This window comes from Choristoneura fumiferana, chromosome 3 (assembly GCF_025370935.1).
Source record: "Choristoneura fumiferana chromosome 3, NRCan_CFum_1, whole genome shotgun sequence".
Lineage (NCBI taxonomy): Eukaryota > Metazoa > Arthropoda > Insecta > Lepidoptera > Tortricidae > Choristoneura > Choristoneura fumiferana.
The window spans coordinates 15,643,895-15,928,016 of NC_133474.1; the positions used below are offsets into that span (position 1 = coordinate 15,643,895).

Genomic DNA, 284,122 nt, shown 5'->3' on the forward strand with positions numbered 1-284,122 from the left:
TGACTAATGTCAAACCAACAAAATCCCCTTCCTTCCTTCCTTCCTTTTTTCCTTCTTTTTTTCTTTCCTTTTCCTTTCTTTTTTTCCTTCTTTGATTTGATGGCTGATTTAACATTGGTTATATATAGTTATAGTAACTTTTTAGTCGAAGAATGAAAAACATAGCCCTCCATCGGGCAGTCGGGTAAAAAGAAAGAAATATGATGACGAGAAGTACGGGTTACCTACTGCATAGAGGTTTGTTTGTAGAAGGGGTGAAAAATACAAGCCATTTCTATTCCTCTTATATTAGTTCTGTGAAAATGTAAAATACCATAATTAGTCCACGAATTCTTCCCGCTTCTGAACTAAAATCCCCATACCTTTCCACCAATACCTATCGGACTACGACCTACAAACTGAGGTCTTACCAGGTCTTTCCTTTCGATAGACTCACTCAAGGTAAATTTTCCCACATTGGGTAAATAATTTCGTCCACTTTCATCACTCGGGAAATTTGAGTTAACCCGAATTGAAACCCCGAAATAGTTTATTTACTATATACCACCTACGTACTTGATTTGCTGTCAGTTACCGTTTGTTAAGTAAGTAGGTATACATATTATCATCTCCACTAGGTACAATATTTTTTAACTTTATTACTAAAATAGTTGGTAAGATTATATGATGAGATGAGATGATGCATAAATTGTACAATTACCTATATTTTATAAGCTCATTCATGAACCTTTTAAGATAAAGTGAACCTGGACTAGACGCAACATTACCTATACGTATGAAATTAAACCTACCAAAACCGTAGAAGCGGTCAGGGACTTCACAGTAAAAGTCATAGTGATATCGCATTAATTAACAAGGAAAATCGTAATGACTTCTCCTTTGAAAAGGTTCCATGGTGTCTCATGAATTAAAGTCCTTGGCCGTACATACATACTTACCCTACTACGTCTATAGACTCTATTGCCTGCGATTGTAACTCTAGCCAAGGTGTTTTGGTATTTCTTTCTACTGTGAAACAATAAAGAAGAAAATGTCATATGGGTCTTTCTATAGGTATTTGTGGGCTCCACAGAAAACCAGCGTTGCTATTGCTACATATTACGTGCGGCAACACATGCTGAGTGGAGACCTATTTTTGTGTCCTTTCGTGTCACTACGTAATTTTGTTTTTGTTGTTAGTTTTAGTGTTTATTCTTATTACTGTACTGTGGTGATACTGATATGGAACCAAATAAATCTTTCTTTCTTTGATCATCATTCTATATTGTTTATAGCAGCCATTAAGATAAAAATAAACTATGAAACTATTGTATTAGGTAACGAATAGTTTTGTCCTATTATTTCATAGTCCTAGGTAAATTTGAATGGGTATTTTACAAGTTTTTATTCAATATCATCTTTACATTCGTTTCGTTTTTAACCGACTTAATTTTGTTTCAAGTCTTGCAAGTTAATTTTGATCCACTTCTAAGAGTCAGATTGCCTTGAAATTGGGTAATAAAATAAATTAATGTTATGTAGATTGGATAACAATGCATGTAAAATTACTAAATAGAACAGTTAGCAAGAAGTAGTACTAAAAATTAAATTTAAACAAAAATGTATTAATGATCGAGACAATAAATGATCGAGAATTCAGCTATCTCTTGAAAGTTAGATGAAGTCTCAGTAATACATAAATGAAAGAAAAAAAATCAGTGCATGCATTTTTATTTTTGAGATCCCAAAAACACACAAACACATTTTTTTGTATTTTTATAGTACTTTGTTACACAATTTATTTCTTATAATAACAGGTTTAAATTTATAAAAATATTAATTATTCCTAAATCTTATGAAAAAAAGGTATATAAGTATCGTAGCAATGATTATGGCACTTGAAGTTTCGGTCTCTGTCTTAATGATACCTAACTTTATATTTACTTATACATATGATTACAAATCACTCTGTGAATATGTGAATGAACATAAACTTTTTTTTGTTTTTTTTTAATTTAACTTGTGCGTGTGAAAACATAACAATGAAATCCGTTGTGAAGCGCTGGTCGTCGTTGAAGTGATCCAAGAGGCAGTCGACGGGATATGTCAATCGTGCCTACCCCTCAAAATGTTCCCTTAAAGTAAATTCACACTAAAACTTTTAAAGAGTCTTTAAGATAACGACTTCTTCCTCTTGAACAATGACTTGTTGTTCCGGTGCCACATAGACGTAGGAGCGGTCCAACTGGAGCGCAGGCGCCACAGGCAAGGGCCCCGGGGAGCAGCGCGGTTCGCGCGCAAGGGGCCCCGAGGCGTGCTAGCCGCGCACATTCACGGAGGTGCAGCCGAAGATCTCGTCCATTTGCCGCGACGAGAATGTCACCACGATACGGCGCTCGCCATGCCGCTGCGGCACGAACTTGTCCTGGTAGTTCACAAACTCACCCGGCTTCACGTCACGGAACCGAATCTGAAAATACATCCCATATTAACCAAATGTTCTCATATTTATCTCACGTCACATTTTTTGTAGAAGTTAGTTTACCTGTCGCGGCCTTTGCACTCCAGCTCCCTCGAAGGTGAAGTAGCAATCGGTCAAATGCACGTTCAGTGGATTCTGGAAGCTGAATGTGACAGCGCATTCTTGTCCCTTGCATGGCTGGCCTCTCACCTGATGCAATAATTTAAGTTTGTTACCATTCTGCAAGATCCATTCATTACCTATTATATAAAATTAAAATCCTACCTGAACTTGCATTCTCGGCTTGTGAAGCGGGAAGTCGTCTTCATCAGACCAGGCCTGGCGCGTTTGCTTTACGTAAGCCATAGCATGAACCTTAACCATGGTGTGGTCCACCAGCTTGTCCATGTATTCCTGAGGAGTCACATGCAGCTTCAGCACTTCACGCTGGCCAGCGCGAACGATGAACTCTCCTTGAGCCCTTCGGAGACGAGATGCAATGGCGCCGGTATAGTAGCAAGAAGATGCCGTCAGCACGCACCAAATGGCACGATCTTCATGCGACTTATTCTGCGAATAATTAATGATTTCTTAGCTGTATTCAAACTAAAACTAATTTAAGAATCAAGAAACACTATGGTAATTTACCTGAATATTCATAGTACAGTCGAATGGCTGGCCATATGGCACGAGATCAATATCCATGAGCTCGAAGAACACATCCTCGAAATTGCGATCGGGGTACTCGTAGTATTGCTGGAGGCGCTGATAACCACGGCACGAAGCGATGACAGCCAAACGTTCCGGCGACGAGCTGTCCATTGTTTTGTACTCGTGTGTGATTTCCAACAAGTCACTCTCGCCCTCATCGTCGTCACGATTCGGATTCTTGGTAAGGATTTTACGGCCAACTCTGCAAATAAAGCCAAAATTATTACTAGCAATGTTGTATATCACAACAGTGAAATTTTTGGGATACTGAACTTACTGATAGTTGTTTGAAGCCATCCTAATGAATCCCCATTCAGAGTTCTCTTCCTCCTGGAAGTGGCACAATTCGGCGTTGACTTGGCAGTACATGAACGGCGTATCATATTGGAAGCCCACTTCCCCACGACGAACGGCCTCAACGCTGGCTGGGCCACAGTGGTACACTGACTCTGCCTCCTCCTGTGGTGTAGAATCGATAATCTGCCAGCCACTATATCCTTGAAAAGGAATAATTAATTAATATTCGTCAAACCGTCACTACTGTCTTATAATTTCTTGTTCCTTATTTCAAAGAATTTATTTCCTATTTACCTTGTGGCAAGTCAGGTCGCTGCATCCAAACATCATTCCATACGTGGAAGTTCCAGCAGGAATCATAACAATCCTCATCGGGCCCGTTAGGCACCTCATTTCCATCCCGATCGAAATATTTGTCAACGGTAAACGTTCGATTAGTGTCGTGGGCTGACACGTAGTTAGTGACGGAGCGGCAAGGGATACCTGCAGAAATAATTTCAGTTAAAACATTGATATTATATAAACAGTAATTTTTAAATTTGATTAGATCAGAAGTTCAATCTTGTACCGAGAGCTCTGCAAATAGTCACGACAAGTCCTGAGAACACCCAGCATTGGCCGTATTCGACGGGCCGCCCGCCTTCAGTGAGGTAGCGTTCAAGAATAGCTACTGAACCAGTCCAAGCATGGGGAGCAACACCATCTTTGTATTCGCCATCGTAGCGTCCCACCATGAGTCCGTCATCATCGTGGTTTGCGTTTATCTAAGACAATAAATAAATGTAAATTCTATAGATCACACCTAAACGTTTTATCTAACTCTTGTTTAACGGAAATTTATCTTACCATTGCAGAAATAGCCCTGCATACGCGTATTGGGTTACCCCGTTCTGAATGCTCGAGACCACTGCGTTCAAGCAAGTACATACAAGCAGGCAATACGCAGTCATCGAATTGTCCATAGATCCATTTACGACCCTTAGGCTGACGCCATGTGCCACACCATATTTTTCCATGCTCGTTAAGTACGTATTCCTTTCTGGATGACTCATTATCCATGTAAACGGTATCTTCCCTACACCAGGGATTAAAGAGCATGTAAATATCTTCGTCACATTTGTAATCGTGGCGGTTGTCACGCTGGCCGAAGCGGTTTGTCTGTATCCAGCAGTTCCATACACCCACTGGAGCAGAAGCCGGTGCATGCACTTGGAACGTAATAGTGTTCCCGTCCTGTCTTTGAATGCTTATGTCCCACCTGTCCATTTCATGGGCCAGTGCCGCTAAGTTTTGCATAGATCCGTGTCGAGATCCATGTCGAGAACCTTGGCGTGATCCATAACTACGACCAAATGAAGAATGTTGCGTTGTTCCTCCATAGCGATCAATCATAGGGCGATCCATTGGTCCATGTGGGCTCAGAGGGCTATGCTGCAAAGGCAATGGCTCGTTGCTAAATGAGCTTCGGCGTACACCATAAGTTGTGGTTTCCCGCATTCCACTCATAGGTCCCATTGATCCCATAGTACCCATGGTGCTCATTGGTCCGCAAGTACCCATTGTACCGATAGACCCGACAGCAGCCATATTACTGCTAGCATCTTGCATACGAGACATCCCCATTCCCATACCCATCGCATCACGAGAGTGCTGGAATACACCTTGCTGATTACTCCAATTAACAGGTAAAACAACACGAGTTCCCTTAGTGACGCTAGGTTTTGGACCTGTAAGGTAAATGTTAATACTTTAAATCGGCACACCGGAATTAGTAACAAAGAGGTCAAAATAATTTAAAGTGTTACCAAAGCAGAACACAATGCGAATCATATCCTGCTGCTTGTCATAAGTCCTGTCGAACCGCACCGCAAAAAAGAAGTTCTGCCCTCTACGCAGTACGGGGTTTGGCAAAATATTGTCATTGACGAGGTCATATTGGTCGGTGTGGTGATCCTTGGAGTTATCTCGCGAATAAAACTCCGTAAGCTCGACTTTCAAGGGCTGCTGCGAGTAATAACTTTGGGGAAGCATCTCCAAAGTATCTTGGCGACGACGGCGTTCATGCTGATCAGCCATCTTGCAAATAAGGTTATGAGTGTACTGCGTGTTAGGGCTATTCCTAAGAGAATGCTTCATGCGATGCAAGGAGCCCGTGCTGTGAGAGCGGCCCGGACGATGCTGCGCTGTCGGACCGGCCCGCTGCATAGGCCAGCGGCGAGTCTGCCCAGGACGCTGGCAGAAGCTCGAAATGTTATAATAAGCCGATAGTCCCGGGACGTAGTTGGAAGGCATTCCGCCGATCGTCATTTGCTGGTCTCTCATGCAGCTCAAAGCATTCATACCAGAAGTTAATCCAGTTATTCCGCCAAGTCCCATCCCAGTCATGCTAGATGTCATGCTAGAGGACATCCTGTCCATACTAGATCGTCGGACCATGGACATCTTGGCGGAAACGCTTTTTCGTTGAATATATCCGAGTCCCTTTAGAGGACTGCACTTTGCTCGTGGCTGACACCAGAGCGAATGCTGCTGTGGGATATGGGGGAACGCTATATATACGAAAGTTTTACGTCGGGATCGTTCACCGCTTAGGTGTCGGTTGTCAACGCCGGCGCCGGGCCGGGGTCGCTAGTTTCTAAAAGTCCTTTTGTTTGTGTTCACCGACTTGTAGACAAACTAGAACGAAACTGGTTTCTACCAATGTGAAATGCGTCAGTGCGCTCTTGTGTTGATACCACTCAAATAATGTCCTGCAACTGTATGTAGAGTAGGTACACACGACGACTCGATCTACCTACTAGAAATCATCAAACAGATTACTTAATCGAAAAATCGTCTTCACAACCTCAATTATTCTAAAAGACCTATCCCACGATATTCCACACTAGGTTTAGCGAGAAAAAAATCACCGCCCCACTTTACGCCTATGGAAGGTACCATCAGCCAAATAAGTGATCTATTAATGTTTAAACAAGTTTCTATCAAATAAATATGTCGCTAAAGTCGAACTTTTAAGTTGACAGATACATACGTCTATTGGCATTATTGTTTTATGACATGCAAACGATTATCAAACTTTAGGGTGGTAGACCACATATTTGGCTGATTATATTTTGACATACATAGTTGCTAGATATCAACCCAGCCTATATACGTCCCACTGCTAGGCACAGGCCTCCTCTCAGAATGAGAGGGCTTGGGCCGTAGTTCCCACGCGGGCCCAGTGCGGATTGGGAACTTCACACACGCCATTGGATTGCTTCGCACGTTTGTGCAGGTTTCCTTACGATGTTTTCCTTCACCGTAAAGCTTGTGGTAAATTTAAAATTTAATTTCGCACATGAATTTCAAAAGGGTAGGAACATCTATTTGGCATATTTTGCAATGTTCGAAACTTATTCCGCACAACAAGTTTCGCATAATTTATTTACACAGAATCATAAACTTATAGGCATAATTCTTTATAAGCCGAATGCAAGCATTTCCCTAATATTACATCCTAATATTATATTGGCATAATATTAACATGGCTGAATTTTATCACGCATAATATTAATATTGTTTAGCATATATGATATGTAATTTAGCCGAATTTTGATAGCCCGAAATCCTGTCCAAATCTATGTCCGAAAGTAAATTAAGTACTATTTCTTGATTAGTGTAATGGTAAATATAAAAATGGTAAATGGTAAAACAATACAATACAATACAATAACTCTTTATTGCACACCAATACAGTAAACAGTACAGAGAAAACAAGTATATACATAGAGATTTTCTAAGGTAAGCAATAGAAAACAATATAATTATGATTAGAAAATAGGTTATTAGGTTAGGTTAGAATTGTATTTGTAACGGAACGAACAGCCACCAGTAAAAGAGGCACGGTCATTAAAATGGAGGACAGGGGGCGAAGCCACCCGCAGGGCGGGGCTCGGGGGCCAGAGCCCCCGCATTAAAAAACAAACAGAATCAACCCCCCTTTTAACCTGGATATGTTTGTTAGTTACCTTATGTCCCTCAGATTAATAATAGAATTAGAAATTAGAGAAAATTCTTCGACTTTGTCACAATCATGTCCCCAATTATAAAAATACTACCACCTAGTAGTTACTATAGATTATGATATCAAATAGATAATATGAAGAACAATTCTTCTTGTCGACCATTTGCAATCAAAAACAAATTTTTTACTATGTCCCTCAATTATTAAAATACTACCTTTACCTAGTAGTTACTAGCGTTTCCATGAATCGAAAAGTAGATTTGATGCAGGTTACAAAATTGCGTATAAGCAAATTAGGGATAATAAAAACAGTCAAAATTACGCCTATCAATTTATTTTCAGCATCTATAATTTTTTACATAACCAGACTATGGAAAATATAAGGTTCAAATTGTACTTTCTGCGTATACTAAAGTATCTCTATCGTAGATTCAAGCTTATTTTCTGATCATAAACAATATTTTCCACAATTCATCAGATACTTGCGTACAAGAATACTGCGTAATATAATTATGCGAAAACAGTTTCGGTGTAAATACTATTATGTGTAAACAGATTATGCAAAATCGAATTATGCTACAAAACTATGCGTAAACAAGGGGAACCATTTCAAAAAACTCAGAGGTGCAAACCGGGGCTTTAACCCACGATCCTCTGCTTGAGAGTAGTTGAGAGGCCATAGGTCAAACCACTCGGCCACCATGGCTTTTTCCTTTGCTGCTATTCATACTTATTCGTGCAAAATTACAGCTTTCTATCACTGATAGTCTCTGAGCAAAGCCGCGGACGGACAGACAGACAAACCGACTTAACAGGTTAACTGGACGAGATCCCTTTAAGGGATAAGTTCGCCTTTGTACATCTTATTATTCATATCTATAAAGAGTTTTACAACACAATACAGACATGGCGAAACTATAAGGGTCCCGTTTTCGCCATTTTGGGTACGGAACCCTGAAAATAAGAGCTATCTTCATACCAAATTTCAAGTATCTCTATCCAGTAAGAAGAGGTGTGGGTCCCTAACAGATTTTCAAAGACGTTGTAAGGCCTGGTTACTTACTTGGTGTGCAGAATGGGGAGTATAATGGGGATCATAGATTTTACTTTCTTTCAAATGATTTATCGTGATGTAGTCACCAGCATTAATATCTGCCACAGGAGCGTGCAAAAATATCTGACACGTCCTTCCGGACCTAGAAATAGAGTCGTATCAGATATTTATGCACGCATGTTGTGTCAGATATTGGTGTACCTATAACTGGAAATATATTAAAAAATCACCAATGTCAGTTTAAAAACAAATACTCTTAAACTACTAATAATTCTCAAGCAAACGTAGCAGCTATAGTTTTCCTTGAAAGTTTGATATACTTACTACCATCTTGAATTTTTTCATATTTTTCCACCCACCGGTTTAGATTTTGGAGGGGGGGGACGCCCGATTTTCATGAAAAAATTTGCACTTTAAAGTTGAATATTTCGCAAACATATCATTGAATCGAAAAATCGTCTTAGCGAACCCCTAATGGTTCTAAAAGGCCTATCTAACGATACCCCACGCTATTGGGTTGGATGAGAAAAAAAAAACACCCCCACTTTACGTCTATAAGAGGTACCTTAAAAAAAAATTTTGTAGAACTTTTTATTGTACCATTTTGTCGGCATTGTTTACAGCTAAATTACAGCTTTGTAGCATTGATAGTCCCTGAGCAAAGCCGCGGACAGACGGACAGACCGACAGACAGACAGACATGGCGTAACTATAAGGGTTCCGTTTTTGCCATTTTGGCTCCGGAACCCTAAAAAGTTGCGAGCAAGAGCGCGTGCGGGCGAACGGGTGTAAGTGTGTGTGTGGTATACCGATACCTAATCTACTTCACCCATTTATTATTATTAGATATTAGGTATTAGGAGCCGTGGTTACCGAGTGGTTTGACCTATGGCCTCTCTGGTTTTTCGGAATTCATAAGCGGAAATTACATTTTGAAATTTACCACGAGCTTTACGGTGAAGGATAACATCGCGAGGAAACCTACCTGCGAAGCAATTCAATGGCGTGTGTGAAGTTCCCAATACGCAATGGGCCCGCGTGGGAACTACGACCCAAGCCCTCTCATTCCGAGAGGAGGCCTGTGGCGAGCAGTGGGACGAACCTCTATAGGCTGGGACGATGATGGGATGATTAGGCATTGTTTACAATATGGGAGATGAATTCGAAGTTTAAGCTACTTTTTTTTTATTCGACTGGATGGCAAACGAGCAAGTGGGTCTCCTGATGGTAAGAGATCACTACTGCCCATAGACACCTGCAACACCAGGGGGATTACAGATGCGTTGCCAACCTAGAGGTCTAATGCGGGATACCTCAAGTGCCAGTAATTTCACCGGCTGTCTTACTCTCCACGCCGAAACACAACAGTGCAAGCATTGCTGCTTCACAGCAGGATTAGCGAGCAAGATGGTGGTAGCAATCCGGGCGGACCTTGCACAAGGTCCTACCATTGGCCAACTTAGTTTAATGGGGGAGGTCTATTTCCAACTGTGGACGTCCGTCCTACGGCTGATTGATGATAATGATTAGGTTAGATACCTACCTAATTACTTTTAACTCTGATGAACCCAGTTAGAGAGGTATTGTTTTCTTAACAAAAGGTGGTAACTGGATATTCTACCTACATGCGTTAGATTCTGTTAAACCTTTTGTCTCATTACCAGACTGCCCGAAGAAGGGTTAGGTATACTTTTCATTCTACACCCGGAGCACACTGACACGGCAAATAGCACCTACCTTCACATACTTATGTACCTATATGGTGTTAAATAAATTCTAGTTGATAATTTAACCCACATTACAAGCAGAAAAGCATTGAAATTGTAAAATTCAAAAAATGATTTTTAAGAGATAAGGTACCTAGGTATATAAGTCTTCTGGTTCTTGTGACTCAACTTCCAATCTATTCCATCTTTTAAACTCTTTCCGTGCGGAAATGTAGATTTTTAAGTTCAAGCCCATATGACGAATTGCAAAAGGTTCGTGCGGCCGACTCGCCTGTTTAGTCCACGGTTTGCACGCCTACGATATTAATTAATAGCGGGAAAACGCTGCTACGCGCTACGAACTACTCGCTACGAGCTACTGCTGTAGTATTTCGTCGCAACTTTAGTGTAAAATTAGGGCTTAGGTATAGATTTAGAGCTGGGCACGTGGGGTTAAAAACTTGGCTCTACAAGAGATCTGATAACTTTTTGACAGTGCGAGCTACATGGTCTCGTCTTGGCAACATTTAACATGAAATGTTTTTGTGGGATTTCATTTCTTTTTGTAAGTTATGTTTTAATTTGTATTTCAATTTGTAAGAAGAATGTTCTTGTATAATTTTCAGATCTCAAGCATGAAATAAAGTTTGTATGGGAAAACCGAAACAAATCATTCCTTAATTTAAAGGGTAAGGGATGATTTACTAAAAATCCTGAAATACATATCTTATTATTTATAACAAGGATAACAAGGACCCCTATATCAATTTTCAGACCTCTAGCATCAAAATTTGCGGAAGTCTCATACAAACTTTCACCCCCTAGTTTAAGGGGTTGGGGGGGTAAAAGTTTCAAGTTTTAAGATTTTCTCTTTGTTTGTATACTTACTATTACTAGCTTACATACCAAATTTCAGCTTTCTAGGACTTCAGGAAGAACCTTAAAAATATTGATGATCATCAGTGAGTCAGTGACGAAATCGGGGTATTTTAGATATCAATAAAATCTAAAGTATAAGAGCTATGCAATTGAAACTTTATAGTTTTAATAAGTCAACCACTGACATCATATCCCGAAAATTTTGTTTATCTGGTATAATCCGAACCCAAGTTAAGAAGGTTCAAAAATACGACGAAGCGCTTCGAGAAAAGGTAGGTAGTGCCCTTACGCTTCGCTTGGCTCGTCTTGGCGGGGGCACTCCCGTGCCCCCAGATGTAGTTTCCACACGGAGTTTCCATACTGTTTAGTGTGGCTATACATATACTGTTTCAGCGCTCAAACTGTACAATTTAAATATTTACCTACTCCTCATCTCAAAAATCGAAACACCACGCTATTTCATGATAGATATTCTAATATCCTCACCAATCATAAAATCGCGAGGTTAATTTTAGGTTTAATATTTTTTTGCACTCTCATCGTGAACCAGTTTCACGAAAATCACACAGCTACACGTAGCGTTACGCGGCGCGACTAGTTCAAGCGAAACTGCGAGCGTGCATGCGGCGGTGATCATAGCCCTAGTGAGTTAACCCACGCCGGCGTGGGGTGTTTTGATACTTACAGAATCGCACCTATATCGCGGAGTGCGCGTAGGCGAGTCACGATAATAGAAAACAACTTAAAGGTGCGGCCACATGCAGTCGCTCGTCGCTCGATTGCAGCGATAAATCTGGTCACGTGACCCCATTTTGAAGGTGATTTTGAATTTCCCATGACTCAAAAAAGTAGCGGCAAGTCGCCGCGTCGACAAGATGGCTTCTTGCAGGAATGATCTTGGCCTTGGACTTAATCTCATTTGGTATAGCAGTCGCGGCAGTGGTACATAAAAGAAATTGGAGTGAATGAAAAAAAAACTAACAGTGTTTTTGTCGAAATTGAAGAGTTTTTTTTCCAGCGATAAAGCTCAACATTTTCAGCTTTATCGCTATGTCACGTGACCAGATTTGACACTGGAAATGTAAACGAGCGTCGAGCGAATTCATGTGGCCGCGGCCTAAATACTAATTTATACCATAAGCAAGCAACACTCGTTGCTAAGTAACGATCACGTAACGATTATTAGTTGACAGAAGAACTGTCATAACATTGGTTGCCCGCTGAGGTTGCCCGACTGTGTGACTCCAATAGTTTTAATTATTTTAATCAATAAGTCGGTCTTGTGAAAATTTAGATAATATAATGCAGCTTTAAATAAACTGTACTTATATCAAAGCAGCTACAATTACCATAGCACGATGAGTCTATACAAATTGTTTAGTTATAATGTTGAAATTCAGTACAAGTGTTATTTCTTATCGAAAGCAATGTTTTTCACACTTTTACTTACGGCGTTGAACGTTATTTTGCCGTTCGTATTAGCTTATGGGAGTAGAGGTACTTGCCCTTAAAATTTCCACGAAAATCAATATTTGCGGTGGTATAGAATTCAACTTGTTATGTGTTATGTTTTAGGGTTTTGGTTGAAGTCGCATACTTATTTTGAACAACCTGTGGTGCATTTTACATACGACTACTTGTTGGTCGCTGAAACTGATGATCCCAGCCAGCCAATAGTGTGTGGAAATGACAATTATGATCATGAAGAGAACTGTGCTGAAATTTTGGTAAATAATGGTGTAGTCCAGCCTAAATGTTATTATTGTTCTCTTCCTAATAACGTGTCAGTCATTACCTCAATAAAACACACACAGACACAGATAGTCTTTGGATAACTTGCTTAATTTTCTTTCAAATCAGTTAATAAAGCTTAAAGAGATACAATGCACTGCAGCAGTTTTTTCATTCAACCCTTTGCATGAAAGGCAATTGAGCAATGCATTTGAGCTACCACAACTAAACAATACACATCAGGTAGTAAACATACTTATTAAACATTAGTTTTTTGTTCTAGGTGGAAGAATATGACAGCAATAGGGATGGAAATTATGACATATTAGAATTCAAACTTAAGCTTAACTTGCCCCCCGGCAGAACCATAGCATCAGTGCTATTAATTTTGGGACTGGACTTCCAATTAAAAGTAAGTGTCTGTGATATCATAAAGAATTTTTGTGAATATGATAACTGATCTGCAAACATTGATAATGTATTGTAATTGAGTTTGTAGATGCTATCATGCCAATCAATCAGTCATCAACTGATGCTATAAAACAGACAGATTATAATGACAGAATGACAATCAAAATACTTGGAGCAGCAGTAGCAGACTACAGAGGCAGTTACTATGAATAGATTGTTTTGTTTTATCAAGCACTGTTTGGTGATTGGTTAAGGATCATTTCAATTATCAATTTATGTGGTAATACCCTAAAGACTCGGTCACCAAGTTTAACTGACAATATTAAAAAAAGTTAAGTTTTTTTTATTTATATGTGTAAATTTTCTTAAACATTGTTTTTTTTTCAGATGGTGTGTCCTCTTCATATGCAAGGCTTAGCCGTGATATCAAAAGAATTTTCATTACCATCTTCAGGACTTATTTACTATGGGGACTTAAGATTGTATCAGACTATTCATTTGCCCTGTATGGTTAACAATATTGATACAAAGTACAACCATTCCTTGTTTAATCAGTTGAAAGACAGACAAGAGAATGCTGTAGATGCCATTATAAGAGACTACTTCATTAGAGAAGGTAAATTTTGCTGTGAAAATTTCATGTGCTAAAACCTGAGTAGTGTTGCCACTATATTTATGTTATGGTGGGTTATAGAGACTTATGCCCTTATGTTTTATAATTATGTATTTCTAATATAGAAAGTATGGTATGGTCAAAAATCAACTACAATCAATGCCATGTAGGGTTACTATTATTAGATTTTGAAGTTCTGACAAAAGGCTGGTTTTTACTTGAAAACAATATATTTATGTAATATTTTTCTATCAAGTTAAAAATCCAGACAAAATGTGTAACAAAGTCACACAAGGCCAAAAGTTAACAGGACCTAAATAATCCTAGTGACATGCTGTCCATACACTAGCAAGTAGCTGTTAAGTAATCTTGCTTTTTATTCCTAATTAAGCTACTATCTACTTCACTGCCTACCTATCTAAAACTTACTGCATACCATGAATATTGCTATAAATATAGTTAATGTTTTTCAGCTATTGTGATGACACAAACTTTACATTCAAGAAGCCAAAACAGTCATACAGGTACAATGCATATGAATATTAGACTAAGGGTCCCTGAAACAGAAGTTCTTTATAAACCAAGTCTGCTGCAAGAGCTCAAGTGGGCATGGCCACAGTATCTATCCATTGTTGCTGTATTTTACTGGATATTTAATAAAATTAAGAAGTTTGTGTTCAACAATCGCCTACTGATGGCATGGGAAGTGGTCACTTGGAAAAGAAGTTAATATTAACAACTTGAGTAATTTATGTCTTTTTTAGAGATAATGACAAATTCCCAAAGACTGTTAAGGTTTTATCCAAATACTGCTTCTGGTCACAAAATAATTAAAATAAATTAGAATAAGATGTGTTTTGTTATTTTTAAGTGTGAAATGTTAAAAAAAAAAATAATAATTTTGTTTAACAATTTATATCTATAACAATTTGTGTATTTACATGCTACTTATTTAATTGATTTCAATATACATGACTGTTTAGTTCACTGAGTTAAGGTCAGGGTGGGGAATTGGCCACTAAACTGGTCTGTCTTATTCTTATCAAGGTCAGCTCTGTTATCTTCAATGATAAAAGTTTTGCCACTAAAATCATCCAACTGGACCAACAAATACCGGCATTCATAATTTCCGTATTCATTCTGAAACAATAATATATGTTAAAAGTAAGAAGCTTTGGAAAATCATGCATAATTCACACAGAATACACAAACCTAAAAAACCAGGTAGCCCCTTAGTAATCTTGACTAAGAAGCTACAGAGGTCCCAGAGTTACAATCCCACTGAGACAGTCATTTGTCAAAAGAAATTCAAATTCACTTCATTTATTGTAACACCACAGTTTATGCCTATCCAATTTATTAAAAGTGTAAACAAACCGATTACATCAAAATTCTTGTATAAACACTCACTGGATCGAATCAATAACACATTTTATCTATAATTTGTGTCTTTTAACTAGATGTCTAATCATTTTTTTCACCAAAATTCACTTGATTTCAATATTTATTTTTGATTTAAAAAATCTTTGTCAAAATCTGACATTATTTCTTGATTGAAACATGTGTATAATCCGTAGTAGCATAGACTAGCATAGAAATGGTGTTAATTTGACATTTTAAAAATCAATTAATGCGCGGACGAATAAGTGATTTTTATTTACCTTCCTTAAAATTAAAAAACAGTTACTGCTTTTATAATTGAATAAACAGTCTTTGGAATGAAATCAAGTATTGAAAATAATAAAATGGACAAAAATACTTTGATCCAAAGACTGTTTATTAATCGATTTACTGAACAGGTTAATTATTTTGCAATAGGTTCTAGGTTTTCACATCATTAAATGTCTGTGGTTGGATAAATGGCGTCTTTGTTTACACTTTTCATAAATTGGATCGAAATACAATATACATATGTTAGATGATATAATTAGGCATCTCAGTTTTCATCACACAGTAAGATGTTGGCAAGCCATGGAGTTGGCATTAGCAATAAAATCCAACTCCTATTCATACTCATATTCACTCATTTATTTAATTCTAAAATGCCTATATAGCGCAGCTTTAGGCAGAAAATTACTTATGCATAAATTAGTTACGCAGAAAGTTACTTTTGCATACTTATTGTAACTTTGCCTATGCCTAACTATGATTATTAAATAAGTTTTTATTATCTAAGATTACTAACCTAATCCAATCTACTTCTCTGGAAATTAGTAACTAGTGGGTGGTAGTATTTTTATACAAAAAGTATGCCAAATAGATGTCACCCAATATATTCACGAGCAAAACTACCGCATCACTTTTCATACAACTTTATATGGGAAGTGATGCAATATTTTTGCTCATGAGTAACATTCTTGTCCTTGATTATAAAATTAAAATCACTACTGAAATAAATGAATGAGTATGAGTATGAATACGAGTTGATTTTATTGCTAATGTCGACTTCATGGCTCGCTAACATCTTACTGTGCGATTAAAACACTGATGATTAGTTATAATTAAAGTGATAAGTTTTTCCATGTCTAAGTCTTTATGGCATTGACTTAAGATTGATTTTTAGTTGGCCTGTGTAAAAACATTTTTCACTACATCTATATTCCATTTCTTTCTATAGTAGTGACAGTTGTGATGGATATGAATGTCTGTACTCAAGTCGGATGTAAATGAAGTACACTAATTTACCATGCTTCTCTGCTAGAATTGTGCTCCACAACTAGTCAGTGTTACACATTATTATAATGTTATAACATGCACATTTCTAACTATAATACTTGAAAGTTATAGGTTAATTAAACAGCACCCAAGCAAACACCTGTTGTCATGGATTTAATATGTTTTTTTCATATGTATGTCTTTTTCTATGTATTTAGGTTTTTCTACTTTTTTTTCTGTTTCTTAGGACCCAAAATACAAGTTGCACTTAGAGACTAAGGGGCTGTTTCACCATCCATTGATTAGTGTTAACGTTAACTGGCGGTTAGGTGTGATGCCGTCTCTATTTGTTTTGTTTGAATAGACGGAGAGGGCATCACATTTAACCGTTGGTTAACACTAATCAATGGATGGTGAAACAGCCCCTAAGTAAGTTGCTGTAAATTGCCTCATGCCATTCATCTTCTTTAAGTATAGGTACATACCTGTTTCATGTCTAGTTCCACAACAGCTTTGTTTCTTATGCCTTTTATATAGAACCTCATCCTCATGTATTTCACACCATCCTTTACATAAACAGCATGACTGACGTGCGTACGGCGCCGTCTGGTGGTCTCCTCCCCATAGCCTTTTATAGGGGCACCTAATGCATCTTCTACTCTGGGATCCTGAAAAAATTAACACATTATAAATTAAATACAATACAATACACAATACTCAGGCCATATTTGTGTGAAAAAATCTTACATTTTTACATTTCTCGAGAGCTACTGAGTAGATACTATTTGCGCTGTTGCTTGAAAACAATTCTCTGAAGACGTAGAAAAAGATAACGCCGGTGACACCAACACCAAGCAAAATGATTCCGGTGTATGACACAGTTTTAGTTGTTTCTTTAATCTTCTCTCCAAGAGGTCGGACATCAGTTGATACGTCAGACCGATCTTGGCTCTTAGCTAAACTATGTTTATTTTCTGTCGAATAGCAGCGACTATTCGTAAACTTGGTTTGAAGAGCGAAAGGAACTAAGGGGACGAATTCCACAGTTTTGCTGATGCGTAATGTTGGAAGTAATTTCGAAATTATAGACATATTTATTTGCAAGTTCACAAAAATTAGATGACTGGCCAATTCACCTGATTTTATTTTATTTATTAAATAACTAGGTATTTATTTTTATCAAGGCTAAAAATAAAAATAGTGACATGACAGTTGATGACAGTGAGTGTCAGTGACTTAAAACTTTTTTATTATTATTGATAAGCGTGGGATGAGGATGCAAATTCATCCCGCCAAAATGATACCTAAATGGATGATAATGATAATAGTTGCCTTATTAATAGTTGCGGTGGTATTTTTGTGGTTTAATAGAGAGTGAGTGACACGAGAGATAAATTAATACTTAATAAAATTAATCAGTGTTTTTGGGAGTGAACGTCTAATTTTTGTCATATCTTAATGGTAAATTGGGACTGTCTATTTTTTTACAATGTATAGTAAATCGAAAACTATTTCGAGATAAATGCTTTCTAAGTCGTTTCCTGTAGTTATTTAATTTTTATATACTAAAATGAATTTATTACATAAAAAATAAGCAATGCTCTTCATTTCACTTTCAAAAAGATGACGTAGAAGGTCCAAGTTGTACTTTATTCACTACAAGACTAGCTTTTGCCCGCGACTTCGTCCGCGTGGAATAGTAACTTTGGGAAGTATTTTATTTATTTAGGATACCTATTTTGCCAATAATAGCACATAGAAACTTCTACGTTTTACTGAAAATAATCTACTTAAAAACATTGCTATAATCCATCCATGTTCTTTAGTAAAACATAAATATTTTGCGGGAAGCCACATTTTAACAATACGACGTGTATTCTACCCTGCCAACACAAAAGGAGTACTTAATTCTTCATAGTGGACTCTTGACACCTTACGTCCTTTATTGTAAGTTAGGAGGGTAGGATTATAATTAAGACGGCATTTTTACTAAGCATAGCTATACATATTTCCGATAAATATACTCATAGTATTTGTTTGGAATTCCTTAAGAAATTTCATCCCCATATTTTCAAGTAATAAATAGGTAAAAATTTTAAAGCGCCGGAAAAAAATGCTTTTTAGGGTTCCGTAGCTCAAAAGGAAAAAATGGAACCCTTATAGGATCACTTTGCTGTCCGTCCGTCCGTCTGTCGGTCAAGACCCTTTATCTCGTAAACGCGCGAGTATCGGTATTTAGTTGAAATTGAAACCTAAACTCAGGTCAATAGTCCCGAAAGCTGTGAAAAAATCAAACTTCTAAGTCAAGGCAATCAAAAGCTACAGTCATTAAAAAGGTGTTTCCATGTAAATCGCTTAACAGAAAAAGTAATAGGGTACTACGGGCTATCCTGGAAACTTGGAATTTTGCATAAAGAGCTCTTATAGTAGCACAATAAAAAAATAAAAATCTGAAAATTATAAATTTTTCATGTCTGACTGTTGCTAACACTGCATCATCCCCCTGCTATCATCCCCTCTGCTAACATCACCTCACAGGTAAAATTTTCAAAAACGTGCCGTGCGTGCGTGCCGTTTCACGTGCCGAAATGCCAAGTTTCATAAAGAACCATCGATTTATCTTCGACAATGACGATCTTCCATATAAACTTTCATCCCCTATTTCACCCCCTCACAGGAAGAATTAAAAAAAAACCGCGCGAATAAATATCTATTTATCTCTTATCACGTGCCCAAATGCCAAGTTTCATAGAGATTCATCGACATATCTTCAACAATGATGATCTTCCATATAAACTTTCATCCCCTATTTCACACCCTCAAAGGAAGAGTTTAAAAAACGCGCGAAAAAATATCTATTTACTTCTTATCACGTGCCGAAATGGCAAGTTTAATAAAGATTCATAATGACGACCTTCCATATAAACTTTCATCCCCTATTTCACCTAACAGATCGAATTTTAACAAAAGCTCAAACAAATTTTAGATTTATTTCTTATTAAGTGCCGAAATGCAAAGTTTCATGGTTTTATCTTCGACAGCGACGAACTTCCACCTTATAAACTTTCACCCCCTATTTCAACCCCTTAAAGCCTTTATTTCGCGATAAAGATAGCCTATGTTCTTTCCCAAGGTCTATTCTATCTCTGTACCAAATTTCATCAAAATCGGTTCAGCGGTTTAGGCGTGAAAGCGTAACAGACAGACAGACAGACAGTTACTTTCGCATTTATAATATTAGTATGGATAGTATGGATAGTATGGATATGGATAGTATGGATGAAGTGCCTAAATGCAAAGATTCATGGTTTTATCTTCGACAGCGACGAACTTCCACCTTATAAACTTTCACCCCCTATTTAAACCCTTTAAAGCCTTTATTTCGCGATAAAAAATAGCCTATGTTCTTTCCCAAGGTCTATTCTATCTCTGTACCAAATTTCATCAAAATCGGTTCAGCGGTTTAGGCGTGAAAGCGTAACAGACAGACAGACAGACAGACAGACAGACAGACAGAGTTACTTTCGCATTTATAATATTAGTATGGATTATTCAGTGAGGATAAGAATTCGTCACAATATACGCGCGGTTCAGACTAGGGAATGAGGGCTATCGCGAATGAATTCGCCACTAGAGGCGCTAGTGTAACGTGAGGCGTGAGGTCTCCGAAATGTCAAATCTCATAGTTTTTGGGTGAGCTACGCGGGTTTATTTATAATTAGAATAATTTTGTGAATATTTTGCAATATCTGAATTTAATTATGGCAAATATGCGTTCCGGGGCAATGAATTGCTGCAATGAAGTGTTTTGAGACAGTTTTGTCTTTCGGAAACCTTTGTCCTCCCTTATTTCCGAAAAAAACGGGGACTATGCAACACTGTGGCATGCTCGATATTTTTATGGTACGGTTTTAAGGTGTATTAAATATGATTTTAATCTAAACTTTGTTTTCACGCCCGTAATAACAGACTTTGAAACCCATACTTAAAAACCTCACGCAACGCCATCTAGTGAGACAAAAAACGATAGCCCTCATTCGATTCGGACCCGCAATGGCCGCAATCTGACATATCCACAGATTACTAATATGTAGCTCTACAAATAAGACACTAAGACAGTCAATTATTGTTGTTTCCTATTATTGACGTTGTAGCGCTGTTAAATTTTACAGTCTGTGGCACTTGTTTGACAGTCGTAGGGCTTTCCACAGGTCGATATAATCATTATCGATAGTTTCCAGTCAATGCTAGTGATGCGCTCTACGATAAATGGGAGTTACGGATGTCTTGTACTAGTTTAATTTTTATTCATACTCGTATAAGTTATGAAATAAAACGACCAAGTGTTTTTAATCATTTATTCATTAAAGGGTCTCTTTCCATTAAATTTATATTTGAATAAAATTTTGAACATGGAGCTATTATTGCAAAGGTTAGAAAAGCTTACCCTTAGACGAGAGTGGTACATACACCATGAACCATTTCCTTTTCCGTGAACAGGCAAGGATACGAATATCGAATCCGCGCACCCATTCGATCGAACTGAGTATGGTCAAAATGTCTTTCACATACGCTTTTCAACAACAGTTGACTCTTGGTTAAAGCCAGCAAATAAGAGCTAGTCGGTACTAGCAACGACATCCAAAGATTATGTAAATAGTCGTTTTTGGGCATGCAAAATAGTTTGTGAGTGGCACTTGTTGAATTACAATCAATAACACAACACTTGAATTTTGCCATATTGGAAGTCAGTGGAATATCACTCGCACTAAACACTACCGCAAATAGAGTATTGTATTGTTAAACAGAGGAGGATGGCTACTCATGGAACTACAACTTGACCAAAACGGGAGGAGAACGCATGAGAAAACCCGCACTCAACTAGAGGTGGGTAAATCCGGATCTGAAGATTCAAAAGAGTCAGATCCTCAAGCGGATCCGAATCCCTTAATGACTCCTTTCAAATCTTATTGACTCCGGAGTTACTAACTCCGACTGGATCGAGCGGCTCGCCTCGCTCGTGATCGCCGTCACGCTTACTCACACTGACTCGCTCCGTCCGCCTGCTTTCGCTCTCGCTCGGCTCGGATTGGATCGGCAGGGCTACTACGAAACTCGAAGTTCGTATCGTACCGTCCCTCTCGCTCTCGTATTAAATAGTATAAGTGTCAGAGGGACCGCAAGACACGAACTTCGATTTTGGAGTTTCGTAGTAGCCCTGCGGATCGGATCTTGAACTTGGATCTTATTATCTATGTTTGGTTGGTCGGTTCGGTTCGGTACTCGGACTTGGACTAACGAACGAATCTTTCTCTCTCTCACGAATCTGTACTTCAGTTCAGTCAGCGGTTGGGACACCGCAGTACGTACCGACACCGGACCGACGAACCGAGCCGGGGCGGATCGGCCATAGAATAAATTAATAATCGCTCGGAAGAACCGGAGTCAATAAAGGAGTCGGATTCAATAAGCGGATTCGGTACCGACACCGGAGCTGGATCTAGTGAGTCAGATCACTTCGCGGAGTTGAGATTACCCATGTCTACACTCAACTCAATGTTTAAAACACAATGACGGGTAAGGACATGACAGCAAAGAAATGGCGGCGGTCCACAGATTGTAATAATATCATACAAATGGCAGCGCTACAACGTCGATGAATGAAACTAAACTGTCAGGCCAGGGGCCAGGGGTTGACAGTTTAGTTTAATTCATCGAAAAGCGTATGTGAAAGACATTTTGACCATACTCAGTTCGATCGAATGGGTGCGCGGATTCGATATTCGTATCCTTGCCTGTTCACGGAAAAGGAAATGGTTCATGGTGTACCACTCTCGTCTAAGGGTAAGCTTTTCTAACCTTTGCAATAATAGCTCCATGTTCAAAATTTTATTCAAATATAAATTTAATGGAAAGAGACCCTTTAATGAATAAATGATTAAAAACACTTGGTCGTTTTATTTCATAACTTATACGAGTATGAATAAAAATTAAACTAGTACAAGACATCCGTAACTCCCATTTATCGTAGAGCGCATCACTAGCATTGACTGGAGACTATCAATAATGATAATATCGACCTGTGGAAAGCCCTACGACTGTCAAACAAGTGCCACAGACTGTAAAATTTAACAGGCTACAACGTCAATAATAGGAAACAACAATAATCATGCAGACGCGTAGGCCTGCAGGGCTACTACGAAACTCGAAGTTCGTATCATACCGTCCCTCTCGCTCTCGTATTAAATAGTATAAGTGCCAGAGGGACCGCACGACTTGAGTTTCGTAATAGCCCTGCTGATGGTGTGACCAGTCCTTTATGTTTTGATAAATGATTGTTGAATTTATTTAAACAGATTGTGTAAAAAACCACAAAAATACAAGGACACTATACGCTTTACTAAAGATAAATTTATACATACGATGGAAAATCAAGCTTGATTAATGAGGGCTATCGTTTTTTGTCTCACTAGATGGCGCACTGTTGCGTGAGGTTTTTAAGTGTGGCTTTCAGAGTCTGTTATTACGGGCGTTAAAACAAAGTTTAGATTAAACTCATATTTAAAACACCTTAAAACCGTACCATAAAAATATCCAGCCACCACAGTGTTGCTTAGTCCCGTTTTGTTCGGAAAAAAGGGAGGACAAAAGTTTCCGTAAGACAAAACTGTCTCAAAACACAGACATGCATTGCCCCGTAACGCATAATTGCCATAATTAATTTCAGGTAATGCAAAATATTCACAAAAAAAATCTAATTATAAATAAACCCGCGTAGCTCACCCAAAAACTATGAGATTTGACATTTCGGAGACCTCACGCTACACTAGCGCCTCTAGCGGCGAATTCATTCGCGATAGCCCTCATTCAGTTAAGCAGCTAACTAAACTAAACGCAATGCATGGCTGTCAAATGTCAAATTGATGACAAGACAAGACGACCAATAATCAATTTTAATTTTATTCATTCCATTCTGCTACATAGGTATTAGGTATATTTAATGAAATGAAGAAGTAAATTTATCAAGTTTAAAAGAAGCATACTAATTAATGTAGCAAAATGTCGACCCTTAACGGTAATCGAGAAAATCTGTGAAAATCAGTCGCCGTTTTACAAATCAGTTTGCATTTGCCTATTAATTGAAAATGGATTGGATTATTTCGGATGAATTAGGGCTAACCGTGGGTCACCTCGTGGGATGGGGAGCTGCCGGGGCTATGATTATAGGTGGGGTTGCACCCTACATTCCACAATACAGACAAATTAAAAGAACACAGGATGCAGAAGGCTTTTCTCTTTATGTTTGTCTTACACTTTTAATAGCTAATACACTGCGTATATTATTCTGGTGAGTAAATTCATGACTGAACAAAGATTAATGTTTTTTTTTTAATTCTAATGGTACTTATAAATTTTATTTTAGGTTTGGTAAAAGATATGAGCTACCTCTCCTTATTCAAAGTATTGTTATGAACATAACTATGTTTGTAATGATCCACCTCTGCGTCACTGTTCGAAAAAAGAACCAAATAATTAGAGCAAGGGAGCGAATATTCACAGGTGAGTAATTAATTTGACCTTGACTGAAAAAACATCTATCCACATAACATAATGTTTAATATGAAATTGTAGTTGTATTTTTCCTTTCATTTCTTTGTTTTATATATTGCATTATACATTATATTACTTATTTATCAGCAGTCTTGTGAATTGGTATTTATTGTGTTAATTAACTTCTTTTCTTTATTATTTTTAGCATATTATTTTATTTTTAACAATTTTCTATGTTTTGTTTGGTGGTTGGTGTAATTGCTGGTGACTTAGGTGCAATATTCATGTTATATATCCTATTATGTTGTGCAAATGGCTCAGACCAGCCGGATGAGACGGCTCGCTGGCTGGAGCAGCACAGCAGTGTCGTCAGCGGGGAAAAGCCCCATCGCTTCTACAGTGAGTCTCTTCTGTTTATTCGTGATTGGATTTGGTTTGCAAACACATGGTGTATTGTTTTGTCATTCATTCAACATTTTTGTTTCAGAAAATGCTTACAGATTTACTTTGCATTCAACTTGGTTCCATGTGGTTTTGAAGGCATTGTTGTGATGGAATAATTTAGCCATGAATGTGTTTGTTATCATTTATTTTAATTATCAGGCTTTCATTGGATATTTTCATAGCATGTGCTGCTACCTTATTTTATTGTTTGTTAAAGATTTACTGTTTTATGATTGTGAAATGCATTTCATAGTTTATAAATACATACTTAGATTTCTAAATATACTTTCAAGCTCCTTGCGTTTTTATTTTTAGTTCATTGCTCCGAAGCAGTGTTATCATTTTCAACCAAAGAAGTAAATGACATGTGTGATGGTCTGATAATATCTAACCCTTTCAAAGAGGTCCCAGGTCAATTTTATCAGTGTGTCATATGTTGCCTTATCATTTGATGTCATTCGCCTCTGTCCTGAGAATGTAACTTAGCTATACATATTACTTACACTATGTATATTTACATATACTTGAGGAACAGATTTATTATCATTTAGTTGAATTGTTACTGCATTGTTGCCTAATCTCTATCATATTTAATCTGACTTGGTGATGTGGCAAAATGATTTGCTGTTTTATTTATGTTTATGTTCTAATATAATAACTTAAAAAAGAGGTTATTTACAGTAGTAGGTAGTAGTCTAACTTAGGGAATAGCGCAAGTTTCATCAAAATCGGTTTAGTAGTTTTTAAGATAGAGATTTAAGCATATAATTAAAAGACAAATACTGTACTGTACTGTAAAGATTGTATTTGAACAAAAAAATGATTAAGTAATCAAATCAGTTTCAATTAGGTACAAATGAAATAAGAAAATATAAATAAATAATAAAATAAATAAAAGACTATTTCTCAAAAAGTCCATTTTCAGTTGTCCATTTATAAAAATAAAAATATATATTTCCTGGCGCTGTTTCAACACCAAAAATAAGTAATTTTGTGTTTAAATATATACAAAACCTTTTGGTAAAGGTGATAAAAAGTCAGATAATCTTTGTTGTAGGATCCAATATAAAGTTTTGATGTAGTTACAAGATTACGATTTTTTCCTCACAAGATTTTGTGACGTTTTCCTGACGTCAAGAAATTTTGGATGTTTTATGCAGTTTATGCTTTTTGATCTCGTCCTTAGTGTTAATAATTTCTTGACAAAACTGATTTTTTTGAACTTGATTTTCGTGATGGGACAACTTTTTGAGAAATACTTTTTTTTTTCTTTTTTTTTTATTCGACTGGATGGCAAACGAGCAAGTGGGTCTCCTGATGGTAAGAGATCACCACCGCCCATAAACATCTGCAACACCAGGGGTATTGCAGATGCGGTGCCAACCCAGAGGCCTAAGATGGGATACCTCAAGTGCCAGTAATTTCACCGGCTGTCTTACTCTCCACGCCGAAACACAACAGTGCAAGCACTGCTGCTTCACGGCAGGATTAGCGAGCAAGATGGTGGTAGCAATCCGGGCGGACCTTGCACAAGCCTACCACCTGCACTACTTATATATCATGGGACAATTATTGACACCACTTGACCTAGTCCCAAATACTAAGCAACGGATAAACATACCTATATAGATAAATACATACTTATACACATATTAAATACCCAAGACCTGAGAACAAACATATGAGATAAAACTTTTGTGTCTCCCTTTTTAATTACAACTTTTTAAATTTTTATTAAGTAAATCCTTTTATTTTAATAACGCGAGTAATATAAATTTACAAATGTCAGAAAACGTTACATTGTTTTAAAATTAATTAAACAAACCATTTTAAAAGTTAGGAATGTGTAGAAATTCCCCTGATTCTCAGATTTATAGCCATTTACGTCATATTACACCATCATTATAGCACTATGTGATAGTATACGAAATTAAATATTTATATGAAGTCTTTAATTAAAATTTTAATTGCAGATATGGAAAGAAAGTACTTTTGGGCATGGACGGACTTCCAAAGCTATGTGGATTGCATGCTGGTGTTCTCGGTGATCGGGGCAGCCGTCACGTACCTGCTGATAGGGTTCGCGCCCTTCGTGGAGCTCATTGGCTTCATGGCTGTGTTCACTGAGGCCATGCTAGGAGCTCCGCAAATCGCGAAGAACCATCAGAACAAAAGCACAGAAGGCATGAGGTAAGTTCCTTGTCAGACAAATTTATTTTCACTTTTTATGGGTGGCTTAAATAATATAAGCTGCATGATAGCCATAGTAGTAGGTATCTCACTCTCACGCATATGCATGAGGCGCAAGAATGCAAAAAAATCTCGCTTGTGTGGTTGTTAATTTGACCTGTTACACGGCATAGAAATATACCTAAGTAAACTAACTTTAGCCATAACAAAATTACAGTAGTTTCAAAATAGTCTGAATGTCTGCGAGAAAAGTATGATACGGCCGTGCCTTTGTTTCGCTCATATTTAGATATAAATTATAAATATACTCAATTAGGTACCAATTTTGGCATATGTTACTTACAATGTTTTTTTTTTGTTTTTCTAGCCTCAGTATGGTGATAATGTGGACGTGTGGCGACATATTTAAGACTGCTTATTTTGTAATGAGAGAAGCGCCCACGCAGTTTTGGGTGTGCGGCGCCCTACAAGTCTCACTAGACGTAGTCATACTCATACAAGTAAGTTATAATCAATCTACTCATAATGTAGGGCAAACCTTGGCATATAGGTGGTTCTTGGGTTCTTGGTAATTCGGTGATACTACGTTATTTTCTCACTATGAAGAAATGCTAGCTATAAAATGCAGCTGTCAGTTTTGATGCTTGCAATCGAGGTGGCAGCGATTTAATTGCTTACATTTCATCATCGTGAGCTCAGCGTAAGATTATAACATAGTATCAGAGATAAGCCAAGGTTTGTCTAGCTAAACAGCTAAATTGATTTAGTACTTGGAACGTTATCTTATAGCTTGTATGACGGATTGACTGATGCACTTACTTAGGTGACTAGATATCTGAGCGCTTCGTATGCTATGTGTCGCCAATGACATCACTTGACTGACGAAGACTAATTTCGATACTCGCGTCGCACTAAAAGCATTGCAAAAATTTATTGGAATTATTTTTGTGTTGCATGGACAAAGTAATTATTTTATAATTCAAACTATTGTTTGAATGGGAGGAATTTCGGGTAGTTGGACTTAAATTAGGGATTATTTTTAAAGCCCCGCCATACCCTGTTAGGGCTCGTAAGATTTCTCGCATCCTCACCCCCTCCCCCTTCCTACATATCGCTTTGACTTCTTTAAAAAAATGATCAATTACACTAAAAGTCATACATTAATAGTAATGATAATAATCTTTTATCTTTCATAAAATACAATCACCACATTACATCTCGCGTAAGGAAAGTTTTTTAAAACATAGGTTTTCTGTTGGCCAGTAATGATAGAAATATAAATGTACATTCAAAATGGAAAAATAGATTTCAGTTGTTTTCCTTAAACTTTTGATCTCAAATATTCAGCACAATGTTAGAAATTGGACATTTCGACTTATAAAATCTTATGTAAGAATGGCTTTTACCCCCATCCCAACATCAACTATTGCCTCTCGCTGATACATTTGAAAAATAAACTTTCATATTATTTTAATTATACTGTTCTCTGAAATTACAGTTTTACACATGTGTACTAATTAGGATATTAGATAACACAAGTCAATTAAAGCATTCAACTGTAGTTCATTAACGTGATAAAAGTTAGTTATAATAATAATATATTATGTGCTGCCTGTGTTGAGAGAATAAAAGTTGTCAAGTTGTCAACGTTATCTCAGTAGGTACGTCTAAGTAAGAAAAACCGGTCATGTCGGACCATGCTCAGTGTAGGGTTCCGTAGTTCCCGACCTTGCCTTAACTATGCCTTAGAATTTTTTTTTAGAAAAACTTAAAAACTGCTCAACTGATTAAGTTAAAAATAATTTTCCTAGAAAGTTTTTATTAAGCTTAACTTCCGTAACTTTTTTCATATTTTTTAGACGTGCTGGTCAAAAGTTAGAGGAGGAGGGGACACATTTTATTGAACTTTTGGAGTGAATATTCACTTAAAAAATTTTTTTTGCAAACCCCTATTCATTTTCAAATACCTATTCAACGATACCCCACAACATAGGTTGAGAGGAAACATTTTTTTTAAGTAGCCTGTATAGTGTCCCACTGCTGGGCAAAAGCCTCCCCTCTTGACCTCCACAACTCTCGTGGAAACATAAAAAAAAAAAGTTACTTTTTTTTATTATACAGATGTCGTTGTGTCTGATATGTATATTCAAGCCAAATTATAGCTTTCTAGTACTAACGGTCTCTGAGGACATACAGACAGACAGACGGACAGACATGGCGAAACTATAAAAACGAGGAGTATGCTATGATTTGACTTTGTAAAGATGTTCTTTTTCAGGTATGGTTGTACCGGCACGACACGGCGGCGGCGCGACGCGCGCGGCGCGGTGACTAGCATTGGCCAGAGAGCGACTTATAGCACGCGACATGGCCCCCCCGCGCCGCAATCGCCTCACTCGCCATCGCCCTCTTCTCGGTTCCGGCCCTCTGCTTCACAAACGCCTTATGATGACAGCTACTCTCACACACAAACAGTTTAAGGACAATACGTAGTTACCTCCAAATAACGAGGACACTCCTAAAGTGCATTGCCATTTAAGACTTCGGCCACCAGTTTAACTGCGGCGTGCATCTCGTATGCTGCAGCAAATCCATATTAATGTTCAGCAATATTTTCCCAGTGGGGACTGTACAATGCGATTTGATGCAGACGTTCGCCTTCCTTAATGCAATACTCGTAAAATGTGCCAATATTTTTATTTTTTATCAATGCCCTTTAGGAATTTTAACCGAGTATATTTTATATATCTTTCGGTCGAAGGTGCTATGGGTTTGTGCCTCTTTCATCGATGTTATCAACGAGGTTCTTTTAAAATTAATTTTAAAGTGTTTTATATTAATAATATAATATTACGCTGAAGCGTAAGTGTGATGGTCTCAGATAAATTATGTTGTCGATGTAGGATTCAGTCTGATGGTGACCAAAGTAGGAATTGGTTGCTTCCTATTTTGAGGGTGCAATCTGCTAGTCGTAACGCACGTCCTTTTATTTTCAGAAACGCAATTATGCTGTTTATTAAGTATGATGTTTATCTCCCTGATTTCAACAAAATTTGGGAGGTAGACTCAGTCTATGATTCCGAGCTGGAAAAACAGTCTCCAGATGTGTCCCCAAAATATTATATGGATGTCCGTTTTGTTACGAAAATTATTAGAAAAATTCGTAACAAAACACATCCATACAATATTTTGGGGACACATCTGGAGACCTTGTTCTTCCAGCTCCAGCCCAAAACTTATTGAAATTGGAGATAAATTCAGGGTACAATAGTAGATAGAAATGCCCAAGTACTATTTTTCTGTAAATATGTTGCGATATTGATTTATTGAAAGTAATATTACTTAGTGTGATTTATAAAGTACAAAAAGGCCGCATAGGTCACTTCTATGTGACGCTGAGGGCATTTGTGTGGTAGCTAGTTCGTACTTTAATACCATGGCAATATGTTACCAAAATTTGGAGCATAAAATTAATTTATTTAGATTACACTTAATTGTCGTCGTACTTGTCTTGATTGTTATAGATATGTGATTATGCGTAGTGTAAGTAATTGACATTATATTATGCATTTAGCTTTAATCATAAGTGACGTTTATTTTTATGTGTCTTTTTTCTTCCAGAAGTGGATAATTTCACAAGTATTATAAAATGGGTTTGGGAACTATACACCTGGACGTAGGTAGGTACAAATAAGAAATCAGAATCTATTTTAAAATTGACATTCGAACATAATTGACTGGTATGTACTGAACAGTTTTTTAAAGTATGTACTTCCCTAACTTCATGTAAACTTCATTAATGTAAAATAATTCTGGATCTGTGGGAAAGCGAAAGAACATGCTTATACTTGGATAGGTGCATGAGCATGAAGCATGATAAAATCAAAAAGTCCGTTCCTAGCTTCCATTGAATGTTATTTGAGCTATAGATAGTTTATCCATTGTCTAATATACTTCCTGACATGGACTTAAAGCGGTCAATAAAAGTGGTAATGATAGCGCATAATTATGTTGACACATTTGAATTTATTGTGTGGCCTGTGTGTGGCGTGGGTTCACTACAACTGAGAGACTACTTCGAAATTCGAAAATCGAAGTTCGTATCGTACCATCCCGCGCACGCTAATATTATTTAATACGAGAGTGAGATGGATGTGTAAGTTGTCCAAGGGGCCCCAAAGAATGGGGAATAGTTTGAGTACATGGTGTAACTACGCATATCAAAACTGGTTCCGCCTTAGCGCCTCTCCATAAACAGCTGACCATTACGAATTTAGCTCAGCGATGTTTTTATATAACTTTAACCTGGGGGGTCGCGACCCACAGTTTGAAAAACACTGATTTATACAATGAATGGACGTACCATATCTGCACTTGAAATAATCATATTTTTCATCACACTTGCTCGTAAAGAGTGTCAAAACATGAAGGCTACCTTGATTGCAACCCCCAAATAAAACCCTCGACCTTAATGTGCTTGTCATGAAACCCGTGGTCGGTACAAATTTTCTTATCATGAAGCCCAAGGTCGGTAAATGAGTAAATGTCCGTACTGATACTGCTGCGCGCGCTGCTGCAGGACCACACGCACACGCGGCTCAGGCACATGCTGAGGGAGGGGAGGGCGACGCTGCCAAGAGCGCAGCCTAAGGTATCGCCAATATTTGGAACAATTGTATTTTTTCTTTTAGAAATATAAAATTTTACTCGCAAATGTGATGAAAAACATTGTATGTCGCACGGGCGGTACTAGAATTACGAACATCGACTCATTAAAGCCCTCAGTCTTCGACTTCGGGCTTCTAATAGACTCTCGTTCGTAATTCCTTATTTACCGCCCTTAAGACACAATGTACTATTGTGGAATTTTATTCGATTTGCGAAGCATATTTTTAGGTAGATGTAACAGTCAGCTTCAAATATTATAAAGTGCAAATAGCCAACCAAGGTGCTTAAATATATCGGAAAGACTCTATTGTGCTAGAGTCTAGCGCAGTGTTTTTCAAACTCTGGGTCGCGACCCCCCTTCAATGTTTGTATTATCAACGTAGGATAATACAAATAACTGTAAGTGGGGGTAGGCAGGGGGACGCCAAATATTTTTCAAACAAAGGGGGATCGCGTCCTGAAAAAGTTTGAAAAACACTGGTCTAGCGTAACGTCTAGCAGCTAGATGGTAGAACGTGTTCTCATAATAATATTAGTACCTGGGCGACCAAGCTTTGATCGGGCTAAAACTTGATAATAACCCTTTTCTCAGAGAAAACACCAAACTAGATCGATTTGTCATCCCCGAAAACCCCCACATACCTAATTGCATCGAAATCGTTGGAGCCGTTTCCGAGATATATACATATATACAAGAATCGCTCGTTTAAAGGTATTAGATATGAGCAGGTCGCTCTTTTTATTTGACGCCAACTGTTCTGTCTGAGGTATTATTGTATAATAATTATTAGCTTCCATATGATACTTACTCACCATTTTAAGTATTGAGTGGTGTTTATTTTAATATGTGTATTAGGTACAGTAATACATTTTACGTAGGCTTCTTCTAAGTCTTCCTTAATGACCTCATATGTAGGTATTATTTTCAGATAAGATAAGTAATATGTTGTAGTGCGCGTGTCACAATAGCCAGTAGCCCTAGGATGTTATAGCAATTGTACAGGTTACCCATTATTCTGAAGCGACTTGATAATGAAACCACACGAGAGATATAATATTTATACATTATGTAATTAAAACATATCATATTTATATTGTAGAATAATATTCTAGGGTCAGTAAGTTGAATGAGATCCGAATAGACGTTTGGTCAATCCAGGTAAATGATTGTATCTAGCGACTATAAATAATTAATCGTATGTTGTGATTTTTATGGGTTATAATTTCCTTATATGTAATAAAATTATATGATTTGTTAAATGTGTTTATTTATTTCCTTAGTCCACCCTGCGGCCTACAGATACCGTAAGCAGTTTGGAACATTATCATTAAGTTAATATTCGGTGTAAGTATGTGCGAGATTATACGCTTTACGCGACGGTCATAAAGGCCGTAGGTCATAATCGTCCTTACGCGCGCTAACTGGCCTCGTATCATAAGTTATCGTTAAGCCGTAAAATATGAGTCGTGTTACACTTGTAATAAGATCCAATGCGTGGATGCTGTGTGTTGAAGGGTGGATCGATGGTGGCGGTTGCCGCGGGCGCCCTCTGGCGGCGGGAGGCGCCGGGCGCCGGCCCTCAGTGTGCGAGGCGACCGGCCGGCGCTCGGCCGTGTGCTAGGGCTCCAGCTCGACAGTAACCAGCAACTTCCTCGAATCCTCGAGGTAAGTGCTCCATGAATCAAAGCTCTATCATGAGTGCACCGAAATACCTCTAGCATTTACGGGTCTCGTTACTTTAACGACCATCCACTGACGTTAATTGTTGACATTAGTTCGGAGCGTCTCGTGTTTAATGTTGTTCCTTTATCAACGTCATCCGACGATCAATTTTGCATTGACATCAAAATTGATGACTGAATCACAAGATTTTTGAAAAACTAGGTAGATAGATTTTCGAGAGTTGAATCTGTATTCAAGCCATATACTAATATGTATAAAAGGTTACCTCGCAGTCATAAACATCCGGGCTTTTATCAGCTACAATTTATAGGTGCTGAAAAAAAAATCTGAACACGAACCGTCTCGTCTATCAGGTATACTTAAGCGAGATGTGTATTAAATTTTTGAACACGTAAGTACCTAGGTAAAGACAATTGATGTTTTTGAATATTTTTGATGACGATTGTATGTAGGTACCTGAACTGATTTATAGTAAAGATTTGGTTAGATTTAATTTTCAAATACACACATAATTTTCAAAATGTTGTTTATTTTATTTTTTATTTTATATTTATATGTTTAGCGTGTTTGTTACTCGTTCACGCTTAGACATAGCGGTCTGAACCGCAGGTTTCGAGATTTTGTAGGCATAGGTATCTACCTACTCATGTCGAACCCATGGGAGTATCGGGATAAAAAGTAGCCGGCCTAGGCACAATACACATAACTAGGTTACGTATATTGTGGCCTAGGTATGTGTTATTTTTTTTTTCAAAGAATCCCAAGTTCCCGTTATATTATCTACCTATCAAATCGACACAGACTTTACCATTTATTGTTTTTTCCCAATCATTCATTGATTAATAAAATAATTAATAAAAGGTATGTTTAGATACACACCCGACGACGTTCTCGTGCACACTTGCACGAAGGTATTCATGACCGCATTGCAGCAGGGTTACTACGAAACTCGAAGTTCTTGTCGTGCAGTCCCTCTGACACTTATACTATTTAATACGAGAGGGAGAGGGACGGTACGATACGAAATTCGAGTTTCGAGTTTCGTAGTAGCCCTGCAGCTATGGTTGGATATATGTTATTTATTTACTTAGGGATGGAATGTTACAAAGTGTTTAAAAACAACATCGTGTCCCTAGACGCGTCACACAAAGTCGTAAAGTAGATACAAAACATCGTTTAAATGTTATCTACCTAAGTAATTTAGTGGTTCTTAATCGTTTATCCACTTCCGCAATGTTACGCACAATCAAAGCGGTTTACCTTACCACTAATTATAGTAATCAAACATGGCACAGCATCTCTTTTAATTAATTGGACTAATTGAAATTGGCATAACGTTATTTCCCATAATTATTAATTCGCATAATGTAAATGCGCATAATGGGGATTATCATAACGATAAGTTAGCAGTAATTTAATTAGCATAACATTACTTTGCATAAGTATAAAAGAGTATAAACATAAAATGATTATTGTAATGAAATTGATATTTTATTTATCAAACAATATATAAAGTGTTACATTAAGTGGAAAATTAATACTAAAAGTAAAATGATTATTTTGAACATAAAACTACCGTGAGACTCACTCATATTAAATATATTGACCCGGATAACTCACGTCTTAAATCGAGTTTAGCTCGACATGTTTCGGGCTAATCCGTAGCCCTTCGTCTATGGAGCAACGCGACTCAGCAGCTGCTGCAACACGCGCACTGCGCGCCGCCGCTCTGCTCGCGCGACTACCCGACGAAACTGACACCGGCACACAACTACCGCGTTTTCATCATCATTTTCATTACAACTGTCAAATGTAGGGTAGCACACAACACAACATCGCTCTGTAAAGGTACGTAAGTGCGCGAAGCCATCGAGATTAGTCGTCGTCCGAATTTCAACCGGGATAGTGGTTGGACGCTACCTCCGAGTTGGAAAACGGTGTTAAATACTCGTGCTGCGTCATCGGTGTGTGTGAACGTACCTTTACAGAGCGATGTTGTTAATGTTGTGTGCTACCCTACATTTGACAGTTGTAATGAAAATGATGATGAAAACGCGGTAGTTGTGTGCCGGTGTCAGTTTCGTTTCTTTTATTATGCAAGTTCGCTGTTATGCACAATTATTTTATGCCAAATCAGTTATGCGCATTCATATTAATGTTATGCGAAATAAAAGGGCACCCCTTTGTGAGTCTCAGCACATGTCTTATAAGACTGCTATACCTAAGTATTTTGTTATGCACCTTTAGCTCTCTAATCCCCATATTCATCAGCGGTTCTATGTATAAATCGTCTGTTAGTTTTGCATTCATTTGTTAACTTTGTCTTTATCTACCACTTTGGTATTGGCCTTCGCAAAACACAGACAAAACGTACTTAAGTAATTGAAATTTAACATATCTCTGTTTTTTTACATATAAGGGGTGTTTATCGCGGACTTATTCATTTAAAAATTAAGAAACATTATTTTACAAGTTATTTTTTGCTATTTATTTATTTACAAATCACATATTCGAATTCAATATAAATCATAAACACTAAAACAATAATAAAAACACACATCAAAATTGAAAATTAAAATGAACAATTACAAATTATAAATTTTACAAGTTAGAAAGGTACCTACCTATTTACAATAAATTTAGCTTTAATGGCGTAACAATGACACATGAATAATATAATTCCAGGCAATTCCAGCTCATTTTTTTATTGACAGTGTCATTAGTAGACTGGTTAGCTGTACTTCAGGATATTCATATTTATTAAGATATAGTATCTTCATCAGTATACTCGTACCTACCTACCTAAGGGCTCTTTGCACAACTATATATCCGACAATGTCGTCAACATAGATACGCAATAGTAGTTTAATGTTACTCATGCACAAAGCCAACAGATCAGGAAGTACCTAGGCACCTCGAGTTCTCAGCGGTGATTTATTTTCTGCGTAGCTCGCCAGTTGCCTATGTCCATTGAATAGCAATATCGACGCATAAAAATGGGTACTGATATTAACGAAGGCAGCTTATTTACCACAAGCAACGTACGTAAACAATCAAGCTGCTTTAATAATTAATATGTTTAACACAGTAACAACAGGACAATTAGGTAATTCTTCGATCTAGCTCTCCAGACTATTCCACATGCAAAATCCTATATACTGTTCAGGAGCTGACTTTTTTAAACTTTCTACCAGTATTTCTTGATTACACCGAGGTCATTTTTAAGTTAAAATTTGTTTATTTAGCATAATCTTCCATCTTCTTTCTAAGTCTGTGCTGTGTCTATATTACTAAGCAAACATAATAAACCAATAAGTAAAGTTCACGAAAATCCAAAAACAGTGTTGTAAGTTTTATTTATTACAATATCTGAATGGCACCTCGCAAACAAATCAATGATTTAATTCTATGATTTTTTTAATGGATAGATGTTTAGTTTAGATGCCAAAATTACGGAAATAAAATATACTGATAGTAGAAAATAGAACAATACAATACAATAACTCTTTATTGCACACCAACACAGTAAGCAGTACAGAAAACACATGTATATAGGGATGTTAATATAATATTTTTCAAGTCGCTTTATTACGTTGTTTATATCAAAGCTACATTGTACGTCATAATATGACGAGACGTCAGTAACTCCAACGCAAGAATCTCACCAAATTAAGTATTCAATCATTGACATTGAATAGAGTCTTGATTTGCTAAGAATACGACAAGTTCGCCTTGCGATCTCGCGCACAATTCTAAATATAGTTAAGTATAGGTACTTAATCGAAAGACAAGTTCATGTATCCTGGGATTCTTAAAGAAGAACCTACCTTTGTTAGATTACTTACATTTAATATAGAAAATCAAGTTCAGGTCTTCAAATACAGATAGATACATTACTACTAAAATAAATAAATCACGTACCTATGTACTTACTACCTAGTAGGTACTTAAATACAGATGAATTAATTTAATTTGTCAAATACTAGCTCTTCAGCTGAACATAGCCAAGCTAAATGGGCGACCAACGATGTACTACAAACACAATATAATCACCAACAAGCTCCATTTAGCATTCATAATAAAATATCATTAAGCCAACGCAGTGTTTGCATTTACAGCACGGTTGAGTTGAAATGAATTTCAAGAGTAGGTTGTGCTATATACTATACCTACTGGCTGTTGTTACAGGCTGTACATACTATATACTACTGTACTAGTACTAGCTAAAAGCTTTGTCTAATTAATTTTACGCTCTCTGTTCATTGTTTTAACCATACAAAATAAGTTGCCTACAGCCTAACTAAGCCTCGAAACATAAAAATCACTTAATTATGCACTCAAATATTAACTTTTAATAGCTGCGCCACGATGAGTGCCGCAAAAATAATTCGTGATTACATTTTCCCGCACACGGAGCTTTAGACACCGGGGATCCATTCCGGATGCGGAATTTTCACACGTCCAAACCCGCCCGCATTTACCGCACCTGCCCACTCTACTCTGCTTACTTTACATTTTTACCATGCTGCGTCATATTGTTCGTTTTATTTTATGCGAATGCGAGCTCTACGGCGCACCATAACGTCCATAACAGTGACGTGATAAAGACCTAACTTTATTAAAAACTGGCCAAGTTCGTGTCGGTTCGTGCACCGAGAGTTCCGTAGAAACTAATTTTCGGTACATATTTATTACTATTTATTGCGTGGATCTCGGAAACGGGTCGAACGATTAAGATTTGCTAAACGGGGATTTTCGGGGAAGAACAATCGATCTAGCTTGGACTTATCTCTGAGAAAACATTTTTTTTTTAAGTTTTAGCCCGAGCGACAGCTTGGTCGCCCGGGTACCTACCTACTGTATATAGGTACATTATCCCTACTTATTTATAATTGCGAAAGTGAATTTCTTTGTTTGCTTCGCTTTCAAGCCTTAACTACTGATAAATACTTTGATCCCGAACATCCACACTCATTTGAGTTGTTCTCGAGGGCGCGCGATAAACGAATTTTTCGCAGATGAAGTCACGGTTATGTGGCTAGTAGCCACTACAATCGGCCGTATCTATAAAAATCCAGTGGCTATAAACATACTGAACCTTGGTTCAAAGCAAAATTTACGCTATGTGGGGTCATTTTGTATATTTTTTTAGCCTGTTAAAGTGCCCCACTGCTGAGCAAAGGCCTCCCCTTCTTTCCGCCACTCGTCCCTATCGAGAGCATGCTCCTGCCACTATTTGATATGCGTCTAAGTCATCTCGCCATCTTCTCTTCGGTCTGCCTCTGTTACGATGCCCATCCGACGGAACCCAATGGGTAGTAATTTTGGCCCATCGCTGTGAGTGCATGCGGCAGACATGACCAGCCCAGTCCCACTTCAGCTTCGCGGTCTTAGCACCCACATCTGCAACATCTTATTTTGTATTTTATTTTTTGTTGTTGTAGCCTATGTAGGTACAAATTTTAACTGTCTATCTATTATGAGCCCTGTGACGTACAGACGGACAGACAGACAGCGTAACGACATTAATAAATTCTGTTTGCCACCTTTGGTGTACGAAGCTTTTAAGCTTTTTGCTGATTGTCATTTTTGTTTACCTACTGTATCTACTTCGTACATTTTCATCAAAACTTCATAATTGTTATACCAAATTTCAAGTCAAATCAACGACCACTAAATTGCTAGAAGTGGGTCAAATTCGACATATAAAATTTGATTACACACAGACACCGGGGCACGAGACAGGTGGCAGGTATCACTTAATAAAAGCTTGTAAATAAAGATAAAGTAGGCAAAATTACATTTGCGACGCAATAAAACAACATTATCATTGCAGTTAGCCGTTAATTACGGGCTGAGAAGGTTGATGACATTTTTATTAAAACAAATTTACGTTAGCCCCCAACTCTGAAAAATTGCTGTAGGCAGAGTCGTACTAAATGTATGGGGGTGAGAGTGGGGTGGGGTGGTCATTCCGAGGCAGCCGGGGAGGTCATATCAGCCATGAGCGGAGTGACCGACCCTCTCCGAGCCATTTACTCCAGCTCCGGCCCACACGTTCCAAAATAATTTTTCCTACCACAACGCGATCACGTCACATTGATTTCAAATTTGAACTTTGGCCTATGTCAGCAGGGAATTAGATACGCGTAGTTCCTCTTCAAAGTTATCAGGTACCTAGTAAAATAACATATTGTAAACATCTTGAATGTATTTTAATAAAAAAACGACCTAGTGAGAATCGGACCCGCACACCGAGGGTTCCGTAGATCTCTAAAAAATCACATTGGCTTGGTCTACATAGAGGTACCGTTTAAGTTCATAAAGATTTATACAGCAGTCAACAATACGGTTCTTGTCTAGGATCTTCTTATTTTATTTTATTTTCTAAATAAAATTAAAAATGATACTTTTCTTGAAGGGCCGCATGTTTATTTTAATTTAACTTTTATTTCTAGGTGTAACGGGCTCGTATTTTAAACGTCCTAAAAATCCGTTTAATTTCCATCTATCAGTACCCCTGTGACAGACATACAGACGGACAGCGAAGCGACAGTAATAGGGTTCCATTTGTCACCCTTCACGTACGGAACCTTAAAAAAAGCGGCCAAGAGCGTGTCGGACACGCCCGAAATAGGGTTCCGTAGCCATTACGAAAAAATTAAGTAATATTTTTCTAAGGATTTCGTATTTTGTACGGAATATTCCAAGTTTAGGTAGGTAAGTTTGATATAGTTACTACCATCCTGATTTTTTTCAAAATTTTCCACCCACCGGTTTAGATTTAAGAAGGGGGGGGGACGCTCGATTTTAATGAAAATTTGCACTTTAAAGTTGAATATTTTGCAAACAAATCACTGAATCGTAAAATCGTCGGCATACATATATATACGTGCAAAATTACAGCTTTCTAGCATTGATAGTCTCTGAGCAAAGCTGCGGACGGACAGACAGACAGACATGGCGAAAGTATAAGGGTTCCATTTTTGCCATTTTGGCTACGAAACCCTAAAAAGAACCTGACTCAGCAATTGAAGCGGGTGTGTTATTTGCCGTGGAGTTCCCTTTAGACGTGTTGGATACCAAGCGTCCCATAAACGCGACAAAGAGCTTTGAGCAAAGCCTAGAGTTTCACGCCCCACGCAGTCGGCTCGGTGCTTGGAGGGTCAGGAATTTTTATTACACAATCCACTCAAGTTTGTTTATTTACCCTAGAGTTTTCACTACCAGATACATATATATCTTCTTACCAGAGCTGTCCCATAAGTAACATAACTGTCATGCATTTGCGGTGGCAAAGCGCGCTTTTGTTGGTGATTTTCTAATGTGTTCATATTTGTTTATTCAGTATCTAAACAAAGTTTACTGTCTTGTCCGAAATATGGGGAACCATAAATAAAAGACACCTTTTTATGGGTTGGAGCTTTGTTTGCTGTAGTAGTACGGTAGTACTCGTACTATTAGTTATTCTGTGATATATTACTAGGTATTATTTAAACTTAACACTTGAGTATATTGCTAGGCAATTAAAAAAGTTTAGGAATTTCAAAGACATCAAGTTTTGTAATTCGAGACGACGATTGGCCAATTTTTTTTCGTAACGCCGTCAGTCAACAGCGGAATACCTAATTTTTATTGACACATCGCTTCTCTACTTACCCACCTCACGTGACACTTTCCGCCAAATAAGGCATTTCTAGAAATGGATCGAGTAAGTCTGATTTAGGCAGTCGAGTTTCGTCACGTAGCCGACCTAGCACTGTGGTTAGATTAAGCGGAAGAAGTGGTATTCCTCGAATGTCAACAAACGTGAACTTTGACACAGTCGCGAGTTGGAACACCGCTCACGTTCCGCGCGCATTCTCGCCGAGGCGTGGGTACTTGGCTAGGAAATTCTCTAGTGTGTTAGTGATAACGCTAATCATTACTGCTAGGGATTGCTAAAAATCATAATCAAACATCATCATTAATTAAACATTGTAAGCGCTTTGGTTCCATACTGTTAAGCTTATAATTGTAATTTTATGAATAAATAAATAAATCAATAATCGTACTTACGATTACTTTATTACGATTTCTTATGATTCCCTTTCCCATCTTAAACGGTGTAGCGTAATCGGCTATTTCTTTTTACCCGACTGCTCGGAGGAGCGTTATGTTTTTCATGCGTATGTTTGTATGGATGTGGATATGTATGTCCATTTCTTTGGTCCTCGCTGCAGCCTAAACGGCTGGACGGATTTTAACACAATGAGGAATGATTGGATTCGTCATAACTGTCGGAGTGACCCGTGGGAATATCGGGATAAAAAGTAGCCTATGTGTTATTCCAGATATCCAGCTATCTACATACCAAATTTCATGACTCCAAGCCCAGCCGTTATTAGTTCGAGATTTTATCCCTATCCCGTAAGAACATCGGGATAAAAACTAGCCTATGTGTTATTCCAGACGTTCAGCTACGTACATGCCAAATTTCATTACTCTAAGCCCAGCGGTTGTTATTTAGAGATTTTATCCCTATCCCGTGGGAATATCGGGATAAAAAGTATCCTAACTAAACGACAGTATCGTAACTAACTTTTTGCCAACTTTCATCCAAATCCGTCCAGCCAGCCGTTTCAGCGTGAAGAAGTAACAAACATACTTAATCACTCACAAACTCACTCACTCACAAACTTTCACATTTATAATAAGTATTATATTATTGTAACAATATGGGTATCAAATGAAAGCAAATAATTAGCCCATTTTAAATATTTTAAATATATACCTACTGCTTATAAATTTCAGGGAAATATCAAAAAAGTATAAAATAAAACATTAAATATAAAAAAATCAAAAACCCGACTGCCTTAAAAAGTAAAACGAACAAAATAAGTCTAGTGGTCTAGAACTGTGAAGTAGCTAATTTAAATCGAAAATACAAACTGAAAGAAAAGACCAGCGCTGGGAATCGAACCCAGGTCCTCGGCATTCCGTGCCACGTGCTATAGCACTACACCACCACTGGACAAGACTGGTTTGTATTTTCGATATGGGTTTTACGGGATGACCGTAAAAGTAACAAAAAATAATTGGAATTGAAATAAAAAATACAAAAAGATTCCAAAAAAACAATTTTAAGCTAATTTAACAGTCGGGACCCATTAAAATCGCCACCAAGCTCAAAAATTGTTGTTAATGGGTCCCGACTGTTGAACTTTAAATTAGCTATCTTGGCAGAATTCTAGACCACTAGACTTATTTTCTTCCTTCTAGTTTTTAATTATATTACAGTAGGTAGCTTAAGTGTGCAGTTCAGTGCAGGACTCCTCCTTTTTTGAAGTTGGTTAAAAAAAGATAATGTTCCTTACATATTTAAATGATTCAGATACCCACCCAACCCATTTTTGAAAAAAAGTGCACCCCAACTAATATGAACTTGAGAGGATTTATTATCTTCTTGCTTAAAATAAAAAGGAATATATTTTTACCAAATATATATAAATTGAGGCGTTATCTGCGCGTTGGTGTTGCGAGACTTGCGAGAACTGACGTCATGCGGTGGGAGAGCGGGCCGGGAGACCGCCCCCTGTAAGTACCCCTCGACATCTCTTGATCTACATCACCGTTAATATTGAGGGACGTTCCGCTGATTAATTCGCTTTAAATCGTGGGTATGCTCAATTTCCAGGTAAAAAAATCTCATTACATTACGTAGGTACAAAAAAATAATTATAAGAATTTTAGGAATCGTCATCATCATCATCATCTCAGCCGTAGGACGTCCACTGTTGGACATAGGCCTCCCCCACAGACCTCCAGTTGCTTCGGTTGGCAGCGGCATCCACCGTGAACCCGCGGCTTTTACCAGGTCATCCGTCCATCTTGTTGGTGGACGTCCTACGCTGCGCTTGCCGATCCGCGGCCTCCACTCGAGAACTTTTCGGCCCCAACGGCCATCCGCTCTCCGTGCTATATGGCCCGCCCATTGCCACTTCAACGAGCTAATTCGCTTGGCTATGTCGGTGACCCTTGTTCTTCTACGTATCTCCTCATTTCTGATTCGGTCCCGTAGAGAAACCCCAAGCATAGCTCTCTTCATAGCTCGCTGAGCAACTCTGAGCCTATTTATAAGGCCTAAAGTAAAGCACCACGTCTCGGGTCCATATGTCATCACTGGCAACACACATTGGTTAAAGACTTTCGTCTTAAGGCACTGAGAAATTTTGGACGAAAAGACATTGCGGAGTTTCCCAAAGTTGGATTCGACGATTGACCTCCTTCTCGAAGTTGGACTTACCTAATTGGTCGGTTTGTCCTAGGTAAACATACGTGTCAACAACTTCAAGAACTGAATTCTCAACCAAAACCGGGGTAGGCCTGTTCATTTTGAGGCCCACCCGTTGGGAGACTCGATTGAGGCCTTCGAGCATCGTGTTGAGTTCCTCCAGCTGCTGCGTGCTGAGTTTTAGGAATATTTGGTCTAAATTTAGGTAAAGTCACCTGCATTAACTGCCACAGCGGAGCGTGCAAAAATATCTGACACGGTACGTCCTACCGTCTCTAGCATCTCTAGAAATAGAGTCTTATATGCACGCTTTGTTGTGTCAAATATGGGTGTTGGTGACTGTCAACACCTATCAATCAACAGACTCGCGCACGAAGGGTTCCGTACCATTGTCTATACAACATTAGACATTAGCAAAAAAAAACCGGCCAAGAGCGTAGCGGACACGCCCAGTATAGGGTTCCGTAGCCAATACGAAAAAAATAAGTAATATTTTTCTAAGGATTTCGTATTTTATACGGAATCTTCCAAGTTTAGGTATATTTTATACCTTAGGCTGCTATTTAATCTTAAACTACTAATAATTCTCAAGCAAACTTAGCCGTTATAGTTTTCCTTGAAAGTTTGATATACTACTACCATCCTGATTTTTTTCAAATTTTTCCACCCACCGGTTTAGATCGAAAATACACTAAAATATAGATGCACAGAAAAACCAAAAAATAAGACCAGCGCTGGGAATCGAACCCAGGTCCTCGGCATTCCGTGCCGCGTGCTATTACAAAAATTACAAAAATTTGGAGTTGAAATAAAAAATACAAAAAGATTCCAAAAACCAATCTTAATTCACCGGTTTAGATTTTAGAGGGGGGGAGGACGCTCGATTTTCATGAAAATTTGCACTTTAAAGTTGAATATTTCGCAAAAAAAATCACTGAATCGAAAAATCGTTTGAGCAAACCCCTAATGGCTTTAAAAAACCTATCCAACAATACCACACACTATAGGGTTGGATGAGAAAAAATTACGTCTATGGGACCCTTTTTGTACCATTTTTTTATTGTACCAAAGCCGTGGACGGACTGACAGACAGACAGACAGACAGACATGGCGAAACTATAAGGATTCCGTTGTTGCCATTTTGGTTCCGGAACCCTAAAAACGGAAAAAAGTTTGTTGTATGAGAGCCCCCTTAAATATTTCTTTTATTCTGTTTATAGTATATTTTGTTGTTATAGCGGCCTCAGTAATACAACATAATCTGTGAAAATTTCAAGTGTCTTACTGTTACGGCTCAAGAGATAGAGCCCTGTGACAGACAGACAGCGGAGTCTCAGTAATAGGGTTTCGTTGGCACCCTTTGGGTACGGAACTCTAAAAAAAACAGGAAAATGTGTGAATCGTGAATCGATAAAGTACACGCGTCACCTTGTTAAGAGTTCTGAGAAAGCTTTTTACTTTCAAAACTCAAAATGAATTATTATTTCATATGGGTTTGTAGAAGAAGACACCGTGTAGGCACAATAAAGATAAGCGCCTGTAGAATAAACAAAGGACATTTCTTCAACGTTCACACGAGTTACATAAACAAGAGAGAGCCACAATAACAGATATTTAGATCTCGCAATCATTAACGCTATTTAAACTTAAATAATAACGCTGAATGAAGCGTTTAACTAAATAAAAAAAATAAGTTTTAGACACCAGTTTTTTTTATTTAAAATATTTTTTATTTCACCTATGTAGTGCTGACAAAATTATAGAAAAACCACAAAAATATTAGACGAATAATTTAGACTTGCAGCACAGATACAATTACTTGCAGTAGTTGCAGTCCAAAGGGGTAAAGAAGCCAGCGCAGCATCATGGAAATTCTACCGCAGACGGGCAGATCGATCTTTTGAAGGTTTTTTTTATAATTTTATGATAAACATTTTTGGTTAAGTTGTTTTTTGTTTTTGATGTTTAAATATTGCTTACCTGTGTTAACTTTAAAGAAATAAGTCCAGTTGTTCTCGCTCTTACCAGCATATAGGTATTTAGTCACTCGTTATTTTTGTACCTATGTGGGTGGGTATAACTAATATAGGTTGAATGGCTTCTAGTCATGTCATAATATTAATGATGTAATGGATGTATTAGTTGTAATATTTGATTCATTCAAAGCTCGTATAAGTAAATTAACCAAAGCCAATCCATTATATTGGTTCTGACCGGCCGCGGGATTCCATGTCTGCGTCTGCCTGGCAAGCGCGAGCTGTCCCTTGGGCAGCACTAAGAAAATTGTAGACCTTACGAGCGTTTCAACCGCTTCATTTTCGTGGTCTCATTTTTTTATGAATGGGCTGTAAGAATTTGATGACAAACTGTAACAGAATCTTCTGTCACGTCAACAAAAATGTGCCCAGGAAAATCATACTCGTACGAAATAAAAAAACGCTCAATAATGAAATGACGCTTTACAAGTCCGTTTCACGTAGGTAATCGATATTAATTTAAATGGCGTAGGTACGGTTTACTTCGCCTCCACCTCCGTTACTGCGGATCTTCCGCAAAAAATTATAGGTACCTAAGTATCTATGTACCACCGCCTCCGCACCCGCCTCTGTAATTTTAATGCGAAGTTGTAATGGATCTTAATATTTTAGACGTATTATTTAGGTTATTTAGACTGACAGGGTAACGCATCTGCAATCCTCTAGGCTGCGGAACTTGGATGGTCGTACTCGTACTTACTTAATTACCATTTGGTGGTGAGTCACTTGCACATTTGCCACTCTATTTAAAAAAAAAAAATTATGTCACATATTTAAGGGGGGATCTGGTGGAGTCTAATGATTTGTGATACTTTAAATAAGTAGTTCGTTGGTAACACAAACAAAATATTTGGGTACCTACCTATTCCATAATAAATGGTTTACAAGGCGGGTTCTCACATCAGAGAATTGACGTGTCGAAGTTCGTATCGTGCCGTCCCTCTCACTCTCGTTTTAAATAATATAAGTCAGCGGGTCGACAAGACACGAAGTTCGAAATTTGCACTTCTTAGTATGTACCCTTATTACTAGGCCTGTTTCAAGGGGTTAGCCGCCAAAAGGGCCAAATAAGCGCGAACTCCTGCTTTTGTACATACAGGTTAAATAAAATATCATTAGTTATTTCTGAAAATTTTCGTGTTGGAGGAGAGCAAGGGTTGGAGGAGGGACTATCTATTGTGTAACAAAGATCTTAATGGACGCGGGTAGCGTTTGCGCGAGGGAGCTTTATTTTATAAATGACTAGCGTTGACCGCGGCTTCACACGCATAGATCTAGTTACATTGAAATTCCGGGATTTTACTTCATTGCCGAGGGAATTCCCAAAAGTTACAACATGGTTTTTATTGTTGTTGCATCATAAACAACAGTGCCAAATTTAATGACTATATCCCAAGTGGATGAGATTTCGAGTTTTTATCCCGATCTTGTCCAGCTATCTACATGCTTAATTTCATCCAAATCCGACCAGCTGTTTTAACGCGTAGTCGTAACAAACACGTAGGTACACGTACTGTCTCTGTACTGTGTATGTACATACTCACATAACTTTCAAAATTAGGTACTTATAATATTATATTACCTACTTATAATTATAAACCACGAACAAAAGATATAAACAGCAACATTCACGGCGAACTTTATAAAATGAAGTTTTTATTATTCAATGCACCTAGAATCAGAAAAATATCTTTGCGGATTTCGTTTTCATAAATTACAATCTTCATTAAATTAATTAATTACCTTGATTGATTTCCAATTACTTGTAACTGTTATTTGGGTACTCTGAAGTTTTATCGCGTATAACCACAAACATATTTTATGACGTCATTCAGTTAGGTACATACTTAATTATGGTTAAAGGTATCCTGGTTCAAGAGATAACCCAGGTGGATATACCAGAGTCTTATGCCGAAATCTTGTTAAAATACTTATGTAGCGGTATTCTGGCCAAATCAACAGCGATTTCTCCAAAACTGTTCGATGAAATTAATTACAATGACGTAACTGTTTTCTTTGTGAACCTGTTCAAAGTAAATACCAACATCAGTGCATTCACGTCATTCAGTTAAGCTGTTCCTGAGATTAGCGCGAACAAACGCACGACCAACAAGCAAACCGACTTACATATTATTATGTATTTATGACAAACAGTCAATAAGTAATTCTAAAAATTGTTGTTGCGGATTCGATTGCGCTATTAAACAAGTGACAGTTTTTCTAAAATATTTTTAACGTTCAGACATAGTCTATCAATTACTGTTAGTATAGATCTAGAAAGACAAGTACTTAATAGGATATAACTATTACTTGTCTTTCAGTCAGTAATAGAAAATCACACCAACCATATTTTGTGTAAAATCGGAAAGAAAAGTTCTCAGATTTCATGAAGAGCCCAAACCCTTAACTCTAAAAATCCCACTGAATTCTACAAACTCAATGGGTCTTACTCGAGAAAGTATGACTTGGGTGTTTCACAGCTATAAGAGTAAGTACTTTACCTAAGTAGCTAAGTTACTAATATTTATGTTGTGTCATGTCATGAACTGTGTTGTACTTCTATACAAGAGTCAAGTCATACTTTTTGCCTACGACATAGAGTTTGTAGAGTTAGGCCTTAGTTAAAGGCTCTTGCTCTATATGATAAGACAAAACGTGCTTGGGAGACTTTTCAGGGTTCTATAATCTGAATGGCTAAAACAGAACCTGTCTGTCGGAAGTCTGTCCACGGCAAAGCTTCGGGACTATTATTATAAGAAAGCTTTAAGTTAGCATGGGTGTATATAAAGGTAATCAATAATCATATAGACAAATTTTCATGGTACCTAGATATAATAACGATATCAAAAGGGAAACTATCATAGCAACGTAGGCTACATGTAGGCTAATTGAAATTAGTGAAATATTTTGTAGAATCAGCACAGTACATATAAACAAACAAAGTTTACCTTTGTATTACCTAGAATTGCATTGTCCCTCTGTACTCTAGGGTACATTATTTAATTTACATTACTTACCTACTACACGGAAACTGCAGATTAAAGTAGTTGGATTGGTAGGTATACTTGAAAACAACTTTTACTTCAAGTTAACTTTTTGAGTCCATTAATTTAAACTGAAAGTTCCTTTATTAAATTTACTGCTGAAAGCACTCTGACGTACTTCGTAACGAGGCAAAGCAGAAGCTTCCAAAAGAGTATTTTATTTGCCAGAGACAGTTATATAAATTCTATTGCGATTACGTCAACTTGAGCACTTTTACGTACCTGGGCCAATCAACTTTTTTACCCACACTAATCTGTCCGCGACATTTTTCAAACAATTGCCGATTTTTGTAAGTAAACATGTTTTCTCTGTAATTTAATAGATGGTGTGCATGAATACACACCATCCTACGTAAGTTCAACCTATTAAACCGCGTAATATCTTGTTGGAAGTACGATTTTTTGGTAACGCAGGAGACGCCCAAAGTGTCGGTAAAATAGTTGATTGGCCCACCTTTGTAAGATTGAAACGAATTCAAAAGCGAACTTGTGCTTTAATCAGACCACCTGCATTAATATCTGCCACAGCGGAGCTTGCAAAAATATCTCGCTCGTCCTACCTGCTCTTAAATAGGTGACTATACCTACTGAAAAAACTACCGTAAGTAGGCTTAGGAGTACCAAACTGAGCGTGCCAAAAGCAAATATACCTACTATTTAATACGCTGCTAATCGTTACAAATAACTAAGTACGTACAATTACAGTGACAGGCATTTTCTAAGTAAGTAGTCGCGGCCTGAACCTCTTTGTCTAACTCTACTCATTTCTCAAAATCATTACAGATCTCAAAAGGCTTTTTCCATTCTGGAAGAACTTGGACGTAGCAAACGGAAATGGCGCTTTGCCAAGTCTAATCGCGTATCAGCTCTCGGGTGCGTCCTTCCCATTGCCAAGGACGAATCAAGGACACAAACGACATAATGACTGAGTATAGGTAGTTAGGTAAGCAAGTTTATCAATATGTTTCTACGCAACGCAATACAGAGTGGATTGCGTAAGAAACATGGGCTAGTAAAAACAATAGGATACTGATAAAAACAAAGTCAAAAGCCTTAGGAAAGAAAAGTATACCATTCCGATATATTTAAATCGGTTTTCGTAAGGTTGGTAAGGTACCTTACCAACTTGCTTATTTTTAGTTGTACCCACTTTTCCACCTTTAAAAAAGTCTTTCAAAACCGCAATAACCATACCTATAGTATACTCGTAGATCCTTTGTTATTTATTTAATGCGGGCACTCTATAGCAAAAAAGATGTACGTTTTCCCCTGATGTTTTTCTGTTCAACAGACTGCTATTTTCTAAATGCAAGGAAGCAAATAGATAGCGTTCCTTCGTCTGTCCTACAACAGTTTATGGCTTAGTAGATCTGACCTGTCCTTTCAGAACGAGAATGCATTGGTAGGATAGGTTATATGCAATACAATACAATACAAAGACTCTTTATTGTACACCAGACATAGTAAGCGATACAGAAAACAGATGCACAGAAAAAAATATTACAAGGTGAGCAATAGGCGGCCTTATCGCTTAAGAGCGATCTCTTCCAGGCAACCTTTTTACAGAAAGAAGTAAGGACTAGTTTACAACAGGTGGTGCATCAATATGATATGAAATATGAAATATGATATGAAGTATATAATTTACGTAGCATATAGCTGTTAATATGTGTTTTTTATGAACAATAAATATTTTTTCTTTCTTTCTTTCTTTCAATAAACCTAGTTTTATATATGTATTATATATGCTGTAGGTCCCTTGTGGAAATCCTTAACTTACATCGAGGTTGATTCGGTTTTCGTGCAGGAAGACAGACAGCATGTTCCGCGAGTAATTATAAAGTGCGGATGGTGGTGTGCGTCAGCTGCGACTGCGACACCGCGTTGACATACTTATATGTTTGCTTATCGCCTGTCACGGCGTGTCACCCACAAACGTGCTTTATTTGTTGTCGTTTTACGTCACTTTTACTTACTTACCTTTGCCATTTAGAAGTTTGGTGCAATTCCAAGCACTTATCTCGATGACCAACTGACTGATAGATTTAAATTTTTGCGAGGGCATAGGTTTATGTAATGCATTCTACACACTTAGTAGGTAGCTCTTGAAATGCGTAGTTCATCCTTCCAGGAACAAGTTTTGGAATTTTATCGCAATGAAGTAAGTCTGTAATAAGAACAGTGTCCCTACATTTGCAGGTAGAGATATGGACATTGTCCATGATGATAATAGTCATTATGAAAATAAAAACTCTACCTTTTACCTTTTTATGGTGGGCATCCCAAGCATTTAACTTTACTCGCTACATTCTTCCCGGTGGTAATGTTTTCCTGCTTAGGAAGATTATAAAGGGCTATTCGTCGATATAATCGTATCTTGCCGTCCCGTTGACGCTAATATTATTTATTACGGGAACGAGAGAGACAGTACGATACGAACTTCGATTTTCGAATTTCGTAGCAGCCCCTCTGGTCACAAAACTGTATCCATACCATACCTAATGCATATAAGATATGTATAATATATTTAAATAACACTAAATAAGTATGTACTTACTTAGCGATAAGACCGCCTATTGTCTGACTGATTTTTTTGTAATGTCGCTGTACTGCTTTTGGTGATCAATAAAGAATTAGATAAGATTAGTATTGTATTGTATTGTACTTAGTTATATTACAAATATAAATAGTTTATTTCCAAAGATACCTATCAAAAACACAGTTATATAGGCTTACCCCCACACTAGGCATGGCCTGTCCCGAGGGGTACATAATACGGTTTACAAGAAACAAACGTAAGCGGCTATTGGCAACCATGTTTAGGGAACAGAAAGAATAAAGGAACCAAATATTAGGTACATATAACAATATAGTTTGTCTCCTTTGTTTCAGAAAAGTGGGACTTTGTGGTTGCAGCTGCAGAGACAAGTGGTGGTGCGGTGCGTAATCATTAGGACTTAGGTACTTTGTTCCTATTGAGACGCCGAAATCAAAGCAACCCATCTAGACCAACAACAAAGAACTGTAAGAGCGAGAAGCGCGAGTAGACGGCGCCGTGGGACATGCGCAGCCGCAGCCCGCCGCAGCGGCCGCGCGCCTCACCCGCCGACCGATAACCGGCGCACGCGCGCAGGCCTGTGCCAAGTTTCCATTTCAACGCAGCTCTCACCTCACTTCACTAGCTAGTGTACGCACGCGCAAGACGTCGCATCGCGAGCCCTCGCGGAGAGACGCCGAGTTATGCAGCGGACACTGGCCAAACACACACGATAATATTTTGAAAAAATAAATAGCTTGACGTTTGTGTGACATAATATGACGCATCAAGACGTGTCGATGTAAACAAAATTGTGTGAACGTTTCGGTATTTATTACTTTTAAAGTTAAGTGCTAACTGTGAGTGGAGTTCGATTAGTGGAAAATGTCGTCTCGTTCCAAGGAAAAAGTAGCAGCTGCGTTCAGGAAGCTGTTTCGGTCCCCGGAGAAGATAGACAATGACGGCGCCGGACCGAGCGGCTCGCCGGCGCGCCGCGGGCTGCTGCGCCGACACAGGTAGGTACACCACACCACATATTTCATATATTTATTTACCTATTTAAATGAAAATTAATAAACTCAAACTAGGTCCTACACATTATGATATTTAGAGACACTTTGTGTAAAAAAATCAGGAAAAAGTACCACGCTCTACCATGCCCCTCCGCGCCCATTGTTACTGCTCTGTAATCTGTTGTTATAGTTACTTACCTATCCTATTTTACGGAAGGTACCTCGATTATGCACCTGGAAAAAGCCTGGATTATTTAATTAATGAATCAACACTTTATCGATATAAATTCATAAATTTCCTAATACCTACTTATCAGAATAAGACACATTGTTTACACCGCGTGTTACTTAAATTTCGCAAGGAATTACACGTACCGAGGTATGATTTATTTAAATATAAACAATCCATATCACGACTTTGAACTTGTTTACTAAACTGTGTGCATTGTATGAGAATCAATCGAGTGAATCGCCGTAATATCAACAACATGCACAACGGTTAATGTCATCATTCCAAAACCTGGAGTTTATACAACTTATAAAATATCCCAGTTGATTTAGTTTCTTTAATTTCATTCAGTTCTCCGCGATTTCTAGAAAAAGCAACTGATTATTTTATAATACATACCTACGTAACGAGATACGTTTCTATAACCAACGTGTTGGTTTTTTTTATTTCCGTTAACTTTAAGGGAACATTCAACAATTCAAATGAAGTTAATTTCTTCAAGACACTACTGGCCTAAAGATAATCAAGAATTAAGATAATTATGCGCGGTAAAACAGTGTAAAAGGTATTTTTAATTCATACATATTTAGAAAACAAAACAGGTCAACAAGTCCGTTTTTTATCTCGTGTCCAATTAATGTCACTCATCAAATTTGTGTGGTTTACAATTTGACTTTTAACAATGACTGTGAACTCATAATAAGTATGCATGAAAAACAATCCATTTTGCCAAAAAGTTAATTACTTACCAGGTTTTTATTAATTTTCAACATCTGTGAAATTGAAACTGGACAAAATACACTATAATTATCAGTGTAGGGCGTAGTTAACTACATTTTGAAATCTGATTACAGATTACGATTAGGTACATGTAGGTAGTTAACCACAAGTAGTTAAGGTTACATGTAACCTAACTACATTAATCAGGTTACGAAAGTTGTAACTACCAACTACTTTAATTTTAATAAGGATATTTATTTTGTTTTGCGATCACCACTGAAAGCTTGTAAAAAAACAATAAATTTAAAAAATCAAAATTCGACTGTGTTAAAAAATACGCAAAAGAAAAAAACAAGACGTGGACGTAGTGGTCTAGAACTCTATTAAATAGCTAACTTAAACTTCAACAGTCGGGACCCATTAAGTACCTACTAAGAATTTTTGAGTTGGTCACGATTTGACGCCAAAAATCCGCCATTTTGATTTTTTAAGAATTTCGAGCGAGACGAATCTAATGACCTATCATATATCAAAATCGGTTTAAAGAATATTTATTACATGACATACAGACATACATACATACAGGTCAAACACATAACCCGCCTTCTTCGCAGTCGGGTATAAAGTGGAGTAAAAAGTGACACGGTTAGTTTTAATACAAATTGAGGAACTTGGCTTACCTAGGTAGATCTGTTATCTGTGGTCTTTTCATTTAATAATTTTCTCTATAATCTTTTTGTACTAGGCTAAGTATGTAGTTATAAAATTTAATCAAGTAATCGTGATTGCAACTACAATTTGTAGTAAGTAACCGAAAATTTTAACTAAGCTTTACGGTCACTTTTTGTAATCTGTTGTTGAGATTACTAACTACAAAATGTAACCGCAATCAGTAATCTGTAGTTAGGTTACATATTGCCCAATAAAAATAAATAAACCTATATTTCCGATACCGCGGCTTGATAACACCGCAATCTTCTCACCTCCCCAATACCGCGAATAGAATAGAAAGCGTACAGTGTCATACGGGAGTACATACACAACCATTACTAAAATGATCATAACTATATCATTTGGTTCATTATTTTCGTCAGTTGGCAAATCCACGTTTGGCAAAAAAACGTTTAATAAAATGCATCATTTGGTAAACACTTTATTAAGAATAAATTAGAGCTGCCTGTAGCTCAGGTTAACTTTGTTAAGAAATAGGTTAGGTTAGATTAGAACTGAGACCCTAAGAAAAACTAACTTCTGCCAGTAAAGTTGGTTAGGTTAGTATAGAGAACTACGACCCCAATAAATAACGAACTGCTGGTAGGACAGTAGGTTAGGTTAGGTTAGAACTGCGATACATAGAAAAACTAACTAGTTACTATCAGTAGGAACCTTTAGTAATTTAGGTTAGGTTAGAACTGCGACCTTAAGGAATGTGAAACAAAAAGGAGCCACGACAACCAAATCCTACCAATTTAAACATGTTGTGTAAATAAATAGATTGTTAAATAATCATTTATAAATTGATGTTTTGTAAAATAACTAGATTGAAAAATGAGTTGTTTGGTTAATGGACATTTTTAAATGAATCATCTACTATCATATGATGTGTTTCTAAAGTGACAAGTTTTTTAAAAGTAAGTAGGTATATTTATCAAATGATCATTTGTGATTTGAGCAGTTTGTGATATGAAGTGGTTGGGAAACGAAGAGTTTGCGAAACGTTGTTTGTGAAATGATGAAATGAATTAAAAAAACACTTAGAGCACCAATACCAGTCAAAAAATATGTTCCATTTCCATATAATCGTTTACATTTAGCTCTCCATTGACTTCGAGGGATTGCGTCATTCACAAGCGGATAATTTGAGCTTATTTGTGGGTATTTATAACGCAAAAAAGAAATAGTAAAAAGTTTTGATTACGAGCAATTTTTTGTAGCAATTAACGGAGAATACCTTCCAGACTGCCGAAATGAAACTACCACGCTTATCCCATTCGCCTGTAGCAGACCTCTAATCTTAATCTTAGTTAGAGATTGAGCCTAGTCACTTTCGCATTTATATGGCACAGATTTTAAGAGACTCACTGCTGTAACTCAATGACCCCTCAAATGTCTTAGTTAAATGAATAATTCGCGATATCTGGGCAATAACTGCATTATAAATAAACCGACTACGTTGAATGTGGGGCAGAGGCAGAAATATTACAATACGAGAAGTACCTGCATATAAAGCGTTATAACTGAATTTTAATCGTAAGTACCTAACTGTAGCAGCAGTGATCAATGTTCTCAATATACAAATTAGTAATTTAAATAAATACTGTGCACTGCAATTAGGAATCAAATATATATATGTGCCTGTGGACGGAAGATGGAAAGTTTCCAAGATTAAACTAAGTTTTAATGCAGCTATTAGTTGTAATTTAGATGCATGAGATGATTTGTTTGAAGTGTCCATTCAACTCCATTATCGTTTATTTTGCATTTGAAACGGAAGGTTAAGTAATTGTTAAACTCGTCCTAAATAGCTTGATATTCAGATCAAGGCGATAAGTCAAACACGCAGTCAATCTGAATACTAATTGGTTAAGGCCATTTGAAAATGTGCACGTAACTGCGTATGTTTTTTACACACTTAATGGTACATAAAAAAATATTGCCGCCCTCAAACCTTCGGCACTTCGATCGTGATAATAAAATATGATGACACAAGGTTATTTTATTTATTACAATGTTCTGCCCCGGTTCCAAAGCTATCATGAAATATTTAATGCCAACACTATAAGCTGTCTGTCATAAGACCGTATAAAGAAGTAGAAGAAAAGCCATTTATAGATAGGTGCATGCATCATTAAACAGCAATTCGTAGCTCGTAGCTGATTGACGCGCTCAAGTGCAAATTAAAACATGACTTATCTTCTACTAGATATGTTAAGTAAGTCAAATTTCGCTATTGCTTCAATCTTACCTTAGATATTGCCCTCCTGAGGGAAGTACTTCAGGAAATTTTAAGTGATGTTTGTATTTAGCAACTTAAACTTGTCGGTACAAATTAAAGATTCTAAAGCACTGATTAAAATACGTTTTTTTTTTGACTCAGATAGCCAATAATAATAGCACGTCATCTAAACAAATTAAAGGAAGACAAGACCCTCGTCGTGGTCAAGGTAGAGGTGGTCGAAATGTAATAAAGAAATAAATTAATTAGTACACGTACCCATAAGCGACGAAAGACTTTATTTATTTTAATATCTATGATTATTTTAGATAAAATTTATTGTGAAAGCGATAGCATAGAATTAAAAATGCTTTCCCGTACGCTAATGTGGGAAGGAACTAAGGAACTCGCTTGTGGTTTCGAGATTCTCATTTCATTATGCAGCGGCGCGAATACAACAAAGACATTGTTTACGGACAGAACTGTTGTAAGCAGTGACTATATCTACATTGTCGCATCACAATGCTGAATGCAACGACTCAACGTGGAACGTATCATCGTAAAAGTTACTGAACAGTTTGGGTTGCAGTGGAATTTGGTAAAGCGTCAAAAATACTCTATTACTTTTACTTAAAGATACCAATTATTATTGGAATGCCGATTACAGTACAATTAAGTATTGTTCAATTTAAATAAAATTACATGATTGCACTGAACTAAATTTTATTAAACGTTTGCAGCAATCAGAATGCAAAATGTAGCGCCGTATCAGCGTTCCTACTTCCTAGTTCCTATAAAAGTGCTATTTATCGATCTTTTGTTCAATTACAACACATCAACGCAGTCATTAATAATAATGGGAGTAGAAAGGACGGCGGATACTAGCAATCTCCACTACCGAGATGACCTCTATACTCTTTACTACAACGTTATTACCACTAGGCACGCATGGGCGGAATTGGACGAATAGATTAGATAAGATAAAAGCAAAATGTTAATGTCAAAACAGACATTTTGAGTCATTTTGGAGGCTATCTGAATATTAGCAGATGTATAAATAAGTTTTTATTAAAAAAAAACATTTTGAATACAAGCTTTTTTGCTGACTGTATTTTTTGTTGACTTTACTTGCATTGTCTTGTCACCCAAAATACATTTGCATACCTACCAAATTTAAAGTCGATGCCATTATTTAACCGTTAAAGAGTTACAATAATATCCTGCGGAGACGATTCTGGCCGGGCTACCAGGACATAACTACTAGACTAAATTATTGTCTTGTCACGCAATTTACATAAGTATGCCAAATTTCAAGTCAATCCGACTACTGGAAGTTGGTCGAATTTAACTTGCAAGATTTGACTACAGACAGACAGACGGACAGACAGACAGACAGACAACCGGGACAGATGAAACTAAATAAAAGCTTGTAAAAATAGCACTTAGATTTTTGCAACCGAATCCTTAAATCGAAAAATGGTATTTGCAAACTTATCTATTGTTGAACTACAATTTACCCATACTCTTATTTTCTTTGCTTACTGTCAGTCGTGGACGTGGTCGGACAAATATATTATCGTATCGTGAACCGTATTTACTTCCCTTGTTGTTTTGTTTACAATGCGCTGCGATTAGAGTCAACAACCCAGTGATTAGATTACAAAACGATAACATTGCATAGAGTTTGGAGCACTCTAGGTGCATGCAATATGCATATTAACTTCCATTAAGTAGGTACATGTACATTCTTTCTATTAAGTATATGTATACTTCAGGTACAGTCACGATCGTTAATTTGGGACCCACTTAAGATCGAATATCTCACACATTTAGAATGAAACCGACACAATTCAAAATGTTCTCATTTTATCAGTCAAGTTTTGTTTTATACAAAGTTTATTTAACCCCCGACGCAAAAAGAGGGGTGTTAAAAGTTTGACCGCTATGTGTGTCTGTTTTTGGAAATGTGAATATTTCTAATTGTGTCAGGTTCATTCTAAAGGTTTGCGTGTTATTTTGTATGAGAATTCTAAGGACTTTATCACGAAATAGGTCCCAAATTCACGATCGTGACCGTACATGACATGTCCCTCTACATTAAAAAACAAGATAAATAGTTATCAATGTATTGATATTTAAATTGTTGTCAATACAAATCAAACGTTACGTCGCTTTACATCGTTCGCTTATAAAAAGTAGCACAAACTTATTTTTTTAATTAAATCGTCTTCGTTCCGCTCAGCCAATAACTGCACCGCAAAGGTAGAGACATAAAAATAACGTGCCCTAAAATAAAGAACAGCTAAACAAGCATGCAAAATAAATGTCTTAGCTCGTAGAGTTAGCTTCTTGTGCACATGCGCGTAGAATACATAATGAAATCATCGCTATGCAAAATGAAGCCGGTGATTGAACGTTATCGATGTAGACGGCAGTCGAGACGGTACGTGACGCGGGTTCGTTTCGCCTCGGGCTGTAATAGGTCCCTTGAGGCTTGACGGCGTGCGTGGCTGTGCAGGCAGGTACTACGACGCACGTACTACGCCATCATGTCATGTCATGTCATATGTACCACTTTCACTAACGCACGCAGATTTTCATCAATAAAGACAGCCAGCATTGCACGATTGGGGCTAAGGTCTTAGAGAGCGATATTATTATGGTATTATAAATGAACTTACAGTAAATTAAGTAAAATGAACACATTCATTACGAAAAGGATGACTTGGTTTTAATTTTAATGGAAACTTTGAGGCAAACGTTCAAAGTGCTCTGCCGGTACCAATAGGTATTGTTGATCATTTTAATTATGAGGTACATCCCATAATACTGTTGCAAAAAAAATAACGAGGCAATTTAGGACCTTTTGCATAATAAAATAGGTACAAGTAGATGTAAGTGTATACCTAGTGCCATCCACGAAGAGGCGTGATTTTGTCAAAATACGGTATTTGACTATTTTGTATATGTTTTATAAATTAAAACTACACAATGCCTGTTATCGAATAGAAAAATAATTTTTAAGTTACCTTTTCAAATAACAAAGTTATAAAGGTTTGAAATTCAAGATTAGACAGAGAAAGACATACTGGCATGTGACGTCACACGCCAGTAGGTACTGCCATACTTGCTGCATAGAGAAAAGCGTTTGAGAAAAAGACAGGTAAGTATATAGATTTTTCAAAAAATCACTATAAATCTAATTTTCAACCGATTTAAATTTTCTCTTCGCTCAACACTATATGTATATCTATATTTGCATAATAATATAAAGATATGTCAAATACCGTATTAGCCATTAATGACATTGTAATAAGAACCACGGCACGCGTCATCGTGAATGACTCTACCTATAGGTAGGTACTTACCAGTGGCGAGGGGTGAGAATTTTGAGCAGGCAACCCGAAGCAAAAAAAAAATACCTACCTTAAAGCGGCGAATGAAGAAAAGGCCAGTGAGAGAAGCGTGAGTTTTGCGTGCGTTAGATATGTCTTCGGATGCAATACCTCGCAGTTAATATACACCACCCAAGAAAACGACAGTGTCTATTTACCGCTTCATTAAATTCCTGTTTCGGTCAACTTTGCAGTTGTGGGAATCGGGTTCTATGGACGCTTCGCCACTGCTACTTACATAAAATAGTAACTACTAGCTATTTTGTATAGAAATTCACTAATTCTAATTTGCTCGTACAGCCGGCCTAGAGAAACAATGTATAAGTACCTAAGGTTGATTATCACATTGGTTCATAACTGAAAAGAACCTTTGATGTTTTAAACCGTACCCCATTTAGGTAGGTACAAGATGGTATTTTTATGTAATTGTTAAATGTAAATGTTAATTGGGCCCTTGCAGCACTCGTTCGTGTGATTAATATTTGACTTATAATATAATCAACAATTCAAACAGCATAAAGAGAGTGAAAGTGAAAACAAACCACATGATTTAAGTTCCTACCTAGTCAACAAATTTTAATTCTTCAACCTCGAAAGTGTATTGTTTGTTTTAAGGTACGCAATATACTCGCCGTTTAACCAATAAAATTTACCAGCAAGTTCAATTTAGTCTTAACGGAGGTGGCTTTCAGTTTTAGCTGGCACTTTATGCGCTTAATTAAATTCGTAGCTCACATTGACGAGGGTTTAATCTGGCCGAGGTGAGTGAACCGATCGCGCCTTGGGTGTCGTCCAACAAACAACAATTACCTACTGCGATTAGCTAAGGCCAAGGTTGTTTAGCTTCAGTATTCACTCTCGTGACTTCCGCCTTCCGGTGTTGCATTTGATAACTACATCACATATGCATCTTAACTGTATATAAATAAGCATTCATTATTACTTCCAGAAACGTATACAAGCCGTGCGAACAAAGAAAACGCGTCAGCTCGGGTCATTTATTTCAGTCTTGATACCATTGTTAAACTGAGAAGATGTCTAATGTCCCAACCATAACTGAAATTAATACTATTAAAAGAGCCGTAAAAGGCTCGAAACATCTATAAATGAAATAAAAACTTTTACCTCGTTACTTCGCAACCACACGTGCAAGACAGCTACATTTGTGCAGCACATGTGTATTCTTTCATTCAGAAACAGCCCTTCACTACTTCCAAACTCAACAAATGTCAAATTGCAAAAATAAGTAGCTTTAGTAAGTCAATCACAAGTCAATAATAAACGTAATACAAGTTTGTACATACTTACCTGTCTACGCAATATCCGGTAAAAAATTTATTTATTTCGTAAAGGAATAGGCAGCTGGGTGGTGTATGTCGCAGAGAAATGGCCTAAGTAGAAATTTGAATAAATCTCTAAGGGATATATATATATATACCCTGTCCTGTCCTGTCCTGAACTTTTAGCTGATTTCATCATTTCACTAAGATTCAGGCATTTGATGAAATGACTGATTTTTTCCAGACAAATGATAAAATGGATTTACCATTTTCAAATCCCTTAAGAGATTTGATTGTTTATTTAATCAATCTGTTTTGGCCATTTTCCTGCGACATATAGATCCGTATATTTAAATTGTATCCTGGCGATGGCGTTTGTGACCTCAGCCATATTGGTATTGGAGGCTTGCGCACCGGCTGCATTCCTTTGGAACGAGTCATGAAAGTTATTAGCTTACCGGCGGTACTCCCACGGTATCGAAGCCGTTATAGGTAGCACTGCAAGTGTCCGCATTTGCCACATTTTAAAAACCTTTCCGTACTTTTATACTTAGATATAAAATAAATATATAACAAAAAATTTAACCGACTTTAAAAAAACATGATAATAATTTTCTGGCAGTCTGAAGTCGGTGCCTCAGCACGAGCCAGCAGGAGTGATTGAAGCCCAATTGCGTAGGTGCAGGCAGAGGTAGATGAGTAGGTATAGGCCTAATCCTGCTGGTTCGTGCTGAGGCACCGACTTCGGACTGCTAGAAAATTATTTTCATGATTTTTTGTTGTCGGTAAAATTTTTTGCTATAATTTTTTTTCACGCTTTTTAGTGTCAACTGCTCGTCACCTATTACGAAAGATTGCTTTTTCCGGTGCAGAGAAGTTCATTATCGAGGAGTCCTGGTGCTTCACCACCCGTTCCATTTCACCACATCTATTACGATGTGCATAAATTGCTTTGCAACTGTGTTAAAGTAATGAGGGCTATCGTTTTTTGTCTCACTAGATAGCGCACTGTTGCGTGAGGTTTTTAAGTATGGCTTGCAGTCTGTTATTACGGGCGTGAAAACAAAGTTTAGATTAAAATCATATTTAAAACACCTTAAAACCGTACCATAAAAATATCGAGCCACGAGGACTATGTCGTTTTGTTCGGAAAAAAGGGAGGACAAACGTTTCCGAAAGACAAAACTGTCTCAAAACAGACATTCATTGCCCCGAAACGCATATTTGCCATAATTAATTTCAGATATTGCAAAATATTCACAAAATTATTCTAATTATAAATAAACCCGCGTAGCTCACCCAAAAACTATGAGATTTGACATTTCGGAGACCTCACGCTACACTAGCGCCTCTAGTGGCGAATTCATACGCGATAGCCCTCATTGAAATTCAACCCGTGAAGTACTTGTTATTGAGTAGTAGCTCTGTTAGTCAAGTGTGGTCTTCATCATCAGTTCCACTTCACCAAATTATGATTTTCAAGAGCAAATGGTAATGGTCTGCCCCATTGGACAGACCTCAGACAGAAGCTAGGTATTTATTTAAAAAAATTAAAGTGATTAAATATAAATAAACTTTTATGTTCATTTCGCTATTATTTTATCATAGGTATACTATAAACATACAAATAATTATTCACTGCTGATTGAAGTATCTTAAAGTGCATTCACATCACTCTAGGGCCATAGACAAGTCGGTATCAATGTCAGTTACCACGTTTGATTACCAGATTGCTTAATTCCGTTATAGGTTGGTCATTCATTATTTTGTATCACTTTATTTATACCCCAGGGGACCCGTGTTTATACCCGTGCGGACTACGTAAACCAAAAACTCGATAATAGGTACATACCTACCTGCTTTGGTAGATACCTACTGCTGAATACAATGTATATCTCAAGTTACACACAGACCGCAAAAGTATATAAATCAGGGTTTCTCAACGTGGGGTCCACGGACCCCTAAGGGGTCCGTAGCATGTGTATCAGGAGTCCGCAGTAAGTCTGTCCATAGAGGAGAGTGTGTATACGGACGGGTCTATAAACATAATGTATTAGTAAATTTCCAAGAATTTTTTTGACAGGGGTCCGTGGAAATGTTTAAATTGTGAAAGTGGTCCGTGACTGCAAAAAGTTTAAGAAACTCTGATATAAATAATAATATGTTTTATCTAAAGCGTAGTCCACATGCCGAAAGAATTTGGTACAATGACCCTTCTCGCACGCACTAAACTTTGGCCTAATTCACTCTGTGTCATCGAGACGAAATGATTGCAATTGTGAAATTCTATAGAACTAAGCTCCTTTATACTGGCCAAAAATATCTACTTATATGCCGATAAACATTTTGAAAATTAGTACGTACATTACCTAATTGATATGGCTCTACCTTACTACTACTACCTGGGTGTATTTAACTAAAGCCAAAGCAAGTAACATAAACAAAGATAAAAAAAATCGTGACTAATCTAATCTCTTTAAAAGCTCCCTAATCTGAATTCTTTATGTGTCCGAGCAATAAAGTACCTCTGAAACTGTGAAGGCACATGAATCAGAACGCCCGTTTTGCAATCGCGATTCGGCGTACGGTTCCGAACTCCTAATGTAGTGTTAAGTACTCGTAATGTTGCAACTGTAGCGTCCTGTCAATGACCCAGTCTGCAGTTTGAGATACGTGCACTGATATGTCTTGTTATACAACCGTTCGGCACTTATAATATTTTTAAGAATGCACGCGGAATTATCACTCGTTAGAAAAGCAAATAGAAATTCCACGCTTACCTTCAGACGGACTTGGCTTGGCTTGGTAGGAAGAAATAAATGCGAAAGTGTTGTGTTTGTATGTTTGTCCGTCTTTCACGTCGAAACGGAGCGACGGATCGACGTGATTTTTGGCATAGGGGGCCAGAGAGTGACATAGGCTACTTGTTATCCCGGAAATTGCACAGTTCCCGACGAGGGAACAGCGCGCGATAATCGAATTCCACGCGGACGAAGCCGCGGGCAAAAGCTAGTATGATTATAATTTCGTATCAAATGTTTATACTTAACCTTAATTGTTTGCTTAGAGGAAAACCCTTGTGATCGGGTTGGAAAATCATTTCCCCAAAATCGTTATTTATTTCCTCGTAGCAAATTTTCCATTCGCGTTCTTTCCCAACTGTTTTTTTTTCTCAATGTGTTTTTTTACTGAAGCTTATTTTCACAGTAGCGTTTTTTCCCAATCAGAATCGACACAGAAACATAGGTGTTGAGGCTATGTCAAGTTTGCTTGCATCGGGCCTAAGGGCCATAAATACACAAAAGTAGGTACTGTACTGTACTGTGTCTGTGTCGATTCTGATTGGGAAAAAACGCTACGGGGAAAATAAGTTTCAGTAAAAAGCATACTTATTTAGGAAAAAACGCTAATGGAAATTTTGCTACTAGGAAATAACGCTTTTGGGGAAATGATCTCATCAACCCCCACGTACAAGACAGCTACGTAGTAGCGGAATATCAATTTAAAAGGTTTGTAGTTTGTACTTAGTTCATTAAGCTCATATTTTTGACGCGAGTGCAAGTTAAGGAGGGCGCAGATACCTTACCTACTGTTGTAACGGGCGTGCAAGCCAAGCGCGCTTTTTAGGGTTCCGTAGCCAAAATGGCAAAAACGGAACCCTTATAGTTTCGTCATGTCTGTCTGTCCGTCTGTCCGTCCACGGCTTTGCTCAGGGACTATCAATATCAGGGACTAACTGTAATTTTGCACGAATATATATGTTAACTATGCCGACAAAATGGTACAATAAAAAATTCAAATAAATTTTAGTACACCTCCCATAGACTGATTTTTTTTCTCATCCAATCTTGTAGTGTGGAGTATCGTTGGATTGGTCTTTTAAAACTATTAGGCGGTTGCTAAAACGATTTTTCGATTCAGTGATTATTTGTTTGCATAACCTAAACCTAAACTTGTAATATTCCGTACAAAATATATGAAATCCTTAGAAAAATATTACTTAATTTTTCCGTAATGGCTACGGAACCCTATTTCGGGCGTGTGCGACACGCTCTTGGCCGGTTTTTTATGAGAAAGTTTTATCAGCGACGCAACCAGACATTTGTGCAAAGTTTATGACACGTTACTTCAAGCGTGACAAACTTTGCTTTGCACACTACTTCAACCGATTCTCCACTACAAACTAATAGGAGATTTTGTATCTACCTTGCAGAGACGGCGTCAGTCCAGCGGAAGCGGCGAGTCTTCCGGCCAGCCCGGCGACCACCACGCTGAAGAAGAAGGGCGCCACTGCCAACGACGTGCGCGAGCGTGCTGCCGCCGTGCGCACGCGCAGACTCATGAAGGAACTCAAAGAGATCCAGAGGTCACAGGAAAGCCGCACCGATCCATTGTTTACGGTTAGTAGCTTTTAAAACTTGATTATGTAATATGAATTGAATACGTGCTGTTTTTATTTGAATTCTTGACTTTGTTGTTGGTATCCATTAAGTATTAAGTAGGTATGCTGCGCAATGCGCAAGAAACTTATCTAAATCTTGTGACTCCCCAAGAATGGCAATTCTTTATGGTTTTAACTATCACGCTATAAGTAATTTAAATTATTCAATCGTAGGTGAAGAGATCGACATGCCGCAGAGAGTTTAATTAATGGTGGATATAAGTAGGGCCACGAGAGTTGAATTCAATGATTACACACACAGCTACATGAAGAACTGATGGCATAAAGGAGAGTGAATGTCAAAATTCCGCTGTCATTACATGACATGTTGTGTGCGTGACCTCAACTGGCACTACCTATACTATATAGCAGTGGTTCCTAACCTTTTTAATATTGTTACCCATATTACGACCTTCTGGGAAAACTGAATCCCCCCCCCTTTAAAATTTAATAAATAGATTAGTACAACGCAAGCAAATAAAAATATCTTTATTAATCACAAAAATACTTTGAACTTTTAAAACCAGTCTTATAATGTTTTTTTTAACAATGGAATAAGTAAAAGTAACAGCTAGAAAGAGATGCCACGTGCTGTAGGTACTGAGCTGCGATCTATCATTTTTAATCTTAATTATTAGGTTCTTTAATACCCCCAGAGAATACTCATAGCTGATTTACCCCCGCTAGGGTAATTACCCCTAGGTTCGGAACCACTGCTCTATAGTAGGTACCTACTCGTACCTACTGCCTTTACTGATTCAAGTAAGGTGTCCACAGGTAGAGCTAGTGAACGACAACTTGTTCGAGTGGCACGTGCGGCTACATCAAATAGACCCGGAGAGCGAGCTGGCCGCAGACCTAAGGGAACTCCACATCCCCAACATTTTGTTACATCTAGTGTTCCCGGAGAACTTCCCGTTCGCGCCGCCCTTCATGCGGGTCATTGAACCTCGGATAGAAAAAGGATTCGTTATGGAAGGTGAGAAAAAGACATTACCTCGTCTTTAGGGTGGGAAAATAGTCTTTTCACTTCTCATGCTCGTAAAGTTGGTATTTATGCTGGATCTAGGCGACATAAAACTACTTTTCGGCGAAATAAAGTAAAATCTTCGTGTAAGACCAAGGCAATCAGGTGTAACCAGCCACAAACAAAGAAGTCTCTACATGTTTTTTTTTGTTAAAAAATAATTTGTATAAAACTAAAAATCAATCAAAATAGATCAATAAAACTGAAAAATTATAATTATATAGTAATACATGAACAATAAAAGGTACATAGTAAGTGAACAATTGTTTCCACTGTTGATATTTCATTTCCTCGCCATCGAAGTGAAAAGCAGAGCGTAAAACTCGGGCATTAAACCCATTTTCCCCTCGACGTGTCTATCCACCCTCGCCGTACCGGCTTGGTCGGCTATATGAACGACTCGGATAAAATGGCTCGTTTTATGCTTTTGTTGTACAATCTACTATTTAATGCAATTAACATAACTAAGAAAGGCAGGGGACATTTGTTAGCTTTTATGCAATTGTATTAGGTAATTTATAATACTGCTGATGGTGATGGCTTGCGTGGAATCTCATGGAACCGCTATATATGTACCTAGTAACGTACGTATTAGCAACGCAATATTAGGTTTGGAATGAGACAAGTGCTTAAGTTGCACAAGCACAACACACGGCTCATTCCTTATTAGTCACGGAACGCATGTTTAACTTGCTACTAGACAAGGGAAATGCATAAACTAGGTACCAACAAATTTATTTTATCAGATGTTTTGACAAAAACAATTGACTTTGTGCACAAAGTAGATAATATAAACTTTGTGTGAACTTTTAAGGCTATGGAGCTTCAATTCAATAATGGATTAGTTCTGCTCGTCTGCGTGTGTGTGTGTGTGTGTGTGTGTGCGCGAGCGATCCTCCCAGACCCATCCAGTTGATCCAGTAAATTTGGAGTCACATAGCAGTGCTGTTGTTTCAGGGGGTGCGATATGCATGGAGCTGCTGACGCCGCGCGGCTGGGCGTCTGCTTACACCGTCGAAGCAGTGGTGATGCAGTTCGCAGCGTCGGTGGTGAAGGGACAGGGGCGTGTTGCACGCGCGCCGCTGCGGGCCTCCCGCGAGTTCTCGCGCCGCCGCGCCGAGGAGGCATTCCGTTCGCTTGTCAAAACACACGACAAGTACGGCTGGGTCACACCCGCGCTGTCTGACGGTTGAGGTTTATAAGGTACGACCATTTAAACCTTTTACGTTATACCACTTTACTATCGTCGCTGCGAGCGCTCGCACTTTTGCAACAAAATCCTTCGCTTCCAAGAACTATCGAATATCTTCCAATTTATCTATTTCTCGTAATCCGACTTAGGTACATGCACAGGATAAGTAATAGTACAAGTACTTACATGGTGAGGTCGGCGGAATGCATGTGGTATACGTATACCTACTAAGCTTAAGTAGTAACACGAGTTTCGGGTGTAAGTATAGGCGCAATATAAATTGAACAACTACACTTCGGTTCGGAGTTGTGCAGTCGAACGGTCGAAGTCACACCTATAGGTACATATCTCATGCTCTCTGACAGTGGCACCTAAAATATGCGATTGTGTACAGTTAGGTAGGTACCTAATACCTTATTGTGGTGGTAACATTGACCCAGATCATATCAAAATAGCCGAGCACTTGCGTAGTACGTTATACCTGATAGCATTCATTTATCAATTTAGACTCGTCATCAACTGCAATTGGTTCAGGTACCTGTTAGGCACGTACGTAACTGATAGCATATTATTCGAACGAAGAGTACTTACTAGTAGGTACTTAACTAATATTAGATAATTTATGTTATTGTCTTCTTGGATTGGTTTCGAACACATAGGTACCTACAGAAAGACAGGGTGTTGTTAGAAAGAAACATTTGGCCATGCATTGGGTATGCATGTTAGTTACATTCAATATGCTGTGGCAAAATTTGTAGCTTTGGCTATATATAGATGTGTTTATTTCGATTTAGCACATTTGTGGTAGACTAACTTGACTTAAAGTACCTATTTCGGAAACCAATGTTTTTTTTTTATATTTAGGGGCTGTTTCACCATCCATTGATTAGTGTTAACTGACGGTTAAATGTGATGCCGTCTCCGTCTATTCGAACAAAACAAATAGAGACGGCATCACATTTAACCGTCAGTTAACACTAATCAATGGATGGTGAAACAGCCCCTTAAGCTCAATATTTTAACTCTAATATTTAAATTTAAGTATCAACGGTGTTTGCTCCTGTTTGCACTGTAGTTTAGCTGTAGTAGGTATCTATTATAATGTATGAAATAGCGAGGCTTCCCCAATACCACAAGCATTGTTTGCCTGCCGGGCGGCTTTGTCCCCTACATCATAAATGTAGTTACTACCTGTAGGTACCTATTCTATGTATTAATCGGCTGTACATAAACGCACTCATATTGTTTTAACTACAATTTTTTATCCCCGACGCAAAAAGAGGGGTGTTATAAGATTGACCGCTATGTGTGTTTCTGTGTGTGTCTGCTGTGGCACCGTAGCTCTTAAACGGGAGGACCGATTTGAATGCGATTTTTTTTATTTGAAATCAGGTTTTTTTTCCAGAAGGACAACGCTGCTTGCAGCCGACAACGGACATCCGGATTAGATCTCTATTAGTTAATTCATCAGAAATTATTTTTAAAGTATCGTAATTAAATTAATTAGTGCATTTCTGTAAAGCTGTGTTGTTAGATGGCTGTATTCCCTAGCTAAGTTCCTCTGCGGCCAGGGCAAATACAATGGTTGATCAGTGTTTTTCGTGCTTCGATTAACATAATTAAGTATTAATCTTATAGTTATAAACACACCTAGGTATTGGGTACATGGCAATTTATTTTTGCCAAAAACAGGAAAGTGTAAATCAGGCCAACTTAATTAATTTGGAAATTATTTAACTATATTAAAAATTGGAGGTAATGTTTACTATCCTCCAAGATAGGTTTTCCCAAATTTACGTACCTACATATTCTTACTCTTCGACGTTAATTTACTTAGAAAGTATTTTGTAAATTGATAATAATAACGTTTTCATGTGCCAAACTAACCATATCTGTGGTATTTATTACGCCTGCCTAATCCAAGAGAATTGATATATGTCTACCTTCAATAGGAGGAAATTGTCTTTAATAAAAATTCAACACTTCTTAATTTAGATCTTTTAGATTGGAAAAGTAGTACCTAACCAAATCAAATTATAACTGTTATCTTTTTTGGTCAACCAAATAAAACAGTATAACGTTTTAATGGAAATGTTTCCGTCCGAATGTCATTTAATTCGATATTGTAGATAAATTAGTATACTATGACATTTTTAACCCATTCCACAATAAAAACTCACTTGCCATGTGGGCTCTTTAGTCATTGGATACTAAAATATTTTCCATGAATGATTATTCGATAGATTAATTATTATTGCCCTGTATTTTATCTGCAGTGCTTTTTTTGGGCACAACGTGACTGGTTGCCTTTCCCGTGAATCACGTACCTACTTAGGTAATGTTCATGATTGCAGTTTTATGGGTGGTTTAATACGTTCATGAGCCAAACGTGATCAAATTGACATAATAAGTTTATATAAGTTTCTAATTCTATTTCATAAAACGCAAGCTACGAGTATTCAACACAATGAAAACACGCTTTTGTTTCTATGGATAGGTACAGGCATCCTGATGATATTGTGTTGTAATAAATAAGTAGATTGTAAACCTTTGGAATTATGATGATTATTTATTTTAAATGAAGTAATAGATAGGAAGAATAATGAGGGCTTTAACAGGCGAAATATCGCTAGATGGCCAAAACGAGCTAATAACTATACCTAGTGCCATCCACGAAGACGCGTGATTTTGTCAAAATTAGACATTAATGACATTGTATTACGAACCACGGCACGCGTCATTGTGAATGACTATGAGATGAGTAACGTCAAAAAAATCTTACGATACTAACGCCATCTAGCGATATTTCGCCTGTCGAGTAGCCCTCATTCGTGATTGTCCAAGTCAGCTGGGCTACTACGAAACTAGAAACTCGAAGTTCGTGTCGTGCGGTCCCTTTGACACATAATACGAGAGCGAGAGAGACGCTACGATACGAATTTCGAGTTTCGTAGTAGCCCAGCAGATTACATATAATGAGGGCTATCGCGTATGAATTCGCCGCTAGAGGCGCTAGTGCAGCGCGAGGTCTTCGTAATGTCAAATCTCATAGTTTTTGGGTGAGCTACGCGGGTTTATTTATAATTAGAATAATTTTGTGAATATTTTGCATTACCTGAAATGAATTATGGAAATTATGCGTTACGGGGCAATCAATGTCTGTGTTTTGAGACAGTTTTGTCATTCGGAAACCTTTGTCCTCCCTTTTTTCTGAACAAAATGGGACTACGCAACACTGTGGTTACTCGATATTTTTATGGTACGGTTTTAAGGTGTATTAAATATGATTTTAATCTAAACATTCTTTCACGCCCGTAATAACAGACTTTGAAAGCCACACTTAGAAACCTCACGCAACAGTGGCGCCATCTAGAAAGACAAAAAATGATAGCCCTCATTCAGATGATTGCAAAGTTGTCGTTGCGTAGTCCCATTTTGTTCGGAAAAAAAGAGAGGACAAAAGTTTCCGAAAGACAAAAACTGTCTCAAAACACACATTCATTGCCCCGTAACGCATAATTGCCATAATTAATTTCAGGTAATGCAAAATATTCACAAAATTATTCTAATTATAAATAAACTCGCGTAGCGTAGCTCACCCAAAAACTATGAGATTTGCCATTTCGGACACCTCACGCTACACTGGCGCCTCTAGCGGCGAATTCATACGCGATAGCCCTCATTAATGAATGATGATGCTTAAAGGATTTAAAAATACTGGTAGGGTTGCCAATTCTATTGTATACTAGCCGTTACCCGCGACTTCGTCCGCGTAGAATTCGGTTTTCACTATCCCGCAGTAACTATGCAATTTTCTGGGATAAAAACTATCCTATGTCCTTCCCCGGGACGCAAACTATATGTATACCGAATTTCATCTCAATCGGTTTAGCAGCGTCAGCGGCCGGCGAGTGCCAGAATAAAATTCTACTATTAAGATAACTTACTTTACATATTTTGATAGATGTTTAAAGATCTTTTAAAGATTCATTAAATTTTACGTAAAAATAAAAAAATAGTAATGGGGCATTTTTTTTATTATTTTGCCCAGTAGGGTATAGACATTATGTATAATGCCCGGGCAATGTTATTAATTGAATAGTTTTTATCAAATTGCTATCTCATATTGGTCATTATTAATGAATAATTATGAATGCATAATTATCAATAATGACCAATTTATCACTTGGTCCACAACATATACATGTCTTACAATTAAGTTGGTTTATTATTATTACAAGCTTTTATTTAACTTGCCCTGTTCGTTTATTTATTTGGGTCAAATCTTGCAAGTTAAATTTGACCCACTTCCAGTAGTCCGATCGACTTGAAATTTGGTAAACTTATGTAAATCTGGTGACAATGACAATTCTGAAGTGACATCCTGGCAGTCCGGCCAGGATCGTCTCCACAGGACGGAACTCTTCAACGGTTAATGGAATCGACTTGAAATTTGGTATTCAAATGTAGTTTGGGTGACAATACAAGTACAGTCAACAAAAAGTAAAGTCAGCAAAAAAAGCTTGTATTAAAAATGAAATTTTTACCAAAAACTTATAAGGGTCCTAATCATTACTATTAAATAATGAAATCACTGTTATTTCATGCTGCGGATTTATTTTTTAGATATCTACACGAAAAATACTTGTTTTAAAACTGACACTTCACCGTGTCTTACATTAATTATTAGATACATGGAGTAAGTTAGTAAAAGTGGCAACCCTTTCAAGCTTATGCTTTTTTTTGTCACCTACATATACTGAGCACATAAACTCAAATGAACTAAGTTTTGCAGAGTACCTCATCTATAACTAATTTACCTATAAACAAAACTGAACAATTTCTTCACCCCCATAACAACACACAAATTACATCACAGCCAGCAAATGCTTGGTTCTTAACAGAGGCTATGTTGTTTAAGGGCCGGACCTGCCCGGACGCTCGCGATAGCATTCACCATCTCTTTCTTCCCTGACTGGTTGACAAAAAGAAGTGGTGAGAGTGTTGAAGCTCGGAATGCGTAAAACGGCCTCAGGTTAAGCATGTATTTTAATTCAGTAATGCCAGCTAGAGCAAGACGAGTCAAGGATCAACCACACCAAATGGTCCAAATACACAGACGGCCTTAGACGCAGCCACAAATGAAGACACTATTTTGAACACAGGTCAGGTGTGGTCGATTGCCCCTGTGGCAGTGGTGTGCGTTATCTTGCGGTATGCTTATCTTGAGATTTTACACTCCTGCAAGTATTAATTGGGTCGATCAACTTTTCCTAGTCCCGCGTTGCCATGGTTACGTCCCCTGGACAACTCTTTAAAACCATGAGTTTCTCCATGTTTTCTGTGGTTATAATTCATAGAGCGTACATTTTTGTCGTAGTTACAGCCTATTATTTAATGGACAATCTCCTAAGCACAGTAGTAGCATATATCAAAACAGTTTTTTTTAAGAAACTCTGTCACTGTTGTCTCTTGGACAACGGGACAGAATAACAAACAAGAAAAAGTTGGTAAACCCAATTAATTACATCCTTAAAAATTTAACTAACACAAGCTTTGTATAGTATAGCAGAGTCAAATTATGTGTATGTAGTATGTACCTGTATTGTTTTATGAGTGGTCAAATGCTCAAATTAGTAAATATTTTTGGAAGAAAGAACGTGAAACAAAAGGCTTGTGGTAACTTAAATTTTATTATTAAAATTAGATTTAAAAAATGTCACAATGTATGTAATTTAGTAGAAAATATTTCTTGATGTCGTTGATTTATTTAGTAAACCAAAGATGTTTATTTTTATGTAATACAGTGCAAAATGTGTATTTATACCTGAATTATATGTACAATGTTATGGGTGTAATAAATTACATGCTCAACGTGAAACTTTTATCTTTCTCTTGTCCAATCAACCATAACTAATTATATTCTGCATTTAGTGAAGCAGTATTTATGAATGAATAAGAAAGAATTAATTCAAGATCTGATGATGGGATCCTAGTGAAATCGAGGGCAAACCTCAAATTTAATAGGCACACCTATGGCAATTTTGGCATTTTTAGCATTAAGATAAGCATTTACATTCAGAAAGTATCATTTGGTAAACTGGACCTGATAAAGAAGACCTTAGATGACCAATGGAACTCGTCACAGCTAAGTAATGCTCGCTTGTCTATAAACGATCATGATTAATATACCTAGATAAGCGACTAAGAAGAAGCTTTAAGTTAATGATTCTTTCGAACTGATCTGATGATGAAGCCGGAAGGTAGGCAACGGAACTCTGTTATCATCATCATCATCTCAGCCGTAGGACGTCCACTGTTGGACATAGGCCTCCCCCATACTCTCTCTATAACACTGTTATAAAACAACGTAACTAAGCCGTGTTTGGGCTTAATGGAATCGTTGTGAGATGTTCTTTGGCTACAAATCACTAAAAATTCAGAAATAAAGATTTTTTTAACAAAAAAGTAAAACTGGCTCCTAAAAAAATAAAACCCATAGTATGTAGGTGAGGTAGACGACTATTGTTCCACTCTTCACTCTTCGAGCTAGTAGGTACCTACCTAGAAAAATATTTTCAAGGGTTTCGTAGTTGATTCAACTTTTATTTTTTTTGGAGTCGGTTTTACTTTTTTGTTAAAAAAAATTATACATTTTTTTGACCACATTTTGGACCTACATGGATGACATAATAAGTATAATATGTATGATGAAATATATGAAAACCAAGGGTATAAAAAATACGTCTACTTTTGCATCCAAATCTTTTAAGTAGTTAAAGCGAGAAGAGGTAACAGACAGAGTTAGTTGCATATTTATAATGTACTAGCTTTAACCGGGGATTCATCTGCAAACCTCAATTATCGCTATCTGGCAGAAAGTATAAAATTTTCAAGGATAAAAACTATCCTATGTCCTTTCCAGGGTCTCAAGACTATCTCTATAACAAATTCGGTCTAAATCAATTCAGTGCTTAAAGTGAAAAGAGGTAACAGACAGAGTTGCTTTCTGTAGGCTATAAACATCTGTAGCTGAATTTATTTAAAGGATATTGATTTAAGATAAAACGATTTTAATTAATTATGGAAAAGGACATCTTTAATTGTACTATTATTTGTATGTTGTAAAAATCAAGACTTATTGATGTAAATTAGGTCATCAAAAACGTTTGTTATCAAATCATATTATATTTATAAAAGACGGAACATAAAATTGAAAGTTATAAATATGAGAAGCATAGTTATCACAAGTCATCACTCGCCTCCTCGTAGTGCTAACACTAAGTGGAGCACTGAGCCTCCTTGCACTTTGTAGTCTTGGGCTGTTTTCTCATCATTCCTGAAAAAGACAAAATGTAACAAAACTTTGGTATAAACCTTTGACTGCCAAGGAACCATCAAATACTTGTCTTGGGAATATTAAACAGCAACAGCATGCCCCTGCATTCAATTTAAACAAGCCACAAAATAGATTGTTTTTATCCACAATTATCACTACAGTATTTTTGAATCCTCTACAAATGTGATGATTTATTTTAAAGTGGTTATTAAAATTTGAGTGGAGTAGAAGAATAATTCCAAAACATCTTAAGATGCACTAATACCGCTGACAAGAATTATACTGATACAACTTGAAGCATCTCCACCCATTTACCAAAGCATAGTTGCCACCATTAATTGCCTTTGCTTTCACTTTATGTATTTGATAGTGCATTATCGAGACATCATCATCTTTATCAAATTCGATTTTAGAAACTTTTTTCACATCAAATTAACCTTTGGTATGCTATAATATAATATGTAAGTTTCTGTCTTTTTTTTATTTAGGTCAGCAGAATTTGTGCTTATAAAGAGATGAGACTAGAATGCAGTACTTTTATTAGTTCCCACTTAGGGCTTAAATCTAAACCTACACATTGATGAGGTTATAAGTTAATTTTCTTATTTAATGTGATAAGTATTTTTACAAGGTAAATTATATATCTCTGAATTGGATCTATTTATAAAGTAATTTAAATACACGTAGGAAAATAAAGATAGCGGCAAATGTACGTACATTTGTTTGCCGGAAAATATGAGACGTTGCTGTTGCGGTGGTATGCCCTCTTTTTCCTCTACCCTCTCTTTGATCCTCTCGACTTTGTCTGTCGGTTCGATATCTATCTCGATTTCCTTGCCTGTAAGAGTCTGTAACAAAAAAAGGCAAAACCATCATAAATGCTTCGTAATTCTATGGATACTAAGACGAAGCTATTTTCAACGATCAATCTTACCTTTACTTTGATCAACATACTTGCAAGTATGTATTTGTTTGAATACTTAAATAATATACAATAATTGACAAAGCCTATTCTCAGAACTTCTGCTTGTTACGGTTTTTCCTAAATGCAAACGCAAATAACGCAATACAGCGTAGCGGAATCAAGCTTTCTTTAGTCCTCACCTCACCTCACCTCGCGTTTTGACACTTGACTTGTCAGTGTCACAGTGTCAGTTGTCACGGCCTGACCGGCTGGGCATTTACACGAAAAACATGGTCGGTATTTCCATCCCGGTATTATCCGGGCCGGGAAAGAGTGTCACGTCACCCACTGACTACCTTTAGTAATCTGTGACTGACTATCGTGTCAGTGGGGATCTGTAATGCTCGACCCTGTACTGCTCAGCCATCACTGTACGACCCGAAAATACGTCTCATTTTAGATTAGAATTATCAAGTCGTACAATTTATTAGGGTGTCCCAATTTTTGCTCGGCCTGTTAATGCTCGACATGTTATTGTACGTCGTTATAATCGGAATCCAATCGAATTAGGTTGTGCTAGGTCCAATTGTGTGTGAAATTAAGTTATTTTCTACTAAATTTATTAATATTCGGTGTACTTAACAATCGTGAGAATCGATTGCTTGCTGTCAAAAGTGTGCTCCGATTATTAGGTCGTACAAAATCAGGTTGTCCCATAGCACCTTGAATATTATCGGTACAGGTGATAAAGCTCGACTCGTGTTCGTGTTCCAACTGTTCCAAGTGACATGTGATTGAATTATCAGGTCGTACAAAATCGGTTGAGCATTGTCCAGGTCGTACAATAACTACACCCGTGTCAGTCACGTCACCCTACTTTATGATGTGTTTCTTGTATTGTTTTGTTCTGTTTTATATCTATTGTAAATGAATAAATAGTAGTAAAATGGCAAATATTCTTATTTTTTTTCAAAATATTGAAAAATTACTGACAACTGGTAAACTTTCATGTCTATTAGGCTTGTAATTTTAAAAATCAAAAGTTAGTTATTTGGCTAAAGAGATTTAATGTTACTTTATTATAACACTTTATTTCTTTATTTTTCAGAGAGTCAGTTTAACTCTTTTCTTACAATAACTGAAGAAAATAGGAAGGAAGCAGAGACTACAGATGCTCTTGCAAAGCAAAAATCATTTCTAAACAAAATTTTCCGAGAAATAGATGCTGTAACAACAGAACTCAAAAATGATGATACTATTCTTATAAGTGTCAAGAATCAAAAAATATTAAGAACGTGTTTTCAATTGATAACCTCATTGGGTTTTTCAAGATGCCTCATACCAGGATTAGGCATAAATTTGTCTAAAAGGTGTTTGTCTGCAAACTACTTACCAACGCTTAATCTAAGTGATGAAGATAAGTATGAAATTCTCACTAAATGCACTGATTTTTTTACCAGATGTTATTCAGTGCCAGTACTCAAGAATATCATTCTCACATTACATCTGTCAGATTACTTAGCTGCTCTAATTCAATTGTCATTTGCTCCTTTAAAAAAACCTGGTTCATATTGTAATTTTACTATGACTCAGGAGTTATATGACCAATTAATTAAAGATCGAAATCAGTACTCAAAGGTATATGAGAATCTAGTAGCTAACTGCTTTCAACCTATTGTTATGAAAGAACTTTTGGTTCTTCAGAGTGTATTGGATCCTCTTCCCCCAGCATTTGTCAAACGAGTTATTGCAAGAGAGATGAGTCGGAGACTCCTTGCACCAGGAGGCTTGCTCAGCCTCATCAGGTGTTTTATTGAAAGTTATGGTATAGACACTGGGTTTGAATGGAAAAAGATTGATTTGATATGTAAAATAGTTTCTGCTAAACATGGAAATAACTCTGAAATAGAATATCTCTGTAATATTACATCACAATTGAAGCAAATATTGTCATTGAAAAACACACATTATTTGTCAACAGCAGTGGCTTGTGTTTTAGCATTAAATGAAAAGTATCCACAGTCTGAAGCTGTGCAGGTATTAGTAAAAGAAAATTTACAAACCTTAGTTTATGATGAGTTGATCTTGAGGCCATTCTTACCAGGCACCATAGCCCTGTCAGTCCAAGAGGTAGAGAGAGCAGTCAATGTGCTGCATGCATGTGTGTGTACTAATAACTTGAAGTGGCCTGTTGCTCTATTGCAACCTAACTTATATCTACTTTTCATGATTGGACTTAAATGCAAAGATGAAGATATGAATATCAAATTAAAAGATACACTTTTAAAGCTATTGGAATCATTCCCTAAACAAGAAATAGGGTCAAAAATGATAATTTTGTTGTTTGGAAAAGAGAAAAACGATTTGGCTAATATTTTAATTGAAGAGTATGAGGCAGGACTTGCTTTAAAATTTGTGTCAAATGCTGTTGAATATCCAAAGAAGGATTCATTACTTTATTTTATAAAATTGTACAAAGCCTCTTCTAATATAAAGTATATACAGGCAGTTTTTGAGGTATCTCTACAAATACTCATTGATTTGACAGAAAAGAGGAAATTAAATAAGATGAATAACTTTATAGGAACACCAGAAGATGAACCAATGCTTTTTGATAATAATGATGAGAAATACCTAGACATTCTGCAACTGCTGTCTGAAATATGCACATATCCTAAAGTCATTTTGACTCTGAAGGAGCATCCCACAGGAGTTCTAAACTTTATAGAGTACTTCTTAGTGAAAAATTTTGGAAACAATGATGCCGACGAGTGTGTTACTATTGCATTAGTATTACTGAACACTATATTGGAAAACACAAGCAGCAATGAAAACTTAAGAAACATGTTTAGCAATATTGTGCCAATATTGAAGAAAATGTGTGACAATGAGTTGGGATTAAACAATATTTTGTGCAAAGAAGCTCTTGTGTTGATGACAAGCAATAAACCCCAGCAGCCGGAGACTGCATGTGCAAAGGCCATATCTGATGTCTTTGACACATTGTTGCCTGTAAGGGCTCATGGAGTTATAGAACTTACTAAACTGATTGAAGTAAAAGATCCAGAAACCATATCCAAAAAGCATTTTATATTCTGCCTGTTCCAAGTAAGTATTTTCAGATTGCACTGAAATAGTCTTTTTATGAAATTCATTTTGTTTTACCTTTATTGAATTAACTTTCAGGAACAACTGAAAGATGCTGATTCCTACATCTACCTCGCCGCAATTAATGGAATAGCATCACTGGCATCAATTTGTACTGAAGATGTTTTACATGTCCTATGCAAGGAATTTATAGAGATTTTTGATCACTGTTCAGAATCAAATGAGGATAAAAACAAATCAGCAGAAATGAAAATGAAAATTGGTGATATAATTGTAAAAGTAACCAGAAAACTTGGTAAGTTAAAAATGAGCTAAACAGTACCATATCCTTACATTATCTATATCTATCATACCTGGAAACGAGCAATTCATGTACGAAATATATGTAATATATATATACTCTCTCGGGGATCTCGGAAACGGCTTCAACGATTTTGATAAAATTTGGTACAGGGGTTGACAAATCGATCTAGCTTGGTCTTATCTCTGGGAAAACGCTGGTTGCCGAGTTTTAGCCAGAGCGGAGCTCGGTCGCTCAGGTACTGTTCCTTAAGTAAGTAAGTTTTGTTTTGTCACAGGGGAGATGGCAGTTCTGCACAAAACAATTTTGTTGAATACAATGCTCAGTGGATGTCGACATGAAGACCCTCTGATTAGAACATCTGCTCTTTCAAATTTGGCTGAAATTGCGCTAGTGTTGCATTACAGGGTTGGATCTATCATTTATGAAGTAAGTTTATCTACCATTATAATTTTATTTTATACAGCCAAGTCAAGTGCAAAGAAATTGACACGGCCAAAGTTACAAAAATATGTATACATAACCTTAATGTTAAGTAACTTTGGCCGTGTCAATATCTTTGCATCCTTGTTGTTATGCATTGTTGGAGAGCTAAGAAAACGGTTATTTTTTTAAAATAATTTGCAAGCCAAGTCTCATAACGTTTTTTTCTGTTTTTTTGAGGCATTTTAGTGGAGAAAAATCACAAAAAAGTATAGAAAAAAATAGTGTTTCGTCTCGCATTTTTAAATTTGGACCGATAATTGTTGTTTTAATATTGATAAATACCCAGTGTTTAATCGTTTTTATAAATCAGAATAAAAAAATAGACTTAAATTGAATTTTTGATGTTGCATTTTTGACTTATTTTGAAAAAGCTAAAAAACAAGATAACTCAAAAATGGTTCACTTTTGCGTAATGTTTATGGGCGTTAAAATTATCGCAAATAGTCACCCCTATCACCTCCTAACGGGAATACGTCGAATTACCATTAACCCTATATGTTACCCAGACGTCAAAAATAGCACAAATCCTCTCAATCCATGACATGCATGCATTTGGCAAACGTTTTGGAGAGCACATAAAGATTTCTACGTATAATAAAATTCTAAACTATTGTAACCTAAAAGGCTGTACCCTAAAGGAAGCAAAAAGAAAACTTATGAAACTACTGCATTCCTTGAGTTACGATGACACTGAAGCAATTTTAGATACGATCTCTTAAGCACTTTGTAACCTATATTTATGTGATCTGACTACCATATTGTGATTCCTTTGTTTTAAGTAAGTTTTATAGCTAAACTAAGGTTTTGTATCCTAGTTAAGCCAGTTATCACCTGAATTAATAATATAATATAATTTTAACTGGTTCCCCGCGTTACAGGCGAAGCGTTCTTGTCAACCACTGTATATTTTTAAATAAACACATTTTCATTTCATTTTTCATCTATACACCTTTATGCTACTAAACATAAGGTCGATGTATACATATTGTGGCTGTAATTATATATATTTTTGCATTTGACATGTATACCTAAATATTTTTTACAACCCTTTTATTCTGTTGTGGTAATTTGCTTAAAATATTTTTATCTGTACCTACCTACAAGTAGAATGTTAATGTCGCTCGGGATTCGTCTGTTTTCTTCTATTTCTTGAAGATTTAAATGAGAATTAAAATAGAAATCCGTTTTTTTTTTTTTTGAGTTCCGACACACATTAGCAAACTAGTTTTAGTGTGTAATAGTGCATCAATTTAAGTATAGCGTTCTAATATAAAATATTTCTCAGATTGGTGTCTTCACTGACATAGGCCTCTCCCATCTGCTTTCATTGGCTACACTGATAATAGTTGCCCCTATGGGCCAAAATAAATGTCAAAGGCAATAAACAAGAGGATTGCTAGTGGCTAGAGACAATACTGATCTCTGAAATAAATAGGTACCTAAGTAATGTAAATACTAATGAACATTATTTTATTTCAGATACTTTTATGTATCTGGAGCACAATAGAAACTGATCCAGCAATTGAGTGTCGAAGAGCTGCAGTTATGGTGATATCTAGCTTACTAAAAGGGCTTGGAAAGGAAACTTTGCTGCAGTTAAAAGATAATCTGTTGCCCATTTATAGAACTCTGAAGGATCTCTACAGAGACCCAGATGAAGATTCTGTGGTCCGACTCCATGCTCAAATAGCATTAGAGGAGCTGAATGATATAGTGAAACAGTTTTTATTCCCTGAAGTGTCCATGGAGAAACAAATGTTTGTTTTAGATAAACCTGAAGTTGGGGAAATAAAGTTCTGATAGTATTTCACATTTGTTTTTATTTTTCACACGTTTTATAACTTATAATTAAATGGTTATTTAATACCTTAAATACTTAATTCTAAATTTCAATCTTACAAATAAAAAACAATAGATTTCCTTGCATACTATATTTTTTCCATAACGCATGAAATAAATTGTTTTGGTTTTGAACTTTTTCGTTAAAAGCATAGTCAGTTGTTGCAATTAAGAATTGTCAATTATTCTTATTAGTTAGTGAGCTTTAGTTTTACCTAGAAGACCTTAATATATCGGTTCATAAAAAGTTTCACATGAGAAGTTAGAAGTTGGGTACTAACAGACTTGCAGGTAATTGGACATGTGAGTACTGGCCTAAGTTATGCGGCTTACTATCAGCAGGTGTACATTTATAGACAGTAGGTAGTCGATTTTTCTCATAATCAGTCAGTTATACAAGGTGGGCACTGTAACAGGAGCAAAAAATTAAACTACAGCTTAAACTCTTCATCTAGAGCTAATTTAGTTCTACATCATTTGAAAATAATTTGTAGCATGATGTTTATTATAGTTTAAAATTTGATTGGACAAGCAATGTATTGCGAAATCCGTTGACATGCGGTGTCATTTAGGCCATTTATTAATTTGTTTGGAATAAACAATGATACAATTACTTAATTTATGAAAGTTGCAGAACTAAAGTAGTTCCATTTAAGTAGCAGAACCTCTCTTTTAATTTTTGCTCCTGTTACAGGGCCCCAAATTAATATGAAAATCGGATTCAAATATTGTTGTGCGATGTTGATTTTCATAGATGATCTTTCTTTACCCACATAATTGTGAAATTTTTCGGGAAACACACACACACACACACACACACATTTTGTGTCCTTTTTACTCGCGTTATTAAAAGTATCCGGCTGCCACCATCTTCGACATCATGTGGCAAAGAAACTCCAATTTGGTGCCTCCTTTGCACTTTGCACTTCATTCTCAGTGCACTAATAACATAGGTATGTATTACAGTCAAGTACAAAAATAAGTGTATTTATTCGAACGACTCAAAAATATGTTACTACGGCCTTATTGCGTCGGAATAAGTGTCTGTGGTACTTATTTTTGAAACTTAGAATACGTTCATATTTTTACACTTGACTTTACCTAAGTAGGTATCTACCTCTTTTAATATCATTGGTATTAGCGGGCTGATGGGACGGGAATTTTTGTTCTACACCCTGTTTCCATATTGTGTCGTCTGTTAAAGTTATCTAATATTGAGGACCACTTTCGAAAAAGTACCTACATAAATGGCCTGACAACAATAAAATTCATCAACCTACATAAAACACACATTATAAAAGTAGCGTCACAAATCTTTAAATATAATAAAATTAAGCTTCCGATGTGTTATCCCCCTCGCATGGTTTCTTTACAAAGTCATCGTCCTTTTCAGACAAAGTTATTGAATACACCGAAGTTCCATCGGAGAATCTATCTCTGTTCCGCCTGCCAAAAATACTGCTGCGAGATACGGTCGACGCTGTCGAGATGGACACGTTATCCTCTTCTGTTCGGGGAACCATCTTCCAGATCAGTAGCCCCATTCCACCAAACGCAGCTATTACCAAGAACATTACCATTGATACTTCGCCCAGCATACCTGAAAATTAATTCAAAAACAATAAATCTCTGTCAATTTGGTAAGAAGATTTTTTTTCCTTATTCCTTTATTTAGTTTACAATCAATGTTTTTTAACCCCCGACGCAAAAAGAGGGGTGTTATAAGTTTGACCGCTATGTGTGTCTGTTTGTCTGTCTGTGGCACCGTAGCTCTTTAACGAGTGGACCGATTTGAATGTAGTTTTTTTTTATTTGAAAGCAGGTTTTCTAGCGAAGGTTCTTAGACATGTTTCATCAAAATCGTTTCAGCCGTTTTGAGATATTGAACTTTGAAGTGACAAAGTCGGGGTTTTCCAACTTTTTGTTGGTAAGGTTATTTCGTCAAAAACTTGCGAACAATAAAATGTCGTCTTATTGGCTATTTGAGGTCAGTGGGAGGTGGGAACGGTTAATAACCGACCTCTGGTTTAGAACGAAAAAGCACTTCAATTCATAGTTGGCGCTAAATATCTTTTATTTCAAATTTAAGTTTTGCAATAGCGTTGCCGAACAAGTGTCTATTGTCCTAAAATATACAGTATATAGTAGTACGGTAGTACAAACTTGGTTCACTTTCTTCCTTCCCCGCCTCAAGCCTAGCTGGCTGCAGTTCATTATAATCCAGATCTTGGTTGTCGTAGGGTTCCACTGAACCGGAGTGCGGCCTCGTATGTAGCAGAACATCACCAGGATTAGCTTTCGGTAAGTTGATTCCAGCTCTGACCGTTAAAGTCTCTGGTTTATAAGTGCAGAGTACCAAGAAACTGAAAAGAAGTGGAAAAATCATTTTGCGTTCATTGCACAACTACTTACGATTTTTTATGTTACCTACCTAGTGTTTTCTTTACCCGTGGCTTCGCACGCGTTAAATCAGTTGAATTTAAAATGTAGGGTTTTATTAAAATCGCATGGGAATTCCCAGAAAATGCGCCGTTCTCTTGATTTACCTACTTGTATGAAGCACCTGTGCCAAATTTCATGTGTCTAGAATTGAGATTTTGGGATTTTATAATTGGGATTTTTGGTATTGTATGAATCCCGATTTCGTGTGAATGTCGAATTAAAAATTAGTCTTATGTGTTACCTAAGCTAGAATTCGAGCTATTTATTCTAGTGAGATTGGGTTATGGCGTACCGTCTAGTGCTGTGTGTGAGTATCGGAAGATTTTCCTGCACGATGACGTATGTAGCAACTGTAGTATCGTTGACTTCAGAGCCGCAGTCGTCGTGATGTATGCGCAATATGTACGCATCCTGTGCGCTGTTGGGGTTCCCTTGCATGGAGCAGCGCTCGGGCCCGCCGTCCGCGGCTTCAACCGCGATTCGTCCTCCAAAGTAAGGCCCAGTTTGAACCTCCACTTCACTGGCATGTGGCAAGCACTGGGTAGCTCGGGCTGAAACTGTTAATTTTATATTAAGCACTCAGTTTCTGACTTCGCCGATTTAAGAATCTATCAAACATTTAGTAACTAGCAAAATGAGTCATTCAACAGTAATGGAAAGAAACGAAGCGACTGTTTAATTAGGCGTTACATGAATATCGCATCGCAAGTACTTATACAATTTTGCAAATAGGTTTGTCACAGCTAAGACCTCGTGTTACTGCATTCTGGCCATTCACTTACAGCTTATTTTTGTGTCTGACTACTTAACGCGATCAGAATGAAGAAAAGCCATCCAATTAGACTAACTTTATAGTTCCGTTGATATGCGATCGCCATCCTAACCATAACCCAACATGGTCCTTCGAACCAGATCTCAGTACCTAAGTGAATTTCGACTCTGAATAATGATTCTCAAATCCGGATATAACGTCACATCGACTAATGTGTATTATTACGCGTACAGTATCGGTTTATTACTCACATCCTTTCGTCGGCACGATGATGATTTTGGAACCGATGGAGTGGGGGTCGGCGAGGTCGCGCGCGTCGCGCCTGACCGGGCGCACCTCGAATGAGTAAGTGGTGGCCATGCGCAGGCCGGCGATGCGGGAGCTGTACGTGCGCCCGCGCCGCGCAACAGGGCTCGCCGTCCTCGAAGACTCTGTCCTGCCTGAGTTTTCGTCATCTAAGGTTTCCACTACCTAGAATATTGAACACGGAAATTAGATGTTTGTCTATATGCTTGCGTATTTTGACTACAGTATTTTATTTTGTTGCGAGTTGTCCCAGTTATTTTTAATTTCGCTTATTACCTATATACTTAAAAAGACTCTACCTTCAAGCGCCTTACGCAATGTTTTTATTGTGTGTGATTAATTCCATTAATTAAATTATTATTCGGTATTAACACCACCGGGAACCACAATAAATATTATAAGACCATTGTTAAAATATTGGGATTTACTTTGTGCCTTATCCCACCCCACTTTACCGCGCTAAAACCGCTCTATTAGGTACTATAACGTGCTATAACTTTATCTTTTACTACCGACCCGCCCCGGCTTCACACGAGCAAAATAAAAAAAACGGCCAAGTGCGAATCGGACTCCCGCACGAAGGGTTCCGCACCTATATAACATTAGACATTAGCAAAAAACTGCAAAAAAAAAACACGTTTGCTGTATTCGGAGCCCCCCTCAAATATTTATTTCATTCTGTTTTTAATATTTGTTGTTATATCGGCAACAGAAATACATCATCTGTGAAAATTTCAACTGTCTTTATAATCACTAGTCTAGTAGTTTTGAGTTAATTCGTAACAAACATCCAAAAATACAAAAATCCAAATCTTTCCTCTTTATACTATTAGTATAGAAAGTACAAATATCGCTAAGCTCCGGTTCAATGGGTAATGGAAATGGATGAAAATTTTAGAAACGCTTGAAACTTTTTTTAATCGATAGGAATAACCTTTCTTATTAACAGAAAAAATATCAGATTATTAAGTAGCATCAACTAATTATAAAAAATGAAAGAGTTTTCTTTACCGCCAAATTACGACAGTCCGGTGGGTCAGGTACGGGTTGTTCCATAGTCCAGAATAAAAAACATTAAAAAAGAATTTGTGTCTTTGCTTTGACTCGATCGTTTTGACTCTTTACCGGCTCGGATACTACCGATATGGAAATACCGACCCTGTTTTTCAACTACACACCCATAGAAGCTCATGACAGTTTTTATTCTGATATAGGTAGGCTAAGTAGTTATAGGAACTGCTATAAAAATGGGGAAGCACTTACCTATCTGGTCTAGGTACTATATTAGGTAGGTAAGTAATTTTGTCATAGACTCCTACATCTTATTTCATAAATACTAATTGTAAGTAACCATAAAATTGATAGTAAACAAAAATATTCTCTGCATCGCTTTTGCTTTATGCAACGGTAATAGATTTTAAACTGTAGGTACCTATAGTTTTTAAGTACGAGTACGTAAGAAGTAAATAGATTAATAGGAAATTTGCTATATGTGATTCTAGTGAACCCAACATCCCATGTGAAAGCAGAACAAAAACGAGACGAACGTAATCCTGTATCGATTGATTAGTTATATTATTTCCGTCAAATTCAAAATTGTTATAGCTACAAATAGTCACCTTAGTGCGGCACCGGTACTGCCCCCAGGCCTGCAGCTCGCAGTAGTTGATCTGGAACGCCAGGAGTTTAGGCTGGTGGTCCTCCTCCGCCCCGCCGTATTCCCACTGGAGGCGAACGTCGCGGAAGTCGGGCTCACCGATCAGGTGTAGCACTTCTGTAAATAAGTACAATAAACATAAACAATCTTTATTAATCAACACTCAAATAGATTTAAAAAAATCGGCCAAGAGCGTGTCGGACACGCCCAAGATAGGATTCCGTAGCCGATACGAAAAAATCAAGTAATGTTTTTCGAGTATTGTTTTTGGGTTTTGTATTTTGTGCGGGATCTTCAAGTTTAGGTATAATTTATACCTACCTTAGGCTGCTATTTACTTTTAAAATACTAATAATTCATAAGCAAACTTAGCCGCTATAGTTTTCCTTGTAAATTTGATATACTTAATTCCATCAGGATTTTTATTATTATTTTTTTAAACCAATAGTTTAGCTTTTAGAGGTGGAGGGGAGGGGGGACGCTCGATTTTGATAAAAAATACACTTTGAAGTTGAATATTTCACAAACAGATCTCTAAATTTAAAAAATCGTGGGTATTCACAACCCTGCAATGATTTTAAAAGATCTATCCAACAATATCCCACACGACGACGGGGTTAGACGAGAAAAAAAATCACCCCCTCTGTACGTCTATGGGAGGTACCACAAAAGAATATATTTTGTTTTAGTTTTGTTTTACCATTTAGTCGGCACATTTAGTTGCTACCTATATTCGAGCAAAATTACAGCTTTCCAGCACTGATAGTCTCTCAGCAAAGCTGCGGACGGCCACTAGACAGACACTAAATACCATTTTGGCTACGGAACCCTAAAAAAAAACTCGTTTAATAGATACAGAATATCCTTTGGCCACGCCATAACTTGAAACGACTCTACATCTACATCTTTTTAAAAAAATAGGTATAATAGTACGGTCACGACCGTTAGTTTGAAACCCATTTTGTCAAAAAATCATTTGAATTGTCATACAAAATGACAGATATTCGATCTTAAGTGGGTCCCAAATTAACGCTCGTGACCGTACCTAGGTACAGCATTATGTATAGTGCCTAGTTGCGCAAAAATTAGTACCTACTACTTATATTTCGGTTAGACCTTTTACATGCGATTCGGATTAGCCGTTTTTACTGTAAAATGTAGTTATTTTTATTAAGTAGGTTGCTAACCTACTGAACTGAATACGAGAATCTCTCTGTTTTTAAAAAGTTTTTCTTCAAAGTATATTTTTTATACTTCGGGCTAAATCTATAATATAAAAGTGAACCGCCAGAACGGGACAAAAAAACGAGACAGAGCAGGATGGCGCCCTACAACACCATTTTGACACGTTTCTCCCAAACAACGCATTATTTCTCTGGAATGTTAAAGCAATTCGATTCTTTGACCTTGGGAATCGCGAAAAACTTGAGAAAATATGATATTGAGTGTGAACATTTTGTATATTAAGCAAAATAAAATCACAAGTTCGAATTTCGAGCCAAAAACGAGCGATCCCAGTCAGAGATTGCCAGTGTTGCCATTCAGGGAAAAAGCAATCTATTCATTATCCTGCATTGCAGTCTGTAAAGCTCTTTACCCATTCATTGCCGCGCGCCAGATTACGCTGGGCTTAGAGTCATGAAATTTGGTATGTAGGTATAGCTGGATGTCTAAAATAACTCATATGCTACTTTTATTCCAATATTCCCACGGGATAGTTGTTCTTAACACAACACCTCAATGAAGATTAAGATATAAATTTTGGGATTTTCCACAGGAATTTTGTAACTAATTCAATTGTAACTACCAGATCGAGTAATTTACGCGTGCGAAGCCGCGGGTAAACTAGTACTACTATAATTTTCCAAGATATGGTTAGCAATCCTATGTAGATGGTAGATTAGTTAGTATAATGTACCTACCTAACTAAAAATGAGACTTTCAGATCCAGAACCCACTTAGTATTTTTGCTGTACCTACTTGGTCAGGCCGTCCCATCTGATCGCTATTTCGGTAATCAAGATTTTATACGATTTCCACAATTTATTTGGAAACCGATCGTGAGCGTAACTCGACAATTGTCCATCATTATATCATTAAATTCGTAATGCGGTGAGAGTTCAGGTTCAGAGTTCAGAACTTCAGCTGTGTCATTGTTAGTAATCATTATATCGCTGCAATAATTATTTTTCACTTTTTAGTGTTATATTGTAACGTAAAGCTATTGTTCCGTTTTTAATGATGTAAGTATTTTGATATTTTCTCATGGCGCCACGATACGCTTGGATAGTCATTTCGCTGGATCAGCTATCCGCCCGTACCGTTGACCCAATGCCTTGTTCACTGGCCCGTCCTTTGAGTCTAGATAATTTACTGTTTAATGTAATAAGTCATTGGAATAACTGTTTTAAAGCTAAGTAACCACGCTACGTTTTGTAGATTAAGTTTACTTGTATAAAATATTTAAAGACAAAGTATTCGATATGTAAATCATATAATAATTTATCAAGCAGGTACTGATTAGTTGTTGTTCGCGACTTTGTCTGCAAATATAATAGCTATCCCGCGGTAATTTTCCCAGATAAAAAACTATCCCTCTCTATCGCTATCTCCGTACCAAATTTCATCTAAATCAGTTGAGCAGTTTAAGTCGGAAGAGTTAACAGACATACATAAAACAGACAGACGGAGTTACTTTCGCATTATAATATTACTGATGAAGAAAGGATTTGTATATAAGTATTTTTAGAATACCTAATCCTGTAGTTAATAGGTAGAGTCATTCACGATGACGCGTGCCGTGGTTCTTATTGCAATGTCTAATTTTGACAAAATCACTCGTCGTCGTGGATGGCACTAGGTATAATAATTTACGTAATGCGGCTAAAATAAAATATCCATCGATGTATGTATGGAAGGAAATGACTTAAACGAAAAGTCGATAAATTAAATACCTATTCTACCAAAACAAAATAACCATTTAAAGCTACCTCTAAGTAGGGTACACAAAGTGGGTATTTGTTATAGAAGCGGGCATCTGATAGGTACAAAGCAAGCGCAAGCCTGTGCGCCAATCGATGGCCGCAGGCGGCAGCTCGACAACCCGAGTACCTCCACCTGACAGTAATGAGAAATTTATCTATGTGGCACAATAGAGTACTCCATTACAGACCGTATTACAACTAATTATACAACTTTCACACAATGGACACAATTTATGGAGGCGATTAAATATCCTCCGGGCGGAGTATGGCTTCTTTGGCGGCTCTAAACTCTGTAGGTACTGTATTTTTCTTGCTTGTAACTATGTAAATACCTAAATATACAATATAGTAATTACATTGTAACATTTTGATGGTGACACCTAAAGAGCATTTGTCTTGATTGCACAAATCACGAGATGACGACGCATTTCTACTATGACACATTGTACCCGTTTACTCAAAAACTTCGAAAGTTTTTTTAGGTAAACCATGTTTGGGACAATTGATGGTGAACCGAATAAGCACCTTACTTTTTAGCCTTTTTATGTGTATACTTTAGCGACACTTTCAATGATCTTTACAAAAGAGAAATCCCTATAAGGCATTGTGTCAAAGTGAAACTAAATTGGTTTTATGCGACAACGCAATCTACAAGCGTTAAGTTAAGCTGTATGAATTACATTACATGTATAATATTTAGTTTCTTAATTTGGCTAAACTGAGTCTGAACCAAACTCTGATAAATCTAGAATTTTTCAAACATAGTTCGTTAACTTCATTATTATAGACCGCATCGATAATACGAGAAAAGAAGTAAAACTCAATTGATGCATGGTCATTTCCTTCTCCAATTATGATCGCAGTACCGGTACTGTCCAGATTGTCTAAGTGAAGATGTAATCTCAACGTTCGGTACAACAAAATTGTCTATTTATAGGTAGGTAGGTACCACTGACGAGTGCTTATTGGGAATGCTATGGTTACACTTCGGAATTATGGAAGTACTTTACCACAGAACTTTTTAATAAAATAAACTAACTGTTGCCCGCGATTCCGTCCACGTAGAATTCGTTTATAGCTATCCCGCGGGAACAACGCAATTTTCCGGAATAAAAACTATTCTATGTCTTTTCCCCAGACTCAAATTATCTGTATACCAAATTTCATCTACATCGGTTCAGTGGTTTAGACGTGAAGAGGTACAACAAAAGGTGCAGACTAAGAAACTTTCGTATTTATAATATTACTTAGTGGGATGTATTATCATCATCTACGAGTAAGTAGATGCGGCGGTGGTGTAGTCTACGGCTGTGGGCTGTGTGTGCTGCAGCAATACCTAACCTAACACATTATCTCACAGAGATCTCGTTGATATCGGTCTAAAAAGGCGGGTTTCTCTATCGAAAATACAAACTGAGCGGGTTTCTCTATTTCAAAAGTTTCCCTACTCGTATTATAATTAGTATTTTCGAGAACATTACTGAGAAAAATGACTAAAATTTATGCGGATTCAACCTGACGCCTTTAGACGCCGACCTATCAAATGCGACATCGGCCCGCTGCATAGGTGCGCTCTATCTTGCTTGGCTCTACCACATCGTAACCATTCCTAACATTTCTTGTAGGTAGGTTTAATGCTGGTAATCCTATCTTATATTATAAGGTACTAGGTTATACGCTTTAATGTCGTTGTTTAAATATTCAGAATCTGACATTAGATGTCCGACTCATTATGTTTATCCAGTCTGAGAGCGTAACGCATAAGTAAAAGTGGTAAAAACATCTAAATACCATATGTCGTCATCATCAATCATTACGTTCTGATTTAATCTGGTAGATTAGTTTGCGGTCAAAATACATCAGCAGTTTAAAATGATAATTCGAACGAACATTATATTTCAAATGTAATTTCTAATTCAATTTAAGCGCTTAACAACCTACCTTCAAACACTATGTGTTAGCTTGACTTTAGTGCTGTTCTTAGCAATTGTCCTTCCACCGTGACGTAACGCAGCTCCGTGGTGCTAAGCGTCCAATTACCCTCATTCGCGTACCGTTTTCGGATAAAAAAGGAAGTACCGGAACGGCACGAGGTCGTAAAGAATAATTTGGTTGGTCCTCGGAATGAAATCACAAGCTCATTAACATTTCTACCGCAGCCGTACGTTTGAGCGGATGCGGCCTCGGGCTTCGCCCCGCCGGCCTGAGAGCAAACCAAACTGTGTGCGGTACGGCGGTTACATACTGCACAGCAGGGCTACTATGAAACTCGAAGTTCGTGTCGTGCGGTCCCTCTGACACTTATACTGTTTAATACGAGAGCGAGAGGGACGGTACGATATGAACTTCGAGTTTCGTATTTCGTAGAGCCCTGCTGATACCGCTATGATATTCAATAGCTATATCGAATTTATATCGACTACAGAAATGTGTCAATCAGGTCGTCAGAGACACACATATTGTCAACTGTCAAAAAATTTACTTGTTATAAAATTTACGTCTTTTATCATAAAATAGAGAAAAATAAATTCACGTAGAGTCCGAACCGGACGTGATCATAATTAATTCCAGGCTTAAACACAACAAAAACTTGAACCCGTGTAAGGATTCTTCACATTAGGTATGCCTATAGTCATTATATGTCGCACGCTTTAAGCTCCCCTGTCAAATATATTTTTTTACCATAAGTTGGCTTTTCTTCTTAATAAAAACCGTTATCATTTTAGCATAGTTATTAAATTAAATTTAACTAGCCCTTTAACGGATCATGGTATCAGATATTATGATAATTCAACAGCAAAATCAAAACATTGCGAAATAATAAAAAAATAATTAAATATTAACTTCTTTTAAGTTAATTTGCACCAACATAATGTTTCAGCTAATAGCTATTATGGTTCCTAGCTTCGAAACTCCAAGGTAGTCCGAGAATATTCTGATACTTTATTCCAGAAGCAAATTAGAGTAGGTATGGCGGGTGTTTTATTAAATTTGAAACAGTAACACTGGTGTGACGGATGCGCAGGCATGACCCAACGACTGGACCATAACGCCCATTGTTATGCTGTCGGTACCGCGGCGTGACACGATCGCTACAGTTTATAGGCAAATAGCCTACTCGACTCGTTACCGAACGTGTAGATTGTAGCTACATTATGCCCACAAACCATCATAGTCATATATAATTTAATTTGGCGCCCTAAGTAAATATGATGAGCTGCAAAACTTGAGACTTCATAAAACATTAAATCAAATCATAAAACTTACTAATCGAACGTCTTTTGCTTAGCTACAATTAATGATTGATTAATGATGGATGATGCTGATGTAAAAGCGAAAGCTTTTTTTTATAAACGAATTTAACCTTTATCATTAAACTTAATTTGTTTAAAAATGTTACATTCAAGTCCGTAACAGAAATTCACCGTGTAAATCCAATTTCAACGTACGTAATTGATCCAGCAGATATATTACGTACCTTCGTAATCCTTAATGTCCGAGTACGTCGCGCAGAGGAATCATTTTGTGGGGGAATTTTCAGCGCTTGACACTTATACGTCGATTGCTGTCTTACTTTACCGTTTTGGTATTTGTTAGCCTTTCTGCGGATTTATACCCATTAGTCTATTTAGACGTAGCGGATGGCTGCTTATCTGCGGCTTTTATTCCATTTTGCTTTTCTACCGCATGACGGATCGGTGTCCTTTCAGCGGCTTTATTTATTTTCACACATAGTCAAAATACCACAAAACAGGCCTTATCACGCTAAACACACGAGTAATATTTACCTCGACGTTTCGACCACATTGCAGTGGCCGTGGTCACGAGTAGACCAACGTCGGTCGTCGGTCAGTAGGTAGAGTAACGTCGAGGTAAATATTAGGTACCTACTCGTGTGTTTAGCATGATAAGCCATGTTTTGTGGTATTTTATCGTTATAGTCTAAGATCCGAATATAAAACGACCTTCACCGAACTTGATTAATTGATGAAAAGTTATTTTTAACCGACTTCAAAAAAGGAGGTTTTCAATTCGGTTGTATTTTTTTATGTTTGTTACCCGTCATTATTTATGAACCTATTTGAAAACAATGTTTTTCGTTTGTCTAGGAATGCTTTCAATTAGGTCCGATAAACACGAAATCATGATGATCTGATGACTGGATCCTAAGGAAATCGAGGGAACTCTTCAAATATTGTAGGGACACATATGATCATTTCGATGTATTTAGTAGTAACTCGTTCATTTGCTCTTGAAAATCATCATTTGGTGAAGTGAAACTGATGATGAAGACCACATTTGACCAACGAAGCGACAGCTCAATTTTTTCAATTACTTTAACACGGTTGCTTAGCAATTTAAGCTCATCGTAATGCATATGGTGAAATGAAACGGGTGACAAAGCACCAGGACTCCTCAATATTGAACGTCTCTGCATCGGAAAAAGCAATTTTTCGTTAAAGGTGACGAGTAGTTGGCATTAAACTATTGTATCTTAGATCTTTTACACTAAAAAGCGTGGAAAAATTTTTATAACAAAAAATTTAACCAACTACAAAAACCATGAAAATAATTATCTACCAGTCGGAAGTCGGTGCCTCGATCAGCACGAGCCAGCAGGAGTAGAACTATAGTCGTCTACCTCACCTATATAATCACTCAGTTTAGCGAGATTTTCAACGTAGATTTCGGAGTGCCACAGGGAAGCGTATTAGGACCAACCCTTTTTTTAGTTTACATAGACGGGCTTTGCAATCTCGACCTGTGCCATGCTACAACTATATCTTTCGCGGATGACACAGCAATTTTGGTACGGGGAAGGGATTGGAGTGAAGTGCAGAGACTCGCTGAAATAAATATTGGGAGGGTAGTTGATTGGCTTGACAAAAACTTATTAACTTTAAATGTGACCAAAACTAAATATTTGTGCTTTTCCATTAACACAAAGGGTCAGCCTGACAGCGACTTTTGTATTGGAATTGGCTCTGGGAGCGATCATTCTCTGGACCCCAGTGCAAGCTGTAAAGACGTCCTCGAACGCAGTAACGAAATTAAATATCTAGGCGTCATACTTGATGTCCACCTTAGCTGGCGACAGCACATTGAATCTCTCAAGTCCCGTGTTCGTAAGCTGATGTTTGTTTTTCGCTCTCTAAGGGAAGTCGCCTACTCTGAGCTGTTGAGGCAAGTGTACTTCGCGCTCTGTGAATCAGTTTTGGGGTATTGCAATTCGGTCTGGGGCGGAGCAGCCAGGAGCCACCTCATCAGCTTGGAGAGAGCTCAAAGATCCCTTCTGAAAGTTGCTTTCCGAAAACCTATTCGGTACAGTACCAAAGCTTTATACGAAACCGCAAATGTGCTAACGGTTCGCCAGTTATTTATTAGGAAGATTTTGCTGGAGTACTGCAAAAAGCACGACAAAAACTTTGACGATGACACAAGACGACGAATACGTTGGAGAATCCCTAAGTGTAACACTAAATTTGCTAGGCGTTTTCATCCTTTTATCTCACCACTCATCATGAAAACTTTCTGTAAAACCTACCATGCGAAAATATCTCCCACAAACAACTTTTAACGCAGTGGCTCATGCAGCACGACTATCATGAGACCGAAACGCTTCTAACTGTAGTACAATAATCCAAGTTCCACAGACTTTTATCCGATACAAGCAACTTATTACACCAAATATTTATTAATATTTACACACACACACACACACACACACACACACACACACACACACACACACACACACATATATTTATATATAGGAAGTCATTATAAAACCACATTTAAATAGCAAATGTACCTAATATTATAATAATCCTAGTTAGGTTATAGTATATAAGCAGTAGCAGGAAGTAATGCGTAGTAGTAGTATATATTAACCGGTCTTATTTCCTACCTGGATCCTGTAACACAGGGACTCCTAGCTCAGGATCCAGAGCCGTAGCTCTTGTTTATAATTTTTTTTATGCAATAAATTATTTTCATTTTCATTTCATTTTTATTTTCAACTTATTATAACTTATTATATAGGTGAGGTAGACAATAAGTATATTGGGCTTCAATCACTCCTGCTGGCTCGTGCTGAAGCACCAACTTCAGACTGGTAGAAAATTATTTTCATGGTTTTCATGGTTGTAGTCGGTTCAATTTTCTGTTATACAATTTTTGACATGAAGTTGATTCATTAACCATACCAGTGCAAATTACTAATATCGATATACCTGTTTATACCTGCCAACCCAAAAGTTAAGACGGGAAAAAAATAGGCAACCAAACGTTTGCATATATTCTATAGGCTTCATACTTTTGATTGGTACGTCATTTGTCTATTAACTGAATGTTAAAAAAATATTTTTTTTAAATAATCGTATTCTGGACTAAATTTTTTTTAGTCAACCCACTTGCAATTAATTTATCATATTTAATTTAATATAAAATACTTTTCATCCATTATCCATTTAGATGAAGGTCGTTTCATACTCGGATCCTCTACTTTTCGCTGTCGTCACTACGGACAGGAGACTAATCTCTTAGTAGGTATCAGCTCTCATGGTAGAGCCAGCTCCCGACGATCTGTGTGAAGCACCGGCATTGCAGCATTGGGAATCTAGAGTCGTCAGCGCGATCGAACTTGACGCGAGCGAGGTAAATAAAAGTTAATCTGAGAAAATCAAAACCGCATCCGCACCGGTTAAGCCATTCCTGAAGTTAGCGACTAAGAGAAAATTAATTCTTAAAATCATTATTTTAGGTCAATGGAACCCAAGAGCAATAGCGCTAATATAAATGCTATGAGTAGTACCTACTTATAAAATATTTTCAATGTATATGTACGGACGTCAACCAGTTACAGGGTATATATAGATTTATTACACCTATTTCAAATGCAATTGACGTGGTGTGAGCGTGATCTTAACATGTGTGTATTTTGCGTAGAGCCCTAGAATTATACCTATATACAAAGTAATATTGCATCGGGCTTTATGCTCAAGTGTAGGTACTGCCAAGCAGTGATTATCATATGACAATTCCCACGCCTTACGGGAACTTTGAAGTCATCGCAGGTCAACGCCGATTGTCATGATCCTCTCTATTATAATAAAGTACTATAAAGCGATACCGGCGATCACGACAAGCGGAAAAAACAACATAATGCCTCCTCTGTAAACATTTCGTACTTAATAATCTAGTCAAAATCGGTAGCATTTTAATGATTTTTCTCTTTTGTAGAACAATTACACGGACACTGACCTAATATTTAAGTGTTGTGCATATGTTAGTGTAATCATTATAACTTCATTGTGGAAAGTGAGTGACACGAAACGTCGGCTCTAAACAAAACAATAAAATGCTTCACGCTCACGCATTGCTGTTTATGCGGTAGTATTTAGTATGGACATGGGCTCCATGGCAGACAAAAGCTATTCATTGAAATGGAAGTGCTGGTACCTATAACTGTCATCACAACAAAAACATTTTTACAATTTATAAACATAAGTAAGTGCACTGCTACGATCGAGCGCAAGAGGCTATGACTGCAGCTTACGACACACCAATTGAGCCATTACGCACACTACGTTTTAACGGCCCAGTTTTCCGGGAAAACTCTGGCCTCTACGTGTCTCTTGTCTCTATTGATGTGCTTCAACCTGTCACGTAGATAACGGTATCGACGAGAGGATACACTATTATTTTTGAAGGCATTCGGAACACAATGTAACGAATCGCTCGTCACATTGCGGTATAGGCTACAGGAACATTTTGAGCTATGTTTACATCTAGTAAATACTATGAGTTACGTAAATAGCACACTGCAAATCTAAAATACCTAATTTAATAGAGCCACAATATGATGTTAGTTATGGGGGGAGTACTTCACCCCTGAACGCGCGCGTTTAGGTTCAAATTCATTTATTTACTTGAGAAGCGGTAACAATGGTTGTTGTTCTATAGGTACACAGATATAATAATTGTTCGATCTATACTTAGTAATAACGGCAAGGCAAGAATCTGAAGCCTTTATTATTCGCATTCTGCCTCTGCTTCGTAAGTGATTGAATCACGGTGGTACGTTAGACCAAAAGTAAAGAAACACCGGCGCGAGAGCGGCGATACTCCCTCTCGTCGGGGACACAAACGACGTAAATCCACGTCGCATTGTTATAGCGTCGGCTGCCGCCCGTGCGTGGATAATCAGCGTTTTTTCCGCATTCAATTAAAAGTGACCTACTGGGACGGCTCGCGAGAGCAAAATAAATTTATCTAGTTTACGTTCGTACGTCACGGTCGCTGCAAGGGAAGCCCTCATCGAGATAGCCTAATTAATTTGATTTGATGGCTGTCAACAACTGTCCAGTTTTGATGATAGCGTACACGTGCTAATGTGCTAATGGTTTTATTTAGCGAAAGCGATTGTGCAGAAGTACTTTAAACAAAATGAATTAACCGTTACAGTACTTACTACGAATACATACACAGTTAAAAACTTTAAAAAAAAAATAAAGCAATTACTTAGCTACTTATTACCGGTCTTAAACATAGAGCTATAAGAGAAATCTATAGTGGCCCAGGACAGGCTATATTATAGGTTTTTTTTAAATAGCCTGTATAGTGTCCCACTGCTGGGCAAAGGCCCAGCATTTTAGGTAAAAAATTATAATTCTAAATCTATACTTTACCTAACTTTAACAAGGTACCTACCTACTAACTCTGTAGTAAAAAGCGTTTACTAAACTACCTAAAAAATAAATTAACGAAAATCTTTTTTATATTCATGTACCAACGGCAATGTGTGAAATAGTACAATATCATATCCTAAAAAAACCGGCCAAGAGCGTGTCGGACACGCCCGAAATAGGGTTTCGTAGCCATTACGAAAACACTAAGTAATTTTTTTCTAAGGATTTCTATTTTATACGGAATCTTTCAAGTTTAGGTATATTTTATACCTTAGGCTGCTATTTACTCTTAAACTACTAATAAAAAATCACCCCCACTTTACGTCTATGGGAGGTACTCTTAAATATATATTTTTTTATTTTTTTATTGTACCATTTTGTCGGCATAGTTTACATATACATATATTCGTGCAAAATTACAGCTATCTAGCATTGATAGTCCCTGAGCAAAGCCGCGGACGGACAGACAGACAGACAGACATGGCGAAACTATAAGGGTTCCGTTTTTGCCATTTGGCTACGGAACCCTAAAAAAATTCTGTACAGATCAATTTAGGCACAGTGAAATACATAAAGCTAAAACTCACAGACGCTCAAACATTGTATTTTTATTATGTAGTTTCATAACCACTGACTATTACAAAAACGTGCTGCTTGAAAATTAGCATTCATTACAAAGATACACCAGATCAGGCATGCCCGGATTTTATCGTGGACAGTCTTTATGTATATTAACATATTTATTGATAGCCCCAGTACCGGGACTGCGGCTAATAACGATAACCGATAGTTGTCTGCGAGCGCCACCAATAAATAGCTGTAACGGCCGCCAGCTTCGTCAATAAAATGACTAACCGTTTATGGTTGTGCAATGCTACTGGAAAATGTCAAGCCGCCACCGCGCATACCAGCAGGGCTACTACGAAACTCGAAACTCGAAGTTCGTGTCGTGCGGTCCCTCTGACACTTATACTGTTTAATACGAGACTGAGAGGGACGGTACGATACGAACTTCGAGTTTCGTAGTAGCCTTGCAGCAGTCAAATCATACATGCCGCGCAAACTGTTTGGCGCCAAAGTAAGAAAGACACCGTGAAACATCCGATCACGTTACTTCTGAAAGGTAATTTTGCGTGGGTATAATCCATAAACGAATATGGAAAAATCAAAATACGGTCACAGATCCGTTATCGATATGCTATATACCCAGGCCATAGTCGGCTCTGTTGCCGATAAATAACTTGGAAGAAGTAGGTTTATGGGTGCACGGAACGGGTAAATCTTGGTTTTGGCGCGAGCTGATGGCGGAAGCTAGGTCGCCGACCCGCGGTCAGGACTCGCTCCTTCCTACTGCCCTACCTAGCGCGAGTTACCATACCATTCGCCTTCTACACCTACTGGTTTAGTGTAGGTAGCACCTATGCATCCGTGCTGGCCAACGGTACCTTAATATGTTCGATCCTTTTACATAATTAAGCAAGCAAGATGTTGAATTTGGAATTTTGTAGGTACATATGTGGATCTTGGGCGGCCCGGTGGGAAGAACACAATCTATTTTTTATACCGATATTCCTATGGGATCCATGTAAAATCCGTCTAGAGACATGAAATTATGCACAAGTGTTCTATATATATAACTTAAATGAAGACCATGGTGTATTTTTTGGAAAATCCAATAGATGCTAAAATTTTGGAATTCTTCTTTAACTTCCACAAATCCACACCTAATAGTTCACGTGAAAAATAACAGTAACAGAAAACTTAACCTTTTTGGAACTAACTGCTTTGCTACAGCGAGTAGGTATGGCTGTGAATTATTTAATTCAAGATGGATTTGTCCGTTGCTGTAACAATACGTTCGCCCAGTCTTGTTTACTTTATTTACACATTACACCTAGAAAAACATTATAAATCCCTTTAGGTACGCTAAATTGTAGTTTAATAAATATATTTAATTATTCATCAGAAAATAAATAAATAGACTTTGCATAAACGACGCAATAATTTTCTGCACTGCATGCAACGTATCCGTATCCTCGGACTTGCGTCAGTTGCGTCCTATACCCGCTGTGGCCTGTAATATGAGCAAATAATTAAAACATAGATCATACTCGTCAAACTGAACAACATCAGTTTAGCGACTTTTAAAAATAATTAGTTTTTGAATATTTATTACACTTTTAAGGTTATTCGAAGAAGCAATGTAAAGCAAAATGCTTGATGTTTGTAGACACGCGACGTCAGTTGTGTTCTGGGATGGCGTAGGTACATTGATAGCAATATTTAATTAGTATCAAAAAAGGAAAATTCAAAAACTCCATTATTTTTAATATTCGCTGAACTAATATTGTTCAGTTTGACGAAGACGATCTACGTTTTAATTTTTTGCTCGTATACAGGCCGCACCCTATATAGGTAGGTAGGTACTTTAATTCGCCATTATTATCATGTAATTCTTTCAGTTCAGGTTAAATGCGCTTTAACTATATTAGGTACTTAGTATTTTTAAATTAGATTATTTGTAAAATAAGTAAATAAGTTCTCTGCGGCGGTTTATCTGGAGTATTTACTACCTGTACCTACGACAAAAAAGTTGCTTCGAAATCAGGTTTTTTAAATCAGTGCCCACTACAAAATGACCAAAATGAAAACTAAGTGTCTCCGGCCGACCTATTACACTTAAGTAATTTAACAAACGATAGGCGCGAAAGTAAATTAAATGCTTTCATATATTTAGCGCGGTGGTTCCAGTGAAGCAAAACAGCCCAGTTAACGCGACTGTACAATAAACATACAATTTGTCAACGCCACACCTAAAACGTTATTATCGGCTAATTAAAGCAAACGTCTAGTCATACGCGTTCAGTGAAAGCAGAGTTTCACACGTGGCCCATTTAGTGGGGAACAAAACGAACAAAACAACAGTGTTTTGGTTTATGTGACATTGACATTTCTCAAGGCGGTGCGGTGTACTCGGTGTACTATAGCACTTATGACAGCTTTAATGGAGTGAAGTTTCATTAAGTGTGGTTGTGGTGGTATTAGGGACGTGGTCGCGCAGGGCTACGCCGGTGGCGTCGCCCGCAACCGTTAGCGCATGCATAATGCCGACCGCGAACTGTTAGGCAGGCGCTCGCTGCTCGCCCCAGACATGCGCAGGCTATTTGAAATGACAGCGCGCTATGAATTTTGCGCGTGCGCTGCCGCCCAACTGACACGGTTATACAATGGGTAGTGGCAAAGGTTACAAACTTAAAATATGTTTAAAACCATAGTGTTCTTGTAAACTACAAACAAGGACAACAATGCCGTTTTGAGTTTCTTTATCGTCTTTTCACCTCTTCAGTATCTGTGAATAAAACTGAATGGGGGCCATAATGGGGGGACACTTCTGTAGAACACTGATTGCTGATAATATGGGCAAAACAAAACTACAACGATAACAACGTTTTTGTATCAGTTTACCGCACTAGGCACGGGTAATCTATCACGTGCAAATGGGGCAAATGCCATGCTGGCTAACGGCGGCATCGGCATCTGTGAAATGAACGCCTGCTCGGCTCGCCCTGCGCCTGCGGCTCTCGTTCAGCACCCGGGCACTTGCAATCGCCAGCTGAGGCACACTGCCAGTCGCCGCGTAACATTCAGAAAACTAGTAACGAACATCATCCCAGGAATCACGACCGGAGAAAGCAATTTCAAAAACGAATCTCCACACATGCACCCATTATAATACGGCCCCGATTTCGCTCTCTTCGTCGTGTGTAAGTCTGTTGAGATTTCATGAACACAGTTAATTACCTACATTCACAACCGGCACAAGACTCATAAAAGAATATCCCAATTCGTTACGAACATATATAGTCATTGTCGGTGACCCAGATACTATTGCCTGACTCCAGATTCGGTAACGACCAAACCGAATCGGTCCATGTCATGTAAACAATGAAAAAGATAGTCGATAACGGTGACAGCGTGAATAGGTACGCAGTAAATATTGTGTAGGTATTTTCATTGTGCAGTTAATTTGGCCGGAGCAGTTAAGAGATCGCAAGATAGGCTCTGCAGATGGCTCGCGCTCCCGCTGTGACTGCGATCCGTGACACAGATAGGGCTGCATTAACGTTTCCTGTCAGCTCGGCTGAGCCACGTTGTTCCTGGGTAATGCGCTAATACAATGCACTCTTTGAGCATGTACGACCGACCGTTATCCGAGTCGAACACGATCGTAAAGCCTAACTCTAATGCCTCTTAATTAGTTGAAAAACTTAAATTGAAGCGTAACATGCGCTCATCTTGGAGCTGATGTGCATTACATGGGAGCCGTTAAGTTGAAAGATAATTTGTGCGATGTGGGAAAAGTGTTAAATATCGATGCGATGGTTTGCGTTGAGCGGGCATTGTTGCCGCGGCGGGCGGCGATTAACCAGGCCGCCCTTCGTAAAGGGACAGTTCTTCATATTGTCGTGTAATGTTTCACTAGTAGGTTAGGTACCCTGTACTCTTACAAAGTAAATTATTACCTACGACTGAAGGATTATTCCTTTCGAGTACTCAGCAGTATGTTAATTCAGTCTATTATTAATAGTCGTGGTAACCTAATGGTTTGACCTATGGCATGGCCTCTCAAGTAGGTAGAGGGTCCTGGTCCTGGGCCCGAGCCTATGGGCTCGCACCTCTGTGTTTTTCGTAATTTATAAATACATTTGAAATTTACGAGATGAATTATCATTTTTATTTATCGTTAAAGTTCAATTGTCGTTTAGTGATATTACTCGCTAGAACGTAATTGATACTGATATCGCATGTTCATTGCTAGTATTAATAACAAATAATCGGTTTGGTCGATATAAAATGTCTCAATCGAATCTCTCAATCGCTTTATGCATTGGCTGTACGGAACGCACTTTATAGGTAGGTCAGAAATGTGAAGTTTAACATGTGGAAGTACCTTAGTAAAAGAATTTACTATTAAGTTTATTCACGAAGCAGAAAGGAATCAACGTGGGCACCACTCCGGAGCGGCAGGCTTTTAGCTAAGAGCTAAGTAAATGATGTTGCGCCTACACTCCGTTAAGGGTCATTATCGCTTTAAAGTGAACTCTCGGAAATGTGCAGATGCTCAGAATAACTGACGTAATATTTCCTTTAATTAATTCGTCGGTGGTTTCTCGAAATACACACAATATGATTACTGGATAGGTAGGTACGCCTTTTTACTTAAAATTTTCTTGTACCCTTCACTTTTATTTTAATTGAAAATGAGTAAACACGTCGATGTGACGCTCATAACTATCAAATGCTATGAGACGTGTTTTATGTGCATTAAGTTTATGAATTGCTGAAAATTTTATGAGATTCCGTCTCTTCCCATATTGAATATTTAAAGTACCTATTGTCACTCATAACTTGTACACATACTTACGCTACGGCTTCCGTTACCTATTATCTTGTTTGGCATTAAGGATCACATACTCTAGGGTATAGGGTTATAGGTATAAACCTGTCATCTTTCATACAACGTTGGACATGCATTTGCCCCAGTCGTGCTGTCCTTACTTGAATCGTATCCTATATCAAAAGGGTTACAGTTGAGCCAGCCAGTTCGAATGCCCTGGCATAGGTACGTGCGCTTTATTGCCTAGTTGGATTAGCCGGTCCTACCATAATTACGAGTCTTGGCCTCTTAAGACCCAGCGTACAAAATTTTAAACGTTATGTTAATGTCTAAGCAAAGTCAACTTTTCTTGATGGACATTAAGTATGTATCAAATTTTGATACAATTCGTAGTAACAATTTCATGTAGGTCCCACGAGGCTTATATATAGGCTATCTCTATAATCGTAATAATTTCTATAACAAACAATATAAGGCTGAGCTGACTAATGGCCTCGTAGATGGACGTAAACTTGTAGTAAATAATTTTGGAAAATTCTGAAATAGTTTTTAGTTATTATACCGGGTGTGACCTGGAATATTCATGAGCAAATAATTAAAAATATATAGGTCATACTCCTCAAACTGAACAACATTAGTTCAGCGACTTTGAAAGATAGTCAGTTTTTTTAATTTTTATTACACTTAAATTTATTCAAAGAAGCAATGTAAAGCAAAGTTTTTGATGTTTGTAGCGTGACATGCGACGTCAGTTGTGTTCTAGTTCTAGAATGACGTACATTGATAGCAGTATTTAATTTGTATGAACAAAGGAAAATTCAAAGACTCCATTATTTTTAAAGTCGCTGAACTAATGTTGTTTAGTTTGACGAGGACCATCTATGTTTTAATTTTTTGCTATCGTATTACAGGCCACACCCGGTATATAAAAGTGTACTTACATAATAGTCTGTATGTGTACCCCTCTGTTAACCCTCGTGGAATATATGTTTCTTAAATTATCCTACGGGATAAGCAAACCCCTGAAAATGTTTTTAACTATTGCAACTACCTACTCGCGTGCTAAATTTGAAGTCTCTATTAATTATAGTTACAAAGATAGAGCCAGCTTAAAATAACAATGTAATTTCTTTTTACTTCCTATCCTGAAATGTATGTAACTAAGGGACCCCACACATCCCTGTATTATTATGATTATTTTTTTCTTGTATTTTTTTCTTTAATTGTACCTATACTGTAGTTTTTAAGTATTTTATTTGTAATTATTTTATTTTGAAAAATGACTTTCTGCCAAGTTTCTTGCGGCGCATTCTTCTTGACAATGATGGTCTTTCCGAAAGCGCTGGTAGTTTAAAAAAATTAAGGGCCTATTTACTGAATAAATTATTTGAATTTATCCCGTGGGAATTTCGAGAAATCCTTTACTTAGTAGGTACACTTTTGATACCCTCAAGACACTGTCTGTCAAATAAGTCAAGCTCTAGCGGTTTAGGCTGTGCGTCGTCTGACATTCAGTCAGTCACATAACTCTTTTATGGGTAAAAATAAAATATTTATGATCAAAAATGAGTGCTATCCTACTAATCCCACTAATATTATAAATGCGAAAGTTTGTACGTCTGTTGTTTGTTTGTTACTTCAACACGTCTAAACCACTGAACCGATTTAGATACAATTCGGTATAGGTACAGTAGGTACAGATAGTTCGAGTCCCAGAGAAGGACATAGAATAGTTTTTATCGCGGAAAATTGCATAGTTCCCGCGGGACAGCGATAAACGAATTCTGCGTGGACGGAGTCACGGGTAACGGCTAGTTGTTATATAATATATATTACATAAAGATATATGTTTATGTGTGTGTAATATATATATACATATAGTGTAATTAGTAATGGAGAATGAAATCCGAAGTATTTATAGCAGGTATGTGCTCGTTATCCACTTCCCAGACGTAGGTACAGTCAAAGGCAAAGATATCGACACGGCCAAAGTTACAAAAATTGTATACACGACTTAATGCACTTAACATTAAGGCCGTGTATACATATTTCTGTAACTTTGGCCGTGTAGATATCTTTGCCCTTGACTGTACCTACACCTGCGCTAAAGCTATAAAAGTAGTCACTATTAAGGCAACTTAATTATTCAGTACACAAGCTAATTGCGCCTGTATCCCACTGTCCGTATGGTACCGTTGCTCGTGAGATTATAAAATATTCGTCATATTTCGTCGGTCAATGTTGTTATTTTGCTTCTAATTTAAATTTAAGTTTAAATTTAAATATAAGTAGCATGCCGCATGCTGCATGCGTCCATATCGTCACTCAGTACTCAAGATCAAATTTCAAGTTTCTATGACAACCGGATGTTGTACCTACTCTATGGGTTTGCAATTTTCATCAAAATCGGTTTAGGGTTTTTAAAATACAGATTTAAGTGTGAATCATTCACTAAGGAAATGTGCCGTTGGCATACATACATACAGCGTAATTCTAGAGGTAAAACATATCATCCAAGTAAAAGACGAAGAAATAATAAAGTGAGTAAACGAAACGATACTCCAATGAAAAAATAAAATAAATAAATAATAAATATCACGGGACAATTCACACCAATTTGACCTAATCCCAAAGTAAGCTTAGCAAACCTTGTGTTATGGGTAAGACCTAAAGCAACGGATAAATTATATAGATATAGATACATATTAAACATCCAAGACCCAAGAAATACTTAGTAAGTAATTCATTTCAATTACAACTGAACAATGAAAAAATATTTTTAAATATTTAAAAAAAAATTAACCGACTTTAAAACTGTATAACCAAGCAGGGAGAAATAAAAGTATTTTCTTAATAAAACCTAAATTAACATGCCAATTTTTTTGAGGTCGGTTCCATCTTTGGTTTAAAAGAAATAATTACATGACTAGGTAATAATTACTGTATATTAACCTACACATGCACGGACCTCAAAAAATAGTTTTCATATTTAGTTACTTTAGATTTTATTAAAAGAAACTTTTATTTCTCCTTTTTAGAGTCCCGTACTCCCGTAGCCAAAATGGCAAAAACGGAACCCTTTTATAGTTTTGTCATGATTGTCTGTTCGTCCGCGGCTTTGCTCAGGGACTATCAATGCTAGAAAGCTGTAATTTTACACGAATATATATGAAAACTATGGCGACAAAATGGTACAATAAAAATTTCAAAAACATTTTTTTACATTTACCTCCCATAGACATGTAGTGGGGGTGATTTTTTTTTCTCATCCAACCTTGTAGTGTGGGGTATCGTTGGATAGGTATTTTAAAATCATTACGGGGTTGCTACAATGATTTTTCGATTCAGTGATATGTTTGCAAAATATTCAACTTTAAAGTGGAAATTAGAAAATTTATAATAGTTAAGTTTTCTCGAGAATTATTAGTAGTTTAAGAGTAAATAGCAGCCCGAGGTATAAAATTTACCTAAACTTGGAATATTCCGTACAAAATACGAAATCCTTAGAAACATATTACTTAATTTTTTCGTAATGGCTACGGAACCCTATTTCGGGCGTGTCCGACACGCTCTTGGCCGGTCTTTTAATAACTGTTTTGAATTCGGTTTAATAACTTTAATTTCTTATTTACAAATAAATTACTAATATTCTCTCATTAAAAAAGACATCAACGTGCTGCGTTTGCGTTGCAGTCAGAAGAAAGTCGTTTAAAATAATTATCATTACATTGTAGCTGAATAGTGTTCTAAATTAATTCAGTGTTAGGTTTTCATATAACGTTTTAAACTTTCGTGACTTTCACTCATAGTCTAAACACCACGCACAGGACTTATCACGCTAACACAAACGAGTCTACTCGTGACCACGGCCACTGTAATGTGGCCGAAACGTCGAGCCAAATATTACTCGTGTGTGTTAGCGTGATAGTCCTGTGCGTGTGCGTGGTATTTTGACTGTAGGTGTTCATATATTATATTGCATATAAAACAGCTGTATCATAATAATTTAATCTAAAGTGCACTACTTTAGATTAAATGCCGCGAACCTATAGTCAAATTAAGAAAAAATATGGAAGTAAGTCGAGTACTCGTATTGCACTGAGTAGATAGGTACTCTTTTTATCCTTGTAGGCGTAATTAATGAACACCAATGCCACAGTACAGAAAAAGGAACAGTTCGGTCTATGATCCTAACTTGAAAAGATCTTCACCGCATATCAGACGATAACAGAATGAAACCTATTTTTATTAAATTTAGTATATTAGAAATGGATTTGCTAAAAAAATCCTGGACAGGCTATTTTTAATTATAAAAAAAAAGATTTGTTATCATTTTTTTGTTTCATCATCGAGTTAATAAGAAAATTTTATATTGACAAAGTATAAAACCTTTGGTCAGTCGGGTAAAAAGATCTCCGTGCCGGCAGCCTCTAGTTTGCAAAAATTTTCAAAAAACTGGCCAAGTGCGAGTCGGACCATTATTGAATTGAATATTATTTATGATTTCCACTAATTTTGCCCCTTTCCGGGAGGGCGAATCTAGTAAGGGTTGCATTATGTCCGATTTTTAACTCACACAAAACCATTAAGTTGAGTAGTAATGATTCTATCAGTCTTTAGAATTATTTTCTGAGTTAAGTAGGTGAAATGTGACCAAATGGCATTTACTTTATCGCCTTCATTATTTTTTTAAGCTTTTAAATGTCGTCGCACCCACTCTTTTAATGATTCAAAGAATTTATTTGCTCAGAATATATGAGATATTATGTACAGTCGAGTTCATAAACTTGTGAGCAAAAATTTGATCAAAAATATCTGAACACGCTTCTACGCCATTAACAATAGAGTCATTTTTGCTCACAAGTTTATGAATTCGACTGTACGAGTATGATTAATTTGCATTCGGCATATTCTCGATGTGCTATTTTGCGTACAGTGCTGCGGTATAAAGTAATAATAACAACATTTTATGTCTATTTCAAGTTTACCCAACACTGTCTGAAACGAAATAAATGGTAAAATGGTTTCACAATGTCTTAGAATTCAAATGGCTATCTTCTTATGTCTTCTAAAAAGTCTCCTGATTTTTTTAATTCGTTTATCAAGTATCAATTCCCATATTATGTATTTACAATACACACTCAATAAAGATTATTAATATTCATTCAGTAGACATGTAACAAGACGATTCTTACCTTTACAATTTGAATAAAAAAGCGCATTAACATAATCGCAAGTCAATTAATCTGTGTGGTTTGAAAGTGATTTATAAGTTATCACACGAGTTTGTTGCTCGATAAAAACAAAATGGCTCAAGTAAAATTTTGTATCATTTCAAATTCAGCCATGAAGTTGACGGCTTACGATTTAAAATGATGGAAGGGATTTTTTGGACTTAGACGTTTGGTAAATATTAAAGTTAGTTATTGGTATGATTTATTAGTAAGGCTCGGCTGTGTCGTGTGTTTGGGCTGTATTAACAAGTTTGGCGGTGGACACTCGCCCGATCGCAACTTTCACACGTGCACATTAAAATGCAAATTATGTAAAACTTTCAAAAGAATAAGATCACAATGTTTTGTTACTTCATATGTAAATTTTTCTTTATTTTAAAGTTGCCCAGAATTTGGAATTTTGTGCTTAAACTTAAACCAACGCACATTTACAGCTGTCACAGAAAAACTGAGATACTGTATACTGTATACAGTACGATTACTTGGAGTTAGTTAACTTGACAGATGGGCGTGCCTTCAGTCAATTTTCAACTTTGACGTCATACAAATAAAGCCATTTTTAGTATACCGCTACCCACGTTTACAGATTATGTAAAAACTATTTTATTTGTATGACGTCAAAGTTGAAAATTGACTGAAGGCACGCCCTTCTGTCAAGTGTTAACTCCAAGTAATCGTACTGTACAATTTGTACTTTTATAAAAAATATTGCAGCACCTACCTATCAGCTACCTACTCTATACTGTCAGTAGCTCCGCTCAAAATAAAAATAAATCCATACTTATACTAATATTATAAATGCGAAAGTGGTGTGTTTATATGTGTGTCCGTCTTTCACGTCGAAATGGAGCGACGGATCGACGTGATTTTTGGCGTAGAGATAGTTTATGGGCCAGAGAGTGACATAGGCTACTTTTTATCCCGTAAAAATGCACAGTTCCCGAGGGAAAAGCGCGCGGTAACCGAATTCCACGCGGGCGAAGCTGCGGGCAAAAGATAGTTAGCTACCTACTATTAAATTGAAAGAAATGGTGATTAAGGGATGAAAGAAAGACCTAAATATTTATTGTAAAGATAGGACTCTTTACTTCTTTTCCACTCATTATTTCGCTGTGGTGTTTTCGGGGCTTTTTGCCGCACTATATAGGTACCTACCTCAAAAGAAAATCGACCAAGTATGTGTAAAGTTTATTTATGAAAAATTTACGACATTTTTAGATTCTCCCAGCCATTATTTCAGTTCTGTAATTGTTATGGATTACAAGAGAAACCTATAAAAACTTTATGGTCTAACACAAAAACAACATTGTAGAATCTCCAAATGTTCTGCGTAGCATACGCAATCCTCTCGGTGCGTGACTCCGACTTCAGCTTGGCTGCTTTTTAGGGTTCCGGAGCCAAAATGGCAAAAAAGGAACCTTTATAGTTTCGTCATGTCTGTCTGTCTGTCCGTCCGCGGCTTTGCTCAGGGACTATCAATGCTAGAAAGATGTAATTTTGCACGGATATATATATAAACTATGCCGACAAAATGATGCAATAAAAAATAAAATAAAAATTTTTAGGGTAGTCACCTCCCATAGACGTAAAGTGATTTTTTTTTATCATCCAACCCTATAGTGTGGGGTATCGTTGGATAGGTCTTTTAAAACCACTACTACTTAGGGGTTTGCTAAGACGATTTTTCGATTCAGTTATTTGTTTGCGAAATATTCAACTTTAAAGTGCAAATTTTCATTAAAATCGGGCGTCCCCCCCCCCCCCCCGTCTAAAATCTTAACCGTTGGGTGGAAATTTTTTATTAAATTCAGGATGGTAGTAAGTTTATCAAACTTACAAGGAAAACTATAAATAATGGCTAAGTTTGCTTGAGAATTATTAGTAGTTTTAAGAGTAAAATAGCAGCCTAAGGTATAAAATAAATATAAATAAATAAATAAATATCACGGGACAATTCACACCAATTGACCTAGTCCCAAAGTAAGCTTAGCAAAGCTTGTGTTATGGGTACTAAGCAACGGATAAATATAATTATATAGATAGAGATACATACTTAAATACATATTAAACACCCAAGACCCGAGAACAAACATTCGTATTTTTCATACAAATATCTGCCCCGACACGGGAATCGAACCCGGGACCTCAAGCTTCGTAGTCAGGTTCTCTAACCACTAGGCCATCTGGTCGTCTAGGTATACCTAAACTTGGAAGATTCCGTATAAAATACGAAATCCTTAGAAAAATATTACTTATTTTTTTTTAATGGCTACGGTACCCTATTTTGGGCGTGTCCGACACGCTCTTGGCCGGTTTTTTTAATTTCATTCATATCCATTGCATATTTATATCCACACTACTTCTACAATTCCAAAGAGTTAAAAATGTGTTTTTTTTTACTAAAAAAAAACAAGCGTAATCTGTAATGTAACTTATACGATCGATACAGTTTATCTAGGTACTCAGTCTTCCAACTGAAAGTTCATAATTTTTGAAATAATTATTCTAAATTAATCAGAAAATAAAAGTTTATTATATGTGTTTATCGATGTATTATTGTATTGCATTTCAATTAGATCCTAAATATTACTTATCGCATATAAAAAAATCTCACCATCATCTCCTTCAAAATCAGCAATCGGGGAAACGGATGTTATCCGAAAAATAATGCCGATAATAAACAAATAACTATGGTAAATCATAATGCCTGTTAGATCGTTTAATCAAAACACATTAGTTCTAACACTGTTTATGTTGTATCGTATTGTAGATCGCGATATGCGGCAGTAACGAAAGCACGCGCGGGCGCAGCCGAGGACGTAGACTGACTAGCGCCGCTTGCGCCGGTCCGCCGGTGCAGCGGTCTCTGATCGCGACCAAATATATTTTACCAAACCAAAGTTTTTCTTACTTATTTATTTATTTATTAAGGGCATAGCAATATTAGCAACAAGTTATTAGTATTGAAATATATTGCACTTATCCAAACTTAACTGTGTTGCATTCATCTACTAGTAGGTATGCCAAATTTTAAGTCTAGTCATCATACGTAGTTATGGAGATAGAGTCGTTTTGAATTCAGTGTAAAATAAATCCCGTTTATTTCTTTTTTCCGTTAGAATTTGTCAAAATTCTGAAATCTATTTTTTTACTATTATAACACAGATTTTAATATTAATCCATGTCACTAACGAAGTTTATAGGTATCTGCCCACGTCCTTTAAGTTTCGTTAAATAGAGCGCGTAAAATTATTAATTTCAACTCGATACTCACTTTATAATTATGGGACTGTACTAAAATTCAGCAGGCTACCTAAAGCTAGCACAAAAATACGTGCAAATTTATTTACCTACCTACGGAGGAAGCTCTACATTTTACTTTTCTAGGTATCCTTAGAGTTGATTGTATACACGGGCCTCCCACAAATTTCAACATTAAACCCGATCTTTGGATAAAACGTGTATCTTTGATCATTTCAATTCACTTAAATACTGCGCACAAAGTGGTAATTGCTGAAAAAATACGGTAACCCAAATCATGCAACGATACAAGTAAGTATCACATCCTTATTTGATTACGCTGGAAGGCTGTAACTTAGTCAAACTGTTTTTATTTTTATCTATAAGTCCCTATAAAAAGTACTAAGTACAGTACTTAACTGGTTTTTATTTACAAACACGGACGCCGATGTTATCACGCACGCGCAGTGCGGGCTGGACCCGCCCGCAGTCACTCGCACCCCCGTATAGCAACAAGACCTAACAACGGATTCGGGAAATTCATGAATGGAACACATGAATAAGCCGTGAGCATGGGCAACCAATTCAAAAACGTGGCGATGATAGCCTGCCTCAAAACATTCCTTTTCATTTTCAACGTCGTCTTTTGGGTAAGTCCGTGTTTGTATACTTAATTAAAACAAAAACAATGTGTTATCAGTTATCATTCTGACAGCTGTTATTATTCAGAATCAGTTGGTACCATAAACGTTGACTCTAGACACAATGCCCGCAGGAACGCTAATCATTTTATTGTTATCTTACTTTATGAACTTAACGCAATCAACTACTAACTGCCGTTATCAATTCAGTTGTTTTTAACCCCCGACGCAAAAAGAGGGGTGTTATAAGTTTGACCGCTATGTGTGTCTGTGTGTCTATGTCTGTGTCTGTGTGTGTATCTGTCGGTGGCACCGTAGCTCTTAAACGGGTGAACCGATTAGAATGCGTTTTTTGTTTAATTGAAAGCAGGTTTTCTAGCGATAGTTCTTAGACATGATTTATCAAAATCGGTCAGCCGTTTTTGAGATATTGAACTTGGAAGTGACAAAGTCGGGGTTTTCCAACATTTTGTTGGTTAGGTTATTAACTCTTTGCGGTAAGTATTAACATTAACCTAAGGCATATCTTAATTACCAAGTGCTGCACCTACATAATGTTTCTTAACGTGCTGAAGATTATCTTTATAAGGTTCTTTCATTGTCATTCTATAGACATCTAACCCATCCATCCCAGCCTTATACGTCCCACTGCTGGGCACAGGCCTTCCTCTCAGAATAAGAGGGCTTAGGCCCGCAGTTCCCACGCGGGCCCACCCATACCATTAACCTGCTTCGCAGGTTTGTGCAGGTTTCTTCACGATGTTTTCGTTCACCCGTTGAAGCCGTGGTGGCCTAGTGATTTGACCTAAGGCCTCTCAAGCAAAGGTTCGTGGGTTCAAAACCCGGCTCGCACCTCGGAGTTTTTCGAAATTCATAAAGCGAAATTACATTTAAAATTTACCACGAGCTTTACGGTGATGGAAAACATTGTGAGGAAGCCTGCACACACCTGTGAAGTAGGTAATTCAATGGTATGTGTGAAGTTCCCAATCCGCACTGGGCCCGCGTGGGAACTACGGCTCAAGCCCTCTCATTTTGAGAGGAGGCCTGTGCCCAGCAGTGGGACGTAGGTAAATAGGCTAGGACGATGATGAAAGCTCATGGTAAAATTCTACCACTATCTCTCACCATGAAATAAAAAAGAAAACGACCGATCGGTCCGTCAAACAGTGATGGCCTGTTCCTACCTACGCAAAATTTCCAATCTTCGGCCAACGCGCTGGGCTGAGTCATATTAGAATCATTAGAAAAGTATATAGTGGTTTCTTGACTTTACCGAGCTGCTACTAAGTTTCATATTTTTTAGCATTAATGTGTGTTTCACAAGGGTACTTTAAGTTTCGCCCTCACGACACCGTAGCGTAGTTACCCCTACACAATGAAATATGCACACACACACGCACGCACGCACGCACGCACGCACGCACCCACACACACACACGCACACACGCACGCACACACACACACACACACACACACAGTGGCGTGGACTAAACAATTTTGATAGTCAAGCCGGAGAGTGACAGAAGCGTGAGTTGAGTTCATCGTTGGATGCAACATCTCGCAGTTAGTGTACAGTCAGCATCAAAAGTAGCTGGTTACTTACTTTGTCGTTTTACAGCCACGTACTGCCATACAAGATGACAAATGTGTTAATGTGACAGAGTAAAAAAGTAATGATGCTGACCCTACCTACGTAGGACCTTTGCCGTAGGTACCTACTTGTCATTACATCAATGACGTCACGTAAAAAATGTAGGCTATCCGGTGGGAATCGAGTTTTTATGGCGCCGAGCCACCATCATACCATACTACAGCGGTGAGAGACCTCAAACATCGTCTATGGTAACAACCGTTCTAGAAAACTATGCTAAAAAGTTTACATAGATAATATCTAGTGACGTCATTTACCGCTGTATTACGGCCACTTTATGACCGCACCGCTATCCTAGAAAACCCGAGCTTTAGAGCCACTATTAACAATATACCTACCGCGTTTAAGTGATAAACTAGAAGATGGTGGAACGTTTAGGCGACGTAGACTTCGCGCTTCGAAAACTGTTTTTTTAGTGGTGCGTCATCATAGGGCCTCGCGTAATTTATGTTCTTCATCATCATCCCAGCCTATATACGTCCCACTGCAGGGCACAGGCCTCCCCTCAGAATGAGAGGGCTTGGGCCATAGTTCCCACGCGGGCCCACGCGGGTCCCAGGGCGGGGATTTATGTTCTTGCCAACACTAAATTTAGGTCCTGAGCCACCACTGTCATAAGAAGTTTTTCTACTTGATGGATCTGGGGCGCATTTGAGCCTTAGTCACACTGGCGATTTGGTACTGAGCCACCACTGTCATAAGAAGTTTTTCTACTTGATGGATCTGGGGCGCATTTGAGCCTTAGTCACACTGGCGATTTGTGGGCGTATTGAAAGCGAAGGGAGCCCACAACGCTTTCAAAAGCGCCCAACGACATCGCGATATCGCTGCGAGCGCGCAGCGAGTTAGCTGCGTGTAGCGCCTAAGACGCCCAATTATTATTATTATATACGAGTGTACAGTACCTATGGCGTTTTTGCGCTATACACAGCTAACTCGTTGCGCATTCACAGCGATATCGTTGCGCGTTCCCGAAGAAAGCTTTGCAGCAGGGCTACTACGAAACTCGAAGTTCGTGTCGTGCGGTCCCTCTGACACTGTCTTATACTATTTAATACGAGAGCGAGAGGGCGGTACGATACGAACTTCGAGTTTCATAGTAGCCCTGCAGGCTCCCTTCGCTTTCAACTCGCCACTGCCATAAGGCTCTGAGTGAATCTCGTTTCGCAGTTGTCGGGGCTGGTGCTGCTGGTGGTGGGTCTGTGGGCGCAGTTCGACCTGCACAGGTACATGGAGCTGTCGTCGGAGTTCTCGGGCACGGCGCCGCTGGTGGTGGTCGGGCTGGCGGGGCTCATCGTGCTCGTCAGCTCCGTCGCTTTCTCCTGCATCATCAAGGGGCAGCCGGTGCTGCTTTATATCGTAAGGACTATAAGTTTTTGTTAAAAATTTGGTTTTATGGTGTGTGTGTGTGTGTGTGTGTGTGTGTGTGTGTGTGTGTGTGTGTGTGTGTGTGTGTGTGTGTGTGTGTATATATATATACAAATGTCTTCAAGTCAATCCGACCACTGGAAGTGGATTAAAGTTAACTTGCGAGTTTTGAAGCAAACAAACACGAGGTCTGAAGTTAAATAAGAGCTTGCAATTTCAAAAACAATACAAGTATTATTTATTGAACACCACAAACCAGTACAAAAATTTACATTGATACAAAATTCAGAGTAGACAATAAGTGGTCTTATTCTTATCGCTTAAACGCGACCTCTCCCTTCCAACCTACCTGTCTAGATATTTAAAAATCACGGCAGAAAAATATGTATTAAGTATTTAACTAAAGAATAAATAAATTTATTCGTAGATGGCCGGTCTTTTTCTATACATAATACTGAGAACTAATAATACGCACAGTACGGCGGTTTCCTGGCTTGCATCTTTGTGATGGACGCGGGCGTGGGCGCGTCGGTGGCGTGCTACCGCGACACCTTCGCCAAGGGGCTCCACGACGGGCTCACGCAGACGCTCATCACTTACGACCCGCATAAAGGCAACTTTGACTTCGCGCAAGCCAATGTGAGTATATATGAGGCCCTGAGGCCCTAGAGAGATTCCAAACCTTTTTATGACCAGGGACGACTTTAATTTCATTATAATTAGCAGGGACCACAAGGTTAAAAGGAATATATCCATCCATACTAATATTATAAATGCGAAAGTGTATTTGTATGTTTGTGTGTTTGTCCGTCTTTCACGCCGTAACGGAGCAACGGATCGACGTGATTTTTGGCATAGAGATAGTTTATGGGCCCGAGAGTGACATAGGCTACTTTTTATCCCGGAAAAATGCACAGTTCCCGAGGGAACAGCGCGCGATAACCGAATACCACGCGGGCGGAGACGCGGGCAAAATCTAGTACTATATAAAGGATTAATTAAAACTAAGAATAACGGCCGAATGTACTTTATAAATGTTTATAAAGTACAAATTGTTCATTGAATAAATAATTCTAAGAATTTTTAAATAATGTCCAAAATAACAAAGCAGGTCAACCTCGTCTAGGTCTTAAATTACTTATTCTGTGTCTTAAGCACTAAGTTTGTTAAAAAAAAGTCACGACTCAGGAGGATAAAATAGGTTTAGGCCCTGGGGGGCTACTACGAAATTCGTAACGTACCATCCGTCTCACTCTCGTATTAGGTAAATAATATTATCGTAAGCGGGACGGCAAGATACGAAGTTAGAATTTTGCACTTCGTGGTATAGGGCCTGTGCCGCCACTGCAGGCATTGTTTGATCGCCGTCTTGTGCACGTTGCAGCTGCACTGCTGCGGCGTCTCGAACTACTCGGACTGGGTGCGCCTGTCGCCGCAGCGCACCATCCCTACCTCGTGCTGCGTGGACCCCAACAGCTGCGTCACGGCCAACTACAGCGACGTCTATCAGGAGGTACCTACTACAGCGGCTCTGGTTTTTGACGTTTTATACCGACGAAAATAGTAGATTATACGAGTGCATCAAATGCGTAATTTCACCCACGACCCCGAATCGCAGGCCGTCGAGAGTAAAATGAATTTTATGAACAAGTTACACATTCTTGCATACATACATTGCAAATAAATGTGAATTTACAACCTTTTTTTTCCTCTGATATTTTAACGAGTCTTTAGCACACCAAATGTGACTATGTCAGCCTCATGGGGAGCCTCAGATATATACACCACACTACAGACAAATATTACACTCTCCCTTGCACTGAAACCACGTCTCTGGATGCAAAGGCCCGTCCAATGAATCTGTAAATTCGCGTCGCGTCTTCTGAAAGCGGTCGACTGAGAATTAATTTACAACCTTCTTTACACATTGAATTGCCCTGCCGGTGTGTGCAGGTAGCCAATATTGCATTTTACTTTACCATAAAGTTCATGGTAAATTTTTAATGTAATTTCACATATAAATTCCGATAAACTACAAACCCAGGTTTGAACTCACAATCCTTTGCTTGAGAGACCATCTAACCACCGGGCTACCAGGGTCTGGTTATATGATTTTTAATCTAATCACAGAGAAATTAATTTCAGGGCTGTTACAAAGTAATAGTGGAATACCTGCAGAGCAACATGAACTTACTGATGGGCATCGCAATCGGAACTGCGCTGTTCCCACTAGTGGGCACCATCCTCTCCTGCTTCCTGGCCAGCTATATCAAGAAATCAAAGTACGATGTCATGAACTGAATCAAACTGTAACCGGTCGGTCATATATTATAAGTTACAACAACGCCCAAAATCTCAATCTTAACTCTTGGACTGAATAACCACTTATATACTCAATTAATTATAGAAATAAATTTTAAAAAGTATTCATAAAATCTATTATGCGCAACTAAAGTTGTAGCTTTGTCTTTAAGCATAGTTATTTAATAAGTATAGTTTATTTATTTTTTAATGAATTCTTGATGTAAATGGACTTTTAATGAAATTTATTCGAATAAATGTATGTTCAATGTTATTAAATTATGCAAGCATAGAATTTTCGAATTTCATTTCTCTTGAGGAAATATAGCTAAACGCTTTGGTCCAAGCAAACCTGTGGTTTAATTAAATTCTTAAAATTTTATACTACCCTCATTTCTATATTTGAAAACAATGAATCTAACTAACACCAGATCCATTCCTGCATATTGTAAAGTAAAGACTGATAAAAAATTAATAACATTTGTATTGCTTCTACCTAGTCTTAACAATAGCATGATCATGAATCATATAAATCTTAAATTTAGTCACTATCCGAGCTATCTTTGTCCTCCTTTGTGTCCACCGGTGTGTCCTGTTTATAGTGCCGATACTCCGGTTTCAGCTCCCACATGTTCTTGTGTGGGTTTTTCAGATTATAATTACATACTTCCTTAAGAATCTCTTTTAAGTATACTATGGGCTGTTTAGTTATCTGAAAAAAGTTGTTCAAGTATTAGCTAAGTGGGTGATAACAACCTAACCAACAAAAAGTTGGAAAACCCCTGACTTTGTTACTTCAAAGTTCAATATCTCAAAATCGGCTAAACCGATTTTGATAAACCATAGCTAGAAAACCTACTTTCAAATAAAAAAACTGCATTCAAATCGGTGCACCCGTTTAAGAGCTACGGTACCATTGTACCTCTTTTTGCGTTGGGGGTTAAAAATATTGAAAAATTTGTAATAACCATTTGGATTAATGAAATTAATACCTTCACAAGATCCTTAATGTTATAATATTGATGTTTTTCAAATGCAGCAAACAGTACATTGAGTACAGCATCCTTGTCATCTCTAGACTTTTTGCCTTCTGCTTTCTTTCTCTCTTGGTACTCAATCTGGAAATTCAAAGATTCAATTAATTAGTACACTTAATACAAAATTACAATGCAGATGAAACTTTTTGCCATATGGACAGACAGTCAGATATATAATTATGAAAAATGTAGAACAATTGTTTAATTTGATTGAAATACTTACATTATGTTTATGATCCGACACAGGCTTAAAACTTTGCACAATACGATCTAATTGTTGCACTTGGCGTTGTGGCATAGATGCTTTTCTAATTGATTCAGACTTTAATTTGTAGTATGTGGGGTCTGCATATGGCCTACATTCTAACTTCTGTACTATCCTGCCCTCCATGTACAGTTTTTCTGTCTCTGGCACAACAGAATCAGTGTTAGATGCTGGAAAAACAAGCATAGTTAATAATGCAGTTTATTTTAATCATTACCTGTCCTAATCATTTTGTTATGTACTTAGTTCATGTGACAATTAACTAAAATTCAAGCACAGGCAGTACTTACGCACAACATGGGAAAATACGCCTAATGATTGTCTGGTCACATTGGACACATCCAGACGATGTTCTTTTGGTATGCTCTGCTCGCCAGGCTCCTTCAGGCACATCACAGCCTCTGACAGTGATAACTGCACCTGGGCTCGCTGTCCTTGTACCCGAGAAATCTTCAACTTTCCTACTTCGATATTGCCTGGAGCTTTTTCCCATCTGTTTGCTATATACTTAGGTACCTTGACAAGCCAGACTCCTCTCCCGGTGTTGGATAAGTCTAATTCGCGATCTATTTGAGGAACTGCAGGTGGAGTACTCATTTTGCAAGAATTGATTGGGCTAATGTGGAATAAATTAATAAAGTAACCCTTAGCTTCTACAGTACTGTTAATACCACAACTTTTTCACTCACTCGACAAGCAGCACGAACATGTCAAAATTGCACAATACAATGAAATACAAGAAGACAAAAAACAAACACGATCAACTTATATACGTTGAAGTAGTGGCCATAGATGAGTGTGTATAGTTTTGGTGTATAGTAGTGGATGGATGGAACTGCAGGGGTGACTGTGTGACACTCTTTCCCGACCCGGATAACACCGACATGGAAATACCGGCCCTGTTTTTTGTGCACACGCCCATATAAACTGACAAGAGCTTCTATGGGCGTGTATACAAAAAACAAAGTCGGTATTATCCGGGCCGGGAAAGAGTGTCACCCGAATTGCAGGGCTACTACGAAACTCGAAACTCAAAGTTCATGTCGTCCGGTCCCACTGACACATACTATTTAATACGAGAGCCAGAGGGACGGTACGATACGAACTTTGTTTTTCGAACTTCAGAGTAGGCTTGGAGTAGGCCCTCAGAATGGAATGGAATGGAAATGGAATACGCTACGCATGCAGTGCGAAATTCGAAAATTGCAGTTACCGGTCGGGTCGGTGTCCCGCCGAACGTTTATAATATTATTTAATACGAGAGTGAAAAGGATGGTACGATACGAACTTCAATTTTCAGATTTCGCAGTAGCCCTAGCCCTACAGAATACTACAGATTGCAAGACAAGCGAGCAAAATAATAGCCATAATTAATAGGGTGGTAGGTAAAATGGCCTGCACGCACATGCCACATGTACATGTACTATGGTAGGTATGAAACGCATTGCACTCATAGATCATAGACCTATACCATTGCATTGCATCTTATATTTGTTGTTGTTGTTTTTTTTTTAAAATATGGCTCTGTCCATTGGAGGTCAATTTTGCCAGTGTCTAGTAGTTTTTGCCGTTGTACCACGTTGTACGGTAAAAAAAAAACTCGAAAACGAAATATGAGAGGTAATGGCTGTGATTTGTTTGGGTGAATGGAAAAGGAATGTCATTATGACTGCTCTCACTCTCATCCCATCTATTCTATAGTGGTCGATCAAACTGTTGGCGTTCTGCAGAATCAACCGCAACCCTGTCATCGCAACTGCTGGGGTACTACCAAACTCCTAACTCGAAGTTCGTGTCGTGCGGTCCCTCTGACACTTACACTGTTTGATACGAGAGCGATGAACAGGTCTCGCAGCAGGGCTACTCCGAAACTCGAAACTCGAAGTTCGTGTCGTGCGGTCCCTCTCGCTCTCGTATCAAACAGTGTAAGTGTCAGGGGGGGGGGACCGCACGACACGAACTTCGAGTTTCGAGTTTCGGAGTAGCCCAGCTGACATTGGCCCAAGCCGCCATTGAGGGAATAATAATATTCTATAGTGTGAAATGGAACGTTAGATTATTTGTTTGAGTCATTGGTTTAACAACTAAGTTTATGGATATTTATGAGTTAAGAAATGAAATACGCCTTTGTTCGTAAATGTCACAGTTGTCATTACATTATTTTCTATTGTGTTGTGTATGCGATTTGGGCGAGTGTCAAGTACAAGTCAGAATTGAATTTTCTTCGCATTTTCTTCTCATTAATTTATTATTATGTGAGAAGTGTAATGTCGTAGCTTAACCATTATTTTATATTATTATATGGATATGTGATAGTAGCTAAGTAAAGTCATGTTCGGATATAGTAAAGAAGCTGTTAGAGTGAAAGTCAAGGTTTGTATTGAATGTACAACATACAAGCTTGTAAATTTTTAAACTGTATCTTTTTTCTAGGGATAGAGAAACTTGAGTCTCGGGTGATCTGGTTAGAACCTGGCCGAAAGATTATCCAGACATCGTCATCGCCAGCGAATTTAATTAAATGTCACGTATATTTTATTTTAGAGAACAAAACACTACTCTTAATAATAAATTAATATACACATTCAGCACCCAACGCGAAATATAGCATATTGTGCTTGTAGTGGTGAATGTAGAAGCACATTTAATGTTATCTTTAGCCATTCACATCAAGGTTTAAAGCAAAAAACTAAATGTTGTCGTTATCAGAGTGGAACAGTAATTAGCCACCTTGAATTTTTATGTGTACTTAGGATAACTTATTGTTTGGTGCAATAGTAAACCCTAAGGAAATATAATTAAAGTGTGTAACAATGAATGTTAACGGAAATTGGAATTTAACCTTAATTAAATTAAACTTTTATCATACTTTGTTCAAATGTTAACTTTTTATTTTTAGAAATGTGAAGGCAAGCTACAACCAGAACTAAGGAAGTTCTCAGTGGACCCTCAAATAACCTCATTGGAGGTTTTACAAAGTATTTTAGTGAAAGCATTTGATATAAAGTCAGATTTCACTCTGTCATACAGAAGTGTTGATGACTATGGACAAGAGATATACTTGCCTCTTCTCTCTGACTGGGACCTGGATGCTGCTTTTCTCAAGTATATACCTTATTTATTTGTAGTTAAACATGTTTAAGTTATGTTACTACATACATATTTTTTTATTTATGTGGGTAATTGAGATAAGTTCTCCACCTAGTTTCTTAGTACATTTTATGTTTATCTGGGGGCACGTTAGTGCCCCCGCCAAGTCGAGCGCGAAGCAAACACTGCTGTACCATCCTTTACTGGAACCATTTCGCTGCATTTTCAGGCCCCTATTTGAGACCTCTGGATAAGACCAGAATGCAGAAATTTTCGTCATCCAGTAAGCTATAATCACATACTTAAAATCCAAAATTTCAAGTCATTTAGTTCCGAAGTTAAGCAAAAACAAAGACATTCACTCATGATCATCAAAATAAAACTAGTTTTTCCCATAAACTCAGAGCTGAAATTTGGTACAAAGTTAGGGTTTAATGGCCACATAAAGGGAAAACTATAAAAACTAGGATAATCGAAGATCTGGAGTACATGGTGACCCTGATTAGAAAACACAAGAGTTCAACCAAACTATTAGAGATCAACATACCGCCTTTACAAAATATATTCAACTTGGTGGGCCACTTCATTTGATAATAAGTAATAAGCCCACGTTTCTACAAAAAGAAGTGAAATCTCACCAAAAACATTTTGTAAAAAACTAGCCAAGTCTCGATGGAGCTGCTTGTTTATCTCTAAAAAGTAATGAAATCTAGACAAAGTCGGGCCAAATCTAAGGTTCTTTACTGCGATTTCTTTATTATTATAGTTAATGTTGTGTGACTTGGCCGTTGATTTGTACCCACTAACATATAAAGAATGTTTATATTGTCTGCGTATTAAGTCTTAACATCTACTGGATAAGACTTAAAGACTCAACATTGGGATTTTTATTACTGCAAATAATCTTTAACATGGTGAAAATACTATATGTATAAAACAAAAAGTTGGATATACTCAGCGGCACAAAATTTGGCCTACTCTCTATACAAAATTACCTATTACTGCATACATTTTTTGCTGCTCAGTATATTTTTGGTTACTTTTTTTTTCTGTCTGCATTGTGGCGATCTGTGAACTCGACACAATAAGCCATTTTTTTGTCTTTTCATGTCTCTGTTATCAACTGAGAAATACTCCACTGAGCATCCCTTCAAGTGCTGTCATTGAACCTGCTTGGTAGAGCAGGGGACACTTCTTCAGTCTGTTGTAGTGCACGTTTTTTTTTTTGTTCAACTGGATGTTAAACGAGCAAGTGGGTTTCCTGATGGTAAGGGATCACCACCGCTCATAAACAGCTGCAACCCCAGGGGTATTGCATATGCGTTGCCAACCTAGAGGCCTAAGATGGGATACCTCAAGTGCCAGTAATGTCACCGGCTGTCTTAATCTCTGTGCCGAAACACAACAGTGCAAGCACTGCTGCTTCATGGCAGGATTAGCGAGCAAGATGGTGGTGACGCTTCCTGTGCCTTTCAGTTTTGTTGCCAATTGATTTATGTGATTTGATAATCTGGCCTGATACAATTTGCTATATTTTACAATTTCCTGCTTCGTAGTTACTAACTTAATTATAACTAGCATTCCTTTACTACGGAGCATTACTTATTTTAGGGCGCATAATATAGCCTTGACTCAGCGCTCAGAGCCATGTGTCCAGTTGAGGGTGGACATGAAGCCGTTTGCAGAGGCATCAGAAGACTGGGAGCCTCCGAGCATGAGCCCGCCGGCGCCCTCGGCATGCCGCGACCTAGCGCGGGACCAGCCTACTGTTGCACCTCCACACCAGCCAGAGAAGCAGGAGATAGCAACAGGCTTTCAGGGGTTGATCATGAACCAGGTAAAGTCAACTGCCATGTTTAGCTATCATTTACACTAAATAGAATGGAGTGATTGTGTTAACACCTAATAACATTTGCGCTTAGAACATTCATCTAAGTCAGGGATGGGGAAACTGCGGCCCGCGAAGGCTTGAAATCCGACCGCAACCATCAAACAAAAATCAAGAGATTTCGTATTGTTACAAAATTTCATTCTCATTGACAATGGCACACGGCGGCTACGCCGTACAAAATATGCGTTCTTGAATCTACATAGGCACGACGATGTCTGTACACGCGTCAATGTGTGCGTAAGATACACAGGGCTGACTATCGCAAAACCCTAATAAGTGCTACCAATGACATTTAAAGGTACTTATATGTATGGCTTAGATAGTGCAAATAAATGTAATTGTTAATCTTACCTATTTATTTAAACCTACCTCCTTAAAATGTGTCTGTCTTGTGTATTTAAGCATTATTATTTTCAATCACAATAGATATACGACTACGAACTTAAACGAATTATTCGGTAGGTAGTTATTTAATGTATTAATCGCGATAATTTCAGAAATCATTATTTATTTAGAAAAAGGAAGTACGTAGGGTACCGTTACCATTTCGCAAAATAATATTTTTATTTCAGTAGGTAAATAACATAGCCAAAAATGCAACAACTTGGCCCGCCATATATTTCGTTAGTATATAGGTTGGCCCATTTATATCGGTCAGTATGGGAAAGTCTGAAACTATACGACATACGAAAATTTCTTCTTAGGAACCATGACATCGATTTTAATAACAAGAAAAACTACATTCATGCATTTTAAAAAAAAAACCTGTAAAAAAAAACTTACACTATTTCTATTTAGATATCGATTGTGTACGTCTTAAGAAGTAAATGTGCCATTCACACCAAGACGTTCCATTTTCAAATGTGGTTTATTACGTCTCTGTATCTACATACCAATTATTTTAAGTGGGATTTTCAATTGATTGTTAGTGTTTGATTAATAGAAGTTAGCAATTGGACAATGTTATCGCAGATAACAAAACTTCCGGAAAGGTTTAATGCAATGCCAATGCCGTATGATAGGTAAAGTGGTGTATGTAATCGATGTCATGTGATTTCAGACTTTCCCATACTGACCGATATAAATGGGCCACCCTGTATACATTGGCACGCGAAGGAAAGTTTCCTCATCCCTGATCTAAATCTAAACTCGTCAAACACGATGTTATAGGTGGTGTATGAAGTAATTCTTTTCTTCAAGTAAAAAAACTCAATTGAACAATTCTCATTGTCTTGTCAAGTGACTTCTTCATACAATTGTAACTTCATGCGACTATTAGACTATTTTGATAACAGGTCGAAAAGACATTCAACATGGTGACCCGAGCACTCAATCTGTATGACGACCCGAACACGCCGTCGCGCGCGCCGCTCAGCGACATTGAGTTCCGATCGTTTCTTGATGCTGTCGGACAGATCACTAACACGGCCAAACTGCGGGAAGTCATTTATTGCGGCGGCATAGACCCCAGTTTAAGGTTGTACTAAACAAACATCTGCATCTATTTGTAACATGCTTATAACTCATACTAATATACTGACTATTTTGTATGTGTGGCTCCAGCCGCCATCACAAATATATGAAAGAAGTAATTTAATATCCAACCGAAACCAGTATTTAGTGACTACTTTGAAAAAATCTCGTATCTCAAATCAACACGTCAACAAAAATGACCTTTGAAATAATTTCATAAAGTTCACTCAGAAAATTATAGATTGTTTTACCCCCGACGCAAAAAGAGGGTTGTTATTTTAAGTTTGAGCGCTATGTGTGTGTCAATTGTACCAATGCATGCTCATAATCTTAAATACCTATTGCTCGGCGAGCTGTGGACCTCGCGAGTTTTCTTAACTTAAAACTGAAGAAACGCTCACCCACCTTAAGCTGCCATGTCTCTGCTATTTTGAAAAGTTATTAAAACTAAATTGACGATATAAAACTAAATTATTGAACCTGTTCACAAAATTTCACGAGAAACGGTTGAGAAATGTGACCTGTATAGGAGAACAGACCGTTGGAAAGACAAAAAAAGGCATTTTTGACAAGCTGAAATGGAGACGCTTTGCTTGTGCTTTGTACATGCTATCGACTAATTAAATTAAACAACCAACTCTCTTTATTATTGGATTATTTGAAAGATAACAGTCCCAGCACCGGATTCTGATATTAAACAGATAAAACACATACTGACAACAGAAAAATAATGTTGCTAACATTTGGTTACAATTTACAGGAAAGTTGTGTGGAAACATATCTTAAATGTGTATCCTGATGGCATGACCGGAAAAGAAAGGATGGACTACATAAAAAGAAAAGCTAACGAATATTACGCTCTAAGAGCGAGATGGAAAGACTGTATTCAAAAGGGAAAGGTTTGTTTGTAATTTTTTTTTACTCAGAAGACACTACCTCATCATCATCAGTCTACAGCAGTCCACTGCTGGACATAGTTCTCTTCCATGTAGGGTTGCCATTCGCCAGGATTTGTCCGGACTTGCCAAGTGTCCGGATTTTTAGAAATAACCTCATTGAAAAAAAAATAGATATTTGTTTTAATGAAACGTTTATTATACCGTTTTTTATGATTGAAATAAGGAAGGGAAGGAATTTAACATAGGATAAATTACAGCTAAAGAGATCTCAATAATAAATAGCTAGCAGCTAGCGTAGTACTGCGTAATCTCTATTACAAGAAATGTCAGGACTTTTAGGGTGATGTCAGGATTTTGGTCAGGACTTTTCATTTTTTCATATGGCAACCTTACTTTCATGGCGCACCACAACACTCTGCCTTCAGCCCTTTGCATCCATCCGCTGCCAGCGACCCTCTTAAGGTCGTCCGTCCACTGTGCCTCAGGACGCCCTACACTACGTTTTCCCGTCCGTGTTCTCCATTCGAGGACTCGTCTGCTCCACCGTTCATCGGTCCTGCGACAGACGTGGCCAGCCCAACGCCACTTCAGCGATTCTTTGAGCAACATCGGTGACTTTCGTTCTTTGTCGGACACTACCTAACCTAATTTAATCAGATTGATTTGTGAATGCTAGCAGAAAGCTTGACTTCAGGGTCCACAGACTATATAAACAACACATTAGTCTTACATCAGACACAGATAAGACAATCATTTGTTTAATAACTACACATATCATATCCGTTTCAGGTAAACGCGGATTTAGCTTACGTAACGGGTATGGTGCGGAAAGACGTGTTGCGCACAGACAGACACCATAACTTTTACGCTGGCAGCGACGACAACCAAAACATCGCTTCTCTCTTCAATATTCTGACGACGTAAGTAAAAGTTTCAGAATTAGGCTGCACCAAAGATGTGCTAGAAATTTATTTTTCACTAACCAATAGAAACGCTTCATTTACCTATCTTCGCACAGCTCATCTCTGGTGGAAACAGCTGAGCGGAGCGAGGCGAGGTAAATGAAGCATTTCTATTGGTTCATGACAAATACATTCCTCGCTAGACATCCTCGCACATCTCTGGTGGAAACGGAGCCTTTGATATCAAAAAACAGGAAAAATTGGATAGTTCGCAAAGCTGACTTATACATTTATTAAACTGTACCAAATGTTCAGCATAATTTGTGTTAACACAATTTCTTTGTGTCACGGCTTGTTGAACTTTGTCACTATTAGCTGGAAAAAGCAACAGAAAACGAATAGCAAATTTGCGTCAGCTATTGACGGTGTTCAATCTGCAATTACTTTAAATGCATCTCGATTCACACCAGCAATTTTTGAATTAGTCCTCAACCTTTAGGGACCTATTAAAGGTTCATTATAAACATCACATTATAAATATGGAGATAATTCTGAATAAGTGTAATAACTTTTATTGTTTTTTTTTATTGGTTTACCCTCATAAAGCGTAGCAATATCACAAGGCTATTTACATTCTGGTCAAAATAAATATGGCACAGATAACTGAAAGGGCTGTCAGCTCAAAAACCACTGATTTTAAATGATTGGATCAGACTGAATGCAGCATGCGAAACATATCCGGTGTAAATGTGTCCTTTAAATGTTCTGTTCAACAAACATACTTCAAAAGCAATTGAAATCAAATCAGTCCACATCCACCCACGTCAGAGTAAAGGCCTGTTCATTTTCACGCTACTTTTTCCGGTCCTGTGCCATTCTCATCCACAGTTTACTACAATAATGCTACAAACCCACCTCACATCAGATGTTAAAATGTGTATGTGTTGTTGTACACAGGTACGCGTTGCACCACCCGCGGGTGAGCTACTGCCAGGGCATGTCGGACCTGGCGTCGCCGCTGCTGGTCACCATGGGCGACGAGGCCCACGCCTACATCTGCTTCTGCGCTCTCATGGCGCGCCTCTACTCCAACTTCCTGCTCGATGGAGAAACTATGACGCTCAAGTTCGCGCACCTCACGGAATCCCTTCAAGTCTACGACCCGGATTTCTACGCCTATTTAAAATCCCAGCAGGCCGATGACCTCCTCTTTTGCTACCGCTGGCTCCTCCTGGAGATGAAGCGCGAGTTCGCGTTCGAGGACGCGCTGCGCATGCTGGAAGTTCTCTGGGCCTCCCTCCCCCACAAGACTCCGCACTCGGAGCTCTCCTTGCAGGAGCGCGAGTTCGACTCGTCGCTGGAGGCCGACGAAGACCCGCCTCCGCTCAGCCCCCTTATCAAAGCCCCCCGCGAAAACGCTTACACAAAGGTCTGCGCCATTCGGCGACAGAGCTCCAGTTTCAGCTTAGCGAACGTCAAACCTCCGAAATTAGCCACATGTAAACAGATGAACCACAGTCTAGACGAGAGCGCCACGCGAGTTTCGGTCAATAATTCATCCCTCAAACACGCCAAGGAGTTCCAGAGCCTAGACGACGCCGCCCTGCAGACGATAAAATCGAAAGCGGACAAGAGAGATAACAACGTCGAAGCCGTCACAGAGAAAACGCTGGGCAAAGACTTGAAACTTCATGTCCGACAGAACATGAAGAGTTTACCTGAAAATGACAAGCAGGACAATTTCTCGAATACCGAAATTTTGTTAAACGGAAAGTCACATTCAGACACTAAGGACACGACCTTGGGAGGGCAGATTAGGCTATTACGTGATAAAATATCGGTTCATAATAATAAATTTGACGCTTCTAATGACACAGATTCGCATAACAGACCAAAAGTGAAGATGATAAAGAATTTAAACGAGTTTCTCAATTTCGCGACGGGAAGCAAAGGAGATCCCGTCAGACGCGAAAAACTGCAAAGAGCTCACTCCGCTATCGAGCACACTAAGGAATACCCAAAAATCACTCTGACCAAAATGTCGATGGACGAGAGCGATCTAGGGAAACAGAACGTCAGAGACGCCCTGTTGAACAAGATTAACAAGAACATTTACAACGACACAAACGAGGGCAGCAGCCCCGACGACTCCCAGGAGTACTACCCGATGACGACCTCCATGACGCGCGAGCTGCGGCTGGAGCTGGAGCACCTGGACCGGCAGGTGTTCGGGCCCTCCTACCGCGCGCTCGCCGACTCGCCCTCCGACTCCACCAGCGCCGGCGAGCGCGCCGTCCGCGACCGCCATCCCGACACGCTCCCCAACCACACCCTGGGGACGCGACCGGACGCGACAGAAGCGCCGGAAACGACCAAGCGGTCGCCGCTGCTCGACACCATAAAGTCGAACGCGCGGAGCGCCGAGGACATATATCTGTGGGAGAACCCTCTGCACAGGAACACGCCGACGACGCGCACGACGGCGAGCTGCCCGCAGACGCCGGACGAGCAGGCCGAGCTCGAGCTGGACGACAGCGGCGAGATCTTCGAGACCCACTCCGGCAAGACCTCCGTCACGCCCATCCGCCTCGTGCGCAGCGCGCGCCGCGAGCCGCGCCCGCGCGCGCCGCCGCCCGAGCCCGCGCGAGCGCGAGACAGCGACTCCGACTCCTCCGAGCGCGACGCGCCGCCCGCGCCCGACCGGCCCGACGCCGCCGTCTCCAGATCCAACAAATTCTTCTCGAACATGTCGCAGGAGCTGGAGAACGCGAAGAAGAACTGTGAGTCTCTGCTGAACGCGAAGCCGTCGAACCTGAACAGCGTCGCGTCGACGATAAACAACTTCCAGAAGAAGTACGAGTCGTTGAAGCCGCCGGCGGGTCGTGGCGGCGGCGCGGGCGCGGCGCAGGGGCCGGGCGGGCTGCCGGCGCCGGCGTCGTTCGGCGGCGGCAACCCATTCCTGATGTTCCTGTGCCTGACGGTGCTGCTGCAGCACCGCGACTACGTGATGCGCAACCGCATGGACTACAACGAGCTGGCCATGCACTTCGACAAGATGGTGCGCAAGCACGACGTCAACCGCGTGCTCGCGCAGGCGAGACACATGTACGCGCTCTACCTGAAACAGCACGCGCCCGCCCGCCCCGACCTCGCCGCATGAGCGCCGCGCCCGCGCCCTCTCACGGCTGACACCGACTGAAAGCGAAAGGATCTCTAGTAACATTTGCTCATAAGATGTATTTAGTGGAGAGATTCTATTATTTTTGATGATGGATCGAGTGATCTGGATTGCGGTTCATGTGTACCTACCTATGTATTTAATGACGTGAGCGTAAGACTTAATTAATATTGACTTAGGTTTTTATTCCAAAGAACTTATTTATATATTGTGATATTTTTGCACTTGAATTACTTTTTGTATGAGTTTTTTGATGTTTATAAAATGATTTCGTTATGGATTAGCTGACCGAGAAGATATGCGAGCGCGCCTCGCGCCCCGCCCGTCATTTGTCGCGGTCGGTGCAACATTATTATTTTAATGCCATTCGAAAGAAGAAACGCACTCTGCATTTATGGATAAACGATATATATCATCGTGTAAACCGCTTGAGGAGCACAATTTCTCTGACCTAATATGATCTAAGTTGACGTGATAAAACGACAAAGCGTAACGAACTATTCAAGTATACTTCGAACACAGCTTCAAGAAAATAGATTTAAGAAAATATCTCTTACCATATTGCTCCTTAAAATACATGCTTTGTGGCCTACAGTATGCATTACAATGATTTTAATTACGAATTAATTAAAAAAAAAACATTATTTAATAATGCCGATTGAGAAATTAAAATATTAGCTTGATGTGGGTCTTTTTAATTCTGCGAAATAGTGGAACTTTGTTAAGTATAGGTAGTGCCACCAGAGTTGAGATCCCGCACACAAGAACATGCCGTGTAATGACAGCAGGATTTTGACATTTGCTCATTCATTTCATCCATTCTCCTTTTGTGCAATCAGTTATTTTTGTAGCTGTGTAACCTAATCACCTCAACTCTGATGGAACTATCTATACCTAGTAATGCTCGAGTTTTACACTCTCCTACTTAGTAAATGAACATAAAACTTTTAACGTCTATATCTTTTTTTCGCTTTTGCGAGGAAATGAAATAGCGATAGTGGAATCAATCACTTTCTATGTATCTTTTATTTTTATATGATTAATTATTTATTTAAATAAATAAATCCTGATATGAAACGTCAGCATAAAAAGTATTAGATAAGTTACGCTTATTAGAAAGTTACTTTTTTCCAATCTTCATGTTCGTAAAGTTGGTATTACTGTATCTAGGATAAAATTAGTTTTATGCTCTAGTGCACAATAAAATCTTTCTAACCAAGGCATCACAGTCAACAGCCAAACATAAAATTTCTCGTGTTATTTCTTGATAATTTTTTTATAAATAAATAACAATAAACTACTAATTTAAAGTTATATATAAATATTTTATGAAAACATGAAAAATAATTAGAGTAAGTGAAAAATTGTAAGAACGATAATTCATTTTAAATATCAATTTAAGAAAAAGATAACATAAAAATAAGAGTTTATTACCCATTTAATTAATTCTATTTTTAAGCATCGATCCAGAAACTAAAATATTTATATAATGAACGGCATTGACATTAATTTCACCTCGGTCTATCTCCCATAATTGAACATTTTATGCTCTTAGTCTTGTTATACAATCTACTAAATGTCTAACATGATTCACAAGTCCGGGTTAAACGTGTTACTCAAGTTGTGTAATTCTTGTGAAGTGCTTTTTTAGTGGCCAAGGCCTTAGGGTTTCTTAAACGTTTTGCAGTCACGGACCACTTTCACAATTTAAGCAATTCCACTGACCTCTGATACACATGCCATGGACCCCACTATAAGAAAGCCTTAGGGGATAGAATAAAATAAAAGATCAAATAAACAACAGCTATGTTTACTGAACAATTTATTCATTAAAGCAATAAAAATATGTTTAACGACTTATTACTTCACCTGCGCAAATATCACAAGGTTCGAAGCCTCCACATTTAGGAGTTTATAACATGACGAAGAATTTATCTACAATGCATTTAATTACTTCGAAATACATGAACATTTTTAAAATGTACCATGATGCATCCAGAAACTTAAAAAAATCATTTCTATTTGCAAAGACTACATATTTAAAGTCGCCATTGATTTTACATTATTTAACATGACAAATAGTAATGATTCCATTAAATTTTTGCTCTCGATTGGCGATTGATGGTTTTAGATCTTGAGTGTTTAACTTAAATTATTTTTGGTTTTACTTTCTCTTGTTGCCGCCGCCTCCCGCCAGTATCATAGCGATGCGTATAAAGATGTTTATGACGTCCATGTACACAGAAACAGCCCTGAAATTAATAAAAGGTAAATGAAAACACAAGATTCATTTGGTGCTTCAAATTAGGCAGTCAAGATGGATCTACTTATATTTAAGTCCTGAATAACAATTAAATGCTGAATTTATGAATTCATTTGTTGTATAATCAGCATTGAAAGTATTTAGCTTTTTTATTGTGTTGCACTAAATCTTATTTATCAATCTTTTACATTTAACAATCAACCTATTTGATTCCTTGGCCACGATAGAACCTTATCATAGTTTCTAATTTTATTTGTCTATAGCAATGCTTATCAAATAACTGCAAAATGCTGCATGTAATAAATAAATAATAAATATCATGGGACACTTGACACCAATTGACCTAGTCCCAAACTAAGCAAAGCTTGTACTATGGATACTAGGCAACGGATAAACATACTTATATAAATAAAAACATACTTAAATACATAATAAGCATCCAAGACCTGAGAACAAACATTAGTGTTATTCACACAAATATCTCAGTCAGGTTCTCTAACCACTTAGCCATCCGGTCGTCACAACCGTTGTAAAGCGACAAGTTTTAAAGTTGCGCATCTACGTTTCATGCTAATGGAATGTATAATTAAGAATTAGCCCGAAATTACGCAACGTGGTAGGGATTTAATGACCCAGCACACGCTAATTAATAGATTCGACTTGACTAAAGGGACAGACAAGTGAGGGTATGACAGTGGACTCACGAGTTGATGGGGTCGTAGGGTTGCATGGCATACGCGGGGTGCGTCTCCGCGCGCTTGACGATAGCTTGCGTGTCATACAGCAGGAACCCGCCGAAAACTATCAGCCCGCCGTACAGGCTCAGTGAGTATAGACCTAGAACAATATTTCAATGAACACGTTTAATTCCGCATCGCGTTGGAAAGCGCCATACTTGCACTCACCATCCATACTAATATTATAAATGCGAAAGTGTGTCTATTTGTATGTTAGTAAGTCTTTCACGTCGAAACGGAGCGACGGATCGACGTGATTTTCGGCATGGAGATAGTTTATCAGCCAGAGAGTGACATAGGCTACTTTTTATCCCGGAAAAATGCACAGTCCCCGAGGGAACAGCGCGCGATAAGATAACAGAGTTCCACGCGGGCGAAGCCGCAAGCAAATGCTACTCATTATATATTTAAGAGCCTAGCTCTTGTCGGTGGAGTAATCGTCATTCTGTATGCCTCTCTGCTAATGCTTTGAGCTCTCTGATACAACATTACATGAAATAGATAAATGAAAAGAGGGCAGAAGAGGCAGTGTGCGTGCGGCGGGTGTGCGTAGCGGCGCCAACCGGCGCGCACACATTTAAGCCACGCGATGTACAGTACGATTACTTAGAGTTAAAACTGACTGTCAAGATGGGCGTGCCTTCAGTCAATTTTCAACTTTGAGGTCATACAAATAAAATAGTTTGTACATAATCTGTAAACGTGGGTAGCGGTGTACTAAAAATGGCTTTATTTGTATGACGTCAAAGTTGAAAATTTGTAAAAGTTTGTAGTGAACTTACTTCTCCTATTTTACTATGCTTGCAGATTGGATGGTTAATGTCTCTGGTAAAATCGTACATTTTAAGCACTGTTATATGCATCTACTGCTGTTTTGTGCATCTACTATATGGGGGCAGGAATACTGACCGGCGCCGAGTGCCGACGTGGGCGGCAGGAACATGCCGGCGAGCGAGGCGGCGAACACGACCCCCAAGCCCATCGCGAGCGGCGCACGCATGTTCAGGAACTCGCCCGACGGCGCGCAGATCGCAATCGTGCTCAGACCTCCAACAACTCCAGCTGTGTACCTGTTGACACATGCAATTTACTGACCTGAACTGTCACCCTGTGGTTAATCCGGAAAAACCTGCTAATATGGGCTCTTCTTGTACTGCAATGGTCATTGGTGCTAACAACCAAAACTAGCTATCTTTCCGTGCAGCTATTTAAGTTAGAGGGATTTAAATTTTAATTCTTATAATTTTAATTACAACTTATTCTACTGAAAAAAGTTGTAAAACCTCCCATTGTCATTTAGAAGTTTAACATCGCGAAAACTTAAATCACAGCTAAGAACCAGCTCGGTTAAACTAGCTTTTGGTTAATACAGGTTTAAAATTAGTCCATCCACTTGTGGAGATATTGCAGACAGACACAGCAATCAACCTAACACTCCTCTTTTTACATCAGAGGTTAAAAAATCCAAATATGCAGCATAAAAGGAAGGTACTCATATGTTTAACAGCCTATTTATGTATGTCTGTACATTAGTTGTCATGAACTAATGGACCATATTTCAGATAAACTTGGTCATCAATATCTTTCATAAACAATGTCAATGTCAGTGAGAGGTAAGGCAATAGCTATTTTTTATCCATTAACCCTCGAATGCAGGACCCGTTTCAGAATTGGACACCTCGGTGCGGCAACTTTACATAAGGTTGCCTGCTTCGTAGTTTAGAATTTTGAATGTTTCTTTCTAAAGTTGTTATTTCAGCATAGTCCATTTGGAACATATCCGTGCTTACGCAGTTCATGAACTGGCACGGATACGCGTCTATAAGCATATGAGGGGTTAATCACACTAAATCGGACAGTATTTATCAAACACAAATATGATCATACCATGCAGCTCGCAACAGTATGGGCCCACCAAGGAAGCACATTGGTGCAATCACTGCTCCCATGATGCCAGTGTGTACCATCCATGCCAGCTGTTTGGCACCAAAGCCAGGTCTGTATTCCATCCCACGTACCACCATACCAGAGCCAATCATGAGACCCATGGTGACCAGTATTGACTGCAAGATACATTTAGTGCTAATTTATAAATAATATTAAATTAATTTAAAACACCTAATTAATTGAACTATTAAATTAATATATTGACCATGATTCTAGTCTTGTCAGTCTCAAATGATACCAATTTTACAGATTAAGGCTAAAGAAGCCACAATTGTCCTTTTTTTTAATTATAGTTTCCTGTTGCTATACATCAAGCCAACTAGCCCAGAGTCCGAATAATAATTAAGTAGACTTACCATCCATCCATTTCTAGCAACCAAATTCAACAGTGCAGGTGTTCTAAACACAGCAACTGCACTCCCAGCCGTTATAATAAGTGAGCCAGCAATGTATCCATAAGTTGTCTTGATGCGATCCTTTACATACTGAGGCCAAAGGCTAGAAGCATACAAATTGTTTAAAAGTATAGTTGCAAAGAAGAAACAAATTACAATTTTTTTTTTTATTATTAGATTGCACTTTGAACACAGATCATGACATGAAAGTACTCACTGTGCCTCCTGCAGTGTGCCAGGTTTGACACCAGAGCCATAATAACATAAAGCACCCAAACCAACAGCAGATGCTCCGGCTAATGCTCCTTTTCCTAGGCTGTAAGCTAAAATATTTTTATTTTAATTGAAGTAAACAAATATGGAATGTTTTGATAGGAAGCACTTTTTCATTTACAAGTAATATCCTTACCGTTAGGTCCTGCTGGGGCCATTAACCTTTCCCTGAGTGTAGGTTGTGATCTGGACGCAACCCGCGTCCGAGTCTCGCGAGCATAATTTCTGATAACATAATTCCTGGGCACAAATTTTTGAGGAATCGGTGATTGTAGAGTATGTGTTATATTAACTACGGAGCGACCAACACACATCCGTGACAACATTGTGATTATTTATGATGCAACCTGTATGAAATGAGTAAATCAATCAATTTTCCCCAAAAACTGACGCAGGTCACGCAGGAGACAGAACTTTCTCGTAATGATCTGATCAATCACTCACGTCAAATCAGTAAGTTTTAGATTCACTTGTTGAAATGCCAAACAGCAAAAATCACAAAAATTAATTACTGAATAAATACTGCGTAATTTGTTTTTACGACGGCCGGTCCGGTAGCAGCGCCGCTGGTAATACAAAACAGCACAGAATAGAAAAACGAACAAACGATTTATCTCGCAAAAGCCTAGATCTGGAAAATCGTAGATCAAATTGGCCAATAGCGAACAACATGAAGACGTTTTCAAAGTTTTGTTCAAACACAAGCAAGCTTGTTTATTGTTCTTAAAATTCTTTATACGACGTTTTTATCAGAGGCTGGAACAGCAAGATAAATGCTGCTAACTGTCAAAGTCATGTCTATAGACAGACTTGTCAATGTCAACCTCGTCAAAGGCAAACTCGTGCCGCACGTACACGAGGTTTCGGTTTCGCTTCACTATTTAGCCCAGTGCTAGTGTTAGGTAAAAATGAAGAAAGTAAAGTCAAAAAAGCCGGCAAAATCTCTAGAGATCCAGTCATCAGGTAAGATCTAAAACACACTTTAATAGTAAAAAAACTATTTTGAAAATTGACAATTAATAAAAATGCCACATTCTGTTTCTAGACTCTGAGGCGGAATTGGATCCAGAGACGCATAAGAAGTCTCTAGAAAAACTAAAGGAGGTAGATCCAGATTTCCATCATTTTCTGGAGGAGAATGACGAAAACCTCCTAAATTTCGAAGCGGATTCCGACGAGGAGGCGTCGGACCCAGAGGAAGATGATGCGGTGCACACGCCTGGCCCGCTGCAGGCTGACAGCGACGAGAGTGACTTTGAGGTTCGTTGCATATCAATATTTTTCTATACAAATCAGACTAAATTATAAATGTTTACTTTTTCATTCTGGGGAAAGGGAATGGGAGATTGGGGAATTGCAGTGTTGCAAAAAAACACCAAACTGCACTCCAACTGTAAACTGAAAAATAACATGAAAAAACACGTTTTTTTTCTGGAGCATGTTTTTTTTTAAGAGTACAGAAATTTAAAATTAAAAAGGCAGTTTCTGTAAAAGATTAATACTTATATTTTATTTATAAATCTACCATACCGTTTTGGTTCAATAGTACCAAGTTTACATGAATATATTGGCAACATTCAAACTGCACACGGGAAATCCCCGTTTGGTATATGTTTGTTTGAACGTTGTTGGCTACTGACATTGACACAGAGGAAGATTAAATTTTTGTTTAATTGATTCATGAGTACTTAATTTGATTTGTTTTTTTAGTAACATAAGAAATTAGAAAACATACCTCAATAAAACATGTTTTTTTTCAACATTGTGAAAAAAACAAAGTAGTTTTTTTTCATGTTACATCACTACGATTGCACTTATTCATTTGATTTTTTTCTCAAAGATTTTAATCATCAATCACCAATCAACAAGTTACAATGTTTTTTACTCTTTTCAGATTACACAACCATACTGAAAAAAGTGAATAATATTAATTAATCCTCAAAATTATCATGAATCAACATTCACAATGATCTTTTTCTATTTATAGGAAGAAGTCACACTCAAAGGGAAAATCACACTTAAAATGGTTTCAGAGTGGCAAGAAGAGTTGCAAAGTGAAAAGAAGATAAAGATTACAACACTGAGTTCTGTAATCAAAGCCTTTAATGCAGCTATGCTGAGAGCAACAAGTAGCGATGGCACTTCTAAGGGTGAATACAAAGTAGAAGGTATGACATATTTTAAGCCCTACATCAAAATTAAAATCCTGCCAAGTTCGTTAGACATGATTGGTTTTGAGGTGATGAATATATATGGCACAGCCTCTGTGTTATTAGATACTTCACACAAGTTGTGTGTTTTTCTTTATCATCAAAAAGCTCATGGTAAAATTCAAATACAGTTGACTCTTGTTAATTCAAACCTGCGATAATTCGAACCTCTCTATAATTCGAAGTCGTCACAAGTTCCCTAAAACATCTCTTCATATGGTGTAAACCATTTGATAATTCGTAATATATTAAGAGCCCCTCGAGTTTCGAATTAACAAGAGTCAACTGTATATGTTTGAATATAAAATTTTAAACACTGAGGTGCAAGCACATGCTCAAACCCATGAATCTGCTACAGATCAATCCATTAGACTATGCATGGTTGCCATGGTTTTAAACCACTAAGTTGCCTAATATAGTAAATGGTCCCCTCAAACTGTTGCCCCCTCTGGTTAACCCACATTACATTAGTGTTAACAGCTAAGGATGAAGAAGTTTTTACTGAACTTTAAACTTCAATAGCCCAACTTGCCACTGAAACATAAATAATAATAAATAAATATCACGAGACAATTCACACCAATTGACCTAGTCCCAAAGTAAGCTTAGCAAAGCTTGTGTTATGGGTACTAAGCAACGGATAAATATAATTATATAGATAGATACATACTTAAATATATCCAGATACCCAGATCCCCAGAACAAACTTTCGTATTTTTCATATACATATCTGCCCCAACACGGGAATCGAACCCGGGACCTCAAGCTTCATAGTCAGGTTCTCAAACCACTAGGCCATCTGGTCGTCCAATCAACATCTTTTCAACATCCAACAACCATCTTTTGAGCAATTAGCTCATGCATCATGCTCATGTTGTAAGTTGTCCAGCTCCCTAGACAACTTACAATTTAGACAAACAACAGACAATTGGCGATGGATGAAATTTTTAAAAGTGGCTGATTTTTTTTTATCGGTAGGAATAAGCTTACTAGTCAGTAGAAAAAAATATTTTATTTTCTGTAGTACCAATCAATAATAATAAAAAAATGAAATAGTTTTTATTCCCGCCAAAATGAACTACTGCTAACAAAACAACAAATGTTACTACAAATAAAAAAAAACGTAACACCCTGCCTTGCCATGACGAACTGCGCTGTGTGACACCAAAAAAAAAACCAGTTGCTGATGGAGTCACATCCCTTCGCTTACATTATTAGTTGCAGTTAGTTTAGTATAGAACCTGTATTGATTGAGAGTATTTTTTTTCACGTATTAATATCTTTAATAAATAACACGTAATACATACAATAATTAACAAAAATAAATAAAAATAGAACTAAAACTAACTTACTCTAATCCTAAAAATCTATATTTACAAATATCACCCAAGTTGCTGCTATTGGGTAGGGTGCCCATAAGGCTGGCTGCGTTTCCTCGTTGTATGGCAATGCCAATAGGTTGACCGATGAAAGAGCCAGCCCTATGGTCACCAGTGGAACTGGCAAGCTTCTTTTTAAAAAAATGGAAAAGTTTTTTTGCTTTGGGTCCCCACGGACTAAGAGTTTCAACAGCAAAAGCCTCAAATATGAAGATGTTTGCTAGATTTTCATATTTACGGCATTTTGCTGTTTCGGCCGTTGCAGCCGCCGCACCAGCCATCAACAATGTCTTAGCAAGATTAGACAGCGCCAATGTGTCCACACATGCGGCCTCCCAAATAAGCGGCCGTCCCAGAGTATTATTGGTAAACATAAAGATAATTTATGGTATCTTTTTTCAGGCTCCTCCGTATTCAATGCTGTAATCCAAATGTGTGTGCTGTATCTACCTGGGGCTATAAAAAAATATCTTGGCATGGAGCAGTCAGGCAAAGATCCACAAAAATGCAAACATTTTGTCAAAATTAAAGCTTCTTTGGTAGCTTACTTAAATGATTTATTGAAGCTTCTAAGTGGAGTCACATCAGAGAACATTCTGACGGTACTTTTAAAACATTTACATCAGATGTCTATTTATGTGGCTTGTTTCGGCAGAATATCTAAACTGGCACTGAAAAAGCTGATCACTCTGTGGAGCTCCAGTGAAGAGACAGTGAGAGTGCTGGCCTTCCTTTGCATTCTCAGGATAACAAGGAACCAGCAGGCTGTCTTGCTGGACCTTGTCCTCAAAGCTATGTACATGACCTATGTGAAGAATTGTAAATTTGTGAGCCCATCCACATGGCCAGGGATAAATTTTATGAGAAGGTCTCTGGTAGAAATGTTTACATTAGACTTGAATGTATCGTACCAGCATGTATTCCTCTACATAAGACAATTGGCTATTCATCTGAGAAATGCTATAGTTGTGCAGAAAGTGGAGAACAGACAAGCTGTGTACAACTGGCAGTTTGTAAACTCATTGCACTTGTGGTCAGACCTGTTGGGAGCCACAGCCAACAAGCCACAGCTGCAGCCACTGATCTATCCACTAGTAATGGTCATTACAAACACCATCAAGCTTGTACCAACCCATCAATACTATCCTGTGAGATTCCACTGTGTTGAGATGTTGATTCATCTGTCAAAAGAATCAAATACCTTTATACCAATCTTACCATTTCTCCTAGAGGTAAGAACATATTTTGAGTATTTACTATTTTATCAACTACAATATATTGAGTATAACCCCCGACGGAGGGGTGTTATAAGTTTGACCGCTATGTGTGTGTGTCTGTCTTTGGCACCGTAGCTCTTAAACGGGTGGACCAATTTGAATGCGGTTTCTTTTATTTGAAATCAAGTTTTCTAGCGATGGTTCTTAGACGTGTTTCATCAAAATCGGTTTAGCCGTTTTTGAGATATTGAATTTTGAAGTGACGAAGTCGGGCGTTTTCCAACTTTTTGTTCATAGTGTGATGATGAATACTAATTTTTTGATCAAATGGGTTTGTTTCAGGTATTAACATCTTATGACTTTAACAAGAAACACAAGAAAGTCTCGATGAAGCCACTAGACTTCTCTTGCATCCTCAGGCTGGCCAAATCCCAGTTAATGGAGAATGGATTTAAGGATGCTGTCATAGACAGGATATATGCACTGCTGTTAGAATATATGGCAAATCAATCTCATTCCATTGCTTTCCCAGATACTTCACTACTTGCAATCATTCAGGTTTGTTCCTAATCCTTATATAATGCTTTATATCCTCAAAACAGTGATTATAACAAATCTCTAAGGTCAAATCTGATTAAATCACGCATAGATGTTAAAATGGCGAATCCATTTTAACATTTGCCTAGAAAAAGTCAGTCATTTGATCAAATACCTCAATCTGTGAAGTGAAATGACAAAATCAGCCAAAAAAAGGCAACTCGTTTCACGAGGTATGTTCAGTGATATGATAAAATCTAAATTCTAGTAGAGACTAAGTTGATCAAACTTAATTGTAGATGTAGACATGTTATGTCTAGCTAGGTACATACTTGTCATTTCACTAAACCAATGCAGCACTTCGATTTGTATCTTTAGGTTTATGTCAGTCAGCGAAAAAAATGTAGCCTACTGTGTTCTGGCTTGTTAAAAAATCAATTTATATCTTATTACGTCTCAAAATTGAATGAGTACCTAGCTGCACTAAACTACGTGTTGAACTGCTAAAACCATATTTATTTTATTACTCTTCCTTTTGGCTTTGCCATAATCAGAAGTCTATTACACCACACTTGTTTGTCTTGCAGATGAGACAGTTCCTGAAAAATTGTTCCGTCTCTAACTATACAAAAAAGATGCGTCAGTTACTAGAAAAGATAGAAGAGAATAGCAAATTTATTGAACGCGAAAGGTCAAAGATCAGTTTTTCTCTGAGTGAGAGTAAGGTAGTGGCAGCCTGGGAAACCCAAATCAGCACTGCAGGAACACCACTGCAAACATTCTTCGAAAACTGGAGCAAGATCAACAGGATACAGAAGAGAAAGAAGGTCACCAAGAATGATGAAATAGCTGGGGAGTTGCCAATGATAAAAAGAAAGAAAATTTCGGAAGACGCAGCTAACACTGTTAAAGCAGAAAATAAGGAACCTTTGGTTCTTTTCCCATCAGACAGTGAAGACGAAAAGGATAACTTTATTATGGAAGAAGATGACCAACCGAAGCCCAAAAAGAAGTTGAAGAAGAAAAAGGACCTCAAATTGAAGAAGAATAAGAAAATCGCTGCAGACGCCGTAGACGATGTGGCGGACAAAGGCGATGTTGTGCAAGATTTGAGTGTCAATGACTGGTAATAAAATTGTCATTATTAACGTTGCCTTGACTTTTACATATTCCCTCATAGCGATTTAGACATACAATTTTTGAATAAGGTATATGTAAAAACTTGGTATCGGCGCCTACCCCTGTTACGGTCGAATCTAACTCGAATGCTAACAGCGTATGAGCAATTCCGCAAATTTACGCGCAAGATTTTTAGATGAAACAGTCTTTTTATTTAAAATTCCTACGCCTTAAGACGAAAGTTTTTAACCAGTGTGTATTGCCAGTGATGGCATATGGATTCGAGACGTGGTGCTTCACTATAGGCCTTAAAAATAGGCTTAGAGTTGTTCAGCGAGCTATGAAGAGAGTTATGCTCGGGATTTCTCTACCTACGAGATCGAATCAGAAATGAGGAGATACGTAGAAGAACGAGGGTCGCCGACATAGCCAAGCAAATTAGCTCGTTGAAGTGGCAATGGGCTGGCCTTATAGCACGGAGGACAGATGGCCGTTGGGTCCGAAAAGATCACAAATGGAGACCGCGAATCGGCAAGCGCAGCGTAGGACGTCCACCAACAGATGACAGACGGCCGGGTTAAAGCTGCGGGCCGCTTCCAACCAAAGGAACTGGAGGTCTATGGGGGAAGCCTATGTCCAGCAACGGACGTCCTACGGCTGATATGATGATGATGATGATATTATGATGAATATTATTTTCCATAGTACCTATTAGCCATTATCAACTCGCGCGGCCGCGGCTTCGCATGCGTAAATAGGTCTAACAGTTCCCGTGGGAATTCCCAAAAATTACCTACATAACGGAATTCATATCAGCATTGCATAAAAAATACCCGCGCTAAACTGATCGCTTATCCTGATCCCGTGGGAACATCGAAAATATCGGGGAAAAGTTGTCGTCAACAATACCGCGCTATCAGAAATGGCGTGACGTTTTTGTCTTTACAAACGCAGTTTTTAAGTTTTTACTGTTTAGTTTATTATATGTGATACACCTTAAAACCGTATCATAAAACGAGCATGACATCTAGTCCCCGTTTTGTTAGGAAAAAAGGGAAACAAAGGTTTCAAATGTTTCGTCCGCCCCGGGCGGCTGATACCAGTGCCTCGCACAGCACAGCTCTAGATAGTGGAAACTGTTGAGCGGAGCGAGGATAGGTAAATACTACAGCGTTTCAATTGGTTCACGAGAAACTCATTCCACGCAACGCATTTGCGCATACCTATCTCTGTTGAAACGCAGCCTTGGAACATTTTACTCAAAAACTAGTAACAAAACAAAATAACTCATTGGGTTGCACAAATACCGCGCGCGCAAGTCATCGTCTGCCGTCCATCGTAGTGAGTTACATATGGAAGTCCTTAGATCGATTGGTATTTTAAAATTAGTTAAGCTTTTATAGCGGACTAGCCTCTTTTGTGCAATTAATTAATAGGTAGACCTAAAAAAGCTTTATGCACTATCTTATGTGCAATTAATTAGGTTTATTCCTTTCCTTATTATTAGTTCTTCCTTAGTAATGTAACTGAAGAATGTATATTCAATTAAATATACATACTTCGATTACACTACTAAACTACTATTTTTTTTAATTTCAATTAAGTACAATGGGCAGCGTTATTCTCGATGACATGCGCTATATTTTTGTTAGGTATGATTGATAGTCCGTTAACATGATACGATTACATTTCCTTGCAGTTAAAAAAACACTTTTAAAGGACTTCCGGCTAAAAAAGGCTTGGCAGACTTATTTATTATTAAAGACACTAATATTACGAAACGTTTGTAATAATTTTGGTCAAGATGTCACATGACGTAGGAAATCGTTTTTCATCTTTGCCGCAGTCTGTCAGGCACTTCCGGCTATTTCAGAACTGACAGACTTATGTTGTCCCTCTCTACGGATAAAGGGCTACATGATGCCACGTAGTTTCGTAATGATGTCACATGACGTAAAATGATCTTAAAATTTTGACCGGAAGTGAAGGATTTATCAAAATTCCAGCTAGTTTAGGTGCGATAGTTTTTTGATTCTTGCTCAGCACAACTTTTTCCACCGTATGCCATGCATCTTATCGTGATGTCATGTTACGTAGGTAACTTGGGGCTAGGCTCACGGACTATGAGCTTCAGACTTCAGCAGTGTTTTGTTTAACGGGATATTTATAAAGAAAGGCTTAAAATGATAAAAAATCAAATGTACGAAAAACGCAGTAATAAAACCGCGAGTAATATACAGTTTTTGTCTCGGATGGAAAGTCAGCAAATCTGACTTAATAGGTACGCAGTATCTATTTTGGGCTAAGCGACGCTATGTATTCCAGATGTCAAATGCAGGTAGTGTACATAGATACCAAATTTCATCAAAATCCGTCCACCGTTTTAGCGTTTTAGAGTGACAAACACACGTACATTAAATTTTGCGCATTTATAATATTAATATTAGTAGGATGAATGGATATGTCGTAGTGACCAAAATAGCCAAATACGGGGTACCGAAATTCAATCATTCAAACATTTTCACCGCTATGATATATCCAGGGATCGTTAAATACGAGCAAAATCGATTGAAATGACGCATGACAATTAAATATGTCAACCCAAGCACTTCAATGAATTTTGTTCCATTTTACGAACCCTGGATATATTATGTATCTGACGTCGACTATACCTACTTATTAAGTACACATAATTTAGATTTAGCTCCAACAAACTTTTAGCTGTGAGCTCTAAAAACAATTTTGTATATCTTTAAAATTTTATTTTTGAATTACAATTATCATAAAATAACAAATTGAAAAAAAAACATAGTAAAAGTTCACGGCACGCCTTGCAGGAAGTAAGTCCACTGAGCGCGGGGCTCGGCCGGCTCGTAGCACTCGATGGTGAGGCAGCCGGAGGGCAGCTCGTTCGACGTCGCGCTCGACTGCTCCCGCAGGTAAACCACCACTTTCATATCCTGTATCAACACCACATTAACCCCTCGTATGCGGGAACTAAAGAATTACTGTAGAGGACCGGAAGTAGGGGGTTGCCGGCCCAGCAGATATAGACAAGCAGGTTGCAAGGCCGGTAACACCACCTTCGGGTCGGCCTTCAAACTAACTCGTTCATCTATTGCTTACTTTCCAGCCTCTACAACAATGTACTATTTTTGCTGCCATGATTCGCTGGTCAAACTATATTTAGGTACGATATCGGCGGCGTCTTTGTCATCAATGAATCTAGCCACGCGGCCTGAAATGTAAGGAAACGCGCACGAACTTTAAAAAAGAAATCGCCGGATGACAAGGAAAACTCACTAAAATTTCTGTAACTGCTCTTCTGTTAGTAATTTCATACTGAAATACATGCTTTGTTGCAAGTAGGTTTTTGGTACTTTTTTTTTATTCGACTGGATGGCAAACGAGCAAGTGGATCTCCTGATGGTAAGAGATCACCACCGCCCATAAACACCTGCAACACCTGGTATTACAGATGCGTTGCCAACCTAGAGGCCTAAGATGGGATACCTCAAGTGCCAGTAATTTCACCGGCTGTCTTACTCTCCACGCTGAAACACAACAGTGCAAGCACTGCTGCTTCACGGCAGGATTAGCGAGCAAGATGGTGATAGCAATCCGGGCGGACCTTGCACAAGGTCCTACCACCTGAAAAACTACTTGCTTACTTGGTACTTGGGTGGATCAACTATTTCTTGTTGTTATTCTGTCCCGTTAGCGAGGGGACAAAAGTAGTACAGTTTAATAGTAGAAATGTTGTGTCACATTATACTAACATGCTTATTAGATGACCAATTATAGAAGGGGCTTAAAACTACCACGAAAATGCATGCTTCGTAGATTTTAATCCTATAAACCTATACGGTTTAAAGAGTGACTCAGGAGAGCGTAGAACGAAACTAAGTATAGCAACGAGTGACAAGAAAAAGTTGATCGACCCACTTAGTGACTTTTGCTTGTCACCCGATGAAAAAAGATTTTTGACTTTTTGTTGTTGTAAGGCCGAAAAATGAAAAATTTCAAATAATATAGGAAAAAGCGGGATAAATAGTAACTAAAACGACGCATTTTTTTATTATTAAACTTACTTTTAAATTTAAAACTTACTTTTTTCGACTTTATCGGTTCAAAGAGTGTCTTGACGTAGAATTCTTGCCGATCCACCATCATCTTGAACATTCTGGTGTCCTCGAAGACATTCTTGAATGTGATGGTTGCAAAACCACCAGCCTTGATTTCGTAAGGTCCTTGAGGTTTTGGATTCGTTGCAGTTCCTGTTATATCATATCTGAAAAAGTTAAAAATGTTTTGCAAGATTTGATCAAGAAAATCTAAAATATATAGATATTTTTGGTCAAATGTTATGATATGTTTGCTCACAAGTTTATGAACTCGACTGTATTAACTTTACCGGCATTTTTGTCGCGTTAAAACACATCTAACAAAGAATAAACAAAGACTTAATAAATTAATTGGTCTTACACAAACTCTCCGGCCACAGCTGAGTCAAATGACACTGTGCATTGCTGTACACCGATCTCAGTGGGTTCAAACCAAACCAGAAACTTTCCTTTCTCGAACGGCCCGAGCACGTACTCCCTTTCAGTTGTTATTGACGGATGGGTAACCTGTAAATACACAATGTATTTACAACTTAGCTGGCAGGAAGGCATAGTGATTATTGACAACCATTTTAGTCAGGAGGGCACTTGATACTAACTCATAATTGGCTCTTTGAAGCGTCACACATGTCACAAACAGATCACTGAATCGAAAGGTGGCTTTTACATACCTACAATATTTTTAAAGACCTGTACAACGTACTACACCAAGTCACCTGCATTAATATCTGCCACAGCAGTAGCAGCTGGAAAAATATCTGATACGTCCTACCGACCCTTGAAAGAGAGTCGTATCAGATATTTATGCACGATTTGTTGCGTCAGATATTGGTGCTGGTGACTGTACACCACATACGAGCCACCACAGGGACGAGATCATCCCGTATGGCGAAACTCTGAGGGTTCCGTTATTGTGATTTTGGCTACAGAATCCTAAAAATAAAACTAGTTATGTGCTTAGTTCTCACAGTGGCAATGAAGTCCGCTCTGATGTCTGTCCTGTTCTGCGCTCTAAGCCGCATTGGAACGCACGTGCCGAGTGGTGTCTTTATTTCGAGCTCCTTCGTCTTGGCAGGCAAGCACTTGAGCATGACTTTGTAAACGTATGTTCCAACTAGATCATTAGTGATCTCTAAGTATTCCTCGGTCTCTCCTACCACCAGGGGTGAGTACGACATTAAAAGAGTTGCCTGTAACAAAAAGTTTCGCAGTTTTACATAATTCCTCAAACTGATTCGAGACTTTGCTTAGTAAGCGTACGTATTATTATACGTTGGTGTATGCTTGTTATTGTTTCACGCTAAAACGTCTAAAGTATTACGTCTTTAGTATGCAGTTAGCTTGATAGATTTTATCGCGATATCGGAGGGGATTGGGATAAAACCCGCACATTTTAGGACGTGAATTTGGCACGGGTGTTTGTTATGCAACTATAAAGAAGACCACAATGTACCTAGGTACTTGGAAATTTCCAAGGGAGTTAGGTACGTGCACGCTCGATTGGTAACCATCTGTGCCTTACTCCCCTTGATAAATAATAGCTATTTATGTAACTGTATCGTAAACGAGTGTGGTGTCATGAAACGAGGCACATGAGTGTTTAAGGCCTAATTACGTACAGTTGCATATAGTATTTTATCTACATCCATATATTATATCCTCCATCATGCATGTGTTCCGCAAACCATTGAGAATGAGAATGACCTGCATTGCAACGAGAACTACGGGTAGGTATGTTTGCCCCACGAGCTCGCCGAGCTGCTGAATGCCTACTGCACGCGTACTATAAATCACATTACGATACAAATTTCTGTATCGTAATGACCATTACGATACAGCCGTGTTCATTATAGAATCCAATGTCGTAATGCTGGTCGTAATGTCGTAATCTATGGTTTTTGAACGCATAATGAAGGATTTACTATATGGGTGTAGATAATTTACATTACTGTCGACTAGTGTCGATTAGCAACTCCACAACTTACTCGGTATTCGTTTTCTCTCGTTTGTTATCTTCATAAGTATTGATACTACATATCACAAATTACCTCCGACTGCCTCCCGATCCTCAGCTTGTCAGGGCAGTTAAGCTGCTCGCACTTGACGTAGAAGTCAGCTTCGGAAGAGAGCGGGTTGGTGACGACGATCTCCTTTTGGAGCGTCTCGCGCGCGCGGCACACGAACGTGAGCGTGTCCACGATCTGGCTCGGCGTCACCGTCGCTAAGATGTTATAGAATTGGTACTCGCGGGATTCTTCGTTTACGAATACTACCTGTAGGTAAATAAATAAATAAATATCACGGGACAATTCACACCAATTGACCTAGTCCCAAAGTAAGCTTAGCAAAGCTAATATACAACATTATTCCCGACATAATTCACCTAACAACTAAGCCTACCCTAACTAAGGCCATATGGCCGAAGATGCGCAATTTCGCATCACCAAACCTATAGAGTGATAAAGCACTAGTTTTGCCCGCGGCTTCGCCCGCGTGGAATTCGGTTATCGCGCGCTGTTCCCTCAGGAACTGTGCATTTTCCGGGATATAAAGTAGCCTATGTCACTCTGGCCCATAAACTATCTCTAAGTATGCCAAAAATCACGTCGATCCGTCGCTCCGTTTCGACGTGAAAGACGGACAAACATACAAACACACAGACAGACACACTTTCGCATTTATAATATTAGTATGGATTCAAGTGTTAACTAAATAACTGAGAAACTTGAAAGTAGTAGTAGTTGTTCAATTTCTGAATCTAGAGTAGAATCGAATACAAACTTTAAAACTTGTTATGTGTCTTTTTAAAATCCGTATTTTACCTCAAAAGTAACGAATGCATACGCCGATGTAATATTAGGTATAGCGAGGATGCCTACTGCTTCGATTATTGCATGTTTCATTTTGTTCTAAAAACGGCGAAGCGCAACTGACAATAACATAAATGACGCATGGAGAGTTAGAAATCCAAGTAGACTCACTCAGCAAACCATACCAATATTATTTGAAATGGTTATGGTATTTGAAAATAAATGTAATAAACTAACTTAGATTAATACATACTTTCATTTGAATTTCACACACGTCGTAACACGCGAAGTTCCACCTGCACGTGGCCGACGTCTCTCCCCACACTTTAACGGTGTCGGGGTACTTAAGCTCGTAGTAGCCGTCGAATTTATCCGGAACTATCTTCACTATTTCCGTCGATACCACGTACGATTCGGGTAGCTAAATGAAATGTAATCAGTACATATTTTCTTTAGTGGGGAGGAACTTCATGCAAAAAGCCGTGGTAGCCTAGTGGGTTCTCAAAGCCGCCGGTTCGAACTAAGACATACTGCAAAGCATCAGAAGGAAGGCGTTTTCGAACTTTTTAGCTCAATAGCTGCTGATCATACTTGGCATTAGAACACGAATGATTGCACATGTTTAAGTGTCATACCTCTGTAATATGATGTACCAGTAGATCTTCTGTGTGCACATCCTTAGCTGCCACAGTGATAGAAATCGTATCATTCGGGTTGGGATGGGTAGCTGCACCGATCAAAGTTACAAACAGGGCACTTTCACCCAAAGGCGAATAAAATATTTGACCCTGCAGAAATAATTCATCACAAGTGTAAGGAAGGCTACATAGTATATGGTAGGTACCTAGATATAATATGATTTGATGACTAAGGTAAAAAAAATGCGTAGGTCTCGAAAACTTAAAGCTTGAAATTCAACGTTGTTTTAAAGGCGCGAACATTTTACAAACCTCATGTTTTCCTATTGTCTTCGGTTTGAAATGGATCGGAATGTCGAAAACTGAATTTGGTTCGACGTGGAACTGTTTCAATGAGGTGAACGGGCCGGGCCCACTCGGCATCTCCGATAAGATCAGCCACATCTCGTCGGATCTGTTTTTAAAAATTAACACTCTAAATCAGATAGCACGTTATAAGTGTGCAAGGTACAAAGCGAGTCTAAACAGAAACGTGGTTACTAACGGGTTCGTAACGGTGACGTATTCTGTCAGGACCTCCCGGACAGGGCACTCGAAGTACATGGTCTTGGCTTGCACGTTACCCATATCCACGCACGTGGCATACATGGCCAACTCTAGCGGCATATAATTCTCGATATTGCAGCTTGCCTTGAAGGAAAAATGGGAAGGTTGAGTAAGTCAATTTTATAAGCAAAAATTTTTAACAAAAAAGTAAAGTAGGTGTGCCTATAAAATTTGAGGTTTGCCCTCGATTTCTCTAGGATCCCATCATCAGATCTTGACTTGGTGACAAAGGGACCACCTCAGAAGAGTATCCTTTCGAATAAAAGAAGAATTTTGAAAATCGGTCCATAATTGACTGATTAATCGGCGAACATACATAAAAAAAAATACAAACATTGGAACATAGAACCTCCTCCTTTTTTGAAGTCGGTTAAAAACAATTGCTTAACGTAAAGAAAAAATAGAGCCAGAATATAATTACTTACCCAAACTTTAATAAAAGGATTGTGTTTAAAAGGCCTGAATGTAATTGTGAAAGTAACATTGGTATGTGCTGCGATGTTGCCATACATTGGTGAAATCGTAAATTCATCGGAAATCAGGGGCTGCCACCAAAATCTAAAACAGTTACAAAATATTTACTTTATACCTTATCTATTATAATACCTACCACTGAAAATTCAAGCTTTTACCTAGCTCCGAAGTCTCCTTTATTCAGTAACATTACTTTCAATATTTTGACACCCCGTATGCGCACGCGACCAAATTGAAGCGATTTTTGACTGAGACACAAGCTCATACCAGTGGCACAGCCACTCAATCGGACTAGAGGCCTTTCGTAATTAAGTACTCGCATATTTAACTGCAAGAAAAAAATAATGTTACTTTACTATAAATGAAAGTACTCATTTTAAATTCGAGAGCTTGAATTTGTACCCATAACCAATTACCTGAGCGTTCAAAGTGCTTATCATGCCCACTGGTTTGAAATGTATCTTCAGTGGAACTTTTCTATGAGGCAGTATCTTACAGCTACTGGGTACCACCTTCAGAGATGATAGTGCATTTTGTATGTCCATTGCAATTTGCTTTCGAACTTTGTCGTCTTTGTAATTTTGCAACATTTGCACTCTAGACAAAAATAACGTGTCAATTAGTAGTTTTGGGATTCGAAACGTCTTGTCTCAGGTAACATAATATTTTTCGCTTCGTACGAAGTTAGGTATGACAATTTCTTTAGACCTCGAACATTATAACTACCGGTATTAACGTACCTTGATGGTCCCGGGTCTGCGGTGAGGTTGGCCACGCTGGGACTGAGGCAAACGCTTGTCGCTTCAGACTGCAGGGTGTCGTCAATCACAGGGTACATGTCTTTGAATATGAAGGTTGCATCGATAGGCACTTTACTGTGATTCATCACTTCTATTTGGCGAACAATTTTTTCACCCACTTTGACTGGTCCCAAGTCAAAACTTTTTTGACAGCCTTCATACAAATCGAAAAGGAGTGGGACGCCTAAAATTTTAAGAAGAAATATGTTAGAATTTTTACATATTTTACCAGTTAGTGATAGAAAATATTAACAAATACCATATTACTTCCAAAATTAACTTAGATGTATACGTATTTCACCGCCATAACCCTTGATAGCTACCTATACGGTAAAAAAATATAATCTTCAATACACTACCTTCTCCCGTAACGACAATGATTTCTTCGCATAAAGAATTTACCCAAAATTGTATCTTGAATTCGTATTCCTTCACCTGTTTTGGGCGAAAGTATATAGATATCTTCGAACGTTGGCCTGGCTCTATGCTAGGCTCTTGGTGATAGTCGACAAACAGTTCGGGTAATGTGGCGAAGTTTAGGTCGAGTCTGTAATTATACTTTCAATTTTACTATCATATTCTCGGACATAATTATGCCCATATTAAGCTCTTTACTAAATATTACGGGAAAAAATATTACATAATAGGAACGCGGTCATCGTTGTAAAAAGCAATGTTCTTTTTGTACGTCGTATCCGGTGCATTCACGATGCACTTGCCAAAATCGAAATTGGTGCAGGAGAAGTGGTACAGTGGTTTTTCAATTTCGGAGTGAAGTAAAATATTATACTCTGGTCCATCTGAAATCTAAATTAACCGATATTAAAGTAGATATCATTAGGTGGTTTGTTACTTAGAAAAACATTCCAGCACGCCACGCCAGTCGAACCATATGCTAAACCATTTGTGGTACAACACTCAGGGTGAGGCCATTCCAAAGTGAAAGGAACGAAAATAACGCTTTTATTTTATTATACAGATACATTTAAAAGTGTAGCTTACATTGAGAGTAACAGGGAACGCTTGTACGGGTACTCGTTTAAGGTTAAAATGGAGGATGCATTCGACTTCTGCACCCGAGCTGACACGGCCCGACCGTGGTTCCACGCGCACCTGCAAGTACTTCTTCACCGCTGAACTATTGTAGTGCCAATCAAAGAAGAATGTTGCAGAACCGTCATTCTTTATTATAAACGTTAGAGTTCTTTCGTAAGTTGATGCAGTCTGCAAAATGAAGGCGTATGCCGAATGAGTAGAGCTTTATTCATTTGTCTCCCATACCCATTTAATTTCAATAAATCTGTAATACATTTCCAAATACTTGCCTGGTCTAAGTGAATATTAGTAATAGCCTCGCTATTAAGTAAATGTTCATTTCCGATCAAAAAGTACGTTACTTTTGGCTTAATTGAGTGGCTCAAAGCATTCACACATAAGGTCAAATACTTTGTCATGTAAGTAATGCTACAAAATATTTTGAATGACAGTGGCCCGTCTTCAATTGGGGTATAAATAAATCTGAAATATAAATTAGGCAGGTAAACATTAATTACTCCAGAATACAAGTCTATTTTCAAACCATTTTACTCACTTGATCGGTGTCTCCGAACGAGGTTTTAACGAGCCAAATTCCGGCTCCATTATCACAGGAGTTTTGCCAGACTCATTGCACAGCGAGTTACCCTTGAATTCGAACTTCAGACACTCGTTTTCGTTATTCGCCAATATCACCGTGTCGGTGATAGTAAATCCCACTAACGAGTTCCTTATGATTAAAATAGTCGGCATGAACACTACATCAGGTTCTCTTACCAAACCGACGACCAGTAAATTAATCACCAAATTATATACAGGTATTATAAACTTCCACTGTGACTCGTAAACCTATAAATATTTTGAATCGAATTATGGATGAGTGAAGTCATGGTATGGTGAGTCAAGACATGAAATTATGATGAATGAAACATAAACAATCGTTATGTACCCCTGGAGCTGTAGGTGCGAAGGTAAATGTGACTTCAGTAGAGGTCCCCCCTTCAGCATATCCTTTCAGCATGTCGCAATGTACCGGTATCAGCTCTGGCTTATCGGAGAGCACCATCTCGAAAATAAATTCGTATGGATCCGTTGTAGGATTTATAACATTGAATGACCTGAAAAATTCAGATTTCATATCCAATTGCTTAAAAAAAATCTATAAAAATCTATTTAATGGATTCTATTAACGTTAAATCTACTGCTACATATAATACTTTTTATAGCATCCTGATCCTAAAACATTGAATTCGAGGACAGTCATAAACGGTGGTAGAGCGACTCCTGTTGATTTCCTCCTGCCCGACGTAATGTAGTCACTCTCTTCGATATCGAGGTGGCAGTATGGAATCAGTGATTTTACTGTCAGCTTGCACGATATATTCAGATCGTATGGATCCAAGTTATCTGAAATAAAAACAACATGTTCATACTTATATACCTCTCATAAAGAGAAATTCGAATAGAGCTGAAACTATATTCTCCTCATCCAGGATTATCGATTTCATTTCTGTTAATTCTAAAACATGGCTTCCTCTTAATTTCTAATCGCTTAGACGATGTTAATTAGGAGCTCTATCTTCTTTTTGGAGCAGACGTGTAATATTTACATATAAAATGAATAACAAATGATACATCTGATAACTAACCAATGAAACTCTTCAGTCTTACTTTGTAGTCGAAAGCGTCCAGAGGAGCAAATGTTACCGTATAGGTTCGGGTTTGGTCGGGGTCAAGACAATCCTTGGCGGGCTCTATTGTAAAGGGCAGGTTCACTTCGAACCAGGTGTCCACGCTGTCTCTGCCCACGCTGCCACTGAACAATGTGACTTTGCTTTCATCTGCGCAGGAAAATTGTTTTACATTCGAATTTTTATATCATTGCCCTTCTATAGGTAATACATTTTAGGACGAACTAATTCCGTTAGTGTTGTGATTACTACCTACCTTAAAGGATACCGTCATCAGCTATTGCAAATCAGTTCATGAATGAGTGTAACTAGTGCTGAATCTCACCTTTTCTGTCATAACCTGGATGATCTAGTTGACGGTCTGAAAAGCTGTCTAGCTCCGTCGACACTTTACTTTCCGCAGTTAACTAAAACAGCAATGTAGATAATATACATAGTTTAATGTGACAATATATAAGTAGGTAAAAAGTCATCTTAAAAACCATACCTTTTTAGGCTGGTTTTTATCAATTCTTGCTGGGAAATCTTCATCTATTTGAAAACTCCACACAATTTTCATAGGCACGTGACCAATATTTTTCAGTTTGAAACTAAATCTTCTCTTCTGCGAAAATAATATAATATATTATGTTATATACCACTGTACGTATGATTCTGAACAGAAAATCTTATTTTAAAATTCGATAAGTGTGTTGGGTAGGTACAGTCAAGTGCAAAAATAAATATCTATTCGAACCACTCAAAAATATGTTACTACGGCCTGTAGCATCGGAGTATGGGTACTTACTCGTATTTTTGAAACTTTGAATAAGTTCATATTTTTACACTTGACTGTACCATTTGTTGAAATTAATTAAGCTATGTATATGATTTTAATATCGCATTTATGTCCCCGCAACTTTACTGCCAGACCCGAAACGTTTTTAGCTGCAGCAAACGCACATTGTGTGTTCATTGTTCAAAAGGCTTTGCTTCCCGCGATCACGATATTTCCAACTCCATTTTCCAGTTCCAGTTCTCAACGACACGCAATTATCTAAGTTAATTACCTATTAAGCGATAATTTATTGTTTTCAATAAGTTTTATTCAAATTTTAATATAATAGTGGCGAAAATATGCCAACGAATTAATTAAGTACTATGAGGGCAGGTCCAAAATTTCGCGGAATAAAGTATTATAAGGAAACATTATTATTATTATACAAAGTTTATGCTCTGGGACTTATCACGCTAACACACACAAGTAATATTTACCTATAAAAAAAAAACATGAAAAATCATTAAAGTTTAAGTACCTATATTTTTTATTGAGGGACTAAAATATGCCAATATATACCCGAGGTGGTTAGTGTCTTTTTATCCGAGCGCTTATATTGACTTTTAGTCTCGTGGTGAAAACTCTCTTTTTCACTTCGATTGCGAGAAAACGCTTTCTGTAAAAGAATTAATGCGTTTTGCGGCTATATTGACCTACTTTTAGAGCAAGAGAAGTGAAAAAAACGTTTTATGCTCAGTTGTTGCCCTTTAAGTTAAAAAAGTAAATCTCATAATTTTCTTTTGTTTTAGCGATAATCGCCTTAAAAAGCAAATTATTTCGGTATAAATCAGTCATTATGGAGCAAATTGAAAATCGTGCCGTGTGTGATAAAGTTCCTGTCTAGGAAAGGAAAATCTCCACAAATGATAATGAATGAGATGTCAGCTGTTTAAGGAGCTCAATGAATCGAAGATGACCTTGGCCCAGTGAGGCCGGTTGAATCGAATTGTGCGAAAAGTCGAAAAACTCTTAATGGAAGATGCTCATCGTAAAAAAAAATAGCTATCTGCATTAGTTAACGTGTATCAGACATGATTAAGGATCCTGCACGATCATGGTATTACTACTTGTACTATTACTTATTCTGTGGTATTACAAAAGTTAGTGTAAGGTGGGTACAAAATACTAAAAAAAACCGGCCAAGAGCGTGTCGGACACGTCCAAGATAGGGTTCCGTAGCCATTACGAAAAAAAAATCAAGTAATATTATGTGCGTTATAACACAATTAAAACACTTGCTACAGTCTTAAAATCTATTACCAGAAAAAGAGCGTATCTTCACGGCACTTACGTCCTTTTGTTGAGAAGCGCAGTTTTTCGGTAATAACTCAAAAACGGTATATACAATCATGTTGAAACCAATTTTCGATGAAAGTATTCATTAAGCGTTACCTTTCCATATTTTTTGGACAAACGGTTTATAAGATAGAGGGGGGGGGCACAATTTTCGCTACTTTGGGAGCGATTATTTCCGGAAATCTTCACGTAATCAAAAAAAAATTTGAGAAACCTTACTATCTTTTCAAAAGAGCCGTCGAACTATGTGCCACACGTTGATGCGTGTTAAAAAAAAATCAATTTCTGTTACGTGTATGGAGTGCCTCCCCCCCCCCTATTTATTTTTGTAATTTTTCACTTTTTTGTTATTTGACAAGACATCTGTACTCCAGGTTTCATTGATATACATATTGTAATTTTCGAGTAAAATGCCTATGACATACGGACAGACGGACAGACAGACAGACAGACGGACTTGACGAAAATATAAGGGTTCCGTTTTTGCCATTTTGGCTCCGGAACCCTAAAAACGCTACAGATGCAACAAAGAATTGACTCGTCACTCCTGAGTTGAAACGAAATAGAAGTCGATGCAGTGGCACCACCTCCGAAGATGTTTCGAGAGTCAGAATCAGCCGGAAAGTTGATGTCGACGATCTTTTGGGATTCCAAGGGAATTTGAATGATCGACTATGAAGCCGTAACACCGTAACTGGGGCATACTACGCAACGCTGCTGGAATGACTAAGATGAGCTATTAAAGGAAAAAAGAAGGCGAAAGTTTGTGGAAGTGTGTGCTGCTCTTGTATTACGAGGCATCAGTTCGCAAGAGCCATGTTGCGACTGCTGCTCTCGACAAATCTGGCTTCGAATCGCTGGTTTACAGGCCGGATCTGACGCCTAGCGAGTACTATTTGTGTTTGTTCCGCGAATTTTGGTACCTCCCCTCGTATATCAGCTCAGCTTATAGAAAAAAACAGGTACCTACAAGTTTAAAATGTAACTATACTGTTTTATGGTCGTTTGCACGGTCTAGGTTTACAAAATAAATCGTTAATCCTGGGTTGTAGAGCTTACATACCTACATTACATACATACATACGTACGTACATTACATACATACATAGCTACATTTACATAGTTACATGGATACATTTTAACGATATTTAACTTTAGGTTAACACTTAACTCCTTTTAACATTATATTAACTTTGGTTCGTGCAAGTACGCCTTACTTTTACTATTACTTATTCTGTGGCCTTACTTACTTGATAAATAAATGTGTCTCTTAGGGTCTTTTCCTCTTTCAATGTGCATGTATATTTGGCATATTCTGTCATAGCCGAATACATTATTATCATCTTAATAACACCTAGCGCTCCTTCCGACGGAACGATTGGTTGTTCATCTAACACTTCTTCCACTCTTTCATTAAGGAATATGTCCCTGAAACAGTATTCGATTCAAATGAAGTTTCATATGAAACTATAAAAACTACTGTAATTATTTTGATAAAAATGCTGTTTTACTTATTGTGGTCAAATAAAGTGACTGTTTGTCTGTTATCCCAAGTAGCACCCTTCGTATCAAGTGTCAAAGAATCGTCACTGATAGCAGTCAACGTACAGCTCAAAAGTTCCTGTAATGTATTATAAATTACATTAAAATTTGTTTAGTCATCTGCAGACCTAGATCAATTTAGTCTTAAAAAAACCTTTTTGATCGAGACGGGCTGAGCAGAGAAGAACATGATTTCTAAATCCTTTTCTTCTCCAGGTGAAATGTATCCGACTGCAGGTTTAACGACCAAATTTTCAACTTCCTCCCAAATAAATCTGTAGACTTTATCTGAATTATTCACCATTGCAACTGATCTTCTTTGCATAACGCACAATTGGCAACCGCCAAAGTCTAACAAATATTTGAGAAAGGCAGGCTCGTTGGTAACGGCATCACTGTGCCTCATTGAGCTGATAGAAGATTGTTTTTTCTTTTTACCATCAAAAACTTTTGATTTCTTGCCTTCCACTGTTGCACTTTTTGACTTTCTTGCTTTGCTGTCTACCGTAGATGCTGTAGAAGACGTTCTGTAAAACATTATTTTACTGGACACTTAAATCGAATATCTACGCACGCAGTATGTACCTAATCTTTTTTTTAATCAAAATCGATGTATTTTGCAGTTGAAACTCACCCTTCAATAGAATTCTGTAATGCTTCCAAGTCAGCATCCATCGACAACATTTCAAGACCTACTAATATAACATCTTCCATGAAAGCTTCAGCTTCACAAAACACCTGTAAGGTGACCAAATAAATTGAAGACCTAGTAGTTACAGTCAGTACCAGAATTAGTACATAAACATAGTTTTAAAGTCGTAAAAAAAACAATCATATGCCAAATTAGATTTTCATGTAGGTTAAAAAGCTTGGTTACCGTAAAATATTCATAAGGGTTATCCATGATTGTCAATCTTATTTCGCAACTCGTTTTTCCTTTCCTAAAAGGATTGTAATGAACAATAACTTTTCCTATTTGCTCTGGTTTTAATCTCATCTTCATTGTTGTGTTTAGTTCATCTGTAATTAATGGCGTTTAAATTATTGTTGACATTCAAATTTATTCCTTCCACATGCTTATGATTTCGTGTTATTGCGCATTAGGTACATTAGTTACCATATTTTAATAAATTCTAACTCTACCTTTATAGCCGCGGATCACCATTGTTTCACAGTCTTCTGTCGGGGTCATCCAAAATACATGTCTTTCTTCATACGATGACTGGAGCACGTCCAGTATAATTACGCTTTTGACAGAGCTTGAATTCTTAAATTTAATCACTCGGCTGCTTACAGACCCCAAGCAAGTCACAGGAATTTGTAGTAGTGATATTTTATGTTGTTTGATTGGAGGCCAAAGCATCTGTATGCGTGGTATAACTCCTTCGCCGATTAAACAGATTTTAAACGATTGTTGCTGGTTGTCTAGAAGTTTCAACTTGATCTCCAAAACTGCGCGATATTCCTGTAATCCACATGGTCTTAGAAATCTTAAATTGATAAAAGAATTGATAAAAAAATTAAATAACATTCTATGTTTTTTACCGTGAGCGTTTTTGGGCTGAATATTATTCCTAGATTTTTGTGTTGTAGTGGTTCTATATGCGTGTCGTACTTGTCTAAAGAAAATATCTGTTGGTTAGAATTAGACTGGTAATGTAGCATCATAGTAAGCGCACATGCTACCAAACCATTGTTATATAAGTCAATTGATCCCGTGAATGTGGAGTTTACAGTGACACAAAAAAAGTTTAGAGTCACTGAATCTTCGACGAACACACAATGTGGAGACGACTGAAATGGCAATACCAATTACGTATTAAAAGCTTATAAGAGGATGATAATTGTGACCGAATTTGAACGTGTACTACCTCAGGTACTTTGTATTCCGACAAGCTTTTTACAATTAAATGTTCTCGGAATGTAGTCTCTATATTCCAAAAATCTAACGTTGGCATAGCTCCAATTCCGACAAGTCTAAGCGGCACGCCGTTTGCTTCAGCGGGACATGTATCACTGATCACAAAATTTATTGTTTCCTCAAACTTTCTTGATGCCGTCGCAAGGAACTGGATTTGAATCGTACGACTAGTGCCGGGGGCTAGTAAGTTGTCTTCATTCAATATGAGAAAGTTGCCACATTTTAGTGGAGGGACTTTTATCTTGCTAAAAACACATAATTTGAATCAACAACCTTTGTCAAACCTCTAACTTTTGCAGTGGAAATATTAATTAATAAAATAAAAATTACTCTTAATAAAGAAATACATATACGACTTTGGCATGTTGACTTTGGTATGACAGATTTATCCTGGCGTTAAGGTTAGATCATGGACTTATACCTAAACCGGACAGAGTAATGCGACAAAAAGTGTAACCGACAGAGAACCAAACCAGATAATTGCATCTTGTTTTAATTAGAGTGCTCTAGTAGGTAGGGCAAACCTCGGTGACATGAAGTTATTCGGTGATCATTTCTTATCGACTTATAGCGGAATAACTCGATACTTTTCAAGCTTGTAACGATTGCCAGCCGATCGATGGTGGCACTCATTTAACATGATAACGCGCGGCAAGTACCCTAACACATCCGTCAAAATTAAGAAGCAATATCAATTAGTGTAACGTCTTATATTTCGCTGCAAGTAGCAAGATTTTGAATAAAATTTTACTGTGGAAAAACAATTGCAAAGATGTCGAAAACAAAAAAAAAATCCCGTTAATGAAAGCGTTTTTAAAAACACATAATTTTTAGCAACGTAAAACTAACCATGTTTTATTTTTAAAGTCCTTTTTCGGTGGTTGATTTCTTATTGTTTTGCGAAGTTTTGTATCATCTTATATCACGACATAACCAAGTAGAGTACTAATTCCAATACAATTTTGGCTTAAACTTTATTATCTGAATGTTTTTAACGTTTTGCTTTTATTTTATATAACCACCGACACCAAAAATGGGGTGTTACAAGATAGACGCCAACATTAGTCTGTTTGTCTGTCTATCTGTCTGTGGCATCGTAGCTCTCAAACGGATGGACCGATTTCGATACAGTTTTTATATGTGAAAGCCAGTTTCTTTGCCTTTGTTCTTAGCTATGTTTCATTATAATCAGGTCAGCCGTTTTCGAGATATACTTTAAAATGAAAATGTCGGGGGGTTTCGACTTTTAAAGTAAAATTCAACCAGTTGAAGAGCTGCAACATAACAGACAGCTTCACCTGATTATATCACAGAATCAGCATCACATATTAAGCATATCACTGGATTACCTACTTTTTCACGTGTCAAAACAAATGCTTATTAAATTTATGTGGTAAATTAAAAATATAACCAGATGGTAAGAAAATGTTGACAAATTCTTACATTTAATAAGTAACATTTCCAAAAAAAAAATTAATAATTTGATAGGTAATATTATATTGTCAACAAACCTAACTATCACCAATTAACCAAGGTTTGCCCTACATCTATTGATAGATTTTTTTTATAAATAATTGTCTTGTTTATTTAATTTTCAAATTATTACTCCTTACATTAAATACAGGTAAATGAAATTAATTACTATGGATTATTTAATAAAATGTCTGTGTCTAATTCATATTTAGTAAGAAATAATTACGGTAGTGCCACCGCCAAGACGAACAAAAAAGAAGAGGCACTACCTACTTTTTCTCTAACAGTTTCGTCTCATTTTCAGACCCTCATAGCTTCTCCTAGATAACACCAGAGAGCCCAAATTTACAGGATATGATATATTTAGGCAAAATTATATGAAATACATTAAGTTTCATTGATCTAGCTTTTAGTTTATAAAATTTAAATAAGCATATTATAATAAACGAAATAAAAACGGGTTTCAAGTGAAACTAATTACAACTTAAGAATGATAATCTAAATTATGTGTTACTTAACTAACCTATTATCTTTAACTTTCGCTGGAGCCTGGGGAGCATCAGGATCCGGTTGGTACTGGGGTGGTAGCAGAATATCGTATGTAACTGGACATTTACTGGTGTTGTTTAGTATAACTTCTCGGATAACACCGCTCCCTACTGCGATAATGTTGAAATTGAGCTCTCCCAACGGAAACAGCGTGAAACTGAAAAATCGTTTACACTGTGTAAGGTTATTTGCCCCTAACCGAACAAAGATTAAAGGTTTATAGCATTAGTTGTATATATACAACTTACGTATTGTAAAATGAAGCAATTGTGACGCAAACTGGAAATTTGGCCACTACTACTTGGTCTTTACTGCCGTCTAGTAGAGAACAGATATATGCTGGCACGTTGACTAAATTCATTGACGTTGTGGGGGTGCACTCAAACTCTATAGATACCAATTTCAAAGAGTTTGGTATCATCCCACATTCCGGCGTTGCTTGAAAGGACTTTAACAAAGATGGTTCAGGGAAATTCTTCACTTTTTTCAATCTGCAGCAAATCATAATTATTAATGACACAATTTAATAAATGAGTATAAAACAATTAAATTAAATGAAATACAAACTTGAAGAAAATATTATATTTCCCACGATTTAGTAAATACATTTCGCGAATGACAGTTGAGTTGACTTTTACGTTGCCGTAGTTAAGGAAGTTTTCTGCTGGATTCTCGTAAGCGCACTCAACCATAACATCATAACATTCTGCGGACAGACTTAACTGATCTATCACCATCGGATCACCGCGACCTTCTGCATCATATATCTGTATAAAAAAAATCATAGCAGGTATCATCTATAATTCTATAATGGAGTAGGCACATTTCATAAATTAAGTAAGTAAATTAACGATTTACAACTAGCCTTGTTTTCCACGTGATTATTTTGTTAATTTATTAAAATTCTCAAAGCTAACTTTACCTTACGAATACTTTTTACTAATTTATAAATTACTGATTTTATCTCCAACGCACTTTTAAATCAAGTCCTTTCTTACACAAATTATATTACAAATATCATATCATACTTACATCGATTATTAAAATTTTATTTGATATCACACCGACTCTGCACGCTATGTACGTAACCGGCACGACTTGGTTGTCATGTCTAGGTACAATACCAGATGTTTGAGCGATTATGAAGTCTTCTACAAAGTCAGCAGCATTCCTAACTTTCCACATTATTGACAAAATAGAGTCATTCTTAACAATAAATCTGTCATCTTCTCTGCGGTATAATAGAAGTTTCCCGTACTCTAAAACAGAAGGATATAAAAGTAAGCGTATCTACCCATACGTTTATTTATAAAAAATAGCGGATGAAATTGAATGGCTGACCAATCGTTTTAGTCAAAGGCAATATCTCAACAATCGGTACGACTCCACTGCACGCGATGGTGACGCTGACGATCTCAGGATTGTCCTTCACGCAGAACAGCAACACCACACTGTGGACCCCGACTTCAGCTGGGGCAGCTGATACCGTCAGTTTACCACGACAGCCAGGCTAAAATAATTAAATGCATAGGTAGATAGATGATGTTTATTGAAATTTGGCGAATTAATTTACGTAATTTTACAGTTTACCACAAATTAACAGCCAAGTGCGAGTTGGAATCGCGCACTGAGAGTTCTGTCAGGATTCAATTTGAGAAAACAAAAACAAGTAAGTAAATTTGTACCATATTTTTATGAAAAACATTGTAATTTTCTTAACTTTTAAAATTTTATAACCCTATAAGATTGTTTTTTTTTTGTATTTTTTATTTCAATTCCAAAATTTTTGTTACTTTTACGGTCATCCCGTAAAACCGAATGAGTTGAATTTCTCGATTAGGGCTACAGCATAGGTAGATGTCGCTAGTGTCGCTGCTTAAGTGACTAAATAAGAAAACAAACAAGCTGAGATATGTGGTGCATAGGAGAAATTCGTGTCTGTATCACTGTCCAGTGGTGGTGTAGTGGTATAGCGCGTGGCACGGAATGCCGAGGACCTGGGTTCGATTCTCAGCGCTGGTCTTATTTTTCTGGTTTTTCTATGCATCTGTATTTCAGTTTGTCCTTTCGATATGTCAACCCTATAGTTTTGATTCTCACGTTAACTATGAAAACACATTTTCATTAAGCTGCAGTATTTATGGACTCTATTATATGTACTTAACTTCCTTGGACAGTAAATTACACAGATGGATTGCATTGATATTTCAATGTAATTTTATTTTATTTAACCCCCGACGCAAAAAGAGAGATGTTATTGTAAATGGGTATGGGTAGGTACTTAGTCTGCTTTGCAATTAAAATAACAAAATAGATGGTATTTTTGTGAAGATACAATGGCTTTATATTCTGGCAATTTATATTCGAGCTCAGTTCAAATTCTATTGGTATAGTCTTTATCGAAAGTGATGCTTTATTATATACTGAACTGAGCGGCAAAAAATCTGGCCCTCAAATGTATGCAGAACCGGTAATTTTGTATGAAGGGTGGGCAAATTAACTTATAGTTTGGTTTCGGTTCGACTTATAACTGGTTACATTTTAACTGCTTACATTCCAAGAGTACTATTTTTAACGCATACATAGGTATATAACATAACGCTGCAAGTTTACTAACCTCTAGCTTTATGAACGTTTTGTTTATCTGAAAAACTGAAGTTTCTTCAAAGAACTCGATATCAACATCCGCAGTAATTAGTGACGAATTCTTTAAGTCTATGGTGTACTCTTCCTCATATATTCTTGAAAAAAAAAACAGGTTAAGTAAATAAAAAAATATTTTATTTTATTTATTGAGAAGAGAAACAAACGGTCGAATACAAGAATGTGTACAGAAATACTTATGATTAACAAATTAAATTAAAAATAAGCAAACTAGTTTAGGAATGATGTACCTATAACATAACTTACACACCTGTTTGTTCCAATGAAAATCGGACCAAATTCAAATATCTTTAGATCATCTAAATATGTAATTTTATAAACATTATCTTCAACTGTTCTTCTAACAAAATTTTCAAACATTTTTTTCGGTCTACTATCTAATCTGTAAAAATTGGAAAACTTTTTAACGAAGTTCAACCCGAAGAAGAATTTAATATAATGTACGGCTTTTTGGCAGCATCAACCGTAAAAAAATCCAGTATTGGAGATTATTTACTCTACTGTATTAGTTAAAACTAACACAGTAGACCCCAAAACTCAAACTTTTTTTGGGTAACTCTCAAATTACGGTTAAAAATGATTTTATGCTTTAACTTTCTTAATGTTATTTTAATTTTTACCTAGGAACGTCGCAAATTCCGGTGACGCGAATATCAACCCGCGAGTTTGGCCATCCACTGACCTCAACAAAGCGCTTGACACTAAAATGACCCTCTAATTGCGGACTAAATGAATATTTGCATCTCACAAGGTCACCTGGCTGTAACACTATACGTTCCTCAGGAGCTAAATCAAAAAAATATTAATTAATCAATAATTAGACTCATGAACAAAACTTATAGTATAACTGTATAACACAGGGCAAACACTAGGTACAGATAGAGATTTGTTGCAACTGGTCCAGATTTAGAAGGGAAGCATACCGTTGGCCGTTACGGATTTTGAATTGTGTAACGATCTTCAACGGTCACCCTTTTTGACCGTTGGGGCGTTTTGTGCAAATTTTCCTACCCCTTATAACAAGGAACCAGACGGGCATCGAACCCTGGCCCTAATTTTAATACGTTTAGTTTAATTTTAATTCGGTTCAGTTTTAAATTTAATATAATTTATTATTGTTCTTAGAAATAAATAGTAGGTACTTTAATGTGTTATCTTGGTCTCATTTAGCCCAAACCACGTAAAGGTGACCGAGTTAAATTAATCAGGATTCTGATTATGCTTTACCTGGAACTGTTTTCACACTACATAAAGGTTGCGGACAAGGATAGTAATCTTCACTTTCTTCATCAGGTACTTTTTCTAAAGACGTGGAAGGAATCTCACTAGTCGAAGTTTGAGATGATGCTACCTAAAATATCAATAACTTTAAGCATTTCTTTAAAGTAACCTAATAAATAATCGTTAGATCCAGACCAGGAAATTTATCAATACTCGTGTTTTCACATACGTACCTTTTTACCGCACGTACAATGCCATTTAGACATGATATTCAGTATATTGTCTTGCGTTGTGTCATCCAAGAGATTCAGATCAGTCAATTGATTACATTCACATTTTTTGATCTGAAAGCAATCAAGTGGAATAGCTACCTACTATGTATGTTTATTTATTATGAATGTTTATTTATTATTTCTATGTTACCAGTATTTATGATACCAATTTTAATTTAATATACCACTGTGCGACATCCAAGTGAAAATAATTTACTTTTGTTTATTTGGCGTAATGTCAATTATTACTTTCTATGGTAATGTGCAAAATAAAATTATTAAATTATGAGTTAGACTATGCCCTTTTACATATTATGTAACTAACCGGCATCTCATCCAAAAAGCACCACTTTAGAGGTTCTTCGTGATGAATATACGGCATGGTTTTTTGTAGCAATACTGTGAATTCTTTTCTCTTTACTGGGCATTTAAGAACGTCTAGCGGCTCCTCTTCTTTCAACGCTACTTGAACAAAAGGCGCAGTCGCAAACATGTCCATGAGTGCTTCTTTGTAGTGTAAGCACGGGCACATGATCAGCGTTACGGGAAAGCCTCTATCCTCGAAACCCACGTCTGACATCTGGAACAACAAACTCAACTGTGTACAAATATGTTTAAAGAACAACACATGGATTTCAGTAGGTAGCTTGAAGTAACTAAGTATAAGAAAACACACTAACGCGCTTCGCAATGAATTGCATGCGTGCGTGCGTGCGTGCTAGCAGAAAGTTCTTCATTTTTTTTCTTAAGTTTCATACGTTCTTAATTCATGAACTATATTGTTAATCAGGAATAATTATTACCTGTACATGAATATCAGATTTCTTCTTAGTTTTCTTCTGTGCGGTCCCTATAACTTGGCCGGTGAAGCCGTATAGTGGAACTCCGACATCTCCTTCCTCAAACACCCAATTGTTTGCGATGTTAACAAGATTTTCATAAATATTTTTCGTGTATTCGTTATACTTCGTGTTCATCATCACATATTCGTTTGTAGGCTTGCCTAATAAATTTATTCGAAAAAAATATCATTTTAGGAAACTTTTTTAAAACTAGATCTACTCGTATAGATGGATAAAGAACAGTAATAACCTCTGGTTTCCTCTTTTTTATTAATTTTCTTTTTAGACTCCGAGCCACTTACAACCAGTAAAGACTTGCTGCGATCTGATAACCAGTGAGAAAATAAAATTTAGTAAATTGCAAATTCCAAAGCATCATAAAAAACTATGCAACGTAAACTCCTTACGGATTAGTAATTTAAGATAGACACATCTTAAGATATTAGTATCAACCGACACTATTACGTTATGTGTGTTATCTTATAATTAAAACAACAAATGGGTTAGGTATTGTTTTAACTATGTATTGAAAGCTACCTGAATAATAATAAAAACTTTCGTACCTGTCCCGGTTGCTCCTTTAAGGCCTTTTACTCCTTTTTGTGTATCATCGGCTCTGAAAAATGTTTTAACATTATTTTCCAAAAACGATATACAATGATGCAGGTAGGAACGCATTTTTGTCATTTAAGTATAACTCTACACTCGACGATGTATATTTCACCCGACAGGCCGCCGCTACGACAGGAGACGGGATAAAACCACCAGGGCCTGAGTAGCCAGTTTATAGTAAAAAAATAGATAAAATAATTGGAATACTATACTTCAGAGCATTTCGTGACTTCTCCAAATGCTTCTTTCTTCTTTCCTCTAGACCGTATAAGACATAAATAGATCGCAATTCAGGTGAAGACTTCTCATATTCCTCGGTATCCATATCCTCAAAATTGTCTATTATTTCTTTTATTTCTGTCTCATTATATTCTTTATGGGCCATTCTAAAATACCAGCAATGAATTTTCACTTAAATTGAATTAATAGTAGCAATAAGTTAAATACATATGATTTTTGTAATTTTCTGAAATTTCTTTCACGATGACGAGTTGACAGTTCCACGCTACAAACGGAAAAATGGAAGCCCTAGAGGATCACTCTGCTCACTGCTGATCACTGCCGCGTGCTCGCCGCGTTCTCGCTCAAAAAAATAGCCCGTGTGAAAGGCCCTAAGAAAATAAAAAAAATCAGCCCCCGCCCCACTAAATGTACGTAAAAATTTGAAAAAACGTACCGAACATGGTTTAGAGAATAATTTTAAGTAATTTCCATTAAAAAATTTAAAAAGTCTATCTGGTCTTAAAATAACATGTTAACTCTCCCAATATTGTGCTGACTTGGTGCGCGAATCCGACTCGCACTTGGGCGCATTTTTTGGTTAAACGGCACTTACTCGTCTAATAAATCGTTTTCACGCTGAGCTTCTTCGAATGCTTGAGCCCATTTATAAAAATCTGATTGACATAGTACCAGATGTACGTTCCTTATCGAACGTTTACAGTTAAGTATTGTGGTAAGCACCGATGGCGGACTTTTTATCATAACGCTTGTCAACGAGTCTACCACAAAACCTTTTAGAAACTCAGGTTGAGCAAAGTAGTCTGTTAGTAGTTCTTGCATCAAATCCTAAAAAATAAAGTCATGATGTAGAAGCGAAACTTTAAATGAAATTTAATTGGTACATTATTCAGATTACCTGGTGAAACATTGTTGAAGACCCTAGAGCCATATGCGAACCTAATGAGGAAGTCGGTGTAGTTTTCTTTTTCTTGTCACTAGCCTTTGAACGTGGTGTAGCTACGTTTTTATTATTAGCTATGAATACAATTTTTTTATACATGATATCAAATTCGTCTTCAGTTTCTCCAAACACTTCTAGAAATAAAGTATAAAATACACTTAATTAATAGAAAAACCTAAAAACCAATAATTAAAAAAAAAAAAAAAACGTTAATCTAAATTATATAAAACTCAAAGGTGACTGACTGACATAGTGATCTATCAACGCACAGCCCAAACCACTGGAAAGATCGGGCTGAAATTTGGCATGCGGGTAGATGTTATGACGTAGGCATCCATAAGAAAGGATTTTTCGAAATTCCCACGGGATAGGGAATAAATGGGATTTATATTTTCACTTTGAAATGGCCCTATTTCCGTAACTATAATTATTAGATACTTCAAATCTGGCATGCAAGTAGGTAATAGGTAATAACAGCTAAAAACACTTTTCAGGATTTTACGAAATTCCCACGGGATAGTGAATAAATGGGATTTGTATTTTCACTTTTAATTAATGACCCTATTTCCGTAACTATAATTATTAGGGACTTCAAATTTGGCGAAAAAGTAGGTAATACTAACAGCTAAAATTAGTAGAAGGGAAATCCTCAAAAGTTAATGGCACACGCTAAAGATTTTACATGATTGTTAAATTTCAATGACAATGCGTTTATATTATATACACCGCCTGATGCTGCAGCCAGGGTCGTCTGCTGATGACGGAACTCCTCAAGGGCTGATAGCATAGATACGAAATTTTACATGTACGTTCAACGAGCTGACACAATTACTTTGCCCACCCGCGACCTTTATGATAGCTACTTTTGCGCCCATGCAATGTGTGTTCATGCAGTTCCTCCACCTCCACACTGTAAGAACACATAAATCACACAAATCCATCTATCACCACCACCACTTTACACTGACGCGTTTCGAACTCAACCAGAGCTCATTTTCAGAGCAACACAACCGTTCAGCATGCTACGGTGTGAAATTTGGCATAGGTGGACCTAAAGTAATGCAGAGGTGCACTAGGGTGCACTACTTTACAATTTCTCGGGATATAATCCTATATGGTGTATGAAGTCGCGGGCAAAAGAAACGCGTAGTACTTTAACGTTTTCTAAAATTTCAACCCTGAATCAGCGAAGCAGGGTTTCAAAGCTGGTAAGAATCATAATTAATTACGTATGTAGGTTGATTTTTGTATTACAAAATTTGCACCATCTGTCTAAAGGAAAATCTGTCCGTATTTGTATTTACATGTAATCCTCCGAAAATTAATCAAAACACGATAAAAGGATCGCAGAAAGTAAATGTATGTTACTCCAAATTTAACGCGAGCGAAGCTGCGGGCAAAAGCTAGTTAAACATATAAGAGTAAAAATGTGTGTTAGTGGGTAGGTACTGGATATGTTGCTAACTAAGCTGATAGTATTGAACAATTCTAATGGAACTAAGCACTAAATCATATATGTACTTAGTACGAGATCTGATTGCGAGTTAGCTTAGTCATCAAGTATTTCCAATCTGTCCGTATTTGTATTTCCATGTAATCCTCCGAAAATTAATCAAAACACGAAAAAAGGATCGCAGAAAGTAAATGTATGTTACTCCAAATTTAACGCGAGCGAAGCTGCGGGCAAAAGCTAGTATCTGTATAATTATATTTATCCGTTGCTTAGTACCCATAACACAAGCTTTGCTAAGCTTACTTTGGGACTAGGTCAATTGGTGTGAATTGTCCCGTGATATTTATTTATTATTTATTAAATAGCAGCCTAAGGTATAAAATATCCTTAAACGAGGAATATTCCGTACAAAGTATGAAATCCTTAGAAAAATATTACTTATTTTTTCGTAATGGCTATGGAACCCTATTTCGGGCGTGTCCGATACGCTCTTGGCCGGTTTTTTTTTTAATATAAGACGGCAGCTTAGTACACAGTTAAGTTACAGTTCTGAAGTTGGTTTATTTTATTTCCTAACTCTGGTGTGGTTAAGGGCCTCTAATTGTTCCCAATAATAATAGTTCCTATTTTTGTCACCGTCTGCTTCAACACAGCTCAGTTATGTAGCTTCATCATTAACAAACTGACCTTCTTCTTCATCTTCATCTGCATCATCATCTTTGTTTGTACTTTTCTTAGATAGTTGGTACATTTCGTTAATTGTGCTTACAAGCGTTTCTTTTGCCGAGCAGTTACTGGAACATAATGCTTCTACGATGCATACATCAATGCTAACTGTCGGCAAGTGTAAGCTTTTCCCAAGTGTGTAGGCCAATTCTTGGCCTTGCATTTCTACAAAATCACAGAGGAAATTTTAAAAGAGTCCTTACAATATTATGAAACATTTCTACAGAATATAATTCACCTTCACACGGAGAACCATGGAAAAATACAATCATCCCTTTAGAATACAAGTCTAAGTCGCTATCAACTGTCTCATTGCCAAATACTTCTAGACATTCTTGCAGAGGATCTACGTTGTTGTCCTTCAATAACTTCATTTCATCTAGAATACATTTATCAAGGAAAATCAAGACGGTTATAAAACTGAAATATTTAAAATATTAAGCATCTCCTAAAATACATAAATAAAAACGACTCACTACCTATAAACAAGACAAAGGTTACCTGCAATGATTTGAGCTTCTGTTCTGAATTTTCTAACAGGAGCTTCTGCTTTATCTCCTCCTTTATCTACTCCTTTATCTCCTCCCTTTGCAGATTTTGGCGGCGGCTTGGCCGGCTTAGCTTTCCTGTTAAAATAATGTTAGCTTGTCACATCTGAATCTCACTTAGTTTTATACTTCTGATTGGAATTAATACTAAACACATAAGACGAAGTCAACTTTTAAACATACTTTCCTGCACCCTTCGCATTAGCTGCTTTTGCTGCGGCGGCTTCTTCATCTATAGTTCTGTAACATTGTTGATACTAGTTTAATCACTGCTTATTTAACTACATTTCAATAACGCCAAAATTATTACACCTACTTTTTAACGTTATCTGTAAACTTTTTGAAGAAAGCGTATATTTCATATGGCAACCCAGCGCCAGGTTTAATTGCAGGTACAAGCATTTCTTCGGGTTTATCATAATATTCAAACAATAATTGATAAATATTGTCCTCTTGCTTCCATTTCCTACAAAATTAAAATAAACAGATACATCTGTTACATCACGCCCTAATCACACCACGCTCTACGATTGAGCGTATTATGTACGATTGAGCGGCGTTACTCACTGATCACTATGTGCAAATATAAGTTCTAGCGGGAACGGACATGGGTTCGTCAATCCAAAATATATATCGGTTGTTTCCGCCCACGGCAGCGTTGGTGGAAAAGAAACGTTGGGTCCAATAATGTGAACATGCGGCAAAATACCTTGCCCCATTACTGGTATTGTCATTCGGTTAGGGTTCATGTGGAACCGAAATATTAGTAAACCCTCATACGTCATCTGTCGAAACAAATATTATGTCATAAAGTTAATATTTCATGATTCATATTAAAATATTTGTAATAAAATTTAACATGGCTTTTATTGAGTGTGTATTTAAAATGGTGCTTACTTCCGTTGCAGGTTTAAAAGCTATGCTGAGCCATCCACCTTCGCCTGGTTCATACTTTCCGGAACTATTCAATACCATCATAGGATTATGACCCGTAGTTTTTAGACGTAGAGTTACATACCATATGCAAGTTGGTTTTCCTCTGACAAAAATAAATAAATAACAGTCTAACATATTTTGATTGTTAATGTAGAAATTATGATTTTACAAAACGCACGCCTTCATTAGATTAATTAATGTAAATATAATGTAGAGGTAGGTATTCGGAGCTAAAAATTAAAGCTCTTATTTATCATTACGTAGGTATGGTTTTGCTGTTATACATTCTATATACATGCGTGTGCGTATTACCACGTTCACGGTCAACCACGCACCTGTTCGGAATAGGTATCCTGACAATCCTCATGTAATGATAACAAATCAACTGTAGCTGTACGTTTTACTTATCGCTAAAATAATGCCACTTCAAAGCTGGACCGTACGTATATACTCGTAGTACATACATATTCATACCACTCACTAAAGCAAAATGATTTTTAGCTATAGATGCGTGTTTGATGCTTAATGATTGTCAGTACTGTGAAGAAAATCATATAAACTTACACATTCTTTAAGGGTATTGAACTTATAATCTTATCCCCGCATCTTACTGATCCGAAGTCTAGCGCAGAAACGTTTGACGACAAGTACGGCACAGCACACAGTGCTTTAATTTTAATCGGTGTAGTCACTCCATATGGAACCTTAAAATTAATGAGGATCTTTATTTTATATATGTTTTTGATATACGAGTATAAATGAATTACAAGGATTTTGGCAAGTCTTACCTCTAAGTTGAAGTATGTTTCTACATCCTGCTCTAATTCGGTAAAATCAATTGAAGTTGGCGAGAAAGTAACTTCTAATTTTCCAGATTCACCGGGATTCAGTTTTCCACACAATTTTATCCCAAGCCACATCGGAACTTGAGTTCCTTTTGCAAAATGTAATTTTGTAACGATAGGTCCATAATTAATTATTTCTGCTACACATTGAACCTGTATTATTAAGAAAGAATTCACTTATTTTGTAAAAACTGTGCTACAGATAAACACACAAAGAAAGGCTGTGTTAACTAACCGTACTGCCTGTGATAACCACTCCGAAATCAATAACATAAGGCGTCGTGTGAAATCCAGGAATAGGTCCCATCTTCGAAGTTGTAGAATATGCTGTTAAAATTTCTGGACGAAACCTGATGTGATTAATAACCAACATTCTCTCAATCGCCAGTTCTATATCCATGGTCGAAGGAAATCTGTCCTAAAATAATATTAAACTGAAGTTTAAAAATCTTAAAGCAACTAACTCAAATTCAGATATATAAATAAGCGAAAAGAGACGAATAAATTTACTGACTTACGTACCCAGGTTGAGCAAATATACCAGTCACGCTGTAGATCAGGATCTTCAAAACATTTTTCTCCTAGTGGCGAGTTCAAATGCTCTGAAGTTCCTTTCGTAAATATTTCGTTAACAGCTTCTAAATACTCGTGAGATAAAGATTGGATCGCCAGGTATCCTAATTCTGGATGTAGCTAAAACATGTATACTATAATTCAGAAACAAATCTATTAGACGAATAAAAAATATTAGATAGCATAACAAACACATACGTGTACAATCTCTGGTCTCTTTAGTAAAATATACACTTGTGGAATAACTCCCCAACCGAATACTTCGATAGGAATGTGAGGAAGGTGCCCCATCTCCAACAAAAAAACTCTGCGGAAGTACCCCACAACTCCTGGTCTCATTACAATTTTCATTTCTGCTTCTTCTTCCGGCTCTAAGGTTTTTTCAGGTGGTACTAAATCTAGTATGGTACCCTCAAGCTCGTTTTCAAATTTAGGTTCATTCAGGTATGTTTTGTATTCAAAAACCAATTGGGCAATATTTGTTAAAATCAATTTTTCGGATGCATTTTCGTGAAATGATCTTATCTTAAAATTTAATTTTTGAGTATTTATTTTGTACATTAATTCGGAACTTTGCCCCGTTACTGCGATATATTCCGATGGACCTCCTAGAACCTCGCATTCGAGGACAGCTCGAACACTGATGTTTGGCTTTGGGGTGAATATAACGTGAATATATTGACATTCGTTGGGTTTCAAGATTCCTCTATGAGGGGTGAGCTGCAGAATTTCATTTGTGCTAATTCTGTTATTTTCTTTTCTGAGTTTTGGAAACTTACAAATCCAAGGAAATTCAGTATCATAGTCCTTGGTTATCATTGGGGCTACTTTTTTGATTACTTTCGCCATAACTAATTCCAAATCTACAATATTTTCAAGATTTAACGACTCCATGCCAACAGGTTCGTAAGCTCCTGGTGCCAAATCATTTAAGGTTTCATCATTTTCCTTTGCTGTTTTTCCAATTGTGGACTGGACTGGATAACGGCTCTCTGTCAACTCTTCAAGGTAATACACTGAAAAGTATTTAAAATACAAGAATTATACTGTATTTGCTAATTTTCACGAATGCATCTACTACATGTTCGAAGTAAAGTAATAATTTAAATTAATTATCGACTATACATACCACTTCGATCATCGTCAGTGTCGTTAGTAGGTGTTTGTGTCTCACTTTTACTGTTAGCGAAGTCCATTTCTGGCTGTTCTTAAAAATAGTAAGTCGTTGTTAACTCTTGTTGTAAGGGTGATGAAAACGTTTGAATTATTTTCGTTGAAGTGCGATTGTGGTTCTACCAATTAATAGATATGTTTGAGTGTTTACTCAAACGGTTACGTGGTACTTTGATCCATTTTAAGTCAATTGAAAATAAGTAAAATAAGTTTTTCGTAAAAAGTTCATTTTAATACAAGTTTATTTTGCTGACTGCACTTTTTAGGGTTCCGGAGCCAAAATGGCAAAAACGGAACCCTTATAGTTTCGCCATGTCTGTCTGTCTGTCTGTTCCGTCCGCGGCTTTGCTCAGGGACTATCAATGCTAGAAAGCTGTAATTTTGCACGGATATATATATATATATATACTAGCTTATGCCCGCGACTTCGTCGGCGCGGACCTAGGTTATCGCGCGGTGGCGCCCTCTACCGGAATAAAAAGTATCCTATGTTGATCCTTGGTGCTTAAGCTATCTCTATACCAAATTTCATCAAAATTGGTTCAGCGGTTTCGACGTGAAAGCGTAACAGACAGACAGACAGACAGACAGACAGACAGAGTTACTTTCGCATTTATAATATTAGTAGGGATATATATATATAAACTATGCCGACAAAATGGTACAATAAAAAAATCAAAAAAAAAATTTTTAGGGTACCTCCCATAGACGTAAAGTGAGGGTGATTTTTTATTCTCATCCAACCCTATAGTGTGGGGTATCGTTGGATAGGTCTTTTAAAACCATTAGTTGTTGCTAAGGCGATTTTTCGATTCAATTATTTGTTTGCGAAATATTAATCTTTAAAGAGCAAATTTTCATGAAAATCGAGCGTCCACAGTCGATGCCATTAACTGTTGAAGAGTTCCGTCCTGTGGAGACGATGCTAGCCGGACTACCAGGATGTCACTTCCAGATTATTGTATTGTCACGCAATTCACATAAGTATACCAAATTTCAAGTCAATCCAACTACTGGAAGTTGGTCGTATCAAGATTTGACCCGCACATTTATAGGACGGAAATGTAGTTTAGATCACGATTGTAAAGTGATAATCGAAAGGGACGGGGTATAAAAAAAATGGACCACCGGATCTCCTGGCAACATTCAGAATCATAATTTGCAAGCTTTTCTGAGTCCAAAACTATTCACAGAATGCGGTCCCCTAATTTTGCATACGCAACTTCCCTTGGCGCCTGCTCTAAATCAAGTATTTGGTTAAATTTATCTAACGCCATCATGCCATTGTGTCCAAACTTCAAACGTGTAGAAGTTCAAATGAAGTATAAATATGTAAGTATGTTCGCCGAGAGTTGATAAATATTATGATCGATAACGTCTCTGATTGGCGACTGTGGCTTAATTATCGTCAACTGTATGTATGACGGGCGTCGTTATCACCGCACGCACTGAGCTGAGTGCTGAGTTTCGTGGTGGTTATTATTTTTATCGTTGTTTTACTGTTAATATAATTAGCGAAACGCATTTGTAATGAATTAAGTTAACTTTTATCAACTCTCGACGAACAGACGGTAGACTTTTTAATTTGTTTTATCTTATTCTATTCTTACCACGGCAATGCGACTAATAAAGCATTTTTTCCATTGGAATTTGTAGCAAACAAGAAGCGGAGTAACGTTTTGTACTTTAATAGTTTTACTTTCTATACTTCCGTTCAAAATACATTGAAAATCTACCCGAGGTGATAAGATGAACATGTTTGGGAAGTTGATCTTTCCTATGAGTTTGATAGCATCCTGAAAAATAAAATCAGCTCATTAGATGAATTATAAAACTGTTCAGAGCTTAACCTAAAAATAACCCCTTCTTGAGTCAAATGTCTTGACGGCTGTCTTGTATTAGTAATTAGGTACCTACCTACTACTTACTTATATTAACGTATGAAATAGGTTAGTGTAGCTTTGAATCTTTAAGCTGAAAAAATATATAATAGGAAAATACGTAGTACAAAATCACGAAAATTACCTTGTTCTTATGCCCTTTAAATTTATTTCTCATTAATTCACAATAGACTCGCGACTTCAAAGACAGATGCTTCGTTGTGTCTAATAAAACTTGTAATTTCATTAGTTCTTGATCTTCCAGACGTTCTTCGATTGTATGTGTTAAATTAAATGCCATTTTAATCTTATTAATATCTTGGAAGAATTTTAATGGTCCTTTTCTTAAGGGCTCTACTGGCTTTAATGTTAAATAATCTAAAAATACTTTCGATTGATATGTGCTATTTTCATTTATTATGTTCGGCACATTTAAGTCAGCCTCATTGTAACATATACAACAGCATAACTGTTCGTCTTCCGGACTAATTTTATAGGTGCTCTGCTTTTGAATAAGAGCAAAAGGTGGCTTAACGCTTATCTCCATGTCCAATGGTAGTTTAGAAACATTCTTTATTGTCACAATATCTGAAATGCAACACATTATATTACTTTTGTAAAGATAAGGTAGCCAAATTAAAGCTTGGTAAATGTATATCTTAACCTGTCAGTTTATAGTATTCACTATATGGGCCATAATCGTATCGAAATTCTATAACTGAAGACGATACTTCTATTTTTGGATCCACAAATTCCGCCATTATCTCACATTCCAATAACAGCTCTTTTTTATTTATACCCTCCACACTTCCTACTAAATACCACATTTCCTTGACAGTTGTTACTTTATGAGAAGTAGCTGATACTGCCATCTCCATTTTCTCTCCAGCAGCCATTTTGAACATCCTAGGTTCCAAATTAAAGAAGCCCCTGTAATATTTATAATTATGGTTAGTACAAAAACGATCAAGATTAACCGTCTAATTATCGATAGGAAAACCATACGCCGCAAGTGGTTTATTCTTAGGTGCTTTGTAATGTTCGCTCCATTCCAAAGCGTGCATTCGTGTTCCACAATTTTCCAATACCACTTTACAATCAAGAGGAATTCTTGTAAAATGGCGACCAAGGACGACCCTATCACGGAGCTCCCCAACTATGATGCTAGTACCCACTCCAGTAGCTGATAATGGGACAAGCTGAAACAAATTTAATAGATATACATTATAATTATTTGTTTAGTTGTCTCACTCAGTATGCATTTAAACTTCACTGGTACCTAATACTCACAATATCTTTTACTTTTTCCAGCTGAATGACCACCTTGTTAGTATAAGTGTCTGCATCGAACAAATAGAGTGTGAGAACTAATTCTGTTTCCGCTTCCGGTTCAATGTGTCCTTCGCTTGGGTGAATTTGCCATCTCCCATCGCGATTTAACTACCAATAATTCTATGTTTACTATTCATATTTATCTCTTTTTATTATTTACGAGTATATGTCTATTAAATTTATCTGATTTAAAATTATTACTCTACGTACCAATGCCGCTTTATAGTATACGTATACCGGAGAATCATTGCACAGTGTCAGAATTTTACGAGATTTGGTTAGTAATTTTATTTGCCCCCAATGCAATGCCATTGGACTACATGTTACTATGGGTCTTACTCCACAACCAGTTATGTGACATATTTCAATACTCTTCGATAGCCCAAACATATTCAACCTGCAAAGTAGTAGTCTAAGATCCGTTTAAGAACGACCTTCACCGAGCTGGTTAATGGATGAAACGTATTTTATATTAAATTTAATATGTCAATAAATATATTGCATATGGGTTGTCTAAAAAATTTCAGTCCAGGATATGATTAACTAATAATTAAAAAAAAAACGGTTTGGTTAATAGACAAATTCCATACCAATTGGGACGTGTGCTAGTGTGGGATGCAAGTTGTGTTGACACACTGGCCCCCTCTCATCTCCACCGAACATCAATAAGGGCAGCAGCAGCAGCAGAAATGGCAGAAACTGCCAAAGCAGGAAAATACAGTTGTCTCGGTGCCGAATATGATTTTGTACCTTTCGACGTCGAGACCCTTGGTCCGTGGGGCCCTGGCGCTCTGAGTCTCTTCAAAGATCTATCAAAGAGACTCAGAGATACCACAGGAGACCGAAGAGCTGGCAGTTTCCTCGCTCAACGCATCAGTCTTGCGATCCAGCGGGGAAATGCTGCCAGCATCTTTGGTACCATGCCGCAGGGTCCATTTTTAGATTTATTATAGTTTTAGTTTATTTAATTTTATTGTACCTAATATACCTTTTATATAGTTGGACCTATATTGTTCTGGAAATAAAAGTATGAGTCATCAGATTAATGTAAAAAAAATTGAAAGTATGGAGTCCATAGAATATGCAAACGTTAGGTTGCCTATTTTTTCCCGTCACAACTCTCGGGTAGGCCGGTATAAACAGTTAAATCGATACTAGTAACTTGCACCGGTCTGGTTAATGAGTGAAAGTTAAATGAAAATAAAGATTATTTCATTACGAACACGGTGGTATAGGGTTGTCTGCGAAAAATCAGTCCTGAATTCCGGTTGTCGAATTTTAAAAAGCGAAATATTGCTGCGAGTGAACCTGAGAGTTCCCAACCAACCATCCCATGTGATAGAAGAGGATACAGCATAGCAGCTGTTTGTAGTCCGTCCATTTAAAGAAACAGTCGCACCGTGTTCGTAATTAAATAATCTTTATTTTCATTTAACTTTCATTTATTAACCAGATCGGTGCAAGTTACTAGTATCGATTTACCTGTTTATACCGGCCTACCCGAGAGTTGTGATGAGAAAAAAATAGGCAACCTCACGTTTGCATATTCTATGGACTTTCGATTGGTATGGACTTTATCTATTAACACAGGGTTTCTCAAAGTGGGGTACGCGAACCCCTAGGGGTTCGCTATTCGACGGTAGGGGGTTCGCGACAAGGTTTACGTGATGGTGGCTGCAAGACTGGCAAGATGATTAAGATTGGTTTTGGGAGTATTTTTGTATTTTTTATTTCAACTCTAAATTTGTTACTTATTTGTTTGTTATTTGTTGTTGTTTGTTTCAGTTTGTATTTTCGTTGGCAAGACGATTCTTAGATTCTTACTTATATTTGTTACCTTTTATTAAAATAAATAATATACATTATATTATCATGACGATTGAAATAAAAATAAACTTAGTTTCTCCAACAGCCAGTTTTATTACTTTCGTTGGGGGGGGGGGAGGTAGGGGTTCGCTGTCGTCTAGAAACTTTAACAGGGGTACGTGGAGCGATAAGTTTGAGAAACCCTGTATTAACAAAACCGTTAAAAAAATTGTTTAATTATTAATTAATCATACCTATCCTGGGCTGAAATTTTTAGACAACTCATATGCAATATATATTATTTATAAATAGAAATATTAAATTTAATATAAAATACGTTTCATCCATTAACCAGTCCGGTGAAGGTCGTTCTGAAGCGGATCTTCTACTATAGGACTATAGTTATAAAAATTCATATCTTATGAAATTGCACTTCAGGGTGCCTTGTAAGCGCGATCTAATGGATATAATATTAGACTAGAGTGAATGCTTCATTTTCTTTCAACTCATGGTCACACAGCCGGAATGACATAGAAAAGAACATTCACTTGTTCATTTACTTCAATATGTCGTCGAATACAGACGTGCGTCTTAGAATAGTTTCATATGACCAATCTGATTGAATGTTTTCTCTGTGTTCAGACTACATTTTTCGCTCATTCATCGTGAGTGAATAGTGGTTGATTCGGTTCATTTATTAATAAATTCAATCGGCACTTGTTTTTTTTTGTGTTTAGGTAGATGTGTGAAAGATGCAGTGATATGCGAAAATAAACAAAAAATGAACCGTCTGATATTGTCTTAAGATGAAGCTTGCTAGCCTAGAAAAGAAAAGTACAAAACCAATAACCTAATTGTATATTCCTGAACGCCTAGAACACCTGTCTTTACAGTCACTGGAAAAGATAAAATGCTATTAGGCTCAATTACACCTTCTTTCAGTCCAACTGTTACTTCTAATGTTTCTTCCTCCTGAAAACAGACATTGTTTAATATGAAACCACACAAACTATAAAATTTTACTTATGAATACACGAGAACAATAATAAAATTACATCTTGATCTTCCATAGTGAAGTACCCTTGAAACTCATTAGATGTTACTTGTATCTCATATTGGTATGGAAAATCCAAAAAGCATGCTCGCAATTTGATGTCTGAAGCTGGAATAAGTTCAGGAACTCTGGCATCAAACGTCACAGGTAAAATTATTGGAGGGCTGTCCGATTTTTCCAATTCTAACTCCAGTGATGTTTGATTCGCTCTTATTAAATTAGCGGTTAACGTTACCTGTAATACCAATAACAGTTAAAACCAACAACACAACATGTTGACAATACAGTTAAAACGAATAAACAAACTTTTAAAGAAACTCTTGATTCAGGTGCCATGTCGATTTTGCATGGCTCTATGTTAAACTCTCTAGGCCATTGAGGAACTTTAGGTTTAGGCATTTCGGCAACAGCGTAGTCTATCAATGTGATGCTACTTATTTCCGGGCCATCAGATGAAATTTTTACTGACGCGTTGACATTAACTACTGATTCATTTATGACGTCTAATTCCAAAGTTTTTGGAACTCCTGCAATTAAAATACAATAAAATACAGCACGAGGTCATATTTATTACATACAAGAAATTGTTGTAAGTACTTTCGAGTGAAATGGAACTAATGTTTAAATTAAACATTAGTTCTCTATAGTTTGCCCGAATTTCATATGCCCGAATGCATCGTTTTCTAGAATTTTCATTTGCCATAAAGTAATTTATTTCTGAAATAGTAATTTCTTCAGAGTTTATGTTCTTCTTCTTCTCGTGTCGATGGCTTCACTCGTTTAAAGTATTCGCGACCAGAAAGTAGCGGTGTTTATTGCCTTGTCCGTTGCATCTCCGAGGTCTCGCCCAGTACAGGTGGACGGGCATGCTGGGCAGGACATCAAATGCGACATGCTCTGGGAAGCCGTCCCACAGCCACACTGGGTGTTTGGGTTTTTCAGGAAGAGTTTATGTTAAACTGACCGAACCTAACCTACTGCATTATATATGATGACATTTAAAAAAATCCTGAAAACAGCTCGGTTCTACATATTTTATGGCAAACGGTGGTATGGCAAGTGAAATTCGGGCAAGTAAAGGTAAACGGTTTAAATTTGTTAAAAGGAAAAGATCCTTACCAACGCTAACCATTCCAAAATCTAAGCACGGGATGCTAAACATCAAGGATGGGTAGATAACTTCACCTCTGCAAAATTTTTCAAATTTGTAATAAATTGCTTACCTCGTAGACGAAAATATGGAGACATGAGTTGAAAGCTGATCAACTAACTCACTTTAAGTAAAGTTTTAATACAACATCTGAGTCACGTATGGCAAAATTAATTTCCTCAAAGTAAGGTCCCTGGTTTGAATTCGAGAATGAAATGACGAATATCTCCCTGTCCCCGGGGCGCAAGCAGTGCAGCTCTGGGGAACAAGTGATCACACTTCCGAATAGAGTTGGCACTTCCTTGTACAATAATACTCCGTTTATGTGACCTAGTAAATGTCAAAAAGCATTTGAACGACGGCATAAAGAGCTCTGCTGCAATTGCTGAATCTGCGTGCTTTGGATCTGCTTGCTTAATGTTACATCAAATACCTTTGTTAATGGCAACAATCTCGTAATTATAAGTCTTATTGATATAAACGCAGTCCATATCAAGGGTTTCAACGTTGAGGTTTATCGATGGAGGTAGAGACGTTCCGACCATTGACAACGGCACGCGATCTGGAACGCCATCAATATCCAGATACGTTGTTGCTTTGAATTCCCCTATTGCTTTTGGATTAAATGTAATCGTCAACTCTGTAGACTTGTTTGGCCAAAGTTTTCCTGACTGAAAAATAAATTTTAAAGCACAAAATTATTGCGTTCAGTATTGTAAAACTTTTTTAAACATTACTTACAATGGGTGTAATAGAAAAATGTGTATCTTGGAAATGTAATGTTTCATCGGCGACGAGAGCGTGTATTTCATCGTAAAATATTCTCGTATACACTCGCTCGTGCTCAGTACTGCTCAGAACATCGTATTGCACGAGTTTTTGACTCTTCGCTGATTCACTTTCTTTTAGGTTATAAAATATTGTTGCTAACTGTAGTTTATCTTCGAAATCTATTCGTAAACGAGATTAAAATATTAACACTAGTTAAAAAATCGCATTATGTAAACAGGTTTAATTTTATTGTACCTACCATAATAAAGGTATTCATTCTTCATGCACATGTATGTCAGAATATGATTAGACTTGTTAGTAATCTTGAATGTCTGCTGTCGCACCATTGTTGTATATGTCTCCAAGAATCTGACAACCTGTTTTTCAAGCTCAATGTTGACCATATGTGTTGTCCCACGAAGTCTTATTCTAAAATGTTCACCTAACCCAAACAAGCATACTTAATAGTGCTACAAATGTACTATCTTAACATTCAAATGATAATTAAATTATAACTAACCTGTTTCAAAAATTGCGTATAACGACCCTTCACCATTTCCTAGATGCATTGTTTTGAAAGTTATTGTCACCTCAAGATTTTCTTGCGCATTTAAATAAACAGATTTTGGTTGCACCGTAAAGGGACTGAAATAGAGCAGTGAATAATAAAAATGAATAACAATAAATTGTACGTTTCGTAATAAACATAAAATGAAGCTAGGCTTTACCTACCATCTTGTGCTAAATCTAAAGGCAGCAGGAACGATCCCTAAATTCTGGATAGTCACGGAAACCCTATTTTCAACTTTCAGCGGTACTTGCGGAATAACTATTTCGTCGGGAAAGTCAAGTACTGGTCTAGGCCCCATAGCTGAACAGAAAAACATATAGGTATTGAATAACTTATTATAATTATCAAAAGAGTGCGGATGATCAAAAGGTGCAAATTTCCTCAAATTCTACACTCCCAAAACGTAGACATGTCAATAAGAACAATTTCTCAAATTGTACATTTTTCCAATTTTCGAATGTACATTTTCCCAAAATGTACGCTTTCTCAAATCGCATCACAGATATTGCATAATATACTTACATAATATAAACATGTGACATAACATATACATATTAAGTGAAAAATGGTGAAACGAACCTTGCGTTAGAAGAAAATTACGTTAGAGAATGTGTAATTTTCATTAAAAAATGTACAATTTCCGGAAAAAATAGAATATTGAAAAGAAAACACGTTTTAAGAAAGTGTAAAATATATTTAGTTGAAAAAATGTGTTCTACAGTCTACCAGTTAGACTAACTGGTCTAAGCCAACGAAAATTACAAGATCATGTGCTCTGTGTGCAATAGTGTCCATTAACAGGTAGGTACATTAAAGAAAGACACGTACCTAAACTGTTAATATTAAACAACAAGCATTTTCAATTAAATCCTGTGGGAAACCAATTTGCAATGCTTAAAACCTGAACCTGGCCGATGCATTCAAGGAACTAATTCATAATGTGTAGGTACCTGCCATACCTAAATAAATAAAAACATTACGCCCATAAGCTTTATACGCAAAAAAGTCTTGGGTTTTATTTAGGGAGCTGCAACCAAGTTAGCCACGTGGCAATTTAGCCATGCAGTGTCACGACACTGCTTACGAGCAAGTGTTATGAATTTAACTACTTACCTTGTTATTAGGTATTATGCATTTTTATTTTCCATGACTTACCGATGAGTGGCAAAATATACTGGTCCTTATCTGTGTAAAAGGTGACTCTGTGGGAATAGTCTTCGAACTGCGTGGGTATGAAAGTAACAGCAAGTGTGACGCTGATGCCAGGCGCCAAGCGGGACAGCAGCTGGCCACCGCAAGGCTTGATGAAGAAGTAAGACGACTCTTTGTACACCATGTTCAAGAATACTGGAGCCTATTTACAGAGCAAATAATTTACCATAACTCATCAATGCTATACTATATTATGCTATAAATCAAAATATAATACTTCATTGATTAATTCCGTAGAAGTAAAAAAAAAAGTAAAAGTAAGTTCCGTAGTAATAATTAAAGGCAAACTAACCTTGCTGATATTCTTAACAGAAAACTTTGCTATAGATTTCTCATTTGGCCTAAAGTTTTGGAATACTATAATCCTTGGAGTGAAGGAAAGCACCACCTCTTTCGGTAAATTTCTTACTCTGACAATATTATCTACTTCTATTTTGTTTAGGGATTGCAGCCGCTCCTGAGTACTCAGTCTCATTTCCTTTTCATATTGAGATGGGGTTATCTGAAGCCAATATGCCAGGAATGAGTAAAAGTACCTACTTGCTGTCGTCAAAAAACGAATAAGTGATTAAACTATTAAGATTTTATGGAAATGACTATGTTCGTACCACTTCATTCACGTCCGGAAACTTTTTCTTAGACAGTAAGTGATATAAATCAACTGTAAAATATCCATTTTCTGCATATTTTTGCAGTATTTCCATACCGATCCCAATCAAATACACGTTTGACGGCGTATTTGTTTACAAGCCACATATGTCACGTCGTTACTAGGACAAATTTGAATAAAGGAACAACACTTCCGATTATTATCTGTTTTTAATTGAATACTGTTTGTTATATGACCTTAATAATTTATTGAATCAGGCGTGACTTTGGGGAGGTCCTTATCAATGAACCAAAGCAAACAGTGTGGTGGTGGTGATAGATGGGTTTGCGTGATTTCTGTGTGTTCTTACAGTGTGGAGGTGGAGGAACTGCATGAACACGCATATTTGCATAAGCTTAACTATCATAAGATCGCGGGTGAGCAAAGAAATTCTTTTAGTTCATTTATATTACCTAAATTAATAAATAATGTAGAGTCAGTCGTTAAGTAGGTAAATAAAGTCAGTGGAAAGCGAAATGACCGCGCGATGTATAATTTTTTTATACTAATTTTCAACTGACTTCAAAAAGGAGGAGGTTCTCAATGAGGGCTATCGCGTATGAATTCGCCGCTAGAGGCGCTAGTGGCGCTAGTGTAGCGTGAGATCTTCGAAATGTCAAATCTCATAGTTTTTGGGTGAGCTACGCGGGTTTATTTATAAATTAATTAGAATAATTTTGTGAATATTTTGTATTACCTGAAATGAATATGGCAATTATGCGTTACGAGAGTTACGGGTTACGGGGCAATGAATGTCTGTGTTTTGAGGCAGTTTTGTCTTTCGGAAACTTTAGTCCTCCTTTTTTTCCGAACAAAACGGGACTACGCAACACTGTGGTTACTCGATATTTTTATGATACGGTTTTAAGGTGTATTAAATATGATTTTAATCTAAACATTGTTTTCACGCCCGTAATAACAGACTTTGAAAGCCACACTTAAAAACCTCACGCAACAGTGGCGCCATCTAGAAAGACAAAAAACGATAGCTCTCATTCGTCTGTATGTTTTTTTTGTATGTTTGTTACGCTATAACTCTGCCAATTGTGGGCCGAATTTCAAAGTCCTTTTTTCGTTCTAATGGACATACTTCCGACCGAGGTGGTCCCATTGTCACCAAGTCAGGATCTGATGATGGGATCTTAGGGAAATCGAGGGCAGCCCTCAAATTTTACAAGCACACCTATAGGGATTTTGGCATTTTTAACACCAAGTCCAGTATTTACATTCAGAAAGTATCATTTGGTGAACTGGGCCTGATTGATGAAGAAGACCGTGGGTACCAGTAGGTACTCTGTTATAAAATCGTCAGGCCTACGCGTCTGTTCCAGACGAATGTGCACAACGTCTTTGGTGGCTGACTAGACCGATGCCAGAGTGACATGTTCGTCCACAGGCCTGACAAGAGAAGCCTGCAGATGTTGGTGCAGAACCGACTTGGTGTCGTTTCTGCCTCTGGTCTGCAAGTGCCTTGAGCCAGGGTTCATCGCACTCATCGCATCGCATCGCAGCCCTAGCCAACGTTAGCTTCTCTGTTTGAGAAGAGCGGTTAGGGTAGGCAGCTGTGAAATTTCTAGAACCCTCTCGTTGCTGACCCTATCTTGCCATGAAATACCCAGGATCCTACTTAGACAGCGCATGTAGAAGGAGTTTAACCGACACTCTAGTTTTGCGTACGTTGTCCAGGTTTTAGCTCCGTACAAAAGGATGCTCATAATGGAAGCCTGGAAAGCAACCATCTTGGTCTTTGTGGTCAGCTTTTTATTGTTCGACACTCTTGTACTAAACTTCCCGAACATGGTCGCCGCTTTGCCGATACGAATGTCGATCTCCGCATTAAGCGAGAGATTGTTTAACACGGTCGACCCTAAGTAGCAAAACCTGTCAACTACGAGTACCTCCAGCATCGCACCATTCAACGAAATTGAGGGGGCGACAGTCCTTTGTGCAAGAACAACTTTTTTCTTGGTGTTGACAGTCATAGCATATAAGGAACACGCCCGGGAAAAATTGACCACCATTGACTGACGTTCAGCTTCGGAATTGGCTACAAAGGCTGCATCATCAGCAAACAGAAAGCTGTCGACGAAAAGATCCTCACGATGTTTTTTGGAATAATAAGTGCTACAAATCACTAAAAACCATTAAATTTTTTTTTACAAAAAATGGAACCGACTACAAAAACCTTGAAAATAATTTTCTTCTACTTTGAAGTCGGTGCCTCAGCACGAGCCAGCAGGAGTGATTGAAGCCCAATATATGTATGTAGGTGAGGTTGACGACTACAGTTCCACTCCTGCTGGCTCGTGCTGAGGGACCGACTTCAAACTGATAGAAACTTATTTTCAAGGTTTTTGTAGTCGGTTCCATTTTTTTTTAATTTTTATAGTAAAGTAAACGTCAAATATATTTGTTAAGGGGTGTAAATCGTAATTACCTTTAATGAGCTTTCATTATTTCAGTGCAGTTGCTTGCATTATGATCACGGGTATATTTAATGTGAATAGACGTGAATCATTAAAAACTGCCTAAGTAAACATTATTTATTTAAATAATTAGTAACTGCTGCGAAGCTGTACGAAATCAATTTAATCAATCTCCGCTCTGTGTAGACAGCTTCTATGAAGAATAAATAATTTCGCAAGGTGTAGAGACGCGGGCGAGAGGGCGCACTGAGTGCGGAAATAGCAGCGCGTTGTAATTTTAGTGGAATCGGGGCAACGCGGCCGCGGACCGAAATAGAGGCGGCGCACGCGTCTTCCCGCTGTCAATTTCGTCCGGATAGGGTGCCCGATTAGCAGTCACCGCCGGCGCCCGACTGCGCTGGAGCCGTGCTCCGAGCCCGGCCGCCAAGTGCAGTGCCTGCGCCGAAGCCAAACTAAACCAAACGTACACGGGGTTGCATAAGTGTTGAGCATGTCGAAAGTGGAAAGTGACCGACCTATTCAGAAAGTGACTCTCTTTTCGTCAGTGTTCTAGTTTTTTGCCATCTCCTAGAATTGTTCAGGACATAAGGTATCGTTATTCAAATTTTAAAAAATATACCACTTTTCTTGTATTTAATTTATTCCAAGTAGTTTACATAGAACCAATTTACATTCGATATATTTTGGGATATGAGAAGCGAAATCGGAACGGGTCGACGAGGCGTCGCCGCTCGCACTATCTCGGTCACAGCTGCTGTCTTCTTAATAATATTGTATCTAGTTATACTGTAAGTAGCGCGATTCTTAACAATCTTTTGATTCCGTCTTTATTTTGTCCTCATCTGCACATTACTTGATAATCCATTTGTTATTAACCGTTAGTTGGTTGGTTTCCTCTAATTTTCCTAAAATTTCCCCGCCAATCCCTGGCTTCTAAACCATTCTGCTATGGGAATATACGAGATTTCTGTTTAACTCTTTTTGACTATTCTCAAGGATAGGTTTTCTATTCACGTACTCGTAATCCATGCTGTTTTGTTAATCGTATATCACACAATACCCCGTTGTATACATGCACGCACGGGCAGGCACGCCGGTTGTGCCAGTCTATGGATAAATTGCGTTTACCTATTTATTACGCTTCACACAGTTTGTGCTGAGAGAATCTGAATCAGAGAACAGACGCTTCTACTAGTTATACCTAATAGCTAGCAAGAATGACGAAGTATAATTCGAATACATTTTATTTCTACTAAAATTTATCAAAATTTAAAACTTACAGATATTGTAGTCGACATAGGTACATTTCGAATACTACATTTGTAAGATGTGTTCCTTTTGGACTAGCCTGCTGAAGCGTAATACCAAAAACTTACAATTAAATCATGACTAACGTATCGCCAAAACACGGACATCTGTAGGTAAATAAATATACAATATGTTGCATATTTACAGATGTGTGCATCTATAGCTATCTAAGTAGATGTCTCCGATCCTAACACGTGTAGGTACTGGATAGTTTATAGCGACAGCGTCACAAAATCATACGGAATCCCACAACGGTCCTAACTGTAGCCAAAATGACTTTTATGAGATTTCACTAATATTACAGAAATACCATCTTAATCGAGACTTGGCACGTTTTTTACTGCATGCTTTTTTGTAATTATTTATTTATTATACTTTGTTTGATTTTATGCTGTAGATGACCTAATGAAAATTAGTGTGATTATAATATTTTCATCACACTTGCTCGTAAACAGTGTCGTAACATGCAGACTACCTTGGTTGCAACCCCCCAAATAAAACCCCTCGACCTTAATGTTCTTATCATGAAGCCCAAGGTCGGTAAATGAGTCTGCGCCCGTACTGATACTGCTGCGCGCGCTGCTGTACATGGTGTAGCAGCAGGACCACATGCACACGCGGCTCAGGCACATGCTGAGGGAGGGGGAGGGCATGCAGCGCTGCCAAGAGCGCAGCCTATGGTATCGTCAATATTTGGAACAATTATATATTTTCTTTAAGAAATATAAAATTTTACTCGCAAATGTGATGAAAAACATTGTATGTCGCACGGGCGGTACTAGAATTACGAACATCGACTCATTAAAGCCCTCAGTCTTCGACTTTGGACTTCTAATAGACTCTCGTTCGTAATTACTTATTTACCGCCCTTAAGACACAATGTACTATTACGTATCTATACTATAATAAGACGTATGCTACGGTCAAGGAAACTGATTCACGTACCAGGGTGGCACCTTTTTACTAGGTACTTATGTAATGTTAACATCCCATACATCTGTCAAAGAAATCACAGCGAAATTGGTTAAGAAAAGGTTCCACCCTGGTAGGTACCTACGTCATGCAGTTTCCTCGACTGTACAGTCCAATTATAGGTTCACATGTACTATTTTTCTTTAAACGTGTTGAGTTACAGCTTAAATAACTAGATCTTAAATATGTTATTGTGTGTCACAGATGTTAAAGGGCAGGGGTCGCGACCCCCGCGCGTCCGTGCCGGTGACGCCGCAGTTCGCGCGGCAGACGCCGACAACGCCACAGTTCCCGCGACAAGCGCCGACGACGCCAACGTTCGCGCGGCAAGCGGCGCCGGCGCCGCGGGCCCCGCTCGCCCGCCCGGAACCCGACTACGAAGTTGTGGAGTTCCCCACAGACCAGTATGTCAACGCTAAGCTGCAGCCACCGCCTACGCCGCCGCGACCACCGACAGGTAATTTTTATGATTCTAGTCTAGTCAAGTTATACCAATAATAGTGCTTTAAGGCCGCAGACTCGACGCCAGAGCTGAGGGCACTACGATTGTATTCTTTGTTCATTGCACTGACAAGCACACGTACGTAACAGAGGACACGCGACTAATACATAATATCAAAATTGCATTAGGTACATTACCTTTATAATGATGTAAGATAGGGTTACTTAAAAAATTCTCTACCACTATTTTGAACTTGTAGAGTTTGACGAGGGTGGGTCTCAGATAAAAAGTATAATATTTTAAAAAATTCTATAAGTCCTATATAGGTCCTAAATATAGAGTACTTCCAGTTGCCCGAGAAACTTGAAATTTGGAAAACAGCAAGAAAGTCTGAAAATCTTATTTTTGTCTATGTGTCTATCGTCAATAGCCATCTGAAATGACCTCACACTGCGTAATTTCGCTCAGGAGATGGGCTCTGGTAACACTGAATATTCATAGATAGGTACCTACAAATTTAAATGTAACCCTCGGTGCGCAAGTCCGACTCGCACTTGGCCGTTTTTTTTTTATACGAATTACCAACAGTTGAATAACCTTATTCTAATGACTCACGTGTTGTTAGAGCATCTAGCTATAGCGAGATTATTATTATTTGTATGTGACTTCCACAACTTCATGCTCGCATTTTTATGCACATAAACCCAGTTTTTTAATAGCTTTGAGTTAGATAAATTGTTGTTTAAGAACATAAGACGTCGTAAAATATAGAAATACAGTTGTAATTATTCCTTACTGGCCGGTTACATGTCAATATTTTCAACCATTAATTATGTTCGGGTCACTCCACATAGCCTAGAATCTAGGCCCTAGATTACGCTACGCCTATTTATGATCCTCTCAACCTTTTTCTTTATAATAAACCTTAGGTAAGTAGGTACTTATCTGAGTAGCTATAGTGTATACTTATGTAGGTATATTGCCTAACGCGTGTAGTTAATGTGTTAACACCAACATCAATAGGTACTTATACGTTAATATATTTTTGTACGCTCAGCTGTAGCAGCCTAAAATGAAGGTGACTGTACAAACCACTGGTAAAACATAAGATCACAGAAAATAAACTGTGAGTAAAATTAGGTCTAGGTCTAAATATATTGAGCGGCAAAATATCTGGCCGTCAAATGTATGCAGTAACATGTAAAGTGAGCCATATTTTGTGCCGCTGAGTATATAAGTGTTTGCAGGGCACCCAGTGGAGGCCGCGTCGTGCGGCTTGTGCGGCGGCGGCGGCGCGCGCGTGCGCTGCGCCGAGTGCGGCCGCCGCGCGCTGTGCGCCTCCTGCGATGATATGTACCACCGACATCCTAAGCGGAGGAACCACCAGCGTCAGGTAGGCACACTCGAACCAACTGAATCGTGACCTCATCGTGACCCACTGTGGAACCATTTCGTAGAAAAATTCATAGTGACAACGCATTGCTTTGTTGTCTACCCTGAATGTATGTGTGATATATAGATTTTTTGTACTGATTTGTGGTGTGCTATCTTACTAATATTATAGAGCGGACTCATTAATGTAATGACTTAGTTTAACGTGGTTTAACTTACATCGACCTACTTCATAGAGGTCCGGGTAATATAAGTACTTTCATGCAGCCGATCATTGTACATTAAACTAAGTCATTAATGAGCACGCTCCGATCGCGGTGGAAACCGGGCTTTACTGTGAGAACGTTCTACGGTGGGTCAGCAATCAAATGGTTCGACTGTACTTTATACTAATGGTAGGTACGCACTACACACTCACTGCAGAACTTATTTGACAAAGGGCATGTGACATTTTCGTTTCCCTGTCCATGTTTTCCGATTTTTCTGGGTGAGGGCACCAGTCATGGACATTAACCAATAATGGAATATTTTTTCCGCTAACCCAATATTAAGAAACAGACGCTACTTTTTCTAAAACTAATAACACTTATGTGCAGATAACTGATGGATGATCATAACTGGTAAAGTTCATGAATGGTGAGCTATAAGGCATTGAATCCTTGCTGTCCATTACTGCCGTGATTGGTGCCGTCACCCTAGGTATGCTGTTTGTCTTTGAGTCTACGTTAGATATTGCATTGCATTACTTGTCTAATCACCTCGGATCTATTTTCATATTATCGTTACGGTTAATTATTAAAGTTGATATTGTCCTTTCTGGCACAAGACACCACAAATGAATGACAGGGCACGTTTGTGTGTTTTAATTTTAATTGTGATGCTTATAAATTATTTATATTTATTAGGTTGACTAATATTAAATTGGCAACTGTTTGACATAACTACGTAAAAGTGTTCATCCACTAGAGAAGTGCTGTCCAAGTTTGGCTTAATGCCAATATAGCAAAAGCACTACTTCCGTAGCGTAAGTTTAAAAAAAAACATGTGGTGGGTCTGCTGTGTTCGAAACACAAAATAACGAACTCAAAAAATCAACGACCCGCCGTCAACAAACTCATACTTCTTAATGTCAATTTAACTTAGGTACAGCCTTAGATAATTAAACACAAAAATAAAATTATCTAAGCTTACAGCACCTTTAGATGTATATCAATGAAATTTGAAGTACAGATGTTTTGTCAAAGCCGCTATTTAGTTTTGTAGTTAAATTACAAAAATAAATATTTACACTCCATACACGTAACAGAAATTGTTTTTTTTTTTAACTCGCATCAACGTGTGGCACATAGTTCGACAGCTCTTTTGAAAAGATAGTAAGGTTTCTCAAAAACTTTTTTGGTTAAGTAAAGATTTCCGGAAGTAATCCCTCCCAAAGTAGCAAAAATTGTGTCCCTCTCATCTTGTAAACCGTTGTCCAAAAAATATGCAAAAAATATGGAAAGGTAACGCTTAATAAATACTTTCAACGAAATTTGGTTTCAACATGATCGGATATACGTTTTTGAGTTATTGCCAAAAAACTGCGCTTCTCAACAAAACGACGTAAATGCCGTGAAGATACGCTCTTTTTCTGGTAATAGATTTTAAGACTGTAGTAAGTGTTTTAATTGTGTTATAACGCACATAATATTACTTGATTTTTTTCATAATGGCTACGGAACCCTATCTGGAGCGTGTCCGACACGCTCTTGGCCGGTTTTTTGTTGCAGTGATAAAACTTAATCGTAGTTAAGTTTACTACGTACGGTAAACATATAATATATCAATTTAATGGTGGTCCTTAGAAGAGACTAAATTACTATCTATTCGCTTGTGGTGATAGGTATCCATCCATTGTTTTTCTAAACGCTTAGATTAACTTCCCTTGTAACTATAGGTAATATCTATGTATGTATCGAAATCTTTCGACCCACTTTTTAGTTTTCTATTGATCGAAACTTGGTAATTAAGCGTAGTTTAGATGACAATAAAATAATGGTACTAGCGAGATGATCTGATGATGAGACAGAACAATGTAGCCTAGCCATATTTTTGCTTAGGGTGTTTTTGACTAAGGATGGTATCCAGAATCTGACGATCGGGGCAGCTAGGTAGGCAGACAAGAACTAGAATGACAGAACGACGTAACCTTGCCGTGTTTGCGGCTATTAAAGCGTGTTTTTAACTACAATTATTTTAATGAATTATTCTAAAGAAATTAATATGTATCAGGCACTGACTCCGTCGCAGCTACGTGAGGAACAGCGCCCGCCGCTGCCACCCAAAGTCAATGCGCCCGTGCCACCGCCGCGTAGACACAAGGTATATATAATATCCTATACTACATACCTTACCCATACATAATATCAGACTCATTGTCAGTACTAATTCATCAAAATAACTACAATACAATACAAATATTTTGTTAAATACATATGTGACAATCCGTAGCAAAAATTATTTTGTAGCGTTTTTGTATTTTCTATTTCAACTCCAAATTTGTTACTTTTACGAACACAAAGACAAAAAACAACAAAACAAATAACAAACAAAAAAAAAACAAATTAAAAGTAACAAATTTGGAGTTGAAATAAAAAAAGATTCCAAAAACCCAATCATAATTTGATTGCTTAGTAGCGACATCTCTTGTCTGGGTGAGCGATTAGTTCCGAATGAATGTGACGTCTCTCGATGAGAGCGGAACATAGATGACCTAGTGCTGCTTCATAAGTAGCGTAGTATGCATAGGAAAAATTCGTGTCTAGATTCCTGTCCAGCGGTGGTGTAGGAGTTATAGCACGCAGCACGGATTGCTGAGGACCTGGGTTCAATTCCCAGCGCTGGTCTCTTTTTTCTGGTTTTTTCTGTGCATCCATGTCTCAGTTTGTATTTTCGGTGCGTACAATTCGTTTATCGCTATCCCGCGGGTACCATGCATTTTTCCGGGATAAAAAAGTAGCCTATGTCCTTTCTCGGGACTTCAACTATCTCCATACCTTCGGGCGATTGAAGCATGAAAAGGTAACAGACAGACAGACAGAGCTACTTTCACATTTATAGTATTAGCGCAGGGATTAAAACGAAATAGTATTAAAAACAAAGATTATACATTCATGGGTTGCTTTTTAACAATTTCACTCGTTTGTTATGGAAAGTAAATGAAGTGCCGTGAAAAAGAAACGGATCTTTAATAAAATCATTATACTTGGTTTAGATAGGTATTTAACTAAATGTAAACAAAACAACGTCAATTGTCCCCCAAAACTATCTAAACATTTACATTTCTGTATTGAAATACACTAGTCTAGTTTCTATTACAATGATAGGTAAGAAATAAGTAAAATGTTTATAATCCTTGAATGTAATTTGTAATCCAAATCTGGCAGCTGAAGTTTGTTTACATTTAGTGAAATACCTATCCAAACTAAGTATACATCTTAGTCAATCGCAACTCTTTGCAGGATTTAGGTTAATATTCGAATTCGAATTTGTCATTTCGATATTGTTACGTGTGGGATAAGGTCACAGCATTTTTGTGAGTTTCGCAATAAACCTTGATGTCGTCACAGATGGGTGATAGATCAAGCGCCAGCCCGCGGCCGCCGGCGCAGGAGCGGCGCGCCACGCTTGGCTCGCTGGGCACGCTGCCGGGGCCCGCGCCGGCGCAGCGCCCGCTCAGCGGACACGCCGCCGCCCCGCACCAGCTGCCGCCGCACCTGCAGGTAGGACAACCGGGACTGATCCGGATGTTCGGTGCACTGTTTTGACCTGGCACTTTTGTATTGCAATCAAAGCCTCAGGACGTCGGAAACATCTGTTCAATATATATAGCTGCGGTTTTCTCTACGCTGACCCGTACTTTTGAGGGTTCCGTAGCCAAAATGGCAAAAACGGGACCCTTGTTTCGCCATGTCTGTCTTTCTGTATGTCCGTCCGCGGCTTTGCTCAGGATCTATCAATGCTAGAAAGTTGTAATTTTGCACGAATATATATGTAAACTATGCCGACAAAATGGTACCATCGCCAAATATGTGGTCTACCACCCTAAAGTTGATAATCGTTTGCATGTCAAAAACTAATAATGCCATTTTAGCGACATATTCATTTGATAGGAACTTGTTTAAAAATTGATAGACCACTTATTTGGCTGATGGTAGAATAAATAATTTGAAACATTTGAAATTTACCACGAGCTTTGCGGTGAAGGAAAACATCGTGAGGAAACCTTTACGAACCTGCGAAGCGATTCAATGGTGCGTGCGAAGTTCCCAATCCGCACTGACTGGGCCCGCGTGGGAACTATGGGCCAAGCCCTCTTGTTCTGAGAGGAGGCCTGTGCCCAGCAGTGGGACGTATATAGGCTGGGATGATGATGACAATAAAAAAAAATTAAAAAATTTTTTAGAGTACCTCCCATAGACATAAAGTGGGGGTGATTTTTTTTCTCATCCGACCTTGTAGTGTGGGGTATCGTTCGATAGTATTTTAAAACCATTAGGAGGTTGCTAAAACGATCGCAAAATATTCAACTTGAAAGTGCAAATTTTCATTAAAATCGAGCGTCCCCCTCCCCCCTCTAAAGTCTAAACCATGGGTGGAAAAATTTGAAAAAAATTCAGGGTGGTAGTAAGTATATCAAACTTACAAGGAAAACTATAACGTTTAAGTTTTCTTGAGAATTATTAGTAGTTTATAAGAGTAAATAGCAGCCTAAGGTATAAAATATACCTAAACTTGGAATATTCCGTACAAAATAAGAAATCCTTAGAAAAATATTACTTGGTTTTTTCGTAATGGCTACGGAACCGTATTTCTGGCGTGTCCGACACGCTCTTGGCCGGTTTTTTATGTCAAATAGCTGGCAAACGAGTCGCTAGTCTGGTATATATATTTTTTGAGTTGTATCTGCCAAGCTGTTACTTCACCTCATAGATAGATTAGGCCGAGATGATGTATTTAGGTACCTATTGTTAGTTAGTTTGTTTGCTAACTCTCAACTTTGCATAGGCAGGTGATATGGTATATTCTCGACGGGCGTAAGACCAAGATTATTAATTTGTTATTGATAGTCGTGTCAGATGACAAATTCCGTTGCAGTTGAATTATTTACATAAAAATTCATACATACAAACAAGCAGTGTCATGTCAACCCGTCGCCTGCTGCTGCTCCTTACATTACAGTCAGCTATAACCGTACCTTGAGTGGATCCCAAATTAAACTTCTTCTTTAAACCATAATACCTATTTTTTTATTGATTTAACGTTTAATTATATTAAATAAAATATTATATGTTCAGAAGCTGGTGCCGGCAGCGGGTCGCGCGGTACCGCCGCACGGCAGCATGCCGTACCTCGGCGCCGCACAGCCCGCGCCCGCTCCCGCTCCCGCTGTCGTGGCCGCACCCGCCCCCGCCTCCGCCCATCCCTACCACAACACCATGGGGCACTTGCCGCAAGCCTGGGCCCGACAGAGGCCGACGCTGCCCCCGTATAACATGCCCCCGAACATGGTAAGCTTTATATCCAATACTGAATATTATAAGTGCTGAAGTGTGTCTGTCTGTCTGTTAGCTCTTCACGCTTAAACTGCTGAACCGATTTAGATGAAATTTGGTATGGAGATAGTTTGAGTTCCAAGGAAGGCCATAGGACAATTTTTATCCCGGGAAATTACACGGTATCTGCGGAAACCGCGATAAACGACTTCCATGCGGACAAAGTCGCGGGCAAAGCTAGTTTGATATAAAGAAAACTGCATGACATGCCGCTATGTAAATACCTATGATGGCGACGTATGAGAGCCCCTACTGCGAAGAAAATAAATAAACACACACACACACACACACACACACACACACTATATATATATAAAATTATACATAGGTATATTTTATTTTATTTTATTCGGAAAACCAACAGCTTAAATTAACAATTAACTAATATAGTTTGTCAACTGATTGATTGGTGGTGTCAATTGTGCAATTTACACTAATGTCCTGTAGTGTGAGCTGCGCCTCAAACACACTCCATTATGTGTCATATAAATAGTCTTAGGTTTTACAATAAAGACAGTATTTACGCATCATTCGTGAGTTTGACTCGTCTCCTCGATCGCCTCCTTACATGGCGACCCTGCCAGTGCCGCTGCCTCGTGCGACGCTGGCGGCGCGCTGCGCCACCAGTATTAGTTAACGGACTTATTATATAAATAAAGTGAAAAAGACTAGAAGAATTGAAAAGATGTGAACTTTATAAGTGTTTTACGGACAATGAAAAAAAAACAACATGAACTTTAACTACTATTAATTAAAATATTATAAAATTAATTAAGAAATAAATTTAAGAAAGAACATGGAAGAATATAGAACTAAGCAGTTATCATAAGATAAATAATAAATATTTAGGAACTTAAGAAGAAAAAAAAACGCTGTTACAACAGTCCTAAACCCAACTAGAAACTTAATAGAGAGTGACGTGACAGTGTGTCATTCTGTTCGCAGCAGATGCAACAGCCGATGGCGGGCGAGGCGTGGGAGGGCGAGATGTCTCTGCCCCCTCCGTGGGCGCGGCCGCTGCGGCGCGGCGCGTCCGTGCTGGAGCTGGGCGCGTGCGGCGGCTGCGCGCAGTGCGCGCCCGCGGCCTGGCGCTACGGCAGCTGCGCCAGCCTGGAGCCCGGCGCCTGGTGGCCGCAGCCGCAGCCGCAGCCGCCGCCGCCGCCGCACTGCTGCGCGCCGCATCCGCGCGCCCCACCGCACCACTCGCACTCGCACATGCACTCGTCGATGACGCCGCAGCCGTACAGAAGAGGTAAGCTCCTATTAAACAGCACTAGGCGGGCGAGGTATTTTATGTGTCCCTATATAGATTAAGAACGAATATTTTTTTTAACAACTTCAATTTATTTTTCATCACACTTGCTCGTAAACAGTGTCGTAACATGCAGGCTACCTTGGTTGCAACCCTCGACCTTAATGTGCTTGTCATGAAACCCAAGGTCGGTAAATGAATCATTGCCCGTACTCATTTTCTTGTCATGAAGCCCAAGGTCGGTAAATGAGTCAGTGCCCGTACTGATACTGCTGCGCGCGCTGCTGCAGGCCCACATGCCCACGCAAGTTGCGTTGCATGCTGCGCGGGAGGGGGAGGGGGAGGGCGACGCTGCCAATAGCGCAGCCTAAGGTATCGCCAATATTTGGAACAATTTTACTCGCAAATGTGATGAAAAACATTGTATGTCGCACGGGCGGTACTAGAATTTCGAACATCGACTCATTAAATCCCTCAGTCTTCGACTTCGGGCTTCTAATAGACTCTCGTTCGTAATTCCTTATTTACCGCCCTTAAGACACAATGTACTATTGTTACATATTGTAAATTTAGCAAAGTCGAAATCCGTTTCGATTCGATGGGATGCGAGCCGTTTCGGTTGAAAATTATGCTTAAAGCTGCGCGTCCACTGCATCGGAATCGAGCCGTACGGAGCGGACGGATTTGTCGCTTTGTATAGATTTCTATGGTACTGCGTGCACTACATCGGCATTTCTGCGCCATAGAAATCTATACAAAGCAATAAATCCGTCCACTCCGTACGGTACGTACCGTACGCTCCGATTCCGATGCAGTGACGCGCAGCTAAATACGACATTCTTTTACCAGCGGAGAGCCGGTTGGCGTCCCGCGCGGGGTCGCGCGCCGCGTCGCCCGCCGGCAGCCTGCGGTCGCGCGCGTCGCGCCGCGCCAAGCACCGCACGCCGTCGCCGCCGCCGCTGCCCTCCAGCGACGCCGACTCCGAGGACGAGAGCGACCGAGAGCACCCGCCGCCGCCCCAGCAGAGGGCAACCCTGCAAACGACACGTAAGTTTCAGACCGACTTTAAATATAAGGAGTGAGTGAACTATGACTAAGCATTAGACCAGCAATTTTCAAAGTGTGCTCCGTGGAGCCCCGGGGGTCCGCGAAGCGTCTGCTGTGGCTCCGCAAAAGTACTGACCATAATTAAAACATATATGTACGGTCTACCGTAAGGTTGCAGAGTAAAACTTCCCATTAAATTACAGTCAAAACACAATCTTATGTACAAAAATAATTAAACGACCGATTATTGTTGTCCCTTCGATGTTGATATTTATGAACGGTTTTGACTGTAATTGTTTTTGACTATTTCGGGGTTGCGGCCAATATTTAGTTTTCCAACAGGGCTCCGTCACCAAAAAAGTTTGAGCATTAGACTATGGAACCAGCTTCCTAAAACCGCATCCCCGGAGCGGTAGAACTTAGGAATCTTTAAATAAAATCGGTCAAGTGCGAGTCGGATTCGTACATGAAGGGTTCCGTAAACAGTTCAGTAAAAGTTTTTCTTAATTTTTTTCTAATATAAGTTTTTTTTGCTGGCTGTACTTGCATTGTCATCTAAACTACTTATCTGTACCAAATTTCAAGTCGGTACTATTAACTATTGAGGAGTCCCTCCTGCAGAGACGATCCTGGCAGGACCACCAATATGTGCATTGTTCTTTTTGCCCTGCTGTCGCACTAATATAGGTAGACACGCGCCTCTTTATAAAATGATTGCATTATATAATGGAGTTAAAGAAAGCCTCGATATTTATTCATGTTCGTTGGCCTCTGCTAAAGTAAGAGTAAGGCAAATGTAAATGTTTATCTAGCGTAATAGCTTCCAAAATTTGAGCCAAACAAAGAATTAATAAACAAACAGGGCAAGCTACTATAGAAAGGCTTCTAAAAAATATTGCCGAATTGTAAGCATTTGTGCAAGTTTTTCGAATAAAAAATAATTTGAATTCTCATCCTCATTGGTTCTGGCTGATCTTGTGAAACCATTTCCCGCGCCGCGCGCGGCTCAAAAAAATGGCTGTCAGCGCGGTTCATTCGCGGGAAATTCGGCGGACTTCGTATGTTGTGTAATTCAATAATAAGAAGCTCGACTAGTTGTGAATAAATTTTAAACTGCATTATAAATCTTGTAAATAGTGTTAAATACTTAGTATGATTTTTTTGTGTAAAAAAACAATAGGTAAACATAGTGATTAGTGACGGTGCGAATTTGGCGAGCGCTTTATCAAAGTTGGCTTTATTGAGGTTTGTGGTTCATCAATGGCTTCATTCGAAGCTTTTATAAAACATCATTAAAATCGCAAACTTAAAGGTAAATAAATATTCAAACGACATAGGGGCTGTCACTTTGGTCGCCTAGCAACTAGAAAACGCTGAAAAAAACACGTTTCTTGTATGACGACCCCCTTTAATTTGTAACTTTACTTTATTTTTAATATTTGTTGTTATAGCGGCCACAGTAGGTAATACATAATCTGTGAAAATTTAAAGTGTCTAACTTTTACGGCGTGACAGACGGTCGAACAGACAGACAGAGAGACAGCGGAGTCTCAGTAACAGGGTCCCGTTGGCACCCTTTGGGTACTGAACCCTAAAAATTACCCATCAAAGGGCCGGCAACGGCAACGCACCTGAGATAGGTACCCCTGGTATTGCAGGTATCCACGGGTGGTGGTGATTGCTTCCCATTGACCTGCATGCTCGTTTTCCCCCTCTTGCAAAAAAAGGTGGTGTCCGTTATTCTTATTTCACTTAACTGTACATACTTGCGACCAAGGCAATATGTTTTGCATTTCTGTATCAAGGTATGTATTTCAGGTCCTACGCCTATAGAACATATAGAACCTGAAGAAGATGACTTAGGCCCGCCGCCACCGCCGCCGGAAGTTACGTGGCAGTGTGAACATTGCACGTTCGTGAACGAGCCCGGCGTGCGTGTGTGCGTCGTGTGTTGCCGCACGCCGACCACTGCGGCTAAAATCGTGCCGCAAACCAACGGGACCACCGAAGCTATGACGCGGCTCACCATAGCCGACAATACGTCTACTAGGAAAAACGACTCGCGCAAGAAACAAAGTGAGTTGATGTGCAAAAATCTGATAGCCTTCGTAATCTTTTGTTGATCCTTTCCTTTGATTCTGATTGCCCATATGACACCTTTCCAGATGGCGAAGCACCGAAATCTCAGTTAAAAATAGAAACATACTCGACTGGTAGTGGCCCATCTCCGCCGAAGGAAGATAAATCAAGGAAGCCAACCAGCAGACTAGTAACACCAGTCCGGGACGTCAGCACTGACCAGTCTCGGCGACACGACATGGCCGTGGGACCATCACCGCCTAAAGAAATTCAAAATCCGTCTTCTAATGGTAGAACTGATATGAAGAATGTTCAGTCGGAGCCGACGGTCCGGCATAGCGTGTCGGTGGGCTCGTCGCCGCCGCGTGAGAACGCACGTGCATCTGTCGCGAGAACGCCTCCTGAACCTCCAGTCCGACACAGCATCTCCGTGGGCCCTTCTCCGCCTCGCGAACAAGACTTACGTCCGTCGACACCGAGAATAAGTCAAAAAAAGTCCGCTGGTACTTCCCCACCGCGAAGAAGCCTTGAGACTCGTGGGAGCTCTGTGTCCAGCCGAACTAATACAGGGACGTCACCTCCGCCTCAAAGCATTTCAACTCAAGTAAGTTAAATTGTTATTTCGATTTTATCTTTGAAGGCAATAAAATATTCAATTTCTTGGCTTTGTTGTCGCCCAGACGTAATAACTATGTGATCTTTTCCTCTTTTGATTATCATTGTTGGAATTATGTTAAGCCATATGTATTGCTTTTAGACGTACGAAGTTCCGAAGCCTTGGGAGCGCGAGCGTGAACGCGAAAGGGAGCGGGAGCGGGAGCGGGAACGGGAACTGGAGCGGGAGCGGGCGCCGTCGGCCGCGCGGTCGCGCTCGCGGCGACGCTTCCGCGACGACGCGCGCCGCGAGCGCTCGCACAGCCGACACTCGCTGTCCAGCGACACTCGGGTCAGTCCATTTACAAAGCAAAAACATTAGAACCTACATGGAATCATACAACATTGAGAAAGAAGATACCCACTGATAGACATGTGGAAAATGGCAATTTTATAAATATTTAACCAATGGGGAATGGGTGCAAATATTAGAAACGCTTGAAACTTTTTTTATCGGAAGAAGAAGCTCATGACAGTTTCTATGGAAATTTTTAACAAAAAAGTAAAACCGACTCCAAAAAAAATAAAAAAATAACAAAAAGTGGAACCGACTACAAAACTTGAAAATGTTTTCTGTTATTTTTTGTTATTTTTTTGGAGTCGGTTTTACTTTTTTGTTAAAAATTTTCTTTATTTCTCACTTTTTAGTGATTTGTAGCCAAAGTACATCTCACAACGATTCCATTAAGCCCAAACACGGCTTAGTTACGTTGTTTTATAACAGAGTTCCGTTGCCTACCTTACGGCTTCAGCATCAGATCAGTTCGAAAGAATCATTAACTTAAAGCTTCTTCTTAGTCGCTTATCTAGGTACGCGCGAGCATTACTTAGCTTTGACGAGTTCCATTGGCCATCTACGGTCTTCTTCATCAGGTCCAGTTTACCAAGTGATACTTTCTGAATGTAAATGCTTGTCTTAATGCTAAAAATGCCAAAATCGCCATAGGTGTGCCTATAAATTTTGAGGTTTGCCCTCAATTTCCCTAGGATCCCATCATCATATCTTGACTTGGAGATAATGGGACCACCTCAGAAAAGTACTCTTTCGAATAAAAAAAGAATTTTGAAAAAAATACAAACATTGGAACATAGAACCTCTTTCTTTTTTGAAGTCGGTTAAAAACAGGGTCGGTATTTTCATGTCAGTATTATTCGGCCCGGCAAAGAGTGTCACGTGTCACCTGTCAAAACGATCGGGTCAAAGACACATAAATTATTTTTTAATGTTTTTTATTCTGGACTATGGATCAACCCGTAACCGACCGGACTGTCGTAATTTGGCGGAAAAGAAAACTCTTTCAATTTTTTTAATTAATTGATGCTTCTTAATAATCTGTTTTTTTTTTCTGTTAATGAGGGCTATCGTTTTTTGTCTCCCTAGATGGCGCACTGTTGCGTGAGGTTTTTAAGTGTGGCTTTCAGAGTCTGTTATTACGGCCGTTAAAACAAAGTTTAGATTAAAATCATATTTAATACACCTTAAAACCGTACCATAAAAATATCCAGCAACCACAGTGTTGCTTAGTCCCGTTTTGTTCGGAAAAAAAGGGAGGACAAAAGTTTCCGAAAGACAAAACTGTCTCAAAACACACATTCATTGCCCCGTAACGCATATTTGCCATAATTAATTTCAGATATTGCAAAATATTCACAAAATTATTCTAATTATAAATAAACCCGCGTAGCTCATCCAAAAACTATGAGATTTGACATTTCGGAGACCTCACGCTACACTAGCGCCTCTAGTAGCGAATTCATACGCGATAGCCCTCATTGATATAAAAGCTTCAAGCGTTTCTAAATTTTCAGACATTCCCCATTGCGTAGATACCCTAGTGCCATCCACGAAGACGCGTGATTTGATTTTGTTAAAATTAGACATCGAATATACATAGATACAATATAGAGATCGATCATGGCTGTCTTGACGAAGCAGCTCACTCGGTGTGCATCTGGCTGTAGAAGCGCTGTTTGAATTTTTGATTGTTACGCAGGAGAGTGAGCGAAGCGTGCACACGATCGGCGGCGGAGGGGTTGGTGGCGGAAGGGAGGACAAAGGTTTCCGAAAGACAAACCTGTCTCAAAAACAGACATTCATTGCCCCGGAACGCATATTTGCCATAATTAATTTCAGATATTGCAAAATATTCACAAAATTATTCTAATTATAAATAAACCCGCGTAGCTCATCCAAAACTATGAGATTTGACATTTCGGAGACCTCACGCTAACTAGCGCCTCTAGCGGCGAATTCATACGCGATAGCCTCATGATATAAAAGCTTCAAGCGTTTCTAAATTTTCAGACATTCCCCATTGCGTAGATACCCTAGTGCCATCCACGAAGACGCGTGATTTGATTTTGTTAAAATTAGACATCGAATATACATAGATACAATATAGAGATCGATCAATGGCTGTCTTGACGAAGCAGCTCACTCGGTGTGCATCTGGCTGTAGAAGCGCTGTTTGAATTTTGATTGTTACGCAGGAGAGTGAGCGAAGCGTGCACACGATCGGCGGCGGAGGGGGCGGTGGTGGCGGCAGGGGGCGCTGGGAGTGGCGCGACAGCAGCCCGGCCGGCGACTGGAGCGACGGCGAGCGTCGGCGCGCCGCCGCCGCGCGCCTCACGCGCCGCGCCTCGCACCAAGACCTGCGCCGGCGCCCCGCCAGGCGCTCCAGCTTCTACGGCTCGCAGGTCACCATTGTCACTATTTTTTAGAGGGCAATAACCCAATTCCGATGTACGAAATAGAAAAAAAAAGCAAATGTCAAAGCATCGGTTTGTACTGTAAGTAGGGTTACCACCCGTACTCTAAAATAGAGTATTGTCCTCTTTTTCATGTAGGCGTACTTATAATCCGAACACCATAAAGTACGCTAAAATACTCTATTTACGTAAAACTTATCTTACTGGCTCGTTACTGGTTATGAGTACTTATGAGACTAAATAAACTGGTATCCACTTTTAAGGAGAAACTAATAAATACTCTTTTTTATTCCGTGTACTTTTTTTGTCCTTCTAAAATGAAAAAATCTTTATTCGCCTAAAAAAAGGTGCAACCCTACTGTAAGCGGTGTCAGCGGAAATTCTCATCTGCGCATTCACACTTTGAAATCATTAGTCAAAGCTTCGGCTTCAATCAACGAAATTGACATAACTATGCTGAGTTGAACTGATTTTTGATCAGTGTGTTTCGTTACCGTGCCACTTCCTTATGTTTTTTTCTATTCCGTGGGCGATGATGCCGGTTTTTCGCTATTCAAAGGAATCATGGCGTATTTGACCGGTGGTGTTAACACAATCGCCCGTTGTTCAATTCGTCATCGACTGCTAATGAGGTTGTGCATCGTTTATACTTTCGTTATAACGATGTATCGGTAGGCATCAATGAGCCACGCGTCGTCATTCAACACCTTTTTTGCCGACTGACGTTGCTGGCCTGCGCACACTTGCAGCAGGGCTACTACGAAACTCGAAGTTCGTGTCGTGCGGTCCCTCTGGCACTTATGCTATTTAATACGAGAGCGAGAGGGACGGTACGATACGAACTTCGAGTTTCGAGTTTTGTAGTAGCCTTGCTGACCATCAGTAAAGATGCAAGACCGTATGTCCCTAAGTGCAGAAAAAATAACGAGTGGAGCTGCGCGTCGTTCATAGGTATGTATCGTCTGACTTGATCAATGATGATAAACGTGATTAACAGGCCGCGTCTCCGGAGCCGATAATCAACAACCGCACGGCGTCGCTGGAGGCGCTGGCGGGGGCGGGCGCGGGCGCGGCGCGGTCGGCGGAGCGCGGGCTGGAGCTGGCGCGGCTGATGGACGCGGCGGAGCGGCTCGGCTTCAGCGCGGCGGAGGTGCAGGCCGCGCTGGCGCAGAGCCCCGCGGCGCCGCTGGCCTGGCTGCGCGAGCGCTGGCCCAGCCTCGTGGCCGGCGTGCAGGCCGCCGCCGCGCGCCTGGCGCCCGGCGCCGCCGTCGGCGAGCTGGAGGCGCGCGCCGCGCTCGCGCGTCACCGCGCCGCCATGTGGCCCGCTGTCACCGAGTGCGTCGAGAGGCACCGCCGCCAGGTACACCCGCACCAGCCCCCCTCTCCCTCCCCCTCCCCCTCCGGCCGCGCCAGCCCCGCGCTCCACCAACCCAGGGCTGAGCCTGATGCTTCTTGTAAAATTGACCCACTACGATTTATTTTAGTAAATTTGGACATAGAACGTTGTTCCAGGCGGAGGGCAGCGTCGGTGAGGAGCGGCGGCTGCGCGGGCGCGTGTGGGGCTCGCCGGCTGGCGCCGACGACGACGCCGCGCCGCCCGCCGCGCCGCCAAGTGCCGAACGCCGCGCGCAAGGTCCATTGCCGCGCGCATTATTTTACTTTACCCGAATCATTCATTTTCGCTTTATACATGCGTAGTTTTTATAGTTTCGCCATGTCTATCCGTCTATCTGTCCGCGGGTAAGCTCAGAGACCGTTAGTACTAGAAAGCTGTAATTTGACATGAACATTTCAGTCACGCCGACAAAGTGGTACAAAAAAAAAGTGGGGGTGATTTTTTGTTCTTGACTAACCCTATATTGTGGGGTATATTGTTGGATAGGTATTTTAAAATCATTGGGGGGTTGCTAAGACAATTTTTCTATTCAGTGATCTGTTTGCGAAATATTCAACTTTAAAGTGCAAATTTTCATTGAAATCGATCGTCCCCCCCCCCTCTAAAATCTAAACTGTTGTGTAAAAAAATTGAAAAATTCAGAATGGTAGTAAATATATCAAATTTACAAGGAAAATTATAGCGGCTAAGATTGCTTGAGAATTACGAGTATTAGTAGTTTAAGAGTAAATAGCAGCCTAAGGTATAATATATACCTAAACTTGGAAGATTCAGTACCTACAATACGAAATCGTTAGAAAAATGTTATTTGATTTTTTCGTAATGGCTACGGAACCCTATCCCGGGCGGTTACGACACGCTCTTGGCGAAAACAGTAACTTATATATAAGGGTAATTGGGTATATTTACTGCTTAAAACATTATTTTAGTATTACACGTTATCGTTAACTAATCATCCTCTTATTATAAATTCCTGCATATTATCGAGAATAGTGCTAATCCACGTAACTAGCCTTGGATAATTCCGCGTATCTAACAAAGGTAGTAAATTTTAAAATTCGTTGAAATAAATAGTAGATTGTACAACAAAAGCATAAAACGAGCCATTTTACCCGAGGCGTTCATATAGCCACCTGAGCCAGTACGGCGAGGGTGGATAAACATGTCGAGGGGAAAATAGGTTTAATGCTCGAGTTTTACACTGCTTTTCACTTCGATTCTGAGGAAAGTAATTGCAACAGTGGAAACAATTGTTCACTTACTAGGTACCTTTTATTTTTCATGCATTGCTATACAATTATACGTTTTTAGTTTTATTGATTTATTTTGATTGATTTCATTGATTTTTAGCACAGAGTACATATATATTATATTTTTAGTTTTACATAAAATAAAAAATATATATAAACTTTCTGTTTGTGGCTGTTGACACCTTGGTCTTAGACGATAAAAAGAAATTTAATGTCGCCTAGATCCAGCATAAATACCAACTTTACGGGCATGAAAAGTAAAAAAAAGTTAAAATCTTCCCCTGTAAAAATGTAGATTCGTTTATTTGCACAATCCCCGACGATATATATATTTTTTTAACATTCTTATGTTTACGTTTCAGCAGACAGTTCAGATGAGTTCGAAGAGCCGATACCGAAAACATTTCAAGACGATGACTGGATGTATTTACCGTTGCCTGCTCAGACTCCGAGCCCGTACGATATTAATCTCAGTCCAGATATTTGGAGTTTACCTATTATAAACCCTCAAATGGAAGACTTGGCAAATGCATATCCTTTGGTACCTTCTGATATTTATGCACTTGCAGAAGCAGAGCGTAAAAGCACCAATGAGGGACTAAACAAAAAAGATGCATATCTAAATTCAGATAGTCATAGCATACTTTCTAATAATAAAACCGAAGATTTAGGTAATACTTACGCGTCAATATCTGCTGATATTAATGTAACGCCAAAAGAAGAGGCTAAAATAGCAAGCAACGAATCAAATAAAATAGATAACATAATAAATACTGACGATATAGCTCAGAAACTAAAAGCACTTTTGATACAAGCAGGTGTTCCGTCTATCGATGAAAATTTACTCTTAAAGGGGTTAATGGCAAACAATAATAATTTAGATCAGAGTAAAGATACTAATATTATTTCAGATTATAAACTAGATGAAAAACTGAGAGTTGATTTGGGTCAATCAGAAAACGATTTTATAAATGCTTATAATGCACTAACGCGACAAAGTCCGCTGCCGAATGTGGACAATATAACGGAGCATAACAATGATGTGGTTCGGAATCTTAATCAGGATATAAATACAGATATCACACCAATGGTAGAAGACAAAGTTGAGGTAACCATTCCTACATTAAATTCTGATACAACTAATAGTACCGCACCTCAGTTCGAAGAAGCCGTAGAGACCTTGCAAGGACTGTCTGTTGACAGAGAGAAAATTATTATTAATGCAGCAAGCATATTAGCTGACTCAAAAAGGTTAGTTAACGCAGATATACGTTTAGAAGCACCAGACACCATAATGCAGGAAAACGTTGTACCAAATATTGATAATGAGAAGGCAGAAGTAGAACAATTGGATATAACTTCCACCACGACGGGCTCTATCAATGCAAATAGTAGTGTTTTGCCAGCTAGAGAACAAATAGTAGAAAGTCCCCTAAAAATCTTGTGCAACGCGATCATGTTAAAGATAACGATAAATCAAGTAATTTAAATGATATAGTTGACAACACTCAAAAATTAATTCAGCAAATGAAAGCTGAGATCAATTCAGATATAAATTCCCTGGATGACTCGCACACTTCACAAAGTGAGGCGGATAACAGTTCAAATGAGTCTGATTTATCTACAGAACATGAATCCACATATAGTGAATCTGAAGAAGAAACTGACAACCTAACGACAGAAGATAAAGATTACACAAGTAGTGAAGACGAAGATCCAAAACATGCCGATGAAAGCACTACCCGCTTAGGCAGAACCAGCTCTGAAGAAAATGAACAATTTGAGGAAGCCATGGACCATTTAGAAGAACAAACAGAGGCTATACAACAAACTAACTTTGAAATGCTAGATTCCATAGCTCGAAGTTTGCAGGAAGAGCACACAATTTCTCTTGAACTAGAACCGCAGCAATTGAAAAAGCCAAAAGTAAATGTCCCCAAGCGGCAAGATGCTAATAATAACTTCGCAACGGTTAATACATTCGAAGAAATCTATGAAGAACTTAATTTAGATAAATCTAGCTTTACTGAAAACTTAACTCAAAAAAGTATTGGTACACACTTACCCAAACTTGGTGCAGCTCCTCTAGTTAAGCAAAACATAGATTTACTAGTTTTTAAGCCTGAATCAGCGACAGTTGTTATAGTCAACGAGACTTTACCGACTACATACAATGCAGTTTTGGAAACACCTTTAGGAAGTGAAAAGTTACCACTCACAACAAATGAACCCTTAGTAACCCAAGAAGATTCTTTGTATACTGTAAATATAGTAAAATTAAATATTAAAGAATCTTCTGATGAAGAAAATGACAACATGGATAAAGTAGGGCCCGTTTTAAATAACTCGGAAAATCATGCTGCCGCTACCATTGCAAAGGATGACATAAACACTTTGCGGCCAAAGGATGTGCCTAATGGCGCAGTAGAGTCCGACGGCGACAATATATTTCCAAGTACTGAAATTGTACAAGAAAACTACGATATTTCCGAAATCATTAGCCGTGATGAAAACGTAACTCACGATTCTGAAAACGAAAACACAAATATTAATAAGGAAGATATTCGAACAGAACCCAAAACCAGGACAAGTACGTCACCTGAGAAAACGTCTTCAAGTCCGCCTAGAGACTCAAATACTGAAAAGAACACTGTCACGACTAAGTCTAATATTCCAAAGCTCGTAAAAGTCTTGCCAAGCATTAAACAAAAAGTAGACAAGATCGCTCCTAAAGTACTCTCTTCGAAGGTACCAGTACGTCGTGGTTCTCTAAAGCAAAATCCGGCGCCCGAGCCGCCGAAATCTCATTTCGGGAACATTCGTAGCGGTCACGTCAAGCAACTACAGACTCGGTTGTTTAATCCAAAAACTGCGAAAGCGCCAGCTCCACCTACTACTGTAGAAGTTAAAGCTTCAACTTCATCGACTTTGAATAAAAAGAAACCGGCTCCTCCGCCACCTAAGGATCAAACTAAGGAGCCGTCGGAAACGCCGGCACCGAAGCAAAAGAACGAGCAATTCTTCCGCGAGACTTGTCGGACCGAGGACGAGTGGACGGAGAGCGACTCGGAGGACTCCCAAGTGCAGATCGTGATCAAACCAGAGGCGGAACCTGAGCGGACACCGCCGTCGCCGCCGCCGCCACCTACGCTGCGCCGCGTCTCCGGCGTCATGATCGACCTGGCGCGCATACGGCTGCCGGAGGGCTCACCTGAGGTAAACGCTAGATAGGTTTGTATTAAAATACCGAAAAATCATAATAAGTACCTACAGTTGAAATGTCGACGCTTAACACATCGAAATTCAGAATACCGAATGTATAAAATACCGATAACCGTTACACCGAAGCTCAAAATATCTACTTACAAATGACCGAAAGTACAAAATCCTGAACTTATGTGTATGTTATGTCTATGTCTTATGTTATGGCACTGTGAATGGCAGTTATTCACAGTGCCATAATAATTATTTTCTGTTGTTACAAAAAAACCTAACATCGCAGGCTAAGGCGGGAGCGAAGCGCAGCGTAGCCTTCTGAACCTAAACTATCCGAGTCGCTTTTGCCCTGACACGTCTTGCTCGATCGCTCGCTGTCAGCGAGGCACCAGCTTGAGTGTACCAAAAGGGAGCCCCAGGACTTAAAATAAATGTCATCGATGGGATGTCCTTATGATACCTACTTTTGGTACCTCGTGGGCAGCGCATTTCAGAGCAGAAACGACTCGGATAGTTTAGGTTCAGAAGGTCTTAGCCTTCGATGTTAGGTATTTTTTGGAACAGCACAGAAAATGATGTGTGTGTGATGAAATGTGTGTGTGATGTGTGATGGGGTAGATACCCCCGCTTAAAAAAGTAGGAATGTTGTCATTTAAAAATAGATATAGCAGACTTTGGTGTAACGATTGTTTCGGTATTTTGATTTTCGATATTTCGATTGTCGATTATTTTATTTGTAGTGATTATGACTGTTGGGCATTATAATTTTTTGGCCTTTCGGGTGTAGGTATTTTAATCTTCGGGATTGCATTCTTCGGGTTTTAGGCTTCCGGTCAAATGTACTTTCGGGATTTACAACTTTCGGTCATATAAACATTCAACGTTTTAATATTCAGAGTTCAGAGGCCTTGTGAAATTCGGTCTTTCGTTTTTCGGTATTATAATACATACCCGTTCTAACTATCCTAACTAAATTGAAAAACAGTTGTAGGTACTTATTGACAGCATTCAAATCGCGATTAAATGTAAACAGATCACCTGTGGTTTCATTACTCGTAAGTCTACCGAGATACCGAGATCCCTTTATCCAAGTATAACTCCTGTTTACGACATCTCTGTATTAGGAACTACATTTTGTGTATGGATTCTCAGATCCGTCTAATGAGGGCTATCGTTTTTTGTCTCACTAGATGGCGCACTGTTGCGTGCGGTTTTTAAGTGTGGCTTTCAAAGTCTGTTTTTACGGGTGTGAAAACAAAGTTTAGATTAAAATCATATTTAATACACCTTAAAACCGTACCATAAAAATATCGAGCATGCCACAGTGTTGCATAGTCCCCGTTTTGTTCGGAAAAAAGGGAGGACAAAGGTTTCCGAAAGACAAAACTGTCTCAAAACACACACATTCATTGCCCCGGAACGCATATTTGCCATAATTAATTTCAGATATTGCAAAATATTCCCAAAATTATTCTAATTATAAATAAACCCGCGTAGCTCACCCAAAAACTATGAGATTTGACATTTTGGTGACCTCACGCTACACTAGCGCCTCTAGTGGCGAATTCATACGCGATAGCCCTCATTGGTTGCATTTGATTTTATGCCAACAGTGTGATCATGATCACACGGCGGACTATGCACTGGCAGGTTCTCTACTTGTAGGGTTGTTTGTTCCGCAGAGGCAAGCGCGCATGGTGCTGGCAGAGGGCGCGGCGGAGAGCTGGGAGCAGGCGCAGCTGGCGGTGGAGCTGGTGGCGCGCGGCGCCGACGCGCCCGCCGCGCTGCTGGCCGCGCTCGAGTGCGCTGACCTGCCCGCCGCGCTCGCCTACCTGCACCAGGACTGCGAGCTCTGCGCCAGCCGCCTGCCCGAGCACCAGGTGACCCGACCCGACCGCATGCGGACGGAGGTTACTCCAAAATAATTATCTGTTCCCGAGGGCGAGCGATAAACGTATTCGTTGCAGACAAAGCCAGGGGCAACAGATAGCATGCGAGCTTACCCCGCCCGACAAAATTAGTTGTTCCCCAGGGGGACCGATACAAACGTATTCGTTTCAGACGATGTCAGGGGCGAGAGTTAGTGTGCTATATTTTTCAACCAACTCTGGTAGACGAGGAGTTTCAGTTGTTGGAGATCGTTATAACTAGAGTTGACACATGCAACGAAACTGATAATCCAATGAGGGCTATCGTTTTTTGTCTTTCTAGATGGCGCCACTGTTGTGTGAGGTTTTTAAGTGTGGCTTTCAAACTCATATTTAATACACCTTAAAACCGTTCCATAAAAATATCGAGCAACCACAGTGTTGCGTAGTCCCGTTTTGTTCGGAAAAAAGGGAGGACAAAAGTTTCCGAAAGACAAAACTGTCTCAAAACACAGATTCATTGCCCCGTAACGCATAATTGCCATAATTAATTTCAGGTAATGCAAAATATTTATAAAATCATTCTAATTATAAATAAATCCGCGTAGCTCACCCAAAAACTATGAGATTTGACATTTCGTAGACCTCACGCTACACTAGCGCCTCTAGCGACGAATTCATACGCGATAGCCCTCATTGGATGTTAGCGAGCATCCTATCTGTTTGATCTATTCTTGGGCATGTGCAATTGTCGTAACTAACATTGATATCCAAATCCGTGCGGTGTCAATACTCGTAGCTAACGTTTCACCTTCGCCTGATCCAGATGGTGTCGATGCTGCGCTGCACTCACCGATGCTGCCGCGAGTGCGCGCGGCTGTACTTCACGGTGCAGGTGACGGAGCGCAGCGTCGTGGACTGCGTGTGCCCGTACTGCAAGGAGCCCGAGCTGGAGGCGCTCGGGGAGGACGCCTGGCTCGACTACTTCGCGCACCTCGACATACTGCTGAAGATGCTGCTCGATAATGACGTGCATGAACTGTTTCAAAGAAAGGTAAAAACACAACCTTCGCGGTGGCTGTGTTATATAATTATTAGATTTAGTGGCTGTTTCACTATTCATTGATTAGGGTTAACTGACGGTTAAATGTGATGCCGTCTCTATTTCTTTTGTTCGAATAGACGGAGACGGCATCACATTTAACCGTCGGTTAATACTAATCAATGGATGGTGAAACAGCCCCTCAGAGAAAAAAGAGTTACTTATGACAAACGATCATTCTGACAAAAATATTACGTTCGGACTTTCAATAAGTATAAATATGAGCCAATGGACCCGTTATACAAACTCACGGGTGATTTCGTTTTTTCCCACAAGAAATAGTAGAAAATTGCGTAAAAACTGGGCAATATGGCAAATCCTACTTGCAATCAAACACGTATTTAGGAGTAGGTATATCAAAAAACATCGATGGGAGAAATGAAGTTGAAGTCGCCAAAATGTTTAGAGCAACACGGACTTCCTCCCGGAAGGGAGTAACCTTAGCGATAGATTACTATTAAAATTGTTCTGGCGTTTGTTGCGGGGGGAAATGTGCACACAAGTGCAGTTCCGCACACATACATGCAAAAACAAAACTGCCAACTGACTGTAATGACGACGTAAACACATAAATAATCCAACAATACACTAATAACTCGTGTACAGATGATTCAAAACTCACACATTGACACGTTTTCGAAGTCTAGATAGAGGGTTCCTTGATTGAGGGTTGAGTAATAGTTTAGCATGCATCAAAAGTTTATATCATTACATTATTCTAGTCCAATATCTTTACAAATTACTTAGGGGCTGTTTAACCATCCATTGATTAGCGTTAACCGACAGTTAAATGTGATGCCGTTTCCGTCTATTCGAACAAAACAAATAGAGACGGCATCACACCTAACCGTCAGTTAACACTAATCAATGGATGGTGAAACAGCCCCCTTAATATAATTTCTGTCTTTTTAACATTAAGATTTCAAATAAAAGGTCACAAATTCGTACGGAATTTACGGCCAGGCCAGTAATTTAAAAAAAAATCGGTCAAGTGCGAGTTGCATTCGTACAAGAAGCAAGGGTTCCGTACCTCCGTACTATGTTTTAAAAACAGTTTAGTAATGTTTTTATTAAAAACTAATATAAGTACCTAAGCTTTTTTTGCTGACAGTACTTATTGCCCCTGGTTACCAAAATATTCGTCCAAACGATTATGTGATAAACAAATAACTGTTTTATATTTAACCGACTGAAAGCAAAATTTCAGCTCCATCAAACACTGGGAAGTGGGTCAAATTTAATTTGCAATTTAATTACAACGTGACGTGTGAAAATCTTGTAATAAATACGACACGTAGAATTTTACTATTCGATATCGGAATGTTGTGGCTTGACCGTATATTACGCTGCCATTCGCTGCTTAAATTTATCGGCATATTATTACGTTTTAAGGTACTTAACATTACTAAGTTGTTCATCGGCAAGAAGTCGGATTTATCGCTTGACCGATCCGAAATTTGTACGCGAGAGCGGACTCGATGTTGGTAAACGAATCCGACAATAATATTATGAGAAAATGTACGAGTTTGTTGTTTAAATGTAATTAAATAGCAATAATATGATAACAACTTACTTCCATGTGAAATGTAACCATCTTTTTGCAAGCTTGATGTCCCAGATCTCTTTTTACAACAGAAAACTGAACAATTCGGTATTTTAAACACTGCATGCAACGTTTACTCGCGCGACTCGATTCGGTCTAGTTTGAAATCCGAGCGCGCCTTGTTTTATAAAATTCGTATGCCCAGTTGGGCTTGTACTTTGACAGAGGGGAACGCGGTGAATGGCTACTCCCTTCCGTAGGAAGCCCGTGTTGCTCTAAGCCAAAATGACCCCAAGTAAATACCTGATTCAATTAATGAATGTCGCTTGATAGCTCTAATCTTTAGGTAGCTACTTACTAATAATTCCGTATTTTTTTTCATATTTTTTAAACGTGCGGTTCAAAAGTTAGAGGGGGGGGGGGGAATTTTTTTGAACATTGAACATACGGATTGAATATCTCCGAAAATATTCACTTTACTTTAAAGCCAAAGTGTAGGGTTAGTAAATCCAGGGTTAAGGGGCTTGGTTTTTCCTTGGATCTAATAACTTTTTACAGCGAAAGCGTTATAAGCGTTAGTCTTGGCGTTATTTTAACATGTTTTTTTTTAATGGGATTATATTTTCAGTTACGAGACCGGACGCTAGCGAGAGATCCAAACTTCAGATGGTGCGTGGAGTGCTCGTCGGGATTCTTCGTGCACCCGAAACAAAAAAAAGTTCGTTGCCCCGAATGCCGCTCGATCAGCTGCGCTACTTGCAGGAAACCGGTAATATACACAGAAATGCATAGACTGCTAAAATTTCCTTTTGGCCTTGCCGTAGTCGGCTAAAGAAGAAAAATTGCTATTCCTCGAACGACTAAGGTGCCGCTAATATTTCATTTACAGGTGTTTTCGCTTCAATGCCGATAATACTAAGTTTTGATGTCTACTAGTTGGTCTATGAGCGACCCGCCCATGACGAGTTGTGTTTGTACTCGTAGAGCGTAGACTGCAAGCGGTTGTGCCGGCTGGCCGGTGCCGAACACGCCCTCCACCCACCGTCAGGGCGAAGCTGTCACGGTGGAAACACCAACAGCACATATTATTATCAGTGTCAAAAAATGTGATTGCAGTGGTCGGCGTCGCACGAGGGTCTGAGCTGCGAGCAGTACGCGGCGTGGCTGGAGGACAACGACCCCGAGCGCTCGGTCGCCGCCGTGCACCAACACTTGCGCGACAACGGCCTCGAGTGCCCGCGCTGCCATTTCAAGTACTCGCTCTCTAGGTAAGAACCCGCTAACCCTATAAGTAAGTACTTCAAATACTGTACTACAATCGAGACCAGTAATGACGAGGGAGTTTCAGTCTTGAGCCGAAGACGGGGCTTTTAGGGTTTCCTATCCAAAAGGTGCTCAGTTAATATTCTCCGCTATCTGTCTGACTGTTTTCCTGCATATTGCACCAGTTTTATTTTATAGGACAGTATTGGATGATTTGTTCCATCTTATAGGGTAGCCGTCACGACTAAAACGAATAGCGATAGCTACGTGTGGCCTATGGTACGCTGAACAGTTTTGTTGTTGAAGGGGCGGCTGCATGCACTTCACATGCACGCAGTGCAAGTACGAGTTCTGCTACGGCTGCGGCAAGCCGTTCATGATGGGCGCGCGCTGCGGGCTCAGCGACTACTGCGCAAGGCTCGGGCTGCACGCGCACCACCCCCGGAACTGCCTGTTCTACCTGCGCGACAAGGAGCCGCACGACTTGCAAACGCTGTTGCAGGTACCTAATGCCACTCCGGCTTACCAACATAACACCACCACCACCTCACTGGTTAGTGGCTAGGTATGCTCAGCCACCACCACCGCGCCCCACCTAGGGGCGAATGCGAATGTCACCAAGACGCTCACGCATCGGCGGCGGCTGGTTGTATTCTCCTTGGTGACGTTATTAAAGGTAAGTACTAGAGCGTGTGTCGATGCGTACGCTGTTCAAGCGACTCTAACAAGTTAATGATTGCAGATGAACGATGTCCCGTACGAGATAGAAGCGGCAGCGGGGTCGGGCGCGGGGGGCCGCTGCCCCGTGCAGCTGCAGCGCGAGACGCCCACCGGCCTCGTGGACGGGCCCTGCAACGCCGACGCGCCGCCCAAACACGCTGGACTTTGCAAGTACGACAACTCTATCTTTCCATTCGATATAGTTAGGTACATACAGTCAAAGAAAATGAATCGCGCAACAGGGTGGAACCTTTTCATAATTTACGATATGATTTCTTTGGCAAATGTCAACATGACATTAGTAGCACAAAGGCCCGCCCTGTTACCCTGTGTCCACCCTAGTACGTAATTCAGTTTCTTTGACTGTACCTAGCACGTGCCAGTCTTAGTAGTCAACATGAAGCACAACTACGCACACAGCTTGTTTTAAATTTAGCCTAAATATTTCATCTGATAGTTGGGTTAGCTAGACTGAACATCCATGTACAGGTTTTCATCAGAATTTTCGATTGACGATGTAGTCAAGCTAACTAAGTCTTTGTCGTCAAGTTCGTTATAGTATGAAACTCAATTTTTATATATTTTATTCGGAATTATATTGAGATCCGGAAAAAACCGGACCCCTGAAGATACCAATTGGTGATCTCTGCTCTAGGTACCTACTTAGTTCAAGTACGTACACGTACGCTTTAAAATGTGTTTTTTTTTTGCTTGTATTCATTGTAATCTCTTCTTACTATCCGGGAATAACACGCAGTAACTCTGCTGTACATAACTTTAAATTGTGTGAGAATGACAAAATTATCAATAGATTTCTACACCCATATACCCGGTATACCTTTAACAGGAGCAAAAAATTAAAACATAGATCGTTTATTCGTCAAACTGAACGACATTAGTTCAGCGACTTTTAAAAATAATCAGTTTTTAGGGTTTCGTACCCAAAGGGTGCCAACGGAACCCTATTACTGGGAGGAGTCTCAGTCCGCTATCTGTCCGTCTGTCTGTCACAGGGCTTTATCTCTTAAGCCGTAAAAGTTAGACACTTGAAATTTTCACAGATTATGTATTATGTGGCCGCTATAACAACAAATACTTTGATAAAGCGCTCATCACTGTTTACCTATTGTTTTTTACACAAAAAAAACATACTAAGTATTTAACACTACTTACAAGGTTTATAATTCAGCTTCTTATTATTTACACAACATACGAAGTCCACCGAATTTCCCGCGAATATATTTAACTGCGCGGCACGTGGCAAATGTGGCAATGGTTTCAGATAAAATCAGCCAAAACCAAAGGGGATGAGGATGAGAATACAAAATTGTTTTTTATTCAAAATATTTTTACAAGTTCTTACATTTGGGTGATATTTTTACAAGCCTTTCTTTAGCTTGCACTGTTTTTTTATTTATTTATCAAATTTATTTATTTATTTGTTTCTTTGTTTGCTCTTGTCTAAATCTTGGAAGCTAAATTTGACTCATTTCCAGTGGTCCGATCGACTTGAAATTTGGCATACTTAATACTTATGTAAATTTGGTGACAATACAATAATCTGGTAGTGACATCTTGGTGGTCCTACCAGGATCGTCTCCGCAGGAGGGAACTCCTCAATAGTCAATAGTACCGACTTGAAATTTGGTACGAAATGTAGTTTAGATGACAAAACAAGTAAGTACAGTCAACAAAAAGTACAGTCAGCGAAAAAAGGTTGTATTAAAAATTAAATTTTAACAAAAACTTATTACAAGCTTTATATTTACTTGCAATGTAATGTAACTAACTATGTTTGCTCGGGTGGAATCTTTCAACTCAAATTTTTAAGTGAAATGAAGTGAAACGATTGAACTGAAATTTTACACGCATGTATAAATCCGATGACAATGCAATATTATTATGACATGGAGTTGATCTGATGATAAAGCTAGAAGGTGACCATAGGAGGCATAGGAACTCTGTGATAAACGACACGACTGCATCGAGTTTGGACTCGTTTGATTCGTCTTAACGAGTACTTTGGTAAACAGGGGCATAAAGTACCTACAGTCAGCAAAAAAAAACTTATATTAGAAGAATTTAAGATTTTTTTTACTGAACTGTTTACGGAACCCTTCATGTATGAGTCCGACTCGTACTTGACCGATTTTTTATTTCTAAATAGTTTATTTGAAGAATCTAAGCAACGTGAAACAACATTTTTGATGTTAGTTGCGTGACAAGCGACGACTATTGGCTCTAGGATGGCGTGCATTGATAATACTATTTAATAGAATACTTAGAATAGAATAGAAGATTTATTTGCATAGAATAAGTGGTTACATCAACTAACTGTCATTAGACACATGAAAAGGGAAAGAAAGGGAAACGGGAAGGAAAGGAGGGGGAATCAATTATTTTTAAACGTCGCTGAACTAATGTCGTTCAGTTTAACGAGTAGGTACGATTTATGTTTTAATTATTTGCTCTTGTTAAAGGGCCCACCCGGTAGGTATGTGACTACAGGTTATTGATTGAAATTTTACAAGTATGATCATTGGATATCTAACGCTAACGTAAAAAGCAAGTGGACACAAAGCAAATACTTCTATGTATACAATTGACAAGACAAGCATTATAAATAAATTGCACATTGAGTCAAGGCAAAGTTGGCCGAGCTTTACCGCTCTTCATAAAATAGGATCGTGAAAAATTATCAGTTATGTGATGTAAATTCTTAATTAAATGATCACTTTTAATATTGTCTTAAATTGCTGACAGGCACTCGCGACGCGTAGCTTGTCTAGTCCAGTATACATAGAAGTGTTTGGTTGCAGGAACCACTACCTGGAGTACTTGTCGCGGCTGGTGCGGCGGCACGGCGTGGACCCGCTGCCGCTGCTCGGGGTCGACGACCTGGAGACGCTGGTGAAGCGCGCGGCGCTGCGGCCGCCGCCGCGGCCCTACGGCTCGCTCGAGGGGCTCTACCGGCGCGCGCTCACCGAGGTCTGCCCCTTCCCGCAGGACGCACTACGTCGAGTACCTGGCAGCGCTGGCGCGCGCGCTCGACCCCATCCCGATCATGGACGTGGCCGAGCTGGTGGCGGAGCTGCGGCGGCGCGCGCTGCCGCTGCCCGAGCGCGGCCCCTGGGACACGGACCCCATCTACGCCGGCATGTGCGCCGAGGTACTCCGCCCGCAGCGCCCGCTACAGCTACCCATTCGCGGCACGCAGACCCATGACGGTTTCTGTGATGACCCACTTGGTTCTAGTATCGTGAGGTACATTCGACAACTTTGACGTTTGTGCCACAGTTATGATTGGTCAAATAATGAAATAAGCAAAAAACGAATAAATGGATACGCCCCCCTCCCCCCTCTGGAGATGCTATAAAAGTTGCCAAATGTAAAGCAACCAAACCAGTCATAAGTCTTTGACTTGACTTGTTAATGTATTGCTGATCGGATGAACTCTGCCTCCTATATTAAAGAAAAACTCTGTAAATCAGTGCATTCTGTAAGACTATATTTTCATCAAGTGACACTTTCTACAAACGAAAAACCGTTACTTTTCTCATTCTCCCTATCAACTTGACTGAATGAATGATTGCAATAAAGTATATGCAGGTCAGACAGGTCGCAGTTTTAATGTTAGATTTAAAGAGCATGTTTCGGCATATAGGAATGAGCATCCTGACAGATCAAATTTTGCCAAACATCTGTTGCAATCAAATCATTCTTTATGAGACTCAGATTCATATGAAGTGTTACATTATTGCGGCAAAGGATTTTGTCTCGATGTTTTGGAATGCATGGAAATAATTAGGTACAACAGTATGGGGTCTATTATTAATGAACAAGTAAAATATTGTATTATCTCCCTTGCTACGGCTGGGGTCTAATTTCAGCAATAACAGTTACGATTAATAAAACACGTCTTTACAAATAAATAAATAAATTTATAACAAAAAATTGAACCTTTTAGTGTAGAAGATCTAAGATACAATCGTTTAATGTCAACTGCTCGCCACCTTGTACGAAAAATTGCTTTTTCCGATGCAGAGTGCGTTCATTATTGAGGAGTCCTGGTGCTTTGTCACCCATTCCATTTCACCATATGCATTACGATGAGCTTAAATTGCTTAGCAACTGTGTTAAAGTCATTGAAATTAAATCCGTGAGGTACTTGTTATTGAGTAATAGCTCCGTTGGTCAAATGTGGTCTTCATCATCAGTTCCACTTCACCAAATGATGATGATGATTTTTTCAAGAGCAAATGCACGAGTTACTACTAAATATATCGAAATTACTATAGGTGGTTAGTTGAATATGAGCTCTGGTTGAGTTCGAAACGCGTCAGTGTATTGTGGTGGTGGTGATAGATGGGTTTGTGTGATTTGTGTGTGTTCTTACAATATGGACGTGGAGGAACTGCATGAACACGCATATCTTGCATAAACTTGGCTATCATAAGGTGAGCAAAGAAATTCTTTTAGTTCATAGGTAACTTCTAGTTAAGTGAGTTATTTATTTACAAATAAATAACTATTTCTTATTTTAACGCAGCTAGTCTTGTAATTATTTTTAAATTTTAGTAATAGTAAGGCAAAAAACATAGAATAAATTGTTGATCAATTCAATATCGAATGACTTCAATAATCTTTCCCCCTACTTGTGCCCATACCAAATAGACCAGATAATAAACATCAATTTGAATACTCTTTTATACAAAAGTCTGTACACTATTTTCTCAAGTAGCATCTGTTCACTGCAGTCTGATGTCTCGTAATTGTTTAATAATACTTGCCAAACTAATGTTTACTGAATGAGGGAATGGTCCCCATCTGTACAGTCAACTGCAACATAAATTACCTACTTAGACTTCAATCCTTGTGTTCAGTTATTGTAAAGATCAGATAGATAATTTAGTTATTAAGCAGGTAACTTATTATTGCGTTAACTACAGATAAACGAATTTCTTTATTTTTCACTAGAAATCCCTAAGCACACACATAATTTTGTTAATTAAAGTATAATTTCTGTTAGTTACTTCCTAAAATTATCAAGTTTCCACTCTCAAACCCACTACCAGACTGAATTGGCCAGTTCAATCAGGCAATGATCCTCAGGCGGACTCCTGAGGGCCTAAACCGAAATACGAAAATCGAAGTTCGTATCGTACCATCCCTCTCACTCCTATTAAATAGGTAGTATAGCGTCAGAGGAACGGAACGACACGAACTTTGATTTTCGAATTTCGGAGAAGCCCCGCTGACGCTTATTCTAGACAAAATATCTCAAACAACCAACCTATCATGGTACGAAAACCTGGCAAACAATCCTAATCCTGGCAAGCTAAACAGAGAATCCTAATAAAATAACCTAGCAAAACTAACCAGCAAACTCTAGAATCTTTACAAAATCTACACTGTATTCCCTAGCAACCAAAAACTAGCTATATATTTAAATAATAAAATAACAAAGCGACTAAAAACAAATTAAATATGTATAATGTAGTTCTTTTTCTTTTTGTTCTTTTTTACATATCTAGACATAATTTTAAGCGCCAAACAAATAACTAGAAGTCGAAGTGGGCGCCATGGCTGAAATCGGTTGGATCATCATGATGAAATGCACACCACACAAGTAGTATTTAGTAGCGTCAAAAAAATCTGACTTGATGACAAGATAAGTCACCTTGTGTGTCTGTTAGAATGTTAGAATGCGATAGTCATTTTTTTTTCATTTCAGATCGTGAAAGAAAAAATCCCCTTGGACTGATGGACGTTGCGCAACCTGCCTGAAATTTCATACAGACTTATAAATTAATTTATTGTACTTATTCCAGTCTCTTGAAATGAAATTGTTATTATTATTTATTTCTTTATTGTAAAAATATAAACATTTTCTTACTAATGTTTTAATTCACTTATTCCTATTATATTTCTTAAATCACTTCACGTTACTTATTAGGATCACACAAACAAAAAACGACGAAATCATGAAGTGATATCCGCCTTTCAATGTTTATCGTTATCACCTGCGCGCGAAATGTTCGTTCATGTGTCGCTGATCTCGCTGGATGTAGTGCCTGTTGGAGTGTATGCGGGACTCGAGCGAGTCGGGCAGCGCGTAGGGCGCGGCGCGCGCGCGCGGGTGGGGGGCGGCGGCGGCGCGCTCGGCGGCGGCGCCGGCGGCCCGCTGGCGCGCCACGCGCTGCCCGCGCTCCTGCTCGCGCGCTAAGCCCGCCGCTGCCATGCTTGCCAACTTAGCCGCGCGTTCCTCGTCGCTCATACCGCTCTTTCTTTCGGTCCTCCCTGGTTTCTCCTCGCTTAAACTGCTCTTCTTCCAGTACCTGCCTTGCTCCTCTGAGTTATACTTCCTCGAATCATGCATATGTTTCCGTCCTTCTATCTTATTTCTATCAACCATTTGTTCACTACTACTCTTGTGCCTCTTTGAATTTTGGTCTTCATTGGAACTATTACTGTTTTCTCTCTTTGATGATTTGTGACTTTTCTTCTTCTTTGGCGTTAGATCTTTTCTTGATATATGTTTTGATTTATGCTTATCAGATTCATTATCTGATTCCTGAACTCTATCTTCATGCTTTGATTTCTTTTTTTCCTTCCTATGCTTCTTTTTAGATTTCTTCTGTTTCTTTTTGGATTTCTCATCTTCAGAAGATGAATCGGAACTAGAATCATTAGAAGCTAGTAATGTTGCCAAGTTGATTTGATTCCCACCTAATGCATTCAGTTTAGCAGCTAAGACATTATCTAAATCTTTATCTTTTTTTGGTTTTTTCTTTTCCTTTTTTTCATTCCTCTGTTCCTAAAACAATACAAATAATTCATTTAGCTGATTACAAACAAACATTTGAAATTTGAAAAAGATGATTTAATTTTGTCTATATCCAAAATGTCTTGTTGGTATGGTACCGTGATTCCCAAAACACCCATTCCAAAATATCAGTTTCTTTAATCTAGTTTATGCCATAATACAGGGGTCGGCAACCTGCGGCTCTTTGGATGTGAAACTTTATTTATGCAAAAAAAATTTTTGTGGGTTTTTAAAAACTTTGAAATTTTGTAAATTGTAATTTTTGACTCTTCCGACTCAAAAAGTTGCCGACCCCAGGCAGGCCCATAACACATGCTTCTCATAGCATCCATAATAGGTATGTCAAAAGGTTCACTTTGTTTACGCATATTTTTTATGTCGTAATTCTATTTTGCATTATCTGTTTACGCATAATAGTATTTGTGCTGTTTTAGCATAATTATATTACGCAGAATTCTTTTACGCATAACCAATGTAAGCCGAATGGACTTTAAGCATAATTTGCGAATTCCGAATATTGTTGAATAGGCAGAAAATGACTTACGCATCATAAATTAGTTACGCAGAAAGTTAAAAAGCAGGAAGTTAGTCGCATAATGTAATTTTTCCGATATACTCGTAACAAAATGAGTATCCTTTAATATTACAACAGAAACGATGGTTTTCCTCAACATTGTTGTTTTTTATTACCTAAGCTTACTAACCTAATCCAATCTACTTCTCTGGAAACTAGTAACTACTGGGTGGTAGTATTTTTACAATGCGGGGACATGACTGTAACAAAATAGACGAAGCCCGCGTCTATTTTCTATTTTACAAACTTTTATTTAGTTTCACCTGTCCCATTGTCTGTCTGTCTGTCTGTAGTCAAATCTTGCAAGTTAAATTCGACCAACTTCCAGTAGTCGGGTTGACTTGAAATTTGGCATAGATACATATGTAAATCACGTGACAATACTTTAATCTAGTATGATATTCTGGTAGTCCAGCCAAGATCGTCTCTGCAGGACGGAACTCTCAACGGTTCATAGCATCGACTTGAAATTTGGTATGCAAATGTAGTTTGCGTGAAAATGCAAGTACAGTCAACAAAAAGTAACAGTCAGCAAAAAAGCTTGTATTTTATTGTTATGGTTAGGTTATTTTTTTTCTATTTTTAATCTGAGGGACATAAGGTAACTATTGAACATACCCAAGTTAAATCACGCTGGTTAAGTTAATATAGAACTACAATTAAAACAATGTTGGGGTGTTTTTAACGCTTCAGCATTATACTGAGCCAGTGTCAGATTCACAACTGTAATGTAATACACATTAAAGTATTATAGTAATGACACATAATAATATTAATATCAGGGCGACCGAGCTCTGCTCGGGCTAAAACTCGCAAGGGCTAAAACTCAAGCGTTTTCCCAGAGATAAAACCAAGCTAGATCGATTTTTCATCCCCGAAAACCCCTACATACCAAATTTCATCGAAATCGTTGGAGCCGTTTCCGAGATCCCTGAAATATATATATTATATACAAGAATTGCCCGTTTAAAGGTATTGGGGTCTTGTGTTGTGAATAAATTTATTTTGTTTCTTTATTTAGTTCTTTCTAACTATAGCCGAATCGCTAATGATATAGCAAGTTTAACTAGATTAGGAAATTAAATACAGTACACATACAGTAGTAGTGTTTTATTTATTAGTTACATGCCAAATTGACAATGTAAAGAAGGATTATTCCTTGAAATAATTACTTTTTATTATCCTTATGCAAAGTAATATTATGAGATATGTCTTTCTGCGTAGCAACTATTAGAACATATAAATATCATTCTCATCAATATTATGTGATGTTAATATTCGGCTTCCTTTACAAAATTATGAGAAATGATAGTATGACAAAAAAAATATGCAAAAAGTTATTCGGTGATATGATGATTCTGCTAAAGGCTGTTATGAGAAACGAAATTATGAGATTTGATTTTATTAAACATATTAGTAAACCATTGGTAGTATAAAATATTACAAATGCTAAAAGTTAGGGTATGGGATTAGGTCTTTTTAGAAAACAGGTATAAAGCCAAACATATTTCTTGCGAAAAACTCATTCTGGGAAACTATTATATTGGGAAATGCTAGTGGTCTGAACCATTTAAAGTTTCATAGTGAAAAATCAAGATAATCTACCTGTTCTTTCCGTAACAACTCCGCTAGGCGACGTCTTTGCAAGGGATTGTTAAGCAGAGCAGCTCGAGCAGCTCGTTCCCTTTCCTTGACCAGCATCAAGGGATCCTCCCGCATCTTCCGTACCAGATCCACCTGCGAGTCGCCAGCAGTTGCCAGCATGCTTGAACCAACCACTCTTCGAGCTACTGCTGGGATGTAGTCCTGCTCAGCCTTGTTTGGTTGCTCAAAGTTACTATCAATCGCTTTACCAAGAAGGAAATCTTCTTGCTGCACCTTTTTGTCAGGTTTCTGAAATAAAAAATACATGTTTCCACACTGCATTCTGTTTATAAGGTTATATATAATTATAATAAACCTCAATATCCTCATAGGTACCCCACAAGTTCGAAATTTTATGTAGGAAATAATTACTCAGATATCAGGTACTAACTATTAGTTATACTATTTACTCAATTACTTTTTCACCATGGGAAAATGTAAGTTCCTGTGGGACACAGATAAAGCTACATTTTAAGGCTGCATTTCTACCAGAGACATGCAAAGAAGCGTTGTGAAGAATGTGTTTGTCATGAACCAATAGAAATGCTTCATTTACTTATCCTTCCACCGCCAAGCTGTTTTCACTAGAGCTGTGCTGAGTGAAGATTAGGAAATGATGTTCTATGAGTTCATGACAAACACATTCCTCGCAACACATATGCACATCTGTGGTGGAAACGCAATCTTAAAGTAGGTTGATTATTTGAAAAAGTAATTTAGCTATTAATTATGTTCAAGTGCACTTACATCATACATCCAGTGCAGGCGGTTATCGGCGCCGGCGCTGCGCTGCGCCAGCTCGTTGAGGTCGGCGCGCTCGCGCTCCGCGGCGCGCTCTCGCTGCAGCTCCACGATTCGCTTCTGCTCCTGCGCGCTGGCTTGCTCCGCTTTCCACACCCGCTCCTGATTCTTCATCGTGTTCGGATGCCAAGATTTCTTAGAATTCTGAAAATGTATACAATTTTAGTTAAAGCTTCTTCAAAACATACAAACTGGGCCGAAAAACTCAGTTGAATTAAGAAATTTACGCACCAGATCTCCTCCGCCCATATTGATTTCCAAGTTATATTGTCACGATGCCGATCACGATTGTAAGGAAGGTTTGTTAAAAACAAAATAAGACTGAACTGAACTAAAATGAGCTAAGACACTGACAAACACAACAATAAAAAAAGAAGAGATTAAAATTTTTAGTTCTTTGAATGAATAGTTGTAACTTGTGATTAACACTGTACAACTACACTATGAGACACTGACTGACAATGACTGACAGTGACACTGACGTGACGTGACTTGTCAGCAGGGCTACTACGAAACTCGAACTTCGTATCGTATCGTCCCTCTCGCTCTCGTATTAAATAGTATAAGTGTCGGAGGGACCGCACGACACGAACTTCGAGTTTCATAGTAGCCCACGTTGAAATATGAATGAGCTTAGTGCTAGTCTATTTTAGGCCGCCATTGAGTGAGGGGGAGTAATAATAATAATAATAGTCTATTGTCTATGCCGACTTTGGGGTGATCAACTCAAAAAAAACCAACAACTTCATGTATCTGTATTATAAAAGAAAATTTTAATAAAGTAAAGTGTATCGGGAATTGTAAATACAGTTATTCGCTGTCATCGTTCATCCCACCATTATCTCATATTTCGTTTTCTAGAATTTTTTTACCGTACAACGGCAAAAACTAGACACTCAAAACCTCCAATGCAGAGCCATATTTTTCTAAAAATCTAATAAAGTAAAGTGTATCGAAAATACAAACTGAGACATGGATGTACAGAAAAACCAGAAAAAGAGACTAGCGCTAGGAATCGAACCCAGGTCCTCAGCAATCCGTGCTGCGTGCTATAACCCCTACACCACCGCTGGACAGGAATCTAGACACAATTTTTTCCTATGCATACATATCTCAGGTTGCTTATTTCTACTACGCTACTTATGCAGCAGCACTAGCGACATCTATGTTCCGCTATCATCGAGAGACGTCACACTCTTTCGGAACCAACCGCTAATCCAGACAAGAGATGTCGCTACTAAGCAATCAAATTATGATTGTTTTTTTTGGAGTCTTTTTGTATTTTTTATTTCAACTCCAAATTTGTTACATTTACGGACATCTGTTGTCTGGGTGAGCGTTTGGTTCCGAAAGAGTGTAACGTCTCTCGATGAGAGCGGAACATAGATGTCGCTAGTGCTGCTGCATAAGTAGCGTAGTAGAAATAAGCAACCTGAGATATATATGCATAGGAAAAAAATCGTGCCTAGATTCCTGTCCAGCGGTGGTGTAGGGGTTATAGCACGCAGCACGGATTGTTGAGGACCTGGGTTCGATTCCCAGCGCTGGTCTCTTTTTCTGGTTTCTCTGTGCATCCATGTCTCAGTTTGTATTTTCGATATGGTTTCACGGGATACCCGTAAAAGTAACAAATTTGGAGTTGAAATAAAGAATACAAAAAGACTCCAAAAAAACAAAACAATCATAATCATAAGTAAAGTGTAAACAAATAAACACTAATTTTAAATATGTATTTCATTCGTAGTCTAGCAGCATCAAAGGATTCTTTGACATCGAAGGGGTACCTATTTCTTAAATAATGCTCACTGAGTTTCTCTCAAGCAAGGCAACCCGAAATGGAGACACAGATTTATGTTCAAGATCATTTGAATTGTATTCAATAAAAAACACAGTTCTTTTCGAGGATGCATAAAAACCCTCTAAACGGACTGATTTCCGAAAATAAAACCTTGGGATCGGACATCGATGGTTTGGCTGGGGCCACTGGGGCGCAGGTCTGCGGTCCTTTAGGTCGGTAGGTCATTGACCTGCCAGCCTGCCACGTGTCGCGATCGCGATCCGGCCGCTCGGGCCTCCACCGAGCTGGAGACACGTTGCATCGGCAATCGGCATTGCCAAAGACTACAGTATATATAGGGAGACATTGCATTGCCATGATCCAAGTAGCTGGCTTGTGTATGCAACACGATAGACGACTCGCATCATTGTAACCCAACTACTGCATAAAGGAAAATCTAATTTTACAGTAAATCGAAAATTAATCTGGTTTTAGGGCTAAAGCAACATGTTTATGTATGTACGTAAGCTGTTTACTGTACAAAAGTAAAGAAAAAAAATACAATAGGGATGTTGACACCACCAATCAACCGGCGTACCACCGGCGTACTTTTTATGAGCTGTCAAAACACAATTCTCCCATAGAGTTTCAATGGCGATAGCGACTAATGACGTCATAAGTCGCTATTTGTTCGCTCAATCAACTAACTATTTATTTGTTTTAAAGCAACAAAAAATCTAATTTTACAGTAAATCGAAATTTAAACTGGTTTTCAGGGCTAAAATAAAGCGTTTTTTTACTGGAGTCGTGCCTTCGAATTATTTTTTTCATCACACTTGCTCGTAAACAGTGTCGAAACATATTATGCAGGCTACCTTAGATGAATTATTGGTTTCGCGCGCTCGCTCGACTAGATACCGCCGGCGTACTTGTCAAATGCGGCAACAAATAGTACGCCGAATTCGGCGTACCTGAGCCCGATGCGAGTCAGTCGCGTTGCAAACTGTGCAAAGAGTATAAGTACCTATGTGCGTAAGGTGCATGTACCCAATGTTTTGTTAAATTTTGGTCATAAACCGAAGTAAAATGCCAGTTTGCGCAGTGAAACTGTGTAAAAATAATACTACAAGAAAAAGGAAGGACACTAGGATCACATACCATCAGTAAATATCGTATAATTTCGAAATTACAAAATAAAATATCATGAACCCTAAACGCCATTCTGTGTTGCCGCGTACACAAGAATCAAATTCCAAGTGGTTGAGATTTTAAAAAATTGAATTTTATTGTTATCATCATTAAATGATGATAAATTTTAATAACTTATTTTGTTTAAGTATCTAACGTAATTATTATATATACATAACCTAGTTCTATATTATTTAATGTTTATCTTTGTGATATATATGTCGGCGGCCGATCGTAAAATCCGCCAGATCACGAAATTCCTAGGCATATCGTGAAACGCCGCCATTTCATGATATGCCTAAACGTTGGCCAGGCATATCACGATGTGCCTGAGAAATAATACGGCAGATCGATTAGAGCGACGCATTCGTCGATATTCCTAGCTCTATACCGGGCACATCGTAAAATAGTTTCTTTTTTACACTAAAGGTATATAAATTGTTACCCGACACTATTTAACTAAGGGGTGAATGTGTCTTAAAATTAAAAATGTTTTTCGTCTTCCCATTCAAAAAGCCCAATCAGCTGATTTACTTAGGTATTACGGGAAACGAAAAAAAAAATTTTTTTTTATTATTTCTACCCAATTTCCTGAAATGTTAACTTTTTACCCGACTGCCCGAAGGAGGGTTATGTTTTTCAAGCGTATGTATGTAAGTATGTATGTATGCATGTATGTATGTATATTTTGTAAACAATTTTTTTTTATTTTAGTCTTAATTAACCTGTACATTATATTAGGTCTAACTATAGGTGCAACGTGTTATCTTAACTACGCAAAACTTCTAAGTTGGTGACTCAGTCCATGAATTTTTAGTAATAATTTGTAAATATTGAATGTCCTTAAATATATTTTATATTATATATTTTTTAATTAAAAGTGAGGCCTGATCATTGATATACCTACATAATAGCTACCATTTTTTTCAAGAAGAAACCTACGCCTCACCTATACACAAACATATTAATACATTCACTCTTAATTACTTCTTCATTTCTAAGTAATTCCCAAGATAAATTTTGTAACCAGTAACTTAATAGACCACTGAATAATTTATTTTCCCAATAGTTCGGGTAACAGTGGAGCAGCTGGCAACACAATTCGTCACGCACACCAGTATCCTTGCAAATTGTCTTACACCGTTCTTACGCACACTACAATATTGAGTTGCCGCATTCACGAACCTTTTGTTTTTAGGTAGCGCGGTATCTAGTCGAGCGAGCGCGCGAGATCAATCATTCATCTATGCCTATACAGGCTACCTTGGTTGCAACTTGCAACCCCCCAAATAAAACCCTCGACCAGCAAAATTGAGTGTTTAATTTACGTGATTACAATGATTACGTGGAGTGATTACGGGTTACGGGGAGGCCTATGTCCAGCAGTGGACTGCTCTGCTATAGGCTGATGATGATGATTGAATTCCTATGTACAAATATTAAGTTTTAATACTAACAATAATGACCTCTCAATAATTGTATCTTAAATTATCGACCTGCTTATTAACGCAATAATAAATACTTTTGTACTCCTAACTATTTGTATTCAGCCCAATCAGAGGAAACAAGACGTTGGTGTCGAGAAGCGCTCTACCTACATGCGCAGGTCAGTTGCGGTCGCGTTGAGGAAGGTTGAAGCGGACGCACGCGCGGCCAGGCCTCACACCGCGGTTCCGAACACGTTCGGTGACCGTGCAGCGCGTGTCGACACCCCGCCCCGAACCCCGCGCCCGCACCCCGCCGCGCCAGGCCGACGTCCTCCCGCCCTTGCTCGCCAGCATACATCATAGCATAGTATATATTATACTTCGAATAGCACACTACATTTAAACTGTTCAAGATACCCCCCTTGGGTATCGGGTAACAAGATCCGAACACATGATGACAATGATCTACTTTTATCTTAACGTATTGTAGGTATATTGGTACTTATTATATAATTGCAGCGCACACTATTTCAATAACCTACCGCAATTTAATTATATGAGATGCTTTGTCAAATGAGTTTGTGAAATGATCAATTTTTGAAATGCGGTGTTATAAAACGATTAATTTGTGAAACAAAAGTTTTCGAAACGTTTGTTAAATGAATAGGTAGGTATTTGATGAAAAGTTCGTTGCCAAATGATTGGATACCAAGTTTAGGTACCTATTTTAAGTTTGCATCTGGCCTACTTGGTTCTTAGTCGTTAATTATTGCATGAAATTAAGTGGTACCAACAGAACATCTCTGTAACCGCTGTTCAAGTGAATAAATATTATTTCTATTTCTATTTCTATTTTTTGAAGGGCTAAAATCTCACAGAGATAGTCGACTCTCTCTGTGTCAATTCATTCATATTGGGAAAAATGACTAGAGGTTATATAACTTTTTTTATATATAAATGTAGGCGAGACATTCAAAAACAAAAGACAACAGCAGGCAAAATGTGTTCTAGGTTTTATTTTAGTACATTTGAGCAGTTCGACCCATTATGCATGCAGTCACTTTAGGCTTTAGGCAAAAATCAAATGTAGTCAAATTGTGTTCTAGACAGTCTCAGACCACCCCGTCTATGAACTGTTATTATTGTTTGTTATTGTTTTCATATAACTTTTAAGTATCTAACGTGTTATTGAGATTTTTTTAGCTGGTCACGATTTTGAATGGGTAATTTAAAAAAGTTCTTATAGCTAGAAATTAATATTTTTTTTCCTTTTTAGTTTTCATAGAAAAAAGTATCAATCAAGTAAAATTTAAGTTGTTAGTGTTGTTACATACAAGGTACTTAAATAAGGGTTTATTGCATTTTTGTAAATATACTAGTAGTAGTATATACCCTTATGTTTCGCCATGTCTGTCCGTCCGTCCGTCTGTCTGTCTGTCTGCCCGTCTGTCCGTCCGTCGGTCCGCGGCTAAGCTCAGAGAGCGTTAATACTATACTTGGTTTGGATAGGTATTTAACTAAATGTAAACAAAACAACGTCAATTGGTGTCTTAAATATTGAAATTCCCTCATTAAACTATCTAAATACTTACATGTCTGTATTGAAATACATTAGTCTATTTTGTATTACAATGATAGATAAGTAAAATGTTTAAAATCCTTGAATGTACCCAATCCGGCAGCTGAAGTTTGTTTACATTTAGTTAATTACCTACCCAAACTTTTCAAGTATAGAAAGCTGTAATTTGGCATGAATATAAAGTACATATCAGTCACTCTGACAAATTGGTACAATAAAACCGGCCAAGAGCGTGTCGGACAAGCCCAAAATAGGATTCCGTAGCCATTACGAAAAAAATAAGTAATATTTTTCTAAGGATTTCGTATTTTATATGGAATCTTCCAAGTTTAGGTATATTTTATACCTTAGGCTGCTATTTAAGAGTAAAACTACTAATAACTCTCAAGCAAACTTAACCCGTTATAGTTTTCCTTGAAAGTTTGATATACTTATACCATCCTGAATTTTTTCAAATTTTTCCACCCACCGGTTTAGAAGTTTAGATGCTCAATTTTAATTAAAATTTGCACTTTAAAGTAGAATATTTCGCAAAAAATCAATGAATCGAAAAATCGTCTTAGCCAACCCCTAATGGTTATCAAATACCTATCCAACGATACCCCACACCAAAGCCCACACTAAAGGATTGGATGAGAAAAAAAAACACCCCCACTTTACGTCTATGGGAGGGACCCTAAAAAAAATTGATTTTAATTTTTTATTGTACCATTTTGTCGGTATAGTTTACATATATATCCGTACAAAATTACAACATTCTAGCATTGATAGTCTCACAGCAAAGCCACGGACAGACGGACAGACAGACAGACATACAGACAGACAGACATGGCGAAATTATAAGGGTTCCGTTTTTGCCATTTTGGCTCCGGATCCTGAAAAAACTAAAAAAAAAAAAATATTTTAGTGTAGGTACCTCCCTAGACGTAAAGTGGGGGTGATTTTTTTTCTCTTGACAACGCATCCAGTGCAATGCACATAAAACTTGCTCAGTAGGGATTAGGGCTGCATTTCTTTTTGTATCATGCGTGATCCAGTTTACACCAAATTTTTTAAATCAAATATTCGACGGTACTTTTACTTACCATAAATATAAGTACAATAGGCAATGTACCTTACAAACATCTCTAAGTAGAAACTATTTACTCGTAAGTATATTTATCTTAGTAGTGGACTACTACTTCCTACTAAGTTACTTGGAATAATTTGTTTCATTAAAATATGAAATATTACATAACTAAGGCATACTTTAAGCTACCTACGGACAAACTTCCTGACTTGAGTGACAGTGACACCTATCCTATCGTAGGTGAAGTTATGTTGCCCTAGACAGATAAAATAAAATGTGGAGGAAGAAGAGTGCGGGAGGAGGCAGGTCGGGAAACCACGCACGCGCACAGTCGACGAGAGTTCACACGCGCCTCGGAACCGCAGTGGGCCTCCACGCGTACACTCTGCCGCTGCTTCCCTCCCCTCGCCCCACCTCACTGCCTTCTTGCTTGCGCCGCCCAACCTTCAACGAATGCGCGCCGCTTTTATCGTTTTGTGACTTATATTACTTATACATCTGACATGTACCTATATCACAGTGTGCCATAGCCTAATATTTTTGTAATGCCTTTTGCTACGATTCAACAATGTTGAGATTCTAGATAAGGTTTCTTCTTTCTCACTATGTCTGTATTTGTCTATACTAGTTGAATAGTAGGTAGTAGGTATAAAATGTCGCCAAATAATTACAAAAATAAGATAAGCTATGGTTTATGACAAATTGAGAATCTTGGTTAACACCGTGTTACCAATTCATCGCTTATTGTTTGAAGAAAAAACTGAAATCTATTAGCAAAATATACTATACTGTGACATTCGATAAACACACACACATCTGATTAAATTACTCGCACACAAGCAACCGTGACCTATCTGCACACGCACACTTGACGTTAGAGGAGAGCAAGAGATTACTCGATGCGCTGGCCTGTTCGCGTCGCTTTCCTTGCTTGCGCTTAGTTCGTTCGCATTCGCCCGTGGACCGTCGGTCGGGCAAGCTGTTGTGTAACTCAACTCGAGTTTCGTGCGCAACCTACATCAACATTGACGCCATTGAACCACGTTATATAAAAAGATCAACATCTTCATCATCGTTGAAAATGATAGGTAAGCGACTTACAACTAGCACACTATCATTTGTCATTGCGATTGTTTTTTTTTTTACCTATTTTGACAGTAATTATTGCATTAATTTATTCTTAAACGTAGCTGACAAATAAACAAACAACAGCTCGTCGATATATAAAATTATACACACGAACTTTTAAAGACGTTCTATCCTTTTTACACAAATGAATTCAGAAAGGAAATGTTAATTAGTAAATGCCTTGTATAGCGTGAGGAATGCCTTTATCGATAATATTAATTTTTGTGTAATTAATAGTGTTGGCTTTGGCTTTGCTTAAGGTCTATTTCTCACATTAAAAAATACCAAATTGCAAACAAAAAGTTCTTGATTTTTTTTTACACGATCGATTACATTATTTTCGATACCTACTATAAATTTGCTTAATTAAGTTTAGCACTAGACACTTTCTAGGTATTTTCATCAAATATAACAATTTTACAAAAATAATTTTATTCTAATGAACTTGTGTCATTTTATTCATATTACGGTGGGGTAGGGCGCGCGGAAAGAGCGGGGCAAGTTGCGGGGTCGGCGGCCGAAACACGTGGAGGCCTGCACCGCGGTTCCGACGCGATAAAACCGCGGTGCAGGCCTCCACGTGCTTTTAGAGGACATTCACTCCGTTGGTTCCGTGCGCCCCTCTGCCCGCTTGCTCCCCTTACTGGTCCTAGTATGTGCATCGTGCATCCTGATCGGTGCATGCCATACGTAACACAGTACTGTTTGAGAACGGTTGTCGTCTGATACGTTCCATCGGAAAAGCCACAATTGCCATCAATTAATTTATAATGGATTATTGTTCTACGTCTGAGCTTCAGCTTTATCGTTCTACAGGTGAAGAAGAACGTTTGCACCAATGCGGGGAATGTGGACTGACGCTTTCCACGCGCAGCGCACTAACAGCTCACGCGCGGTCTCATCGTGTGGCTGCTGATGCACATCGCTGCGACGTCTGCCAGAAAACTTTCGCCGTGCCGGCGCGTCTAGTGCGCCATTATCGGACACACACCGGCGAACGGCCTTTCGAGTGCGAATACTGCCACAAGATGTTCAGTGTTAAGGAGAACTTGCAGGTGCACCGCCGAATACATACAAAGGAACGGCCATATCGATGTGGCGTATGCGGTGCGGCTTTCGAACACTCTGGAAAGCTTCATCGACACGCTCGTATCCATACCGGCGAGAGGCCACACGCTTGTCCGCACTGTCATAAAACTTTTATTCAATCAGGTCAGCTGGTCATCCACCTTCGCACTCACACGGGTGAAAAACCTTACCGCTGCCCAGCTCCCGGGTGTGGCAAAGGATTTACTTGTTCGAAACAGCTGAAGGTGCACTCACGCACGCACACTGGAGAACGCCCATACACTTGTGATATTTGTCTTCGTGATTTTGGATATAACCACGTCTTAAAGCTTCACCGTTTCCAGCATTATGGCGAAAGATGTTATCGTTGTACAGTTTGTGATGGAACTTTTAATACGAAAAAACAAATGGAGGCTCACATATATAAGGAACATGGCGCAGAAACGCCTCGAGCTCCATCGTTGCAGCCTTCGCCACCACCACCTCTAGAAGTGAATGGCAATGTGATGTGTGATATGGGTGAAGCTTCGTTGCAACAATTGCCGCCCACTCCTCCGAGTTCTCCTCCTTCACCTCAATGTCCGATTGTCCCGGTTGCTACGCCAGTGCTTCCAGCCTCCACTGTCCTAACATCTGCGTCCACTCCGCCTTCTCCTCCGCTTACAGGTTTACAGTTCACACTTCCTCATTCATCGCTTCCCCCGCGTAAAAGAAAACTGATTCTTCAACCTGATGAGGCCATTCCAGTGGTACGACATACCTCGGTAATACAATTTGCACCAGCAGCGGCTGATGTTTCCTAGCTAGTTCTATTTGTTCCATAATTAAGATTGCATCGTTTTATTACTAAGAGTTTTCTATTATAAGACTGTAGATGAATCTGACACGATGAATGAACTATTTAGTGATATAAAGTCGAAGCAAAAGTTGTACTGTATTATGTTAATTATGTGTGGTATAAAGAAAAGGTTCTGAAGTTTACAGATTTAAAGATCTCCTTTGCACCTAATTTAAATGTGTATGAGCGTTAAAACATGTGTAGTATGTGTATCTATAATTTCATAAAATCGAGCCCAAAATTATTAAGTGAAGTCAGGGAGGTAGAATAATGAGGTTTCCTCTCTATCATTCAGTCTTACCTAATATTGTATATATGTATCGGTAAGACATATGATAATTATGCTTCCAGCATATCCTCTAAGGCTGCATCTTGTCTGCCAGACATTGTCTGGTGTCCTATTTATCAATTCATTTCAAATGTTGTAGTGTGCATGGTCTTGCTTATAATGCTTGGATTATTGTCAAAATAGATATAATTAAGGCGGGTACTCACTCAAGTAATATAGTAATGTATTATTTGTTGAATTGTATTGGAAGTGCCTTGTATTATGTTTTAGGCGAATTTCTTCTTTATATTGGCATAATTCGTAATTTTATTGTATCGATGTGATCTTTAATCCACTTGCAGCTGGTATAGGGTTAATTAATTGTGAATCATTCGGTTATTATTGTTGGTTTAAATATGTAGGCAACAGTTTTTAATGATATTTTGCATTTATGCCCGTCATTAGTATAGTAGGTATGTACTATAATCTATTTTTAAGGTTTTATATTTATCTACTACGTGTTATTACAATATTTAAAAAGAAAATAATGTTTTATTGTAATGGATCGAATGAGTAGACCTCGTACGTATCATGAAAAAAGTTAGAGCATAATTTTAGGAACTAGGCAGCGTAATAATTTTAATAATACTTCTCTTTTGAGATATATAAACACAAAACCACACATATGAACTTTTTTTATTAGTGGCGCACTAACGCTTAATTGACACTTCATCTTACATTCTCTGGATCTCCTGGCAGGTAGTATAAAAATATTAAGCAATAAATACTTTTTTTTTGTATTTACGTAACTAGTATAGTATGGAACACAATAATAAATAAAAATAAGACTAATTTAAAAATACTAATAAAAGTAAAAAAAACTAATAACTAAACTATAACTAAAAGAAATTTGAAAAAGTATCGCCCCGCCCCGCGGCGTGGACCCAAAGACGCTGGCAGCATTTCCTCGCTGTATAGCACTAGACAGAGCAACGACGAGGTGCGGTGCGGGGGAGAGCGGCGTGGCCCCGCTCAGTCTCCGACGTTCAGTGCGCGATGGTTGGTTGGTACTTGGTACTGTACTGGCTGCGAAGAGTGCCGCAATTTTTCGTGAATATAATTTAATAATTGTTCCGATACAGGAGTGGGCAATTTATGATACATGCGTTGTACAACATGTGAAGTATACGGCTGTATGTCAACTTCGTACAGCCGTAATGATGGACAATTGAGATTCCATAAATTTCCGAAGGATGAGAATCGTTACTTACTTCTTACCTAACCTACCTAAATCAAATCGCCAGTAACATTATTACGTAAAATAAAATCCCCCGGTCTGTCCGTTAAGTGTACGTAATTACTACCTATTAAAAAAAAATGTTGACGAGGAACTTTTAGTCAATAAAGGGGATGCTACACGGTTGCCAACAAGCCTCCGACGGCGAGGCGCGGTGCGGGGCGGGGCGCGGCGCAGACTGTGAGCGGTTGCTTGCTAGGCGGCATCTGTGGCGGCATTATCAAAAAGAAACAGAACGCCACCGCCGCGCGGCAATTCGCTTTTTAATTCCCGACAATCGCGACTCTGTATAAGTGTGAGTGAACTAAGGCATTGATATTAAGTAATAATATATCTACTTACAAACTTAACAAAATTACGACTTCATCGTATTAAGTACTTCTTTTATTCATCATCATCATCATCATTATTACGACTTCACAAAAAATGTTTAGAACCCCTTCTTCTGTGACCTTCTAGAGTCCAATGTTATCTTGAATGGACTATAGGCAGTAATGAATGCAGGTACATAATTATACCCACATTAATTTATACATACCTTATTATAGGAACGTACTTGCATATTGCTTTTTTGTGACAACCCTGATACATTTCCAGTGTCTAGCCGAGCCGGCAGACAGAGAACATTAACCACTGTACATTTTCTTACACTGTGACCTGGTTTAGAAAAAGAGGGTCACAAAAAGTTCTTTGTAATTTGTACCTACCTAAATCATATTAAGTTTTTTTTTTATTGATTTACAAACCTATCCTAAACCAAAACGTTGGTGCTGAATAATAACGACCTTCGCGCGCAGCGCTAGAGTTCAATGTTGCTTGGTTGGTGATGCGCTGCACGGTGATTTTGCTAATAAAAATTACGTAGGCATATAAAATGGCGGCTTTCGTCAACATCAAAAGAGAGAACCTTCTGTACTTGTACTATTACTTATTCTGTGCCTACATGCAGGAGAGGGTCTTCTGTACGTATTTATTATGTGCTACAGGTATTTGTATTTTGTACCTACTACCTACCTACCAGCTACTTCGAACGATAATTTACTCTGTAAATGATCAGTCAGCTTAACAATAATTTACTACCCACTCACATGCTTTTGGCAACTCTAGTTGCTTAGATGCATGATTGGTCTCGCGCGCTCGCTCGACTAGATACCGCGCTACTTAGAAACAAACAAAAGGTTCGTGAATGCGGCAACTCAATATTGTAGTGTGCGTAAGAACGGTGTAAGACAATTTGCAAGGATGCTAGTGTGCGTGACGAATTGTGTTGCCAGCTGCTCCACTGTTACCCGAATTATTGGGAAAATAAATTATTCTGTGGTCTATTAAGTTACTGGTTACAAAATGTATCTTGGGAAATACTTAGAAATTAAGAAGTAATTAAGAGTGAATGTATTAATATGTTTGTGTATAGGTTAGGCGTAGGTTTCTTCTTTAAAAAAATGGTAGTTATGATGTAGGTATATCAATGATCAGGCCTCACTTTTAATTAAAAAATATATATATTTAAGGACATTCAATATTTACAAATTATTACTGAAAATTCATGGACTGAGTCACCAACTAAGAAGTTTTGCGTACTTAACACGTTGCACCTATAGTTAAAAAACCTAAAATAATGTACAGGTTAATTAAGACTAAAATACAAATAATTGTTTACAAAATATACATACATAGGTACATGCATACATACATACTTACATACATACGCTTGAAAAACATAACCCTCCTTCGGGCAGTCGGGTAAAAAGTTAACATTTCAGGCAAATGGGTAGAAAAACGAAAAAAATTTTTTTCGTTTCCCGTAATACCTAAGTAAATCAGCTGATCGGGCTTTTGACTGGGAAGACGAAAAACATTCTAATTTTAAGACACATTCACCCCTTAATTAAATAGTGTCGGGTAACAATTTATACACCTTCAGTGTATAATATCACAAAGATAAACATTAAATAATATAGAACTAGGTTATGTATTTATAATAATTACGTTAGATACTTAAATAAAATAAGTTATTAAAATTTATCATCATTCAATTTCAATAATGATAACAATAAAATTCAATTTATTAAAATCTCAACCACGGGGAATTTGATTCTTGTGTACGCGGCAACACAGAATGGCGTTTAGGGTTCATGATATTTTATTTTGTAATTTCGAAATTATACGATATTTACTGATGGTATGTGATCCTAGTGTCCTTCCTTTTTCTTGTAGTATTATTTTTACACAGTAATTTCGAAATTATACGATATTTACTGATGGTATGTGATCCCAGTGTCCTTCTTATTTCTTATAGTATTATTTTTAAACAGTTTCACTGCGAAAACTGGCATTTTACTTCGGTTTATGACCAAAATTTAACAAAAATTCGGGACATGCACATTACGCACAGTTTGCAACGCGACTGACTCGCCTCGGGCTCAGGTACGCCGATTTCGGCGTACTATTTGTTGCCGCATTTGACAAGTACGCCGGCGGTAATATCTAGTCGAGCGAGCGCGCGAGACCAATCATTCATCTAAGGCCGGCGGTATCTAGTCGGGCGAGCGCGCGAGACCAATCATTCATCTTCGTTTTTAAGTGTAGTTGCCTATCAACGCGCTTATTTTGTTAAATGAATAGAGATCAACTCAAAATTCAAAGCATGTGAGTGGCTACGTGGTACATAATAACGATGACAAGACAATTAATGCAAACATAATATAACTACATACTTATCAGATGTTTATTCTTAGTTTTACCGGTTTTAAACTCCCGTTATTTGTATACTTTAAGAAATAATAAGTCATGTAAATGATTTAAGTACTTTCTTATGTCTTTGAAGGGCACTGTTTAACACTGATATTTAAGTAAGTTATAAATTTGTTACTTACCTATTTAATTAATTATTTTGTATTTTATTTATAAACCTATGTAAATTTACAGCATTACTGTTTATACCAATGCGCTGTAAATTTAATAACATCACATGACACGGTTTCACAAGGGAAGTGAGGCTCCAGGTCCCGTAGCCAGCTAGTTTCTCACTAGTTTAAGACATGAATGAAAATATTATTTGACTTCAAAAAGAGCTACTCGTTCTACTGTTTATGTTTACGTGTGTCAAACGCGCAAAAGTACCTTCAAGGTACCTTCTTTTTTTCTTTTGATTTTCGCGTATTGCCATTATTTAAATTAATGTCGGTTCAGTTCCATTTTTTCGCTTCGATTTTCTTTCAGTAAATTCAAGGTAAATTCATATGAATGTTAATTAAAGTTTTAAAGTTCCAAAATCGTAATAGTTGATTCCGTAAAAATGAATTAATTAAAATTCCATATCCATATATCCAAATGTTCTTCGCAACATTGCATCTTCGATGTATTCTTTCATATAAATATTTATTTTTAAACTAAATACCTACTTGAAAAGGGGGCAAAAATGATTTAATGACGTAAAATTCATAAACTTGGCAAAACTTTGCATCACATTTTTTTTACATGTGTTGTCTTTTTCCTTTATTGTAGTTTCAATGATTTTCTCGATACTATTTTTTTATACTATAATTATCATTGTTTTGTTAATTATTGTATATATTATTTGTTTGTTTATAAGTAAAAACATGATTTGAAATTATCATCGCATCGAGATCAGAAATCAAATAACGATACAATGATTATATGTATATCATTGTGTGCCCATCATGAGTGCTTGGACTAACGAAGAAATTTTATCCTTTCTCTTTAAATAAAAATATGTCAACCTCAACACAAGAGCCGAAGCAACTTAAAGATCCACGTTTGTCATCCTTGCCTGTCCGGAATACACTGACGCGCTTGCAAGCGTGTAAATGGCATTCAAGAGTTTGGATCGGCTTGAAGCTTGTAGTGTAGACGCTTGGCAAGCCTCGGCAAGGGTGTAAATGTAGCATAAGGATCCAAAGTTCCAGAACGTAACAATAGAATAACCAAAAAGGAAGGAGAGAATAACTAATATACCTGACGTAGCTTAAAAGTACTTTGACTTAATTTTATCATGATTTTACTCCCATAGACAACCAATCTGTGTTAAGTTTTTGCCACTAGCAGCCCCGGTCAGCGTCTGTCACCCACCGCCATATTTGTTTGTACCGAAGCCTTAGCCTTTCTTGTCAACCAACTTGTCTGTCATTCCCGCTTCTCTGCCTCAAAATTAAAGCTTGTTGTGGTTTGATTTGAATTAATCTGAGTACTGTAAAGTAATCTTGTGATCAAAATGGTGTGTATTATTGTAATTTTATCAAATAATACGTTCAGTTCATGCTCAAATCTATATTTTGGTTTTGTCACCGGTTTTCTACCGGTGTATTAAATAAAAATATTTTTTTTTGTAATTTGCTATATTTTTAATTATTTTCTTTTATAATTTCAGACTATTGGAAAAAACAATAAGATGCAACAACATATTAATTACCGAGTTCGGGTAATACTTCAAGATTCTCGAACATTTATTGGGACATTCAAGGCATTCGATAAACACATGAATTTAATATTGGGAGACTGCGAAGAATTTAGGAAAATCAAGTCCAAAAACAGCAAAGCAGCCGATAGAGAGGAGAAGAGAACCCTCGGATTCGTATTATTGCGCGGAGAGAACATAGTCTCTCTCACCATTGAGGGTCCGCCACCACCCGAAGAAGGTTTACCCCGTGTACCTCTACCAGGAGGTATGGGTGGACCAGGTGGTGGCCGGGCGGCCGGGCGCGGAGCTGGGCCAGGTGGCGCTCCGCCTGGGCTACAGGGCCCTGCGCGTGGCGTCGGTGGTCCATCACACCAGCATATGGCTCCCGGAGGTCGTGGACAACTGTCGGCCCCTCCCCAGATGCGAGGTGGTCCAATGATGGGAGGGCCTCCACCAGGAATGATGGGTGCACCCCCTGGCATGGGTCGTGGTGGTCCAGGTGGCCGCGGTCCACCCATGCGAGGCCGTTATTAGTGTTTGAAGTAAATAGTGATAGTACAGTGAATATTGGACTAGTGAGAGGCCTTGTATCTTAGTGTTAATTGTCAATTTGAAACTATCACTTAACCAGTGGCCAAGTGCGATTGGAATGAATATTGGAATGTCTGCAATGAATATTGGCATGCAATGTTTTAGACTATCGCGGTCATTACTAATTTTATGATTTAAATTTGGGTTTTGTTCCATGTACCTTGATTTTAGAGAAGCACAATATTTCGGCACAGTTGCATGCACTATGAATGCGAGATGACTGGCTGGAAACAGTGTTGCCACCTTGCCCAAAGAAAAAGTTGCTAAAAATACTCTGTTATAAGTTGCCAAGTGGCTAAACAAAAAAAAGGCAACATGGGATATGTCTTTAATTTTTATATTTCTTTCTCTTACATTATTGTTTATGGAAAAATGTATTCAAAATCGATGTCAACTTGTGATTGAAGGTCCAGTTTCTAGATTTTTTTCGGGTTTCTTAGTTTTTCCTACTTATTTCTCAAAGGATATTCTCAGGAATTACGTAGGTAGCGCACGGAAGTATGTTTTACATGAAAAATTTAATTGATTGAAACTGGTAACTTGTTGAAAGTAGCTAGAAAGTGTGGCTAGGTCTAGCTAAAAATTGGCTAAAGTGGCAATGAGAGCTGGAAAATTGCAGTCAAACTGAACTGATCTACCCTCTTCCTTACAAGTTGCCCACTATTACTGGGACTCAAACTCGCTTTAAAGTGGTGGCAAAATACACTCACAGTAGCACTCACTTTTTCTGTATTGTGACAAACAATCAGGTATAACTATGCACTGGAGACCAAGTTTGGGTATTTCGTAATTTCGATAGCTTCCCTAACTAATTGTGGAAAGTAGTGTCGTTCAGTAGATAAGACTCATGTTTTGTGGAGCTCCATCCAGTGATAAGTCTCAGATTCCAAAATGTGTTGGGCAATGGCAGACTTATTGCTTTGGTTGTTTTTATAGCCTTAATATGCTCATTTACCTGACATGATATGGTTCGGTTAGTCTGGCCTATTATGATTTCCCACTGCTACAGTCAATTTTGTAAACACTCGGATGCTCTAAAGGAAATGTATGTATCTTTAGGTGATCTCATGCTTAGCAATATTTTCTTAAAAGGAGTAAAATGGTCTTTATTGAATATACTACATACAGCACACAGTTACACCAGCTTGCAATTATACTAGCATACCTGCAATTCTCCAGCCAGTTGTCTTGTGATCATGGCACATGCAACTGTGCTAAAATATCGAGCTTCTCTAAAATCAAGGTACACAGAACAAAACCCGAATTTAAATCATAAAATGTTGGCATGCTTACTAATGGAAGTAATCTTATTAATTGTGGTGTTTTATTATGCCACAAAATACAGAGATAGTTTAAGTTTCCTGGCCTCTGAAAATTGTGTAACAAGTCTCCAAAATTCAACTCTTTATTATAAGTAATAAACAATGTATTTTTAAGCCATCTTTAGTTTAATTTATTATTGCTAAAAGGTCTTATTATGTTGGTGGTATACTACCAAAAAGATTGGCTTTACAAGAGAGTTGGTATGAAATTAAAAGGAGTTACTTTTTTTATTATATTTATATCCTATATCCTACTAATATTATAAATGTGAAAGTTTGTGAGTGAGTGAGTATGTTTGTTACTTCTTCACTCACGTTGAAACGGCTTACGAATTTGGATGAAGTTTGTGGCGTTATCTGGGAAAAGGTACCTTAATTGAGTTATTGATATCCCCATAATCTACATACATTTAGCTATCGAACCATGTAAGAAACATGCATGTAGGTTAAATAGATATTTAAAAAAAAATGTTGAACCTCTAAAGCCAGAAAAGGTGATTATGAGAAAATTGAATTCAAGCTTATACACCCAAAAAAAGAATGTTGTTGTTGGAAGTTACATAGATAACATGCTATTTGAGGAGTAGATTGTACGGGCTTTCAGGTTTCAAGAAAAAATTTGTAATTGGACAACTGTTTTCCTATAGTTTACCTTGCCAAAGTCCATAAAGTAAAAAAAAGGTTGATGGAGTTTTACTTTATTTTCTAATTATAGTATAATTACATTGGATTTTATCGAAGGATTTTTTTTATGCGTAATTGGACACTAAATAAGAACTACTCCGTTTTGAATTAACGTTTAGGTATTATCACAGAATAAGTAATAGTACAGTATTATATAAAAAAAATACTTTAACAAAAATAACTGTGGTTTACAAATGTAATTAAACAGTCAAAATCAACAAACGTTTATATTTAGTACACTAAAACACTAGTTTTTTCAGTCTAAAAATGTATGGTAAAGTTTAGTAAAAAGTTGGTACAATCACTAGGTATATATTTTCGAAAAGGGACCTTATCGTGGTGGTAAAATATTTAGTAATATGAAGTGATATCATATGAAAACGACTAATAACTTACGAATTATTTTAATAGTCTTAATTTAAGAACACTAGTATTAAAACTCTTACCAAACACCTATAATTTTGTCTCAACGATTTCGCCGCAAGCGCGCAACGACATCGCCGCGAGCGCGCAACGAGAGCGCGTAGCGAGTTCGCTGCTTTACCGCCAAAAACGCCATATTTTAGACTTTCGTATAATAATAATAGGGCGTCTTCGGCGCTAACACAGCGAACTCGCTGCGCGCTCGCACGGACATCGTTGCGCGCTCGCGGCGATATCGTTGCGTGCTCGCGGTGAAATCGTTACGCGCTCGAATCGAACTCGCTGTGCGCTCGCCTCGCTTTCAACTCGCCTGCAAATCGCTAGTGTGATATGGGCCTAACTGGCTACCGCCTAATGGTGGCCAGTTATTGATGATTTACCTTACTCTAATTAAACGCATTTTATGATGATTCTGATTGAAGTTTTTTACGCGCCGACAAGCACCGCGCTGGGCCCGCGTGGGAACTACTGCCCAAGCTCTGATTCTGAGAGGAGGCCTGTGCCCAGCAATGGGACGTATATAAGCTGGGATGATGATGATGACGCGCCGACAAAGTACCGACGTCCGACACGTCTTCCAAACCGATACCGAGCGCACAGAAAGCTTTCAAGAGCGGCACCGACAATAAGGTACCATTCTTACTAAACTTTAAGGGATGTTTTAACTCATAAAATATCGATTTAAAAACTTGTGTCTCTGTCAAATTAAAATTTAGACCCTGCTAATTAATATAAAGTAAAAAAAGAAAAAAATGTTTTTTTTTCGACATTTTACTTTAAACGCGATTATCTCGGAAACTAGAAACCGACAACAAGGTACCTTTTCCCAGATAACGCCACATTTGGCAAAAAGTTAGTTTATAACCTGGATTAAAACAGGATACTTTTTATCCCAATGTTCCCACGGGAGAGGGATAAAATCTTGAAATAATAACAGCTGGGCTTAGTCATGAAGTTTGGTACGTAGAAAGCTGGACATCTAGAATAACACATAAGCTACTTTTTATTCCGATATTCCCACGGGATAGGGATAAAATCTTGAAGTAATAACCGCTGGGCTTAGTCATGAAATTTGGTACGTATATAGCTGGACATCTGGAATAACATAGGCTACTCAGTTATATGTACCTAGACTTAAAAACAAGTTTATTATGAACCGTAGTTGTAACACAAACACAATACTCGTGTATATATACATTCATAAAAAGTAGTTGGAGATCAATCACATATGAATTTATATACCTACCACTTGTTTGATCCCTAGCTATTTTTGCAGTGGCGGACTAACTAAACCCACTTCTCATGCTCGTAAAGTTCGTGTTTATGCTGGATCTGGGCGACATGTTACTTTTTATGCTCTAGTGCATAAAGTAAAATCTTTGTCTTAAGACCAAGGTAATCATAATCAGGTGTCAACAGCCACAAACAAAAAAGTTTCTATAATTTTTTTTTATAATTTTTATTTTATGTAAAACTAAAAATCAATCAAAATAAATCAATAAAACTAAAAATTTATAATTATGTAGCATTGCATGAAAAATAAAAGGTAGGTACATAGTAAGTGAACAATTGTTTCCACTGTTGCTATTTCATTTCCTCGCCATCGAGGTGAAAAGCAGAGTGTAAAACTCGAGCATTAAACCCATTTTCCCCTCGACGTGTCTATCCACCAAACATAAAATGGCTCATTTTATGCTCTTGTTGTACAATCTACTATTGTTAAGGACTTGATCAAGAGAACTTGTGTACATTTGGAGCCCCCTCGCGACTGTACATAGGCACAGGGCGGGCCGCCCTACTCTTCGTCCGCCAGTGTATTTTAAACTGTTTTATGCTTCTTAAATAAGTAGTGACTCTTAACTGAGAGACAGTGAGCCAGTAAATTCTGGATCGTCAAAGTACTTTTGAAGTTTAAGCTAATGGCAATAGCCACATGACGGATGACATCTTTTGCCATCGACGCCGCAGCGGCAACCAGCACTGGTGTCCCCACGGCCGCCGGGGCCCCAGCGCCGTCCGCGTGTCACCCAGCATATCTCCGTCTTGCACGCTGAACACTTGATCCAATCACAACCCCATTTCTTTGTAATAATGGCACTACATTCAGGACACTCGAGAGCTTCGCCACGGGATATTAATGTGTCAAGAAAAGCTCTCGTTCCTTCGTCAGTTTGGTCTGGGGCTTGTTTGGGGGCTTCTGCAGCTTGCTTAGAGCGATACTGTTCGCAAGTGTCTCCTTCATGTATTGCCTGCAAAAACAGTCAAAGTTGTTGTTAAATAACTATACCGTTGAACACTTACCATGCTTTTAAGTGGCTGAATGTTAATTTCCAGATGTATATTTAGAGTAGATGTGTATGTCTACCTAGATCAAATCTACAGGATGTCCCGTAAGTAGTACGACCAACTTAAATATGGCGGGTCATCTACCAAATAATAATTAAAATTACCTTAGTAAAAGTGTCACCGTTTCGAGAGATTTCGATTTTTCTGAATTATTGAAAAATGTATATTTCAAGTTGTGATATTAGGAATAGATTATTTTTTTGCGTTTATTTTTTTATTGAAAAATAATTTTGAATAGTTTTGTTATCAGATGCAAAAAAGCATTTCGAAAGAACCGGTCAAGTGCGAGTCCGACTCGCGCACGAAAGGTTCCGTACCATTATCTATTTTACGTAGCATACCATTACCATTATTAATAACAAGCAAAAACCGCAAGTCAATCACGTTTGTTGTATGGGAGCCCCCTTAAATATTTTTTTTTCTGTTTTTAGTATTTGTTGTTATAGCGGCCACTAATACATAATCTGTGAAAATTTCAAGTGTCTAATTATACGACTCAAAAGATAGAGCCCTGTGACAGACGGACGGACGGACAGACAGACAACGGAGTCTCAGTAATAGGATTCCGTTAGCACCCTTTGGGTACAGAACCCTAAAAACTATTGCAGTTTTTTTATATCAATTTAAGTTTTACATACATACATACATATAATCACGCCTCTCTCCCGTTGGGGTAGGCAGAGACCACTTCTTTCCACTTGCTACGATCCTTACATACTTGTTTCGCTTCGTCCACTTTCATTATTCCCTTTATACATGCTCTTCGGTTTAGGGTAGGTACTCTTGACCTTAAGTTTTGCCTTCTAAATTAAATGTTCTCCTAAAAAAATTACATGTGCACTGTTTAGCTTACTAGCTTAAAAACATATCCATTTAATGGACATTCAAAAATTATAAATATTCTTATCAAAAAAACATTAACAAGAAAAAAATGTGCACAAAGCATTAAGTACCTCCCTCCCTACACTAAAAATCGCGTTTAGTCAGCCACCTCATACCTACCAACTGGAATTGGTTTCATGCTGGTATCAGATGGGTATATTTAGGGGTCCTGGTCTTCACCTTTGAGAGCGTCTGCCGAGCACTTCCGGCAAAAAAAATACTGACATTTCGGTTTTCTGTATCTACCAGTAAATTCCTAACTGATGCCATGACTATTATTTCAGTATCAGATGGGTTAAATGACCCCCCTATTTCGCACCGGAAGCGACTATTTTTTTGGTACTTTCGGCAAGTTCCGCCGTGGCAGACTATCAAATTCGGACTCAGCATCAGTTTTATGGGAAACCATTGTGCGTTTCAAGTAGGTAGGTACGAAATGTTGCAGTCCGCTCTCCGTCTATTAACTTACCTGGCAGGATACGCAGTTCGTCTTTTTGCACACAGGGCAAGGGAACCTGGTAACACCCGTCTCACACAGCGCCCAGCCCGTACAGTCGCGAGTCCGACAGTGAAATGCGTTTCGAGTCCCACTTTCTGCGGCGGCAAGTCCTCTAGCCAACCAACGCTCGTAATCTTCTGGGGACACCAGCGCGCGGATCTCACGTTCCTGTAAGTTTCCGGGACAGCCCATTGCAGGACAGGAAATGGCGGGTTCCTCGCAGTGCTTCACAACGTCTGTCAGACAGTCTCTACAGAAGGTATGGACACACTCGCGTAGGATCGCTCCTTGCCCGGCGGTATAATGTTCCATGCAAACTCCACACTCGAATTCTTCAGTATTAGGGACGAGTGCGCGTCGCTCCAAGAGGACTAGCTCGGAATATACATCTGTTAAATTATTTTCACTATTTTCTTTCTTAGGGGAGGCAGAAGTAGAAAATACTTCTAGGGGCGAAGAAGAGTTTTTATTTGATTCTGAAATAATTGAAAGCCAAATAAATCATCCAAATATTTGTAGGTAGGTAATACTTAACATTCAGTCAAGTGCGTTGTACGTAGCAAGCCAGAGTTAAAATATTGTAGACTCAATCTACTTCTAAAGACAAAGGACAACAAAGCATTATCTGGATAGATATATAAACTACCTACTGCCCGCGTATTCACTTGCGGAGGATTCATTTAACTCTATTTCGCGGGAACTGTGCAATTTTCCGCGATAAAAATATCCTATGTTTATCAATTTAGGTTACAAGTGTATGCGTGAACAAATTAAACATAAACACAGACAAAAACACAAACAAGTGGATTTATAATATTGGTAGATAGGATTGAGTTTTCTAACCAGGTTCCACCAAACAGAGATAAAACGGCGCGTCAAATCCGGGACCCGCAAGCGCTTGCAGGGGAGTATTATCGTCGGTACACAAAGTTCGTCCCACGATCCACCGTTGTAAACGTGCAGCGAGACCCAGAGATGCATCTGCCTGTCGACGTAAATCACCCATCACCGATGATCGGGGAATGTTCATTTTAACAGGTCCTCTAGCCGCTTCTCTATCTTCGATCCAAACATCTATCCTGTTAGATTAAAAGCTTCATAAGAAAATAAACCTACTAACTTCATTTATTTGTACGGAAAACGAAAGAGTCACTTACGAAACACCGTCGTTTTCATTCCCAACTCCTTCGTTTTGTTTAGATGTTGATGGTTCATTCAATGTTTTGCGTCGATTATTAGGAGAAAGTTTTTGGCATTCACTGCCCGCCGATTTTAGTGGAGCTGAAGTTATTTTTCTTTCTTCTGAAATTTTAGTTGAACTGGCTGTGATAGCTTTAGCTGACGCACTTTGTAAATTATCGTTAACTCTTGTTTTTTGTTTAATGGGAACAGGGGAAGCCGCTATAATCTGATTTATTTGATCACTAGTAGAAACTGAGTGGGTATCTTTCTTTTGGTTTCCACTGAAAGATGTAGAGGGTGCGCCTACGATTTGTGAAGAAAATGATAATACTGAGCAAGATAGTCGCAACTGAGCCAGTTTTGCTGCGGCTTCTGCTGCCGCGCGTTCATCTCCTTTAGCTATCGATTGTTCAAGTTGGTTGATCAAATCTCTACGCCTCGAATGTTGATCAAAAGCTACAAGTTTTGTACTATTATTACCTTGAAGAATGTTTTGATGTTCTATAGACTTTTGTGGCACTTCTGATCTTAACAATCCTGTCGATATTTTACGATCGATTTTTTGTGGTTGGTCTTTATCTTTTTTGGTTTCCAATTGTAGATTTTCTGTGGTTATTGCATTAGTTGCTATAGTATTTATAATAAGATTGTTTGATGGCGACGAAATTACATTTGGGGTTCCATTCGAAGAAGTCACGGATAAGGATATACCAACCGTGGCCATTTTAGTGGTTGTATCACTTTTCTTTGGTGTACTTGTTTCCAAAAGGTTTTTAATATCGTTTAATTTATTATCAAGAAAACAGTTTTTACTATTTGGTTTTGACTTAGAGGCAGATTCTAAAAGTGTTTCTGATGAAGTTTGCGTAGTTGAAGTTGTTTTAACGCTGCTCTGCACTTTCGGCATTGGTTGCTCTTTAGGTACTGACGATTCATTATGCGCCACTTTGGTTACCACAGCTGCGGCTGCATGACTTAAACTCTGCTGAGAATTTATCGTTGTGCCTGTCATGATGCTAGTTAAACTAAGTGCAGGCTTCGAATTGTCGTTTGATGGCTTTGCTGGTGGAGGGTTTTGTGGGCGAGGCACATTAAGTTCGTTTTGGTTCGTTGGATGGCTTTGTTGGCTAGTTTGTGAAAAAAATATACTTTTCCTCGTTTGACTTTCTGGTTGCGGCGCGCTAGAGTTCAACAGTGATGATATTTTTAAAGGCATATGCAAATTGTTACTGTTAGAGCTTGAAACTTCGAGTTTTTTAATTGCTGAAATATTTAACTCTTTTGGATTTTCATTTTGTGTTACATGTGACTTTGTGTTGTCTTTGTTAACAGCTTTGGAATAGCTTACATTTGCTTGAACTTTAAATTTTTCTAATTTTACAATGTCTCTAGAAGGCGAATGTTGCAATACGATTGGCTGTGTTACTAGAGCCATTTCCGTGGCAGATGTCGGTTTTGAATCCTGTTCAACTCTAATAACATCATTGTTAGTCGATGCTTTTTCCCGTATTTCTTTAGGGGCAACGTTTAGGACAAATGAGTTGTTTTCCTCTTCGCACATTTTAGATCCTATTCGAAGCGTTGCAGCATCAGTCACAGGGTTTTTTTTAGAAATAGCTGTTAAATTATTATTCAAGTTGTTAGTACTCTTTATATCATGCTTAGCTCTTTTTGGCAATGAATCTTTCATTTCTTTTAACATATCTTTCAGCTTTTGTTTTTCTTCAGCTTCTGTTAGACCGCTAGAAGAAGCGACGCACGAGTCCGGTCTTGGACGGTATTTGGTAGCACTGCCCGGTGAACTTCTTTCTCCAGCATTAGACTTATTTAATTTCATTTTCTGTTCAGTCAAACAATGTACACACGTGACAACAGAATCGTCATATTTTCGAAGACACCTCGTACAAAACCACTTATCTCCTTTTGATCGCGTCGGAGATTCTCTTTGACTATGTTCATCACCTCGGTTCAAGGCTTTCAGTTTGCAAGATTCAATTATTTCGGCAGCCTGTTTGTCTAACTCACTAATACTCGGCAATATTCTATCAGGAATCGTTTCTATGACAGAGTTTCTTTTTCTGTTCTCGAAGATCTGTTTCAAGAAACTCTTCTCTGGTTTTTTAGAATCTTTATCTTTAACATCTTTCTTGGTATTTTTTTCAGGTTTGCAGTCCGAGGAATCATTTTTCGGTGAAGGAGGATTATCATGACCCAATTTAGCACTCATCTGGGTTAAGATTGTGTCCTCTGGTATTGTAGCGTTAAGTTCGATCACGTGGAGATGTCGATCGGGCGGCGGCGGCGCGGGTCTCTTGCGCGGGCGGCGGGCGCCGAGCGTGGCGGCGCGGGCGAGCGGCGGGGACGGCGGCGGCGGCGCGCGGCGCTTGCCGGGCACGTGCGCGGCGCGCCGCTGCAGGCACTCGCTGGCGGCGCGCCGTTCCCGTTCGTGCCGCTCCCTGTTCTCGTTCGTAACTTTCCGCGCGGAAGGTAGGCTGAAAGCGTCGTAACCGGTAGTTTCACCTCTGTAAAGGCCGTATTTGCGGTGCAGCGTGAGGTCGCGGTCGTGTTGGAGTCTCGCGTTTCGATCGCGCACTCTCTTCTTGTAAGAGTCCGTGGGGGGGCCGGGGGGCGGCAGCAGGAGCGGCGCTGGGCGGAGCCGGCAGCGCTCGGGCGAGAGGAAGGAGAAGCTGGCGACGGTGCGGTCGGAGCCGACGCTGGACAGGCTGTCGCTGGAGCCGGCGTCGTCGCGTCGCAGCCACGAGATCAACGTCCACAGCCCGCCCGACAGCGGCCGCGCCGGCGCCGCGCCGCTCATCACACTCCTGGAAAATACATTCACGATGTTTAGCCATTAATGTATTACTAAATTTAAAAAGGCTGCTTATTACATACGTATTCAACTTCCTCAGGAGTAAATCAGAGCATACTCAAAATAATCAGCCAGATTCGAATCGATTGTTTTAATAAGACTATTCCTGATAAATCAAGACGAAGTAGGCACCAACTTCAGCGACAACTTAAAAAATCGATTCAAAATTATCTTCAAATAAAACTACCTTTCTATATTGTCAAATCGTTCGTGATAACAAATTATTATTATTGTATCCAATATTGTATGAGGTACTCACCAACAAGCTGAAGAATGATCCACGGATGTAAATAGTCAAACCCAAAAACTAGATCATATTGGCCTCATTTTCGCACATTGACAAAGGTAACAACTATAGATGACTACAATGATATAAGTTTTTTACTTCACAACTCATAAAATTTTATTGTACGTAATGGAATTCGGCGCTTGAAATATTAAGTATATACTGGAGTTATCTTTATAGTGAAGCTTGCAGTGGGGTCGCGCACGCGCACGCGCACGTCGCACGGAGCGAGGCAACAAAGCGAGGCGCGCGGGCGGCGCTGCACTGCGCGGGCGCCGCCGCCCAGCTATATTTAGCGGAACTTCGCGACCGTTTTTGCTATTTTCATTTCATTCTTGCGCGCCTCGACCTCACTTAAAATTGGCTTCCTGCCGAATTTTATAAGATGTAGGGAAATATTCAAATCTTACTTTCAGACAGAATATACACAAACACGAGCTGTAACGCATTATTTTTATTTGTAAATATCTTGATGACTAAACTAACAATAGTTTATAGTATAGGTACAGTTGACATTTTTATCTTTAACTTATACAAGAGCAAAAACTATGTTACTGTACACTTGAGTTCGTAAACTTCTGAGCAAAAATTTGATCGAAAATATCTACGCCGCTAAGAGTCGTGGATACATATTTTTGATCAAATGTTTGCTCAGAAGTTTAAGAACTCGACTGTACCTAACTATTATTTAGTTGTTTTACAGTCGTTCATTTTGTAACAATACCAACTATTTACAATCTTGCGGGTAGAGTCTAAGGCGGCTGCCATTTTTTCGCTCGGCACTCACTAAGAGCACACTTAATAGACTAGTAAGACAGCAATGCTCGACAACTACAACCTGTGCTGTTTTTAGACGGCCTGACGCTGGTGGCCCTGACCGAAGAGAAGCGAGACGCAAACTGTAGAACAGGAACTTTGGAGGTATCCCCCTATCAAGGAAATTAATATCAAATACTCCGTACTAACATGGAGCAGTGAATAAATCAAACTTCTAAGTCAACGCAATCAAAAGATACAGTCATTAAAAAGGCGTTTCCATACAAATTGCCGGGCAATCAAAACCTATAGGGTCCGAGTACTGCCAGTTGTCCGAGAAACTTCAAATTTTGATATGCTTTAAATAGATAGCACAACCAATAGGAAAAGTCTGAAAATCTTATTTTTTTTAAATTTCTGTCTCACCATGTAAAATGAACCCACACTGCTTTTACTAGATAAGTACCTACCTAAACCAAAGAAAGTACGTTCTGCTAACCCAGGATATTCATCTAATATATAAAAATCTCGGGTCAAATTTTTTGTAACTAAACCCCCAAAACGGCTGGACCAATTTTTATGATTTTTTTGTGAATATTCGGTAGGTCTGAGAATAGGGTGTTAACTATTTTTCATACTTTTACGCGGACGGTGTCGCGGGCAACAGCTAGTAGATTTCTATAAATTTGTACGTAACCCTCGATGCGCGAGTCAGATTCGCACTTATCCGGTTTTTTAATAATTCTATTGAGATAAAGACTATATAAATGTACTCGAATCTGCTCTATTGTATCCGTTAATCTATTCAACTGCGTACATCCGTAGTCCAGTAGAACTCTAGCACAAGCATTACTTAGCAGCTCTATTACTCTTGAGTTTGTATTGTCTAACGCACTGGGAATCACAGTCGTTTTCACCATTTTTTTTTTCACGTCTCACGCTATAGGATGAGATTAATTAATGGTAGATAATGGTGGCGATGGTATAACTAAATGCAATGTCGACGCGTTGGACAATACGGCCTCTGGTTTACACGGTGCCAGTAGCATAACATCGCACGGGCCGCAGGGCTCACGAGTTGCGAGTGATCATGCAAGCGCCGCAATATTATGATACCGTACCGGCACCGTGTACACAAGCACGTGTACACGGCAGCATAAGGCTACGAACGCACTATGCGGCTAACCGCGCGGTTTTAGCGCGCCATCCCTCTTCAAAGTATCGCTTGAGATAGAGACGGCGCACCAATACCGCGCGGTTAGCCGCATAGTTCTTACATGGCCGAAGGCAGGGTTTCACAAACTATGGCTTGCGACCCACTGGTGGGTCGTGAGCGAATATTTAGTGGGCCCTACCTGTAGAACGACACATCAACCGGCCGAGCCTTTATTCATATTGGTAACGGCTTCCGAGTTTGTAAACAATTTGTCTTAGATGGGTCGTAGCCAAGACAACTTTGGGAAACACTAGCCTTAGTGTATATGATCTAGTTGGCGGAGTGCGCCTTGGCCCTTGCGGAGTGCGAGTCGGAGCAGCCATGCACGACGAGCAGCGCGGCGGCCACGCGCGCCGTCAACTCGGCCTGGCCCAGCTCGTGCGCCCACGGCACGCGGCCCCAGCGCGACAGCTGCGGACACACCCCCAGCTATAGCTCCACTCATAACATCTGCCATCAGTGGATTCAACGAAACTGATCCCATCAAAACATAAATTTGAAATAAGCGCCAAGTTCAATATTATAATATATGCCTTGATTGTTGACTTTAACGAAAAAAGACGTGAGATCTAAATGGGTGCCAAGTTCAATGGTCAGTCCTGAAAATTATTTATAACGATACAAAATATTTTATAACAACTTAAAATATCATTTTCACTTCTCATGGTCGTAAAGTTCGTGTTTATGCTGGATCTAGGCGACATAAAATGACTTTTTATGCTCTAGTGCATAAAGCAAAATCTTCGTCTAAGGCCAAGCTAATCAGGTGTAAACAGCCAGAAACAAAAAAGTTTCTAACATCTTTTTTTTATAATTTTTAATTTAGATAAAACTAAAAATCAATCAAAAATAGATAAATAAAACTAAAAATTTATAATTATGTGAACAATAAAAGGTACATAGTAGGTAAGTGAACAATGTTTCCACTGTTGCTATTTCATTTCCTCGCAATCGAAGTGAAAAGCAGAGTGTAAAACTCGAGCATTAAATCCATTTTCCCCTCGACGTGTATATCCACCCTCGCCGTACCGGCTATATGAACGTCTTCGGTAAAATGGCTCTTGTTGTACAATCTACTATTCTTCTTATAACTTAGGATAATATATTGAAGCCTAATGTCTGACTTGGCTGGTTCTCATATTATACGAATTATTATTAAGTACCTACTAAAAGATAACAACTTGCGAAGGCTCATTCGTGTATGAAAACTAGCCAAATCCGAACTTAGGCTTCAATATATTATCCTAAAAAAGAAGAAATTATATTTTAAGTTGTCATAAAATATTTTATATCGTTACAAATAAATTTCAGGACTGACCATTGAACTTGGCACCCATTTAGATCTCGCTTCTTTTGTTAAAGGCAACAAGGCATATATTATAATATTGAATTGGCTCTCATTTCACATTTAAGTTTAGATGGTATATCATTCCTTTTTGTACAGAAATATTTTAATTTAAAAATTATAATAAAATGATAAAAAATTACTAGTTTCTGATTTATTCCTATGTATTCATCCAAATACCTAACTGAATGACAAATTTGAACTTTCTAGGTCATCTGGAACTGGGTTAGAATTTTGATCTATAGGTAAGTGAGTTAGTGATAAAAATGACAATTTTTGGATGTTAATATCTAAATAACCGTTTGAGGTGTATCTCAAGTCTCAAAAAAATGAGCCAAATTTGACATGTTTTTGTTTATGTGAAATAGTTTTTTAAGTTTATGTTTTTAAGTTACGAGGGTGTGAAAAGTGGCTCCAAATGGTTCGGGTAAAATTACACACGGTGCTGCTCGCCAGTTCTGTTAGCTTGAACTTGGCTTGAAACGCTACCGCGTGTCTAGATGTGTCAATATACTGATCAGCCGAATCACTTTACCAATACGGTATTTGACAACTGTTGAATTTGCCATATCCTGTATATTATTATAAAAATATAGATACAAAGACAATGTTTAGCGAAGAGAAAAAATAATTCGGTTGAAAATTGGGTTCATAGTGATTTTTTGAAAAATCTTTATATCTGTCTCTTTCTAAAACGCTCTTCTCTATGCGGCAAGTATGGCGCTACTTGCATCTGACGTCACAAGCAAGTAGGTCTTACTCTGTCTATATCTTCAATTTCAAACCTTTATAACCAAGTTATTTAAAGGTAGCATAAAAATTATTTTTCTGTTCAATTACATGCATTGTCTAGCTTTGATTTATAAAATAAATAAAAAAAATAGTCAAATACTGTATTACTACACGCTTTTCAAGTATTGTGCACGATTTCTTCAAAATTGTGAAAAAGTGCAATCAAGACGCTTTTGATGGAGGGAGAAGACACAACACAAACACATGCGGGAGCATGAGAGCACATCATCTAGTTAAGACCGTTTGGCCTGTCAATAAGCCCTCATTTGGTTCAACTATTTAGGAAGGATGTAATTTGGGACATCATTAAATTTATTGCAAAGTTAAATATATATATTTTTTTATTTAGGCTGAAAATATAATTCTCTCAATGAGGGCTATCGCGTATGAATTCGCCGATAGAGGCGCTAGTGTAGCGTGAGGTCTCTGAAATGTCAAATTTCATAGTTTTTGGGTGAGCTACGCGGGATTATTTATAATTAGAATAATTTTGTGAATATTTTGCATTACCTGAAATTAATTATGGCAATTATGCGTTACGGGGCAATGAATGTCTGTGTTTTGAGACAGTTCTATCTTTCGGAAACTTTTGTCCTCCCTTTTTTTCTGAACAAAACGGGACTACGTATCACTGTGGTTGCTCGATATTTTTATGGTATGGTTTTAATGTGTATTAAATATGATTTTAATCTAAACTTTGTTTTCACGCTCGTAAGAACAGACTTTGAAAGCCACACTTAAAAAACTCACGCAACAGTGGCGCCATCTAGAAAGACAAAAAACGATAGCTTTCATTGACTGGTTTCTATATAGTTATTTTCAAAATGACTGACCTGGTATTCTTCTTCGAGTCGTGAGAGCAATACAGCCTCTTTCGGTTCCAAATGTCGCTCTATGCAGGTTAGCATAAGTATGGGTGACTTAAGAGCTTCCACACCAAAATTAATGGCTGCAACAAAGCATTACTGTTTATTAGTAAAACAGATCTAGTAGATTAAATCAAAAGAAGTAATCAACTTGATACACATAATTAAAACCTTTCTATGATTATTAAAAAAATAGTTAGATAGAAAATGATTCCAAGCTTTGATTTATGCAAAGTGCATTGCATTAATTGTTGTATGTACATACAGACATAAACAAATATTTGTCAAGGTCGAATTCCACCCACTTCTAGAGCTCATATGAACTCGAAATTTGATACAGATATGTAGTTTGTAGACAATGCAAGTACAGTAAACAAAAAGTCCAATTAGCAAAAACCTTGTACAAAACTAAATTATTATAAAAACTTTTTTCCTTAAATAGTAAATGAAAATTATCAAATACCATTAAGCGCTGTGAAGTCATAGGACAGGAAGTATCGCGCCAGGACAGCCCGTGTGTTTGCAGCGACGGGGGGCAGCTCCAGCCCTCTAGAAATTTCTTGCGTTACATTAAATCTTTTTTGGAACCATTCTAAAACTGGAGTCCATTTCTTTGCTTGTAATTTTTTTAATTCCTCTTCATCCTAAAGAAGAAAAGTCATACGTAATTATAACGAAATGTTTCTTAGTTAAAGTATATATCCCATTGTGGATTAAAGAAGGCTGACCACCCAATGGAATACTATTTCATATAAAGCTGGGACTTAGCTGCTTTATCATTTTATGTTTATAATCAGTTCAAATCAATTCATACACAACATTACCTCAATGAGTTTCCACTCCATAAATAGTATGTCATGCATGACCATTTTCAGTTACAAAAACAACATGGTAGAATAGGTGGGTCTATTATGATAATGGTATTAAGTCATGTCATAATAAATGTAGCAAGAGTAGATATGTACCTCAGAATGAAAGAGAAGTGTGTCTGTAGGCAAAAAATCCAGTAAGTAAGTAGTTATATCATGTGGACTCAGTTTTCCTGGGTTATCCAAAGCAGTGTTGCACAATGCAGTCTGGAACGAGGAAAATATAGAATAAAAAAGCTACCAAATATTTCACACTACCAATTTATCACATGATAATATAAGTACATCAGCACAGCAGAGTGAGTGAACATTTTTGTTAGTGAAACCAAAAAATGAGAAGCATAAGTTTAGCATAATATCTACAGATACAGTACTTCAGCTTTGCCATACTTTTCATCACTATTCAAATGTAAAAAAAAATTCATCTCTCCTGTTTGGAAAGTTTAATTTTCATGGGTAGATAGCCAGGTGAAAAATTGCCTTTTTCATAGAGATGAACCCCACCCACACCCTGGAGAGGGTGGAAAGTAGTTTTTTTTTTTAATTTTCGATTAGCCACGGAGTCTAAGATAATTGAATTACGTCAATGACACTTTTTTTTCACGTTTCGGCATGGCCATCTAGATGCACGTCGTGACCAAGGAGCTTATATACAACACTGGAGGTTGACAGCCGAACATCCGTTTGAAACAAAAAAAAAATCTTTATTACGTCACTAAGATATTCCATCTCTTTCTTTTGTTAGATTAAGAAAGAGATGGAAGTCATTCGTGAAATGTAAAAGAAAGAATGAAAGGTCAAACTTCTTCTTTCGGCGTTCAACCTCCAGTCAGTTTTCTATATAAGCTCCTTAGTCGTGACCAACTGTTTTTTTTTTATAGTCGGCCGTGGCAAGTGGCCAGGTCAAAAAAGTACTGTTGGATATAAGTAAATTCAATTTATCACATTTTTTGTAGTATTTTACTTTACTCACAGTCCAAATGAAAAGTAGTGTCTAATTTGGGCAAAATTACCCATTTCCCTCCGAACTATTGGTGCTCTATATCTCGGGTGAAATGGGTCACTTTCCACCCTTGGTCATCAATGTACTATAGACAACCCAGTGGGAGTAGAGTGATTACAGCACCACTCTGACATAGTATTACTAAAATGCCGTTAACTGACATCTGGGCGATTTTCAACTTTGGATGGTAAGTACTAACTGTACAGTCAAGTTTTTTTTTCTTTTTTTTGTTGAGGCTTTGAACACTCCAGGTGATCATGTCAGCCTCATGGGTGCTCGCTTATTTTCCTTACACAAGGGACATATTAAAAAAGTGGTAAATGCACATGGCTTTGGCAGATGTTGGCTCTGAGAGCCAACAATTGACCTGGCCATTGTGCATGGGACCCAAACCCCCAAGAACCCTTCTTCTAAAGTCTGAGTTCTGAGCACATTTCAACAACAAATGGGACAAGTCATCTACCTTCTGGCAAATGTCACACAGAGGTGATGGTTTAACTCTCATCATGTGTAAGAATTTGTTTATTAGGATGTGTCCGGAACATACCCTGAAAGCAGATACTAACACTTTTCTTGTAAGGTTAGCAGAGTCAAACCAAGGTGTTCACAAGGGACTAGCTTGGATGGTTCTGTACCAGACCCCTACACCCCTGGATACACACTGCTCACCAAAATGGTATTCCCACTTCTGTAAACTTCTTCTTTTGATTTTGGGAATAAGTTCACTGGAAAAAGGAACAGTGTCTGTTACAGAGCCATCCATTACAGCGGCTTTGGCAAGCTTATCCACTGCTTCATTTCCTGCCAACCCTACATGAGAAGGAATCCACTGTATTTTAACAGACTGGCCTCTAGAGATCATGTCATAAATCACCTGCAGCACATCATCCGTCCAAAGTTAAAAATTGCCCAGATGTCAGTTAACGGTATTTTAGTTATACTATGGCAGCACTATTGATACACATATGTAATTAATTTGCTCTTATTACAGGTAACATTCCTAATTTGATCTAATTTGATAATGATAAAAAATAATTTGAATTGTCAAGTCTCAATCAATTCAATAGGGAAGTGTTACCAAGTGCATGGTAGGTTGTGTGATGTGTTCTGTCTGCGCGTCCCACTCAGCGGCGAGCGCCCGCGCCAGCTGCTCGCTGGCGACGGCCAGCACCTTCCCACCCGGCGTCTTCAGCCGCCGGTGATCCAGCGTTACCTCCCATTTACTCTCGTTCTGAACTATGCCGGTGTTGCGGTAAAACCGCTTACGAGTCGCTGAAATGCACATGGTAGTTTAGATACAATAACAAACCTCATTAAAAACTACTTGGCTTCTGCTTCTTGGTTCTAACCATAGTTTCGATGTTGAGCGAAGTAAGGAAATCTTCCTTGAATTAGTCTGGAGACGACTTTTGTCGAAAAAGCCTGCATTTTGGTCTATTATATTTTGGTCCGAGAAATACTAAGTCATTTCTTTATCACACTATTATACAGAAAAAGAAAATGTGTCGTTGCTACTAGAATTGCAGAAAATCCAAACAGCTGAACTCTGACGGACGGAGCCTGACGGAGGATGGACGGGATGGAGCTGCAGGTCTACTACGAAACTCGAAGTTCGTGTCGTGCGGTCCCTCTGACACTTAAACTATTTAATACGAGAGCGAGAGGGACGGTACGATACAAACTTCGAGTTTCGTAGTAGCCCTGCTGAACGGAATGGATCTGACATTTTAGAGTCATATTTTTCTCATAACTACAGTGTTAAAGTGGTATAACCCTTGACTCAAATATGTTGACCATAGACAAAGAGAATGGATTTGTTTTTTAAACAGTTTATCTTGTCTATTCCAGTTATTCTATCTATTCTATACCTACTTTGATGGCTGCTGCGAAATCAACAATTTCTAATTTCTTTGTTTATCAATCCTTTAATAAAGCCGAGATTCGATAATCTTATGTTAATATCTCGAATAGATTTGATAGTGATACTTTGCGACGATGTCTCTTATGGATTTTGATCTCTAACAAAAGCTAGTGATTGTTCAGTTTTTGTAGGACAAGTGAAGTGAAGTGGACGCGATTTTGGATAAACCAATAACAAGCTAAAAATACATCTGCTTCGTTACATAGCAATTTGTAAACTAAACTTTCTTTTCTTATTTGTGATGTACCCGCATTCTATCAGCACTGAAGAAGAACAGAAGACGAATCTGATTCCGAGTGTGAAGCTTCTTCACTCCAAAAGAAAAGGAATATTCATACACCCGTCGGCTATGTACAGAAGTAGTGCACCTTGCTGTACGAAGAATTTATCATATACAATAACAAGTATATTGCTCGGGTAAAGCCTTGTTGATAATAAAAGAGAAAATGAAACTCTTGGAGAGTGGTCGCCTAGAGGCTTTAAGTAGCGCTTTGTCGATCCTTAATGGCGACAGCGCTGTGCAGAGTCGTGTAGAGAGTTACAGCTGCAAGATGGCTGGCACCGAGAAAGCTTTCTACAAACGATTCACTGCTGATGGGGAGACGTCTCATGACCTACAAGCTCTATCTCCCCCTGAGGGTGTCTTGTATAGGTACACATCTATTTGGTTTGGCCTGAATTTCTTTTAGCAGTGTTATGCTCATGTCCACAAGCTAATTTTGTTTTGTTCTACTTATATGGAATATGTAAATGATGTTGCCACTAACAAACTACTTGTCTGTCATATCATAACAGTTGCTTACCAACTGAATAGTTACTATCTTTGTTGTTTTTGTGCTTGTAAGTTTTTTGAACCTGTAATAATATTCATATTTCAACCTGGAATCTAATTACAATTCAGTATATTCATTTCAATTTATTTTTGTTGTATCTATAAACCTAGGTGACTTACATGTAACAAGTAATAGGCTACTTTTCTGCTAATTGGATATTTTGAACAAAACAATACCCTGCCAACTTTCTCTTCAAGTTATCGTAAAAATGGTTTTGCATCATAACTACTATGTTGTTTAATACTTATATCAATTTGTGTACAAGTGTTGATTGTATCAATCATTTTTTTTATTTAAAACATAATACCTGGGTACCTTGGGGATATATTAAATTAAAAATGCTAATAAAATCACATATTAATTGAAATATTACTACATTATAATCAATTATATATAATCACCTTCCTACATTCAAATGAGAAATCTTACTAAATTGTATGTAACATATACATAGCCATCTTATTAGTTTATTAAATTCTGGGTTTGGGATATGTTGGGAGGTTGTTATTTGAGATGTTTAAACATTTGTTATTAAATGGGCAGTATTATTTTAAGTGTAATTCTAGACAGAATTAAAAAATTCCCTAGCTATTTTTTAACATGAAAATTATTTTTCCTTAACATCTTTTAAAAGCCTGTCTATAACATCCATTTTTAGGGTTCCATAGCCAAAATCTGTCTATGTCTGTCTGTCTGTCCGTCCGCAGCTTTGCTCAGGGACTATCAATCCTAGAAAGCTGTAATTTTGCATTAATATATATGTAAACTATGCCGACAAAACAGTACAATAAAAAAATAATTTTTTTTACAGTACCATAGATGTAAAGTGGGGGTGATTTTTTTTATCATCCAACCTTGTAGTGTTAGGTATTGTTGGATAGGTCTTTTAAAACCATTAGGGGGTTGCTAAAACGATTTTTCGATCCAGTGATTTGTTTGCAAAATATTCAACGTTAAAGTGCAAATTTTCATTAAAATCGAGCGCCCCCTGCCCCCTCTAAAATCTAAACCGGTGGGTGGAAAAATTTGAAAAAATTCAGTATGGTAGTAAGTATATCAAACTTACAAGGAAAACTATAATGGTTAAGTTTTCTTGAGAATTATTAGTAGTTTAAGAGTAAACAGCAGCCTTAGGTATAAATTTACCTAAACTACAAAATACGAAATCCTTGGAAAAATATTACTTAATTTTTTCGTAATGGCTACGGAACCCTATTTTGGGCGTGTCCGACACGCTCTTGGCCGGTTTTTCAATTAATAGAGAAATGCCTACAATCATGATAAGCTCGTGGTTGAATTTGATTACTAATTTACTCTGAATAAAACTAACAGTATGTCATATTTTGTTACAGTCGGAGCTTGTCAGGCGATGAGGATGGTGTACTGTGCGACACCATATCACGGAAGACTCTTTTCTATTTGATTGCTACACTGAATTCTGCTTTTCCAGATTATGACTTTTCAATGGCAAAGGTGATTATTTTCTAACTACATTAGAAATCATAAACATATGGCTGTTTCTCTACATGTTTCCTTAAAACTTTTGTCCTTTGGGCTATTGGCCTTTTCCCCTCCATCATCCTCACCTAAACTGACCTTTATCTACTAACTAATGCATGTAGTGATGTAATTGTGGGTTGCTACAAGAGCTTTAGCTGTAGGAAATAAGGTAAACAAATCCAATTAGATACCTAGTATGGTGATTCAGCTAATAAAGTTAATCTTGCTTCTGAGATTGACAGAAAATGCTAAATTTGATTAGCTGCTACTTTACCAGTTTGATTTATTTTCCTTTATAACCAGGGTTGGCTCTAGCCCATGTAGCAACCGAGTCTTATGGGGGCGCGCTATCATATTCAAAGTCAAAGTCAAAATATTTTTCAATTTAGGCTATAACAAGCACTTATGAATCTCAAAAAAAATCTACCACCGGTTCGGAAAAACCTCTGTTGAGAAGAATCCGGCAAGAAACTCAACAAGGTATTTTTTTTAAACAGATTTACCATATTATTAAATGATATCTATACATCACAAGTATTTAACACAACATTATTTTTAACACCGTAGGTTCGCTGTTTGAAAGGATCGCTAATGCGGATCGGAATTATTTCCAAATATCCCTGTCCATGATATAATCATTAACTTTATAAAACGCCTTAGATATTAATGTCTTCTTGACAATAGATATATTAAGCTACATGTTCGGCGCCGTCTCCTCTGAGAACCTCTGTTCTTGTGGTAATAAAAATAATTTTTAGTGTTCAGCTCAACATAATCGTTGTCTTAAAAAGTAAAACCAAAATTAGGATTTATATCCCTAAACTTGGCAAGGTGAGACAAGTGTACTTAATTCAAGGCTCTTTGGATTATTGTAGGGCTAACAAGAATAACTTGTTGTATAGTTGGTACGGAACCCTTCGTCCGCGAGTCCGAATCGCACTTGGCCAGTTTTTTGAGATATATATATATATTTTATCCGACTGGATGGCAAATGAGCAAGTGGGTCTCCTGATGGTAAGAGATCACCACCACCCATAAACATCTGCAACACCAGGGGTATTGCAGATGCGTTGCCAACCTAGAGGCCTAAGATTTGAGTCCACAGGTAAAACTATAGATACAACACTTTCCTTTCCCCTATGATATCTATTAGATACAAAGAACTTAAATGAGTATTTTATAGTTCAGGTCCTAAATGTGTTTTGTTTGCAACAGAGCAGTGAATTCAGTGCAGAGCCGTCGTTGAGCTGGGTGCAGGGCGCGGTGGACGGCGCGCTGTCGGCGGTGGGCGGCGTGCGCTGGCGGCAGCTGCGCGCGGCGCTCTGGGCCGCCGTGGACGACGAGGTTGCGCTCCCCGACTGCCGCATCTACAGCTACAGCCCCGACCTCGCCAGCGACCCCTTCGGCGAGCCCGGCTGCCTCTGGGTCTTCAACTACTTCTTTTACAACAGGAAGCTCAAACGGATTGTCTTTTTCACGTGTCGAGCTATGAGGTACATTCATTTGCTTTGCTAGGCCTACAGATAGCGAGCGATTTGAATGTAGTCGGGGCCTGAGGTGAAGAGCGGGAGCCTCCCCCCGCTATCCACACGCCTCGCCTCAGTCGCCTTGCCTTTAGTTTAGTGCTGTCATTGATAGCTGTCGTAAACATATCAATCGCGTTGTTCTCACCATGACTCATGCATGACTCATGTTGCACCCCATATTATTTTTTGTTTTTAAAGATGACTGATCCGAGTCCATCTTAGTTCTCGTTCTTCGTTTACGTTTTTTTTTGTTGACGGTTTTATTCGAGTTACATCCATCGTGTTGACTCACGTTGCGACCACGATGGTTGAAACAAATAAAAGGTTAGGTGCTAAGTTCTGTTTATATACCTACATAATTAGTGTTTAAAGCACGAAAGTTAAAAAAAAAATACGTGAAAATTAAAATGACATCTTTTACAAATTTATCGACATACCTTCTGTATCTCCATAAATTCGTCATCATTAATTCTAATAAGGTCGCAACACTATCGCATTCCTGAGCTCTGCATTCAACTCGCGCGCTGGCCCTATACTACGAAGTGCAAAATTCGATCTTACCGTCCCGCCACAATACATGTAACAGGCAGTAGACCGACTCGGCCGTATTCTTGAAATTTATACCTACGGCTGCGCGGATCGCTAGGGTTGGCAACTACAAAAAGTAAAACAGACGTGTGTAGATTTTTATTTTATGTGCTTAGTAAGCCGCTACTACAAGTAAGCTAACTATAAGGGTTCCGTTTGGAAATGGAACCCTAAAAACCGCATTCAAATCGGTACACCCGTGAGCTACGGTGACACAGATAGACGCGCGCACACACACACACACACACACACACACACACAAACACACACACACTGTTTAAGAGATACGGTGCCACAGACAGACACACATAGTGGTCAAACTTGTAAGCCCTTAAGTCTATTTGTTTAGGTAGGTACAGTCAACAAACTTTAATAGACATAATAAAGTACCTAATAGGTATTAATTTTACCTTTCAGCATCAGTAGGAAATTGAAATGACTTAACCATAAAAAAAATAAAAACATTTTTAATACAAGCTTTTTTTGCTTTTTTTATTGACTGTACTTGCATTGTCACCCAAACTACATTTGCATACCAAATTTCAAGCTGGTGCTATTAACCGTTGAAGAGTTCCGTCCTGCGAAGACGATCCTGGCTAGACCACCAGGATGTCACTACTAGATTATTGTATTGTCACGCGATTTACATAAGTATTCCAAATTTCAAGTCAATCTGACTACTGGAAGTTGATTAAATTTGACTTGCAAGATTTGACTACAGACAGACAAACAACGGGACAGGTGAAACTAAATAAAAGCTTGTAATAAAAAAATAACAATGTTGGTTTTATCAGCGTTGAATTTAGGCACCCGTAAACAATGCAATACACACGTTCTCGTACACTCACTCGACCAGCGCAGCGAAGTCAGGTTAGCGGCCGTGTAAGACGACGATTAAGGCAACACACAGAGAGCGGGGCGCGGGTCGTGCGCGGCCCGCGACGGGCGTATTTGCATGGCGGTATATGGACGCCTTCACACAGAACGCGGGCGCGGGCGCGGGTCGTGCGCTTAGGCCGCGCCGTCGCCCGTCGTCACAAACAACGCGAGCCGAGCGCAGTTTACCACTCTCAAAAATATTTATCCCTAAAGCTTAAGTTAAACCCCCTAAAACTCGTTTTAATGAAAATGTTTACTTTAAATTGAATATTTCGCAAAAAAATACTGAATCGAAAAATCGTCTTAGTAACCCCCTAATGCTTTTATTTAAAAGACCCTACACTAAGGGTGGATGAGAAAAAAAAACCCCTTACTAAAGTAAGGGTTTTTTTTTCTATGGGAGGTATCCAAAAAAATTTTTTTATAATTTTTCATTGTACCATTTTGTTGGGATAGTTTTCATAATAAGTATATCTATGTAAAATTACAGCTTTGAAGCATTGATAGTCCCTGAGCAAAGCGCGGACGGACAGACAGACTGACCGACAGACAGACATGGCGAAACTATAAGGGTTCCGTTTTTGCCATTTTGGCTACGGAACCCTAAAAACCGTATTCATGCGCAGTAGCTAGTTCATTTAGGCGAGAATAATTTTTATTTATTTTATTTTTTTAATTAATTGGTAGGTACTACAGAAAATCTGTTATTTTTTCCATTGACTAGTATAAGCTTATTCCTGTCTATAAAAAAAATCAGCCACTTTTAAAAATTTCATCCATCGCCCATCATTACATAAATTGGATTTAATTAAATAAGTAAATAAAGTTTGACCGTGGTGCGCAAGCGCGTTTGTCGTTTTCCACATATATCTCGCGCACTGTATAATTCGTGTCGAGTTGACAAAAATGTCGTATCTATTATTGGTTCTAGAACTGTTTTAATTTGTACTCCAAAGTCGCCAGATACCTAAACCATTTCTGTCGTCAAAACTTTTTGCGGTCGCTAAGATTTAAGCAAAAGTCGTCACTTCTAGGGACTAACAGCCTTTTCATAAAAAATCCTTAATTGAGGTTTGATCGGTCTGTTACTTAGCAGACTGATTAAGCTTAGTAGACGGTTGTCAAGAAGTATGATTCATAAACACTTGCTAGCAGTCTGCTAGTTGTTGAGCTGCTGATAGACGGACATTAGACGCGTTATGTTGGCCACCTACAAATCAAGACAAAAATGGCCTAATCGATAATTAAAAAAAAAAATTGACAGCAGTGACAGCAAATTACCAGGAAAAAAAATAAAAAGCGAAAATGTTTGTTTTCCCGCCATTTCCGATTATAGTTTATGTTATGCAAAGCCATAGGGATGGTAAATAATCTTATTTTTTTCATAATTTATTGTTAATTTATTGTTGCTAATTTAGAGGAAATTTTAAATACAAATTCCTGAAAATAATGTTCCTATTTTTTTTTAATCTGCGTAGCTGCTTCACTATAAAATATCTGGTACCTATGGTTTTTTGCTAAGTCAAAGTCAGCACTTGTTCAAACTTGTGCGGCCATTTTGTGACTTAGCAGAGAGATAAAGGAGGTCTACGTCCTCTAACTTTAAGCAGAGCCTTGATCGACTGATTAGCCTACAGACGTTTATGAATCATTTTTTTAGCATCGGGCCTTCAAGGAGCCTTCAAGGAGGCTCTAACTTTTATGAATAGGCTGTTAGTCACTAAACTGGCAACATCGATAGCCGCCGCGGGCCGTCGCGGGTCCGACCCGCTCTCTGTGTGAATACAGAACCGCGCGGCTCACGCGGCGGACACGACCCGACCCGCGCACGCTTTCTGTGTGTGTTGCCCTTTACTTATTGTGTGTGGTCCCGCTGACGCTAATATTATTTAATACGAGAGTGAGAGGGATGGCATGATACGAACTTCGTATTTCGTAGTAGCCCCTCTGTTTCATTTTATTTTACACTACTTCTGGTGTTACTTGTTAGCTTAGAGCTGTGTTTAAGCCAACCCATGGTCACGGACGCCTGAGGATCGGTAGTCTGTCCGATGGGAGGCATGTTTTGTGAATAGATTGACTACAAAGGTATTGCAATATGGACCCATTTCCATTTTAGCATTGTATTATTTAGGGGCTGTTTCACCATCATTGATTAGTGTTACTGACGGTTAAAATGTGATGCCGTCTCCGTCTATTCGAACAAAACAATAGAGATGGCATCACATTTAACCGTCAGTTAACACTAATCAATGGATGGAAAACAGCCTTAAAATGAAAATGTGGACATCTTTTGTAGTCCTAGTTGTCTATAAATTATTATGTTTTTGCTTGCAGTCCTGTTGTGCTGTCGACTCGGGAGTGGATTTTGCTATGGATGAAGACGAAGAATATAATTAATGGTTTCAGTAATGTTACATTTTAATGTTAGTAATGCACCCTTTTGACTACGATTCTAAAGAAATAACGATACTATTGTGTTAAACTTAGTTGTCCTAATATTAACATTAATTAAAAAAAATATTTTTTCACTGGGTGAGTTAAAAAAGGTAAATTTGATTACTTTCGAAGATTTATATCAACGCACTTAATATATTTTCTAATGTTGCACCGGTGGAACGTAACAATAATAAAAAGGTGGAGCGTTGTAGAAATGTTAAAGTATTAGATTTAGTTTTCAAAAAATTCGTTTTATAGTGCCTATGAACTTTACGTAGTGTTGTGAAAAACGCTCATTTCGATTCGCTCATTTTAATTATTTAAGCCTCGAAATTAGCGTTATACAATTCTAAACTTAACGACTTTTTTAAATGTGCTGTAAGATTAACAATCTTTTAATTGTACAGTAAGATTTAATATAGCTTTAAGTTCAATTTTTTTTCTGTTTTTATCTTCACCATTACATTTATGATCATTTTGCTTCAAAATTAAAGGTTTCGTGTTTCGTGAGTAGGATAGTATTTACATCACGTAAATGATCATTCTGTAGCTCCAGATACCAGATTTGTTCGTGTTCCCTTCTTGGCCTGTAACTTAGTTTATCATTATCTTAACTGCGACCATGTTGTGTGAACATTTTCATATTACGCGTTCACTGCCTGTAATGCATTTTCCGCATCAGTAGTGGAGCATCAAATAAAACGCGACGCGAATATTAATTAATATTGCGTCAGCGACACTAGCATTCTGCGCGTTCATCGCGTACATCAAACGTCTAACTCTATCTTAATCGCAAACTAGTAAGAAAGGGAAATATGCTTTGTCTACGACTGAAACATTTCCTAAGTATCTGATTAGGGAATGCAGTAGCTGCGAACAGCAGACAGAGGGGCTACTACTAAATTCAAAAACGTTCGTAACGTACCGTCCCGCTGACGTTTATAGTATTATTTTATACGAGAATGAGAGGGATGGTACGATACGAACTTCGATTTTCGAATTTCGTAGTGGCTCTTCAGAAACTAGCACTACTAAATTGTAGTTAAATCGAACCAATATTCATATTATACTAACAGCCGCACGCAGAAATGTAACGTTAATGTTATAAGTACTTGACAAGTGCCAGTGATTCTTTTGTTATTTTTAATCATTGTCCCTGATTGTGACAGTAACTAGCGTTGAGTAGATTAGTGTTGATGTGTACAAGTTTGAAGCTGGAGTATGATAGGTACAAGCCCTAGTAAATTTCTGGACAGACCGTAGCCTATTCACTGTATAAGAATCTATTTGTGTTAGAATATATTATGTAAATAATAACAAAAGCTACGATTCTGCTCTATGAAATAAAAGAAATGTGCATAACGACAACAATGATTTAAGTCATTTAGAAATCCGCCTATATTTTAGGCGTCACTTTCAATATTGTTAGCGACATAACACTGAATTATACATTTTTCCCCAATAATTCATTTTATTTCATATCCTAACAATCCTGAACCCTGAAACTACATATTAGTAACCTGTGCCCTGAAAGCTTTTAAACTCGTACTCTCGTACTACATCAATGTTACCAATTTATTGACTTTGCCCTAGACTAGATGTGACTTTTGCTTAAATCTTAGCGACCAAAAAAAAAGTTTTGACGACAAAAATGATTTATCTTGCGACTTTTGGAGAACCAATAATGGATACATTTTTTGTCAACTCTACACGAAATCATACACTGCCACTGCCACGAGACATATGTGTAAAATGAAGTTACAATATATGTACCTAATTGTTACAATCCCACTAATATTATAAAATGCGAAAGTCTGTTTGTTTGTTACTTCATCATGTCTAAACGTTGAACCGATTTAGATGAAATTGGGTATACAGATAGATTGGATCCCGAGAAGGACATAGGATTTTATCCCAAAAATTGTATAGTTCCCGCGGGATAGCGATAAACAAATTCTACGCGGACATAGATATGAAATAGTATTTTTTTTTAGGAGTATTTTGGGGATTTTTGCTTTGTTATATTTGTTTCGTTTTTCTTACATTTCACATTACTTCTTGAATAATAAAATAAAAGTGTAAAATATTAGGCCTAGGGTAACCCGATCTAGCCAGTCAAATTTATTTGCTAACAAACAATGAGTGATTTTGCGACAAAAAAAATAACAACGGAAGTAATTGTGTTACCATCAGGAGACCCACTTGCTCGTTTTCCATCCAGTAGAATAAAAAAACTTCCTCATTTGAGAGGTTAAGTTATATTTTTTTAATGCTAACAGTATTTGGCCTGCTCCCAAGCGGAGGCACGTGAACGCGACCCTGGCTGTATTGTCCTCTGGTCTTCGGACACACGGACTTCGAGCTTTGTAATAGCCCGGCTATTACAAAGCTTGTGAGGACGGGTGACGAGCGCGGACCTTCGCACGACCCGTCCCGCGGCTGCGCCTGCCGTCGGTGTAAAGGCGTCCATATACCGCCATGTAATGTAAATTATATTTCAAATTTTGCTTGCGCAGGTAAGGAGTCATGTCGTGTACACACGTTCTGTCAGTTATGCCTGCACAAATGGACTGTGCAGGCATAACCATCGGTTATAACCTAGCGTGTGTGGCCGGCTTTAGAAGGCCGAAGACTGAGGACTTGAATGAGTCGATAGTACCACCCGTTTGACTTACAATGTTTCTCATCCATCACACTTGTTCGTAAACAGTGACGTAACATGCAGGCTAACTTGGTTGCAACCCACTTAAGTACCTAATAAACCTACGGGCCTTTTGTGTACGACGCTTAAGGACGTTATTGTTTGATTTTGTTATGTACCTACTGCTGCTGCGTGCGCGCAGAGCTGCACGCCACCGACATGCATTTCAGGCGCGCTGTTGTAGGGGGAGGGGCGCTTTGCTGGCGCTGCCCCCGAGCTGCGCCAGCGGTAATGGGCAATTTATTATACCGACGAAAAAAAACGGAGAAGGTTCTCAAGTCGACGCGTATATATATTTTTAATCACATTGTGAGTAAAAATTGGCAATACTGTTGGCGTGCAGCTCGAGGGCAGTACCAGCACGCCCCCGCCACCCCCCGTATCCGGGTACCTCCTGAGCTGCACGCTCCACCTACACAATGACATCAAACTTATTCCGTTCTTAGGGGTAATATGCAAAAAAAGGTACTTGGGTTTTATTTAGAAGGTTGCAGCCAAGTGTCTTGAAAAGTAACTCTGTTTTTTTGCTGGTGGAAATAAATAAGTCCACGCGGACAAAGTCAGTTATTTTCAGTAAGTTAAAAATTTGCGATTTATATAGGTACTGAGCGGCACAAAATCTGGCCCTGAAATGTATGCGTAATTTTTTGAGTTGTGAGTCGCGTATTTTCGGTCGCAAAATTTCTGCTGCATTCGGTTTTATACTATAAAGACCAGTTTGTGTTACACGGCAACGTCGACAACTCTAATTGAGTTGTAGGTACATATTGTATGAAACTTACGCGACTTACAAGCTCACATAAAACTCAAAAAAATTACGCTCTAATATCAGTTTGGTTCCGTGTTGTGTAGGTATTAAATTATACCAGAGGGCCTACTACGAAATTCGAAGTTCGTTTCGTACCGTCCCTATTATTCTCGTATTAAAAAACTAGAGTTTACCGGGGCTACGCACGCATAAACTATTCGATCTGGTAGTTACAATTGAAATTCCGGGATTTACAAAATTTATATCGTCTTCATTGAGGTTGTGTCAAAGAGTATTAGTAGGTACCTATAGAGAAAGGTTGTGTTAAGAACAACTGTCCAAAATTTCAAGATTTTATCCCTATCCCATGGAAATAGCGGGATAAAAAGTAGCCTGTGTTATTCCAGACGTCCAGCTACCTACATAACAAATTTCATAACTCTAAGCCCAGCGTTGTTTTTCGAGATTTTATCCCTATCCCGTTGGAATATCGGGATAAAAAGTAACCTATATCTACATACCAAATTTCATCCAAATCCGTCCAGCCGTTTCAGCGTGAAGGAGTTACAAACATACTCACTCACTCGAACTTTCACATTTAATTAGTAGAATAATACAGGTGTTTGGTAGCTAAGTAGATGCAATAAGCTTTAAGGGGGGGAGAGCCGAGGTATTTTTGAACATTTTTAGCCATTTATGTCTTAGCCGTTTTTTTTTTAATTGTAAATTTAGAAATTTAAGGAAAATACCCAGAATTTGATAGTCACGAGTCAATATTGCCCCAAAGAAAAACTTTTTATTTCGGATAGTTTGATGTGTACCTATTATTAGACCAAATGAAATATTTTTAAGTGTTTGTCTTGCCACAAAAACAAAATGAAGGCATTCGAAATTACTAAAAATGTCTTAGGTTGGAACAGTAATTTTTCTGTGCCATTAAAAAAATTTTTAAAAAAAATCCTTGAATTATCAAACATTTTTAAAAACATGCCTGTTTATTGTTCTTTCTTTTCTTTTTACTCATTCACATAGCTTGCTAAATCTGAGATAATAAGAAAAAAAAAAGTCAAGTGCGAGTCGGACTCCTACATGAAGGGTTCCGTAAACAGTTCAGTAAGTTTTTCTTAAAATTCTTCTAATATATATTTTTTTGCTGACTGTACTTTATGCCCCTGGTTACCAAGTACTCGTCAAGACGAATCAAACATGCTGCGGTCGTGTCGTTTATCACAGAGTTCCTATGGTCATCTGCTAGCTTTATCATCAGATCAACTCCATGTTATAATAATATGGCATTGTCATCGGATTTATAAATGCGTGAAAAATTTCAGCTCAATCGGTTAAAGATATCCACTTCAAATTTGAGTTGAAAGATTCCACCCGAGCAAACGTAGTTACATTACACTGCAAATAAATATAATGATTGTAATAAGTTTTTGTTCAAAATTTCATTTTTAATTCAAGCTTTTTTTGCCGAATGTACTTTATGTTGACTGTACTTGCATTGTCATCTAAACTACATATCTGTACCAATTTTCAAGTCGGCACTATTAACTATTGAGAAGTTCCCTCCTGCAGAGACGATCCTGGCAGGACCACCAAGATGTAACTACCAGATTATTGTATTGTCACCAAATTTACATAAGTATGCCAAATTTCAAGTCGATCGGACCACTGGAGTGGGTCAAATTTAGCTTCCAAGATTTGACCCAAAGAAACAATAAATAAATAAACAAACAGGGCAAGCTAAAGAAAAGCTTCTAAAAATATCGCCGAAATGTAAACACTTGTGCAAGTATTTCGAATAAAAAACAATTTGAATTCTCATCCTCTTTGGTTCTGGCTGTTTGCTTCTGAAACCTTTGCCCGCGTGGCTCAAAAAAAAAGTATATATATTATTAATTTTGCACAAAATAGTACATTACTGTAGAGGCCGGGAAGTAGGGGGTTGCCGGCCAAGCAGATATAGAGGATAGGGATGCGAGGCCGGCAACCCCAGGTTGCGGTCGAGGCTTGTATAGTGCTTTTCTCAAACATTACATGAAATAAAATGAAAAAAAAAAAACAAGAAATGAAGCTGGCGGGACGCTAGTCTGGTCGCCCTGTTGTGTACGCGCGTGTCGCGCTGGCTGCTGGCGGTGCTGCTGTGCGTGCCGCGGTGGTGCTGTGCGTGGGCCGCGTGCGTGTCGCAGAGCGCGCGTCGAAACAAAAGACGGTCGCATTGCCGGCCAGCGGCCTGCAAGGTTGTATGAAATCTCTTTGCAGGCCGCTAGAGTGACCGCGCGCACGCAGCTGAGCCACAGCGCCTGCAGCGCGATACTTCTCAGCCTATTATTTGTAACACGTCAATATTTCATGTCATGTTTGAGAAAACGAATAAACCACACATTCACACAATCACTGTATTATATTATCGAAGCTTTTATAAAACATCATTAAAATCGCAAACTTAAAGGTAGACTCGGTCGCCTTAGCAACGGCTAATAACGCCTAGCAACCAAAAAACGCTGAAAAAAACACGTTTCTTGTATGCCGACCCCCTTTAATTTGTAACTTTATTTTATTTTTAGTATTTGTTGTTATAGCGGCCACAGTAACCTGTGTTCAAATGTCTAACTTTTACGGCTTAAGAGATAGAGCCCTGTGACAGACGGACGGACCGACAGACAGACAGACAGCGGAGTCTCAGTAATAGGGTCCCGTTGGCACCCTTTGGGTACGGAACCCTAAAAACCAAACTCAGGGAGCACTCGCTAAGAAGAAATTCAAGGCTTAGTTTTTTTTTTCATGACAGAAAAATGAATGTTCCAACCTAAGACATTTTTAGTAATTTCGAATGCCTCCATATTGTTTTTGTGCCAAGAAAGACACTCAAAAATTATTTCATTTGGTCCAATACACATTGAACTATCCGAAATAAAAGATTTTGTTTACAAATTAACGCTCATTCGACTATCAAATACTGGGTATTTTCCTAAAATTTCTAAATTTTCAATTTTAAAAAATATATAAAATTTCGGCTAAGACATTTATGGCTAAAAATGTTCAAGAATACCTCGGCTATAACCCCCTTAAAGCTTTGCACGTAGCTACCAAACACCCTGTATAAGCGTCAGTGGGACGGCAAGATACAAAGTTCGAATTTTGTACTTCGTAGTTTAAGGCCAGTTTATTAAAAGAAAAGAACGCATTTTCTTTTAAAAATATAATGATGAACAATCAAAACAATATCTTTATCGAACTATACAACAGAGATGTGGCTCTTAAAATAATTAAAAAAAATGATAATCAAAATTATCCTTACAACTAAATAATATATTTATACACTCGTATATGATACAAAATGTATTATATGTACAAAACACATATACTTGTAACCTGTAGATCTACTTAATGTAGAATTAAAATGATTAATTATTTTCAGTTGAAGCCGTTCATCTCATAATTCATCTCTTAATTTGATACATTTAGTCGCATTTTGGTTTAATATGTTCTCAAGGCAGCCGTGGGTTTAGAAGTAGACTAGTTACAAGAGGCAGATCATCTGGCTAAGAAAACAAGGACAAAACAAAACTAGCTTCAGAGAAAAGACGACAGCAAACGACAGTTTCAAGTTTCGCACTCACGAGTTAGAAAAAGGTGGAGTTGACAATTAATCGTGTTTCCATTTCGTAGACGGAGTTACCTTACGATTACGAATTACAAATGAACTTATGTTTTCGGTATCCAAAACACTTTCAAATATGTAACAAAAAATGTGAGGAAACTGGTGAATGAAGAGATGTAATGTTATTATTATAGCTTCTCATCCATGTTGTCGTCCTTTATCCGACGAAATAGCATAGCCGTTCATTTTTATCGCCTGTCATCTGCATGAGTCATCTTTTTATAAACTAGGAGAACACATTTTTACAACCCTACACGAATCCACTCGCTACATTCGGACAACATCGAACGCGTATCCACGATACGGGCTTCTAGTGGCGCGGGGCCGTGGACAGATCCGATAGATGAAATCGTAAAATCGTGAAGAGCTCAATGTCATGATCTTTAGTCTCTCTTCTGGATATGATAACGAGGGTTTCTATAACGGGCTAATCGACGCCAGTACCGTTAGATCCGTTTGACAATTTCGACATCGGTTAAATAGACTCAATTAGCCAATCGTAAACCGTAACGCCAAATTAACGGACCTAGCGATTCTGACGCATCTAGCGATATTTCGGGTCTCAGAAACCGTCATCGGGTCGGGGCGACGCGGAGCGTTAGCGTTTGTCAGGCGCGAGTGGCGGCTGGTGGCGGTGCGTCGACGGACGGCGCGGCGGGCGCGGGTGGCGCGGGCGCGGGGTGCGGCGCGGGCGCGGGCGCGGGCGCGGGCGCGGCGCGGCGGCGGCGGCGGCGGCGGCGGCGGCGAGCGCAGCTTGGCACGCGGCCGCCACGCGTCCAGCAGCGCCTCTACGCGCTCCTCCGTGGGCCCCCAGCGCGCGAACCCCGCCGCGTTCTGCAGCCACACCACCACTGTGCCACCGCCCCAACGGAAGTACACCTCGTTCCTGCGCGCACACAGTCACATAATGTTTACTTATTATAATTAAAACGAGTTATACTCGTGTCTCTCACTAAGGAGACTGCTTCACATGTTTCGGACTCGAAGGTCTCTGAATTTGAACGAAAGCGGCTATTGTAGGCGAATACCACGCGAATATCGAGCCGAGCACCTTTTACTTCATAATGGTAGTTATGTATTTATGTACATATGTTTGTAAACACAAATACATAAAAAAATACAATCGACAAACGTTGAGATACATAACAAAAGCGAACTTATCTCTTTAGGAGATCTCTATCAATCAACCTTTGGTTATTTCTCGATAAGATTATAGTACTTTTCGGATAGGATGGGTATGGTGACACTTGCGTTTTTTCCATTCCACCACGCCATGAACGTTTCAGGCCAATAATTTATAAAAAAAAATACTTGAATCCCGAAAGAACAAAAAAAAATCTCTATAGCTTAAAAGATGTCGTAATAATAAACAAAATCACTTAAAAATATATATATGTTTTAAAACTAAAAAGATAAATTTTAATCTTGTCAACTTTTATCGCGTAAAACGGAACTCGATTTCAATAGAGCTTGACTTTGCTTATCGACCGAATCGATTCCACAATCTTGCCAAATCATTTGACTCGTATTATCTGTCAATGGGGGCTATCGCGTATGAATTCGCCGCTAGAGGCGCTAGTGTAGCGTAAGGTCTCCGAAATGTCAAATCTCATAGTTTTTGGGTGAGCTAAGCGGGTTTATTTTATAATTAGAATAATTTTGTGAATATTTTGCATTACCTGAAATTAATTATGGCAATTATGCGATAAGGGGCAATGAATGTCTGTGTTTTGAGACAGTTTTGTCTTTCGAAAACTTTTGTCCTCCCTTTTTTCCGAACAAAACGGAACTACGCAAGACTGTGGTTGCTCGATATTTTTATGGTACGGTTTTAAGATGTATTAAATAATATTCTAATCTAAACTTTGTTTTCACGCCCGTAATAACACCTTGAAAGCCACACTTAAAAACCTCACGCAACAGTGGCGCCATCTAGTAAGAAAAAAACGATAGCCCTCATTAGTACGAGAGCGAAGGTCCTTAAATGCGTCTTTGTATCGAGTGTTTCGTATTATTTGATGTTTTGAACTGTTACTTTGTTATTGCCAAAGAAGACCGCATGGTTTGTGAGATCAGGAAGACAAGCAAAAACACTTTCTACGCGGGAGAAGCTACAGGCAAAACTAGTTAAAAATATAAACTATCACTAATAAAATCGATTACACACCCTTAGCATATTTAATCGAGAATCGGTATAAATCGACTCGAATTTACATTGTCACAACCCTTTAATTGCTTAATGGCATGTGTCACTGTACCCATCCTATTCGAAAAGTACTACAAGGAATAGGACATTGTGTCTTAAGGGCGGTAAATAAGGAATTACGAACGAGAGTCTATTAGAATTAATTGATGAGTCGATTTTCGTAATTCTAGTACCGCCCGTGTAAAAGAAAAAATATATTTTTTCCAAATAGTGGCGATACCTTAGGCTGCGCTCTTGGCAGCGCCGCCCTCCCCCTCCCTCAGCATGTGCCTGAGCCGCGTATGCGTGTGGGCGCGCCATGCAGTATAGTTCGGGCAATGACTCATGCGACCGACCTTGGGTTTCATGACAAGCACATTAAGGTCGAGGGTTTTATTTGGGGGGTTGCAACCAAGGTAGCCTGCATGTTACGACACTGTTTACGAGCAAGTGTGATGAAAACTATTTAAATTTAAAATCATCTCACTTTGGAAGTACGTGCTGAAATCCGTGGCGGTATTCATGTTCAAAGGCTGGAATCACCACCTGAAACGAGTTGTAAAACAATAAAAACATTGAAGAAAAATTTTAGAACAAAAAAAAATTAACCCACTGCAAAAAAGCCATGAAAATATTTTTCTACCAGTTCGAACTTCACTTGTGACAGCAACAACTCTTAGTTTTTGAAATTGATTAAAAATAAAGAAGCTCTATAGCTAACCTCGAAGTAGTTGTTCTTTTTTTCTTCGCAACAAAGTCACAGTCGCGTGAATTTAAGACCTTAGTTTTAGGCAGACGGCAGCGCGAACGTTGGTCAAAAATGATCACTCTTAATCCGAAGGGCTATATCTACCACTGCAGGTTTCCTTCCACACTTCCTGCCATGTAAAGTACTATGTGTTAAGTTGTGGAATCAACTTCAGTCAGCAGTGTTTCGAGACAACCTGACATCGGGGCTTTCAAGAAAAGGGCTTATACTTTCATTAAAGAGCGGCGACAGACCAAATGTTGTTGGTACATGGTGCATGCTTGTTTACCCTCCCTCTCATAAGAAAGGAAAAAAGCGATATTAATTAAACATGTAGTAGGGTGCGGGCTGCGGGCTGTGGTACGTACCTGCTTGCGCTTGAAGTGGCTGGCCTGCAGCTTGTGCAGCGCGCCGGCGTGGCGCTCGGGCCACTCGGGCAGCACCACCACGAAGCTGAGCGGCTCGGCCGACTCCTGCAGCAGCCGCTCCATGTGCCGCAGCGCCGCCTCCAGCAGCTCCTCGCAGTACGGCGGGTGCGCCACCAGCGACCCGACACCGGCCGCAGCTCCAGGAACGGCCTGCAATTGGAATTGACATTGTCACTCCAGGGACGTCCACCGTTGAGCACGGGATCATCGATACGACATGCATTTAAATGGATGACACCTCTCACCTGTCTTTTGTGTAACAACACCACGTCTTAAATAATTCATTGAATGAGGCGTTACTTTGCGGAGGTCCATATCAATGTACTAAAACCCACACTGTAAGAACACACACAAATCACACAAACCTATCTATCACCACCACCACACTACACTGACGCGTTTCGAACTCAACCAGAGCTCATCTTCAGAGTAACACAACCATACAACATGCATGGTTGTGTTACTCTGAAGATGAGGATGGTGGTGGTGGTGATAGATGGGTTTGTGTGATTTGTGTGTGTTCTTACAGTGTGGAGGTGGAGGAACTGCATGAACACGCATATTTTGCATAAGCTTAGCTATCGTAAGGTCGCGGGTGAGCAAGGAAATTCTTTTAGTTCACCACGTCTTAACTTTGATTATTCGACAAAAATAAGAAAAAAAAACTACGAAAAAATAAAATGTTTACTGACCCCCGAGATCCAAAATACGAGTCCGTATCGGCAAAGGCGGAGCAGTACTGTCGGAAGTAGCAGTCGAGCGGGCTGGCGAAGCACTCGAAGGTGACTCCGAAGCAGCGCTGCAGGCACTCGAGCACGGGCACGGGCAGCGCCATCTGCGCCAGCGCCGCCTCGCCGCCCGCCCCACCCACGCCGCGTACCGCGCAGCACGCACCACACGCGCGACAGGAACTGCTCGAACTTCTTGTCGTCGAAGCAGCTGTAGCGGTATAGACATTCCTGCGAACACCCCGCGACACTCACTATCTCAACATCTTGAACGCTCGCTCTATCCCAGCTAGCGCTGGGCATTCCTGTGAAACTGTTTAACAGTGCCTGATTGTATAACAAAGTACGAGTAAATAGTATTAGCGATTTTGTACTGAAATCCACTAATATTATCAGCTTGTATTTATTATGCAATTGAGCCCAGATAGCATATCGATACCGCACTCCTAGATCAAGTCATCCAGTAACCAGTCAAGAGTATTATCAACTCAAAATAATACCCCACCTAGCTTGATTTAGACTCAATTAAGAAATATTAAATCAAGACCAACTTTTCGCATCAAATATAAAAATCATCTGCTAACGCGTCATACAAACGTCCTGAACCTTCCTCGCTCATAATAAAGTAATGTGTGTGAGTTTATCACTATTTAATTTTTGGTTTGACATTCCGCATAGATTCTTTTCTATTAATTCTTCTCTATTCATTCTTCTCCAATATCTAGTGTTCTTTTTCGAAAAATTTTCTTTTAAATTTGAATGTTGGCATGTGGCAAAATTAAACTTCAAGCACGTTGGCACTATCTCAGGTTTCTGACAGAATATCAGCTCTGTGGCCACCCATAGCCGCAGTACATGCTGAGTCAGCGCCTATTCTCCACATCATCACATGGCTCTCTTGATTTGATAAATTAATCAATGTTTATTTAACTTTCGGAACTGTTGCATGTTAGTTATTAAGTCATTAATCATCATGTTAATTTTTTGTATGTTGCTTTACAATTGTTTGTTATTTACTAAGCCGTGTATGTGTTTGTGGAAATAAAGTTTTATCTATCTATCTAATTAGAATGGTGGATTATTTTGATCTAAGAGTGCGATATGTGCATGATGGGAAAAGTATAAATTGTAGGTAGGTCAAAAATCAGATAGAACCTCTAGGGGCAGTTGCTCCTCCCTGATCCCTTCGGTGTCGCCCTGAAATGCTTAGCTATTAAACTGAGTAAATGATTTGAAGCAGTTTGTGGAGGTACCATGACTTGCGTCTCGCCGAGATA

At 38.4% G+C, this 284,122-nt stretch overlaps 21 protein-coding genes and 1 pseudogene across 29 annotated transcripts; 11 read left to right on the forward strand and 11 right to left on the reverse strand.

Annotated features, from left to right (window-relative positions):
- Nucleotides 1-1,693: 1,693 nt before the first annotated feature.
- Nucleotides 1,694-5,960, reverse strand: LOC141426730 (hemocyte protein-glutamine gamma-glutamyltransferase-like). The gene is made up of 9 exons (XM_074085861.1): nucleotides 5,254-5,960; nucleotides 4,295-5,175; nucleotides 4,017-4,212; nucleotides 3,743-3,931; nucleotides 3,429-3,648; nucleotides 3,089-3,353; nucleotides 2,726-3,010; nucleotides 2,525-2,650; nucleotides 1,694-2,449 (listed from the first exon to the last, which is right to left on the reverse strand). Exons 1-9 carry the CDS (start codon nucleotides 5,888-5,890, stop codon nucleotides 2,297-2,299), a joined length of 2,952 nt encoding a protein of 983 aa, XP_073941962.1. The 5' UTR covers nucleotides 5,891-5,960; the 3' UTR covers nucleotides 1,694-2,296.
- A 6,351-nt stretch (nucleotides 5,961-12,311) lies between these two features.
- LOC141426731 (transmembrane protein 231) lies at nucleotides 12,312-14,697 on the forward strand. The gene is made up of 5 exons (XM_074085862.1): nucleotides 12,312-12,590; nucleotides 12,669-12,820; nucleotides 13,108-13,236; nucleotides 13,623-13,851; nucleotides 14,322-14,697. Exons 1-5 carry the CDS (start codon nucleotides 12,452-12,454, stop codon nucleotides 14,576-14,578), a joined length of 906 nt encoding a protein of 301 aa, XP_073941963.1. The 5' UTR covers nucleotides 12,312-12,451; the 3' UTR covers nucleotides 14,579-14,697.
- A 47-nt stretch (nucleotides 14,698-14,744) lies between these two features.
- LOC141426732 (mitochondrial import inner membrane translocase subunit Tim21) lies at nucleotides 14,745-17,965 on the reverse strand. The gene is made up of 3 exons (XM_074085863.1): nucleotides 17,251-17,965; nucleotides 16,989-17,171; nucleotides 14,745-14,988 (listed from the first exon to the last, which is right to left on the reverse strand). The coding sequence occupies exons 1-3, from the start codon at nucleotides 17,593-17,595 to the stop codon at nucleotides 14,833-14,835; spliced, it is 684 nt and encodes a 227-aa protein (XP_073941964.1). The 5' UTR covers nucleotides 17,596-17,965; the 3' UTR covers nucleotides 14,745-14,832.
- Nucleotides 17,966-23,121: 5,156 nt separating this feature from the next.
- LOC141426733 (solute carrier family 66 member 2) lies at nucleotides 23,122-32,616 on the forward strand. Of its 8 annotated transcripts, none has more exons than XM_074085865.1 (6): nucleotides 23,122-23,851; nucleotides 23,927-24,063; nucleotides 24,328-24,453; nucleotides 26,472-26,688; nucleotides 27,056-27,188; nucleotides 28,953-32,616. In XM_074085865.1, the coding sequence occupies exons 1-6, from the start codon at nucleotides 23,649-23,651 to the stop codon at nucleotides 29,166-29,168; spliced, it is 1,032 nt and encodes a 343-aa protein (XP_073941966.1). In that variant the 5' UTR covers nucleotides 23,122-23,648; the 3' UTR covers nucleotides 29,169-32,616. The 8 variants fall into 8 exon arrangements, with proteins under 8 accessions (XP_073941966.1, XP_073941967.1, XP_073941969.1 ...); XM_074085866.1 differs by having other exon boundaries at nucleotides 23,123-23,851; nucleotides 24,376-24,453; XM_074085868.1 differs by having other exon boundaries at nucleotides 23,123-23,851; nucleotides 28,967-29,106.
- Nucleotides 32,617-32,891: 275 nt separating this feature from the next.
- On the forward strand, nucleotides 32,892-70,581 carry LOC141426740 (ubiquitin-conjugating enzyme E2Q-like protein 1). Its single transcript, XM_074085881.1, has 6 exons — nucleotides 32,892-33,022; nucleotides 51,286-51,945; nucleotides 64,715-64,901; nucleotides 65,720-65,921; nucleotides 66,927-67,172; nucleotides 68,567-70,581. Exons 2-5 carry the CDS (start codon nucleotides 51,815-51,817, stop codon nucleotides 67,160-67,162), a joined length of 756 nt encoding a protein of 251 aa, XP_073941982.1. The 5' UTR covers nucleotides 32,892-33,022; nucleotides 51,286-51,814; the 3' UTR covers nucleotides 67,163-67,172; nucleotides 68,567-70,581.
- A 3,748-nt stretch (nucleotides 70,582-74,329) lies between these two features.
- On the reverse strand, nucleotides 74,330-75,643 carry Nedd8 (Nedd8 ubiquitin like modifier). The gene is made up of 3 exons (XM_074085882.1): nucleotides 75,435-75,643; nucleotides 75,218-75,348; nucleotides 74,330-74,500 (listed from the first exon to the last, which is right to left on the reverse strand). The coding sequence occupies exons 1-3, from the start codon at nucleotides 75,450-75,452 to the stop codon at nucleotides 74,416-74,418; spliced, it is 234 nt and encodes a 77-aa protein (XP_073941983.1). The 5' UTR covers nucleotides 75,453-75,643; the 3' UTR covers nucleotides 74,330-74,415.
- A 531-nt stretch (nucleotides 75,644-76,174) lies between these two features.
- On the forward strand, nucleotides 76,175-81,109 carry Tango6 (transport and golgi organization 6). Its single transcript, XM_074085877.1, has 5 exons — nucleotides 76,175-76,402; nucleotides 76,513-78,512; nucleotides 78,591-78,807; nucleotides 79,091-79,242; nucleotides 80,779-81,109. Exons 1-5 carry the CDS (start codon nucleotides 76,351-76,353, stop codon nucleotides 81,097-81,099), a joined length of 2,742 nt encoding a protein of 913 aa, XP_073941978.1. The 5' UTR covers nucleotides 76,175-76,350; the 3' UTR covers nucleotides 81,100-81,109.
- LOC141426738 (uncharacterized) lies at nucleotides 81,100-111,438 on the reverse strand. Its single transcript, XM_074085878.1, has 6 exons — nucleotides 111,236-111,438; nucleotides 86,278-86,432; nucleotides 84,604-84,823; nucleotides 83,873-84,137; nucleotides 83,302-83,501; nucleotides 81,100-82,738 (listed from the first exon to the last, which is right to left on the reverse strand). The coding sequence occupies exons 1-6, from the start codon at nucleotides 111,321-111,323 to the stop codon at nucleotides 82,470-82,472; spliced, it is 1,197 nt and encodes a 398-aa protein (XP_073941979.1). The 5' UTR covers nucleotides 111,324-111,438; the 3' UTR covers nucleotides 81,100-82,469.
- A 904-nt stretch (nucleotides 111,439-112,342) lies between these two features.
- Nucleotides 112,343-118,120, forward strand: LOC141426735 (tetraspanin-7-like). Its single transcript, XM_074085875.1, has 5 exons — nucleotides 112,343-112,511; nucleotides 115,327-115,515; nucleotides 116,002-116,163; nucleotides 116,909-117,037; nucleotides 117,670-118,120. Exons 1-5 carry the CDS (start codon nucleotides 112,434-112,436, stop codon nucleotides 117,823-117,825), a joined length of 714 nt encoding a protein of 237 aa, XP_073941976.1. The 5' UTR covers nucleotides 112,343-112,433; the 3' UTR covers nucleotides 117,826-118,120.
- Nucleotides 118,121-118,291: 171 nt separating this feature from the next.
- On the reverse strand, nucleotides 118,292-120,009 carry TfIIFbeta (transcription factor TFIIFbeta). Its single transcript, XM_074085873.1, has 4 exons — nucleotides 119,418-120,009; nucleotides 119,086-119,297; nucleotides 118,818-118,943; nucleotides 118,292-118,537 (listed from the first exon to the last, which is right to left on the reverse strand). Exons 1-4 carry the CDS (start codon nucleotides 119,722-119,724, stop codon nucleotides 118,367-118,369), a joined length of 816 nt encoding a protein of 271 aa, XP_073941974.1. The 5' UTR covers nucleotides 119,725-120,009; the 3' UTR covers nucleotides 118,292-118,366.
- A 1,277-nt stretch (nucleotides 120,010-121,286) lies between these two features.
- Nucleotides 121,287-131,243, forward strand: LOC141426736 (uncharacterized). Its single transcript, XM_074085876.1, has 7 exons — nucleotides 121,287-121,500; nucleotides 122,027-122,232; nucleotides 123,829-124,054; nucleotides 125,404-125,585; nucleotides 126,342-126,480; nucleotides 127,270-127,400; nucleotides 128,340-131,243. Exons 1-7 carry the CDS (start codon nucleotides 121,459-121,461, stop codon nucleotides 130,540-130,542), a joined length of 3,129 nt encoding a protein of 1,042 aa, XP_073941977.1. The 5' UTR covers nucleotides 121,287-121,458; the 3' UTR covers nucleotides 130,543-131,243.
- A 1,122-nt stretch (nucleotides 131,244-132,365) lies between these two features.
- LOC141426739 (growth hormone-inducible transmembrane protein-like) lies at nucleotides 132,366-136,812 on the reverse strand. 2 transcript variants are annotated; one of them, XM_074085880.1, is made up of 8 exons: nucleotides 136,688-136,812; nucleotides 136,312-136,522; nucleotides 136,120-136,225; nucleotides 135,864-136,005; nucleotides 135,448-135,623; nucleotides 134,470-134,630; nucleotides 133,528-133,660; nucleotides 132,366-132,812 (listed from the first exon to the last, which is right to left on the reverse strand). In XM_074085880.1, the coding sequence occupies exons 2-8, from the start codon at nucleotides 136,499-136,501 to the stop codon at nucleotides 132,725-132,727; spliced, it is 996 nt and encodes a 331-aa protein (XP_073941981.1). In that variant the 5' UTR covers nucleotides 136,502-136,522; nucleotides 136,688-136,812; the 3' UTR covers nucleotides 132,366-132,724. The 2 variants fall into 2 exon arrangements, with proteins under 2 accessions (XP_073941981.1, XP_073941980.1); XM_074085879.1 differs by having other exon boundaries at nucleotides 136,620-136,812.
- Nucleotides 136,813-136,985: 173 nt separating this feature from the next.
- Noc2 (Nucleolar complex protein 2) lies at nucleotides 136,986-145,496 on the forward strand. The gene is made up of 7 exons (XM_074085884.1): nucleotides 136,986-137,138; nucleotides 137,221-137,435; nucleotides 138,163-138,343; nucleotides 140,167-140,996; nucleotides 141,324-141,539; nucleotides 142,106-142,644; nucleotides 145,475-145,496. The coding sequence occupies exons 1-7, from the start codon at nucleotides 137,084-137,086 to the stop codon at nucleotides 145,479-145,481; spliced, it is 2,043 nt and encodes a 680-aa protein (XP_073941985.1). The 5' UTR covers nucleotides 136,986-137,083; the 3' UTR covers nucleotides 145,482-145,496.
- Nucleotides 145,457-185,941, reverse strand: LOC141426743 (hydrocephalus-inducing protein-like). Its single transcript, XM_074085883.1, has 80 exons — nucleotides 185,846-185,941; nucleotides 185,530-185,739; nucleotides 185,181-185,379; nucleotides 184,187-184,325; nucleotides 183,975-184,099; nucleotides 183,714-183,896; nucleotides 183,425-183,633; nucleotides 183,117-183,354; nucleotides 182,809-183,013; nucleotides 182,653-182,720; nucleotides 181,840-182,060; nucleotides 181,535-181,768; nucleotides 181,330-181,451; nucleotides 178,884-179,070; nucleotides 178,632-178,781; nucleotides 178,347-178,540; nucleotides 178,006-178,271; nucleotides 177,487-177,929; nucleotides 177,072-177,257; nucleotides 175,418-175,490; nucleotides 174,487-175,304; nucleotides 174,238-174,408; nucleotides 173,951-174,133; nucleotides 173,659-173,868; nucleotides 173,435-173,574; nucleotides 172,832-172,973; nucleotides 172,502-172,719; nucleotides 172,251-172,400; nucleotides 172,118-172,174; nucleotides 171,888-172,012; nucleotides 171,625-171,765; nucleotides 171,348-171,551; nucleotides 169,163-169,341; nucleotides 168,860-169,092; nucleotides 168,237-168,410; nucleotides 167,976-168,028; nucleotides 167,663-167,737; nucleotides 167,374-167,573; nucleotides 166,896-167,150; nucleotides 166,532-166,642; nucleotides 166,305-166,428; nucleotides 165,698-165,863; nucleotides 165,328-165,459; nucleotides 165,031-165,154; nucleotides 163,755-163,923; nucleotides 163,446-163,672; nucleotides 162,981-163,180; nucleotides 162,662-162,904; nucleotides 162,388-162,570; nucleotides 160,342-160,636; nucleotides 160,016-160,264; nucleotides 159,614-159,935; nucleotides 159,348-159,490; nucleotides 159,105-159,208; nucleotides 158,625-158,997; nucleotides 158,440-158,549; nucleotides 158,179-158,356; nucleotides 155,303-155,419; nucleotides 155,141-155,222; nucleotides 154,774-154,965; nucleotides 154,342-154,531; nucleotides 154,074-154,242; nucleotides 153,681-153,973; nucleotides 153,415-153,607; nucleotides 153,092-153,313; nucleotides 152,730-152,896; nucleotides 152,449-152,636; nucleotides 152,030-152,273; nucleotides 151,706-151,886; nucleotides 151,448-151,617; nucleotides 151,241-151,373; nucleotides 150,754-150,899; nucleotides 150,522-150,663; nucleotides 150,207-150,359; nucleotides 149,825-149,992; nucleotides 148,810-149,034; nucleotides 147,730-147,951; nucleotides 147,123-147,268; nucleotides 146,748-146,928; nucleotides 145,457-145,597 (listed from the first exon to the last, which is right to left on the reverse strand). The coding sequence occupies exons 1-80, from the start codon at nucleotides 185,939-185,941 to the stop codon at nucleotides 145,457-145,459; spliced, it is 14,994 nt and encodes a 4,997-aa protein (XP_073941984.1).
- A 2,680-nt stretch (nucleotides 185,942-188,621) lies between these two features.
- Nucleotides 188,622-224,018, forward strand: LOC141426746 (uncharacterized). The gene is given in 24 exon segments (XM_074085887.1): nucleotides 188,622-188,901; nucleotides 190,797-191,049; nucleotides 192,282-192,427; nucleotides 194,698-194,787; nucleotides 196,035-196,187; nucleotides 197,763-197,975; nucleotides 198,966-199,272; nucleotides 200,122-200,319; nucleotides 202,138-202,395; nucleotides 202,485-203,002; nucleotides 203,156-203,344; nucleotides 205,543-205,749; nucleotides 206,759-207,121; nucleotides 207,274-207,394; nucleotides 208,773-209,862; nucleotides 209,865-211,623; nucleotides 213,306-213,503; nucleotides 214,318-214,545; nucleotides 216,765-216,905; nucleotides 217,253-217,404; nucleotides 217,706-217,901; nucleotides 218,142-218,290; nucleotides 220,939-221,107; nucleotides 223,854-224,018. Coding segments are annotated over 23 exon segments (7,128 nt in total). The 5' UTR covers nucleotides 188,622-188,901; the 3' UTR covers nucleotides 223,884-224,018.
- Nucleotides 224,019-224,040: 22 nt separating this feature from the next.
- Nucleotides 224,041-228,439, reverse strand: Cwc25 (CWC25 spliceosome associated protein homolog). The gene is made up of 4 exons (XM_074085886.1): nucleotides 228,196-228,439; nucleotides 227,911-228,108; nucleotides 227,125-227,412; nucleotides 224,041-224,936 (listed from the first exon to the last, which is right to left on the reverse strand). Exons 1-4 carry the CDS (start codon nucleotides 228,211-228,213, stop codon nucleotides 224,139-224,141), a joined length of 1,302 nt encoding a protein of 433 aa, XP_073941987.1. The 5' UTR covers nucleotides 228,214-228,439; the 3' UTR covers nucleotides 224,041-224,138.
- Nucleotides 228,440-236,010: 7,571 nt separating this feature from the next.
- LOC141426747 (uncharacterized) lies at nucleotides 236,011-238,105 on the forward strand. The gene is made up of 2 exons (XM_074085888.1): nucleotides 236,011-236,092; nucleotides 236,949-238,105. Exons 1-2 carry the CDS (start codon nucleotides 236,086-236,088, stop codon nucleotides 238,001-238,003), a joined length of 1,062 nt encoding a protein of 353 aa, XP_073941989.1. The 5' UTR covers nucleotides 236,011-236,085; the 3' UTR covers nucleotides 238,004-238,105.
- A 5,579-nt stretch (nucleotides 238,106-243,684) lies between these two features.
- Nucleotides 243,685-246,054, forward strand: SmB (small ribonucleoprotein particle protein SmB). The gene is made up of 2 exons (XM_074085891.1): nucleotides 243,685-243,840; nucleotides 243,994-246,054. The coding sequence occupies exons 1-2, from the start codon at nucleotides 243,838-243,840 to the stop codon at nucleotides 244,555-244,557; spliced, it is 567 nt and encodes a 188-aa protein (XP_073941992.1). The 5' UTR covers nucleotides 243,685-243,837; the 3' UTR covers nucleotides 244,558-246,054.
- LOC141426748 (uncharacterized) lies at nucleotides 244,938-255,409 on the reverse strand. The gene is made up of 5 exons (XM_074085889.1): nucleotides 255,081-255,409; nucleotides 251,928-254,774; nucleotides 251,614-251,849; nucleotides 250,741-251,246; nucleotides 244,938-249,292 (listed from the first exon to the last, which is right to left on the reverse strand). Exons 2-5 carry the CDS (start codon nucleotides 254,765-254,767, stop codon nucleotides 248,960-248,962), a joined length of 3,915 nt encoding a protein of 1,304 aa, XP_073941990.1. The 5' UTR covers nucleotides 254,768-254,774; nucleotides 255,081-255,409; the 3' UTR covers nucleotides 244,938-248,959.
- A 137-nt stretch (nucleotides 255,410-255,546) lies between these two features.
- l(2)k14505 (ATP synthase mitochondrial F1 complex assembly factor 2 homolog l(2)k14505) lies at nucleotides 255,547-263,536 on the reverse strand. The gene is made up of 6 exons (XM_074085890.1): nucleotides 263,304-263,536; nucleotides 263,033-263,226; nucleotides 261,048-261,158; nucleotides 260,546-260,726; nucleotides 260,050-260,165; nucleotides 255,547-257,490 (listed from the first exon to the last, which is right to left on the reverse strand). The coding sequence occupies exons 1-6, from the start codon at nucleotides 263,380-263,382 to the stop codon at nucleotides 257,350-257,352; spliced, it is 822 nt and encodes a 273-aa protein (XP_073941991.1). The 5' UTR covers nucleotides 263,383-263,536; the 3' UTR covers nucleotides 255,547-257,349.
- Nucleotides 263,537-263,817: 281 nt separating this feature from the next.
- On the forward strand, nucleotides 263,818-271,976 carry Maf1 (repressor of RNA polymerase III transcription Maf1). Its single transcript, XM_074085892.1, has 5 exons — nucleotides 263,818-264,527; nucleotides 266,061-266,181; nucleotides 267,424-267,701; nucleotide 268,098; nucleotides 271,539-271,976. The coding sequence occupies exons 1-5, from the start codon at nucleotides 264,322-264,324 to the stop codon at nucleotides 271,599-271,601; spliced, it is 669 nt and encodes a 222-aa protein (XP_073941993.1). The 5' UTR covers nucleotides 263,818-264,321; the 3' UTR covers nucleotides 271,602-271,976.
- A 7,269-nt stretch (nucleotides 271,977-279,245) lies between these two features.
- LOC141426106 (mRNA (2'-O-methyladenosine-N(6)-)-methyltransferase-like) overlaps nucleotides 279,246-284,122 on the reverse strand; it is a 16,948-nt pseudogene continuing 12,071 nt past the window's right edge.

Coding starts and splice junctions, on each gene's coding strand:
- LOC141426730 (XM_074085861.1), bottom strand. CDS start 5,890: ATGTCCATGGTCCGACGATCTAGTATGGACAGGATGTCCTCTAGCATG. Junction 5,176..5,253: donor TCGCATTGTGTTCTGCTTTG/GTAACACTTTAA, acceptor TTTACCTTACAG/GTCCAAAACCTAGCGTCACT. Junction 3,011..3,088: donor ACTGTACTATGAATATTCAG/GTAAATTACCAT, acceptor AATTATTCGCAG/AATAAGTCGCATGAAGATCG.
- LOC141426731 (XM_074085862.1), top strand. CDS start 12,452: ATGAGTCTATACAAATTGTTTAGTTATAATGTTGAAATTCAGTACAAG. Junction 12,591..12,668: donor ATTAGCTTATGGGAGTAGAG/GTACTTGCCCTT, acceptor GTTATGTTTTAG/GGTTTTGGTTGAAGTCGCAT. Junction 13,237..13,622: donor GACTGGACTTCCAATTAAAA/GTAAGTGTCTGT, acceptor TTTTTTTTTCAG/ATGGTGTGTCCTCTTCATAT.
- LOC141426732 (XM_074085863.1), bottom strand. CDS start 17,595: ATGTCTATAATTTCGAAATTACTTCCAACATTACGCATCAGCAAAACT. Junction 17,172..17,250: donor CTCTCGAGAAATGTAAAAAT/GTAAGATTTTTT, acceptor TAATTTTTTCAG/GATCCCAGAGTAGAAGATGC. Junction 14,989..16,988: donor TGGAACTAGACATGAAACAG/GTATGTACCTAT, acceptor TTATTGTTTCAG/AATGAATACGGAAATTATGA.
- LOC141426733 (XM_074085865.1), top strand. CDS start 23,649: ATGGATTGGATTATTTCGGATGAATTAGGGCTAACCGTGGGTCACCTC. Junction 24,064..24,327: donor AAGGGAGCGAATATTCACAG/GTGAGTAATTAA, acceptor CTGGTGACTTAG/GTGCAATATTCATGTTATAT. Junction 27,189..28,952: donor ACGTAGTCATACTCATACAA/GTAAGTTATAAT, acceptor GACTTTGTAAAG/ATGTTCTTTTTCAGGTATGG.
- LOC141426740 (XM_074085881.1), top strand. CDS start 51,815: ATGTCGTCTCGTTCCAAGGAAAAAGTAGCAGCTGCGTTCAGGAAGCTG. Junction 51,946..64,714: donor GGGCTGCTGCGCCGACACAG/GTAGGTACACCA, acceptor TCTACCTTGCAG/AGACGGCGTCAGTCCAGCGG. Junction 65,922..66,926: donor AAAAGGATTCGTTATGGAAG/GTGAGAAAAAGA, acceptor CTGTTGTTTCAG/GGGGTGCGATATGCATGGAG.
- Nedd8 (XM_074085882.1), bottom strand. Junction 74,501..75,217: donor ATATTTTCCGGCAAACAAAT/GTACGTACATTT, acceptor TGTCTTTTTCAG/GAATGATGAGAAAACAGCCC.
- Tango6 (XM_074085877.1), top strand. CDS start 76,351: ATGGCAAATATTCTTATTTTTTTTCAAAATATTGAAAAATTACTGACA. Junction 78,513..78,590: donor TTATATTCTGCCTGTTCCAA/GTAAGTATTTTC, acceptor ATTAACTTTCAG/GAACAACTGAAAGATGCTGA. Junction 78,808..79,090: donor AAAAGTAACCAGAAAACTTG/GTAAGTTAAAAA, acceptor GTTTTGTCACAG/GGGAGATGGCAGTTCTGCAC.
- LOC141426738 (XM_074085878.1), bottom strand. CDS start 111,323: ATGATTTACCATAGTTATTTGTTTATTATCGGCATTATTTTTCGGATA. Junction 84,824..86,277: donor AGTACCGGTGCCGCACTAAG/GTGACTATTTGT, acceptor TCAATATTCTAG/GTAGTGGAAACCTTAGATGA. Junction 84,138..84,603: donor CATCGTGCCGACGAAAGGAT/GTGAGTAATAAA, acceptor TAAAATTAACAG/TTTCAGCCCGAGCTACCCAG.
- LOC141426735 (XM_074085875.1), top strand. CDS start 112,434: ATGGGCAACCAATTCAAAAACGTGGCGATGATAGCCTGCCTCAAAACA. Junction 112,512..115,326: donor TTTTCAACGTCGTCTTTTGG/GTAAGTCCGTGT, acceptor CTCGTTTCGCAG/TTGTCGGGGCTGGTGCTGCT. Junction 117,038..117,669: donor ACAGCGACGTCTATCAGGAG/GTACCTACTACA, acceptor AATTAATTTCAG/GGCTGTTACAAAGTAATAGT.
- TfIIFbeta (XM_074085873.1), bottom strand. CDS start 119,724: ATGAGTACTCCACCTGCAGTTCCTCAAATAGATCGCGAATTAGACTTA. Junction 119,298..119,417: donor CGTATTTTCCCATGTTGTGC/GTAAGTACTGCC, acceptor TTGTTTTTCCAG/CATCTAACACTGATTCTGTT. Junction 118,538..118,817: donor ACATTAAGGATCTTGTGAAG/GTATTAATTTCA, acceptor AACTTTTTTCAG/ATAACTAAACAGCCCATAGT.
- LOC141426736 (XM_074085876.1), top strand. CDS start 121,459: ATGTTCGGATATAGTAAAGAAGCTGTTAGAGTGAAAGTCAAG. Junction 124,055..125,403: donor AGGGGTTGATCATGAACCAG/GTAAAGTCAACT, acceptor TTTTGATAACAG/GTCGAAAAGACATTCAACAT. Junction 126,481..127,269: donor ACTGTATTCAAAAGGGAAAG/GTTTGTTTGTAA, acceptor TATCCGTTTCAG/GTAAACGCGGATTTAGCTTA.
- LOC141426739 (XM_074085880.1), bottom strand. CDS start 136,501: ATGTTGTCACGGATGTGTGTTGGTCGCTCCGTAGTTAATATAACACAT. Junction 135,624..135,863: donor TTGCTAGAAATGGATGGATG/GTAAGTCTACTT, acceptor TGTATCTTGCAG/TCAATACTGGTCACCATGGG. Junction 134,631..135,447: donor ATACTGTTGCGAGCTGCATG/GTATGATCATAT, acceptor ATGTGTCAACAG/GTACACAGCTGGAGTTGTTG.
- Noc2 (XM_074085884.1), top strand. CDS start 137,084: ATGAAGAAAGTAAAGTCAAAAAAGCCGGCAAAATCTCTAGAGATCCAG. Junction 137,436..138,162: donor GCGACGAGAGTGACTTTGAG/GTTCGTTGCATA, acceptor TTCTATTTATAG/GAAGAAGTCACACTCAAAGG. Junction 141,540..142,105: donor CACTACTTGCAATCATTCAG/GTTTGTTCCTAA, acceptor TTTGTCTTGCAG/ATGAGACAGTTCCTGAAAAA.
- LOC141426743 (XM_074085883.1), bottom strand. CDS start 185,941: ATGGAAATACTGCAAAAATATGCAGAAAATGGATATTTTACAGTTGAT. Junction 185,740..185,845: donor TTCCGGACGTGAATGAAGTG/GTACGAACATAG, acceptor TATTGGCTTCAG/ATAACCCCATCTCAATATGA. Junction 172,175..172,250: donor TTTACAGATAACGTTAAAAA/GTAGGTGTAATA, acceptor ACAATGTTACAG/AACTATAGATGAAGAAGCCG.
- Cwc25 (XM_074085886.1), bottom strand. Junction 227,413..227,910: donor GCCTGCACTGGATGTATGAT/GTAAGTGCACTT, acceptor TTTTTATTTCAG/AAACCTGACAAAAAGGTGCA. Junction 224,937..227,124: donor AGTTGTTACGGAAAGAACAG/GTAGATTATCTT, acceptor GTATTGTTTTAG/GAACAGAGGAATGAAAAAAA.
- LOC141426748 (XM_074085889.1), bottom strand. CDS start 254,767: ATGAGCGGCGCGGCGCCGGCGCGGCCGCTGTCGGGCGGGCTGTGGACG. Junction 251,850..251,927: donor AATGAAAACGACGGTGTTTC/GTAAGTGACTCT, acceptor TTAATCTAACAG/GATAGATGTTTGGATCGAAG. Junction 249,293..250,740: donor CGAACTGCGTATCCTGCCAG/GTAAGTTAATAG, acceptor CTGTTTTTGCAG/GCAATACATGAAGGAGACAC.
- Maf1 (XM_074085892.1), top strand. CDS start 264,322: ATGAAACTCTTGGAGAGTGGTCGCCTAGAGGCTTTAAGTAGCGCTTTG. Junction 264,528..266,060: donor CCTGAGGGTGTCTTGTATAG/GTACACATCTAT, acceptor ATTTTGTTACAG/TCGGAGCTTGTCAGGCGATG. Junction 266,182..267,423: donor ATGACTTTTCAATGGCAAAG/GTGATTATTTTC, acceptor TGTTTGCAACAG/AGCAGTGAATTCAGTGCAGA.